Consider the following 236740-nt stretch of genomic DNA (forward strand, 5'->3'; position numbering starts at 1 on the left):
GCTCTCGGGATGTGCGAGCTGTGGGTGCAACTCTGCCTTTGGAGATGCCCAGTTGGACTTGGGGTTGGGGGAAACGGCTTTGAGCTTTGAAAGGTTCAGGATGGTAGAGGTGCTGCGTAAAATTGCTGTTTGGAATCACGAAGATGGAAGAACTTAGTCCTGGCGCTGACAAAAGACTACCGGAGAAATAGATTAGATCTTGGGGCGGTGGAGGGAGGGGGGAATTAGGCTGGGCCCTTGGTTTGCAAGAAAATAACGGTGGACATGGACAATTTCCTCTCCTCCTTCACGAGTATTTATGCTCAAGTTGACACTACTGAAGAACTTTCCAAATTCACAACAGTAGCCTGAGGGGGTCATCGAGCCCAGTAGCCTGTCTTTGACAGTGTCCAGAGCCAGATGCGCCAGGAAGCGCTTTCAAAGGAGGGGGCGGTGAGAGGAGGGGGGTATTCCCATCATGGCTGGCCTCTGTAAATGTAAGCAATATCAGAAATGCTACGCATCAGACCCAAAGAAAAATTAAAAAGTGGTTCCTTTCAAGGCACGGCTCACCTGGGAAACTCTCTTTTAAAGAACCATGCGAACTGTAGATGGCTAAGGGTGCTGGGAACTGTAGCTCTGTGGGTGGGGGTGATAAACTACAGGAACCCCATGACTCCTGCAGAATGGGTTTTTAATATATGGCCTGTACGCAGCCTGAACCACTGTTTTACGTCCTGTAAGCCTGATGCCCTGTAATATAAATACATACATTTAACATAGGAATTATCAGCAAAGGTTCCCTTGAGAGACTCTAATATTTAAGGCAAGGGGTGCCTAATATCTTACGTTTCCATAGGCTAAAACTGGGCCTTGCGAGAAGCAACGATCAGATCTGTTTCAAGCTTGATGCCTTCGGATACAAACAGGGCAGTTTCTTTTCAGGTATTCCTGGTTTTGTGCGGTTCAGACACATCCTTCCTTTGTTCTCTTCTTTTTTTTCAAAGATGAAGTGTTTAAACCTTTGCTTGTGACCAAATAATTCTGATTGAACTTCTCTTTACCGCCTTAAAATCAACTGGGAGAGCAGAAATATACTATTCAGGGCTCGAGGCGTAATGGTATGAAGGTGATCTTCTTTTCAACGGCCCCTTTGGTCTTCTGCACTAAGAAAGACCCATTGTACATTAGATAACCCGGCCGTCGTGACGCGCAGGAAAGCAAATGCCACTCTCAAGTCTTGTCCTCTTCAAGGAAAGGACAGGGCTCTTTGTTATTTCCGCTGCAGCAGACTTAACGCACTACCTGCGCTCGGAAGTCTAACGTGATATTTATTCTTTTGGCTGCGGAGCTACAGTCTCTTGGACCGACATTTCGACGAATCTCCCCAGAATGGTGGCTCCTGGCTGTTGTGGTTTTAAGGGGCGATTGTGGCCGCGTGTTTATTCAGAAGGAAGTGCCACTGTTTTCAACGGGGCTTTCATCTGCCACCTCAGTCAGGTTCCCATTACACTTGTTGGGGAACAAAGGTGCGCTAGGCGCTGCGTTCCACTTACCTCCCAACACAGTGGAGGGGACTGCGATCCTAAGCACATTTTCCACAGGAAGAAAAACAACATGTTTTTTTTAGGACTTGGATGAAATGCTGGATGAAATGCTCACAGGGTGTATGAAGCTGGCTCTGCATAAGTGCAATTGTTTCCCGAACCCTCAAGACCTTGTGTAAAACCTACTGAAATCAACGACCCTTGCCTTCATTTTTAGATTTTATTATGTTCTTTGGCCATCTCTCCTCCCAAGTAGTATTAAATCCCATCTGCTGTTTCGTTGCTTGCGTTCCTTAGCACCGAGGGCAACTGGTCTTTGCAGTGCAAGCCCACGCGTGTCTACTCAGAAGTAAGCACCACTGATGTCAACCGGACTTACTTCCAGGTACCAGATAAGACCACCGCCTCAGTCTGCTTTAGATTAAGCTGCTTTAGCTGCTTTAAATGACTTGATAACCTGCAAATCTTGTCACATTCTTACTTCCTTTTTCAGGCCATTAATGAATACATATTTTTTGGTTTTAAAAAGCTTCTGGTGAATTCACCGTTCATGCCTGACCAGTCTTGGCTTCCTATATTTTATCCAGCTGGGGAATCCAGAAAAATTCGTGCTCCTTTCGTGTCGTGATTTTTAGGTGCTTTCCTAGAGTTTTGTTTGTTTGATTTTTTTTTAATTCATTTTTTTCTTTTGCTTTCCATGAGGAACGGAGTTAACGGGGTGCTTTTGAACAACTTGAGGATGAACAAAGTCTCTTATCCATTTTTTATGACACTGTTATGGGAGGGGGAATAATTACAGTGCAATGCTAATCTAGACGTATCTAATCAGAAGTCCCATGGAGCTCAATGGGCAGGCGGGTACAGGACTGAAGTTTTATAATTCCTAAATGAAATGTATTTGCTTGGGTGATCTGTGAGGAATCTCCATGGCCCCCGTTTACTCAGTCTGGACTCTCCAGTTTGTGATTCATGGCCTCAGAATTCGGAATTTGTCATTCATTATTTTGATATTTCTCTAACTGGTAACACATGCTCCAAGGCCAAAACCTCTAAGTAGAGGAATATATAAAAATAATAATAAACTGCAAATTGGGAAGTCGGGATTTAACCCCCTATAATGGGATGTTGCAAACTGAGTCGATGGCATTTCCAAATGAGATGTTGCAGACATAAATATCGAGGGTGGAGTGGGTGTCTGGAAACCTGGGTTTTGTTTTGTTTTTTAAAAACGTATTTTCGCATGGACAGATGTTTAGCAGAGGGACGAAGTGCTGACGTTGGCTGCTTTGCAAATGAGGCTGGAGTCTCCAGGAAAACCCTGGAAAGCAGAATCCTGAATTCCCAGCCTAACCCCTCGCTGGAATCATGAGATCCCGCATAAGGTCATTTTCACCGAGTTTATAGTCAGGCAAAATCCCCAGTGGGTGTGGGACTGGGCAGCACGGGTTGCCAGCGGGCAGGCTGATGTATCTAAGCTGAATCTCCTCAGCCATTGTTCGAGGTGAAACGAAAGGATAGCAAGGAGCGAAGTTCTTTCTCCCAAATGCCCCCCTTTGTCGCATCCGTAGCGGTGCCCTCGCCCCATCCTTCCTTCCTTAATGGAATCCTCGCCGAAAGCAGACATTGCTAAGAGAAGTAGCCGGCAGGGGGCGCACTGCACGGAGCCTCTGGCTTTCGGAAGGCCAAACAGACGGCAACCAAGAGCTTGATGATGTTCAACGAGCGCCTCCTGGCGGGCGAAAGCCCGATGCGTTGCCATTTAGGGCATAAACTTGGAATACTTAGCATTCCGGTGCATCCTTCGGAGCGCCCCTTCTGCAGGGCTGGGAAGGGAAGGGAAGACCCGTCAAACAATGCTGCTCTAACCAAGACGCTCTGGCCTTGGCCAGCGACATTTTTAAAAGGCGGGGGGGGGGCACAATTTAGATTGGTCGAAAAAGAAAATCCCCAAAGAGCGGGTGCCTGGCTTCGCTGGGTAAGCCCAGGTGATTCCTTGCTCGGTTCCAGGAAGCGCCATCTCTTGATATCTCTGTTCACAAGGACGGCGCAAGAAGACATCTCGCTGCCGTACGCCAAACAGCAAAATAGCACACACGTACAGCATCTGGGACAGAAATACAGTGGTACCTCGGGTTACATACACTTCAGGTTACTGACTCAGCTAACCCAGAAATAGTGCTTCAGGTTAATAACTTTGCTTCAGGATAAGAACAGAAATCGTGCTCCGGTAGCGCGGCAGCAGCAGGAGGCCCCATTAGCTAAAGTGGTGCTTCAGGTTAAGAACAGTTTCAGGTTAAGAACGGTCCTCCGGAACGAATTAAGTACTTAACCCGAGGTACCACTGTACCTTTCCGTTTCCCTGGCAGCAGAGATACTATTATCCTTAAGTCAGTTAAATTTGCTGCCCTTCCATGACACCCAGTTTCAGCTGCCTGAGGCTGGTCCCGTCTAGGCGATGACACGTTTAAGACTCCGCGGTAAAGCGCCGTGTTTGGTGCAATGTGAAAAGGAGGAATAGACACTACCGTGTGTGAACTAGCCCCATCCCGCTGCGTTTACATTCCCAGGAACTGCCAGGGGAAATCCGTCCCCGTTGTATAACCGCAGGGCACCGGCTTCCTGGAAGGTAGCCTGCTGTCCTTTACGCAAGGGAGTAAACGAATGCGCGACAGGGTAACAAACCCCCTTGGCACATTCCTTCAGTAAAATTTCATTTTACTGCATTTATACCCCCCTTTTTTCTCTAAGGAGCTCAAGGTGGCGAACATGGTTCTTCTCCCCCTCCTCATTTAATCCCCACAACAACCCTGTGAGGTAGGTTAGGAAGAAAGGCAGTGACTGACCCAAGGTGAGCTTCATGACCAAATGGGGGTTTGAACTCAGGTCTTCCAGGTCCTAGCTAGCACTCTAACCACTGTACAACACTGCCTCCCAAACGATCACCGTCCTGCGTTTGAGAATGGTACAAATACCGGATAGCCTGTTTTCACGCCCGTCAAGATCAAAGGGGGAGCCTTTTCCAACGGGAATGATCTAAAAGCCTGTGGTCCTCTAGAGAGGTTGATGGACCAAAGCTCCGCAGGTCGGGCTGGCTGGGGCTGATGGGAATTGGAGTCCTCCCTAAACGACTGCTCTTTGCCCTTCTGCCGGCAAAAGCCCAGACTTAGAAATGTCTTTTCTAACCCTCACCTACTGCTCCCTCCGTTAACTTGGGCATGTTGCCTATACCGTCGGGTTTTAGGGGGGAATCTTGGGAAACTGAACAAGAGTTTGGGTATCATGGGGGGGGGCGAAATACCCGAACTCTATAGGTCTCTTGCCCCTTCTCCCGTCTGTCCACCCCCCTTCCGCTGCAGACCCTCGTGGGACTCAAAACGAATCGACTTTAGCAACTTTAGACAGCTCAATTTGTCTGAAATCTCTCCACTTAGCAGCGCTCGGGAGATCAATTACCGGGCCAGGAAAACAGCATGAAATCCCATTTCCAACGGGATTGACTTTGCGGAAAGAATCAGGCGTACCGCTGAGCAGAAACAATTAACGCGCGCCTCGAATCCGACGGCCCGATTTCACGCTTCGAATTGGAGGAGGGCGCGCAAAAACTTGCCGGCGGATATTGCGGGAAAGAGTCGTGCAGGACAGAGAACCACGGGCCTGGGGCAGCCGAGCAAGGGGGACACGGTAAGCCATCGGGGGCCCCAAGCCTGAGAGCAACGGGGATGGGAACCCGAAGACACCTCCTGGGACTCAGACGGAACCTCCCGGTCATTTGTCGCTGGTAGAGCGAACCGGAGGAGCTGGTGTCCTTCAAAAGCGCCTTTTGCAGACTTTGGATGCTCCGTCGAAGAGCATTTTTAGCCAACGGCTCCAGAAAGGGAAGGGAAGAAGTGGCTGATCCGCTACCGGAATCCAGCCGGCCAGAACATATGCATATCTTCCCCGAGAAGCAACTTGAATTCCCTGCTTGAATTCGGTAGAATTAAGCGGGTGCTGTGTGGAGGGAGTGGGGTGGAGGCATCACTTTGGCTGAGCAAGGGCATCACACATTCAGCCACACAGTCCGCCTTGAAACTGGGGAAGGGGGTTGTAGAGACGTGGAAGGATCAAGGTGTGCAGGAATACCTGAAGACCGGTCCGCGGCGGCGGAGTCGCCCTTGGAACCCCGACAGGAACTTGTGGGCTTCTCCCCACTCCGATGGCCGAGCGAACTGGGTGAGGGAGACACGCCCCGAAACAAATGCACCTCTCGGGTCTCCTTGGCTCCTCCATCCGCAAAACAGCGCCCGATCCCCGATGGCATCGACTACGTTACCCGCTGACAAGTGGCCCAGAGACTCAAAGGGGAACGAAGGATGGCAAGGCGCTTCCTCCACCCAGTGCAGTGGCGTCAAAGGAGTCCTACAACTTCCCCGGGAATTCCCACTGCCGGGCTCGTTTCCAAAAGAAAGTGGGATTTCGCTTGTACTCGCTTCATTCATTCAATGTTATTGCAAATCATCGGTTATGTTGCAAGGATTTTGGAAATCCAGCGTGGCTGGGATTTAGCTGCGTAACGGAGGGAGTTTTTGCTTGGGGGTGGGGTGGGGAATCCCTTATTTGTTATGCAGATTACCTTTTCCACCTTATCTATTTTGATCTGGCCTTCTAGTCTCTTCCCAGGGTCCCGCTGTAGAATTCGGAAACCCACGAGCAGCGCCATCCTAACCATGTCCACGCAGAATTAAGTCCCACTGAATCCCATAGGGCAGCGGGGTTCTTACTGCAACCTAAATCCTCCAGGTAAAGATCTCGGGATTCTCCTCCCCGCACCCCATCGAAAGTCTTGTAAAACATAAATCTGAAAGCTAGAAAGATTGACTGATTCGTTTAATTTCTTTGCCCTTGTTTTGGATTTGCCCCCGTTTTGGATTTTGCCCTTCTTTCTGGATTGTAAGACGCTTCGAAAGGCTTGCGAGGGAAAGGCCGGATAGAAATGGCTTAAATAGGTTAAGGAATGAGCAGTTCTCCGCAGTTCTTTCTCTTGTGGAAAGGATGCGCACCACTAAGCGCTGGAGGCCCACGTCTTCTCTCCCCCCCCCCTTTCTTGTTTTAACTAGAGGAAAAGCAGCTTGGCAAGAGGAGCGCGGCGGGGCTTTCTGTCTTACTACTCTTTCTGCTTCCCGCACCACGTCGGGAGACCCCACTATCTCCTCGCCCTCCACCCGTGGCCTGTAGGAATCAATCCAGAAAGGGATGGCAAAGGATTTTAGGGTACAAAACGTTTTGTTTATGATTATCACCCTCATCATCATTAATGTGCACATCATCACCGTTGTGATTAATGCATAGTAAACCTGTCATTATCTCTTAACTGAAACTGTCAATTGTTATTTTCTACCAGTTATTTCGGTGTAATTTTACATGCCCTGAACGATTACATTAATTAAAATGCCCCCAATATGTTCTCTCTCTGCTGAGTTGCTGGGTTTAAACAAAAACAAAACAGTGGACTGATTAATCTGTTGAAACCTTGGGGCATGATCCAGCCAAAGCAAAGCACTTTTGTGTCCCATTTATTTATATGGGGGTATGCAATTTTCTCCCAAGGGACTCAAAACAATGCTTTATTTTCAGTGGATCGTGCCCAAGATTTACAATTATTTGATGGGTTTATGACAATTCCTGGATGCAGATTAACATTTGTACAGTCCTCCTTTCTCCCTTCCCCCAAGAGGCATAAGGTAGATTCTGAATGTCTCTCCTTTTGCTTCCTATACACACTCTAAACGCATTCACCTAAAGAAGTCCCACTAAAATAAATGAGGCTGGTGTATTATAGTCTGATCCTAAAGGGCTATCTGCTTGGAACTATACACCACTGATTTCAGAGCCCTTTAAATTTTCAGGAAAAATATAGGTACATACCCCAATTATATGCCTGCTTACTTCGAAATAAGCGTACTTATACTGAATAGGAGTGCTATCGAGCTCTTGATATTTACTTCCTAGATGGGCTCCATGGATCACACACTTTTGCAGCTCAATCCTATAAACATGCCTATAGAGCAAGTTTCAGAATGGGGCTTATTTCCTCAAATTTGCTAACGATTGCAGTCCTTATTTTAAGCAAGTATGGAAATCACGTAGTTCTGATTTTTACCACACTACTTATGTTAAAATATTGCCTAAAAGCAGCACATGGGGGGGGGGTTGTTTTTAAACAGGCTTTTCACTAAGATTATTGACTGAGATGAAGCATGTATTATGATGAACTAAGGAAAGTAACAGATAGGTTGGTCTGCCATAGTCAAAACAAAACAAATTTCCTTCCAGTAGCACCTTAAAGACCAACTAAGTTATTTCTTGGTATGAGCTTTCGTGTGCATGCACACTTCTTCAGATAGGTATCTGAAGGCTGGTGTATCTGAAGAAGTGTGCATGCACACGAAAGCTCATACCAAGAAATAACTTAGTTGGTCTTTAAGGTGCTACTGGAAGGAAATTTGTTTTGTAAGGAAAGTAAGTACAATTACTCCATCCCATCATATTCTCTTACCTTGTGAGGTATGGGCCTTACTTCAAGAAATCCAACTTCTAAGCAAACCGGCTTTACAAAATGAAAGAAACGGCTAGATCTAGTCAACATTTAGAACAGCCACAGTGCAACCCTAGACATGTCTACTCAGAAGTAAGGCTCACTGAATTCAGTTGGACTTCCTCCTAGGTAAATATGTATGGGATTGCAGTCTAAAGTGCATTATTAGATCTCTCATGTTGAAATAAATGAACCTTCAAAGTGCTTAGCTTTGCTGGAATTGTGCCCAATATGATTACACGATTTGTCCCTGAAATTGCAAGTTTGTCTGATTATAATTTCCCACCATAGATTTCCCCCTTCACCCCAGTCTAGCCTTACTGTGAGGTACAAGTTAATTCAGAGACTCTGGAATTGGGTGCTCAGACATGACTGGGTGAGGCTGGAGCAAAGTGTTGCTTTGGGGGGGGCAGATTTACAGAAAGCAGATGATGTAAGTAAATCCTGCACATTATAAACTTAAAGTAACCACCAGGCCTGTGGGCTTCTTCCCCAGTGGAGTATCCAGGCCAGCCTTTGATGAAGTGAAGCTCCCTCACAGCCCAGCTCTGCTTCAGATATTGTTTCAAACAGACTGATGAAGCCCTTTTTGCCTCATTTAAGATAAATAGAGAATGTTGGGGGGAAAGTGTCTTCCCCTATTTCTTTTCTTCGTTGTATGAAAGCCAGGCCGGGTGAAGGGGGAGGAGGGCAGGGCCAGGCTGAGATGTGGTGTCAGATCATGCAGAATCTCAGAGAACCCAGCCTTGCACTGGCCTCTTCAGGAAAGAAAATTTAAATTAACTGCAGCAGTTGGTGTGTATTGGTGTGTGTTTGTACTGGAGTTGGAGAAAACCTTTGCATGGAAGCTGGTTCCCAAGGCTCCAACGGAATAAGAGGAACCCTCCGTGTTAGCAGACCTTCCTGGCTGCTTTGCCTGACAACAGCCTTGCTCAGGATGCAACAAACTAGGAGATAGGTAACACAAAGAAGCTCATGGCTCAGCATCACAGAGCAAAAGATACCATAGAAAAAGAGGCATCTCTTTTTTGTGGCCATCAGCTCTGCTGACACTGATGCACAGTGGAATGAAAGGGACTATTTATTATGTGTAATGATCAAATGGTATTTATTTTATTTCTTTAACAAGATTTATATACCACTTAATCAAATAATAATAATCCGTAAGTGGCTTACATATAGTATTCATTAACACTGTAATAAAATCAGACTTTGAAACAGTAAACATAATGAATGATCAAAATAGAGATAAATCCATTGAGGGGAAATGCATCTAACTGAAACTGAAAAATAAATGCACCTAATCAAATTACATGTCTGGGAAGGTTTGCCAAAACAGAAAAGTTTTTAGCAGTAGTCAAAAACAGAACAGCGAAGATGCCTACCTAATATCTATAGATCATCTGATGTCACAGTAAAAACAAATCAATTTCTCACAAGAGTGGAACAGATATTTTGCAGCCCTTGTAAAAGTGCCACTTCTGCAGATTGAAGCAGTCAAGTGGGTACATCCAGAGTAAGGTGAGGGTCATAGCTGTACTGTAGTAGTAACAGCTTATTTGGCTTACTCTTGGCAGGGACTCAGCTATTTCAAATGTACTATTTCAAATTATGCCAATGTTTTGTCAAAAGAGGGATACTTCTATGAGGAGAGAAAGCTAGGAAGGTGAGGATATTGGGGAAAACATGGCAGCCTAGGTCTTCAACAGCAGCTAACAGAGAGCTTGCTGAATATGGATGTAAGTGGTTCGCAGTGAAGAAGAGGTACATAATTTGGAGCAGATTCTGCCTATGTTGGCAGAATGCACTGAGAAAGAAAAGTATTCATCTTCCAGGCATAAAAGGAACCCCTACCAAGAATTTAAGTTGAAATGCGTGTGACTCAGGAATCACTGATGATCAAGGCATTTTTCCACTTCTTCCTGGGTTGTGCTTTCTTTCTTGTTTTGAACTGATGATGGAAGGTAATAGATGAGCTCTGATACAGATGCAACCCTTTCTTGCTGTCCTCCAGGGGAGAAAGTATTGCTGTATAGCTGCCCAAGAGTCCTAAGGCAAGCTGTCCTACCTAGCTTGCCTACCTACCAAGCTCCTACCTACCTACCTACCTACCTGCTGTGATGCTCAAGCTGTAGCCCTTTGACTACTAGTGGTCCATGAGCTTCTTTCAGATGGTCCCTTACCAGGTTGCAGAACAGATGAGAACATCTGAACTCAGTAGCAGTCATGTGATAGGGCAGTGCCATGGTGTGGAGTTGGGGCCAGATGGTGGTGAGCTTAGGGCAGCCTAAGTGCACCATTGGAGGCAATCTGGCATTTCCATCAGTATGCCCTTGCTGCTCCCTGCACCATCTGGGTAAGTGGAAGCAGCACTGCTCTTGAGAGGGCACTGTTCTAATATGTCAGCTGTTCTTGTTTGTACCTGGGTGTACAGTTGATTTCTTTTTTCGGACAATAGTGATTAAGGTTAGTTTGACTGGTGCTAGAATGTCAAACACGTTAACCGGGTCCTAATCTGTACATTGCAGATGAATAAAGGTCTCACAAGGGCCAGGAGGATGCCAGAGTGGTTAATTAGCAAAGTTAATAAGCTCTCAGAGGCAAAAAGACTTTCTTTTGTTAAAAAAAATTAAAATCAAAGACTTGTCCATACAAAGAGAACAAAAAGGAACACAAACTTTGGCAAAAATAAATAAATTAGTGTAAGCAGAGACTAATATATGCTAAAAAAGAATTGGAGAAGAATGTTGCAAACACACACACACACACACACACACACACACCACACATTAGACCAACAAGGAGGTCTTTACATCCATTAATAGCAGCAGACTACCTAGGGAGGTGGCTGAACCCTTGGATGACAAGGGAGTCAAAAATGCGCTAAAGGAGGATAAGGAGATTGGGGAGGGGGGAAGCTGAATTAATTATTTCATAGAATCATAGAATTGAAAAGGTGCACCTATCTTCACAATGGAAGATGTAGAGCAGAGCACTAACTTTTGGAGGAAGGGAATCTGAGAAACTGAAGCAGATAGTGGTGAAGAGAGACAAAATTCTAGACAAAATCAAAATGAACTAATGTAAAAAGGTAAAGGTACCCTCTGACCATTAGGTCCAGTCGCAGACAACTTTGAGGTTGCGCGCTCATCTTGCTCTATAGGCCGAGGGAGCCGGCGTTTGTCCGCAGACAGCTTCCTGGTCATGTGGCCAGCAGGACTAAGCCGCCTCTGGAGAACCAGAGCAGCGCATGAAAACGCCGTTTACCTTTCCGCCAGAGCGGTACCTATTTATCTACTTGCACTTGATGTGTTTTTGAACTGCTAGGTGGGCAGGAGCTGAGACCAAACAACGGGAGCTCACCCCGTCACAGGGATTCGAACTGCTGACCTTCCAATTGGAAAGCCCTAGGCTCAGTGGTTTAGACCACAGCGCCACCCGCGTCCCTAGCTTAATGTATGTCCCCCCAAAAAAGATAAAATAACCAAGCATATAGAAGAACAAGCCTTGCTGCAGCAAAGCCTGCATGGCTTCTGCAAGGACTAGTTCTGTCTCATGACAAAGTAAAGTTATTTTAGAGTGTCAACAAGCATATAGATAGAGGTGATCCAGAAGAGGAGAGGTTCTGTTGTTGATCACAAATTGATTACGGTAAGTTGCAGGAAGCAAATAAAAGGAATAAATGGACAGTTCTCCAAATGGAGACATGTAGACTGTAGTGCCCCCCAAGGATCAGAACTAGGGGCTCTGCTTTTTAACTTGTTCATAAATGACTTAGTGTAACAGGTGAGCAGTGAGGAGGTGAAGATTGCTGATGACACTATAGGGTGGTTAAACAGTGTAGTGGGGGGGGGGGTATAGAGGCTCCCAGCCTGTGTCTTTGACCCTGGTGAAATAAAGCCTAGTTTCACCCCTGCATTAAAACAAAAAGAGATTGTAAAGTGCTCTAAAAGGACTTCACCAAACTAAGTGGAATTGCAACTGCAATTCAGTGTAAACAACTGTAAAGTGATGCATGTCAGAGCAAACAAATCTTAATTTCACATATATGTTCATGGGGTCTGGTGCTAACTGACCAGGAACAAGAACCTGGGTTCATAACAGATAGCTTGATGAAGACATCAACCCAGTTGTGCAGCAGCTGTGAAACAAGCAAATTCCAAGCTAGGGATCATTAAGAAAGGAACTGAAAATAAAATTGCTAATATAATGTAGTTATTAAAATCTATGGTGCAATCTCATTTAGAGCAGTGTGTACATATCGTAAAGTTGGAACAGTGCCAGAGAAGGAACAGTGCCAGAGAAGGGCAACAAAAAAGATCAAGGACTCTCCCATGAGGAAAAGATGCAGCATTTGGGAATTTAGAAAAAAGGGAGAGAAAGAGATGAAATTATAAAAGTTTATAAAATTTGTATGCATTACATTGATAGAGAATTTTTTTTCTTCCTCTCTGGCCTCGCCCATCACTGGTGTGTGGCCCCAAGACGTTTTTCCACAATGGAATGAGGCCCTCAGATGGATCCCCCCCCCAAAAAATCTGTATTTTACAGACAGCTGTTCTCATTCTAGAACACACAATATTAATTTCTAATTTCTAAGAACAGGATACTTACTATTAATTAATTATTATTATTAATTTTTACTCCACTTTTTCTCCTAGGAACTCAAGGCTGCACACATGGTTCTCTCAACAACACACTCTTATTTTATCTTCAAAACAACCCTGCAAGGTGAGTTAGACTGAAAAGCAGACTGGTTCAAAGTACAGTATTGGCCCAAATATAAGACATACCTTCAAAATTCAGGGGGGAGGGGGAGAAAAAAACCAATACCCGAATACAAGCTGCTCCCTTAAAATTCCACAGGCACGCACACCCATTCCGTTTTACCATATGTCTGTTTCAGCAGTGATATCATAAAAGCCTATTTTTGCAAGGTCACAAATTTAAGCCACACTTTAACTTTTCCTTGTCGGAATTTTGAAAAAAAGTGAGGGTTATATTCAGGCTAATGCGGTAGTTGATGGTTATGTGGAAACTTGAATCAGGGTTTTTCCACACCTAGCTCAATGCTCCAACCACTACACCACTTTGGGTGTTCCAGCCAAGTCAATTTCCACAGAATTACGGAACTTCCAACTGTCACAAAATGACCCTTTGGCAATCACCAGCAACAAGTCAATGGGCTGCTTTTGACTTCATGTTGGATTGCGAAGATGAAGAACTCAGAGCTGTAGATGGTCTACTGCGAACTAAACAAACAGATCTGAGGAAATTATTCTTTGGAATGAATAAGATTAAACTCCTGAAGAATCACCTCTAAGAACAAGAGTAAGATAAAATGAGAATTCTGCTGGTTAAGCAAAAATCCTTTTTATTGAGAAGGGCCTTTGGCCTGATGATATTCTGATGCCTTGTGACTACTGCAAATAGGTTGCAATTTGTTCAACTGGCTGCTGTTTTTTATCAGTTTTATTGTTTTTATTGTATACTCAACTACTTTGTTTTTATGTTCTTAATATTTTGTAGTTTGCACTTTACAGCTGTTGGCTGCCTTGGAATAAGTAATAAATAAAGAAATTCAAGGACTGTTTTCTGTACCCACCTGCTCAAAAAGTAAGAGAGTTTTTTTTCCTTTGAGGCAACATTTTATGTTGGGATTTCAAAGGAACTAGAGAGAGCCTTCTTCTCAACCAGAATCTGTGAGGAGAAGATCTCTTGAAGGACTTATTTGGGGGGGGGCATTCACAATTTACAGGCCCCAGCCAAGAGCTTTATCAGCTTGCACCAGCTGTGACTCAGGCACCCACTTGGTGTGAATGGGTTGTTTCTTTGGAACATTATCATAATTACTTCTGAAAGCCTGGCTCCTTTTAAACTATTTTCTCCTGTAAATATTTAGCCCACTGATTTTTGTTAGGCTTGTAAATAACACCCCCTCCCTTCGCCTAAGCTTGCTGTTTTTAATCATAAAAGCATCCTTTGAGAGTAACGGAATGATAGAGGGGAATGCAAAGGGCTGGATGCAAACATAGCTTTATCCAGAGCAGGGTTAGCTAATAAGGTTACAATCCCACGCAAACGTACTAGGTAGCAGGGCTAATCTGAACATTCAGGCAGCTGCTTGATGGCACAGTTCAAGGAATACCCATTTCATTTGTGTGTTGCTGTTGTTTTTAATTTTTCATACTACTTCCAATGCAGTCAGGTCCCACATAAACTGGATGTAAGACTGCATGTGATATTGCATGGGGTTATCTTACGAGCCATATAGCTGGAAGGAACCTCAAAGATCAACAAGCTCAATCCCCTGCTGACATAGGAGATCTGTTACTACAGCATCCCTGATAGGTAGCTATCCATTCTCTGCCTAAAACCTTTTGACAAAGGAGAGTCCACCACTTTCTGAGGCAGTCTGTTCCACAGCTGAACAGCTCATACTATCTGGAAGCTCTCCCCCTTTTTAAATCAAAAACCACTTTTTGTACTTTGAACCCATTGCATCTGATCTACCTCCCCAGGAAACAAATAACAGGAAACAAATTGAGTTCATCATGTACATGACAGCCCTTCAAATATTTGAAGTCTCTTCTCCTCTTAGGACTTGGTCTCTCACCATCTCTGTCCACCTGTCTCTGGACATGTTCCATTTCTCAAAGTGTTCTTTAAGTGTGGTCCCCTTAGAAATGCCCTTTGTCTCAAAAAAATGAACTTTGGAAGAATGTCCCATTGAGCTCAGTGGCACTTACTTCTATATAAACCTGCATTGCAGCACAATGTATATACATGCAGGATAAATCTCCATACATATCAACTATTCAAAGAATCTTCCATCCAATCACAGGCTCTTTTTTTTCAACTTTCCTTAAGAGTGTAGCCAGGGGACTTTTCCTATATGATTTCATAAGGCCTTTGTGAATCTTTACTTTATAAATAATCTAAAATTTATTCCTATGCTTATTCAGATAATTCCATTCCCTTTGGTTCCTACTGATGTACATGACAATCAAAGCAGTTTGTCCTATGCATTTCTACTTCTCAGTAAATGCATAGGATTGCAACCTCACTAACCTTAGTGAGATCAGATGAAACAGAGAGGCACTCTTAGCTCAAAAGCTAGCTAGCTAACTGTTCTTTCAATAATACAGGGAAATGTATATTTCTTATAAACAAGACTCGATACATGAAAAGCACTACAGAAATAGTAAGGCATTACAATAACTCTCCAACAGAAATGTTATTATTCATTTCATATGCATTCAATTCATTTCAAAATCCATATGTTGCTTTCAGTGCAAAATCCAGGGGTGGCAAGTTGCACATGACCAAGAAAGGGAAAGTGCAACAAAAAAAGAGGATGAGAGAGAGAGGGGGGACACAGATTTGTATAATATTTGCATATGCAAATGTATAGATACAGGTGCACATTTAGAGAAAATTAGTATAATTTAAATTGAAATAGAATACATCTAACTAAGGTAGAGAAGACTTTGACCAGGTGACCCGTATGCCTGTTCAGTTTGCTGTCCCAGTGCTAACTGTTGATAGGCAACTTAAAGTCTCCTGTTCTTCCTTCTTAGGGCTATCTTTAAACTGGGCTGGATAAATAGATAACTATCCTCTGACAGCCCTTTAGATAAAAGACAGACCTCTGTAAAGTAGGACACATGGCAAAACAAGGATAAGGCTATCAGTGGCTATGTATGGGGTTCTGGGGTAGTTTGTCCACACCCTGGGAACAGCTTCAACTCGCCAACTAAATCAGGTGAGGGGTCTCAAACCCTTAGTGAGTTAGGGACTGCCTTTGCATGTGAAGACAGGCTCCGGCAGATTGAGTGGACAAGACCAATAGTGGGCCCAATGGTCAAGAAGGCAGTTTCTGAATGTGCCACAGAGGGAAGTGAGGGGCAGATGGGGCTTGTCAACCTGGGAAGGTAGCCCATCTAGGAGAAGGAAAACTCTGATCCTAACCCTCTGCTGCCTTGTGGGATATCTTCAGGAGAAGAAAAGGCAAAGGAGTAAACTCTACACCATGGGTAGGCAAACTAAGGCCCAGGGGCCGGATCCGGACCAATCGCATTCTAAATCCGGCCCGCAGATGGTCCGGGAATCAGCATGTTTTTACATGAGTAGAATGTGTTCTTTTATTTAAAAGCTTCTCTTGGTTATTTGTGGGGCCTGTCTGGTGTTTTTACATGAGTAGAATGTGTGCTTTTATTTAAAATGCATCTCTGGGTTATTTGTGGGGCATAGGAATTCATTCTCCCCCCAAAAAAAATATAGTCCAGCCCCCCACAAGGTCTGAGGGACAATGGACCGATCCCCTGCTGAAAAAGTTTGCTGACCCCTGACACAAATACAGAGCAGAGTCCCTAAGATGGATGGCATCTTGTCTGCCTCCTTCTGGCAAATCCTTCAGCCAAGGTACCAAAAGCATTGCTCTGCTTTCCTTTGCACCACATCAGCAAGGCTGAGAGGAGGGTCTTGTTGTTTGGGCAGCATAGGATCTCTCTACACACTGCCCAGACCTGTACCCCAGAGTTCACTTTGGTGCTGGTAATACAGCAAAAATAACACGGGAGGCAGCAGTTCTGAGCAACTGGTCTCTGCAGTCACAACGCTGTGACTCTCCAGCAGTTTGACTTCAACCCCAGAAGCGCAACTCCATTGTTTTCCCGAGACAGTTGGAGGCCAACATGGCTACTAGCCATGTTCTGCTTGTGGGCTTCCTATGGGCATATGGTTGGACACCATGAAAACAGGATGCTGGACTAGATGGGCCATTGGCCTGATCCAGCAGTGTTCTTCCTACTGCTCTTCCCAAGGTAGTTCTGAACATTCTGAAATGGTTAGTAACTAAAATAATCTGATACCAGCATTTTTGCTGGTCCTTTGTAAGAATAAATATCTATTAAAGGGCACAGAGAAGCTCTGGATCTGGTTCATTTTCAAAGAAAGTCAGCTGCAGACAATGAAATAGGGCTGCCAACTGGCCAAAAAGCAACTGCCCTTGTCTGTGCTTTTAACAGAAGTTTGGTATGCAGGAATCAGCAGGAAAAAGCTTTTTGTGGAGATAAGCATTATCACCTGCTAATGTCTGCACATCAAAGCTTCCTTTGAAAAAAGGCACAATCCTACATTAAGCCCTTAGCTCCTCACTAGAAGTTGAGTGACTAACAAGCACACTTTTACTTGGAAGTCTCTTTTGAGTTCAGTGGGGACTTCCCTAGAAAATGTGTGCTGGACTACATTCTGCGAAGAATACACATAACACCACCAATTCTATTTGAAACCAAGCTCAATTCATTTCAATGGGACCTATCTCAGTATAATATGGTTATGACTGGGGTGTACCTTTGAAAGAGTAAAAAGGTACTACAGTGGTACCTCTGGTTATGTACTTAATTCATTCTGGAGGTCCGTTCTTAACCTGAAACTGTTCTTAACCTGAAGCACCACTTTAGCTAATGGGGCCTCCTGCCACCGCCGCACGATTTCTGTTCTCATCCTGAAGCAAAGTTCTTAACCCAAGGTATTATTTCTGGGTTAGCGGAGTCTGTAACCTGAAGCGTATGTAAACCGAGGTACCACTGTGTACTGGATTACTAGATGCACACCCCTGTATCATCTTTTGGAGGGTACATCTGCTCGCCCACATCTGTATTCCTTCTCACTTCTCAGCATGAATTAAGACATGCTGAGGCCCTAAAACTATGCCAAGTTTAAGAGGCCCCGCAGCATTACAAATTAAAAATACGTGCTCTCACTGGACCTCAGCTGCCACCGCTGCTGTGTGACAGCCAGAAGAAATTTTGATATTGTTACAATATTATTGTAAGGCCTCCCCCCCCCCAATGCACAGACAAATAAACGCGATATGGCAGTTGTGCGGCCCTGAAGTATACTTTTGTCACATCGCAAGAATAATGTCCGTTTTCCGTTTCTTTGTTTTTTTAACCAATTATGTACGACTTTAAATTTAGGTTTATACATAATTGGTTAAAAAAACCAATATATTTATTAAAAGAAATATTAGTCCGGGGTTAAAGCCCTTTAGCCCTTCACCTTTAACGTGGAGCTTGCAAGACTGTCGTTTCTGCTGCAGAGGAGGTGTGGGCCGCCATCCACCCCCTCAGTTCTGGGCGTTTAAGGAGGGAGGAAGCTGCTGCGCCGCCGCCTTCTCGCCAGGGACGCCCGCCGCCGCCGCATAGCGGGAAAATGAAGGCCAAGGAGCGGGGAAGTGAGCGAGTTGTTGTTGTCCCCCCGCCTTCAACGAAGGGCCAGCCAGGTCAATCATTTCCTTTGCATGGAGCTCCCGGCAAGCGAGGAAGCGGTGCAGCTCTCCCGCTCTTCCTTCAGATCTGCGCAATAAGGAACGTCTAGGCCTCTGCCCACTCCTTAGCGACACGCAGCGAAGAAGCTTCCCGCGGGTGCTTATTTCACCAGAAGGGTAAGAGAACTTGGGTCCCACCAAGTCCCAGTCAAGCGAGGGCGGTGCCTGCGAGAGGGCCGCACCCCCCTCAGCCCCGCATCATCCTCAGGATCAGAGAAGATGTAGTTCCCACCAACCTTTTTCCTCTGCCCAGTCATACAATCACAGAATTGTAGCGACCAGCCAGATCTTCTCTCACATACATACAGTGACCATTTAGGCATCGCCCCTCTCCCCCAAAGGAGGGCCCTGGAATTTGCATATGCTAATTGATATTAAGCCTACCTGCCAGTTTAGTAACAGATATTATAAATTAAGTAGAAAGGCAACTCGCCACCAGTGGAGAAGACTGGTGATCTCTTTGTGCTTGCTCAGTGCAGCCTGTTGACTCCCAAAGGCCCTGCTCTCCTTTCTTAATCATTCTTTCCTCTTTAAATCAGACTTAAAAATAGAGGACTGTCCATGTTATAGTATGGCACTTGGCCACTCTATCCACATGCAAGTCCAACTGCCTGCTGTGCTGCAATCACACACACATTTCAAAGTGTGCTCAAAGCACATTCACAGCACATTGGGCCTCTTTGATATATAGGTCTGACTAGGTTCTCACTCACAACATAGGCAAGCAGCCCTACTGAGTTCAATAGAACTTCTCAGGAGGTGTGCAAGGGTTTGTAACCATGCAAGGGCTTAAAATCAATTGGACACAGCTGAATTTGCCTCATAATCAAAATGCATAGGATAGTGGTGGTGTAAGCGTTATTTTGCTGGTGCACATTCCATAAATGTACTTGGGTTATGCAGTGTTAGCTTATGAACATCTGGGTATTGTTTGCTGATGTTACATTCCTCTGGGTTTCATATTATGCTGCTATCACTGCTTCCTGCCAATTTAAGGTACAAATAAGGCACAAATGGCAGCATTACTTATCCACTTATGGGATTATCTTCCAAAAGGGAGGACTTGAACACCTTCTTTGTTACAGCATTAAAAGCAAAAGGCATTATCCAGCCACATTAAAATCAGCGGGACTTTTTGTTTAACAGGAATATGGATAGAACCATTGCAGAGCTTTTGCCAGTGCCCAGAGAATATCTCTACTTTCAGGAGAGGCTTGGTGATGTTATCACTACAGATAATTGTGCAGAAAGCAGAATGCCCTCACCGTCTCTAATACTTCGGAGATTACAACAGTGGAGTTATCTAAACTATTTCTACAGCCCTATCGCTGTAATAGCCAGGTGCTGAAATCACTGCTGTAGATCACATCCAGATGGCTTGGGATATGGAGAGAGTGAAGGATTTAGCAAGTTAGGCTGTGTCTGCAATTTATTTGTTGGGGAAAGTCTATCCAGTACAGCTAAGTTGGGAAAGCTAGCTAGAGCGCGCGCGCGCGCACACACACACACACACACACACAAAATGAAACAATAATAATAATAATAATAATAAAATTTATTTATATCCCGCCCTCCCCAGCCGAAGCCGGGCTCAGGGCGGCTAACAATAATCAAATAATCAAACAATCAAATAATCACACATTCAAAATATTCATTATAAAAATTAATTAAAATCAAATTAATGGCAACCAATTAAGCAATATTCTGTGCAGGTTGCCAGAGGAGGGAGTCAGGCTGCGCCCTGACCAAAGGCCTGGTGGAACAACTCTGTCTTGCAGGCCCTGCGGAAAGATGTCAGGTCCCGCAGGAAATAACAATTAAAAGTGGATACTAGCAATGCCAACTAGCCAGAAAAAGCAGCCTGGCCTGCTCCTGTGCAGATATGATAGCAACTTGATATGCAGGAAAAGGAAGGAGAAGCATCTTAGAGCACCCAGATATGCATGATCACCTGCCAATGTCTGCACATTAAGCTGTGGTCAAAGTACAGGACAGAAGCTGGGGGCAAAAATAAAAAATGCAACCGTAGTGACAACCAAGACACAAAGACATGACAATGGTTACTGTAAGAATTCCTGACTCTGCTTTTCCATGGTGACCCTTTAGTTTTGCAGGAAGGATTTGTCCAGTGGATGAATTGTTTGGGGCACATATATAGCAAGGATGTGACTGTTATTTGCAATGTTACTTGTGCATTGTTGTGTAGGAAGAATCTTTCATTCTAAGCCACAGGATCTAACTGGCCCTTCAAGCTTATGTTACTTTCTCTAATTTGAATATCATGTTCAGCAATCAGCACTTTCCTTATATTCTTTGCTCTCAGTGCCTTAAAAGGAAACAAATATGGTGGCGGGTTTCTTGAATGCAGCAGAGCAAAGATAGCATGTTGTTTCCAAAGGATCTGGAAGGTATCAGAGCTTGAGAAACTTCAAGCCCCCAGCCCAGTGAGTTTGGCAAGCAAATGGAATTGTTCCATATGGAGAAATACCATGGCAATAGCACCAGGAGAAGAGGTAGGTCTGTTAAGCAACATTGGCAGGGCTGTGTGTGTGTGTGTGTGTGTGTGTTTACACAATGTGGCAAAAACAAGTCCCCAGTGACAGATGAATGCCAGATACTTTGAGTGTTATATGTGGAAGGAGAGAAAGCAGAAAGGCCAAGCATTGGCAGGATGGAAGGCATGGCAGAGCCAAGCAAGCAAGCCAAATGTCTTTGGGCACAGATCTCATGAAGAAACTGGCATCTACAGTAAGCCAGAAATCCCAAACTAACAGTTAAAAGAAAAAAGAAGGGGAGGCACCAATAACACTCCCTCCCCAAAATCCCAGGCAGTTTGGGTGGGATTGTGCTCTTGTTCTCTTGGAGCAAGGGATGAGCATTGCTTACAACTGACCCAAGCATAAGATGGAGATTCTTGATCCATCACCAGAAGGTTCCCTGTCCATGCAAAAAGATTGTGGAAGTGAACATGAACACATACGCATAATGACAAAATTATGCACCGTGAGAAAGATTCTCTGTCGGGTCATAAACCTCATTAAAACCACAGGGTGTAGTTTACCTCCAGGAATTGACCTGGTATGGCGTATTAACACTAGTAAGCATTCAGGATTGTGGTCACATGAGTTCACATATCCGTCACTGCTGTTCACTCATGAGATTATTGATGATAGAAGCTATCCTCTCCTCTCCTGCATCATGGATAGCAGTTGTAGATCAGTGATTTCATGTACATGGACTGAAGCAGTGATGCCAAAGTGCAAAATGACCTATGGAAACTTGCAAATATTGTCCCCGAGACCCCTTTTGCAATCCTATGCATGCTTACCTGGGAGTTAGCAGTACAGAACATAGTGGAACTTACAAGTAAACATGCATAGGAATATTTTGTATAAGTAACAGTCAAGTCTGCAGTGGGCAATTTACTTGAATTCTTGTATGGGAAAGATTAAGCCCCTTTCGGGGGACAAGAACTTAATTTGCCCATTCTGTAGCTCTAGGGCAAGCTCTAAGGCACCATAGATTCTAGGAGTAGATTTATTTACATTTTTAATCAGCAAACTGACATGTAATCATATTCACATTTACTCAGAAGTAAGTCCTACCAAGATCAGTAGGACTTACTTCAAGGTAAGGTAGCGTAGGATTGTGCCATAAATAAGTTTTTATAGATCATAAGTCTGACACACACTATATAATATACAACTTTGTTCAGCAGAAAAATATTATGAAGTCATTGCATTACAGGAATTCACACTTCTTCACATATGTTTGCTGTGCATTTATTAATGCATAGTGTATGGGGTTTTGTTTTGCTTTTTGCACAATCTATCTGATATGTGTTCTTCTCCAGTACAGCAGAGTAGTAATCCCAGAGGATGTATGAAAAATGATGCAACCATTCCTGCGAAGCAAGGAAAAAGCTTTTTAGCTGAGAATAGTAAAGAAATTCAGATGGCAAAAGTCAAAGGAAAAGTAAGACAGATTGAATGTTTTCAGCACTGGGATCTTAAATATGTTATTTGGATGTAAGTTCCATTGTTTTCAGCAGGACACACTTTCATGTAGTGTGTTTAGTTCTAGACATTTATTGATACTCTTCCACAGTTTCTTTAGTTTTCCAGTTAGGGAAGACTTCTGTGAGCAACGTAACATCACTCTATTACTAATTTAATTGGTTTAAGCCTGCAGAGGCAGTACCATACTGCAATGTATTGCTGAATTAAAGCCAGAGCACTGTTTTCAATCACCCTCTGAGGACAGAAAGTAAAACTTAATTCCATTGATTTCAGTGTATCTTTTCTGAATGTGACTTGCTTACGTATCACCCAGTGAGTTTAAGTTAGCTCTTTAGTAGTTTGGTGGCTGTCCTTGTATTTGAGTTCTTACAAACCACACACAAAAACCCCAACACATCACTTCAAATGGCTACAGTGTTATTACTATGACTTTTCCAGGCAACCTGTTTATTGAGCATTCATCCTGATTTCCTTGCACAAAGCCGATGCAAAGGTTAGATTATTTTGAATTGGTTTAGTAGGAGGTTATGTGACAATGAGCATTCATCCTGGTTTGCTTGCAGGGTGATTATATGTCTTTTTATTAAGGATTTTATTAAGCAAGGAAATCATCCCAAACTTTTCAGGGCATCTCCTCATCACTACTATCTGCCAGAAGTTAGTTAAGTTTTTCCTTTTATTTTTAAGTGGATTTGTTGTGCTAGGACAACAGAGCATTTAATGTACTTTAAGTGCACAAACCTACATTTCTGGTATGTTTGTGAATCGCTCCTGGAAAATTCTGACAGCCTGGAGGCACCCTATGCATTCCTAACAATATTAATCTGAATTAGAACCTAAAGTCACTGTTGTGACCAATCACAGTCACTGCCATGGATCCACAGATTGTCAAGGCAGGTAGCAGCAGTTGCCAATAACTATTTTCTGTGCTTGTCTCTCCTTGAAAGGAGATGCATCACCACACCTGCCTTCCTAGGTCTTGAGAGCTCCTGTGTCTGTCCACAGGAGGGTGTGAGTGCAGGCCTTTGGCTAATTAAACCACCTATGACCTTTTAAACTGGATGTGTTAGTTATAGTTTTGTTAGTTATTATGTTATTTATTTTTGTGTTTTGTACTGTAAACAACCCTGTGATCTTTGGATGAAGGGCAGTATATAAATTTAATAAATAAAAATGAAAAATAGAGCACGGAGAGCTGTACAAATGGAGCTGTTTAAAGCTGCTTGATGAGAGGGAAGCTGAGATAGTGAACAATACACATGGAACATAGCTGTTACTGCAAACGGCTGTACGTGCAACATGGCCCATACTCTGTACCTCTGCCCCAGATGTAAAGGTTTCACCACCACAATCCCTTCCAGCACAAAAGAATATAGATGGAAATCTAATTAACTGTACACATTAGATGCTGCTCTCTATTGGTCATCTTTCTTGGCTGTTGATATCCTGAGGCAAGGGCAACATGTCTGGAAAAGTTTGTATCCTGGGCTGTGGGCACAGTGGAAAGGTGATCTGTTTAACTTGTTGTTCAGGCTATTTACTTTTTGGTATGTGCAAAATGTTAAATTGTACAATAGCCCCTTCTGCAGTTAGCATTACCATCTGTCACTGATTATATATTTAAATTGTAGAACTAAATGAAACCCCACAATTTCCTCTCCTTAACTTCCCTATGAGAACAGACTGCCCTTGGCCACTGTCCCAGATCTGCCCCACAACTTGTAAGGCACTGCCCAGAGGACTTCCAGATAAACTGCACTGCAGCTCAGTCCAAACAACAACAACAAAAAAGATTTTGGAATGTGCATTCAGGAAGCTTCCCTTTCTGGGGATGTCTGTTTCAATCTGCTCCCTAAAATAATCCTTACACTAGGGGCAAGCAGAAGTTAGATTGAGATCTGCTAAAACGCTGGGTAATTTGCAGTAAGGGTTTGTGACCCCCAATTGCTTATTGTTTTAATTTTAAAAAGGGTTAGGGTTGTTTTCTCCTAAATTAAGTTGGCAAAACTAAGAGTTTGGGAGGAAAATAGCCGTAGACTTTTTGAAAGGAGCAGGAGCTCAGTTTATCCTGCTGAGCTTGCGCTCTGAGGCATCCCATTATCTATTCTAAGCTTGTGTTTCCCTCACCTACACTTTTCCACCTGGCTTTGATGGAACTTGAGGTTCCAGCAAAAGATAAAGTAGATCTTGCAAACTGCTCACCCCTGCTATGCACTGTTCCTCTGAGTCATCTACAGAGTTTAAAAGAAAAAGCAAACACCAAAGAAAGAGAGGGCGTAAGTTGTTTATCCCATGTAGAGGAGAGATCTCATCTAGTGGAAGGAAGGTGTTCAAAAACTATTTCTCATCTTGTTTTGTTATACAAGGCTGGAAATACTGCTGTCACAGAGCTGGCAGTATTTTGATACCTCAACAGGAGCCTTGATCACATTGATGCTGTAGACTGACAGGCAATTGTGAGCAGTTGGTATTTCATTAGTACTTGCACTACATTGCATTCTGCAAGGAGATGGTTTATTACAAAGTCTCTTCAGCTATGAAGGGTATTAAGACAATGAAATACTTGAGCTGTGCTGATTGTCAGGACAAACTAAGGCTATGAGTGACATGCTCTAATGAAGATCATTTTCTCCATCTCAAGTCCCTGAGAAGAAGGGATATAGCTTAGTGGGCATGCTCCATAGACTTTCCTGTGTCCCATATTAAAACACTTTTTTCTTTTTTGACCAGAATCTCCTATTCTCTGCCCTCATACTTCATTGCCTCCTTGTAAATACCTTTAAAGTACTCCTTTTGTGGGCAGTTTCATAAAATGAATTGTCACTTTTCAGTAGATAAGTACTGATTCCTTTGGGAAAAGGTACTGCACACTCTGTGTTAGTTCAGCTTCTTCTTTTCCCCAAGTGTGGGTTGTCTGATGAGGAATTTGTGCAGTTGGAAAATCTGCCATTAAAAACCCCTGAATCTTCATTATTTATATATATTGCTGCCATGAAAAACATTACTTTCCTTATACACAGAGAGAGATGAATGCAGGCAAGGATCAACCACAGCTTTTGGGTTCCGCAGACACTCTTATTTTTATTGATTTTTCCTGTAAAGACTCAGCCACAATGGAAAATTATTCTCTTCAACACAAGCATCACAACAGTTGCTAGTCAGCCTCCCTAAAGAACTTCACAGCCCACTCTTTGAAAACCACCAGATCTGCAGGGTCTGTGTTATGGAGAAAGGGGGCCACCTTATGGTTATTCCAGCTATTTTCAATATACAGAGTGGGAAAGGGAGGCCAGAATAAAGGCTCAAAGAAGGGAAGGGGCAAATGTTAAAGCGCAGTCCAAATCTTTTTAAAAAGGGAATGCAGCATCAATAAACTCTAGTACAGCTGCCATTATATTAGATGTAAAGCTGCACCTTGTACATTCAGCAATACATTCCAATAACAAAACCTGTGGTGTTGCTGTAAACTATGCAGCAAAAATTATTTTTGGACCAAAAAAGTTTTTTTCTCCACCTCCTCCCCCAAAATACTTCGCCCAACATACATCCTCATGGCGAGTTCTGGCAGATTCAAAAAGCTTGCTCCCTAATTTGTGACATTTGGTCCTAACAAAGGGACAAAACAGAAACGATTTAATCCATTGTCATGCATGCAACCTCTGCTTAGCTTACCTGGTGGGTTTCCCTCCAATAAAAACTTATCAGCTACATAGGTCAGGTAAAGGCAAAGGTAAATGACCCCTGGTTGGTTAAGTCCAGTCAAGAGCAATTATGGGGTGCAGCACTCATCTTGCTGCAGGCTGAGAGAGCCAGCGTCTGTCCACAGACAGCTTTCCAGGTCATGTGACCAGCATGACTAAACTGCTTCTGGTGCGGAAGCCAGAGAGCACAAAAACGCCGTTTACCATCCCACCACAGTGGTACCTATCTATCTACTTGCGCTAGTGTGCTTTTGTACTGCTAGGTTGGCAGAAGCTGGGGCAGAGCAACGGGAGCTCACCACCATCGTACGGATTTGAACTGCCAACCTTCGATCAGCAAGCCCAAGAGGCTCAGTGGTTTAGACCAGAGTGCCACCTGTGTCCCTATGTACAGAAGTAGCAAATGACACTCCAGGAGATGGTATTGTTGTCACAGCATTGAAATTAGCAGTGGTGCTTCACTCTGCTCATCCCTGCTCCACTATACCACTGAGCCGACCTGAAGGCAAGTCGCGTATCACTCATTTCCAAAGATTCTGGCAAACTGCAGTGGTTTTAGGTATCCTAAAAATAAATAGCATTATCTTATCTTAAGGAAAGAGGTTCAACTAAATAACTTAGGGTGGCATACAATTACATTTTTTTGAGCTAGCACAAGGATTAGGAATAGTGCAAGGAGAATTCCACCCCCTCGTGCACACCCCGCACCATTCCATAATCTGCTCTGGAGGGTTGGGGGGGGTCCCAGAACAGATTGAGGGGGGTACAGGGGAAGGAGAGGGGAAGATCATTCCATTGCTCAAGGAGAAATCCTTGCACTGACCAGTGATCTGCTTGACACTACACTGAATACAACCTAATGTCTCTCCTTGTTCCATGGATTCTGTAAAAACTAAAGTAATCAGCAATACAAATTCACTGATTTGTGTAACTGCATTGGGAACACCAAAGATTGTGCCCCGGCCCAGGTAAACAACTGCAGTATGTATGCATTGGCTCTGGTCTTGTCTGAACTTTTCACTCCCCACTGTGTCAGGTGCACTGTCTAATTAGCTTGTTAAGTAGACATAGCTTTAGTTACAGATAGGTAGCCGTGTTGGTCTGCCGTAGTCCAAACAAATTTAAAAAAATGAAGTCTGTATGCACACAAAAGCTCATACCAATAACAAACTTGTGAGCTTCTGTTGTTCAGTCCCTGCTCCTGCCAACCTAGCAGTTTGAAAGCACATCAAAGTGCAAGTAGATAAATAGGTACCGCTCCGGCGGGAAGGTAAACGGCATTTCCGTGCACTGCTCTGGTTCGCCAGAAGCGGCTTAGTCATGCTGGCCACATGACCCGGAAGCTGTACACCGGCTCCCTTGGCCAATAAAGCGAGATGAGCGCCGCAACCCCAGAGTTGGCCACGACTGGACCTAATGGTCAGGGGTCCCTTTATCTTTACGTTAAGGTGCTACTGGAAGGAACTTTTTTATTTTGTTTAGACATAGCTTGTCATGTTTCCCTGCTCTGCCCTAAGTAGTGGCTACATAAAGATTCAGCCCTAAACAGGGCAGAATGCCATTCCCCTCCACTAATAATAATAAAATGGTCTAATTGCAATACGTTGAGGTATTTCTTTGTTTTTGTATTTACAATTATGTAGTATATTATGAAAAATAAAGGGTTTTCTTCCTAGGAAAAATAATTAATTGTACCCTGATCTTAAGCATCTTAACTTGGAAGTATTCCTATTAATTTCAGTGAAACTTACTTCTAAACACTTATATTAAATCCTGGAGATTTAGAAAGACGGGGACAGATTTAGTCTAACCAGATTAGAGATTAAGCTGATTTCATAATACCAGCAAAGGATTGAGGCTATAGTGAATCATCTAAACTAACATGTTTTTCACAAATGTGAATTTTTGTTAGCAAGACAGAATAACTTCACAAAGGGCTTTGCCTAAGGGTGAGCTAGTAATACAATTTTCTCTTGGCACTTCACTGGCAGTAGCATTTCAAGCAATGCCCCCTTTTCCTTAGCTGCTAGGGGAAATGGCATACCTTCTACAAGTAAAAACATGTAATTATATAAGGTGTCACTTTAGCACTATTTATCTATTTCCTTACATCTGTATCCCACCCTTTCTTCCATCCCAAGATGGCAAAAATGAGTTCACTAGAGAAAATAAGCTCGCAGTTTCCAAAAAGAAATGGACCATTAGAGAGAAACAGTGGCTGAAGGTGCCTGTAATGTCCTGGCATCCAAATGGCACAACCAGATTGTGAAGTAGGACTTCGGATGTGCTTCATGTCTGAGCGTTTATAGCCTCTTTGTAGTATTTGCCTTATTAACAGAAAAGCACAGGAATAGAGCAAGTCACACCATTGGTTTGGTACAGTTAAAGCTATGGTTTTCCCAGTAGTGATGTATGGAAGTGAGAGCTGGACCATAAAGAAGGCTGATCGCCGAAGAATTGATGCTTTTGAATTATGGTGCTGGGGGAGACTCTTGAGAGTCCCCTGGACTGCAAGACGATCAAAACTATACATTCTTAAGGAAATCAGCCCTGAGTGCTCACTGGAAGGACCGATCCTGAGGCTGAGGCTCCAATACTTTGGCCACCTCATGAGAAGAGAAGACTCCCTGGAAAAGACCCTGATGTTGGGAAAGATTGAGGGCACAAGGAGAAGGGGACGACAGAGGACGAGATGGTTGGACAGTGTTCTTGAAGCTACCAGCATGAGTTTGACCAAACTGCAGGAGGCAGTGGAAGACAGAAGTGCCTGGCGTGCTCTGGTCCATGGGGTCACGAAGAGTAGCAGCAGAGAGCCACGGCACCTGTACTTTTGCTGTACACCAAGACGCCTTCTTAGACGGCCAAATGAACTCCTTGGACAACGCCCTCCCCTGCCCCGCGACGTCACAAGGGACCAGGCCAACGGATGACGGACGGAATTTCGAACTCCGACTCGAAGTCAACGTTTTGCATCCGCCTGAATCCGGAGAGCGCCGAGCAATCTGCACGCCTCCCGCCTCGCCCGCGCACGCTCTCGGCCCCGGACAGCGTGGGGGGCCGTGGGCGGGCTAGCCGGGCGCCGCTCGGCCAATGAGACACCCCGAAGGGCTGGCCGGCCCGCCCCGCGCCCACGTGGCCCGCCAGCCCCCCCCCCGCGCCGTCGCTGCAGTATCACGTGCGGCCGGTGGCTGCCCTTCGGAGCCCTGCTCGGAGCCGCGCGCCCGGGATGCTGAGGATGGTGGGCCAGGCTTGGAGCCGCTTGGGGCCCGCGCTGGAGCGCCGCAGCGCCTGCTGCTGGGGCCGGAGCCGAGGCGCGGTGCTGCTGCTCTTCTTCTCGCTGTCGCCGCGGCCCCCTGGCGGAGCGGCGTGGCTGCTGGGGCTGCGGCCGGAGAGCACGGCGCCGGGGCGCGTGTGGCTCGAAGGGGGAGCGCTGCGGGCCGTGGAGGGCTCCCGCTTCTTGCTCCGCGTCTATTTCCAGCCGGCGGCCGAAGGCAACGCCAGCGACGGCGGCCCGCGGCAGGAGAGCGAGCGGCGGCTGGTCTTCGTGGAGCAGCCGACCAAGGCGGAGCGCTGCCCGGAGCGCAGCGCCTGGGCCTCGGATGTGGAGGTGCTGGGCCCTTTGCTCCCCGGAGGCTCGGCCGGCTCGGCTTTGGCCGAGGTGAGGGTCCGGGAGCCGCGCAAGGGCGAGTCCGGCGCCGGGCCCGAGGGGCGCCGCTTCTCGCTGTGCGCCTGGGACGGGCGCGCGTGGCAGCTGCACGGCGCGCGAGGCGGCTTCGTGCTGCAAGTGCAGGCGCCGGCCGCGGGCTTGTCGGCGGGCTTGGTGCCGCTGCCCGCCGAGGGGTGGCTGCGGGTGCTGGGCGCGCTGGTGCTGCTGGCTCTGTCGGCGCTCTTCAGCGGCCTCCGCTTGGCGGTGCTGTCGCTCGACCCGATGGAGCTGCGCGTGCTGCGCAACAGCGGCTCGGCGGCCGAGCGCGAGCAGGCGCGCAAGGTGGAGGCGGCGCGCGGCCGCGGCGGGAGCGGCACTTATCTCCTGTGCACGCTGCTGCTCGGCCAGGCCGGCGCCAACGCCGCGCTGGCGGGCTGGTTGTGCGCCTCGCTGCAGGCCGTGCACAGCCCCTTGCCCGAGGCGAGCCAAGGCGTGCCCTGGCTGCCGGTGCTCATCTGCACCGGGGTCGTTTTCCTGGGCGGGGAGGTGTTGCCCTACTCGGTGTGTTCCCGCCACGGGCTCGCCATCGCGGCGCACACGCTCTTCCTCACCCGCCTGCTCATGGCCGCCACCTTCCCGATCTGCTACCCGCTCAGCCGCCTTCTGGACTGGGCCTTGCGCCAGGAGCTGAGCATCTTCTCCACTCGGGAGCGCCTGCTGGAGACTCTGCGCGCCGCGGAGCCCCATGACCTGGTGAGCGAGGAGCTGGCCATGGTGCAAGGGGCCCTGGAGCTGCGCACCAAGATGGTAGAGGACATCCTGACACCCCTCAGTGACTGCTTTATGTTGCACTCGGATGCCATTCTGGACTTTGCCACCATTTCCGAGATCCTGCGCTCAGGCTACACGCGCATCCCGGTCTACGAAGGCGAGCGGCGCGACAACATTGTCGACTTGCTGTTCGTCAAGGACTTGGCCTTCGTGGATCCCGATGACTGCACCCCGCTGCAGACGGTCACCCGCTTCTACCGCCGCCCGCTGCATTGTGTCTTCCATGACACCCGCCTAGATGCGCTGCTCAAGGAGTTCAAGACGGGTGAGGGCCCGGGGCCCCAGCCGCTCGCCTCCCGCCAGCATCACATGCCTCTCTGCTCCCTGCGTGCCCTGCTTGCGAGGTACCCTGGGACTCCACATTGCCCCCTCCTGCACTGGCCTGCCCTCTTGTCTTAGCTTAGTCTTGTCCTGCCTAGGTAATGTGGCTGGACTCCTGGGAGAGATGCAAGGGTATGTGTGTGTGTTTCTGTGTTCTTGTCATGCATGGCTCATGCAATCCTAATATTCCCTAGATCTAACTGAGTAAGCAATGCTCTCCTGGAGCTGCTTGAGAGGGAATGCATTGCTGTGTAGGCCTAAGGCCCTCCCCCCCAAAAAACTCCTGTACCCAGTGTGCATAAACTCATATGTATTGAATATTCTGCTCTTAGTTGAGTGATTCATGCATTTGCCATTTAGCCCTCCTTTCACAGAAGCCTGAACCTGGTCTGCCAGTTCTTTGCCTTCAGCAGCTCTTGTAAGGAAGATGACTGTGCTATAATCTGCCTATTCCAGCTGAGTGTTAGGAATACAGCATGATATACTTGCTGTGGGCATATTAAGCTACCAAGTCAGACTTTGGGTCTATCTAGGTTGGTACTGGTAGCGGTTCCCCAGGATCTTGGATAGGGTTCTTTATGGGCCGGTTCTCAACAGAGAGTCTACTGAAAATAGCCCCTCCCATGTCATCTGTGCGCATGCCTGCAGTTGCAAGATAGCTGCAAAGCAAATAACCCAGCCCTGGCTTTTCTTAACACCAATTTAAAATATAACAGAGAACAGCACCTCTCATATCATATACAGAGCCACACCAGGCGTTTAAGGCATATTTGGTCCACATTTCAAGGACATGACTTCCCTCAAAGAATCCTGGGAACTGTAGTTGGCTAAGGGTTCTGAAAATTGTATCTATGAAGGGAAAGCTATAGTAGGAATCTGCAGCTTGCTAGATACCAGGTTGTTAGAGGGAAAACAGAACAGACAAAGGTGCAAGAAACAGTAGGGAACAATACAGCCAGTAATCCAATGTGGCACTCCAAATGCTGTTGGACTTCAGTTCCCATCGGCCCCAGCAAGGGTGGCTGGTAGTCAAGGATCATGGGAACTGTAGTCCAACAAACATCTGGAGGACCACAGATTTCACATCCCAAGTATAGATTGTCCAGCTAAATGAAAAAGATGGGCCAAATATCACTGGACTTAACTAGGATTGTGGATGAGTAGGTGGCATCCAGTCAGTGCCCAAAACTATAACTTATCTTCCTGATAACTTTTCCAGACATAGAGCCCATAGTCCCTTGCTTTTGCTTCGTAACATGGTTGATTGTGCCATGGGTGTGCAGTGCTGCTGTTAGGAAGAGAACAAAGGTTATAGTTTTGCTATATAAACATTGCATCAGACAACTTATTTTGTGTTCAATACCTCTCATCAGTTAGCATTGTGCACCTTAATTGTTAGGGATATGTGAGCACACTGAACCAGAGTAATACCATGTTTAAGATTTGTCCAGTGGTGGTTCTACTTAGTCATCCCTGAGTGATGCTAGGGGTCACTTGGCTGAGTTGCAGCTGGTTGTGCCAGACACAGGCAATCTAAAGCAGCTGCCCTTTTGAAAGGCAGGGAGTTTTATGTTTGGTCTTGAATTTGGCTTATTTAATCTCCAGGTGTGCAGTACAGGCTCCCCTGATGCTGTTCAGCTTTGCTCTGGCCATATGGAAATCATTAATACCCATTGATGTTGTTCAGGGTCACCAGCATTCACAATTTTATTGTGAACCTTGTGATATCTGGTGCCAAAGCTGCAGCAGCTGAAATTGTGGGAATTTTGCCCTATATGTTTTTTTTTAGTTTTGTTTTTTAAGTAGCATTTTTTTTAGATGTTGCCTCTGTAGTACAGCTGAAGAAGTTCAGAAGCCTTGGAGCAAACAGCAATAACTGCTTCTTTCAAAAACTGATGAGGGGGTTAGTACATACATACATTGAAATGTACCCAGTTGTCTGAGCAGATGGAATGAACTCAAAGGAATCCTCACACTTAAGTTAGTATTAAAACAAATAGGCACACAGTGGAAGCTGCACCTTTGAATGTTGTCGTGTTGGTGATCAGAAAGCATCAGGGTGGGTAGGAAAAAGCTTAACAGACCCAGTCTTAACAGATAATGGGTCTGCACTGCTTAACAGCAAAGAGACCAAGGCTAAGCATTTATTAGATCTATGCATCTTGGCTCTCATTCACATCCACTTTGCTGAGAAATATTTGAAAGCAGCTTTCAGAACTACCCACAGTATGGAAGCTGAGATGCAGCCAATGCGAAATATGACATCTCATGGCCTGTCTTCATTGTTCTTTTTGATGAAGCTGAGCACAATTTTGCTGAGTCATGTTCAGCTTGCTTTCCTCTCAGTAGTGCTACTTCCTAGCAAATTATTCCCCATTTAGATGCTTTGAAATGTTCTTAAAGCACCATGCATGGAAAAGAGCAGCTGCCAGCATTTTCTCAGAGTTAGGCGCAATGCTCTGGGGGAAGAGAATCATATAGAAAATGAGAGGTAAGTCTAGAACCTGTTGTGTTTCTTCCATGATCATTGAACTCTTAAGCCTACGTTCTTTGTTTCAGTGCTCAGGCCCTGTTAAAAATGGAACGTCAGGGTTTGTTTTTTAATCACATTAAAATAAAAATCATATGATTAGCAGTTTCACACGCCTTCTGAAGTAGGAAGCATAGTCAGTTCCCAAAGCATCTTTCTGGGCACCCATAATGGTTCCATTGTTGTTTATTGAAGAGTTCTTGAATTAATGGCCTTTTCTGTAATACTTTAATCTTGATTTCAGTGTAAAAATAGGATGGGTTGGTTCATTGCTGAAGGGCACCTGATTGTATGTTTTGTATTGTCACAGAATCAGTGTTTCCTTGACATTACTCTTTTCCTTCACACCATTATGGACCTCTCACCTGTACCAACTATCATGACACCTTCCCATTCAGGTCACAGCCCTTTCATTCCACAGCAAATAAGATGTATTCCCTAGACATACATTGCTTATCTGTCCTTGGCACGGATGGGATAAAATGGAGTGCTTTTGCTTTGCATACTCATTTCAGGAGAGGATTGCTACCCAACTGAGCACTTGAGTCAACGGGCCCTCAAATACTCTTAACTCCTTTTTGTTGGGTGCAGTGAGGCAGTTCACTCGAACTACTGCTCAGCCTGCTTGTGTTCATTCTCTCATTGCAGGTAAATCACACCTGGCAATTGTGCAGCGGGTGAATAATGAAGGGGAAGGAGACCCCTTCTATGAAGTGATGGGAATCGTCACGCTTGAGGACGTTATTGAAGAGATAATCAAATCTGAGATTCTGGATGAGACAGACCTCTACAGTGAGTATTTGGAAGCACACAGGTGACTGCTCCCCCAACCCTTAAACAAGCATCTAGAAAGGGGCAAGTTCAGTCACAACCAGTTTTAATTTTCTCACTCTGATTTTATGAATTAATGATCTTGCTGCTTGACAGAAAGTGGAGGTGCTGCTTCCCACAAAGGTCTGAGGCAATGTTCCTGCATCAGACCTGTTTGGCTAAAGGGTGGTCTACTAAGGGCTTAAGTAATGAAACACTGGGAAAGAGCTGTAGGTGGTCAAGGAAGCCATGTCTTCAGACTTTGTTTCAATGTCATGATTCAGCTCTGAGGCACAGAGGAATTAACTGATAGCTCCTGAGGTTGTACAGAATGCCTTCATCTCACCACAACTAGTTTCTGCACTTCTGTGCTTTCATGATGTGCATCTTGTCAGATATTATAAAATAACCACTCTGTGTTGCACTTGAGAAGAAACATTGGAATGGAACATCTTATGTAGTGGGAACTCCTCAGTGTGCAGAGCAGGGCAAATGTGTGCCTGCATTTTACTGGACATTGCCATATAAATATATCATGATGGCTCAAGAAATCCACAAATGTCACCAGTCTTTGGAACTCTTTGAGTTTGTAGACAGGAGGTTCCAGTTTCAGAACTCCCCCCCCCCCATCATGTACTCAACAGATAAAAGATTTGAGGAAAGGGAAGAGGAGTTACATACACTTGAAATCTTCTAGCTGTCTATCTAGAGTCCCAGAAATCATCAGTTTTGTTTTGCTTCCAGGTTCAGGGGAAGAAGAGATGGAAATAGGGCACCATTTGTAGATTATCAGTGCCATAACTCTGTTTTTGCTATCCTGACTTGCAGCTGACAATCGGAAGAAGGAACGGGCCCCCCACCGGGGTCGGAAACCTCATGACTTCTCCATTTTCCGACTTTCGGATAGTGAGATGAAGGTGAAGATCTCCCCGCAGCTGCTCCTGGCCACCCACCGCTTCATGGCCACAGGTACCCGGCCCTTCCAAAGCACTTTTAATGATGAGGGTCCAGTCCTTGCCTTGAGCCAGTGCTGTCAGCAGCCATGATGCCTGCATACCTCAAGGAGCTATACTCTTCAGCTTTCCCAGCTCAAGATTCAGCCTGCTTTATGGTACAGTGGAAATTATTTGAGCTCCCATTTTTTTAATCTGGAGAGAGAAGTTGATGGGTGCAGGGCACAAATTTTGCCATAGCTAGCAGCCTCCCTGATAAAACTAAGCCAAACTTGCACCACCTGAACTGGAGAATTCCCTCTCTCTCCTTGAGTTTCCATGGCACCCTTGGTCACCATTTTGGGTTGTCATTGGCAGGTCATAGAAGGTGTAAAGCCTGACCACACAACCTCGAAATGCTTTCCTTTCCCATTGTTCCCTTGCAGAGGTCGAGCCCTTCAAGCCCCCCTATCTCTCAGAGAAGATCCTGCTGCGGCTGCTCAAACACCCAAACGTCATCCAAGAGATGAAGTTTGACCACAAGAACAGGCGAGCCCCTGAACATTACCTCTTCCAGCGCAATCGGCCAGTTGACTACTTCGTGCTCATCCTACAGGTTGGTCAAACATTCCTTGAGAACCCATAGTCCCAGAGGGACTATAGCACAGCTATAGTATAGCACAGCTACACCCACCCTTGGATCTACAAGGCCTTACTTCCCCAGCTGGATTTTAAAAGTGCTGCAGCCTAGATCAAGGAATAAGGTGTTGGATTCCAGTTCTTTTGCACTAAAGTTGACAATGCTCTAAATTTGCTACTGGCGAACCACCCGTAAGAAGTCCTCTTAAACATGGGTGTAGCAGGATTTAATGGGAGGGGGGCCAGAGCCGAGTTATCTGCAATGCAATTGGTCAGTTAGGTATTTTTATTTATTTACTTGATTGGGGGCAGCTCCCCCACACCCCCTGGCTACGCCCATGGTCTTACAGTTACACTGAGTCATTAGATCAGTATTACACTGGCTGGCAGTGACTCTCCAGGGTTTAAAGCAGGAGTCTGTCCCAGCCCTACCTGGATATGCCGGGGATTGAACCAGAGACCTTCTGTGTCCAAGGCAAATGGCTCTACCACTGAGCCACAACCCTTCCCCACACTTTCATCTGCATATTCAGCCTCATCTATAATAGGTGGCAAGTTTAGTGATGTTTGTAAGGTGGGTAGAAAACCAGCATGCCAGAGCCTCGCCAACAGGTAATACTTACCTCTTCTCTCTGTTTTAATAATGTTGTTTACAAATCAATATTGGGGGGAAACAAACATCTTGTTAGCTTGAGCTAGGCTTATGGCAGCCAACCACTAGATACTCCAGTATACTTTTCTCCCTGCCCAAGGCTGGCTTTTATCCTTAACCCCCAACCCTGGAATCATTCTTCCTGTGTCCTTTCTGTTGATGCTTCAGACTCATATCAGGCAGGCACTCCAAACCTATCAGGTATGGGCTCTCCCAGTTTGTCCAGGGGCCCTCACTCCCAGCTTTTATGTGTCTCCCATTATCCTGTGTTTTTCCTACTGATGCCCCAACAGCCTTGGCTCATACCTTCTGCTACCTACTTTTATGAAGGAACACCCACACGTATTTGAGTAAACAGCCTTTGTTTTGGTTCAAAGTAGTTTTGCTAAGATGCACTGGCTTTGTTTTTCTTCCTCTCTTTTTTTTAATGAATGGCCAAAGATTGTGAGGACAAGGGTTGAAATGCATTTCCATTGTTTTATGCTTCTTCAGGGGAAGGTGGAGGTGGAAGTGGGGAAGGAAGGCCTGCGTTTTGAGAATGGAGCCTTCACGTACTACGGAGTCCCAGCTATCATGGCTGTTGTCTGCTCAGGTAAAAATCCAGAGCCAGCCACAGAATGAGTTGAGGGAAGCTCCAAGGAAGGGGCTTTTGCTGATGGCAGCGTTTGGCTTTTCATAGAAATGCAGAATTAGCAAATTGTAGTAGGGCAGAAAGCGAACAAAGGAAGAGGCGGAATGCAAAGGTCTGAAAGTAGAGCAGAAGTAATGGAGAAGTCTTGGTAACTATGCTAAACAAGCCTGGGGGCCAGCCAGAGTCCTCCCAGCCTGTCTACCTGGCCTGTTAGGATTCTTCCCCAGATAGCACCCTCCTTGAGGGTCCCTGCTTGGCTGCAGTACTTCCTTGAACTCTGATAATGCCTCTTGCTTCCCCAGATGGAGGAGAGAGAGAGAGGTGGAGGAATGTGTGCAGAAACTAGCCTACTGCACAAGGGTGAAATTTAGGTTCATTGCTCTGCCCACTGCAGAAAGGCAGTTCCCCACCCCTGCCGAACTTGGCAGCCTTTCATTTCTGGCCCTTGCCCTGAGCTTTTTGGAGCCGCTAAGCCCACACCGTTGAATGCTCTTCTCCATAAGGCCTAAACGCTTTTTCCAAGTACAGTGTTTTGACTTCAGGTACTCATGAACTCTAATTCTGTGTTGCCGTTTAATTCTGTGCTGCGGCCACCTGAGCATGTACAGTTTGAACAGCCTTGCCAGAGGGAAATGGTCCGTGTTGAAGTGGAAGTCACTGAGCTTCTGGACCACTGAGCTTCCTGTTCACATGGTTGGCAGCAATCTATATGGCTTCTCATGTAGATGTGGAAGAACAAGCCCCTCCCCTCATAACATTTTTGGAACTGCAGTATAGGAAACATTAATGGAAAGTCGGAAGGAGCAGTGTCTGTGAGTGGGGTCCTTACATTAAAAGCATCGCTGTAGCAGGGACTGCCAATCTCTGGCCAGTCCAGGCAGGCTGCAGCTGGTATGGCTTTCCATTGTTGGGATGCGTCCAAGGAAACGGGGGCAATTTGCAGGCCCCCAGCTGGCTCCAGCCCACCAGCCGGTAGCCGGGCGATCTCCAGTCCTTGGCACAGCATAAATCAGCGACCCGCAGCTTCAGAACTCTTCAGAAGCTGGAGCACGCTCTAATCAGCAGAGTAATTAACTCTTTGCGATGGAAGGGTGGACAGAGGCATATGTAAAGCATATTTACAAGCAGTTTATTCAGCATAGATCAAGACAAAGAAAACATGTCTGCTCTCCTTCATATCTAAGAGCAGGAGGCACTAAGCAAAAGCTATACACAAAAGTTCCCAGCAGGCTGTGCTGGAATGTAAACAGGCATGTGACATACAACAATCCACATATCTGTTCCTCTTAGGTGAAACGGAAGAGCGATATCCTAACATCCATACCCTTCAGAGAAAGGGTATCTTCCCTGTACTCTGTAGGGCTGGTACTACAAAGTTCTGACTTGAGACTCACCTTCCATCTGCCTCCTGTATTTTCAGATAACGACGTGCGCAAAATGAGCAGCCTGGCCGGGTCGTCTTTCTTGTGTACGTATTTTCTCCCTGACCTAATTTTTTGCTGATGTAGGTGGAATGGGACTGCTCAGGCAGGACATCCCTGAAACACCCAGTCTGGATAGAAGACTGGACTTCCTACCACTCCTCCCTCTCACATCCCCTGCCCCTTGTCACCATCCCCCTTCCCAGCCCAGAATAGGCAGTCCTTGTTTTCCCAAGCTGCACCCAGAGACTCTGCTGGCCATTATTTTCAAGGGTCCTAACCTCAGCCGCATCCAGCTCTTCATCCCACCTTCCTATCTCTTCATTCTCTTCCTCTGCCTCTACAGCCAATCAAGAGGCAACGAAGGGGAGGAACCCTAAGCCCCTCCTGCCCACATCTCTCCTGTTCTGGATTCAGAAAAAGCTGGAGCTGGTCCTGCACATACTTAATATGTGTGGTAACTTGATCAAGTATGCATGCATTGTGTGTGCATAACAAATAACCCTGCTCACATGCAGAACACCCACCTTCTCCCTCATGATAGTAATGCTCCACGCAAATAAGGAAAAACTGTAGGAATAATAGTTATGGCCCCTAACCTTGGGTCCATAATCTCTTTTGAATGCCCAGAAACAGTCCTCCTCCTGTCGGCATACCATAATATATATTTTTGGTGCCGCCCAGTGGTGACTGGCGGAGTTGCATCATGGTTCTATAACAAATGCTCATGACGTATTTATTAAAACCTCTTTTTCCATTTGTCCCATTATTTCAAATCATGGGTTCAAGAGGGTTGTTGCTTCTTCCTTTTCTGGTCCCACCAGCTTTACCCAGAATTGGAACAAATGTCAATCTGCAGATTCAGCAAACAAACAAAACCCCTCTAGCACCTATGATTTGAAATCGCAGAGCAAACAGAAGTGTGGTTGGGCCCTAGTTATGATGTTAGGTGAGGCATTTTGTCTGTGAAATAATATTGGTAGCATACGGAGTGAAATCTCTTTTCAGGGTCCTTGTTCTGGATATACTCGCCACCCAGCCCAGTCTGGAGAGGGTTCTCCATAATATAACCCTACAATACTACGGATACCTAGGCCCTGATCTAGATCTGGCAGTTTGCCTGCCAGACCTTCCTACCTGTTCACTTTATAAATAGCTGCAGGAAAGTCAGCTCCACTCTATATCTGTGAGCAGCTTGCAACTTTTCGAGCTGTAATACAGTCGTCTGTCCAGCCTAGTTCTTTTCTGTTCCTTCTAAACCCTTTCCCTTGCTCCTTCCCCTGCCCCCTGGTTTTTGTCTCCTGATTCTGGCCCCCCATCTAGTGCCTGTGTCCGTGTCTCGTACCTTCGCCTTCAGCAGAGGGGAATCTCTGGCTGGCTCCCCAGGTAACTGTATACATAGCACCCAGCAAGAGTTCTCATGCTGCTGCCTGCTGATCCTTTTTTCCAGCCCTGCACATTAGAGTATGGAAGAATACACACCACACTACCCTGCAACCTGTGCTTAAATGCAAGCCCGTCCTCTAATTCCACATATCGGCATATACTCTGCATGCATGCAAAAATGAACACTCTTCATATTTTTGCATGTGCTGTGCTTCTCCACAACTGTTACCTATTTGCCTGTGCTGAGTGGTGATCTACATCAAAGGCTGCACATAAAACACCAGGGATAGCCCATTTCCCATAATTTATCATACACAAAGAGGAGCTGCAAACAATAAATATTGCATACAAATATGCATGTGTGCATATACAGAATATGTTCATACAGATCCATATACAAATGTGTGCATATGCAGAAATGTGTTGTATATGTTTCTAGAGATTCCAAGGAATACGCTCAATTGGCCAGTTCCAAAATTAGGGTCTAGGGACATACCTCCTTACTAGATGGGTTGTGTTCTCACTATTGCAGCTGAGCTGTGCATGCTTTCACGTTTTGACAATAGAATTTCAAAAAATGTGCATGGTGCCCAAATTAAGAGGGACCTTCTTACATGGGGGAAATGAGCTAAGAAAGTGCCAGTCAAAGAAGAGGGGAAAAGCATGGATTGCATGTGAAAATGGTAAACATGCATTTCCTGTGTAAATCTTACACAAATAGCAGTTAAAATATTAGGAAATTGGGATTGCAGGGAGCTGTTATAGGGAAATTTTGTGGAAGCAGAAAGGTGCCTTTTTTAAAGTCACTGTTAGAGACATTTCTGCATCTGATGATGTAGACTCTAGTCTCTGAAAGCTCTTGCCATAAATACTCATTAAGGGCCACAAATCTCTTCTTACTGGAGTAGGTATCCTCCAAGGTGTTTGATGTGCTATGGCTTGCAAGAAAGGGAAGGGAAGGGAAAGGAAAGGAAATCAAAGAGACAAGAAAGATTAGGATCAAGAGAATTAGAAAAGTGGAGAACTTGACATGAAATGTTGCAAGATAAAATGGTCAAAAGACAGGGTGGGGGTAATGCTGCAGAAAACACGAAGCTAAAAATATGAATCTTAGCTAGTGGAGAGAATGAAAGAATATAGTGTTAACCAGCTTTGTCAGTAATAAAACAGGAAAGTGTGGTGTTGGCAGTGTTGTAGAGGAAAATGATAGTAACAAAGGATATTGAAGTAAACTCCAATGCTATAGGCTGGTGCTCTTCATAGGCAGGAGAAACACAATCTTAAATAGGGTGTAGGCATTGCTTTTTTTCACCTCTCAGGTGGGTTCCATTACCATTCATAAACAAGGGAGAAGTTCATGGTGAGCTCTCCTCCCTGTACTGCACAGGGAAGTCTGAGGAGTGAGTGGAAGAGGAGAGAGGATGCTTACTTTTCAACTTTCAGAAACCTCCCTCCTTAATACATTGTAATAAGTTGCTCAGTTTGGCAGCTGATCACCAATGCCTAAACCAGCCCCTTAAGCACCATAAAGCAGTATGGAGGGAAGGTTTCATCATGGAGTAGGAAAAGGTCTCCTCTGAACAGTACTAGCAGGTTCCTGTTCCAGGCTGACTGGAGCCCTGGTTAAAGTCACTTCTCTTAGCATGTGGGGATCACACACCTCAACATGTTGATGGGTGCATGCTAAAACAGGCAGAACTTTCACTGAGGTGCCCGAATTTCTACCAGGAGAAGACATTAAGCCGATCAACAACCCACTTCTTGTTCTCAGAACTGCTCAATGCTGCCCAAACTGCTGTAGACAAAGGTGCCACTCAAATCTGCAAAGTGTTGTGTTTATGTTATCTATAAAAGCCATCCATTCAGTGACTCAGTAGGAAGCAACACTGTTACATACTCTCAGGCTCATTTGGAAAACCTGAGCCATTTCTGTTCCTTGTCAAGCAAGAGCGAGCCAGCAGTTTCTCCAGTTTTTATTTCAATCTCTTCTTGCTGTATTCCCCATCAAGCCTGCTTATTTTTGAAGCAGGCAGAGCTACAGTGCTGACCTGAATCCACATCATGTGAATAATCCCTCAAATTTTCCTCTTGCTAATATCCTCTCTGCATAGTCTTGCAGCAAATCAGCTTGAGAAGCATGGTGTGGGCTTGCGTGCTGTTGGCTTTTTTAAAAGAGCAGATGTTGGTTTAAAGCAGAGGTGGGTGGGGGCAAAATCCTTCAGTAAGCAGGCTGGTCTCTCCAACCCTGCTGCCTGTTGTATTTATTATCTGCCGTGTCCCATCCCAGCTCAGCATTCTTTCTCCTTGAGCAAGTCTGTGACATTAACCCCAGAAGCTACCCTGGTCAGGCCAGCCCTATCGTTAGGCAAAGTGAGGCAGTTACTTCGGGTAGCAGAATGGAGTGGAGAGCTGTTTCTCCTAAGTTGCCCAGCCATTCCCATCTGCATGTACTTCATGAAGCCTGCTGCTTCAGGGCCAATAGAGGACCCTGATCACATCACCACGGTTTGAAGATTCAGCTGTCAGCCTAGTTGACAGCTGTATGGAAACAGAGAGGGTACATTTTGTCCTCCACCAGCAAAATCTTTTGGACTGAGACTACCCTGGATTTCATGGCTGGAGGTGATTGTGGCCAAATTTACATGCCAGACTTGAGGAGGGACTTGAGAAATGCTTCCCCGAGAGCCTGTACATTAGCCATTGCCTCTTCGCTGTGAGGGATAATAGTTTTGCTCACTGCTTCCTCTTTGTCTCTAGTGAACCAGTCACCATCCCGCTGCAGTGGATTAAACCGCTCGGGCGAGTCCCCCATCCGAGAGCGCAATGACTATGGAGGCAGCAGTACCCAGCTCTACAGCAGCAGCAACAACATCTACACGCCAGATTACTCTGTGCACATCCTCTGTGATGTGCAGTTTGTCAAGGTATCTGCTGGGCTGGGCGACTGGAGCAAGTGCAGACTCCTTGCCGCTTCTTTGGGCATTTTGTGGTACAAGGCTATCCTGTATGTGAAAGCTGTTCATCAGTTGAACAGTCAAGTAGCATCGACAGTGTGCAGAACAGAAAGCTGATGCCTGGTGAGATTTCAGTCTTGAATTAGGTGAACGGAAATGAAAAGGCAGAGCAACAACAACAATAACAATAACAATAACAATAATAATAATAATAATAATAATAATAATAATAATAATAATAATTTATTCCACCCACCTGGGCAGCTTCCAGCAAAATATTAAAATACAATAGTTCGTCAAATATTAAAAGGTTCCCTAAACAAGGCTGATAAGGGATGCAGGTGGCATTGTGTTAAACCACAGAGCCTAGGACCCTGGCTCTGGGTCCCGTTGCTCGGACCCTGCTCCTGCCAACCTGGCAGTTTGAAAGCATGTCAAAGTGCAAGTAGATAAATAGGTACCACTCCAGCGAGGAGGTAAACGGCGTTTCCATGCACTGCTCTGGTTTGCCGACGACTGGACCTAATGGTCAGGGGTCCCCTTACTTTTAAACAAGGCTGATAAAGAAACAAAGATGGAAGGGAGAGGGTTGACGAATAGCACATCACACAGAACCTGCAAGGCTCTGGGCTTCTGTAGACCCATTTGTTTTGAGGCAGGTTCGGGCATCCTTGTAATCCTTTGGTTGCTGAGACACAGCTGTCTTTCCCTGAGGATGGATGCTGCTGGACCAGACCAAAGATCTGCCTAGTCCCATCACCCGGTTTCCTACCAGGTGCCAATGGGAAAGCCCTAGCAGGGCATGAAGGTGGCACAGTTTTAAAGATAGCGAAGGCGGAGGAGATGTTGCAGTGAAATGGAAGAACTTCCAGTAGTTGAGTTGCAAAGGGATGTGGACGTGGGTTGTAGCAGAAGATGTAAGGTGGATTTTGGAGGTGATGAACAAAAACGAGTCATCTGAATATGGGTCGCTCTCTCCCATGCCCAGATCACACGGCAGCAGTACCAGAATGCTCTGGCTGCCAGCCACATGGATAGCTCACCCCAGACCCCTGACATGGAGGTTTTCAATGATGCCGATTCCACAAAGGCACCCACCGTCAGAGGCACTCCACAGACCCCCAAGGACGACCCTGCCATCCTCCTGCACGAGAGAAGTAGGTACAGCTTGAGGCATGTTCTGACCTTGCGATGGTGTACAGTAATGAACACCGTGGTGGATCACATTCACTGCCGATTTTGACAAATTTTGCATGTGTAAATTGCTTGTGCGCCCATCCTGGAGCAAAGGCTCAATGTGAATTAAAACCAGGTCAAATGGGAGAAAGCTACATTAACTGATAACAGCCCACCTTTGACTTTATCCCTGGTCAGCCTTCACTGAATTGTTGCCACCAAGTATCCCACACTTAAAATGTACACTTGTCCTGACACACTTGCTGTGGTGGTTTCTCCTTCTGAACCCTGCAGTTAGCCACTCAGACCTGCATCTTAAGAGCCCGACAGACTCCGTGTTCCTGCACATGGAGGGAATCCCTCACATCCAGGAGGAGGTGGCAGGCTGTCTAGAGACCGGCACGCAGCAGAGTAAGTATGATGGGAGCACGGTGGCATTTAGGTGGGTCAGGAACAGGGAGAGAAGAGTGTTGTTGTACCTTATCTTGGATATTGTTGCCTTACAGAAAACGAGGGCTGCCTTTTCAGGCTGGAACCTGAAACTTCAAACAGAGAAATGGAGATGAGCATATCCCCAAGTGGCCCAGAGGAGCCCCTGGGAAAGAAGTTACTCCGGACCCTAAGTAAGTCACATTGAAGACCCTGGAGAGGGTAAATGGGGGGGGGGGTAGTTGACGCAGCTGTGCAGTTATGACCACTTGAGTGTAGACTGGAGAGGGATGGTTGGATGCAGCTCCTAGGGAGGAAGTTACTGAGAGGGTGTAGATTCACCAGCCACCAATCTGCTTGAAATTCCCTCAGCCTGTGAAGTTGCGCGCGATGTGTTAGGCCTGAAGAGTCTTGTACCCTCCCATTAACATTGCCATTTAAAGCTGGGCGCTGGTGTGCAACAGTGTACTCCTTGACATTGCAGGTGGGAGGAGGAGAAAACCGTCAGCAGATAGCGAAAAGAGTGCAGATGATAATTCCAACTTCACACCTCTCATCACATGAGTGGCAACATGGCCTTGCCCCGCCCACAGGTGAGTGGCATGTGTTGCTGTGTTCTTGGCACTGCTGGTCTCTCATGAAGCTATGTACATCAGCTGTGAGCTAGGCACACAAGTCTCTGCATGTGTGTGTGTGTGTGTGTGCGCACACACAAATACCATTCTGTTAACTTATTGGTATATGGGATTTTTCTATTTCTGCAGTGGTCCTTCACCCCTTTGCTGTGCAATCCCAGTAATGAACCTCTATTGTGCGGTGGTGTTTTTTTGTTTTGGTTTGGTTTTTTTAAATAGCATGTCTCATTTCATGAATGTGTACTTTGGTGGTGTTTTAAAGAAGTATGTTAATTGTGCAATTCTGTGCTGTGCAAAACCAGTGTTCATTCGGTTCCATGTATTCTTGAGAGGGAGAAATTGGCTTGATGATAGTATCACATTAAGAATATGCGGACCAACCACAAAATGTGTTTCCCCAACCCCTAAAGGGGAATTGTCTTGTTCATGGCTCCAGATATCTGAAAGAGGAGTTATTATATTTTAATGGTTATATTTTATATGAGGACCCATTATCACTGGTCAGCCTTCTCCCTGCTGTCCTATATTGCTCTAGCAGCTGCCAGCTCCAGAACTGAGTCCTTTAAAGCCGGAGTTCCCAAAGTGTGGTCTGCAAGTTTCAAGGTAGTCCACATCTGTAGATTGTGGTTGAAGATGGGAGACGGCATATCTATCACGTTAAATATTCCTATTGCTTTTGATTGATTTTTCATTGCTGCTTTTACTGTTTATATTGTATTTTATTTTGTACATTCTGAAACCATAAAAAAGCAGCAGTGAAAATGCAGTTTTAAATTGTACATCATCTAACATATCATATTACACTTATTGCAACAAGTAGAAAAACCAGGTTTTTCAAGACCCTTAGCAATTTTGTAGTGGTCTGTGGGGTAAATAAGTTTGGGAACCTGTTTTTGTTTTATGGGAGGCACTCAATTCTGGAGGTGGTGAAGGCATTTCCTCCCCCTTCCCTTCCATATGAGCTGTCAGGTGTTTGAGCAAGTGAATAATTTCCCCCTTTCCTCTATTTCTTTTCTGCCCCATCCCCAATTCACACATGAACATTCCACGTCTTGAGGTGCTCTCATTAAAAGGTGATTCAGGGATGATTAGCCTTCACCCTTCTTTAGCGCTTTAGAAATTTCCTTTCTCCAATCTCTCCTTTTTAGGCTCAGCTACCATCAGCATTCTGCAAGTTCATGGGTTCCTGCCAACTCATTCTTGGGTGGTGGTGATGGTTTTTAATGTACTTCCCATTCACCAGCTTTTATAGTTCTACAGACCTTTATATCATTCTCAAGAACCTGTAAGCCGCCATGTTGTTTTTGGAGTGGCCACATTTTACTTCAAAACCAACAGGCACTTGAGAGGAATGTGCTTAGGGCACACTTGGCTCTGTGCGCAATGGCCCTGTGCTTTTTCCCAAGTGCTGTTGTGTAGGGGGCCTGGCCCTGAATTATCACATAAATAAAAGGGGCTGCATGAAACACTGTGCTAGAGGTTCCCTGCCTCTAGTTTACTGTGCTGAAAAGCTGTTGTTGTTTTTCCTCCTCTCCCAGGTCTGCAGCATGACAGCCGACTGTGACAAGATCCATGTGTGCGTGATGGCACCTGCTTCTCTGTCTCACATCAACTATCCCCTACCTCCAGGGCTTGCGGTTCAGATGGCAGCCCTTTAAGCTTGAGAGGTGGCGCCAAAACGCGGAGAAAGCTGAGCAAGGAAGGCCCAGCAAAAGAGGTGGAAATGAGAAGGCGACCGCGAAGTGGTGGTGCGTGTGGCTCCCTGTGGGTCGTCCTAGCAGGGCAACGTCCTCACCATCTCAAATCTTACTTTCATGGGGTAATGCCCAGAGGGAGGGGGTGCCACACGGTCAGTCCCCCTTCCTGCTGGAAGTGCCCACCCTTCCTTATGCATGGTCCAGCACAGGGGGCCCCAGTGCATGTTTGTGCAGCCAACAGCATCGTACCATCTGCTCCCTCTTGTATTCATGTCTGTCTGGTCATTATCCCAGATCTGTTGTTCCAGACCCGTTGCTGTTTGTAACCAGCACCAGCTGGCTTTGGGCTGGCAGTCCGAAGGGCAGGTCAGCGCACTGCTCACCTGTCACCTGTGCACACTGAGCAATCTTGTCCTCCAGGTTCAGAAAAAAAAAAGTTTTGACATCAAGCGTCTGTCAGGGAGAAATAAAATGTTCTTGTTTTACATTAAATCTTAACATTCCTGATGTTTAGTGGTCAAGCTAGAGACCTGAGTCTAGCAGGAGTCATTTTCAAGCAGGTTTTGTAAGTGCAGTATTTAACTGGTGAAGAAGTGTGGCTGGCACCACACAGGTTTGGAACGATTTGCCTTTTTTTTCCCCCTGTGTCCAGGCATCTGGGGTGACAATTCCCTAGCTCCTCCTTATAGCCTTTTGTTTCCAAGTGAGAAGTGGCTTTTCCTGCTAACTCCAGGTCTCGGGCAAGGCAAAAGCATGGAAAACGTGCCTGCACTGCCTTTGCTGTAGCCAGGAAAGCATTGCTTCATTCTCTTAAATAACTGCCCTACTTCTCCTTGCTTATCATAATCCCAAGGGACACCCTTTGTCTTCCTCTAAAGCTTGTACACTATCTGTTAAATTTCTGCTCTGAAGAATACCAGAGTTTCCTTTGCTTTATCTCTAGGTCAATACATTAAAATGCTCAGTTCCATTAACTCTTTGCAAAGCAACACTTTGGGAACCTGAATCCCAGGGGCCAGTTGTGGGCTCTAGTCCTTGGGATTCTCCCCAGGTCACACCCTGTCCTCGGCCATATCTCTTACCAGCCCTGCTTTGTACCCTCCTTCAGTGCCTTTTGCCTAGCTGAAATGTGTTCCTCAACTCTGATAATGCCTATTGCTTGCTTAGAGGGTGGGTGGGTGGGTGTAAGTAGCCTATTGCAGCAGTTAAAAGGGAGCAGCCTGCTTGCTGCAGGATTCACCTTAGCTCCTCTGCTTGCTTTTACCTCCGACTCTGCCCACCGCTGACATGTGCCACCCATCCCCACTATTGCCCAGAAGGGAATGCTGCTCTCAGGCAGGAAAAGGCTTTTCACCCCTAGAGTGCAGGTAAATTCTCAGCCTACATCATTTCATACTCAATTTGGTTAATGCCAACTTTTGCAGTCAAGGTACCAAGATGTTCTGCTCCTCTCTAGTTTTCTCAAGCTGGAATATATCCTTTATTGTAGCTATTATTTTGTAGGACTGTAGAATTATAGAGTTGGAAGGGACCATAGGGGCCATCTAGTCCAACCCCCTGCAATACAGGAACCTTCTGTCCAAGGTGGGAACTCGAACCCAGTTCTGGTATAGAGTGGGGCTAACTTGGCGGACCAGGGAAAAAGTGTGGCTTTGGTAGGAACAGAGGGATGGTTGCAGCCATACAAAGATGGAAAAGCAAATATGATCATTATGTTCTTCCCACTGAAAAAGAGCCGTTGAGAGATTTCAAAGTAGAAGGATCAGATTTAGGAACTTTTGGAACAATGGGCGAAGATAGAGTGCTCCTCTAGGGCAGCAGAGAGCTGCACACACACAAACATTCCATGTCTCAAGGTTCAAAGCCTGCCTCTTCACTCAGTTTTGCTGAAGCAAAGGCAGCAGTGGCACCAGCTCTCTTTGCAGATCATCCCATGCCTCAGTTTGTATGGCAGAAAGAAGCTTCAGGTGCTGTAGACAAGGATCAGGAGTTTGTGGACTCTGAGCATCACCCTTCCCCTTCTAGCAAACTACACTCCTGATAGTCCATTCATCAAGGTTTCCAGACAGAGTATCTAGTTTCAGAGCTACCACAAGAGACTCACCTCTTAATCTGACAGCTGGAGAGACTGAGGCATGGAAAGGTCATTTCAGGTCAAGTGGAGGGTAAGAATAGGTGCCTGGATACAGTAATGGGTTGTTCCAATGGAGGTCGAGGATCAAATATAGTTTTCTACACAACAAACAGCTCTGTTCCTTTCTCCACAGCAGCCCCAAGTTGACCAAAAGACAGGTATGGCATGAAGAGATGTTTTATTGGTTGTACAGACAGAAAAGGTGGTTCTTAAGATTACAATCTTTGCTTGTGCAAGGCTGGAAACCAGGGAAGCAGCACCAGCCTCGCTCCCTGAAGTAACCCGCGCAGCTCATACGAGGAGACCAGTCGTTTTTGGTACATATCCCACAATGCCCAACCCTTCTACTGGAGCAGGCATGGGCCAGAGAGGATTGGTTACATAAAGTGCAAACGGAGATGCAGACAAGGCCATGTGCTTGGATTCCAGAGTTAGGTGCTGTTAATACCAAGTGGACCCCAAGAAGGAAAATTCCCACTGCCACCTGCTCACACACACAAACCGAGGGCCATTTAAAAGACAGGAAGAAGCTAGACAGACAAAAGTGCTGTTCTCAATCCATATTGAGCAAAGAGGTATGGGAGATTAGCTCCGTTGGTGGAACAGACAAACTACATGTTACAGTATGGAGGGATTCAGTTTTTCTTGTTTCACAGGGCCAAACTAGATGTTACATGCAGTTGTGTGTTTCTTTCTTCCACTGTTTTGGGTTTTTCAAAAACTTAGGGATGCTGGGGGGGGGGGGGAGCAGCTTAACCCTTTCTCACTCCACAGCCACTTTTCTACTCCATTCTTTCTAGCCAAAGGAAGAAATGGGCACTCTGTTCTCCCACACTGAGGCAGTGGGGAGGAGGCTGGTAGCCGCTTCAGAGAGTGGTAGAATTTTAACCAGAAAAGTGGCAAGAGGCAATCGGTGTTCTATTTCTTTGCCTAAAACTCCCACTTTCCAAAGGCTGCTGTTGGTTTTAAAACAACCCAAAACGTAGGGGGAAAGTTACATGCAACCGATTTACTGGATCGTGGTGACGGCCTCGTGGATGGAGCTGGCAACGTAATCCAGGTTCTTCGTGGTCAGGCCACACATGTTTATGCGGCCGCTGGCCATCAGGTAGATGTGTTTCTCCTTGATCATGAATTGTACTTGCTTAGCTGGAGAAAGAGCAAAAGGAAAAATGGTGTCAGGCATCTCATCAGGTACCCAGAGCAGCCTTTACTAAGGTTTGCCGGCTGCAGCCAAGGTCATAGCAGGAAACGATGCTGGTAAGCAACCAGAAAGTGGATGCAATGTGAAGAGATCCTGTGAACTGATTGATAAAGGAAATGCACAGGTAGATCTCTTCATAGTGGAGAGCTGTGTAAAGATGGTTGCTTGGACTTGCAGTGGAGGGCAAGGAGGTACTATTGAAGCCAGAACCATTTTTGTTAGATCACCACAAGCAAAGTCAGGAAAGCTGCTTCATTCCGTGTACCACACCCCCTCCTTCCTGCCCAGGCTCTTCCGATGTATCTCTACGCTGCCCACAGCTGTACTCACGATTGAGGCCAGTGAAGCTAAACATGCCGATCTGCTCCGTGATGTGATTCCAGGTGCCCGGTGTCTGCAGCTTCTCAAGACGAGACCTGAGCTCTGCCCGCATCAGCAAGACTCGATCTGCCATGGTCTTCACATTCCCCTTCCTGTCGCAAGGGGAAAGCATTAGTTCAGTCCAGCACCAGTTTTTTTTAAATGGCTGGATTAGGGAAGTGCTGGGCAGTAAACGGGGCCCATGATCATGGCAGGGATCAACTTAACCCCTCCACTTCTTGCTGTTCCTTAGGTAAAGGGGACCCCTGACCATTAGGTCCAGTCGTGGCCATCAGGGGTTGCGGTGCTCATCTTGCTTTACTGGCCGAGGGAGCAGGCGTACAGCTTCTGGGTCATGTGGCCAGCATGACTAAGCCGCTTCTGGCGAACCAGAGCAGTGCACGGAAACGCTGTTTACCTTCCCGCCGGAGCGGTACCTATTTATCTACTTGCACTTTGACATGCTTTTGAACTGCTAGGTTGGCAGGAGCAGGGACCGAACAACGGGAGCTCACCCCGTCGCGGGGATTCGAACCACCGACCTTCTGATCAGCAAGTCCTAGGCTCTGTGGTTTAATCCACAGCGCCATCCGCATCCCTTGCTGTTCCTTACCACTCATCAAAAAGCTCTGGAGTCGTGAGTGTCGTAGCCACAATACGTGCGCCCTGCGAGGGGGGGTTTGACCAGGTGGTGCGGACAATCTTCTCCATCTGAGACAAGGTGCGCTGCACATTGTCGGCATCCTTCGCAACAACAGTCAGGTTCCCCACGCGCTCATCTGAAAGAAAAGAAAGGAAAGTCAAGCCATAAGCCTTAGGCCCGGTGCTACAGCCCACAGGGCGAAAGGAAATTCTTACTACCCTTTATCTGAATCTTTACTTAGTTATATCCCACCTTGTAGTTCTCAAACAACAACAACAACAGGTTCTCATAGTGGCATGAAACAGCAAAACCATACAATGCAATAATTGTTCTTTTACAGGCCAAAATAAAAAAGCAGCTTAACATTAGAGCAGAACAAAATCCGAGAAGCAGGGAAGTTAAAAGAATATACGCACTGTACAGGCCAAAGTTTTTGGAGAAGGACTGAGCACAGAAGAGTTCGAAGCCTTCAGAAACGAAGTAGCGGACAGCCCAGGCATCTTTGTCCAGAGAACCCGAGGCAAAGCCTTGGTAGGCAGAGTCAAAGAAGGGGAACAGGAACCGGCGCTGCAAGGAATGAATAATTAAGGGGAGAAGATTGGTCTTTGGCACTTACTTCAGGGCATCCTCAACTGCCATCCCTGAAAGCACATGGCTGCCAAAGACCCGGCCTTCTCAGTGATGGTGCTCTCTCTCCCCAGAGAGGTTTCCTCAGCACCTACTTTATTGCCCTTTTGGGGCTTCCCAGGCTTTTCATTTTTGCATTTACATTTTAATTGTTTTCTTCTTTTTCTAACCTGCCCTGGGAATAGGATTAAAGTGAGGTATTAAAACACTTAACAGAGGAAACCAAAACCACTGGTTCCACACACTCCTTCACTCAGCAGTATGGAACCTAGTGTATTTGTGGCTATAAAGAAACCTATTTAAATTTATTTTAAAAATTAAAAGTTGTTTTCTGGCGGTGTCTACTGGTTAGGGTGTCAGTAGGTCTGGCGAGATATAGATATAAATCCCCTCTCAGCTGCAGAGCTTACTGGGCGGCCTTGAATCAATCACTGTCTCTCGGCATCCCCAATCTCATAAGGTGGTTGTAAAATTAAAACTGGTGGTGGGGAAACTGTACCATTTAGCTGAGCTTCCTGGTAGGAGAGCAGGATAAAAGGTAACAGTACTAATAAATTAATTCAAAAACGCCCAGAAATATGGCTTTGGGCACAGACTCTGGGAGTACCTTGTTGCAGAATTGCTAATACCTTCATAACGGCAGCAATTTGTTTCCATTGCTCCTGTGTGGGGTCTGTGCCAGTTGGGTTATGAGCACAAGCATGGATGACGAAGATGGAGAATTCTGGAGCTTTCTGGGTAGAGAGAGAGAATAAAACCCAGTCTATTATTATTATTATTATTATTATTATTATTATTATTATTATTAATTTGTATGCTGCCCATCTGACTGGGTGACCCCAGCCACTCTGGGTGGCTCCCAGCAGAATAGCAAAAACACGATAAAACATAAAACATTAAAAATTACCCTGCACTAGCCATTTATGTTTGAGACTCACTGATGGGACTGTACAATAAAGAGCCAGATAGAAGATGCTGCTTTCCAGATGAACACAGAATTGTAGAATTGGAAGGGACCACAAGGGTCATCTAGTCCAACCCCCTTCAATGCAGGACTCTTTAGCCCAACGTGGGGCTGAAACCCATGACCCTGAGATTAAGAATCTCATGCTCTACCGACTGACCTATTCTATATATATGCATTATGGATAAGACAAATTAGGAGCTTTGCAGGTTTCAATCAGATAGTGAAGAAATGTTCAAGATATTATATGTCTATAAAGTTCTGGTATTCTATGTATATAAAATAGACACTAACAAGACAAGGCACCCTCACATAGAACACTGCCACCTACAATGACACACATACACTTTTACAAGACTAGCATGGGCTGTGATTCAAAGAACTCTCCAGATTTCCCCTTCCAGCTGCAGCTCTATAAAGGGCCCCCTGTTTGGAATGACTGTTCAGGAGGCATGAACAGATGTGGTAGGCAAAGCATCAGATCCACACAGGGAGATCCCCCCACAGCTCTGAATCCCACTGAGTGAGAAGATGGGATTCATGCATGGTGCTGTCTTGCAGTCAAGAGACACAGACCATCCTAGCAAACGTCTGGCTAGCCAGATGTTAAACCCAATATTACAATAGGCTAGAAATGTTGCTCCCGTAAAACATCTACACAGTCCCTATTCAGCTTTCCTTCTAGGTTATGTTACACCCAATCCGTAAGGACATCTGGCTCACCTCCAAGTCCTCCAGGAATCCCTGGATGTCCAGACCCCTGTTTGCAGCATCCCAGTAGCGATAGGTTCGGATGTCCTTGAACCCAGCATCCGTGAAAACAGAGTTGTGGTTCTCTGGGGGGAAAGAAGAGAAGCATTCATCATTCAGCCAAAGCTCAAGCTGTTCAGGATTAGAAGGGATTCTTTAAAAAATGCCCCAGATCTGTTTCTTCAGAATTGCCCACCAGGGCTAGGAATAGTATCTCACCTATCCTGTCCTTCACCCTATAAATTGTAGCCTCCACATCTGCTCCCCCTTCCTACCTTGAGAGAGAGAAATACTGTGTTTCTAGATCTGTGTTTGGCTTCTTACCTTCATGCAAGGGGCAGGGGCGCTGTGTTTTAGACGCCACCCTCAGGTCCTCCCTAATCCACTTGCACATGACTCAGGCCTAATCTGCAATGTGAGCCAAGGGGGCAGAAAACAGACTAGCAGGCTTCAAGCAGCACTGTATTTCTGTCAAAACTGCTTGATGCCTCCCCCTTCCCCGTTCCTCCCCCTCCTTCTTTGGTACCCTGTGTGCTTTCTTCTCCTTCTGTATTGTGTATATTAGTTTAGTCATGGTTACAATTATTTAGCCAATTCTTCCAAACCAAAGGAGTGTGTGTGTGTGTGTGTGTGTGTGTGTGTGTGTGTGTAGAGAGAGTGAGTGTTGGGCTTTCCCTACTACCATAAGAGAAGTGCTGAATATTTTGATTCTATGTGTGTGTATCAATAAACACCCTCATTTTAAGGCCTATGTGAGTTCCTGGGTAAATCTACTAAGATGTGCTATTGCAACTGTCTAAAGCTTCACAAGACTCTTAGAAAATGAATGTGTAACACATGTCTACTGAGGAGGCTTGCAAACAATGGGGAGCCCAGCTTCCCCTCTCTCTCTACCCCAAACCATGCCAAAAGTGCCAGCCAGGCCTTGGCACTCACCCCAGGAAGGAGAAGAGATGTAGACAGGGGTTGCGGTGTTGTTGGTTCCATTGTACCAGCGTCTCAAGAACTCTGCTCCAATACGGAGAGCCCCTGTGCCCCCCAAGGACTGGACACCCCCCACCTGGAACAAAGAGAAAGCAATAATTAGAAGGCAGGTGCTCTTTTCAAGGCAAGATGCCTGGAAATCCTATAAGCAAGAATCCAGTTTCCTATAATAGCTTTATTGAACTATACTGAGATCCTTACCTGTCCCCAAATTCCTCTGTTCCAATCAAATCCCAGTTTCTACATATGTGTGTGTGTGAGTGAGTGAGTGAGTGAGTGAGTGAAAGAGATTATATGCCCCAGTGCCAACCTATTCCCACCCTACCTCTTCCATGCCATCAAGCTCTTCTGTGTTCAATAAGGCTTAACTTGCACGGATGAAGTTCATAATAGGAGTTTCCTCTTCAGGCTCACCCTGTTCTCCTTGATGGCTGGGCTGTCGTCTCCTAGGGCAATTCGTGAGGAATTGGAACGAAATTCTGGCAGGCCCAGGATGGGCAGGTACTCGTGGTTCAAGCTGAGGTCCTTGTTAATCATCTGCTCCACTTTCCGAACCACTGGCAAGACCCATGGCTGCCCCTCATCTGTGCGATAGGCTGCAAGTGGAAGGGGAAGGAATTGTTCTAGATACAGACACACATCTCTTATCCTAACCCTACCTCTCAGGGTTGTTGAGAAGATGGAAGGGGTCTGGGAGAGACATGTGCCGTGCCTTGAGTTTCTCAGAGGAGAGGTATGGTACAAAATAAAAGGATGGACCAAAAAGGCTTACTGCAGACAGCTTGTTCTCTCTCTTACTCCTTCCAGTCTTGCTTGCCACTTTATCCTTTTGCAACGGGATGCCTATCTCACACAGAAGGTCTCCAATGAAAGTGCCATTCCCACAACCCCTTTGCTTACATATTCAAATCCAAGCACTTTATTCCAATTGAAAAGACTATCAAATATGACAGTTTGGTCACTGCACCTAGCAAGATTGGAGGCTCAGGTACGTCGAGAGCTTAATGGGATCTTCAGGCCAAGAACACGAAGAGTATGCCTGAAGGCAGCAAAAGGGCTAGCATGGCCCATTAAAGAGAGTAGACTTCAAATCCTGAGCATGAGCTGCAGAGCACAGGTAAGAGAGACCACAAACAACAACTGACAAGTATTCCAGAGGATACTGGCAAAGAGGGAACTGGCAAGCTGGCTTCTAATTAGTTTGCTGAGGGTCAAGCTTTGAGCTATTCACCTGCAGGAGGTGCAGGGACTTTGGGGCAAAGGGGAACCAGGCAACCATAGATTTTACAACTTGGGAGCAAAGGCTAATGCTTTAGAAACTGCAGGACTGGCAGCTAACTAAACACTACACTCAGCCTGGTCTCTGCTGCTTAAGGGCAGAGTCCCTTTTCCAGTTCCTGCAAGGCCCCGGCATTAACTTGCTCAAGGTCGTGTGGTTCACCCAAGCAGAACATGGGCACCGGCCCAGATCTCCTGACAGCTGTAGCCCAGTCATAAGAACATCAGGTGCCAAAAGTCTAGGCAGCATCACAGCCCCCTACCTGAGGGAAGCCAATCAGTAGCAACTGTAGAAAGTACTGGGGAAAGAAGCCCAAAATAAAGGATAACCGAGATTGTCACAGGACGCAGAATAGAGATGAAAGAAGAAAGGGGGAAATGTATGCAGGAGGGACAGTGCAGGTAAAAAAAAGGGGTAAAGATCCAAAAAAGTCCTGGATCTGACAACATTAGATTAAGAAAGAGACAAAATTCCTTTTCTCTCCACAATCAGCCTGACCCATTTCCTTGTTTTTCTCTTCACGGCTTCAATTTGTTTCCATCTGTCATTATTGGACTTTTGACTATAAACCAGGGTACATAGCTTCATTAGCAATATTGCTTCAACATTTCCAGTATTGGTAGAAGTCCCCCATTTAGGCACTGATTCTTGTAATACACAGCCCCTTTGCTAGTAGCTCTACCTCTTTCTGAATGGCTCTCTCAGATCAAAATATCAACAGCAGAACAGTGCCCATGTCCATATGAGTCTTTAACACCTATTAAAAGCATCAATTTTGGCACCATCCTTCTGTATTCTGCAGATCTGCTGTGATCAACCATAGAACCCCATGTTAATATTTATAAATGGTACAGACAAAGATCTGCAGGTGAGATGAAGTACAAATACAATTTCCGTAAACTGAACTTGGCTGTGAGAAATTACATGCCATAAAGTATAAGCAGTATTTAAAGATACAGAGCATTCTTCTGTCTGCCTGCAGATAAAAGCGTACAAATCTTCCATTCAGGCAAAACAGATTATATGTGCAAAACCCTATAACCACAACCCAATCATTACATGTAGTTTCCTGCTGAACTTTTTCAGATGTTCCTTCATGAATCCAATGGCAAAGGCATGAGAATAAGAAAGGGTGCAAATTGCAAGAAAATAAGAAAGGGTGCAAATTGCAAGAGACTAGAGGCTCTCAGCCCCACAACCTACCAGGGTGATTATCTTTAGGGGTACTTCCAGACAACCTGATTTATCCGGATTTGGTTGCAGAGAGATTAGAAGACAAGATTAGTTGACATCGCATCAAAAGCCAGTGTTATTCTGCACTTTCCAGTGCTTTCCCCCAGCACACTCCTTATCGCCAACAGTCTAATATTTGGGGGGAGCATGTTTGTGGCACAAAACCTCCCAATCAAACTATAAATGTGCAATCTCAATTTGCCAATATGTGATCAAATCTTTCTTGAAAATAATGATAGTCTAGAAGCACCTTGGATTTCAACTGTGTGCAAGGCAGATCAGGGATCATTGAGTGTTAGCCATTTTTTATCTACAGAATTGGAAAGTATTCTGATGCGCATTTTTTCCTGCTAAGCCTGAAAGCCATCAAGAGAAGTAAAAAATTTTTCCAGAGGTTGCACAGATGGTCCCAAGTAGTTCAGATCATCAATGTAATTAAAATTGTAAACACACACCAATGCATGTTCAACTGAAAGCATAAGGGCTTTTTCAGTAATGGTCCCTTCCACTAGTGCTCTTATCATTTGATGGCCAATGCTGTTTTATGGTTGCTATGCACTTAATCATTGCAGTTTTGTGCTGCTGATAATATTGTTGCAATGTTATACTGCTTTACAATTTTGCATGTTTTTAAATTGTAGAGAGTCACATAGAGACCATTGGTATTAGGCAAGGAACAAAATGAATCAAACAACAACAGATCAACAGAAGCTAGATTCTCTAGAGTCTAGACTTTATGCAGGATTTTGAAAGTATAGAAAATATGTCTGAATCAGTTGATTGTGAAACATTCATACAAATAACAAATTGTTTTCATCGCTGCCCCCAATTGTCAGATTCTTGCATCCTAGTCAGATTCCCATCGATTTCTTTTCAGACAGAGCTCTTCTATGCCTCTTTGACAGATGGGTGGTAGGCAGAAATTCAACAAGTGCAAAGGTTCCCTGGCACGGAGCTGCCATTCTAGAGAGGCCATCAGCTGATGGATTTCTGTCTGTTCTGTCTCCCAGCCGCTCAAAGGCTCAGGAGGACCCCTCTTAAAAAGGTCAGGTCGGTGATGGGCACCCTGCCTCAGAGAATGACAGCTCCCGTCTCCCCAGGGCTCCTTGGGATCAGATTTAGGTCCTTGACCCCCCCCTCCAAGTTCAACCACCCGTTTCCGCCCAGGAGCCGCATCCACGCGTGCTTCCCTCCTCCCGCCCTGCTCTCTTACCTCCCACTCCCAGGTTGACCTTGCGCGGGTCCCCATCGGCGCGGAAATCCGCCGTGAGCTGGAACACAGCCACGGGCGGGGCCTGCGGGACGCTGGTGAACACGGATTTCCCTCCGGGAGACATTGCGGGGCAATATCAAAGCTGGAACCCCCCGAACGCCGCTGCCTGGAGGAGACGGAGAGTGTCACCTTCACCGCAGACAGAGGCAGAGAGAGAGAGAGATGGGGAGAGCGAATCCCCGCTCCCCAATAGCAGGGAGGCGCGCCCTCCCGCCAATCGGAGAGCCGCTTTCGAGGGGGGCGAGGCGGGACAGCCAATCGCACGAATTTTCAGATTGCCGGCTAATGGAATACCGCATACGAGGGAAGCCCCTGAAGGGTAGCCAACCACTGCCTTCTAGAGGCGGGACAAAGCTACGAATAACCAATCCCTCCGCGGTAGGAGAAGGAGTCATAAAGCCTATTGTAGAAACGGAATAGGTCGGGTTCTCATAAGGCCCAGCTGCGGCCAGATGCTCTGCCGCTAGGAAAGGCGGGAGCGCGGGGTTTGGTTCGGAGCGAGGCGGGGAGATTCTGGAATTTGCAAAAACCACCTGGAAAGCTCCCCAAATTGTGTAGGGTCAACTGTGTTTGCTCTTGGGAGATTATGTGGGCCGAGGAGGAGGCGCTTGTTTTATTAATTAAACAAACTAATATTATTGTAATAAAAGCCCTAAGCGGGTCACGAGAAATGTTAAAGTTATCAATTAAAAAACAGTTACAAACCTCACCTTCCCGACAGGAGTTGAACCCATTGGAAAGTTACAGCCCCTACTGTGGCTGTAGAGACCAATACAGGAGAGACATGTTTTGATGCAGCTTGTGCTGATGCAGGTGTACCATGGTGTTTCTTCTCTCTGTGCTCCTCTCAGAGGAGCGGTCATTTCTCCTCTAGTCACTGCTGTGAATACACGACATGACCATTTCCAGACACTCCAGTTGTCTGGAATTCCCACACAGCGAGGTTAAGGTTGCCAGCCTTCCTGTCGCTTTTGCAGACATCTTTGTAACAGAGTTGGTCTGCCAACAGGCCCATATAGCACATCCTTGGGGATCCTGCCATCTTCCATTCTATGGACATTACCAATCCCGCATAGATGTCGCTGAGCCAGAAGAAGCACAAACATGTTTGGAATGTGGGCTTGAGAGAGCACATCTTTCTTTGAGACTCTGTCCTGCCATGTGATGCCCAAATTCTTCCTGGCGCAGCACATATGGAAGGCATTGGGGTGTCTCTCCTAGTGGGTGTAAGTTGCCCATGACTCACTCCCATAAAGCAGTGTGCTCAACACACAAGCTTGGTAGACGTTCATGGTATCAGCCGTTAGCATCACATTGCTCCATACTCTTTTGGAGAGAAGAGCCATAGCTGCCTTACCAATATGCTAGTCTAGCTCAGCATTGGTGGAAAGATTGCTGGTTATGATGGAGCCCAGGTAGACAAAACAATCTTCCACCTCAAGCATGCGGTCACCAGTGTTGATGTGTGGTGTGCTGGAGATGTCCTAACCCAGGATGTTGGTCTTCGTCACACTGAACCATTTTCAGCAAGCACCAAAAAGAATACCATGAAAGTACATGTCTAGTGTCAACAACTGCCACCTGCAAGGAAAGGAAACTCAATCTACCACATTTATCTTTTAAAACTTCTTTAGCAGTTGTATCTTAAGGGCTTTGGGGGCTATTATGTGTGCACCTGTGACTGACAATTGTGCAGCATTCTCACACACCATATTCAAATATGTTTCTCTCACCATTTGAGTGTACAACACAATTATTTTAACTATGATCATGTACATTCCCTGCTTCCCAATCCATTTTCCTTTTCTGTTGCAGCTTTTTCGATTATAAACCTGAGGGCAGGGATTGTCTTGTCTGTAGTGAATCATAAGCTTCCCTGGGAGCCCTTTTTGTCTGAAGAGCAGGATAAAAATTATGTCAATAAATAAAATATTTGTTTCTCAGAAAGCAATATTTATGGGATAAAAATAAATACATATATTGCTTGTTTGTTTTCTTATTTATTATTTAACAACTATGAAGCACCTGATATCATTAAAAGACATGGCATCCCTGCTCTCAATCTTAGTCTTGTAGATACAATATAACCATAGTCTAGTAGATACAATACAACCGTTATAAATATTTGGGTGGACAATGTGTTCACCAGAACTCTTCATTCGGCTGGATGTTAGGCAAAGCAGGATGGGGAAGGAAAAGGTATTGAAGCCACGAAGTCTGTATTTATAAGCTTTAAAGTGTAGCAAGTGATAGTAAATTTATGGTGCAATATTACAGCCTCTTAACCTAGACTTCTGAATAGACACGTATAGGATTGCACTGCAAAATGGATTATACTATACTAGGTGCTTTTCAGGTTACACCTAGGACTACTGGGTAAATAAGCAAATGTCCACTTTTTATAACTATAGAACTCAGCTATAAACAACATGATGCAAAGCCAGGGTTCTGTACATATAGAGTTATCTCCGTAAGGTCACTAGGGGGAGCTGCTGTACCATCTTTACTGCATCAGGACTGCTACAACATTCAAAGCAAATGCTGTATAATAACCCCTTTTTATTTCAATTTATTTCTATGTTGTTATTAAATAGTGATTTTATTTCTATAGCAGCTTTCAATTCTTGCTAAACAAGAGCCAGATAATGCTCATGTTCATTATAAATACTAACCAAAATTAAACAATTAGATTTTTCATGCCATACTCAGTCTCTCAGAAGAAAGAGGCAGTTAGAAAGCTTTACTAATTCAGATTCTAGCTTCCTTTTGGAGTTGAAAGTAAAACTTTCAGCAAGTTGGCCTCTATCTGCTACTGTTGTTGCTTGTTATCCCCAGGCTTGATCTAATTAACAACACGCATATCTTAACTAGATCTGGAACACTAATCCGCATTTCCTGGAAGCAGATTATCCCCTACTCCTTTAAAAGTAGAATTTTTTTTCCTTTCCAAAGCAAAGTGAATTCCAACTAGCAGTATTCCAGGACACAATCATTAAACCACGTCTGTGCACAATGGTATTTTGTTTTTGTTTAGTGGGGATGGTGTCAGTTACTGTGAATTTGATGCTCTTTTTGTTTGCTCGGGTCTATACTAAGCACTTGCCACATTATCCATAGAGCCCTGAAATTCAGTTATATCTACCAACTTTTGGGAAAGGTCATTTTGAGAGTGATACATGAAATATTTCAGTTTAACCCCCTGCTTATTGAAATCATACAGGCCCCTTCACTGTGTTCTTTTCAGTGCCAGATTAAAACATTTTTGTTTAGGCAAGCCTATCCAGACAAGTATATGCTGATATGTTTTAATCTGATTTAGTTTACTGCTAGTTTTAACTGTTTTAATTAGATGACCATAGAATGGTAGAGTTGTAAGGTACCCTGAGGCTCATCTAGCCTGACCTCCTGCTGTGCAGGAATCTCAGCTAAAGCATCCATGAGAGATGGTTTTCCAACCTCTTATTAAAAATCTCCAAGGAAGGAGAGTCCACCACCTTCTGAGGGATTCCATTCCACTGTCAAAGTTCTTCCTGTTGTTTAGTCAGAATCTCCTTCCTTGTACAGTGGTACCTCGGGTTAAGAACTTAATTCGTTCTGGAGGTCCGTTCTTAACCTGAAACTGTTCTTAACCTGAGGTACCACTTTAGCTAATGGGGCCTCCTGCTGCCGCCGCGCCTCCAGAGCACGATTTCTGTTCTCTTCCTAAAGCAAAGTTCTTAACCTGAGGTACCATTTCTGGGTTAGCAGAGTCTGTAACCTGAAGCGTCTGTAACCCGAGTTACCACTGTAATGTGAAGTCACTGGTCTGGGTCCTACCCTCTGGAGCCGGAGAAAAGAAGCTTGCTCCATCTTCCATGTGACAGCTCTTTAGATATTTGAAGATGGCCATTCTATCTCCTCTTAGTCTCCTCTTATCTAAGCTAAACATACCCATCTCCCAATTATTTGCTTTTAAGTGTGTTTATTGAGAAGTTTAATATTTCTTGTAAACTGCTGAGAAGTTTTGTGACAATCAAGCAGTACATAAATTTTGTTAAATGAAAAAAAAAAGGAATGAAGTAATCCAGTAGTATACCTTTTCTATGTTAAAAATAGTATCCTGCTAATTGAGTTAGTAAAGTCATGCTCATTGCTACTTCTGAAAGACTGAGCCACCAACTCCAGGTTCTGCCAACACATTAGATTTTACATTAGTATTGTGGCTCTTTGTGACCTAAAATCTAACATGTTGGCACATTATTCTTAATAAAAGTTTAAAAAAAATTTAAAATCCTGCTACAAAAAGTTTGCACACATGAGGAGCACAGATCCTGCAATAAACAGGGGAGGGAATGGACCAAATATAAATTATTAAGTTTGTGGCATCTTTAAGGAACCCTAAGAATTACATGAAGGATTTAAGAAGCTGGGATCTGGTACTTTGACACATCAGTCTAAAACTAGGTTTGAAGAAGAGGGAAAGGATGTTGTAAAAAAAAAAAGTTTGAGCCTGTGGTTTAAAGTTTAAAGGTTTAAAGTGTTAACAGAATATTTAAAATTGTGTAAGTATTTAAGATTCCAAATTGTAAGTGCCTAATTATCTATTACTCGTGGAAGTGGTTTTTCATAGAAATAATAATAATGTCTACTAATTTTTTAACGGATAGAAGTATTCCCATTGACTGGTTTTACCTCCACCTCTATAACCATGGCGTAGTAGAAAGAGAATCAAACTTGGATTCTTACAAAACTCTTCTTTCCACAAAGTTGTGCATGTTTCTATAAAACAAATATGCATCTAAAAATAGTTTCAGATGAATCCAAATTAAGATTATATCTTCTGTTCCTGGGAGTTTTCTCAGAGACTCGATACACAGAACGTAACACAAGCTTCTGTGATTAAAATTCAATCTCCCATTCCCAGAGAGATAATCCCAATTATGGACTGGCACTTGGTTCTTAAAAAAGAAAAGAAAAAAAACTCTCAACAAGAGATTACAGCTTTGTAAGACCAAGCTCTTTTATAACATCCATCCTCTTTGCCCATATTTTTGTCTCCAAATATTTTTTTGACAGACTGGAAACCATAACTTAGTCTCCTTGCTACTTCTTTTGCAAATTGAAGGAAAATTCTAACACACCAAATCATGCTAAATGAAAATGTATCTTAGGAAGTTTCTTTACCCTTCTATTTATATCCTCTGCTGCTTAATCAACACATCATGGAACCTCACAATGAAATTATGTAAATTTTGGGAAGTGCCTTTGTCAGGAAGGCCAGCATGGTGTAGTGGTTAGTGTTGGACTAGGACCTGGAATTATATTGGAAAGAAGCCCTGAATGTAATAATAAATAAGGTGATGAAAATACCTCCACTGGTTGTGGTTGTTTAAAACTTGGGGGTCCCCACTACTCTCAGTGATACCTTCAAGATACGGAAAGAAAAATGTTGGGATCCTGCCCCTCAGTCAATCTATTGTTCTCTTTTCTGCATACCAGGAGAGAATCACCAGGCTCTACAGATCATTTGCAAGGGAGATCCCTAGATCCATATTTTGTGTAGACTGATAGAAGTCTTAAAATTGCTAGCCTTTGCCAAGACTCTTGCAGAAACTAATTATATTACCTTCTTATAACAATAGGCACCCAATTTATTTCAGTACTTTATAAATATGCTTCCTTGAGCTAACTGAATATTGTAAACCCATCATGAACTTTGGGTGGTAACCAATATTGCTTGCAATATTCAATAAGCTTAATCTTATGAGCCATGAAATATCCTGTCTTTGTTTTTGTTCTTTCAGTGATGTAATATGTTAGTTTAGCTATTATAGCAAACTCCCACACTTACTCAATCCACTCACTAATAGATGGTATTGTTATTAATCTCCATTTCTTTGCATATAAGATTCTGGCTGCTGCCAGCATATGAGAAGCCAGTTCCTCATGTTCTTGCTTCATTCAGTAAAAATAACAATGGCTCTAGCAATCCTTCTTCGGTATTACTTTTTCTCCTCCCCACCTTGAAAAAAAAAGCCTCCTCACAATTCCACCACACATTGGGGAGGGGGAACCTCTTTCCTTTTTCTGACATTTCCAACACTTATACAGGTGATTCTGATTGATATTATGTATTTTATAATATACCACCTACTCCGTAGCTTATAACAATTCTCTCTTAACTGGCATATTCAAATAAAATGTATATGCTTTCATCCATAAATTTATCCAAATCTCAAATGGAATATTTCCTCTCAGGCTTTGAGCCCATCTCACCATGTAAATTAATTACCAACAACAACAACCATTTTAGCAGTTCCTCACTTTAGAACCAAGTGTAGTTGCTAGGATATTAATACAGTGGTACCTTGGGTTAAGTATTTAATTCGTTCCGGAGGTCCGTACTTAACCTGAAACTGTTCTTAACCTGAAGCACCGCTTTAGCTAATGGGGCCTCCTGCTGCTGCTGCACCGCCGGAGCACAATTTCTGTTCTCATCTTGAAGCAAAGTTCTTAACCTGAGGTACTATTTCTGGGTTAGCGGAGTCTGTAACCTGAAGCGTATGTAACCTGAGGTACCACTGTACTGGAGGAAACGCATACGCAGGTCCCCCCCAAACTAGAGGCATTTAGGCCCTCCGGTAATGATGCATGTGGCAGTTTGCTCCAAGAACTATCATTCCCTACCCCGCAAGCTCCCCACCCACTGTACTTTAATCTTGCACTCGTACACAAAGGCTGCCATGGAAAAGTTTGTAAAAAGAGAAAACATAGAAAGAGGCCCAGAGGCACCTCTGCCCCATAATCTCTTGACTATGATTGACGCAGAGAAATGACCTGCCAGTCAATGTGAGCATTCATATACCTGAGCCGAGAGAGAGGGAGACCCTCCCCTCACCCCACACACTTACAGAGCCCCACCCTGCAGCAATGCCCTGGCAGGGAATCCATGTTTATGTTTTCACATCTACCATGGAGGCTGTGGAGAGAGACTCCCCACAGAGTGGAGAGGGGGCCCAGGAGAGGAGAACTGGGTGTAGATGCAAGCTCTCTAGAAAGCAGTTTCTGGTTTGTCGCAGTTGGTCAAACCTGCAAGGACATATGAAGCACCTGCTGGATCAGGCCAATGGCCCATCTAAGTCCAGTATCCTGCTCTCACAGGGGCTAACCAGATGCCTGTGGGAAACCTGCAAAGAGGACCTGAGCACAAGAGTGCTATTTTCTCCTGGGGTTTCCAGCGACTGTCATTCAGAAACATTACAGCCTCTAATTGGTGAAACAAAATAAATAAAATAAAATAAAATAAAAAATTCCTTCCAGTAGCACCTTACAGACCAACTAAGTTTGTTATTGGTATGAGCTTTCGTGTGCATGCACCAAGGTCTCTAAGGTGCTACTGGAAGGAATTTGTTGTTGTTGTTGTTTTGACTATGGCAGACCAACATGGCTACTTACCTGTAACTCCAATTGTGGAGACAGAGCATAGGTATCATGGCTAACTCCACTTCCTGCAAAGCACACCATTTCCATCTTCAGGTTAAATTGCAATGACAGCATTATTATTTACGTGTAGCATTTGCCTGACCTGAAGCTTTACGGAAAAGCCATCCATGCAGATTCTTGTTGCCACTGCCAACGATTCCAGGTAGCATCCATCGAGCCAATCTCCCAAGTTGTCGCTTCCAAGCAGACCACAGGCAGATCCACACCACAGATTTAAAGCATAGCCAATGCACATTTAAAACACATGGCTCCCCCCCCAAAAAATACTGGGAACTGTAGTCAGTTAAGGGTGCTGAAAATTATAGCTCTGTGAAGGGGAAACTACAGACCCCCAGGTTCTTGGCAGATATTATGTCCTTTAAATGTGCTTAAAGTTAGCTCTTAAATCAAAAGCTGCAGATACTTTTTGTAACTGGGAGACAGCTTCAGCAGCACCTTAGCAGTGAAATGTTCAGAATTAGGATTCCCATACTGATGCTCCAAATAGTCCTTGTTCACAACAGGTGGGGAATAGACTAAAGTCCAGCCTGCTACACAAGCCACAAACAAAGATGGGAGATTGAACCAGTGTCACATCAGGGCAAGGGCCACTCTTTCTGAATAGCAGCTCACAGTCTCAGCCATAGCTGGTGCTTCCAGATCAGGAATTGGCAACTGTGCTTTCTTTGGACCCAGTGAGTCAATCTCCTGGTCCTTCCCAAGAAACTTCAAAGGAAGCAGGGGCATCCCAATATATTTTGTTGCCTGAAGGGCCAGAAAATGACAAAATGGCAGCACCTCCCAACCACGCAGAGAAACCAACTGGACCATCAGTTGACTCTTAACACTAGTGACAGGATAGCATCCTCCGCTGCACTCTACGGCAAAGCAGGCCAGATTAGGAGGCCTGGGAGAAGCCGTGTGGCTGTCAACTGAGCACCTGCAGCCTGAGGTGGTGGTTGCTTAACTCTGCCAAATGGTAGAGCCGGCCCTGGAGCTCTATGATTTTGCCAGGGTAGTGTTGCCCTGTCCTCTCTGCCCCAGCCTCTCTCAGTTGTTTCCTGTCCTGGGGTTACATTACTTGTAGTCATTATCCTCTCTTGACAGCTCCGAGGTAGCTGCGTTTCTTCAGAATCCGGGTGACATTAGCATTCCTCTGACCACAGCTGTTTTCTGGCAGATGGGTCCAGACTAAGAAGAGTGGGCTGTCTTCATTCTCAGACCCCAAGGTCAGGTCAGGAAGCTTTTTCTGCTGTGATTCCCCAGATTAGCTGATCCCTCACAACATGTCCAGATCTGCAGCATTAACCCTTGGTTGCCACACGCACACCCGCTAACCCAAGATTGTCTTGAAAGCCTCAACTTTTGCATGAGACGGGGCTCAGAGATGCTATACCGAAAGGAAAAGTACTGCGAAGGGATGGTTAGGGAAGGCCTTTGAAAACACAATGAGTTCCTAGATAACATAGAGGGGGGGCATTCTTGTGCACTTCATCCATGTACCATTTTTTACAATAATTATGGCATAATTGGGATACCAAAGGATGTAACTCTTCTTCGATGTGTCCCCATGACCGAGCATCACATAATGTGCTGTATTGGAGGAGGAAAACAGGGGAGGACAGTTCTGGAACTTCTTCTGTGTAGAAGTGGTGATGTCCTCTGCTAGAGTGCCAGAGTAATTGATGGACTGCCCTTACACTGGCAAGTGAATGGGGTGACAATGAGGCTTTTGAGTTTTACTATTGTTTGTGCCATATCAGTACAAAGTCGGAAAATAAGGTCATATGGGCACACACATATACATACCTAAGGGGCTACCATGATGAGCTCCTGCATGCCATTTTTTTACCACTACACCACTGATCACAATGGTTAACAGGGAGGGGGAATACCAAGGAGATCTTGGGTTCAATCCCTGGTATGTCTATCTAAGAGAGCAAGCAAAAGGCCTCTGCCTTGGGCTCTGGCAAAGCATTCGTATGGAACCTTTTAGGTTTCCAGGTGCATTGTGGCCTGTTTCTTCCAACCTGCAGAGTAGGAAACTTACATGTTTTTGCAGCTGGGGGAACTGGCTCTGCAAGACAGTAGCTTGCCACCCAATGCCACCCAAATGAGTCCATGAACTATGAGGCTTTGACACCTGTTTGGGTAGAAGGCCACATCAAGAAGAAGTTGTATCTGGTATCTGGGTTACAGTCAGAGCTCAGTGATAGAGCACCTGCCTGGCATGTAGAAGGTCCCAGGTTCAAATCTAGGGTTGTCATATTTCAAGAAGTATAAATCCAGACACAGCTGCCGAGCTTTTTTCCAGTGATCATCGAAAGTTGTTAATCAACTCCTAGTGCTGTCTCAATACAGTTGCATGCTTTCATTGTGGGGCTCCATTGAAAACAGCTTCTGCACATCAACCAGGAAATGATCTCTCCAGACAAGGGAACAACTCTTCTTACCTGTGCTGCTGCGATCTGCTGGGTGATGCAGACGCCAATAGGCAGTTGAATGAGCGTGCATATTCTTTCCATTTCCCTCCCTCCCACCCCCTTTGGATGGCCCGGGGTACTGGCAACCCACACTACACCACAGCACTGAGATGGCTGTGCTTTTGAACATTGCCACCACATGAGCAAAATATCAGCTGCATGTGGGAAGTTCTTCTCAGCTGTGCCACCCCTGCGGGTCACTTGCTGCAAGCCAGCTGACAACTAGCACTCTAGCTAACCTTGATGTATTTCACCCCACACTTGTTAACCCAGACTTTTAGCAACAAAATTACTTGTGCACAAGGATAACCATGATTTTTGTGTGTGCTTAAGGAGGGAATTATATATTAGATCAAAGAGGGGAGAGTTAAAATGAGGAGCAAAAGTGCCACTCTCAAGCAGCTGAATAGTGGCACACTTTAAGAATTCTCCGGCAAGAACTCATTTTATGGTCTCAGACAAGTCACTTACTTGGCAGCTTTGTGTCAGACGAGCACAGCAAACAAGATGCATGTCCTGCCATCCAAGTTGGCCATAAATATGTTACAAAGCACAGAGCTGCCTCAATTTTTGAGCATACATGACATTCTCATTTGTCATAAGCTCTATATAAATAAGCAAATAACTCAGATGCATGGAGAGTTATGTCTGCTGTGTAAATAGTTACTTACATCATCATTGTTTCCTGTTTTATGATAATGAGTATGATAAAAACTGTTCTGATGTTAATACCATTAATTCAGCGGTGGGCAGAAGATACACTGGGATCTACTGGTAGATGTCTGCATGATTTGCAGTAGATTTTTCTGACTCCCAGCTGTCACCCCCCACCCCACCCCGCGCAAATAATTCTGGGCCCTGTGGTTTGTTAAGGGTTGCTGTGAGGAATAAACTACAGTACTCATAATTCTTTGAGGTGGGAAATGTGCTTTAAATGTGCTTTAAAGGTATAGTGTGTATGCAGCCTAGCAAATGATAGTCCACTGCCTTCTGAAAAAATCTGTTGGACTACCACACGTGTTGTATCATCAGGACGTTATTCTTATCGTTTAGTCAAAATCCCCTCTCTTCTAATTTGAACCCATTGGTTCAGGCCCTACTCACACCTGAGCAGCAGGAAACAAATTTGCTTCACCATCTTCCTCCTTTCAGATATTTGAAGATGGCCATCATATTGACTCATAACTGACTGTTCTCCACGTTAAACATACCCAACTCCTTCAAACTTACCTCAACTGATTTGTTCTGCAAGAATGCATCTCTCAAAGTTATTCCTGGTTCCTTTTCCTTAACTCTGATGCCATGGTGACATTCTCTTCATACTGTGGCTACAGTAGGACTCCAATGCTCAATGAAGACCAAACTTTGAACCAAACAGATGCCCACTCAGATTGGAGCTCTTAAGTTCTTATGCCAATGGAGGTCTGTGTCATAAGCTCTTTTAGCTCTCCTTCTTGGAACTCAAGACATAGAAGAAGGCTATGGGTCCCTCACTCCTGATGAGTTTATTGGGAAAGAGACCTTCCCCATCCTCAAGGGTTATTGTGTTTGAAGTAGGAAATGGCTAGGTAGCTTTCTAACAAGGTGAGCACGAGCACCTCTAACAAGGTGGCAGCAAGCATTTGCAGAAGGATGCCCTTAGCAGACTAGGCCAATCTCCACAGCTGTCTTTCCTCAGAACTAGCAGTCCAAAGGCAGGCCAAGGCAGGCCATGCTTGGGATAGAAATGGAGGAGCGAGAGCTCCATTGTCCAGGATTCCTCATTTGTATATGCCTGCTCCAGGACAAGAACCAGAGACTCAAAGAGAGCAAAGCTCCAATGTGTTTACATTCCTCTGCCTGCAAGTACTTTCTCTGTGAAAAGGGAAGGGTGGGGAGAGATGGAAGCCACTTCTGTGGAAAATGATCATTCAGGATAAAAGAACCCCCTGATCTGGGAATGCAGCAGCCTTGTGGTTTTGCGTGCAATGGCAAAAGATTTCAGTAGTGGCTACATATACCACTTATATCGGTGGAAATTATTCCCCCAATATGAGCCCATGGCCAGCCCCACTCTTAAACTAAGTGAAACGCCTGTGTCAGGTGACAGATATAGGCCATCATTTCTTAAGTTGTTGTTAATTCACAAATATGTTACATATAAAAACTACTAGATTTTTTTTTTAAATAATGTTTTAACACTTTTTCAAATGCATTGCTTTGGATTTGTTTGCAAACCTGGGCTCCTTCAGGAGGAAGGGCAGTATGTAAATTCATCAATAATAAAATAAGTAAATATGTGTGATATTCAAATTTGCAGTTCAGAGCCTCCCTTCATTTTATCATTTACTTCTTTCTCTATCTAACTAACTAACTAACTAACTAGAGTTATATAATGCTTATTCCACAGAAACTGCCAATTAATTTACATAAAACAACATAAGACATTCATTAAAATATACTGAGAAAACCAAGCATTAAAAACAAGTTGACCATAAAATTTGTAAATAAAATTAGCAGGGGTTTAAAAAAAAAACCCCAAAGTTACATTAAAAACTACATCCTCTAGTTAAAAACAAACAAACCTTAAGTTATAAATTGCCAGACAAAAAAATTCCAAGTTTTAAAAACCATTTAAAAACCCTTCTGTTTTGCCCGTGATTTCATAGGTTTCTATTTGAATGCTGTATTTGAAAGGTTCAAAAGAATGTTCAAACTTGATTCATAAGTGAGAAGCTTTATTCAAACTTTTTTGTCTTCTGCTAGTGACTGGACTGTGTCTACAGTTAACACATAAGAAACAGGAGGAGGAAAAACAGACAAGCAGAGAATTGAGATGATTAGATAGCTGAGTGTATCAGCAGGGGGATAGACAGTGACTGGAAATATGAGCATATAACAAGCCAATGAAGAAAACTGGCGGATAAGGAAGAATCAGGAGTTTCCAGGCCAAGGCTGCACTGGATCCCAGGATTTGTCTGTCATCGCTTGAGGGTGATGATAGCTCAAAGGGTTTACAGAAGCTGCAAGACTTGGAGGCAGTGACTAGAGCTGAAACAATAAGCAATCTTGTGTGTTTTTTCTCTATCTCTGTTTAAGCCACTGCAGGAACCTAACCAACTGGCTCTTTGGCTTTTCCATACTGAAAGTTGAATCCACTTGAATGGAGTACTCAGAAGATCACCCAATGTTAATGGTATTTTTTTCCAGCACTGCAGAGTTAAACTTGATCTGATGTGATAGATACTGGTAAATAAAATGGCTGTGAATCAGAAGTGAGGAAAGTGCTGTTACACTCATGTCCTGCATGCAAGTTTCCCCATGGCATCTGATTGGCCACAGTGAGAACCGGTTGCTGGACTAGATGGGCCTTTAGTCTGACGAAGCAGGGCTTTTCTTATGCTTCTATGAAGCTGACGTCTTCCTGGAATCTCCTGATGGAAAAGAACAAGCAATGTTGACTTAAGGGCAAAGAGAAAGGTCAGGATCTATTGCAAACAATTTTCTTTCCCATGCACCTGGAATCAAGGGTCAGAAGACAGGGTGGGGATTACATGTTTTCTCAATTTTTCTGGGGGTGTTTTCCTCATCTTTTTGAGACAAATAAGGAAAAATTGGAGCCAAATTGGTTTCCCCCAGTGTTTCCATTTCTTCACATCTCTAGTGTGGGTGAAGTAGAGTTTTGATGCACTAAAACTACAGATGTTTTAATCCACTTTAATTGTGCATTTTTAAATTTCCTTGTATATGCTGGAATCTCTGCCGCAAAATACTGACAGACTGGAGGCACCCTGTGCATTCCTAAAAATATTAATCTGATCCTAAGGTGAGCATTATAACCAAGCACTGCCTTGGACGCACAGACAATAGCAGTTGCTGAAAATTACCCCCACTTTATCCAATAGCCAATTCCTCCTTTGTCACAACCTTGCTGCCTAGTCTCCCATGTGAGGTCTGACATCGTCTGTGGATGATCCTTGAACAGCACACCCAAATCCTTATAGATAGAGCAGGCAAGAGAGGGAGCAGAAAAAACGACCAGGGAAGGAACTGGCAGCAGAAGCTGCAGCTGCCTCATGTTCGACATCCTTGGTAGTTTCAAAGCTTCAGTGCGGTTCTCTGGCGTGAAACCTGCAAACATTAGAGAGACCAATATATGGACTGGGTGGGGGGGACTCTGAAGGGTCCAGGAGAAAACTGGGGGTTCTTTCAGAAGCTCAGCTGAGGATTCCAGAGCTGGTGCTGGGAAAAGAGATGTCGAGACCTTACTGAAACTAAGACTGCACATGGTTTATATAGTATTAAAAATAAAATACCCACATCCCCTTGTTTGGGCAGAATCAGCCCAAGCATTTAGTCATCCAGGAATTCAAACAAAAGTAGCCTTGCCCTTCTAGGGGGTCGGGCCGTGGGTGGCCATGTCCATCCTAGGCTCACAAGCCACGCTGGGGTCATTCACAGGCCTCATGACATGGCGTCACCAATTATTTACCAGAAATGTTGGAGCAGGACATACAAAGGGTTTTGACATGCAGAGGCATCTGGGGAAATAGCAGTCACTCTGAGACTAAGGGATGGGGCCCTCCACAGACTTTGAATATTCCCATTTCTTGGGTATATATTGAGGTCTAGAGGCAACCTGTGGCTTCATTCCCTTAATAGGAACTGGAATGGTGCAAAGCATTTGATGCTAGAATGATTCCATTGCACATCACAACAATGTTTTTTATGTGTTGGTGGTTTATAAATACATTTATAAACAAAAATTAATTTAGAATAAAATAAAATGTATTTTTCTTATTCTGGTCCTGGCACAAAGCTGGCACCACGCTAGTTTGGATGACCCCTAGCTTTGCATTAAAGGATCGGGGAAACGCATCATAGCTCCAGATCAATGGATTCCTGCTGAGCTCTATTTCTTTGTGGCCTATTTTGCCACAAAGAGAACACACTTAGTGATCTTAGGAGCAATGGGAAGCCATCTGCAAGTGAAGATTCCTCATCCTATAGTTACTGTCAGTTCCAGGGGGTCCTTTGGCAAGATGCTCTCAGTAGGCACCCCTCACCTGCTCTTCCTTGCCACTGCTGTCACAGCACATTCCCTTCCTTCCCTCTCTCTCTCTCTGGCCCAACTGGTACCACCAATGGGAGGTTCCTGTTCTACCTCCTCACTCCTCTTACTGCTCACTAGGAAAGGCAAGTGAACCAGCAATAGAAGCAAGGATATGGGCACAGCAGAGCCAAGAGGCTCTGGGAACTGGCAGTGCCCCCCCAAAATGAGCACTTTCTGATGTGTCCAGCAATTCCACTCCCTGATGCTGGCCCTGCCTAAAATTATTCTCCTGGGCAGTGCTGGTGGTGGGGGGGGGGGGCACTCTGGCTACCCAATATGAAGAAATACTGCCTGCTGAAAAGTGAAGGAACCCTGCAATTGAGACAGTGCTGGTGTGGAACTGGAAATGCATGAAGAAAACAGATGGATTTCAGCCTCCCTCCCCTCTCCCCCCAGCCTAGTCTCATATTCCCTTATGGGTGGGGGGTGGGACTGCATTGTGTGCTGTTGCCACTGCATGGAGGTTGAGAAGTTTGAGTGCCGCTTGGCTCTGGAGAAGCCTGTTCCTGTGTTTTCAGAAAACAAAGAGGTGTAGCATGACCCAGGAAACCTGGTGAGATCCCATGAGATAAACTCCTGCTGGAATACAAAAGCACTGACATGTCCCTCCCTCCGAGGCTGCCACATTCCCACAAACACAGCAATGCTTTGCTGGCAGGAAAGTGCAGTCCATGTTCCCAAAAGCCAAGGACTAGTTATCTCCACAAACACCTGCCACAAAATGCACTGCCTAGATGCCAAACTGATCCTTGACATTCATCTCTAGTCAGGAGGTTTGCTATGTTTGGATATTTTTTTAAAGTTCCCAGCACGAGCTGAGAGTCTCAGAACATGTGAAGAGTTTCTATCCTTAATAAAGAGAAACCTGACTGTGTGAGTGGACCAGGTGTGTGCAATGAGGTTTCTCAGCAGAGGGGAGAATGCACAAAATACTTTAAAGACCGAAAATAATTGACGCCATCAATAGAAATGTATAAAACCTATAAGCACAATATTTGGCAGAGTGAATTACACATTGCAGACTGTAGCTTGCCTTCCAGTCCTTCAGCCATATTCACAGGATTCTAAAATGTGGTAGTTAAGCACTTTCTGACTCCCATTGGTTTGGACGAGTGAATAAAAAGCACAGGCTAAAATCCCTCCCATTTAAATACATGGGATTAGAAAGTGCTTATCTTTGACTAGGTTATCCTCAAAGATGTAAAACTAAATGATTAACAAAGCTATAATTATGGTAGTCAAATTGGAAAAGGAAGGAACTTTTGCAAGTTAAGGATTTGTTTAGGCCAATTCATGTTTGGGAGAAATTGTCTTCTGAAACACCCTAGAATCATGGTTTTACAATATCACAGCACTGGAGAATGGGAAGGTGCATGTAACAATTACCGTAAGCTTTAAATTATTTATTTATTTATTTTAAAGCTATGTTCCTGCTCAGTCTGTGGCCCAGGTGCTAAGTATTGCTGGGCAACTCCAAAAACCCTGTCCTCCCTTCTTAGGGTTCTTTATCTTCACCCCAAATTTGGACCTAGACAGACTTTCAAATAGAAGATGCCTTCAAATAGAGGACAGTCCTCTATAAAGTAGGACACATAGCCTACTGCGTGTGTGTGAAAGAAAAAGAGGTTGACAATTTGGAAGATGAGAGTTGGCTGAAGGTCTCTCTGGGGACCTTATGGAGAGTAGAAGCTTCTGCCTTGAAGGAGCCCCTCTTTGCCTTCACTTATGCTTGTCGGTTTCTAAACAAATCGATTGTTACAAGCAGGGCTTTTTTCAGCCATTGCTCAGCTCTGGCATCTCTCAGGTGGATGCCATTGTCATTCTAAGAGAACAAAAAAGTTCATTGTGAGCTCTGGCACCTCTTTTGTTAGAAGATTAGCACTGATTACAAGCACATCTTAATTCTCCATTGCTGTCTTCCATCCAATGGGAAATTACCCCAGTAGCCCTGCCCCTAGAACGTCTCACCAGATGGGAAAGTGGGGCACATGTAACAATAGGCATGGTAGCCATGAGCCTAACTGATGGGTGTAGGACTGTGAATCCTACACAAGCTTTGCCTGAGATCCTAGTGGAAGAGGATGAGCCAGATGGTGAGTGTCTGACATCTCTCCCATGTCCCCTAATAAAATCACGTCACAAATACTCGGGAAAGATCTCAGTAAACACCAGAAGAAAAATGAAACCATGAACCATAAGCAGGATGGGGACTGTAAATAACAGACCAGGCCAAAGAAAACAAGCAACAACTGTTTGGGAGATAATGTCAAGATTATTGAGGGAAGGGACCCACCAGCTGTCTGGGAGGCGGCCCAGTGCACACATACACCCCTGACTGCTCTGCATCACACATGGATTCTGAAGAGCACATTCTGGAAGATGCTTGACTGGTTAGCTACAAACTGAGCCGCTGCTTCCAAGAACACCTTCCCTTCAGGGACCATGCATAGGTGCTTGTGAAGTTCTCCCCCTACCAACCATTATACAGTGGTACCTCTGGTTACAAACTTAATTCGTCCTGGAGGTCAGTTCTTAACCTGTTCTCATCCTGAGGTAAAGTTCTTAACCCGAGGTACTGCTTCTGGGTTAGCAGAGTCTGTAACCCAAAGTGTTTGTAACCCAAGGTATCACTGTACCCTACACAGGCTGTTTTTATGAGATTGCAAAGAGGAAACATGATCGTTCCACCATGCAGAGCTGTTAGAGCTGCAATCCATGTGCAAACTTTGTAGGGAGAAGAATATGGGAACATGACGACCTTAGCACTTGGATATAATTCAAAACATGTTTTAAGATCTATTGTTATTCTCCATAATAATAGACTTGCTGAGAGTAGAAGGGGCTATCTCATTGCATGTAAAGCACAGCATATTTCTGTTAATTCTTGGATTGCCACCATTTGTCACAACTGTTTGGAAGAACTACTTTGAAACTAGCCCTCTCCAGATGTCCTTTTCTAAACATGTAAAGGAGTCAGTGGGAAAGTTTGGAGTTAGCCCCACCTCTTTGATTATGGTGATGATGATGATGATGACGCACCTGCCAGCAATGCTCCACAGTCTATGCAATATAGGCTTGATCAGAACAAGGCCACTTCAATATGTGTAGGGTTTTCTCCATTGAGACAGAAACCCTGACCAGTTAGGGTTCACATTCTCATGTTTGAAACCCTACATGTGTAGAAGATGTCCAGCTTCAGGCTAAGTCAACCGCATACCTCTCATTTTTATGCTTTTAAAATTTTATTAAATTTGATTTTTTAAAATTGTTGTAAGTCTTCCTGGGTGATTCCAATGCATTAAGAAAGAAAGGGGTATCCTCAGTAAGTAGCTAGAAAATTGAGAAGCTTGCTTCAAAACACATGCTCAGTTCTCTGATGGAAGCATCAGAAAAGCAAAATATTCTTACCTTTTTTTCTGAATGTGAATCTTTCAGAGAACTGTAGGTAGGACCTGGGAGTCATATTTTCCTAAAACATGGATGATGCACAAGTCCTCTGGAACTCTGTGGTCCACATCCCTCTTTCTGTATACCTGAAGGAGCGCCTCCACCCCCATCGTTCAGCCCGGACACTGAGATCCAGCGCCGAGGGCCTTCTGGCGGTTCCCTCATTGCGAGAAGTAAGGTTACAGGGAACCAGGGAGAGGGCCTTCTCGGTAGTGGCGCCTGCCCTGTGGAATGCCCTCCCAGCAGATGTCAAGGCAATAAACAACTATTTTATTTTTAAAAGACAACTGAAGGCAGCCCTCTTTAGGGAAGTTTTTAATGTCTAATGTTGTATTGTTTTTAATATTCAGTTGGAAGCCACCCCAGCCAAATGGGCGGGGTATAAATAACAAATTATTATTATTATTATTATTATTATTATTATTATGCACTGGGGAATGTGGAATGAAGAACCCTGCCTTAGGAAGGGACTGATCTAGCCCAAGTGAATTAGTTCTGTGTCTATCCTGCCCTTCATCTAAGGAGTTTGAGGCAGCAAAGTCACCACTGAGAGCTTAATCGGTAAGTAGGGAATTAAACCTGGGCCTTCCTAATCATTTATTTGACATCCTGATCACTACACTAGTTTAGATGTCCTCTGTTCTCTTCTCAGTCTGTGATTTGATGTTTTTTATTAACTAAATCAAGTATTCATGATAAATAAGGATCTTCTGCAGATTCTAACACAACGTTGGTCATTACCCACATTCTGTGTAACAAATCGACCACCTTGTAGCTATAAATATTCAGGCAAGCGTGGCAATATAATCTCCATTAACAACACAGAGAGATAGGTAATGAAATTGCCTCTTAGATGTACAAGCATGAAATTCCAGAGGAGAACAAGATAAAGAAACAAGTGTCAATGTAATTATGAAGAAGACCTCCAACTAATGGCTGTGAAGGGCACATTAGCAGTACACAATGAGGAAGTAATATGGTGCCAAGGGGCTTCCTATAGCCCTAGTCATTCGGTACATTAAATGTATGTCTCTACAGTGGCTAGAGTAACAGAAAGATGCCAAGAAGCAGAAAATCCCAAACACAATGAGAATTTGAACTGAATACACTATCAGGGCTGGCGTTTGTTTGGTTTGCTTGTTTACTCTTCATTGTATCATACAGCTAAGCAGTATACCTGGTGAAAAGTTGTACAATTCATTAGCAAAAGAAGAAGAAAAACACTCTCTGATGTGAGTTTCATATTTTCTAAAGTCAAAGTATTTGAAACAAGTTGTTTTTGTTAAAAACATGACTGAATTTGTTTAAAACCAGCCAAATGGGAATGTTAAAGGCTGCCTACACAATATACCTTTAAAGTACACATTCTTTCCCCCAAAGAATCCTGAGCGGTACAGTTTACCTCTTTCCAGTTACAATTCCCAGTTATACAGTTACAATTCCCAGCAGCTCTTTAAATAGCTACAGTGACCAGAGTTTTTGGAGGAATGTCTTAAATGTGCTTTAAAAGTATAGTATATACCCAGCAGAGTAAGGCCTGACTTTGCACATTGTTAAGACTGTCACTGCTGCTGATGGCATGAATAAGTGGTCATTCCTTAAAGCCCAGTGTAAATGATATATTTTCACTAATCCTAAAATATCTGAAGGAACAGCTTACTGTCCTTATAGAAACTGAGACAAATGTGGCCTTCAGCACATCCTTCTCCAAAAGATGGTGCCAGCAAGGAGGGAGAGAGCATCTGAACATCTCATACAAACACCCCCCCCCCTCACAGATTTCTCCATCCATTGTTCAGGCAACCATTGTCACTGTCCAAGGACATTCCAGCCAAGCAAAAGCACTCAAGGAGGCTGCAGAGCAGGAGTGCAGCCTGGGGAGAGAGTGTGGCTTTGAGAGAGTCCTGAGGGCCAGACATCAGATCTAAGGTTCCACAGCCCTGTTCTCAGCAGCTTATTTTACAGTTTAGGCCAGGGGTCGGCAGATTTTTTCAGCAGGGGATCGGTCCACTGTCCCTCATACCTTGTGGGGGGCCAGACTATATTTTTAGGGGGAAAGAATGATTTCCTATGCCCCACAAATAACTCAGAGATGCATTTTAAATAAAAGCACGCATCCCACTCATGTAAAAACACTAGGCAGGCCCCACAAATTACCCAGAGATGCATTTTAAATAAAGGGACACATTCTACTCATGTAAAAACACACTGATTCCCAGACCATCTGCGGGCCAGATTTAGGAGGTGATTGGGCCAAATCCGCCCCCCAGGCCTTAGTTTGCCTACCCATGGTTTAGGCAGCTTCCTATTCACCTTGCCTGAAGCCTCTTTTGACTTTGGCAGAGCAAGCCCAGCTCTTAATGCAGGGCCTGCATCTCCATCGGCTGAGTGACTCAGTCTCATTCCTAGAGCTTCACTCAGCGCTCCTCAGCCTCCTGGAAGGAAACACCCATGTCTTCCCTTTGTCTGATGAGATGAGATGCTGCATTTGGCCAATTGCTGGCAGAGATTGACAAGAGAATGTCAGCAAGCCCAACTTCTCATTCAGCCACAGGAGAGAGGCCCCCAGGCTATCATCCCAGACATGCAGAGTCATGCCCTGCTCCTACCACAAAGTGGGAACACTTGCTCACTGGCATATATATATATATATATATATATATGCTTTCAATATATCATGCTCGGAGGAATATCCCTGCCTACCATTCAGGAGAGAAAACACACCCTTTCCATTGGCAACCTAGATCATTCAGAGGCGGGAAGCTGGGCAAGGGGGAAGCGGTTGAAAATAGCAGCTCTCCCTCTCAGAACTTCGCTATTCAAACTCTCCCATATTAACTGCATGAAGCGACAGAGGAGAAAGCAAAGGAAAAACCCCAAACTGCTATGAATCTGAACTCTGACACATCTGATTTCAACTTGGGGAATGGAATAACAGAGGCTGCACACAGCAGAAGTTAAAATATCATCCTGGATAGCAAAGCAATTTGTGAAGAAGAAGTGGTTGTTGAGAGGTGTCTAGTGGGCATTGGAAAGGACAAATACGAGGTATGTTTCATTCAGATCAGACCTATAAACCCCTGGGGAACATGGAAACAAACAGGAAACGAGGCCTACAGTATTTTAAAAACAAACTGAATTTTTAAAACCAGAATGAATGTGGAAACAGCTCTGTACAAACAGTGAATTCTTGCACAGATTCAAAGGTGGAAAGTTGGTAGATAGCCATTGATTGAACAAGATGCAGATGACTAGCTTGTTTAGGAAGCATCTGCTAAGCAAGAACACTGTAGCATGGGATTAAATTAAATGTTCACATGCCTGACAGATGGGTCCTACACTAGAGACAGGCATCATACACACAGGTAGGGATATAAGAAGCTGCTGTTTTCTGTTCTGTCTGAATGCATCTCATGAAGCACTGTTTCTATTCCACTGCAGTTCATCTTCCACCACAAATGACATTATTCATCTCCCTGTCCACAGCGGTGAAATTTTGTAACCTATGTAAATTACATAACTTTTTAAATTTACATTGCTCTTACATTCTTCCACCCCATTCATTTCAATGCAAAGGAAATGCAATGCAAATAGAGGGGCATAATAAATTGTATATATCATTTGCAGACTGAAAGCAATAGCAGCAGCTAGTTGTGATCATATTTTCTGGATTGATTTCCATTCCAGACATGGGACAAAGAAGTGAACACCAGCAATTTCCACCCCTGTTTTCATTGGAATTCTCTGACATCCCTAACCACAGATGCATGCAAGTGTCAGAGATGCAACTGTTATGCTCTTATCCTACTCAAGCTGAGATAGTATAATCATTTATCATTACGCAGAAAGACATTGGCAGGTGCAGGGAAATTCAAAATGAGCCAGAAGGCAGGTTAGGGAATAGCAGAGGTAAGGAGCCTCTCCATATGCTGTTGGAATACAATCCCCATCACCCCTAACCATTGACCATGCCAGGTGGAGCTGATGGGAGCTGGTGTTCAACAACAACAGGTGGACCACAAGTTCCCCATCCCTGGCTGAACTCAGTTGGATTATGACGTAAACATGCACAGAACTGGGCTATTAGGCAGGTAAATATTTAGTAGAATGAAACTGAATTCAGTGAGTGAATCACAGAAGGTTAGCCTCTAAAGAGAAGGTCTGTAAATCTGAGATTGCCAAATCAGACTCTGGGTCCAGGAACTGACAGTTCTGTTAGTCTCTGTGAAGATATATAGTGAAGTAAAACAAAGGGCATGCCCATAAATATTCATTCTTAAACTGACAGGGCTGTATGGAAGGAGGAAATCATTCTGACTGCCATTCACCAGAGTCTTGAGTATTAAAGTTATACGTTTAATCTACATAAAATGCTGTGTTTGAATGCATTGTATTTAAAATGCTGTAATTGAAGTTTATCTTAGGCCAGGCATGGCCACTGGTGGAGGAAGAGGAGTGCAGGGGGAGCATACCGCCCCCGACAGCGCAACCCCAGTGGGGTGCCATCGCGGCTGCCCACCCCTGTCCTGGGTGCCACGCCCCCAGGATGCGCGCCAGCCCCGCCTCCACCTGCTCTCCACTCCCCAGGCCCAGAGCATGAAGCTCTGCCACTGGGAATGGCCAAACTTGGCCCTCCAGATGTTTTGGGACTACAATTCCCATCATCCCTGACCACTGGTCCTGTTAGCTAAGGATGATGGGAGTTGTCATCCCAAAACATCTGGAGGGCCAAGTTTGGCCATGCCTGCCTTAGGCAAAAAGGTTCCACTCTGGCAAATGCGTCAGAGAAAGCATTTTCCCATTAGAGTGAGATAAGCTACCTGATGACTCATCTCCGGAGACAGGAGCTGCAGTGCGCTCACAGCAGGAAGCTTGAGAAACTGTGTGTGTGGTTGCTTGGAGATGGCAGGTAGAAGCAGTGGGTTGCAGAGATGTTCTGCAATGATGAACAAGCTTAGGATTTCCCTCTGGGACCAGAAAGAGGGAAATTTACTGAACCTCATAAAGGACAACCTCATTGCTTGCTTGCTGTGGATTGCTTTGTTATTTCGTAACATGTATCACATTGTAAATAGTATTTAAGACTGTTTCGCAGTAAAGCTTGGAAGCGCATTCTTGCAGTGGAAAGAATTCCAGATCAGGGATTTCACTGAACAACTCTAACACTGAGCAGCTACCGTGAGTGCTCATCATTCCAGACGCCCAGCAGAATTTCATTCTACTCACCTGCCAGATCCCAGTGGCTGGAGAAAGAAAAGAACTGAGCTGGTTCTGCTCATTGTACCTGAACAGAGGTGAGGAACTTCAATCCTGGGGGCCAGATGTGACCCTCCACACCTTTCTGTCTGGCTCTTGAGGCTCAAACTCCACCTGAGACACATCACCTCTATCCAGGCATCATCCCTCACCAGCCCTACTTTTTGCCTGATTAAAATGTCCCCTTGAACTCTGATGATGTCTCTTGGTTGCCTTGAGGCAGGGTAGAGAGGGGTGTGTGAAGAAGCTGCCCTACTTTACAAAGGTAAAATTTGCATTAGTTACTTTGCTCATTTTTGCCACACATGGGCCCCGGAAGGCTGCTGCAATGAGAATGTGGCCCTCAGTTTGAAAAAGGGTCCTCACCCCAGTGCTGGAGCTACAACATCTTGTCTTTTCTTCCCAAGACACAGACACCCTAAGAGAAATTTCCATCTTAACTGGCAGACATCTCAACTTTCTAAAGGTTCTCAAACAGCAACAAAATGCAGCTTGCAGTAGAATTGCAGAGGGGAAAAGCAACACACGAAGAAGAAACATTGAGCATCAGAGCAGAAAAGCAAAGGGTGGGCAGTGTTAATTTGCAACAGAAGGAATTTTTGCATTATATGAATTGTTGTGAGCTGTTCATGGAAGGCACCTTGAGGCTTTGTTAGAAAAGCAGGGTGAGATTTGGTTTTACTTCATCATCTTGAAACAAGAATGGGAAATGCATCTCCATCACCATGTGCCACGCCTACCATGCGGTCTATTATTCTGTGTAAACGGATGGAGTAGTGCTGCCATCTGTCCTGGCATTGTAAAATGGTATTTAGCTGTTGTAGCTGAGACTGGCCCTCATTTCTACCAGCACCAACTCCTGGAGTGCTTTTGCAGGGGAAAAGATCAAATTTAAGGGGAAATGGCTTTGTGGTCTCAGATAAAGTCCGTATGAATGCATGGCCCTTTCATAATTACAGCATGTTGTGGGAAACCCATTTAATGTACAGCTGCGCTATAAGGTGCACAGGGTGATAAAGGAACTGAGGACCCTGTTTCCTCTGTTTGGGCTGATGGATTGGACTCCCTGCCTCCAGGGCTGACTCAGCCAAAGTTAAGGCAGAGGAGGATAAGGGTATGGCAGCGCACTGTTCCATTGGGAGCAAAATTCATCTTGGAGTTTCCTTGACAGATGAACTCTGTCCACGATACCAGGACTCAGAGACCGGCGTTCCCTGTTTGACAGAAGACCGCTGCACCAGGGAGGGATTGTCATTGACAGCCATTAAACAATAGAGAGTATTGGTTATTTATTTTCTAAATAAATCAGCACGCCCTGGAAAGAGGTAATTTAGAGCAGCCCTTCCCGAATCCTGGCTGTCCCTTCAGCTGCCATCAGGCTCCAGAGAAACAGCAGCAAACTCTCACGCAAACAGCCTATTAAAAAGGCCTGTCAGAGGCACCTTGACCTGCAGACTCGCTCTGGTCCTCAGCTCCCCAGCAGCCCTCCCCTCACATGATGTATTTCCCTTGCCATTTTTAGAGCTGCATTATGTTCGCTGCAGGAAACAGCCTCTTCCTTCTTATAAACACAGGCCTGGGTAACTGACCAGCAGCCCTGCCACTCCACAGGCACTCTCTGCCCATCCATCACATCTTGCTGTCACCCTGGCAACATTTCTCTCGGATCGGTCCAGCTCCAGAGATGGCGGGAGGGGGGGGAGCAGCCCGATTCCAGCCTGCTGACTAATTCCTTGGAAACTCCTAGATAATACAATGAGAAATTCTTTCCAGTGGCTTCTAGAATGTCCCTGGAAGGTCACCCAAAGGTTGGTGCAAGGACACGGTGGTTGATTTCCATTCTGTCAGCAGGATTTGGGCAAAGTGCATTCATGGGTGAAACCATGTTTGTTTCCTTTCGTACAGGGGTGCCATGCTATGTTCCCAATTAGCTAATTTCTGAGGACCCCCTATTTTTCAAAAGCCAAGCCATGGACCTCCTGGACTTTTGAAAATTTTGATAACTTTATGGGAGTTACTTCTGCAAAGCAATGTTTTGAACAAAATGTGGGGTGGCCCCTAATAAGCAACGGATTTTAGGTATACAGTGGTACCTCGGGTTAAGTACTTAATTCATTCCAGAGGTCCGTTCTTAACCTGAAACTGTTCTTAACCTGAGGTGCCACTTTAGCTAATGGGGCCTCCTGCTGCTGCCACGCGATTTCTGTTCTCATCCTGAAGCAAAGTTCTTAACCCGAGGTACTATTTCTGGGTTGGCGGAGTCCGATACCTGGCTTTCAACATTGTGATGTATCAGCAGCTAAACATGGTATTCTGATATATCACGATGCCTAAAATTGGAGATCAGGTGTGGGGATGAGGGAAGAGCAGCTGCAGAGATCGGATGGGTGCGAGGAGAAGAGAAAGTGGAATCACCTCCATCGCATGGATTGAGTGGGAGGGGCAGCCAGTGCTGGCAGTCAGGGCCATAGCAAGGGGGTGGTGAGGTGGGTCCCTGCCAGGTGCACAAGCGAGGGGTGTGTGCAAAATTGGCCTTAAAATATGTCCAGAAATATGTCTATAAATAAAAATATTGATTATTGCCTCACAAGAAAAGGTTTTCAATGGAGGGTGAATTGAATGGGGGGGTTGGAAGAGAGGCGGAAAGAAGAGCTAATTTGTCAGTGGCTGGGGGCGCAATCTGGACAGTTGTGCCAGGGGCGCAAGATGACCTAGCTACTGCTCTGGTGGCAGCCAGTGAGAGTGCAGATCCACAGTGGCTGCTGCTGCTGCTTTCCTGTGGACTGAGAAAAGGTGCTTCACCTCCATGCCAGGGGAAGGTAGTGCCGTGGTGACTTAAAGTGAGGGTGATCAGCTGCCATGTTCTCCCTCATCATGAGGGGAAGGGAGCGCCTCACAATTGGCTGCCCTGTTTTCCCTCAGTGTGAGGGAAGGCAGCTCAGATCAGCAGCGTTATCAGCTGAGATAATACTGCGATATCAGCGATGCCTTGAAATTGGCTGTGCTGCTCTCTCTCATACGAGGAGCAATATATCGCTGCATGTTGCCTGGTCAAAATCGTTATCATTGTGTGATTTCAAAACCGATTTTGGCCCAGTATATTGAAAAATTGCAAGGCGCTAAAACAGACCATAAAGTTTTTGATATTACCATGCAGAAATGACAAAAACTAATTGGGGGGAGGCAAGGGATGGGCCGCAGACTCCCTGGATGTGTTCTGCAGACTCCCAGAGGTCCCCAGACCCCTAATTGGGAACCACTGGTGTACACAACCAAACAGCCAGTGACTTTCACACAAGGATTTGTCCTTGTAGTGCAGGTTTCTGACTTCTGAACAAATACAAGATTTTAAATTGCCATGGCATAAAGTGAGGTGGATGGGTGGGAGGAGAGAGACTACTGACTAGTTACAGAAGCACCTTAACCTCATGGAGAGGTGAGATGTAACAATGTTAGGAAATTGAGCTCAAGGAGAAGCAAAGTGGGGATGCAGTAGGAAAAATTGAGAGAAATAAAGCAGAATGGGATGAGAAGTTAATGGCATAAATAAGAGCAAAGCCACTTGAGAAAGGCCATAACTCTGTACCATGTTTTGTTCCAAGAAGTTGGTTGCGAGCAAAAATGTTTTTTGCTGATATTCTAGGGCAGCGATAGCCAATGTGGGGTCCCACAGATGTTCCTAGATTGCAGCTCTCGTCAGCCCCATCCAGCATGGCCTATGGGCAGGGTAATGGGAGTTCTAGTTCACAGCAGCTGGAGGGTACCATGTTGACTACATCTGTCCAAGGGCCACCGATCAAAATGTCTACTTTATGGGAGTTTGCTCTTGTAACCAACACATTTAAAGTGACATGGAAAGCTACTGGTGTCTTCTTCACCACTGAAAACTACTTTGCATGGCAGGAAAGCATAAATATTATATGCAGTTATTCAGAAGGTGATGAAAACAGAGAACAGCAAGCTGCAAGTTTCTCAGAAACACGTATTTCCTCTTACCTTTGTCCTTTATATTGTCTGCAGGGATCCTTCACATCCACAATGTATCCAAAACGATTCCCAGGAAGTGGCACGTAATGTTGGTCTGTTTATACTGCAAATTAAATTTAGCTACCTTCTCTTCTGCATGACAAACAATTCCTCGGGCTTTCGAGCTTCACAGCCTGGGAGCCAAACCATGACTAGGATCTCCCACTCTTAAAAAAAGATATTAATAGTAGCTTCTCTCTGCACTGTTTTCTCAGTGTTCAAAATACAGCCGTTACTCCAAGTCATGCTCGTACATGACTTGAGCGGGTGGATGTACACAGAGCAGAAGGGTTGCCTCCTTGTTTCTGGTAGGGCTCGTGTCCATTTTACAGCTGCATTACATTCTGCAGGTGAAGCCTTCCCCATCATGCTCCCTAGTGAGGATGGCTGGACATGTTGACCTTCCTTGTGTTGGCTGGGGATGATGGGAGTTGTAGTCCAATGCCATCTGGAGGACAGCATGTTGGTGAAGGCCGCTGTAGAGCAACAGAGCCCTTCAGTTGTAGAAACATAAATTTCCAGTATGCAACGGAATCCCTTTCAGAAAATCGTGATGATTGAGAGGTTGCCTCCTTGTTGTTTTTGCTGCAAGAAACTAGCCCAGATATGCCCCTGGAAGTAAATAAATATGCCACCGAGTTACAGCCCTTTCCCAATCATAGGGACCACCTTCTTTCACTATTCTGAATGTGGCAACACTCTTGGTAGTCACCTGAGGTCCTTCTCTAGATCTCCTGCACCCCGACAATTTAGGCAAGTGGGTACACAGAACAGGGACTTTTCCAGCCATTGCCTCTGGCCTTTTAACTTACGCAGGTCTGGCCTTCCAGCATTATGTCAAAACATTTTTGTTGTTCTTCAGGAAATTTTTCTTTTTGTCTGCTGCATTATTTACTGCTTAGCATTCCTTCTTTCCTTCTTCCTGCTGTTGATTTTATTTTTATGATTATTTTTATTGTGTTTCATTGTCTCATTGTTTTTACATCTGGTTTTGTGTATGTGTGTGTGATTGCGTGAGCCTGTTTAGATAAATAAATAATGGGCCAAAACAGCCACTTACAAGCCTGATTTGTCCGTAGACTTTTCATATGCCCCTCTTAAGCATCTGGAGCCAACCATAGACTGTGTATTATGTTGCTGCTACTTAAACGGCCCTTCCCTTCACACTTGCCTGTGCTATTTTCACCTGGGATTCAACCACATACCATCAAATCCAGGTTGCACAATTAAAGCCAATTGGGGGTCTTGCGCAACAAACATGCTTCACCAAAAGATAGGATGTCTTGTAATAAGGAAAGTGATAGGAAAATGTACTGGAAAACGCTTTGAAGCAACATCATTTTAACTCCTTGCAAACAAATCAGAGTGAATCCTCTTTAAATAGCCAATATCATCTACCCTTCCTGCAAACAAATCAAGATGGATGCTCAATAGACAGGATGTCTGGAAGCACCAGCTAGAGGAATCAGGACTATAGTTGCCTCATGAGAAAGAATGATGGGCAGAAGGACCATGGAGGCAGAAAATACTCTTCAGCCATCTCCAACTTCTTCAAGAGAAGAGAAAGGCGGAGTCTCTGAAGCAGCATCTGGCAGAGAACCCACCAACTATTGTACACACAGCAAACTAAGCTGTGCATTTTATTGAACAATAAAACACTCACCAGGTCATTTACATTTTTATTGGCTGAAATTCCCATCCTCCCCCCCCCCACTCTGACACATGCAGACACTGTTCTTCCAGTGGTTTCAACAAACTGGTGCCAAAATCAGCCTATTTCAGTTTACCCCTTCCATGCAAATTGCAGGGTTCCCCTTGCTCCCCCTAGGGCTGCTGCTGTGTACCTATTAGCCCACCACCACCACTGGGTTCCTGTACAACTGAATGAATGGCATAAATTCTGTGAATGCTGCCTTTCCAGGCAAGAGAGATGCAGCAATGGGGAAAGCTGACTCTGTTGCCTGCTATGCAGCTGTTGAAAGCACAGAGTCCTGCTGTCACTCAACTCACATCAACCATTTCTCATAGGCCTCCTAACTTCAACCACTTGGTTGAGGCTGGTGAATGCTGAGTGAGCAGCAGGCAGCTGGGTCCTCACGTATTGTAGTGTGCTTTATGGGATCTGAGCCTCAGACACTGGAGAGCTGTGATCTAACAAGCTGCTCAGATGTGATTTACGAGCAACCCTCTTTCAGAAGAGGAATAGTCTTAACGGGCTTTTAACAGTCTGTAACTGGGAGGCTGCATGGAGCTTGCATATACAACTGGCATGAAATATTCCATATAAAATCAGCCAGCAGCGGCTCCCTGGTGCAGGCATTTCCTACCCTGCTTTGACTCAACAACGTGACCTTTTCACACTCCTGTAATTGGATTTTGAGGACAGCTTTTACACATCAGCTCTGCCCACCGTCACTAATGTTATTGCAAGCACCCTTAAAAAGCTCTCTGCCCTAAGCCCTATTCAAAAATTTCTAAAAATAAACCCTTAAAAATAAGGACATTCCCAGCCACTACAAATAAATCGGATTCAATCTGACATGCATTTTCCCCTACAAGCTTCTTATTGCATTTTCCAGTTTGCACAGTCCAAGGTGAGCAAAGAATCAGTCAAACGAGGAACTGAGAGGGTTGATGAAACATATCTACTGCTTCATCCTTTAAGTGAACAACTGGGAGACTCTCTTCCTTAAACAAAGTCTCTCTCTGCCCCCCCTCACCCCAACTTGGCTTTCTTTCTCCTTTCTTTTCTCTTCCCTTTTCTCTGGGATGTGGTTTGAGGGTGGGTGGGATGCAGGTTTATCCTCTTCTGGAAAGGATATTGGATATATGCTTATTTTTTATTTATTGTATTTATATTTCACCTTTTCCTCCAAGGAACTCAAGGTGGCCTTCATTGTTCTTCCCTCTCCCCATTTAATCACCACAACCGTCCTGTGAGATAGGTTAGGGCTGAAAGGCTAAAAGGGGATTCTATATTTATACTTGTTTTCACTCAGGCCTTGAGTTTACCTGTCTTAGTACACACCTTGCACTCTGCCAATCAAAGTCTTGAACTTTTTTGAATCTGGCCTTATGTTCTCTCCAAGCTCAGCATGGAAGATGCATCGGGGGCCACAGCAAAGATAACTCAGTAGAAGACGCAGTTGTGCCATGTGGATTTTAAAAGATAGCACAGCAGTGCCAATGGATTCTGGTACTGAGGAATTTTCTACCCAGTTGCCTGCTCTGCAAAAAGTAATATTTCCTTATCCATCAAGGAACTGATATGCTTGGAGACCCCTGGTTTGCCTCTCCTGGCCTTGCTGTTCCTGTGCTTTTTCACTAACGGCCAAAGTAGGTGAGCCAGAACTACCAGATGGAAGAATTAGACGTGGTGTAAAGCTGAGCCAAATGTTGAAGGAAGAATATTAACCCCATTTCCCAACCCATAAACCTCATAAGCCATTTCTGTGGTGAAATGCTCTCCTCAGAGAGTCTCGCCTGGTACCTTCCTTACATATCTTTGGACGCCAGGTAGAAACATTCCTCTTCTCCCAGGCCTTTGGCTAATTAAACCATATATGACCTTTTAAACTGTGTTGTGGGGTACAGTTTTTGTTTGTTACTATGTTATGTATTTTTGTGTTTTTATATTGTAAACTGCCCTGTGATCCTTGGTTGAAGGGTGGTATAGAAATTTACTAAATAATGATAATAATTTGCATGACCAGTAACATTAGTTTAGGAACAAAATGGATAAGGATAATTAGTATGTAAATTTGGTCTGATTTTTTAATTACCAGGAGCCAACATAATGCAAATAAAGCTACTAGTAGTATGTAAATTTGGTCTGATTTTTTAATTACCGGGAGCCAACATAAAGCAAATAATGCCACTAGTAGCCATCTTAATTTCTGCTGGCTGAGAATTGACTGAGCCAGTGTGAGGGATTTACACTGCTGTATCTACAGCTGGGTCGGGGTGAGAGACTTCTACCAGCATAGCCCCAGCTGAGCCCTGGCTCAGCGGCGTGGGGTGGGGGTGAGGGGGTGGGAAACAAGACCGACCAAATCCAAACTGTCATCCCGACAGATCTTGGGTTTGGACTGTGCTGTTATTATCCTCAGTACTCAACAGATACACCTTCCTTTGTATAGGAACGAAATCAGTTTTATTTATTGTTTTACAGCTGCTGAATGAGCTAAAGAAAGAGCCACAGTAATGAATCAAAGAATGGGTTTCTTCTCCCAAGACAGCTCGGTTTAAGAAGCAGCTTCTTGGACTGTAACTCCAGAGAAAGCAGGATCCTCCAAAATGCAAGGAGAGATCATCTCAGGGGGGCTAGACAGGCTTGGGCATGGGCAACTGCTGCTTATCCCAAAGCCTTTAAAAGGCTGCGCCTTACGAAAGAGCTCATCTCACTTAACTCATCATATTGTACATTTCTAACATTTTCTAGAAGACTGCAGCGGCCCGAAATGTTTGGTGGTTACCCTGAATAATTCTGCCGTTTGTGATCTCCATCCAGATCCAGGCAAGAGAAAGGCCACTTGGTGTCATCTCTCAGGAAGGGATTTCCCATGTCATTGACTGTCCCTTCCCCAATGATGTGTTAAGAAATGTCCAAATTTGAATGCTGTCAATAAATTTCAGAAAACTTGAGAGTGATTTTTCCGGAACTGATATCCTTCCAATTAGCATGAAGAACTGGCTAAGCATTTGGGCTGGGCTAGATATGCCTCAGTGTTCATTGAGTGGCCGTTCATGAGAAACGTGCGGGCTGCCTTAGGAGACCAAGGTACCATGTTACAAGCAGACACATAAACACATTGTATGAGCTGAAGAGTCTATAGCAGGGGTTGGCAAGGTTTACCTCACCTGGGCCGGTTCACTCCAGTGGAGATCCCTCCGGCGTCTGTGCAGACACAATTTACAGTGTCTGCACATGCACAGACACAATTTTCGGCGCTGCGGAAGCGAGTCGCCATGCCATGCGGCACCGTTTTAGTGCAGCGCATGGGAACTCGCCGAGCGAGTGGCTCAGTTTGGGGGCGACTCATGGGCTGGTTAAACGACCCCTGTGGGCCTCTTGTGGCCCATGGGCCTTAGGTTGCCTACCCCTGGTCTATAGCAGCAGAAAGCCTCAGGCTTATACAGGTTTTTCTTTCTTTAGTACTAAAATTGAACTGTCCTGGGTCCAGCAGTCATAACCCCAAAGCAATGGGACAGTGGGAATAGCCTTGGCATGTTGCACATGTAAGTTGTTTTAAATATTTTAAACACTGTGTTTTAATAGTTGTAATCTGCCATGGGATCTAACGATGAAGGGCAGGCAGATGATGATGATGGTGGTGGTAATAATAATGGTGATGCTGCTGCAATGGGTTTACATATTTTCTCTGTCTTGTTAGTATTGCTTAAAATTTCTAAGGAAAAGAGTATGATCCACTGACTTTTGTTGCTGCTGTTGTTGCTGTTCAGATGAGCGTATCCATAGGAATGTTACAACAAGTAATGTTTGGCTCCTTTAAAAAGGTCAGTTCTTTTCATTAAAAAAATTAATGCAGAAAGTTATAACACAGAGTCTGTGTGTGCGCGTGCATGTATGTGTGTGTGCATGCATGTTTGTGTGTGTATGTTTTGCTTCTTATCTGTGATAACACAAAAATGAATAAACAGGTGATCCTGACATGCGACTATAGTTCAAACTGCATAAACTATTGCAATAAGGGGCCTCATTTAGGAAATCATTTTTCTAATTCAACACTGGGTAAATGAGATTTCTCTGCAAAAGAAAGCAGTTGAACAAAACAACTGAGTTGACTTGGAAACGGTTCTTAATCTTCTTACTGGTGCCAGCATCTGGATAGCATGAAACTGGGGTAGTGAGCTCAGTAGAATATGGAACATAGTAATATTGCCTAAATTAATATAGTACAGAAGAATGAGTAATGACAAGCAACTGAATATTTTTGTGGAAAGTCGGATTTTATCTGTGTTGTTTTGGAATAAAACGTTTCAGGACCATCTTCAATCTTGTCACTCCTTTGCTTTATTTTAATCACAAACATAGATAACTTCTGCATAAATACAGACGTGTATGATTCCTTTTTAAAATAACAATGCAGAATGTTATGGTGCAGACTGTGTGTGAATTCTTCATTATCTGTAATGATAATGCAAAAACTGGTCAGCAGATGATCATGACATGTGACTCCACTTCAAACTAAACTACTGCAGTAAGTGGGCTGGTTTGGGAAATCAGGTTTCTAGCTCCGTGTTGGGAGGAATCAGATTTCACTGTAAAAGGTACCAGTTGGGGAAACTACATTTTCATCTTCTGCAATAACTAGGACAGAGTGAGGCAGCAGGTGATGTGCGGTAGGAAGCAGTGGCAGGAAGGTGTTGGGGGAATCAGCTGGTGTGTGCCATGCGATCTGCTCTGTCTCAAAGAATTATGAACATTGTAGTTTGTTAAAGGGACGCGGGTGGCCCTGTGGGTTAAACCACAGAGCCTAGGGCTTGCAGATCAGAAGGTCAGCGGATCGAATCACCGTGACAGGGTGAGCTCCTGTTGTTCGGTCCCTGCTCCTGCCCACCTAGCAGTTCGAAAGCACTCCAGTGCAAGTAGATAAATAGGTACCGCTCAGGCGGGAAGATAAACGGCGTTTCCATGCACTGCTCTGGTTCACCAGAAGCAGCTTAGTCATGCTGGCCACATGACCCGGAAGCTGTACGCCGGCTCCCTCGGCCAGTAAAGCGAGATGAGCGCCGCAACCCCAGAGTCGGTCACGACTGGACCTAATGGTCAGGGGTCCCTTTACCTTTAGTTTGTTAAAGGCTGCTAGGATTGTAATTCTGTGAGGGGTAAACGACAGTGTTCAGAATTCATTGAAGGTGGGGAATGTGTTTTAAGGGCATATATTTTTATCTATTAGTGTTACACCCCAACTTTCTCTTCCAAGGATTTCAAGGTGGTTCTACCTGGTTCTCCTCCACCCCATTTCATCTTCACAACCTGTGAGGCAGGTTAACCTAAAGGATGGTGATTGGCCCAAGGTCACCCAGTCCTAGGTCACTCCCAGGTCATAGTCCAACGCTCTAACCATTATGCCACACTGGCTGCCCCCCTCGAGATCCTGCGGTCGGTCCACATGACCAGTGTTCTCTGCGGAGGTGGCTGCCAGAGGGGCTGGACTGCCTGGCAGCGAAGGCGCCCACCCGAGGGCCTCCCTGGGCTTCGCAACAGACCCGCAGTAGTTGCTGCTGCTGCTGCCCCCTGTGGTCGCGTCCGCCCGGGCGCTCCGTCCACATTCCCTCGTGAGGTTCCCACATAAATCAGCGCGGGCGGAGCGCCGGGAAGGGCACTTTCTCATCGGGCGCTGCTGACAGGCAACGACAAACAGACCGGCCTGAGAATAACCACGGCCCGGGCCGAGTTTACACAAGGGCAGGCGCTGTGTAAATATGGAGCCGGGATGGGAGGGAGGGAAGGAGGGAGAGCCAGCGCCGCCGCCCGCTCCAGGCGAGGTCCTTAGACCCACTGGACGGGATGGGGGGAAAGAGGGGGCACGGAAAGGGAGGGGACGCTCCAATTTATCTCCTCGGGGGCCTGGGAGAGACAATGCCCCGATGGCTGTGGCCACGGAAGTGCAATGCATTAAAATCCAATGGGGCTCACTTGCTTCAGGCCGTGGGGACACGATCCAGCCCAAAGCAAAGGGCTTCAATCCGGCCTGGTCCATGGTCAGGGGTGATGAGAGTTGTGACTCTCCAGACGTTGCTGGACTCCAAGGCTGCCAAACCACTGCTGCGCTTTCAGGGTGCGATGCTGTGCACGTTTACCTAGGAGTAAGCCCCTCTGAAGTGAAGGTCCGGTGAGGTGGTAACCAGGCATAGGCAAACTCGGCCCTCCAGATGTTTTGGGACTACAATACCCACCATCCCTGGCTAGGGGTCATGGGAGTTGTAGTTCCAAAACATCTGGAGGGTCGAGTTTGCCTATGCCTGTCATAGACTCCTTCTTTGAAGGTTTTTGAACACAGGTTGGATGGCCATCTGCCATGGATGCTTTTAGTTGAGATTCCTGCATTGCAGAGGATTAGACTAGATGACCCTGGGTGTCCCTTCCAACTGTGCAGTTCTATGAGCTGTGGAATGCCCTCAGGCGACAACAGGTGGAAGTGTGCCTTGTTGGTGGTGGCCCCTGCCCTCTGGAGCGCCCCCGCGCTTCTCGACGGGGAAAGCGCTGGGTACTTCCGAAGTCCATTAAACACCTACTCTCTGATTCTACAGCCCTCTACTAATGTTGATATACGTTGTTGTTGTTATTGTTGAATAGCCGGGTTATTCTCCCTTGGTATAACAGGGTCCTTGTTTTGTAACCTTGTCTTATCTAACGATTATGTTTTAGTCGCAACTTTCCACGCAGCCACATACCTGTGGTTTATTTAATGTTGGTTTTGTTTCATGCCTGCTGTTGTTGTTATTGTTATTGTTGTTATTATTATTATTAAAAATGTTTAAATGTTTAAATGTGCTTTTATTTCTTCCTTCGTAAACCGCTTCTAGATTTATTTGTAATGGTAAGCGGTATATAAAATATAAATAAATAAACTGACTGTCTACAACCTACTTTTGAGTAAACGCGCGTCAGTTCCGGCTTTCAGGGGCAAAGGCTTTTTAAGTATCTGCTTAATTTCCCAATGAAATCAATGGAAATTCAAAACTCTTCCCTTTGGCCAATGTCTTGCCAACCCGCTGAGTGAATTTTAGTGGGGGATAGTTAAGCCAATATCAAACTGGGTGCTACGCCGGTGTTTCAATCCGCGTCGCCTGCCTTAACTGCTCCAGGGATGCCCGCCAGCAATTGCTCGGACCTCGTGGAAGTCTTTTAAATGCGAGGAGAGAGCAGACTAAGCCAAACGAAATTCGCCAAAGGAAGTGCTGCCCTAGTCGCTTTTAAAAAACTAACCAAAGGAACCAGCTCCAAGGTGAACGATGCTAGCTACGAAATAGAGAAGCTAAAGCCCATTAGGCAACCGCTATCCTGAAAATACAGATACCTGTAATTTAAAAATGGTTCTCTTTTGCCTTCTAGCTTGCGTGAACAACATTCACACGTGTATTCACACAGTCCGAGAGCGAAGGAGAAAGAGATGGGTGTCCCTTTCGCATACGAATCTAGTTGCTTCCAAACCACCAGATTTTCCCGTACCTATTTGCTTGCATGGGAAATCACATTTTGCTGTGGGATACAATCACTGCAACGTTTTAGCATTCCTGCTTAGATATCTGAAGCAAACACCTAGTGAGGAGTTGTTCCTCCCCAGATAAAGAGTTTAGGTTCGGGTTATAAAAAGTCAAAGGGTTCTGATAAAGCAGCGACCCGATCTAATCGGTGTTAAGCATGGTGAAGTCTCATTGTTTTCAATGGGCAATCTTTAAACCTCCTTAAAACTGTCGCTTTTGAATCAGTAGGAGAAGAAAGCGCTTAATTTTCTATCTTCTGGATCGCGCGGATTGTATCGCTCTGACAATTTCTATACCTTAGTTTATTAATTACTTTCGCCTTTCCATACAATGTGCTGAAGGAGGTTTGCAATGAATGTCAGTGGCGCAAATACTAACCAATAAAATAATAAAAAATAAAATAACACATAAGAAGATTCGTGGACCGGATTTGGAAGGAAGAAGCCGCTGGAAGATGGTGCAATCTCTGAAGGTGCGCGTGGCTGCATTAGATACGTGGGGCTGTGGGCGCAGAGGTCCCGGGATTGTTGGGGGGCAGGGGGCGCTCAGTCTTCCAAAGGGCGCACATTTCAGAATTCAGATGACTTGACAGGGCTAAGTCACCCGAACAACTTTTCCCGACCCTGCGTTACTCACAGTTTGCGCGCCTTAGACAGCAATCCCATGCATACTGACCCAGGGCGAGACTCGAGTCCACACCGAACACCGTGGGACTTTCTTTCGAGAAAGCATAACATAGGATTGCAGGCACAGAATTAATATCCCCGCCCTTCCAATTAGGAGGGAAGTTCGGATTCTCGCTGAAGATATTTTTGAATGGGTAGCAGTTATTTTTAATTAAGTACCTGTAGGGCTGCAACGGTAGTCCAGCAAATTAATCCACTGAGAATATTTTGATGAACTAAAAAGATGCCTCAGATTAATTGGTCAACGTCGTGTTTGTTTTAATGTATTATTACCATAATACTGCAGGAGGCAAGCGCTATTTTAAAAGAGGCGCTGCCTCCTGCGTGACAACGAATAAAGGGGTGCCTCTTCTTAGGGGAGACGTATGCTCAACACACGTTGGCACATCTAAACAGAAATATAACATATATGTATACATTATATAATGGAAACATATGACCAGTCGAAAAAACGCCTTCAGTTTCAAGGGAACTTTTGGCTTCCAAGAAACCCTGCTTAAGATCTACCTTGCCGTCTGCTGGAGAGAAATCGGGGCGATTCTCTGTGCAGCCCTCCAAGATCGGCTGTTCTCCCCAGATTGTTAGACGGGGAGGGCCGAAAGAATCCTGGCTTTTCTAAGGCCACCTAGTGAGATGCCTCGTCTCGCGTTCCTGGCTTCCAAGTTTACAGACCCGCGGAAGCTTCCCAAAGCTGATCAAAGGCGCCGAGCTCGCTAAAATGGGGGGACTTGGATGTTGTTTGTTTATTTGCTTGTTTGTTTCGGGGCCATTAGCAGCCGGACGTGTCGGCTCTGCCGGGTCTTCTCCCCGGCCTGCGGGGCTGATGGAGCCATTAGAGGCCACGAGGGTGGGGGATCCCTTCTGCGCCGACAGGGCTTCCTGCTCCGGCCGCGGCTCCAGCCAACATCCCCCTCGCTTGGGCGGACTCCGGCTCCATCCATTACCTTAATCCCTTGTCTAAACAGTGCGCAGGGCGGCCGGGACAACGAGGCAGCGCTCAAACCAGGAGCGGGCAGCGAAAGAAAGCTAATGGGCTCGAGACAATAACCATTAAGAGCAGCGCCCTCCGTGTGTCCCCCCCCCCAAAAAAAACCGACCCACACCCAGCGCGAGGAGGCGCGCAAAGAGGGAGGCTTGGAGACAAGGGGAGCGTGGCTTCTTCCACACCCCTCTCCGTCCTGCCTCAAGAGTTCGGCAAAATGGTAGGGTTTTGTTTTTGTTTTGCTTTTGAAGAAAATAAATTTTAAAAGTAGTACGGTTTAAATGTTTGAGATCCGAGGTGGGAGAAAGTCGGCGACGCGCAAAGATGGGATCCAACAACAAACTCTCCAAGCCCTGGCGAAGAAAACAGAGAGCCTCGTGGCGCAGTTTGGTGCCATTCAAACCAGTGAGAGTCAAGCAGCTGTATTTGAAAAGATGCAACCGATGTGCGCAAGAAGGTCAGAGATATCCGGTGGAATTCAGTTTCTTTTTATTTAAAAATAAAATATAACGATTAGAATCTCATATATATGTTTTCCTGCAACTCAAAATGCGAACGTTAATGTCCTCTGACTTTCCAAAGATGTTCAGAATTTCGAAACAGCATTAAATTTCTAACGCTAGCGTCCTAAGCGGGCCTACAAGGGAGTCGAGGTAATGAGTCCTAATGTAAACCTCGGCTTCCTTCAGGACTTCCTTCAAGTATGATCTGGGTCAGGGCGCAAAACAGAAGGGAAGATATTACGCTGGCAGTTCAAGTCAGTGCAGATAATAACAGCAACGTTTACACAACACTTTTAAAGCGCGATCCCACGCATGTTTGCTACATGAAAGTGATTGCGCTTTACCATTGAAGTACGCTTCCGTGGCTCTTACTCCCTAGCTCTTAAACATGCATTGATCTTTACTGACAGCTCGATATTATTGTCCCCATTTTGCAGATGCGAGACTGACGCCGGGAGAGGGCAGCTTGCAAAAAGCCACCCAGTTAGTTCCTAGCATAGGTGAGAGATGTGCACCAGGGACTTACCTGTTCAACAAATACCAGGCGCGCGTGATCAGAGCTCTATTCTTTCAATATCTGGTTTGTGTGAGAGAGTTTTCTCGCCTTGTTTCTCGCTCATTTATCCCTTCAAAACATTTATCCAGGCCTGCACGAAATAGCAGGAGGAGCCCAGCGCAGGGCCTCGCGCGCAAAGAACACCGTCTGAAGGGCCAGGATAGCTCCCCGGGCCTGTGGAAAGAGAAACTTTGCCAGGAAGAAGAAGAAGAAGCTCTTCTCAAAGTTGAAGGGAGTGGTTACAGCCGAGCCTTGGTTTGGAAAGAGCCTGGAGGTGCCGCGGAGAAGGAAAGGGGGCCCGGGGACGCAACGAACCTTGGAGAGAAAGGGCTGGACGCAGCTGAGCAAACTCCAGCCCAAACCACCCGAGCAGGGTGCTGTCCTTTCTGCGGCCTGGGCTTACTCTCTGCAGTCCTCGATGTAACCCATCCAAGCTTCCACGAATCCCCCGTCCCCTCTCCAGATTGTCCCAGGCGAGGAAGACGCATTATTAATTTTACGAGTACTTTCAAAATATCTCCTCTGCACGTCTCCTCGCTGCGGTCGACGGCGCGGTTACAAAGGACGTTTGCCGGGCCAGAGCTGTGTTTTGTTGTTGCCGTCGTTGCTCTCCAAAGGCAATGCAGGATTTCTGCTTCAGGCTGCCCTTAGGCAAGCTCCAAGGGGCCCGGCGGGAGAACGCGGCCTGCCCCGCGCGAGTCTCTGCCCAACTGCCTTGGAGCGCGCAGTCCTCCTGCCCAGATACCGGCCTTTCCCACTGCGTTATGCTGGCCCGGCCGGCGGAGCTGAACAATCCGGCTGTTCCAGCAACAATTCAAGAAACCTTTCCCCCAACTGTGGGGTGGCAGTCAGAGACAACAAGCCCACCATAACGGGGTCCTGCATTCGGTTGGGAAAGACCCACTGGCCAGACCTTGTTTCCCCATCCCATGGCGGGCTGCTTGGCTTGGACGCCTTCCTCCACGCTGTCCCCAGTCCCCGGCAAATGAGGACCAGGCAGCCCTGACCTCCCTCAGCAAGCAGGAGGAAGGCTGCCGGGAGTAGAACCAGCGGGATCTGGGCTGGTGTAGGTTAGTCTTGGCCGAGGACGGAACCAGGAGAGGCCAAACCGCGAGGATAAAGTGCACATTTTAGGTCTCCCCAGGAGATGCTATCTGGATGGATATACTCCAGTGAAAGAGAAACAACAAAGAAACTCGCGGCACCGGATTAAAGGCTAACACATTTATTGAAGTCTAAATCTCCTTGGGCCAGAACCCACTTCCTTAGATGCACAAAGTGGTTTCCTAAGTGGATAAGTATATATAGGCTGAACGCAGAGAAAGGCGCGGGGGCGGGGAGAGATTGTCGCGGGGAGTTGAGCTTAGATTTTTTGGAAAGGGAGACCAGAAGATCAAGCAAGAGGCAGTGGTAAGTGGGTCACGGTCCTATCCAGAATACAGATGACTGCCGCGTGCCAGCCCGTATTAACTCGGACAGTGCTCTTCGGGGGCCAAACAACATTAGCCGTGCCCGCCATGGGTCCTTGCTCTGCGCCGCCTTCTAACGCGATGCCTTCTGTCGTCTGCCAACAATGCCCCGCTGCTATTCGCTTGAGCCAGACGAGTCAGTCTCGGCGCAAGAGAACGAACGGACACAATCCAGATACTAAAAAAGGGGAACATCCTCAAACCAGGGAGAGCGTTTAAATCCCCACGAAAATGCTGCGGAAAACCTCAAGGATCTCCACATACTGGCGACGACGCTTCAAATGTTGTTCCCGGCATAAAGATGCAATAATAGAAATTAATTAGGTAATTTGACGCTGTGGACCATCTCGGAAGTGGTCAGTTGGCTTCAGAAGTTAATTAGATGCTCTGAATGAGGTGTCAATTGATAGCGTAAAATCATTTTACACCATCGATCTCCAAATGACTATTCATCACCAGGCACAAGCTGGTTGGATAGGGTATTCATTTGACCAAGTCCTGATGCCCAGGGACGGCTAACCTTATCCGGCCCGCGGGCCGCATTGACGACCAGGCCTCCCTCCGAAGGCTACATGCCAACGATGTATTCGCTGTGCTTGCTTTGACACACCTGCTACTGTTTTGCATTGCCACGTCTTTTGTTGTGTGCCTGTAGGTTAATAAAAAAAACAACCACAGCATTTATTTACTTTTGCATACACACACACACCCCGCTATCGGCTTAGGTGACCCGCTTCTTGGGCGTCTCAGCGTCTCTGTGGTGAAGACCCAAATCCCAGAAAGTTTTTGGCCACAATGAAAGTATTCCCGTGTTTAAGGTCCACGGGGTACTTTTGCTTTTGTTGCAACCAGTTAAAAGGGCTTTATAACTTGTCCCGTGAACTAGGCTGTTTTCTCACTCAATCTGCTGCTGTAGATTTTCAGCCGATCCTAGGCCTGTTTTCTGAAAAGGAAATAGCGCTGTTTTTCAACTGAACTTTAAGTATTCTTCGGGCTGCCGCCCAAGCAGCAAATCTAAATTGTCAGGAAATATCTGGCTCCAGAGTTGATCGCGTTGGCTTCCACAATAATGCGCTGTGGACAAAAGGTAGGTGCAGATTGCTGTGCCCGTGTCTCCTGGTTAGTTCGTCTACTCAGAAGTAAACGCCATTGAGTTCAGTTAGGAGACATTCCCGGTCGAGTGTGTGCAGAATTGCAGTCCGAGGACACGTAAATACTAAAGTTTTTCCTTATCCGATGGTAATATCTACAAGTTTTGCAATAAACGTTTATAATGAATAAATAATAGAATATCATGCAACCTTTCAGTAAACTAATTTCACCGTGAACTAATCGCACTGCAAGATTATCGTTATTTATTTGCATCAAATCTATTTAGAGGAATTGTTCAGTCAACGTTCCATTTTTATTTTTTATTTTTAGCCTTGAAAAATCTGTTCCACACCTTCACCTCTAATTCTTTCAGTCCTTAAACGAAGGAGAGTCTTCGGCGTTTCTTGGGCTCCATCAAAACACACAAATGGAGGGGCTGTGAAGCCTCCTTGCCTCATAACAAAATTTCTTGACAGGCTGGCAAAAACCGAGGCAGTCGCAAACCTCGTACAATAGAAAGAGTGTCTTCCGTTTATATTGCACAGACACCGAATATGAATGCTACATCGATGGTTGCATTGACTAAGCGATCACCGCCTGATAACAAGAGGGCACATAAAAATCCGTTGGTTTCAACGGGAACATTAACTCTTTCGGATTGAAACCTCGTGGCTTATCCGAGTCGAGGCCACCCTCGAGGGGAAACCCCTTGCCCAAGAGTCCCCTAATAAAAGATAAAAGCCTTCTTTAATCTGTTATTGAGTGGAAAGGGAACTTCCACTGGGTTACCGCACTACTTACAGTGCTCAGCAGTCCCCGTCCCCCCCACCCAAGAAATCAGGAGCAGTGACTTGATGGCTTATTATATTTGTTTGGGGGGGGGGACCGGGGCCTGGGAACAATCCACCCCCCTTACCGGGCTCTCCGGCAGAGCCTCCCTAAGCTGCCCTTTGCCACCCCTGTTACTATTCCCCAGAGAGGACGGAGGGACCGGCGCTTAGGAACAGTGAAGGAGCTTCGCACGAATTTCAGAAATGGTCATTGACACTAATCACGAAACCCTTTCGATTGCTTTTATTTTAAGAGAGCTCCCGGAAGAGCCAGAGTGGTCTACCTTCTTTTGGGTTCCCTGAAAGACAGACAGAAGCGCTCGCCGGAGCCCAACAAAAACGCACAACTTTTCCTCGCGAATGTCCCCGGGGAGCCACTATAAGAAGAAGAAATAAAGAAAATTAAGACGCAGGAGGAAAAAACGAAACTCAAGAGCCCTTTTAACTAACCACACACACATAACAGGAGCAAGAAATAATAATAATAATAATAATAATAATAATAATAATAATAATAATAATAATATCCCAGTACGTAAGATCACGAGCTTAGTTTTGAAATGCCGCTTTCGCAGACTGTTTTATATCCATGTTATACAAGCCATCTAAGGTGGTGGCCATAACCACACATTGCAATAATACTCGCCTCTGGATATTACCTGGATAATATTACTGCTACCTATTACTACTATTATTACTACTTCTACTACTACTAAACTATCTCGTCCTACGCCCACATTGGTAATGCTGCGTCCTAGGATTTGTCTTGCCAAAGGTATGCGAAAGACCTGCTTCTCCTCGCGGGCAGGTGACCGCCGGAAGAGACTTGGTGCTCCCTCCACAGGCCAGTTGCCAAGCGGATGTTGAATGTTAAATTGGACAGATTACCTTGGCCCTGTCCCTATATTTACTGCGCCCCGCGACAGGACATCTCACCCCACGCACCCCGCGCGCACACCTTCCCGCGTTTCCTTGGTCCCATTTGCCCCAAGAAAGGCGAGTTTCCTCTTGGGCCCTTTCCCCAAGGAGTTCCTTTTCTTTCAATTCCTCCGAAGTTTAAAAAAAGAAAAACCGCGAGTGGTAAGTCCCCAAGGGACGAGATGGAGGTAGATCCGGAACCAGAGGAAGGGAAGGCAGTGGCAGCGCTGTTGTCCAGGGAAAGGCGGAGGGGGGGTTGTCTAGCCATGGGGAGGGGTTGTGGGCTACCTCGGTTCGGACTCCCCCGTGGCGCGGATTTTTCTCCGCCTCCTCTCGCCCCCGACGGCTGTGCGCCAACCTGTGTGACCCGACGGCGTGGGCGCCTCGCGTAGCCTTCCTGTGCAGCCCAGCCTGCAGATTTCTCTTTCCGGCAAGGTCTCTGTGTGTGTGTGTCACTTAGGGGGCCGGCTCAAGGCTCCCCCGCCTTCCAATGGGGGCGCAGCCCGCGCCCCAGCCCGGCCCCTCCTCGCCGTGACGCGCCCGCCCTGGCCGCAGAGGCGGCTCCGAGTCCAGAGGCTGCAGCTGGTCGGCGCAGAGGCTGCGACTGCAAAGGCGGAGCGGCAGCCTTCCCTTCGCATGGACGCCCCTTAGCCGGGCTTGGCTGGCAGGGCGCGGCGCTCCTGCACCCAAGCCGGCTCGCTCCCCTCTTTCCCACGCACCCGGCCCCCCTCCCAATGATGCTCCCCAGCCCCGCCACCTCCACCCCCTTCTCGGTCAAGGATATTCTGAAACTGGAGCAGCAGAGTCTCGGGGACTCCCTCGAGCCGCCCTTCCCCGTCGCCGCCGCCGCTGCCTCCTGCCTGCTGGGGTGCCGCAGCTTCTCCGACGGGGAGGACGACGACGAAGACGACGAGAAGCTGCCCTTCCTCAGCTCCATGGCGGCGACGGGGAAGAGCGCCGCGGATGGGGGGCTTTCCCCAGGGAGCTACGTGCAGGCGGTGCTGCGGGGCACCTGCGATCCCAAGGCCCTGGCAGGAGAGGGAGAACCGGTGCTGGATTCCGGAGCCGGTGAGTACCAGCGAGAGCGGGATCAGGACCCCAAAAGGGAGGCTTTATTGGGGAATCGTAGGGCCAGGCGGGCACCCAAGTCCCTCTCGGAACGCGGAGCGATTCCCAATCTTTCACATTGCCAGGATAACTAATTCCGAAAGTTTCCCCTTCTGGATCGCAGCGTGGTTGCGCGTGTGTGGCTTGGAACCACCGTTTCTTCAGCCAGATGGGATGCTGAAAGTGGGACACGCGACATCCGCGTCTCCAGGAGCACGTCGGTAACGGTTCCGCGCTGCTCAGAAGTGCTTGGGCACCTCCAAACCCAAGTCGCTTAGGCGGACGCCTCTTCCCTCTGCTGCAAAATATTTGTGACTCCAACTAACAAAGAATAAGAGGATAAGTCCCTTGGAACTTTGAAGGACTTACTTCCGAGTAAACGTGCTTAGGCTGCTGTCCGCTCTACACGTCTCTGAGCCTAAGCCTCCCTGAACACAACGGGATTTGCCGTTGGGTAAAATGCACCGGATTGGGTGGTCACACTGCAGCCCTCTTCGTCTCGGATGTAAAATCTTGCTCAGTTAGTCCCGCTTCCCCATGGCAAGTTTGCCTCGGAGTGCATCCTAATTCCCCTTACTTGAGAGCAGGTCCTGTGGACCTGGCTTACAAGAAAGCGTCCTGGGTTCAGCCGGAGACTTAGGCAGAAAGGGAACGACACGTTTGGCCACGCCGAGCCATCCCAAAGCAGGCAAGGAACCGCTCTGAGGCCCAGCCTCGCAGCCTTGGTGGTCTGGCGGCAAGGAGAGCCGCCTTGGTGGAATGATGGTGCCGCTGGCTCCAAGCCCCCTTTAGGAAAGCACCCGGGGTGAAGTGGAGCGGAGTGGGGCGGTCAAAGCGGGAGGGGATCTAGTTGGGGACCCTTCGCGCCAAGGTTTTGTCCGAGGCGCGGCTAGCAAAGCTCTTGCTTGCGCTGTGTCAGTCAGTAACGGGCCTGGCCTGGCTTCCCTCCCTCCCTGGAAGGGAGAGGATCGTGTTCGCACTGCGGGATCTTTGGGGGCATAAAGACTACCGTCTGCTTCCTAAATGGGCATAAATCCATTTCCCAAGTCCTTGCTTCCTTCCGGCTGCCGTAAGCAGTCCTGGTGGCACAGGGGGAAAACACACACACTTCGCTCCCTCAAGTTTTTCTCGAGTTGGCTGAGCTCCTGCAGAATGCCAGGCGGCGCTGGCTCCTTCGTTTGCAAGGCCGGGAAGCAGCGGCCATATTCCGTTGCGGAAGACTCAACTTTCTATATAATAATATTAATACTATTGCTATTAAAAATACTTTGCAAACCGTGTTTCTAATTTGCTCCGCCTTTAGAATTACAGGCGCGCTTTTCTGCTGCAGGCTTATTTTGCGGAGGAATAGTTTTGGGGTTCTCGCAGCTGTGTCTTTATGCCCTTTAAGGCTGCGGTTATACCTTAACCTGGGCGTAAGCCCCATTGAACAGAGCGGGACACTTCTGGGTTAGCCTACCTAGGAGTGCCCTGTAAGACACCGACGGAATTATCTTGTGACCTAGCAGTCGGTGCATTAAAAAAGAAAACGAAAACAGATGTCGGCCCTTCCAGGTGCCCGCGCAGCGTGTTCTCTCCTCTCCCTTTAAATAATGTATTAATTTGTCTTGAGAAATGCGTAAATGAGAGGTTTCTGCAAGGTGATAAGGGGCGTGGGGGATGTCAATGTGTTGTACGGATCCCTTGTACCACGAGCGAGCGCAGCACGCAGCTCCCCGGTTCTTGACTGGAACATCTCTCTCTGTTCCCGGTCTTCTGCAGGGAAGGAGTCCACGGAGGAGTCGTCCGAGCGGCCCAAGGCGCGCGGCCGGAGGAAGCCTCGGGTGCTCTTCTCGCAAGCGCAGGTCTTCGAGCTGGAGCGGCGCTTCCAGCAGCAGCGCTACCTGTCGGCCCCCGAGCGCGAGTTGCTGGCCAGCAGCCTCAAGCTCACGTCCACGCAGGTGAAGATCTGGTTCCAGAACCGACGCTACAAGTGCAAGCGGCAGCGGCAGGACAAGGCCCTGGACCTGGGCGGCCCGACGGCGGGGATGCCTCCGCCGTCGCAGCAGCCTCCGCCTCCGCCGCGCAGGGTGGCCGTGCCCGTGCTGGTGAGGGACGGCAAGCCCTGCCTGGGCGGCTCGCAGGCCTACAGCGCGCCCTACAACGCCGCCGCCGCCGCCTATCCTTATAATGGCTTCCCCAACTACGCCTACGGCGGTTCCCCCGCGGCTGCTTACGGGGCCGGCTACGGCTGCAGCTACCCGGCGGCCAACAGCGGGGGCCCGTCGGTGCCGCCGCCTGCGGGGCCCTACATGAACATGGGCGGCTTCGCGGGCGGCGCGCAGCCCTTGCACCAGGGTCCCGCGGGGCCTTCCTGTAGTCAGGGCATCCGAGCTTGGTAGCCCCGGCCGACGGAGAGATCGAGCAGCGAGCGCGGTTCAGAGCCACGAGCCCAGTCCCCGGTCGCTGGCTGGGGCCCGGCGAGGCAGGCGGGCAGCCGGAGAAGCGGCGCTTCCTCGGACGGGGAGACCCGACCACGCAAGAAGGTGCGCCGCGCTAGCACAGGGAGCGGCTCCATCCTCCACCCTCAGCACCTTGCCAGCCGACAGCCAGCCGTGCTGCAGTCCACGGTGCTAAACGGCGGCACTGGCTCTGCTGGACACTCTTCCCATTTAGACTCTCTTCCCTCACTCCCGGCGGAGTGGCCGCAGCCAAAGCTCTCCTGGGGAAAGGGGCGCGGCGGGAGACTCCGCGCCAAGCCCGAGCAGGGACGGGAACGGGGGGAGGCCAGGCTCTGCCAGAAAGCAGCTTCGCTTGTACAAAGCCAAAGCCGGGGTGGAGGCCGCCGCGAGCCACCCCTTTTTGTTGTTGTTGTTGTTGTTGTTGTATCTTAAAAGTGTATCGATGTAGCCACCGCTGCAAGGAAGTTAAACGATCCAATAAACCAGGTGCAATATCCATCGCAGGCTTCGCGCTGGCGGGGCGGGAAAGACAGGCGAACGAGCGAGCGAGCGAGATATGGGTTCCTCCTCTGGCATAAGCGTCCCTTCCAGGTAGAGCTCCTCTCCTGTTGCGCAGGTTCTAAACAAACCACGCTGCGCACCTAAAACGCGCAAGTGTTGCAGGAAAAGTCGAAGCCACAGAGCCGCTTTGCCATCATAGACGGCTGTCTCTGAAGCTTCTCCCTCCTTCCTCCTCTCTTCCTTCGACGGCACCCATTTCCCCCTGCGGTGCAACAGAGTCCACCTCAGATCCATGCAGCTTCTAACTGTGGGACAGTTATTCCTCCTAACCCAGCAGCCGAGGTAGATTCATGCCGCCTCCAGCAATCTGGAGGCACGGAAAGTGTGTGTGGGGGGTGTAATCCGGACTATCTTAATCCGGAGTCAGTTCCTCCGGAGGGCAGGCAAGCCCAAAGGAAACCCGCCCTGTCAGGACCCGGAGCTGCTTCAAGTAGCTCGAAGGCCGCGAGGGCTGCGGAGCGTGCGGCTCTCCAGACGCGGCTGGACTACAACTCCGAGCACGATGGGAGTTGGAGTCCTGCAACCTCCGTAGCCCGCAGGCTCCCGGTTCCTGAAGGGAGAAGGTAGGCCCGTTAGCCCGTCGACGGGCGTTGGAAGGGTCGCCCAAGGTCCCCCCTCCGCCTCCCTGCCGCGCCAGGCCTCAAGCACCTCCGTGGCCTCGGCTCTCCTAGCATTTGGAGGCGCGGCGAGACGGCGGGCTGCGCGGCCGGGTACCTGCCCGCGGCCGGAGGTGCCTCCTTCCCTCGGGCCTTTAATAGGTGGCCAGCCGGCCGCTGTAATCCCCTTGTCCCGGGCGGGGAGAGGGTGCCAAGGGGCTGAATAGGGCAGCGCGCGGCGCGGAGAGGCCCATTGTGGCGGCCGGGCCGGCTCTGAAAGGAAGCGCCTGGAAGGGGCCGAGAAGCGGCGCTTATTGGATTGGGGGACAAAAGGCGGGCCGAGGGGGGCTCCGGACAAAGGGCGAGATTGACGGCCCGCGCTGCCTCCCCCGCTGCGCCCGGGAGGGCAGGGGAGCTGCGGTTTTGTTCCCCTTTTTTATCCCGGGGGGCGAGCGGGGGATTAGGAGGCGCAGTTCAATGTCGGATCCGCCCCCGCCCTGAGTCGGGGTCGAGGAAGGTGGGGAAGCGGGGCAGAAGCAGACAGAGAGTGTATATCCCCCCCCCCCCCAGTAAAGGAAAAGCGCTGCTGTGTGACTCAGGGCTGACGTGAAGAAATGTGCCTGGGTTACTTAGTGGTTGGGAAAAGGTACTCTGCACATGCTTGAAAGACGCCTCGCCGTCAGTTGTGCTTTGGCCACGCCCCTCCGCGATGCCCTCGAGATAGATGGGGTAGCCTTCGCCAAAGGCACCGCCGAGGACCTCCCCTCTCGGTCTGCCTGAGCTGGCGACCCAGCTCACTGGGACGGGCAAGGCACGTGGGGCGTGTGTGTCCGCCCATTCCTTGCTTCAAAGCAGGGTTGTCTTTTCCCACGTGAACAGGGGTGCCACATTGAATAAAGTCTGGGGAGGGAGTAAGCCCCGCCCCGCATAACCGATCACATGATGTGGTGCACGCACACATTTGAATGGCAATGCCCATCCATTGGGGGAGGGAGCCTCCTCAAGTATTTTAGGGGGGGCGAAGACCCCCTCGGCCTCTAGGAGTTGGCTCCTATGCACATGAATGGCCGCGAAGAGGTTTCTTACTGCTTAGAATAGCCGGACGCAACTGCTGCGCAAAGGGGAGCTGCTTCCAACCTGCGCGAGCTGGGGCGCCTTGCCCCGCAAGAGACCCTGCGGACTGTAGCCCCGGCGGAGACCGCGAACGAACGGCAGCCGCCGGAGGTGAGCCCTTGGCGGTTAAAATGGTCTGGAACAAGAGCCTAGCGCCGAAGGTGTCAGGTTAGCCAGAGGAGGCGGCTCCATTAAGGGTCAATGGGGCGCTGCCTCCACACTTGCAACCGGTCCAGAGCGTACAGGTTTGTGTTTTTTTTTTTTGCTTCGGTTCTGTCTACTGTCTGGGCTTCCTGCTTGCTTCCCTGCCTGTTGTAGATGGGCACCACCACCCGCCCGCCACTGAATTAGTTGGCCAGGGAGACAGAATGAAAAAAGTACAGTAAGTTTTGTGAACATGGAAGAAACCACCAGGGGGCGCACCCAAATAGACCTCCCGGATACTGTACCAGCAGTTTGCTTAATGCTGCCCACAATATTAACCGAAGGAATGAGGGGGCTGGGCGGGGGGAGCCATATAATCACAGAGTTGAAAGGGATCCTGAGGTAAAAAGTCCAATGGGTAAAAAGAAATTGCATTTGCTGCCCACCAGAGGGAAAACTTTTAGGGATCTGCTTATCACTCTGTTGGTGGTGGGGTTAATGTAGGAATCGCTTTGCCTCCTTTCTTTAGGTCTTGGCGATCCTGAGGAAGTTGGGGTGATGGGAAAAGAGGCAGTTGTCACTCCCATAACCCTGAATCACAGTCTGAGTGTGCTGTGAGGCAGTTGGCAAATGACACACATCCCTTTGACCAGATTTTAAACCTCTGTGATGCAATTGATCAGTGCCTCTGGCTATTAACCAGAAGTTGGTGGTTCCAGCCAACCCAGGAACAGCTGTGGGTGAGATTCTTGCATTGAGGACATTGGACTAGATGACACTCGGGATCCCTTCCAACGCTACTCTATGATTCTATGATTCTACCCCCTAAAGACGTTGTTAAATAAATAAATAAATTTTTATTTATACCCTGCCCTTCCTGGTTCAGAAAACCAGGCTCAGGGCGGCTAACAACAAAATTTAAAACACTTAAGTGATGCAACAAAACAGCATAAATTACTGTACAAAACGTTAATAACAGTAAATTCAAAATTCAAAATCAATTTAGGGGAAAATCCATCCAATAAACATTAGATGATCACCAGGGCTAGCTGGTTAATTAGTCCTATTTAGGCCAGTGAGGAGACCAGGGGAGAATTAGACATAAAAATTTAAGGAGGAAGGGGACAGAGGAGGGAGAAGGAAGGTTTCTCCCTGAAGGGAAAGGACCAGAAGAGGTGTTGAAGGAAATCAGAAAGTGAGACAAAAGTTTACTACTGTATTTATTAATAATACATAAACCTGGAATAGAATGGAAGGGAAATAAGGCTGCACTAATTATAATAGAATATGATCCAGATAACAGATCCTATTCAGCTCATTTCTTCTGCCTAGTTGATTCTCCTGCTTTAAGGAAGGGTAGGGAACCTCAGGCCCAGGGGGCAAATGCAGCCCCCCGGGCCTCGCTGTTTTGTCCTCAGAATACATCATACCCGGCTTTGCACTCCAGATGTTGTCTGTATTGAACTGCTCTGACTTGCAGCTGCTTTCTGGAGTTTTGGATGGGCGACATCCTCAATCCCATCTAGAGATGTTGAGGACTGAACCTGGAGCTTTTAACTGGCCCTGCTCTTCTGTCTTTTGCAGCAGCCTGTCAGTAATTAAGCAGGTAAAGTCCTCCCCACCATTTACCTTAGTCCCAGGGAAAGAGGGGACGGGGAGACTCCCATTGCCAACCAAATTCCTGTCAAGGGGTGCCAACTTGAATAAAATACCCTCATAATTGATCACATGACATGCACACACACCATTTGAATGACAACGGCCATTAAATGGGGGGGGGGGGGAGTTGGTGCCTCTGTTAAGTCACTACTGCAGGATGAGGGACTTGGAAGTTATGTACAAGTTCTTAGCCACGTCCATAGTTTTCCTGAAAGAATTAGCAAAAGCCATATGCCAGGAATTCCACTAGTGTGCAGGTACTCTGTTTTTCCTGTTGCCCTGCTACCCAGATCTAAGCCATGGCTTGACTTAGCATTATGTCCATACTGAGGTTCATGGTTTGTCTTGCTCCTGACAATGCACAAACTGCAACTAGGGGTTGTTCTTGGCTTACAAATTGTGGTTTTCTTTCAGAAGACAAGCCACAAGGCCAGGCTTGGATAGAACACTAAGCCAAGCCATGGCTTAGTTTCAGGAGTGTGGCAGCAGGATTTCCCACCTGTACCTGAGTGCTTATGCATTCTTGTTTATTCATGGTTTGAATTACATGTGAACTGGGCCAGAGAAAATTTTCTCAAAATTAATGTTTACACCACCTCAAAGATTGAGGGGAAATGCCAGTCAGGGAGCACCAGGCTCTTCTCTGCATTGCTGCAACAGGTGAGCCTTCTTGTCAACTTTTCTTTCCCAGGAAGACAAGAATTTCCTGTCAAAGTCTACCCTTCCAAGACAGGTCAAGTCAGCAAGAAGCACAGCTAGCAAAACCATGTATGAACAGGCATTTTGAACATAAGTTCTATTTGCCCTTTTGGTTCAACTTCAAAGCTCTAAAACATCAGTTATTTCTCCATCACTCACATAACCCTAATGCAACAGAAAGTATGCATTAGGAAATCTAAAATTTGGCTACATCCATCATAAGCCAATGAAGACAGATGTATTGTTTTGAGGTTTCACTTTCCTTGCTGCAAAAGGCACACGTAGGAAGCAGACAGGCTTTTCAGTAAGACACTGGCTCAGTCAGAGGTTTATATTTGCCTCATTTGTGTATTCTTCCTCTTCCTAAATGACACATTCCAAATCTTGGGATCAAGAGTAGGAGGAAAGATTGCCACACTTCCCCCCTAAGAAGTAAGATGAAGCCCATTAACACAGTCATCTTTGTTGCCCATTCAAAGTTAAAAGTTACCTGGAACCTAAGTGCCGTACTTTTGGAGTTCCTGCAACATGGAGGGGCCAGCATCATAGGGCAAGGCAAACAGAGAATGCATGCTTTATAACTGCAGATGGATAAATGGTATTCCCCAATACCACCTGTCTGCCTGTTCTCAAACTACAGCCTGGCTCTACTCTTTCACATTGCTACTCTGTCTGGTGTGTGATAGAGGATAATAGGAACAAGAACTTTTTTTTTTACATATGTGCACACATGCACCTGTGTCTTTTCCATCACAGTATATATATTACTGGAGGACACTGCAAGCCAGTTGAAAGAACACCTGACTGAGGCAGACACTGCATCTTTTCCCCTGCTACTATAAGAATGTGTGTTTGAGCTATGTTGGTAGGTAAGAATACTGCTGAAATATATATGGGAGGAACAAGAATCACCTAAAGCTGTCAGTTGTCTGGTGCCGGTATCCTGTAGGAACATAAATGCTCTCCAAATATAATGACAATAGAAAGCTGGTTCTTCATGGATCAATATTACTCATACAAGATGCGGCATTATATGATACTAATCTCACTTCTACTCTCCCACCTACCACAAGAGGAAACAATTTAGACCATCCTGCTATAGGTTGGGCTAACTTACCTGTAACAAAGCCCTATAGCTGCTAAAAAGAGAGCAAGAGATAAGGAGAATAATAGCAAACAAGGGCTGTGACGATAAAGCAGACTTTATTGGAGGTGCCAAGGGCCACAACAATCAAAGCCTTCCCAGAGAGCATGAGGTTTGTGTGTGTGCTACTAGACAACAGCTCAGCTAACACTTCCCCTGCCTCCATCACCACGTTGTCGTAACAGCAACCCGTTCAGGGTATGCAGGTCATCACCCCAAGTTCCAGTGTGCTCACGGTAGCTCATGGTAGTCTCCACCTCTTTTAAGGGAATACAACTTTTGGGGCAAGGGAGATGCTTGTTAGGTGTCAGGCTAGAAAAGGGCAGGCCAAGCTGCTGCTCATTGTGTACTATCCATTTGGGAGAAGGATGATGGGCTGTGCAAAATGCAGCAGCAGGCAAGAGGCGGCATCGTTATTCCAAAGGCTTGCTTGTCATCTGAGTCTGGCACCAGCCAATCCAGCGGGTGGAGTCACATTTCACTTCCCGGCCAATCGTTCCTCCTTTCGCTTGGTAAGGAAGTATTTGAAGAACTCATACACAGACCAGGCAATGGCTGTGGAGGGCATCTGGTAAATGACACGTGCTTGTACCCCTCGAAAATAGGCAGTCAGCCCACCCACGCGGTACACCGTCCTGAATGCATGAGCCATGCCTGTAATGTGCCCACTGATGTTGGTATTCAGTGCCAGGGCCTCCTGGGTATTCAGCAGTGTCTTGCAAACGTCCAATGGGGTGGTGGCAGCAGCAGCAATGGCCCCTGCACAGGCCCCTGCCACCATATGGGAACTAGGGTTGTACTGTCTGTGAGGATTGAGGTGTTCCTGCAAAGATTCATATGCCATGAAGTGGATGGCCTGGAAGGGGATGTTCATAGTCAGCTGAGTGGTGTAGCTTCGGTAGAAAGCTCCTGCCCCTTCATTGCACCATACAGCACGTACACAGTCTGTTGCTCGCTGGTATGGAGAGTTGTACATCTGCATTCTCTGCTTTACCACTGATCAAAAGATGACAGCAGCAGCCCAGCCATGGAGACGAGAGAAGGGCAGGGAGGAGCAAAGAAAAAATGTATAAGTGCAGTGATCTGAACAGTGTGCATTCTACGTAAACACTTTAATAGATTCAGGGGCCCTGCATCCCTCAAACTTGCCTCAGTGTGATCTATCTACCCACCCAAGAAATCCTGCAGAACTCCACAACTTGTGAAAAAACAGTAATGCCCCAATTCTGGAATTGTGAGACACCAAGTAAAACGGGGGTTACTGAAATGTGATCTGATTATGCCTACACAATGTAGGGAACACAAATTATGAAAGACAAGTTGCAATATTGTTTTTATGTCATTTTTCAACACCAAGAGCAAGGGCAGATACACAAATACCTTCTTTGCTTCAGCCAAAGTCTTGTCCACCACCCACCCGCTGCATCCAAAGAACCCTTGTAGCAGGTAAGGCTGCATGTCTGAACTGTATCACAAGCAACATGAAAGCACCCCCTGGTGACAAGAAGGGAGCAGCACAAGCTGCATGAAAGTTGCAGGACTGCTGGGAAGCAACATTACCTTCTGCTGGGTTCATGGCTGCATCATGAAGCAATGTTGCCACACAGCCTGCTGCGCCTGCAAAACAAGGACTATTACATGTGAAAAGTGGGAAGAAGACATAAGGAGTTCTCACAATGTGCCACCGGAGGAGTGTATGCGAGCAAATAGGGACACCCCCCTCCCCAAGAGAGAATGAAAGTTCATTGAGAAGTTAGCATCAGTTTTCAGAAAGGGAATATCAGAAATATTCAAGGCTTCAGTGCAGGCAATATTTATCATATTAATCTCGACCCACATTGGAAGGATTGAGGGGGGGATCAGAAGACTAAGACTGCAATCCTAACTCCACTTACCTGGGAGTAAGTCCACTGAATTAAATAGGACTTACTTCTGAGTAAACATGGTTAGGATTGCACTGTAAATTATCTATCATCTTTAATTCCTAGAGCAGAGAAGAGCCAAGACCGTCTTGCAGCTATTTAGGATTCTTGCAGCTATTTAGGATTCTTCCACCATCCTGCTAACACATCCAACAAGTTTCAGTCAGGCGAGTTAGTTCCAAAATTCTAGGATCTCCAGCTAATTGGGTCTTCCTATTATCTGTCCAGACTATCAGAGATGAAGGAGCCTCAGAAGCATGCTAGTGTGAAAAAGTAAATATAAGCAGACCAGACTCTACAACACGTTACAGCAAGCTTGGGGTTCTCCCCACTCAAAAATGAGGATGCTAAAAGGACAAATGTAAGAGCACTATATAAAGTCAAAATGAAATACAAACAGCAGCACACCCATTCTTCTATCATATTTCAAACTATCTTCACAATACAGAAAGTTTGTCTGCTCTGGTGGAAACTGCAGCTATCTGCCCCATATTCCCACAATCCCTTCTCATTCACAAATTCCTTTCAAAAGTCAATGGGAAATCCTACATTCCTAATTATCATGGTTAGATAATGCTTGGAGTGAAGCAGAACACAGCATCAGGGAAGAATGTCAATAGTAAATAGGATTCAGAAGTTAGCAATATAACAGCAGTAAGAAAGAAGACAGGAGTGCCTGGCGTGCTCTGGTCCATGGGGTCACGGACACGACTAAACAAGAAGAAGAAGAAGAAAAAACCAGGCATCCAGTTCTTCATTTCACTAACAGTCCTAGCTGGGAACATAGGGACCCTCAGGGTGGGGCAAGCAGGCAAGAAGGGACAATACCGTTGGCCACGTGACTATTGCCCCCAGCATGGATAATGTCGGTAAGTGTCTTTTTCAACTTTTCGTAGCAGGCGAAATACAAGGCATGAGCAGGGCCTGCCCCTGTGGCTGTGATGTTCAATCCACGCATGGGTCGCCAGATCCCTTCAGTCCGCACGATCCGCCACAGGGCCTCCAGCACATTCCGGTAGCGAGCAGCAGGTTCCGGTTGCAGGCTCTGCATCCTTGTCTGCCAGTGCAGGGAGGGGAGCAGGTTAGATATGCCAAGGGACTTAGCCTAGTAAGCTCCACACCCAGCTCTCCCAACCCAGGACACTCCTTCCTTTCAGAGCCATTCAGCTGCATTTGATGGCTGCACACAAATGAGTTCTCGCAGGCGACCTTTGTAGGTGTCTGCAGATCACCAGAGGGCCCTCGCGTCTGCCAGGACTCTACCGTATGTACAACCCCCCCCACACACACCTTACCCCTTTCTCTCAACCCCATGACTGAGACCAAATATTTCTGGGAACCAGGTCGGTCGCTTTGGCGGCAAAAGTGAAGGCCTGAAACGTGATCAAGGAAACCGATCTTGCTTCTTGACAACTAGCGGCGGCAACACATAACTCTCCTGTCAAGTGATCGTTCGTTGGCACTTCTGCCATTAGCCAGCAAAAGAGCCGAGAACGTGTTTGATCCATCCCTCCCCGAAGTCGTTAGCTCCATCGCATTCATCGGGGAACACATCCTTCGCCTTTCTGTCAACTCTGGTCCCCCCCCCCCTTTTTGCTAAATTCGGATCTAGTCGGACCGTCCGGTGATGCGGATTAAAGTGCAACACTAATGAAGATCGTGTGCCGGTTAACCCCTCTCAGGTCCTGCCCAGGGACTCCCGCGTCTCGTCTCAGCTCCCCGCCCCCCCCGACTCCCGCCAGCACCCGCCCTGCGCCCGGAGACGCCAGAGCAGCTCGGCGCCCGTGCTCACCTTGACACAGTCCACCGGGTACATGAGGCTGTGCTCCAGCACCCCCGCCACAGCCCCTGCGAGCATGTGGGTGGAGGCGGCGGAGCCCCGCGGGAGGGCCTCGTAGTCCGGCTCCGGGCCGGCCTCCGTGTCCGTGCCAGTCCCTCCCGCCCCGCCATCCCCCGCGGGCCACGCCCAACCCGCCCCTCCACCGTCGCCCCCGCCCAGCAGCAGGAGGAGCTGGCGGCCCGGCTCTGCCCCGCCGCGCTGCCCGGGCCCCGCCGAGCCGCCCGCCCCGAGCTCCATGGCACCGCCGTCGAGTCCGTTGCGGGCTGCACACTCGGTCCTGCGGCTCCCGCTCTGTCCGCCCCGCCCATGGATGTCACTCATTGGCCGCGGACGGTTTTCGCGCCGCCCCGAGCCAATGTCCATTGGTAGGCTGCGACTCACGCTCTCTTCCATTGGCTAACGTCCGTCCTGTCTCCCGCCTATCCAGAGAGGATATTGGGCAATACCTCTTTGACCTTTCGTTCGTTCCTCACCCGATTGGCTACTTTTCCGCTTTATTCGAGATACGTGAGGAAAAGGAGAAAGGTATTGGCTACGATGCCTGCCGTTCAAGCTGACAGGCTTGTAATAAGGCTGCGCAGTTTTCTTTGGTGCGTGGGGTTTGTTTGTGGATGTTGGTTGGCTTGCTTTCAGTGATGACGTTGCCGTGGGAAGAATATGCCTGTACATTGGTGGACCAAACATGCAGTGTGAGAGTTGACTGGAGGCTGCGAATGGGCAACAGGGCGCCTGCGCGTTCCCGCGAAGACGAGGCCCACAAAAAAAGGAGGTGTACGTTGAAAAGCCACCCTTGGGCCTACGAATTGGGCAATATACGCATGACGTAACGAAAACCCGCCCGAATGACCCTCGCCGGGTTGGCCCAGAGCTTGTGACGTGTTGGAAATTACTGAATGACACTTGAGGAGAGTATCGGGTCCCGTCCTGGAAAGAGCGGCGTGCCCTTCGGAAAGCGCAGCTGGTTGGCTGCCCGCCGCGGGAGGCGGAGCCCAGGCCGACTCGGTTCCGTTGCGTCAACCTTACCCGGGCTCTGCCATTGGCTGCCGCCCAGCCCGGTCGCCCTGGGGACGTGGCTGGAGCAAAGGGCCGACGAAGTCGTGGCGCCGGACGGCGAGCGCGGGGCGAAGGAAGCGGTAAGTCGGGCTCTCCGGGGAAGCGGGGGGAAAGGAGCGCTGCCTGTGTGGAAGGGGAACCGCGGCACTGCCGGGCGGAGGAGCCTGCTCTGCGGCCAGAGGCGCGTCTCTCTCTCTCTCTCTCTCTCTGAAGCTGATCTCAGCCTGGGATGAAATGTGGAGCATTAATTAACGGACCAATTTTGTGGCCCTTTCAGGGGGTAGAGGCGGGAAGGTCGTCGGCGCTGATCCCTGGTTTAACCACTCCGTCTCTTCCTTCCTTTTTCAGGGTCCAGGATCATCCTGCAACTTGGAGGAGCCGAAAGAGATGCTACTTCCTCCTGGGACCCGCACTGGAAGCTGACAGACTGCGGGACGAGCACATGGCCAGGTGAGGTGATGGGATCGCGGGTCCCACTACGAATTGCCCACACGGTCTCCTTTCCGGCGTTGCCGGCTTCCTCCTCCTCGTCGTTGTACCCCGTGGGCGTGGGCTGCTTCCCGGCTGCTAGGCAGGGCGGTGGCGACCTTGATGCCACTGGAAGAGCAGGTGCGCTGTGGGAGCCTTGGGGCTTGGAGTTTGAGACCCCTGACCCACAAGCGCAGGGGGAGACCGACAAAGAAATGGAAGGATCTCAACAAAGAACTCTTGATCTGAAAACCAGATATAGCCCAGCACTGATCTGGGTTCGAGATTGCTTGTTGATTGGCATGGCTTTGGGACAGGGGTTTTGCATTTAGAACAGCTTTGCTGCAGGGATTCTTCCTGAAAGCTTTGGCGTTGCCTTTTGATTTGTGCTCATGGCAGGATCTTCTCTTGCCGCTCAGAGATTGGGATACACACAGCATTATCTACCCTTCTCTTCTGCTCCCTCCCCCCCCCTGACCCTAGTTACAGTGATGCTGTCAGCCTCTTCTCTTGCTCCTTCTGTGAGGCTGGTATGTCTTAAAAACCTCTGCTGTTACAGCCAACCTGGCTAGCAGCCACTTAAGTTCAAAGATCACAGCTTGGTGCTAATCGGTGCAGGGTAGAAGGGCAGCCTGAGTGTTTCCATGTGGTCTCTGCAGAGTATCTGTGATTGTTTCCCAGCACTTTAACCCCATTATTATTCAAGTCCCAAATGAAAGGTTGGGAAAGGGGAAGTGGGAATGAAGAACAGAGTAGCAGAGGCTCACCTGCAAGTTAGGGAAGATTGAAAATGTACAATGCACATCGTGTGTGCCCTTCCACAAAGATGTGTTAATGATTATGGCTGCAATCCCAGGGAGTAAGCCCAGTGAATATAGTAGGATGTACTTCTGAATGAACATGCATAGGCTTGCATTGTTGGTGATTAATTGCAAACTATTGCTAGCTGACTCAGCTGGCTTGTTTAGATGCAAGGTTGCCAATGCCATTAAAATGACTGCAGTACTCGGTACTCACATGGGTCCCATCTGCTCCTTGTTACATTCCCAGCTGCTTTGGAAGAAGGATCCTCCTATACCAAACTTCCAGCTGTAGGCTATGCTGGTTTAGCTGTATATGTTGGAAGCTTCAGCACTTGGATTTCTAAGATCATTTTGTTGGCAAGGACCTGTGGATGACTGATGAGGCTTTGCTAGACGTTTAACAACTGTTTAATCTGATTTTCCCCTTCTTCCAGGATCAGTTTTTCCTGTCTGTGTCCAGCATCTTGGCACTTCACAGTGCCTTCAGTGAGCCTTTGTCTCCGTCAGCGGCTGGGCCTGCTGGGCCTCTTAGTTGCAGCCAGTATTTTGCTGTTTGTGGGAATCACAAATCTATGGCGTTGGAAAACTAGTTCTCGGGACTGGCAGTCTGAAAGGTGAGTGAATGTGACTGCACTGGCATGAAGCATGCTGAGATAAGGCAAAAAGATCCTTTCAAAGGAGTCAGTCGACTTCCACTGCTTGCATTTCCAAGTTAGCTAAGCTTTAGCAAAACATTCTAAATTACCGTATTTTCCCCTCTATAACACGCAGATTTTTTCTCCTAAAAAGTAAGGGGAAATGTCTATGCGTGTTATGGAGCGAATGTGTGGTCCCTGGAGCCAACTGGCCCGAGTGCATCACACATTTTCTTCAAGGGTCATCTTCGTTGCGGTCAGCAGAAGCCAGGGAAGTGCTTGCTAGGAGGTTTGGCCACTCTGCAGCCCGACTGCGTGTTTGCTAGTGTGTGTGCTTGCCTGTGTGTTTGTTCGCTAGCGTGGGTGCTTGGAGGGAGTGAGAGAGTGACGGACTGCTGCATCTTCTCCTGCAATTTGCCTTTTAAAAAATTGGAAGCAGCGGGGCAGTAAAAACCACCTCCGAAAGCCCCATTTTTCCCTTCTAAGGCTGCAGCTCGGCTTTGGGAGCCCTGAACCCCTGCCTTGTTCTTGAGGGATCTTTGAGGTTTTCCCTTTAGCTTTAACCCAGCCCCCTTATTTTACCAGTTTATCTTCATTCTCCGTGGGCTAAACTGAATGCAGGCAGCGAGAGAGAAAGCTGTTGCTTTCCTGCATTCTGCCTCAGGGTCTTACTGCCCACCCTCTTCTCTTTCGTTAGGAGGGGAAAGCAGAGCGTCCTTCCTTCTAACTCCTCTCCGTGCTCCTGTGCTGCTGATGCTGCGTCTAGAGACTCGCAGGCAACATGCAGATTGGGGGGCGGGGGGGGGGAGAGAGAGAGAGAGAGAGAGAGAGCGCGCTGGCTGGCTGGCTTGGGGAACTTTTGCCTTCCTTTCCTCCGTCCGGTAAAACCCTCTCCTGCATTCTTAGCCAGCTGCTTCTCCGCACACCCCTCTCAGTGCTCCTTGTCCCTTCTATGTTTTTCCTTCCCTCCCCACTTAAAATGTGGTTACAAAGCACGGATCCACATGGATCCTCAGGATTTTTGCATTGGGTCACCCCAAATTCAACATCAGATCACATAGCAATGATCTGATGCAAAAACAGGGCTGCAATGGTGCAAAAATGTGGTTACAAAGCATGGATCCTCAGGATCTTTGCATTGGGTCACCCCAAATTCAACATCAGATCACATAGCATGTCCATGGCTACAGCCTGCACCAAAAAAATCACGCACCCACTGTTGCCTGGGGCTGCAATGGTGCAAAAACGTGGTTACAAAGCACAGATCCACATGGATTCTCAGGATTTTTGCATTGAGCTACCCCAAACTCACCGTCAAATCACATGTCTGTGGCCACAGCATGAAGCACAAAAATGATACATCCACTGTTTCATTCAGAATTTTTTTTCTTGCTTTCCTTCTCTAAAAACTATGTGCGTGTTATGGTCAGGTGCGTGTTATCGAGCGAAAAATACGGTAATTGCTTCTGAAATGGCTTGTTCATTTAGGCATAAAGACCACTTTGTACCCTACAAAACGCTTAGAGAGATTAGTTAAGAATACGACACAGTACTGCTCTGAGACAGTTTATGCATGAAATGAAACCAACCCTAAAGGAAAGTGTTACGCTGTATGTTGTATATTAGGTGTCTTCAGGGTCAGAAAGTACTGTGTGCCTTTTAATCAAAGCTAAGATTATTCTGTACTTTGGGTGTTGTTGGACTCCCAGATCCTATCATGCCTAGCCAACATGACCGATAGCTGGGGATGATGGGAACTGTAGTTCATCAACATATGGAGAGCCAAGGGTAGCTACCCCTGCTCTAGATGTTGTTGGACTACAAGGCTCATTGTTCCTGACAATTGATAATGGTCACTGTTACTAACAGGAGCTGGGAAGCCCTTACACATCACCTGGTTCCTCACCCTTGCTATACATGCTACGCATAATGTAGAATCTGGTTTCCTGGGGAAACTATGAGGAAGGGGAGAGTTAGTGGCACCAAACAAGGTGGCAGTTTCTATGGCACACAAAGTCCTTCTATCCCCCTCCTTTCCCCTCTGTTCTTCTACGATCTTGGTCTTGGGTTACAGAATTGGGCATATATTTCTGCATTTTTTGTCTAACACAAATATAGCAGTAGAAAAGGAGATGCTTGATGGAAAAAACTGCAGAGGAAATGGCAGGGCATATTTCACAGTTCCCATCCAACAGCAAAATGGGAGTGATGGGAAGAAGCCACGTGGACTGAGTTCAGCTGGCATTTTCCCACCAACAAAGGCTGAAGCCCTTTTAAGCTAGAGGGGGAGGAGGAAGATGCTGCGCTAGTCCTGCTGGGCAGTGCTTTCACAGAGCTTCTGTTGGCACTCTTCATTTAGTGAAATGTTGGGAACGAAGGACTGTCAGGGTGTCAACATAAGAACCCAAGGTTTAACTGCTGGGAAGTCCCAAATTTTGCCCTTAAATGATTCCCAACCCACACATATAATGCTCTTCAGTACGTTTGCACAGGGACTGGCAATTCTGCTGCCAGTTGGTGTTCTGCAATTGGAAAGTGTGAGGTATCTGGCACAGAAGCAGTTGCTTGAGCTGGTTTGCCCACCTTCTTTTACACAGTCCCTGTTTGGGTATTCAGGCTTCACATGTAAGCAAACATGTGAGGAGAAGCTGGAGAACTGTGCTGCCAACCCCTCTCCACAGCATCATCTGTACAAAGTTCAGAGCTTTCTCTCTCTTTCTCTCTCTGTGTGTGTGTGTGTGTGTGTGTGTGTGTGTGTGTGAAGTCCTGATTTAGCAGACTTCTGAATCGCACAAGGAACTGCCATGTGGAGAAGAGGCTTCCCACTTCAGACACCTCACTTTTCCCTATACCCACTCCTCTTAAGATGAATAAAATTTCAGAATGACTAGATGTGTGACTTGAAGTATTAACACCAGTCTACTGTTCCTAAAGAAAGGAAGTTGTCAATAAATATAACACCAGAGAGATAGGAAAGCATAAAAGACAACAAGCAACTCATAAAGAAAACAAAAGGTAAAAACAACAACAACAAAACTTCTTAACATTACTAACTGGTTCTTCATTGGTGTTAAATATGCTTGGCAGATTACTAAGAATTAAAAATTACTAAACTAGGAAGTAATTATTTACATTTCTGTCCATAAGATGACAAAGAACAGTTCTTTTACGTCAAGGATGAAAGCTGATAATTTCCCATAGGCAATACTGCCTGTCCCCCAGTTGCATCTTAAGAAATGAGGGAATAGTTTTAAGATTCTAAGTTAGGATCCCCCAATCTGAACCAGACTTCTCATGGTCTGCTGGAAAATGACAGTACTTCCTCTGAAGCCAGGATTTTATTTGATATGCTAAAGAGGGTCTCTCCAGCTGCGGTTCTTTATAAGATTAACAAGTCTAGACTTGTTGATGTTATCACTTTAAAATGGGCCATTAAGATAAAGGTAGGGTAAATGTTTTGGCAAAAGCCAGCTATTTGCATTTGACAACCACCTTAACCAAGTAATTTTCAGACCAAAGGAGAGATTGGTAATTACTTTTAAATTCACATTTCCTCTAAACTATACATTCACATTGTATACATCCTCTCAGCTTCCCTTATGGCAGGTAGCAACTTGCCTTTAATTTTAAAAGGGCATTTCTGCTGCAGCTTTTGTTTGCATAATATCCAGTAACATCCAGCATTTATTACCCCAGCCATTCATCAGATGCACACCAGCTTACCTTCAGCAGGTTCATTGCTGGACCTGGGACCAATGCTTGTGCCTCTTCCTTCAAGAGCAGAGCTGATCCTACAAGATGCATTTAGCTGCATGGCTTTTATTTTTTCAATGTGATGTGGACTGGACAGAATTTTCTTGTTGGGACAGACTACCAATTACTGTACTCAAATAATGTGACATTCAATGGCTCCTCTAGAACTCAGACTCTGATCAACTTCTTGTCCCACCTGACACAGTTCAGAGGGCCTGGCACTGCCTCATCCATGGTTGTCCTACCACATGGCAGGCCTTGGGTCTTCCTGCTTCTCCTCTTCCTTTGCCCTTTCCTCCTTCCATGAATGCTGATTAACAGATGTAAACAAAGACTGATAGAGTGGCTTATGCCTCAACTTTTGTGACCTGACCTTCTGTCTGTGATAGGTCTGGCTTCTCCTCCCTCTTGGATCAGATGCCATTGTATTTGTGCATCTCTTGGCTCCTGTGTCCATGGGGAAATCCAGCTGGAATACTTGGGGTGGCGTGTGGCATTTGTGAGAGCTGCTGCTCTAGCTGAGTGCCCAGGGAATCTATGCCCTCTTCTGCAAAAGTCAGGATGTTGGAACATTTGGCCCTATGGCATTTGGCCGTGGGATGGCCTTCTTCAAACCCTTGCTTTGTTCCACCGCTGCTGCTGCTGCTGGGTGGGGGAAGCAGCAGAGGCTGTGCTGACTGAGCCAGAATTTCCTTCAGTGCAAGAAAGGGGAGCAGGATCAATAAGAACTGTGGTGGCATGAATTCTCTGTCTAATGGATCTGCAAAACCCACTAATTTGGTTAGCTTTCTTCTTAATGGCTGGACATGCTGTGGTCTCTCAGTCCTGTTTTCTGATTGCACCGATGAAATGGCACAAAGTGGGTAGGTTGGGATGTCTGCTTCAGTTCTCTGGTTCCTGGGGAGCTGAATCCAGTGCCTAGGGGGATTCCAATAACTTTCATCTGGTTTCTAGAAGGGGGAACGAGAGCCTCCGCAGGGACTAGATGCACATGCTGGGTCAGCATCGCTTGAAGCATTTATGGAGAAGTGATATAGGCATTTTGTGTTCCTGTAATTCCTATTATTGCTGTTGTGCAATAATAGACAGCCTCTGAAAGAGCAGAGCAGGCATTTTATGGAATGCTGGATCTGCCTTTTTATTTTCTTTTAGGGGTGTGAAGACTGGTCTGGTCTCTAACTCTTAACTCCAAATCTTCCTCATTCCCCTTGCAGGTACCTGGAACGGTTTCATACCTTGGAGGCAACGGACACAAATAACCCATCTCTGAATTACGGGGTGGTTATTGATTGCGGGAGCAGCGGGTCCCGAGTCTTTGTATACTTTTGGCCACCACACAATGGGAATCCGCACGACCTGCTGGACATCCGGCAGATGCGAGACCGTAACGGCCAGCCTGTTGTCAAGAAGATCAAGCCAGGTTTGGATATTTCCAAATGCCTTTTTTGTTGGTGGCTGTGAACCCACAAGCACCAAGCACCTGGAGGTGGGCAGAGTTGTTCTGTAGAGATGGCAGCTGAGGGAATATTCCCTTTTCATTGTACAGGGATCTCTACTCTGGCAGCCACTCCAGACAAAGCTAGTGACTACATCAGGCCGCTGCTCAGCTTTGCTGCTGCCTATGTGCCCAGTACCAAGCACAAAGAGACTCCCCTCTACATTTTGTGTACTGCAGGAATGAGACTGCTGCCGGACTGGTGAGTGAGCTATATTTTTCCAAGACCTGAGCAGAGTAGGCTTGGGACTGGGGAGCAGGAAGTGCCGGGCCTCTTGGAGCTACAGATGGACTTGCATCCTGAAGTAGAAAGGGACAGGGTGTGGGGTGTATCTTCACTGTAGCAGTCAAATACAACATTTCCTGTTTCCTAGAGTGGACACACAGGGGGATGTTGCTCCAGACAGGGAGGATTTCCTGTCATACCTGCTCTGGAGCACCCTCCCCCTGTGTGCGACCAGGTAGATGGGTGTGACCCTAGCAGACCCTATAAAAGGGCCAGTCACGCAGCCATCTTCCTCTTTTGCTGCTCTTTTGCGACTCCTCTGCTGGCTCTTAGCCAGCAGCACATGGCTCATTCTTACAGAGGATGGAAGCCACAAGGTAGAAAGTCTGAGGCCTAGCTCAGACTTCTTTTCTCTACAACTGTAACTGTGACTACAAAATAAAGCCTGCCTTCAGGACAATACTGTGAACCGAATGTAAGTAAACTTTATCATTACTTTTAAAAGAAGACTGTCATGGCATTATTCTTTTTAAGAGGGAACTAAAGGGGAAATTTACCAGGAACAATCCAATCTGGACAAGCCAGACTGGATTGCTCAATTCAAATGATTCTAACAAATCCATCAACTAGCTTCCAGCAATGTGCAAGGGAATGTGCTCTGCTACTACTACTACTACTAATAATTTATTATTTCTACCCGCCCATCTGGCTGGGTTTCCCCACCCACTCTGGGTGGCTTTCAACAGAACATTAAAAACAGAATAAAACTTCAGACATTAAAAACTTCCCTAAACAGGGCTGCCTTCAGATGTTAAGGTGTTCCACAGGGTGGGCACCACTACCGAGAAGGCCCTCTTCCTGGTTCCCTGTAACCTCACTTCTTGCAGTGAGGGAACCGCCAGAAGGCCCTCGGCGCTGGACCTCAGTGTCCGGCTGAACGATGGGGGTGGAGACTAGCTCACTAACGTGAGGAAGGATAATATTTAATCAATATATCCTCTCCTACTATCCACAACATTCCCACACAGGGTTCCCTAACTTGATAGTGAGCAATGGGTCATCTCCACCCCAGGTGGACTAAAAATTAAGTCCTGCTTATGAAGTTGTTGTGGGTGTTTGCAAATTCGTGGCTGGAAAGAGACCAAGTGAGAAGGGTGACTTGCACAGGGGGACAAAAGGACAAGATTTTGAAATGAGGTCGAGTCTGCTGTTTAGACACCTTGACCATTCGGCAAAGGAGCAGTGGAGAGGGGGGTCATTATATTTCAGTACAAAGAAATGGGAGTTGCTCAGTTTGTCTGCTTGTGGATCTTCACAGGCAGCAGACAGCCATCCTGGCAGACCTGGTGAAGGATGTGCCCCTGGAATTTGATTTCCTCTTCTCAGAATCACAGGCAGAAGTGATCTCTGGGAAGCAAGAAGGTAGGTGTTGGGCCAGAAAGGCTCGCTCACTCCATCATCACTGTGATGAGGCTGCATTTTAATATTTTAATGTTTCAATATTTTAATGTTGTATTTTAATCTTGTTTTTAAGTTGTATTCATTCAACTTGTTTTTATTATTGCTTGTTAGCTGCCCTGAGCCCGGCCTTGGCTGGGGCGGGCGGGGTATGAATTAAATAAATAAATAAATAAATAAATAAATAAATAAATAAATAAATATCACCATCATCTTAGGGAGTTTGGCAAAGGGTGAAGGGAGAGAGGGGGGAACGTAGGTAGTGAGGCAGCACTGTGCAGGATCTGGGGGCTTAGCTAGCTGTTAAACCAGCTTAACTTGCTGTTGGCGGTGCCTGTCCCTTGGGGTTGTTCCCTCCCCTCAAACTTCACAGGGTGCTACTCAAGTCCTGTACCTTCAAGGAACCCAACACTGCTTTTGATTCTCTTTCTTCCCCCACCCCCAATTTCCCAGGAGTCTATTCTTGGATAGGCATCAACTTTGTATTGGGAAGATTTGACCACGAAGAAGGTGAGACCGGGAAAGGGACAGTGGAGTTGAATGGGTAGGTAGAAGTTTTCTCTTTTGGCTCAGTTCCCTCTTGAGGGAGGGAATCTTCAGCACAGTTTGCTCGATTCCCAGCAGGAATGGAGATTTGGTTTTCCCACATGACCTGAACTAAGGCACCTTCCCATTCTGCAGTTTAGCAGGAGTGAAGGTGAGCAAGAGAGACTAGAGCGGATCCCCACTTCTTCCCTAACTTCTGCCCCCGCCCCCCCAAACCCTAGACATTTCTAGTGTTCAGCCCAAGAGGTATGGGGATGTGCCATCTTCCATCTCCATCTTCCATTGCTTTGGAAACTCTCTCTTTCTCTTTCTCTTTCTCTCTCTCCCTCTGGGATTGTAGAGGAAGATGCAGTGATTTCTGTGACCCTGGCTGGCCAGGAAGAAACCCTGGTGCGAAAGAGGACTGTTGGGATCCTTGACATGGGAGGTGCCTCTCTGCAAATCGCCTATGAGGTGCCGACTTCCACGTCCTTCTCTTCCCCGCAGGAGGTGTGTAGTTTGGGAGGGAAATATGTGCTATGGTCCAGGTTGGGCACTGTTTCTTACTCCCTCTCTCCCTCCCCTCTGCTACCGACAGGAGGAAGCTGCCAAGAGCCTGCTTGCTGATTTCAACCTTGGCTGTGACATGCAACACACGAAGCACGTGTACCGAGTCTACGTCAGCACCTTCCTGGGCTTTGGGGGCAACTACGCCCGGCAGCGCTATGAAGAGCTGGTGCTGAATCAGACCACCACCCGCAACAGGTGATGTCCTCATGCTGCCAGGTTTCAAAAGGTCTGGCTAAAGGCAGCTCTGGATTCCACTGCCCCCAGGAGTTCAAGGTGTGGCATCCTGGGAGAGGGTGTGTGTTTATTTGTAGGAGGCAGGCTCCCTGAGTGATGAGATCAATGGGAGAAGTTTTTGATGGTCCGTATGCATACCTCTAGCCTGTTTCGGGGTGGCACAGAAGAACTCACTGATCATAACTTGCCGCTGGGGATGTCTGTGTTTTCCCAACCCTGAAGCTTAGGCTCTCGTTGCAGGTTGAAGGGTGAGCAGCTTGGCGCAAATGCTGGGGTGCCCGTCTTGGACCCCTGCCTGCCTGTGGGACTGGAGGATGTTGTGGAGCATGGCGGCCAGACCCTGCACATCAAGGGCCAGGGAGACTGGCAGTTGTGCGCGAAGCAAGTGCACCTCCTGCTGGCGGGAGACAACAGAACCACGGTGTCTCTGCGCAACACCTATCAGGCACCAATTGACTTTGTTAACAGCGAATTCTATGGGTTCTCTGAATTCTACTACTGCACCGAAGATGTGCTGCGCCTGGGAGGACTGTACCACATGCCCACGTTCACACGCGCTGCCCAGGTGACTCTAGAATATGTGATCACTTTGCCAGGATAGGGGGTATTGTTTCTGTGCCCACTCATGTCTTTTGCCTCCTTCCAGGATTTTTGCAGCCTGAGCTGGTCCTTATTGATCCAGAGGTTCCGAGACCACCTATACTCAGCACATGCAGATCTGCACCGTGTCAAGTAAGAATCCATTCTTCCTTTTCACAGAGAATGTGCTTGGTCCTTAGCTCTTCTTCCATGGACGGTGAAGGGGTGGGGGTAAGATTGCCCCCCAGCAGTTTTCTCAACTGATGAGCCTCAGTCCAGCGTATTTGTGATGGAGTCTCTATGCTCTGCTTGCAGGTACCAGTGCTTCAAATCAGCATGGATGCACCAAGTCCTACACGAAGGCTTTCATTTCCCCAAGGATTATTCTGGTCTGCGCACAGCCCAGTTGGTGTATGATCGTGAGGTACAATGGACACTGGGAGCCATTCTCTATAAAACTCGTTTTCTGCCACTCAGGTAACCTAAATTGCTGCCCACTACATGTTTTCTCATCTTAAGAGTGGTAGAGTTCTTTTGGTTACTTCAGAATCAGTCTTTCAAACAAGGTCTTCAGTAAAGAACTGGACCATGGCACTTGACTAGGAGTAAAATGCCGGTTTTCTAGCCCTAATTAGAGTGTTCAGTCATCTTAATATGTGAACTTGGGAGTAAGCCTCACAGAGTTCAACATGAGGAGGGCTTACTCTCAATAAGCATGCATAGGATTGAGCTTGAAACATGGAGGAGTTCAGTACTCTGTGTTTAGTTTGAAGTTGCTTTTTTTGAACTTGAGAAAGCAAGTGATCCTGCCAGCAGTGCTTTTCTGAAAGAAAAAAAAACAGAAAAGGAGAAAGCAAAGGCATGCAGAGACCTGGTTTGTTTTTAAGAGGTACCTAAGGGAGAGACATCAAAAGCACCCTCAATGAAGCACAGAGCCTGCGTGAAAAGGAAGGATCCTTTATCAGTAGGCAACATGGTGTCTTAAACCATTAAACTAAACCTATGTTTTCGACATCTCTCATCTATTTACAAATGGTCTGTAGGGCATAGGCCTGAGAAAAGCCAGGTATTTGGGAATGATACTTACTGCAGTATCTGGAATGCTTCTTTGTCTGCTAGTTGCAAGAGATTCAAGCTTAGCGCAGCTTCACATTTTAACTTCAGACTGATTTTTCTTTGTTTTTCAGGGATCTCCGCCAGGAGAGCATCCACCAACCTCGCAGCCCTTGGCTCCGTCTCTCCTTTGTTTATAACCACTACCTTTTCTTTGTGTGCATTCTTGTGGTGATGCTTGCAATTGGACTCTACCTCTTCCGTCTGCGCCGCATCCACCAGAAGCAGTTGCACGTGGCACAGCTGGACCTGCTGTGGCTAGCAGAAGTGGTCCCGCTGCCAGCACAGGAGGCAGCCTCCTGAGAAAAGAACTACCTCTCAGCGAACTCTCTCCACTGCCCTATTGGCAGTGGCTTTTAATGGGCCAGAAGCTGTGATTCTCTTGCGGGCTAGTCCAGAATTCTGCAGGACTCCAGCCCAACCCCAGGGCCTAAACAGTGTCTGCTCAGACTTGCCCCTAACCCAAGCCGCTCAACCCTAATGGACTCTAGATTTTCCTCCGTGGCTGAAATCCCCAGCCACTGTGGGAGAATCACGCTGCAGGCGCTGTGAGGCAAGGGAAGCTGATCTGTGTTACCCTTGACAGTGGGCAAAAGGCAGCATAGCTGAAAGTGACCAAAGAAACTTGATTTACTCAGGAAGGGGAGGGAGAAGGACATTGTGTGGCCAGGAACTGGACAGCTCTCCCGCAAAAGGAAAGAAAATGGTTCTTTCTGGTGCTTTACTATGAGCACGCCCCCCCCTACTTCTGTTGATGTCTATGATAGGACCAAAAAAGGAGTCGTGCAAACAGGATTCCTTGAGGGTAAGAAATAACCTTTTTAAAAAATCAAGGCAGATATTTTGCTGCCTTCCTTCACACTCCTCCCCACAAATACATTTTGCACACACTCCTTTCAAATCCCACATTTACCCATCATTCAGTGTGTCTCAGTGCTGTTGTCCCAGCACTGGGGCTTCCAGCAGTTCCAAGTTTCACAGAAGACCACCTTGAACTGTGGAACGCTGTCTCTGGTACTTGTTTTAACAACAACTAGCCCATAAACTCAATCAACTATGGGCTAAGTTAAATTATGAATTTGTTTTCATACTTGAACTCCAGTTACTGTAGCAATAAATTATGCTGAACTGTGTAAGCAGAGTTTCTTGATGCTAGTTGTGCTGGAAGCTTGTTGGTTGGTGTAGCTGGTTGGTTTTACTAGCTGTAAAAACCATGATTTCTCACCTGTGCTCAAGAATGAGAACCAATCTACAATTGTAGGCCAAAGGAAAAGAACTTGCTTTATTGCTGTATGGTCCTGAACACAATAGGGTTACTATCATAAATCCTAGTCTGGAAATTTGCAGTGGCTTAGTTGCTTACACCACCTGGATAGTTTACTGAAGTGCTCCTTGTCAGGAAACACAGACCACTTTTGATTTCCCCCAATACCAATTAGATGCTATGGATAGAGGCTGGAGTATTACCCTGGCTGAATTTCAAGCACTTCTGGGCCCCATATCAGATGCCTTTAACAAAAGACAAAGAAAGCTCACATACTAAAAAAATTTATTTTCACGATAACAGTTTACACTCAATAAATACAAATACACAACATTATAAATAATAGTGGAAGGGGGAATTCTAGGCAAATGCATCCTAGTGCAGCAGCCTCACTGCTAATGGACAACGATAGGGAGAGAACAGATCTATTGGGTGAGCATCACCATGTAAATGTAAGGAAGGTGTCTTGTATCTTGCCCAAGAGGGTGTTCCAGAGCTCCATCAGCAATTATTCAATCTTAGCGTTCATTACAGGACTTTCAAAATGCAAACATTTTCCCTAACTGCCACAAGAGGGACATTTCGTTACAACATCAAACCCAAGAGCAGATGCCACCAAGATGCATCAGTTAAAACAAGTGGGAGATGGTTAAACAAGTGAAATGGTCCCTTCATATGTTTGGGTCTTGGCTCTACTGCTGTGGGGAAATTTAGAGTGCAAACAAAAGATCCGTTGAGTTAGTACTGGAAAGGACAAGGGGTGGAGCTGTTATCTAGCATCAGAAGGAAGCCTAGGAAAAAGAGAAAAAGATTTCTTAGTATAGACCTTACCCCAGCAGGATAGAAGATATCTGGGAACAATCAACCTGTTGCCCTTTCAGTGAGATTTACCATAGCTACCTTTTACATACAATGAGAAAGTGACCTGTCCTATAGAACCACAGAGTGGCAACACTATTGGAGACAGATTACAGGTACCTTTCTGGTTCTATTGGTTAAGCCAGGGATGGGACCTGTGATTCCAATGTGGCTTGACTAGGATCCCTGACTGGCTATACTGGCTTGGGCTAATAGGAGTCAGAATCCAATAATATCTAGAGAACCATAAGTTCCCCATCCCTGGGCTATGCCATTGACAGGTGAGTCGGGTAAGGAACCCAGGATGGGAATCTTTGTAAACTGGAAGCAAGCAGATTCCTTGTTCTTACAAGCTATTAATGAGTTGCATCTAATGTATTTGTGTTAGTAAGGTAGGTTAGGTAGCGCTGGATAGAGAAAGTACCTGTTGAATTGGTTGATAGTGGTGCAGTTCACTCCCACAGGAAGCGCACATACCAGATGGTCTCATTCTTCAGCTGGGGTCCAAACAGTGGGTTGGCCTGGGCCAGGAGTGCTATAAGCCAGCTGCAAGGGAAAGATAGGAAGGAGACATATAAACTGGATCACAACTCCTGCACTAGTGCTGAAATACAAAAAGTCATATTTTGCAAGTAACTGCTAGGTCATTTTTGCAAGTAACGGTTATTCTTATAAAGAGGACAGTGTCACTGTAGGAGGGATATACAATCTAGGGAGCAAGGTCTTCTAGTTCTTTAAATGTACTACAAGGAGATAAGATCTGCCCTGGTGCATTATGCCCGAGTGTGTGTAGCTTAGCATAACAGCTGAGTCAGACAGGATGTTAGGGCAGCTAGAACAGTCTAGTGCTTTGGTGTATGACCAGAGATGGTCTAAGGTTTGTTATGGGATGCAAAATCCACTCCTTGTTCATATATGGGGTCCTGGGAGCATCATGCATGAATGATGCTAGGACATATTGGAAGAGACAGTGTACCATGATCCAAGATTACCCAAAAGCTTATTTTATGAAAGAGAGGCAGGCTGTTTATGCACCTATGTGTAGAATAAGGACCTGGCAACTGTGAAGCAACTTGAGCATCTCCAAGGTGGTGTATACAGGAGAACTTCTTCTATTTGGGATTCCTTCCTAGATTCCCAATATTCATGAAGCAGCCACTTAGATAAAGTTATGAGGGTGGTTGGTTTCCTGCTGGGTACAACCCAGCCCTACACCCACAACCCATCTCCCCTATGCAATACTCACAAGAGATAGCAGGAAATGGCTGTAGTCACCAACATGGTAATAATTACTCTGTGAAGTGAAAAAATGAAAAAGAAAAAAGACTGAGTAAAGCTGCAAGCCTAACCCTACTTACCTGAGAGTAAACCCCACTGAATATATTAGGAATTACTTCTGAGTAGCCATGGATAGGATTGTGCTGTTACTGAAACAGTCAAGCAGGTCACACAGGAGAAAGGATTCCCAGATCAGGCACTCCTCAACGCTCTTTCTCCCTGCTCCCACACCCGGACCCCTATATACCATGTTCATAAGAGAAAAATACCCTAGCCCAGCCCTTTGGCTGCTATACTAGTTTGCTATTTGCAGGGTCGCTGGTGTTTCCAACGCGAGGTAGCACTCATAAATGTGATTCGCCCCCACTTGGCAGTCTGAAGCGATGCAAAGTCCCCTGTTCACAGCATCCGTGGATCAGGCCTCCTTCAAGGCCAAAGGCGGCTGCGGAGAAGGAAAGCCTGCGAGTGTCGCACTTGCGGGGGAAGCGGGTGCTGGTCCCTGCTAAAGATTTTGTGTGTGTCATGTCATCTCCCAATATATCAATATCTCTATATAGTGATCTTTTTGGATATATAGGTCATTCTCACATATCTATCTATCATCTATCTATCTATCTATCTATCTGTAAATCAATCTGTCAATCAATCATCTATCTAGATATAGATATTCTCAAAGCCTTTAGCAGGGACCACCATCACCCTTCCCTCGCAATTATAGATCACAATGCATATATTGATCTATTTGGCGATGACCGAGAGACCTGGCGACGGATCGGGCGGGCGGAGGCTGCGCGGGCGGGGAGCCTCACCCGCGGTTGGGCCCCTTGGGCACGAGCCACGGCCCGGCGATTCCCACGAGCCCCCAGAAGACGGAGAAGAGGATGATCGGCAGCGCGAAGCTGTGCGCCGTCATAGCGAGGCAGGTTGGGAGCGACTGACGGGATGAAGGACAAGAAGCCGCCGCCGCCGAGACCGCAAGAAGAGTGAGTCTCCGCTCCTCCCCCTGTCTCTTCCTTCGCTTCTGGTCCGGTCCGCAACCAATCAGAACTCCGTGCGCGCCCCCCGGTGTTTTTCCCCCTTCGCCACCCCGTATTTTGGAGCCTCGGTTCCGAATGGAGCTGCCTGTGTCATACCGCCCCCTGCTGCCTCGGAGGGTGTATTGCGAGGAGCGGAGAAGGCAGGTCGAATCTTACTAGAGCTGTTGCAGGCATGGGCATCGTATAGGCGTCCACTGGGGTTGGGGTAATTGCTCCCTCTAATGAGCCATGATCACCAGATTTACAGGTTTCTACTCCCCACCCCCCGCTCTACAGAAAGGTTATAAAATTTGTAGACCCAGATATGAACAAAAATGTGCAGGCACCAATCTTCACCTCTATTTTGTGAGAAAACTTACCCCTCCAACCTTTCATGGTTTCTATCCATTTTAGACCACTACTTAAAATATACAAAAAATCCTCTAAGTGGTGTACAGAAAACAAGCTGATCAGAAAATTTTACGAATATGATGTTATGTATAAAAATGTTGCATTACTGCAACATAACTAATACATAGAAACCAGTATCAGTTCCTTCTCCTTCTGACACCCATCCCCTCTCAGTATCCGGGCTCTCAAAAAGCGCATTCATTGGTTTCTAGCTAATGAATGAAGCAATGGATGACATTAAGGAAACTAGATCTAGCCAATTTAATACTTGAGTGAAACACCTGTGTCTCCGCTCTTGGGTTTGGTTTAAAACCTTTTATGCTGGTCTTCACTGCTGGTGAAGTGAATGCTACCCCACTGAAAACAATTCAGGTATCCAATACTGGCAAGTAATGTATAAAAGAAAAATGTAGCAGCAAAGACAGTAAGTAGTCCATCATCTTTCAAAGTCACATTTCATAGCAACCCCCCCCCCCGCCCCCACATCTGCAAACACTTTAAAAGATACTCTGCTGACAACCTGCCATAATTATACCAATATTGAAGCAGGCTGGGCTGGGGCTGATTTCATGTTAGGCTCATTTTGCCGAGAGGCAGCGGTAGGGAACTGCAGTAGTGTAGTACAACTCTGAATTGTAGGGTACATGATAGGGCTTTTTAGGGAAATGAAGCAAAGTGGGAGTGTGAAGTTGAGTTCGGGAAAGAATTAAGGGCTTCAGCAATGAGTGAAAAGCCATCTACCCATTGTAGCAGGTCAACCCACTGAGAAGGAAAGGGATAAATATGTAATACAAGTTTCTCAGGGTTCTACCCAAGTCTAGGAAGTCACCTGATCCACCAGAATTGTTAGCTATGTTCTCTGCTGCTAGTTATGTTTATTTACTCATTTGCAACATTTACTCTCCCCCTCCCCTCCCCAGAAAAAATCCTTTGTGGATATTGATGTTAATGAAACGTGTTCCAAATCAACCCACTCATGTGCCTGCTTGAAAGCTGCCACAGGCATCTGGTTGGCCACTGAGAACAGGATGATGGACTTGATGGGGCCTTTGGTTTGCTGCAGCAGAGTTTCTTATGAAGGTACATTGCATAGGGACATTGTAAGAACAGTCAGTTTTAAAATACTGAGAAATATTGAGAAACTTTTTTTATTAAATAAGGAAAGGATTGTGGGTCTTCTGCATGGTTAAATTACAGTGCACATTTCAATATTCTAATGCAAACAATTGCACTCAAAAAATTGCACTCAAACCCCATTCTGCTAAAGAAAATCCACAAACTATGCCACCCATCACCCTTATAATAGTTTTGAAATGCCTTCATTTGCTGTTCATCCAAATTTCTAGGCCCACTCACCCCATAATCCGTTGTCTATATCATGCCTACACAGAATGTAAAAGGCTCATGGCTTTAGCCTCATACAGACAGCTCAGCAGGAAGCGAGACACACCTCAAATGACCATCATTCTTGCCAGAGCCCACCTTGTCAACATCACACCTTAAGCAAAGCATGGTGATTCATGTTCACCAAGTTTTGCAACAAATCAGTTGAACTCATGACGTCAAGGTGCTGCTCAGCCTCGCCTTCTGTTCAAATTAAGGCTTTCAGGAAGAGGAGCATACAACACGTGGGGCAAAGGCAGCAACAGCAACCGTGAACCTTCAGCACTAGCAAAGAGGCTGGCTAAATAGAGAAGCAGCGTTATTTTGGGATCCGCTTCAGTTCATGCATCAGCCACAACGCCACACTGAGCAATACCAAGGAACCTGATTGATGAGTGGCTGCTAAAGGAGTTGGGACATACAGGAGAAGTGTGCTGATGCCCAGGGTAACCTGCAGAGAAGCAAGAATAAAATGAAGTTTCAGATGTAAGCAAAGTTTGCTTACAAGTATACCTGAAATGTAGAAGTATGTGCAAATACATCTGCATCGTATTCTTATAGCACAGAATTATACACAAAAGCTTCATAAGCAATTGGTATGGGGATTTTTATATGTTCTGTCTCTCCCCCACTGTAAATAACCTGCTACAGGATGAGGTAGCTGTCATAGTGCTTCATGATACAATGCTAATGAAACTGCACTGATGTTCCCCCTTTGCCTTCTCAGTTTAAACCCAGAAGCCAGAGAAGGGCAGTGACCATAGCACTGTGCAATATTTCCACAGAAGAGCACGACTGCAGCTCTATTTCCTCCCTTTGTTCTTCAAAGCCAAATAAATAAATAAATAAATAAATAAATAAATAAATAAATATTGGTCCCCACCAATTTTAGTTTTAAATACCTGAGACCAGCAACCAAGATAGCATTATCAGTGACAAGAAGGCAGGCACCTACCTGGAAGGAAGGAGAAACTTGCCATTCCATTAGAGGACACTACTGAGTGACAACTAAAAGGGTGTTTTAAAGGGCATAGTTAATACCTGGAGGTATGCCACAGCCAGTAAGGAAGCAACTGCCATCCTTGTCCTCCGTGGGAGAGGAATCCTCCGGGAAAACAGGTACAGACCTGTAATGGCTGTGACAGAGGAAACTCCCTAAAGGGAAAAGAGTAAATATCAGTGAGGGAACCAGAGAAGCTTTGCAATGACAACAAAGGGTTTAGAAGTGGAGTTGGAAGGGATCTTAAAAGGTCATTGCAGGAACCTCACTACTACAGCATCCCTGACCATCCAGCCTCTGAAAAAGAGTCCATCACTTCTGGGGCGGTCTGCTCCTCTTTCAAACAACTCATATCATCATTATGTACTCCTTAATGTTTAGACTAACCCCCCCCCCTTTTGTAACTTGCACCCTTTAATTAGAGACAGTGGAGATGGAAACCAGTACTTTAGGCATGTAAGCAAGTGCTCTACTCTGAGTTAAGAGTGTGCCTTCCCACACTCCCAGTTACACTGCCACCTGGAATGAACACAAACCCAAGAACAGCAAACCAATTAAAAAGAGGTGTTATCTAAGAGCATAAAGAGGAAGAAACATACCAGAATCCTGTGATCAAACTGCACAGTTGTGGGATTCTCAAATATGTTCTTCAACTTTGGGGAAAAGGCAAGGAGATCATCAGGGATCCAGCGTTCCCCCATCTTGGGAAATGAATTGTATACAAGACCAGCATCCAGTCCTGCCACAAATGCCCCTAGAGTTCCAGAGAAGAGAGTCTGTCACACCTGGAAGTATGAATGTAATAGAACAAGCCACCTAAAAACCATCACGGTGGGTGTTTCAGGTTCTTCCCTCAAGGCCACAAAACAGTTCCCAGTGATGTTGTCTGACCAGCATGAAGAGGAAGCATTTCAGTAACCTGGAATTGAAAACGTCTAGACCCTCCCAATGGGAAATCAAGCAAGAAACACACATCCCTGACCATGCTGCCTATTGCTTCTCAAAAGAAAGAGATTGGTGCAAAAGTGACAGGGACTTTTACCTGAGAGGGCAGTGAGAAAGATCAGGCCTGATGTTCCATGAGCAAACCTTCTGAGGCGCAGGAGTTGACGGGTTTCTGGTAACTGTCAAAACAGGAGGAGGATCACAAGAATATGCAATGGCCTTTTTATATATTCTAAAGGGAGTATGTGCAAAGGAAACTAGTGTTCCATAGGGTCAGCATATATACACATTTCCAATAAGACTCCTGACTGAAGAGGAACTTATTTATTTCTCTCTCAATGGCTGCATGGCCCTTAATGGACATGGCTTACATCCAATTATATCTATGAACCCAAATCTACCAAATTTTATAGACATCACCAGGCGTTCTTGGAAGCAGTCAGATAGCATCTGCATGCTTGATTTAATCCTGCTGTCAAGTCACCATACCCAGGACCAGATCCACAGGCCCCAGAAGCATCTACTGCCTGGATGTGTAGGGCAAAAGTGCATGGCTCCCTCTATGCATGGGAGTGTCAGTGCTAACAGAGTTCTTGACTGGTAAGCTTTGGTGGTGTTTCCAGGAACGTTATCTCTTTGACATTTCCCAAGATTTGTAATTTTCCTCTTCTAGGCTGATCACATATAGCATACAGTGGCAGTTTGGTCTGCACAGTGGCAGTGTGCCTCCCTCCAAAGGTGCAATTGGTGTACAGGCTTTCTTGGCCCAACTGGGACTCCATACATGCCCCCGGTCTGCCTCACTCTTCGCTTACCTTGTGCTGCGGCAGCAGTAATGAGAGTCCAGTCCACAGGCTGTAGCAGTAAAGAACAAGCGCAGAGCCCAGGTGTGCGGCTAGACGGTACTGACTGACCCGTGGGATATCATGAGAGTCTGGCTTTTCCTCTAATCCACTTTTTACCATATACCATCCCAATAGGCCCTGCCAAAACAAAGAAAAAGTACCATAGAGGCATGAAACTAAGACCACTTTTGCTCCTGCCAATATCATGTACATTCTCTTCCAAGGAACTAAGATCTAACAACACTCCAAGCTCCATGATCTGAAGCTTCTGCTGGGCTTCTGTGCAGCAGAGACCTAAGATCACATACAAATCAGCTCCTGAAGCGTGCAAAGGATCAATGCCTTTCATGTTCTATCTCAGTTATCTTGGGCAGAGTAATTTAATGATTCATTTAACAATTTCAAGGTCCCAGTGATCTTTCCTACCTGGAAGCAGACAAGTCCACAGAGGGCAACGACACGACCCTTCAGGGACCGGTTGAGGTAACCCTTCCTCCAGAAGTAAGCTGCTGGAAGGATGTAAGCCAGTCCAACAAGCCGTCCCCACATTCGGTGTGAATACTCCATGTACCAGATGAATTTGAACTCTGTCAGCGTCATGTTGTGGTTCAGGCTGTTAAGATTCAGAGAGAAGGTTTATAAAACAACAACAAACCCTGCAGTAAGGTGTAGTTGCCCATTCCCCTCTTTCCTTGAGAAGTTCTATCAAGAAGTAGCATTCAAGATACTCTTTTTTTCTCATTTCCCTTTTGCTGGGATAGTAGACTAGGCTTCCCCCACCACCACCAATTTAAATTTAGTCTCTAGGAACTTTGTTCAACCCATGCCTACATTTTAAATTCTGGGAATTGCTGGTAGTTTTGGAATTCTGCTTCCCACTCCTGCTGTGTCCGAGGAGGCTTCATCTCCCGCACGAGATGCCAGTCAACCATTGAAAGCCCAGACTCTGTCAGCCTGAAAAGGAAAGAACAGCAATGACATACCACTGAGGGAAGGTGCTATCAATGTGGCATATAATGGTGTGTGCATGTGTATCCATCTATCTAGAAAAGCAGAATGAAGACACAATGGGAAAATTTAGACACTGGGGGCAATGCAGATGCAAAGTCTGACTACACACAAAACATACCGGTCATCAATTCGATGCAAATATATATTGTTTACAATGCATTTATAAATTAAGGGTAAACACAGGCATTCAAAGGGCAGAGAGATACCAGAAGTTAGTTTAGGCCCACACACTGGTATGACCAAGAGGAAGCAATGCACCTAGGAAGATCTCTGCTGGTTGCAGAAAGATACAATCTATGACAGTTGGAGAACCATAGTGTCAAGGGTAAATAAAATATAGTAAAGGCTTGAAGAGGAGGTGCTAATTTTCCTTACCTAGTGACTCCACCCAACACCACAGCTCCGGCCACAGTCCCACTGCATATTAGAAGCCAGCGCCCTACAGCCCGGTTGGTCACAGCACTGGGGACAGGTGGTACCACCACTCTGGGATGGGAAGCAACTTCTGACACTACGCTGTGTTGTGACCGTCTCTGTGGGAGCTGCCACCACCGTTGGCATTGCTGAGGACAGAGAAGGTAGTGAGGAGCCTGTTTATAATTATGCCACCCCACTAAACATACATTTGCAATTCAAGATATGGAAGAGGAGAATTACTCAAGATGAATGAACTCTCTTTACTGTAAAGAGTTCACACCTGTGTTCACTACATCAGAAAGGTTGTATTCAGTGCCAGACATTATTCTACAAAATGCAAGGACAAGGATAAAGGACCAGATCATCAATGATGCAAGCACAGAAAAACTGGACAACAGGAATTCACTGAGATGCTCAGCAAAACTTATTTTTATTTTCAATATGTTCATATGTGTCCTGCTTGTGGAATATGCAGAAGCATTTGGCTGGCCACCATTAGCAGGTTTTCATATGTTATTAAAACGCTGAAAGCATATGGAGGGGAAAGTGTTCATGTTTTTACAGGGCCTGTGTCCATGTAATAAAATGTGATATATTCATAACTGTTATTTTATTTGTTTAAAACATGTATACACTACTCCTCATCTAGGTGGGACCAGAGTAGTTCATGGTATAGAACCTTAAAAAAAATATCCTATGAAACATTATACCTCTTGTTAAAGTTATATATAAAGAGAGAGAAAGCCTGCAACTTACACATTTAACTGGTGCACATTTAGCTATACACGCTTGGCAATTAAAAAAATAATTAAAAAGAGACCAAGCGTCCAAGGAAAAAGACTTTGACAATCCCAACTGCCATTGAACCTAATGTGTTTTGACTATCTGTGAATTATGATTTCGGCATGATTCCCAGAATGTAACTTGTAGGTATACAAGTGAAATATTTTGGCAGTCACCGAAACTCCTAGAGAAACAAGTTTTCAGTCTGCTCCCTTTAACGTGTCTGCTTGTGACAGGTGTAGACAATAGAGTCTGTAGTTTTCTTGAATATCCACCCATAATTAGAGTTCCCCACGTGGAAATGAGGTAGCATTGATTAGCACCTCCCACAGTGCAAAGGATACATAAAGGCGGAAACTCCTGGCATTTTCCCCAGCAGCGTCTCTTAGCGAGCGTGATAGCAGGTACGCAGCCTGCTCGCAAGCCTAAGAAACGAGGAGCCGCGGGGGGTCGCTTCGTTTTGCAACCATCGGCCGATAGAGGCATCTTTGGCCCGGTCCCCGTTGCTATGGAAACCAAGCGCCGCCCCTGGAGTACCTGGCCGGGGGACCCCGTTCCTCGTGGGGCCAGCAGCAGCCGGGACCCTCTTAGTGCCGCCCGCAAGAGCATCGCTCCTCAAGCTGCAACCCGGAAGCGACTCGCTCTTGACACGGAAAGGAATCCGAGCTATTTCCGGAAACGCCGCGACCGCGCACTCGGTGACCGCGACGCCACGTGACAGGTAGGACGGCGTCTCCTCTCGCGTGTGCGCCGCCGCCGCGCGGGATCCGAGGCCCCAGGGGTGGGCGGGGCTTCCTCCTCAGCTCAGGGGTGGTTTGGCGCAGAACTGCCGACATCCGCCGCGCCTCCGGAGCGGCCCCGAGGCGGAATGAGGAGATGGGACCGGAAGCAGGGCCTAGCAGAAGGGTGTGAGGGTGAGTGGGCGGAGGGACGGCCGGAAGGAAGCGCCAGAGATCCCGAGGAATCCCGAGGGCGGGGCCGGGGCCGGAAATCCGGGCGGCTTCAAGGCCTCCCTTTCCCCCTCCACAGAAGCAAGAGGAGCCAGAAATTTTAATACTGTTGTTCTGGGGGGGGGGAGGGGTACCCTGTGCACACTCACGGCCGCTATGTGCATTCAGCAAAACCAAGTGGGATAGATTTTATTGGCATTTTTACATATCAGTCCTTTGTGTTTAAAACGTAAAACCCAATTGAGTCCAAAGGGGTCCTTATTCTCAGGTGAGCGTCTGCAGGGTTGTAGCTATAGGCCTGAGGACTGCAATCTTGCCTGCACTCAGTTGGGCTTGCTTGCTCGTTTGCGTATTTATTTAATTTCTATATTTTTAAGGGGGGAGTTGAAGCGCTTTACAAGCTACATTGAAGCATCAATTAAAGCAATCCTGAATAAAATATAACGGAATAAAAACAAATATAAAGTGTACCTTCAAAGCGACAGTTAATAGGAAACTGAAACATTACCTTAAAAGATTTCAAAACAAAACATAACAAAGGAGGTCAACTACAGAATACACATTTAATGCACTATGTTACTGGCCAAAGTTCCATCTGTTGTTAGAGTTTCTAGAGTAAGTTCTGCATTTGCCTAAGGGAGACAGGCTGGCTTTGCTGTCAGCTGTTCCCACGCATCTCAACTTCATCTTCCTGCTGCAGAACCTGAATCCTCTGAAATATCTGGAGAAAGGTTGAAGGGAAGCCAGCCCTGCTCAATTTAGTATTCTGAAAGGAGGAAAAATCTGTATCACCAGCACAGACTTTTTATTCAGAATGTAGAATGCTACTTTAAAGTGAGTCAGACCTTAGAGCCATCTAGTTCAGTATTGTTTGCACTGACTTGACAGCAGTTCTACAGGGTTTCAAACGGAACAACCTAGCCCTACTTGGACTTACTGGGAATTGAACCTGCGGCCTTCTGAATACAAGGCACTACCGCTGAGCTGTGACCCATCCTTGAATCCTCCAAATTGGAGCCCCCCCTTCAAACCCTTATTCCACTTTAGATTTGTGTTAATCTGCAGAAATCAGGTTCAAAAGTCTCTTCTAATGATGCAGTTACATTAAGGACCACCTACTGAATAAACTTGCCAGTGTATTAATTTCTCCTGTGCCCCTGTAAGTAATGAAATTGATGAAGAGTTGGGATAGCGGAGGTTTATAATTCTCTCTATTGGAAGGTTCACCTAGTGCTGGGTTTTTTTGTTTTGTTTGTTTTTTGGTGCCAGATAAACATTTTTTAATTGCACAGGTCTTTTAAAATATTTTAGAATTTTCAGGTTTTTAGTCTTCTGATTTTTGTATGTGCCACTTTCACAGTTGCTTTTTTGTTAATTATTTGGTATTCTATATAATTTAATTTTGTATACTACTCTGGGAGACCAGGCTGAAAAGTGACTTATTTGGTAATAAACAAGCAAACATATAAACACACAGACAGATCTGTTCAGACAATGCAACACAGAGAACAAGATCCAGGGAGAGCAAGAAGGCAAGAGGATCAGGAGTTACAGCAAAAGTAGCGTTCAACTTCCCATGTGTTTTTTCTGTACCTGTTTTGAGCTGATACAGATCAAGCTTGATTTCTTCTTTATGGTGATACAAGTTTTCTGTTCTTATTGTGTGTACCCTTTAAAGCAGCTGCTGACAGGTTAAGGCTTTGTAAGGTTACTGGTGATGGGGAATCTATGAAGCTTCTATTTCTGAGAGCTGGGTGTGCTTGGGTGAGCAAGATGAAAGAAGCCAGTTAAAAGACAAAACAAGCGCTGGAGCTTGAGGTGGAAGGAATCGCCTCTCTCAATCACTGTCTGTCACTTTTCTCTGAGACAGAGCCTGATTGCCTCTGGTTGTGTTTCTCTTCTAGGAATGGCCAATGGCTTTCTCATGGAAGTATGTGTTGATTCTGTGGAGTCTGCTGTGAATGCAGAGAGAGGAGGTAATCCCATAAAAAAGATGGAAGATGAAATACGTAAGGATCATTGAGGGGTCTTTCTAGGCCAGGACACCTCTGAGTACACATGCTATATGTATTGAAAAGAGAGGCACACTTACTTCCCCAAGCAGTGTGAAACTGTTTTATGAACCCTTTTAGGCTTGAAAGGTAGGATATTAAATGTTATAAACTGCTCAGTAAGTAAAGACTTCCAAAGTTCTGATCTAGGTTAGTGACACATAGATTCAGGATATGCATTTATATATTTTAATTGCCTGCAACCCAATTACTCTAGCCTTTGAGAGTAGGGCAAACTGCAAATTTAAATGAATAAATGTTAATTGCCTTGTCTTCAGCTGCTTTAACTACTTAAGTTGTCCTGCTCTGTTTTGCTGCAGTGCATTATAAAACATGGGCCGAGATACTCAAATCACCTATTAATTGTTTTTCTTTCTTAGTTACTACCTGAGTAGGGGTTGAAGTCTATGTGGTGACCAATCTCACTCTTGGCTCGAAAATTTCCAGCACTCCTACCCATTGGTTTATTTTATTTATTACTTAAATTTGTTAGTTGCTACTTACAAACAAACATCATCCCCATACCTTAACACACCCAACATAGATACATTAAAACCAAGGGGGGGGGAGGGAGGGAATACTTTAAAAAACACTTCTAAATGGCCGCAGATAGTTAAAGGCCAAAGGCCTGCTTATAGAGGAAGGTTTTTGCCTGGCAGCTAAAGACATATAATGATGGAGCCGGGCGAACTTCCCTTGTTGGATTATAGCAAGGACCACATGGTTTCTTCATTATGTAGATCTCTGTTAAAATCTTGCAAACCACTTCTATTCAGAGGTTTAATGTGTGACCCTGTTGCAGGTGCTGGCCGCCTTGAACTGTGTGCCAACCTCATGGAAGGAGGAACAACACCTACTATAGGTGAGTTGGCACATACAAGCCAAGATCCAATCCACCATTTCTCTGCAAGATGTAGCAGTACTGAGCAGCCAAGCAATGTGGAGAAATGTTTGGACCTTTGCCCTCTAGGCCCTCTGTTCCTGGAACAGAAAGAAAATACCTGTTGTTCTGCTTGCTCTTTTTGTGTTCCTCTGTGTCATCAGCACCTCCTGGTCTTTTTGCAAGACAGGCTGTTATTTAATCACCCTATTTCACCTTCCTTTCTTCAGCAGCCCCTTCTCCTAAATTCTGCAAAAAGGGTTTGACATCTGCCCTGTTCTCTTCTCCCTTGCTTCTCTTAGACCCAGTGCTGATGGTCTAGCTCTGGGATGGGGAACGTGTGGCTCTCCAGGTGATGTTAGACTCCAACTCGCCTCAGCCTAAACAGTCAGTGGTCAGTTGATTGGAGTTGTAGTTCACCAACATCTGGAAGGCATCTTCTTGGCTACTCCAGACATAGGCAGAACTGAGCTAGATGGCTCAGTGTTCTCCCTTTGTATAAGGCATCTTGCTATGATCCTAAGTTCCTCCGTACCATGTTCTAGGTTTCACTTCTTGTCCATCTCATAGAACAATCCAGTACATAACTGACACCATGTCCTAAACCTGTTTGACTGCAGGCCTTTTGCAAGTGGTGAAGCAGTGTACAAGGGTGCCTGTATTTGTGATGATCCGCCCCCGTGGGGGGGATTTCCTCTATTCTGACCGAGAAGTGGAGGTGATGAAAGCAGACATCCGACTTGCCAAGCAACATGGGGCTGATGGGTTGGTGTTTGGAGCCTTAACTGAGGATGGACGTGTGGATACAGAGCTCTGCACAGCGCTGCTGGGTGAGCAGGCTTTACTTTTCATAGGGCTTATTTGGTGCTTGAGTAGTGATTGTCGTACAGTGCCACCAGCTAATAATTCAAATTAAGAAATATTTCCTATAGGCAAGAGGCAAGATCCACGAGATACTAGAGCCTGCCTCACTATACTGAGCTATTCATTCATTCATTCATTCATTCATTTACAGTATAAGAGAAATCAATCCAACCTTCATCATGTGATCCCAGGGTGGGTTACAGCAGAATAAAAACAATGCAGCACAATTTATAAAAACATAACATGATGCCAAAATGACAACAGCGCTTTAGCACCAGTCGTGCTCCTAGAGCAGTCTACACCAAGCTGGTATCCTCCAGATGTTTGGGGCTATAACTCCCATTAGCCCCAGCTAATTTGACAAAGGCTGCTCTAGAGGGAGGACATTCCATAGGTCATTCCATAAATGAATGAATTATTCAGATAAAGCAGGAGCCAAATGCTGTAATGGTTGGGATGAATGACCTTTGTTTGTAAGAAGGGGCACTGTGCAGCTCTGATGGAGAGAGTGATAGGTAGCCATAAATTCTGCACAGAAGGAAGAATTATCCAGAAGAATAGGAAACTTTATTGAAAGAATGATAACTGTATGGTTTTTCTGGACCCTCAAAAATGCAAAGAAAATAATTACTAGCTATTTTCTCTATTTAACTGAAACGGACAGTATATCTTCTGAAGAAGAATTAGTCTTTCTAGAGGAAGCCTGTCTTCTCCCTGCATGCCCCCCCCAAAAAATTGGCTCTAGCTAGGTGAAGCCTGTCCTCTTCCTACATGTCCCCCCCCCCCAGAACAGCACAAGGAGGAGGAAAGGTGGGAAAAGTTCTGTGAGGCTAGCTGAAATACAGCAGCTAAACTATTTTAACCAGAAGCCAATATCCATTCACTCCATGGTTGATTATTCCACACGCTACCTAGGGAGAAGAGTGGATACATCTTTAGTCTACACCTGGATTACTTTCTAAAATAAGTGCATAAGCCAAACATGTGTGAGGGGTTTGATACACAAAATGAGAAAATAAATGCCATACAAAGAGCTAGCTAGTGGGCAGTCTCAGTGGAAATGAGAAAAGATGATGAATCCATATTGCAGAAATGGTGTCAGATGACAACAGCCACTTTGGTTGAACCATCTGGAGAAGTTTCCTTTCTTTCCAGGGCCAGTAGCAGAAGCATTGCCTTCACAAAGACAACCCCTAAGCAAAGGTATACTAACCATCTGGGATCTGTTCTTTTTGCAGCTGCTTCCCGCCCTCTGCCAGTCACCTTCCACAGAGGTGAGTTTCTGCCTGCTGGTTTCCCACAGACATCTGGTTGGGCACTGTGAGAACATGATGCTGGACTGGATAGGCCATTGGACAGGTCCAGCAGACTCTTCTTACAGAGCTTGGAGTGGGGAATGAAAGCCGGACTGCCCCCTTGCAGGACGTAGGCTCAGGCACAATGGCCTTACCTTGGTGGGGGGGACTATGAGAATGTTCTCTGGGAATTGCACATATTAGGTCTGTCTACCAGGGATTTGGGACTAGGCTAAAGCCTGGAATATGTCAGTAGATTTGCTTTCCAGAAGATTTGGCAGTAAAGACTGACATGCTCCATTTTTCTCAGCTTTTGACATGGTCTATGAGCCTTTGGCAGCCTTGGAAACGCTAATATCGATGGGCTTTGAACGGGTCCTGACTAGTGGCTGTGACAGCTCTGTTCTAGAGGGGCTGCCCTTGATAAAACGACTGACAGAACAGGTGAGGTGTCATCTCTACCAAATTTGTAAGTCTCATACACTTTTCTTGCCTACAAGGAACTGGACAGAGTGTGGTGGGGACAGAGAAATGCCAGCTAGCAGTCTTTCATGGTCTTCAGATGGGTGAGGGTTTTTCAACGATTAAGGGTAAAAACTGGCCTCCCCATTGAATATACAGAAACTGTTCCTTGCACCTTCTGATACAATAGCTTCTTTCAGTATTGCATGAATTCCCATAGGCTACCGCAATAAATTAGCTCCCATCTTCTCTTTTAAGTATACAATATGCGCATGGCACACCCATATCTCACACCTGTCCAGCAGAATGCACAACAGACAAAAAAGTCTACGAAGGAGTCACTCAGTTATTTTAAAGTTGCTTCCAGTCTCTAACTGCGGGACCTGACATCTTTCCGCAGGGCCTGCAAGACAGAGTTGTTCCACCAGGCCTTTGGTCAGGGCGCAGCCTGACTCCCTCCTCTGGCAACCTGCACAGAATATTGCTTAATTGGTTGCCATTAATTTGATTTTAATTAATTTTTATAATGAATATTTTGAATGTGTGATTATTTGATTGTTTGATTATTTGATTATTGTTAGCCGCCCTGAGCCCGGCTTCGGCTGGGGAGGGTGGGATATAAATAAAATTTATTATTATTATTATTATTATTAACACTGGGGTGAAGTTGAAGCAGTCCTGCTGATACTGATATGACAGCATATAGTTTCTGAAGTTCAACCATCCCAGGATGGGGGTGAAACTTGGTAGATCCTCAGTTGTTTGACTTTGCAGAGGTGAAATATACACAATGATAGACAAATGTGGGAGCATACTTTCCTAGAGGAGCATGTAAGAAACTCAATGTGACAGTATTACTTGGAGCAAACCCTTTGAAAAGCAGCATTAAAAAATGAAATTAAATATTGCAAATAAATCCATTCTACATCTTCCTTAACAGAATATTTGTGCTACCCATTTGGTGTGTTTTCTCCTGTAAGCAAGACCACTAAACCCATTTTCCCTTCCTTTTCAGGCTAAGGGCAGGATTGTTGTAGTGCCAGGTAAGACTCTTCAATGAGTACCACTTGTTGGCATAGATCAGAACTCTAGCACCAACCAAGCATGTTGTTAGGCAGCCCCACTTGCTCAAGTGGCAAGAAGTCCAGGAACAGAGCTTTAGGGTGCAATTCCCTTTGGATGAGAGTGCACGAAAGACTTAATCTTCATAATATTTACTTATTTGCAGATATAAAAACAGACAGAGCATAGTAGAAATAGATGGATGTCACAACTGCTTGAAACTGCATTAGGTTAAAGGAATAGTGTGGACACCCACGCACAACCCCTACCTGCTTAACTTGCTGCTGTAGACTCTTTGCCTCTGTCAATCCAAATTCAAGTTGCTTCTAGCTATCTGTCCCTTCCTTAAACTCTTATAGGTATGGCATTATGAAGGCAAAGATTTCCAGGCATCAAGGAACATTAACTAATGTTCCCTTATCGTGTTCCTGAGTGATCACTAACTGTCAGGCAAAACAAAAGCAGTGGGCCATTTGCTAATCAGCAGCTAAACTGATAAGATAATACCTGATGGGCATCTGCTCCCTTCCAGAGGCATATTTAGGAGCTCTACCTGCTTCAGAGCTGTGAGTGCAGCCTGCATTGACCCTAAAGATTAGCCCCTGGTTCAGAGCAAAGGGATTTCTCCCATCTATTTAATGACCCAGAATGTAGCTCTGTCTATTCCTGCTTAACTTCATGTTTGTGACTGAGTGATGGGTTCTCTCCACCAGGGGGAGGCATAACCGAGAGAAACCTGCAGAGAATCTTAGAAGGCTCTGGCGCCTCTGAGTTTCACTGCTCGGCGCGCTCACTCAAAGACTCAGGAATGAAGTTCAGGTAACTGAGCAAGTTTCTATCCTGACTTACTGAGGGGCCCAAGCCTTGCTTCCATCTCCCGATGCAGCTCCACCGTTTGGGGTAGTAACTTGACTAAGAACATCTGGGGCACTGGAACCTGACAGGTGCATTTAGCTGGGAGCAAGGCATCGTTGCATTAGGGATGGACTTGTGTCTGTAGTTCATAGTTGCAGATGCAGTGGGTTAAGGTAGCACCCAAAAGGCAACATGACAGCAGATTATGGCCCAGTGGGTAGGACTTAGGATGGTTCTTTTTCCGGCTCTTCTAGGTCCAGGTTCCAGACAGTAACCAAAGACTTGTTGGTATTCTTTTAGAAACCCTTACATTACCATGGGGGCCTACCTCTCCACACCTGAATATTCCATCAAGGTGGCCGATGTGGCTAAAGTGAGGACCCTGAATGCAATTGCAAAGAATATCCTGTAGAACAAGCTACTGTGGGCCAGGAAGACCCAGAGCCCTGTGACCTGCGCAATCCATAGACTTAGACATTTCAACCGCATCCTTGCCAGCGCTTAAAGGACATGGGTCAATCAAATGAAGAAGCCTCTGCTTGTTTTTCTCCTATTCCCACTTGCTCCACAGCGTTTTTTCCTCAGATGTCGTAATGCCGTTTTGTCTGTGGGGAGCAAATGACGGGGAGGGGCTTAATTAAAGGGGTACTCGCCATCGGGCAACACTCTCCCTGTTAAGGTCTCTTCTCAAATAAACCCTGAAGCCACTCCGTATCACTGTGGCTTTTCTTCCTGTAGAGGCCACGGCAAGACTTTGAACTGCTCCCAAAGGAAATGGGCCAGGGTGGGGGGGAAGAGCACATTCGGTGTTGCAGGCTTCCTTCATCCCACCTCAGTTTGATTGGAGTGGAAGACTACTTCTTTGAAGTACATAGAGGAAAGTGGTAAAGCAATACAGTGGTGCCTCGCAAGACAAAATTAATCCGTTCCACGAGTCTCTTCGTCTAGCGGTTTTTTCGTCTTGCGAAGCAAGCCCATTGACGACTTAGCGGATTAGCGCTATTAGCGGCTTTTAGCGACTTAGCGGATAAGCAGATAAGCGGCTTAGCGGCTTAGAAAAAGGGGGGGAGGGGAAAAAACCCCGCAGGAACTCGCAAGACATTTTTGTCTTGCGAAGCAAGCCCATAGGAAATTTGTTTTGTGAAGCACCTCCAAAACAGAAAACCCTTTCGTCTAGCGGGTTTTCCGTCTTGCGAGGCATTCGTCTTGCGGGGCACCACTGTATTGCAATTGCAGGAGGAGGAATCTCTCTGAGAGGGTTAGAGAGCAATCACAAGGTGACCAAGCACTGCAATTCCGTACACCTGACAGCAAAATTTCATTGTTGCCTGGTTCTGGATTCTGTCCTACAGAAGTCATTAGAGAGGGTGAAGTTTCTATGTAATTTATATAAAAAAATTATATACCACTATTGATAAAAATGCCAGAGTAGTTTGCAACAATTATACATAGAACCACACAACAAAAACCATATTGAAAAGTTAAAATCAGAAATGAGGTAGCTTTTACAGAAAGATGTATTCTTGATTTCCTGCATGAACCTGTTAATCCTTATTGGCAGAACATTCCACAGTGCTGGACTGATGATGCTAAAGGCTTGGATGCTTGTTGTCAGATCTCCACCAATTTGGGGAATGACCAATGACGCTCCTGCAAATGATCTTAGTGACTGAGCTGGGATATAAGGGTTCAGGCGGAACGAGGCCAAGGGAAGCCCCACACAGAGCACATTGCAGTAATCCAACCTCATGTTTATCAACACATGGACTACAGTAGCCAGGCTGCAAGGTTGCCCTAAGGGCTTCATTTTCTTGCCCTTATGGCATTTGCCGCCATTTGCATAGCTTCATGACAAGCAGGGCAGCTCCTCAGGTAAGTTAACCTTCCAGAATAATCAGTATCTTGAGGAGGAGCAGACGTTCAGAAAACGTTTGAGGTTTTATCTGACTCTGGTAAGGGGAGTTTAGAGATTCATAGATTGTGTAAGAGATAGTCATGTGGTTTCTGCTGCTAAAGGCCATTGTGGATCTCACACAATGACTCACAAGTAAAGCTAAGCCAAATCATGACTTGGCACAAATTCTCTGACATACAGAAGAGGAGAGATTGTGATTGCTCCTCTGGGCCTGCCGCTTCAAGCTAAGCCTGGGCCCATGTCTGAAGCAAGACAAACTATGGTCTTGGGCTTACAGCAGGACTAGAGAAGGAGCAAAGCAGATGTGAATTTTGAGAACCTGTGTGTCTGATCTATGAAATTCAACTCTGTGTGTCTGATCTATGAAATTCAACTCTGCCCCCCTCCACCTTTACAAATAAAAGTACCCTGAGAAAGGGGAACACCGTTGCAACAGCCTGCCATTAACACCAATTTGTAGGAAGGAATATGGGCCCTTCCCTGTGTCTCAGCTTAAGGCAGAATTGGGAGTTAGAAAGTTGTCCATTATGGAAAGGTGGTCTTCACTTCCCATTTCCTAAGGTTGTGTTGTGTGCTCCTGAATTTTAACAGACTGCTGCCATACAGATAGGGACACTGTTTATAATATGATGAGATTTGATTAACTATCTAATAATTAACCACGAGGGATTTAAATTGCATGTTCCGTGGACATTGGACCCTTTAGTCAGGACTATGAATCACAGTCGGTTCTGGGTATATTGATTGTATAAAGAATGAGACAGCAGAATCTCTCTTGCCTTTTTTTCAGTTCGTTTCACGAGCACTTTGGGTAAGGGGGGGGGGGAAGACACAAAATGAGGTCAGTATTACTGCTGGTGGTTTTTGTCTTTTATCCCGAGTAGTATTTTCATAGTTCCCGGCCCCCCACCCCCTCCAACCTGGTTTGCTCACTCTCAGACCACTTTTTGTGATTCAGTACTTCCCAGATTGAGATCTATGGATCCCCCAGTGCGGTACCAATCTGATGGGACACTAGAACACTCCATGACGCTTGACTGGCTGTGTAGGATTACACAATGGGGATACCTAGCTGCTGGAATGGGGAAGACTCTGCTGCATACTTTCAGAAACCCCTTGCCCACAGAAATCATGATGCAGAAGAACAATGGGGCAGAATCAGACCGAGACAGTGCTGGAAATCTGCGGAGGTGGAGAGTAGCATAGGAAATTCCCTAGTGTGGAAAAGGGTAATGGTTGTCTTCCCACACTTTCTTCCCAGGCATTATTCAACTTTATCATCACTGGGGAGTGGGTCTTAGACTAGTGGTGAGTCAACTTGAGGGATCTCATCCAAGACAGCACACGTTGCTGCCCACCAGAATCCATGCCACCACTCTCCTGCAGTGTCTCTGGCAATACCCAGGCAGCTCCTCTGCCTATGCCATCCAAGGTTCATGAATTTGATCCATGGGGCTGACTGCACACCAGGAGTTAACGATTAATGATCTGTTGTTTAGAGGCTGTGCCCAACGCCCCTCGGTTGAACCTGTGAGACTTTCATCCTGCTCAGCCTCTCTGGCTGATAGATAGGTCGGACAAAGGCAGGAGGAAGAAGTGCCTTGCCATGGCAGCAGCCTTGGAGCAGTACTGTGGCTCAGTTTTCTGGGTGAGTGGCTGTTTCTCCCTGAGTGGATGGTAGCTCAGCTTCTGGCAGGGATGTCCCACTGTAAACTTAAAGGCCAGAGTGCAGTGGAATGTCCTGAATTGCGGGAGGATGGCTAAACAGCTCTGTTAGGGCTGTTTACTTTGAGAGTTGGGACAGTGGTGGTGTGTTAGTTCTGTGTGCACGCTTAGTAAAAGCAATGCCTGCAGTCTGAATGTAGCGAGTCTGGGGTTTTACAATGAACAAATACATCATTGTGTTGCTTACTGCTCCAGTGGGTGCACTGAGCATTGGAAGATGGGAGAGAGCTGGACAGTCCTCGTGGCTTGTGAGGAGACCCTTCCCAGGCAGAGGGCCTCCTCAGTGGTGGCACCTTCCCCTGTGGAGCACTCTCCCATCAGATGTCAGGGAGATAAAGACTTATACAACTTTTAGCAGGGAGAGACAGGCATTTGGGGGCTTTTTAGCAGGTTCTCCCCATGTTACACAATTTCACTTATACATGTGAGGGCCTGGAACATAACCCCTATGCAAGTAGAGGGGTCACCTGTATAATAATACAGTGGTACCTCGCGTTAAGTACTTAATTTGTTCCGGAGGTCCATTCTTAACCTGAAACTGTTCTTAACCTGAAGCACCACTTTAGCTAATGGGGCCTCCTGCTGCTGCCACGCCGCCAGAGCACAATTTCTGTTCTCATCCTGAAGCAAAGTTCTTAACTCGAGGTAGGGTTAGCGGCGTCTGTAACCTGAAGCGTATGTAACCCGAGGTACCACTGTAGTGTCTTAGAGGGCAGGAAGGCTCCAAAGCATTAGTGGAGATGTTAACACTCCATGTATGATACAATCATGACCGTTTCACTTGTACCTCTGACTCAAATGATTCACTGTAGAGAAAATAGGAGGGTTCCTTAATCTCACACAGAAACGGAAGATGGGAGCACTGTTAGGTGATCTACATTATTGGGCCGGCCACATAGTATAGCAGAATGCAACTGGGGGGGATCACGTGCTTCATTCTATATGTAAAAAAACCCTTTCCTGTTCATGAAATCTATCACTGGAGTTCTGAATGTGGGCCTCTTCCTCCACTACTCCCTCAGCTGAAATTAAGTCTGAAAGAATCATGATCTTGTAGCCAACAGTACTGGTTGTGCTGTGTTGTGTGTGTGGTGCCCACAACAAATTGAGTTGACACATATGTCCATCTTAGGCAAAGGGCCCATCGACTAAGTGTCTCTTTGATGTGTTAGCTTCCCCGAAAACATTTCACCTGGTTCAGGTCCTCTCCTGCTCCATTCTGAAGTGGTATGCTCCCAGGGCTTTTGGTACTTGATAATTATGACCATGTAGGTTAGCTGTTGACTTGAGGAGTCTCCAGTCCTTTGCATGATCTATATCACGCCACATCCCTGTGATGAAACAGTGAGGAGCTGAAACAGTGAGGAGTTGTGCGGGTGACACAGGAAGAGGATACATATTCTGTACTCCAGATCATGGTTTTGCCCCTAGTCGCAGTGCGACTTTACACTGTCCTGACCCTTGTAGAAGGAATTTATTTCCATAGATTTCAGTGGGAGGTTTTAATTTAAAACAAAATACAGGCACGCCCCCAACAATGACAACAACTGTATTGTCCTGCCCATATTGTCACAGCAGAGCACCCAATTACAGCACATCATTACTTGTATATAGATCCCATGTTGACAGATTACAACTCAAGAGTGTACAACATGGGGTTTGATCAGCCCCAGGGGAGCGCAGTCCACTAGTACTTCCAATGATTGGCAAGAGCGCCGCAATTTGGTGTTGTACAGGGTGCCACTGAAATTTGAGACACCAAGGTCCACCACTGCCCTGTGTGTGTTCGTTCTGTTCCAAAATGGTGCTTCCTAGAGGGATGCCCTGGGGGCTGGCAGCAGTGGGGTCATTACTGGCTTTGCCTCCAATGGGACACTTTCACATCATTTTGCATGTTGTACATCATGGGAATGTGTTGTTGTGGGGCTCTCTCCAGTGTAGATTCGTTAGCTGTTTCCCCTGTTTAACAATTAACTCAAAAATTCTTTACAAATACAAACCCTAAAGAGTAATGCAAAAATACTAAATAATTATATTTGCTCCATTAAAACTGCTCAACCAAGCTGCTTGCTGAAGTTTCATTAAAGGGAACGTGGGCTGCAATCATTGCGCTGTAAGAAATAGATTTTTCTACTGCTGTTTTGATCCCACTGTGGTAAAAATGAAATCCAGTTTTGTTCTGCAGAAATAATGGTAAATGTTGAATTAAGGGGAAGAAAGGATGTCCAAATCAGTTTGAGAGTTAAACGCAGTATCAGCAATGTTAGCTCACACAGCATGTACATCATAAACCATCACCCATATAGATATCCCACCAGGGTATCTCTAATTGATAACTGCTTTTATTAGATAGCATGTGCAACAAAGGTTCAACGCAATTACATGCTGGTAGTAAACACCAGTGCTGTGTTATGGTGAATACAAACATTGACTTTTGCCCACTTGAAAATGTCATTGGATTCTAACACAAAGCATCACTAACTGGCTTGATTGCAGGTGAGTCATAATGGGTTAGCATAAGGATGAGTAAGGGTGGTTGTAAATCAATGGAACAAGAACACCCTCAGAACAGCAGTGGAGATTGGAGGTGGAAATCAGTTATCCTGGGGTTGTGTTATGATGCATTGGGGCAAATGCAGTAAATCTTTGGCAGATGTTATAGTATTGTATTGGGTTCATGGCATGTGGTGTGGTATTGGAATTGTGGCAATTGCTGTCAATGTTTACATGCTAATTGTCTGTGTAGATCCACAGTGGAACTTGGGACAGAGATGTAAGGCAGGAATGGGGAACCTGTGTCCCCAACCACCACAGTTGCTGGATTGCAGCTCCCATCATCCTCGACCATTGGCCATGTTAGTTGGGGCGGATGAGAGTTGGACTCCATCAACATCTCGAGTACCACAGGCTCTCCATCAATGGTGCAACGCATAGTGGTGTGGGGCATGGGTACATGTGAAACTATGTCAGGTAGTACATGTGGGCTAAAGATCTTAGCAAGTGTTGGCATATGCCTTATTTTCTTGTTTTTGATGCTTCCAGAACTCTTCTTTCCTGGACCGGAATGATGCCGACCTGCCACTCTGCTTTGAACAGACTGTTCTGGTCTGGATCCCCCTGGGCTTCCTCTGGCTCTTTGGCCCAATGCAGCTTCTCCACATCTGCACATCCAGGATGAAGAAATCATCTGTCACAAGAGTTTACCTCATTAAACAGGTGGGAGAGAAAGGTGTGCCCCGGAGTTAGTAGCAGGGTGGAAGCAAAGGGCATGCAGATCAAAGGGCAAAGCAGTTCTCTTGGAGATGGATGGTGGTGATGTGAGAAACCCGGAAGGGGTTTAATTGAAGTAGAGATCTCTGCTAACTGGGAAATGTGGGTGGAAAGAGCAGGAAAGCCGGAGGGTGGGATGAACTTAAGTGTCCTCTGGCCAGAAGCCTTTAAACCATGTCTTGCTTATGTAATGCCGTCACGATAGTGGTGGTGTTTAGTATATACAGAATTGTTAGGAATCAAGTAGTGTATTTACTGTTGATATAGTTTGCGCTGTGATTGTTATAAGAAGGAATACTCAATCAAAACTAACAAACATATACATATATTTATATATTATAAATAACACAGGGATTTTTATATGTGTTTTGAACCCGCTTTGAGTGCATTCCTTGCAGGAAAGGGGCATATCAGTACACTTTATTTTTACTTGACGGAGGGTGTGATGCCCAGCAGTGCTCCTGGGCCACTTGGCTCCTGTGGAATGTGGCTTTGCCCAGCATATGTAGCTTCTCCACGATGGGTTTAGAAGCTTGCAACCTTATTCTCCTAGAACGTTGCAGGTAGCAATCTGACACTTCTGCTCTTTCTTTGCCAGGTGCTGGCTGCCCTGCTCTTACTGATGGCCCTTGCTGAAGTGCTTTTCACTGTTGCCGAAGACCTTGGAAACCTCTCGCACTCAGCCCCTGTTAGCCGAAACCCAATTGTCCAGTACTTGAATCCAGCACTCTACTTCATTAGTTGGGTGAGACCTCTCCTTCATTAAACCATGTCCTGGAATTAAAGTGTCCTTTATAAAGAACAAGTTTTTTTCACCACAGAGGTACCAACTCCAGTTTCAGCCCTGCTGTCTCCATTGGGCTGTGTGCTAATACAAGTCCTGAGACCCAGAATAGTATCTTGAAGGGAGGGGGTTACATTAGAGAAAAAACAAGGAAGAAAAGAGTCAAATGCTCCCCCCAAAAAATGCCAGCGCTCTGATCTTCTCTGATCTTTAAAGCAGCTGCCTGAAATGGCTTTTTCTTTTTTTAAAGGGAGATTTAGGATAATAATAAATTTATTTATTTATTAACCCTAACCTTATACCACAACATAAAAGAGCAGACACTAGAACATAATAAAAAGTGATCCCACACTAATTCCCCATCATCAAACTCCCATATTTCCCAAGTACACCATGAAAAGAACACAATAACAAGGAACATTAAGCTGCATATGAGAAAACAACAACAGTGGCTGCCCATTGGCCCAAGTCCTCTGGGTGGTTTAAAATACAATAAAAAACAGTGGGACAATATCAGTACAAATATTCAGTGAACAAAATTTGTCCATCACCCTCATATTACTCTCAAAGTGCTTCTCCACGAGGGTAGATCCCTTTCGCATTGTCCCTTCAATGGCAACCTGCTACCCCAAGGTGCATCATACACCTCAAGTCACATCTTATTTGGTATGTCCCTGAAGATGGGTACCTGTGTATTTTCTCCTGTGGGGCAAGTAGCAGATTTGAGATGAGGCAGCATTTATCAAGAAAATACTACAGGGAGAAAGGGTTAAAAACAGCAACCAGAACTGACAACCCAATCAGATTCACACCTGCCCAATACCCCTTCCACTGGTATAAAAGTTTTTATATCTATATCTATATCTATATCTATATCTATATCTATATCTATATCTATATCTATATCTATATCTATATCTATATCTATATCTATATCTATCTATCTATCTATCTATCTATCTATCTATCTATCTATCTATCAATATATTGATATATAGATATAGATATACACACACACACACACATATTGATTTTTAATTGTATTTTTATTGCTGCTACTATTTCTTACATTTTATTTTATTGTAATTCGAATTCTGTCATCAAAAGCCGTATCTTAAGAAATAAAAGAAGCAATAAAAATACAGTTGAAAATCATACCGCTTCTAGCACAGCACATCACAATTGCTACAACAGGCAGAAAAACCATTAAGTGGTTCTGCCAAGACCCTCAGCAGTTTTCAAGTGCTCTGCAGGCGTAGGTAGGGTGGGAACCACTGATTTAGTTTGTCACATTTAATTGCACCCTTCCTAGCTGATATGATCTGAGCTAGGAAGTGGAGGTAGATTTTTTTTAGCATTATACAAATTTAGAATTATGAAGGCAAAGGCCATTCTCTTATTTCATCAGTCTGTTTCCAGATCTCATTCTGGAAGCTCGACTAGAAGTCACAAGCCATGTTTTGAGCTTGTCTCAAGTGAGCACGTTCAGCGAGCTAATAAGGTGGATCTCAGGTTCCTCTTCATTATCAAGTTTGATGTCCAGCCCTGTGCCATGAGTTTACATCACGCCTCCCTCCATTTCCTAACCCTGAAACCAACCCAGTCTTGCAAACTCTTGGCTCTTTTTCGCTACTGCAGTTGCTCGTTCTGCTGATCCATGACAGCCGCCGCTTCACCGTCCGCAGAGACTCGGGGACTCTCTTCATCTTCCTCCTCCTTTCTGTGCTCTGTGGTGTATTTCAGCTCCAGACTCTCATCCGGCAAGCAATACAGGTCAGAAACACAAGAAGTCTATGAAAAACTAGGCAACCCAGGATGGCAAAGGTTGAGGTGGCCCCAGCAAAGCCACCTCGGGGGTTATTCAGCTCTGCAAGCCTGTCTGCTGTGGTTCACCCATTCTAGTTCTCAGGACAGTCTTGAGGCAGGGGGGAGTGGGAAGAAAGGCCAAAAAGAAGCTGCAGGAAGAAGTTGTCAAGGTGCACAGACTTTAGCCCTAATTGCTTGGGAAGAAGTGGGTCCAGCTCCACAATTTGGTTACTTCCACTAGTATCTCCCATTTGCTTTCTTCTCTTGCAGGGCTCCATCACTGATGTGCCACGTTTTAGCTTCTTCCTTGTCTCCTATGGGCTTCAACTTATTTTGTTCTTCATCTCTATTGTTTCCGACGTTGCCCCTGAAATGAAGGAAGCTGCAAAGAAAGTGAGTGTCTTCAGCTGCATGCACTAGACTTGTAGGATAACCTTTGGGACAGGAACAGCCATTGGTATTCTGCATGGTATCCCCACTTTGTATAGGTTCTCGGAGCGGGCTTGATGGGATAGGGAATGTTTCCACATACCAGCTCACCAGGAAGCTGGGTTTCATAGGCCACACCTGGCTGCCTGATGGACTGTTTGGTGGGAGTGGTCTCAAAAGGAACATTTGCCATATGTGTCTTGAAGGCTTCGTTTCAAAAGGTGACAGCCAAGTTAGTCACACTATTGTTCCCTGAATTTTTCACCTAGACATTCTGCCTCCCGTGTTTTTCAGAACCCAGAGATTGTGGCCTCTTTCCTGAGCTTCCTCACTTTCCAGTGGTACAGCAGGTATGCAAATCTGAGTGGAAAAGATAAGTGTATTACATCTAGGAGAATAAAGGTTAGGGTTAGGGTCAACTAATCTGTCCCATTAGTGCAAGGATTTCTGCTTATGAAACAGGACTTCCCCCTGCTCTCCTCCCTCTGTGCTTGTGGGAGATTTGCAGTCAAACCTAACAGTGCTAGTTAGTATATGAAGGGGTTAAGACCACAGAGTTCTAATCACTAGTGTAGGCTCCGTGAGGTCACACCCCCTCTTCTTCTGAGAGGGAGGAAGTAAAGCTTATTTCTTGTTCTTCTCTCTCTCTCTCTCTCTCTCTCTCTCTCTCTCTCTCTACGCTGCAAGCACTGGAGGCGGATGTGCCTCAACTTAACTCCTATCCTCAGACATGTGTCTGAGGCTCCTTTGATGTATTTCAACTAAGTATTTTACCTGCATTATTTTACTGCTGTTGCATAAAGGAAAATGCATGACTGTGACCTCAGTTAAGTATTTTTAAACTTACTTCAGCGTGTGGTCTGTTTCATTGCATGAGGGTAGTGTGGCTCAGCTGCTTCATGCAGCTGAATGGAAATGAAAAAACACACACCCTTTAATGGCCAGTTCCTATGCTTCATTAATCTGCCTAACAATGGGACTTAATACTCTGCTAACTGGGGCTCTCTATGTGCTAGCCCTGTGATTTAAAAACAGACACCAGCCATTTTTTCTTCTGTTGTTATCCCACACATGTGGATCTCTAAAGGATTAGATATAGTTAATTTCCTCTTACCAGTTCCCATCAGTGCATACCCTGCACCCTCTGGGGAACCCTGAAAACAGATTTAAGGGGGCACCAGAGGAGGAGAATGTTCTGCTGTGCAAGGAGAAATCCTTGTGCTGATGGAATGTCCACTTAGCACTATGTCGGATTCCCCCATATGGCTTTTAGCTGAGTGTGGAGCAATTGGAAAGTGGGGGGAGCTGAGGATGGGAGAGCTAAGGGTAGCAAGAGCAAAATGCTCTGGATCTGAAATATTTGCATGGTGGGAAATGCCATACTGCAATGTAGTGTTTTAAACCAAGCTCCTATTTCAGTCTTTTATTTCCTCTGCTGTGTCTAACTAGAGGGTCTAGCCTGTTGGAATTCTTCATTCTGTTCAACAAGTGCCAACTGATGGGGAGCTGGCAGCCTCTCACTTCCCCCAAAGCCCCAGTCCTTGGATACTGGGCTCATTTCACTGTTGTGCCTGAGTATGGTCAAAGCAACTAGTTAGTGAGCACCTGAGTAAATCTGCTGTACCTTTCAGGATGGTGCTCAAGGGCTATCGCAAGCCGCTAGAAATTGATGACCTCTGGGACTTGAAGGAAGAACATAAGACGGGGAAAATTTTAGGCTCGCTTGAGAAGAACATGGCAGCTGGAATAAAAAATGCTCAGCGGAAACTGGAGATCCGGCAACGGAAGAGGAAACTTCATTCAGCAGCTACTGACCAGCACATGAATGGCTTGAGCAAAGCCCAGAGTCAGGATGCATTGGTTTTGGTAACTACTGCTGCTGGGAGAGAGAGTGGGGCTTACATTTCAGATCCAAATGCTGGGCTGAATGGGAGGAAATCTTACACACAGGATCCCCAAGCCCACTGCAGCTTAGAGCTATTTGGGGGGCCGGTGACAATATCACTGTGCTTTACAAGTGTGGGGGGGTCTTCATATAACAGAAGCTCCATTTTGCACAATTTAGGAATTGGACATTTAATGTTGCGGTCCCTATCCTTTGAACCCTGCGCTCCCCTTGAAAATTAGACAGGTGCTGTCTCTATTGTCTTTTTGGCATCTATTGAAGACCATCTTCTTTTGAGGAGCCTTCTAAATTAATAACTTTCCCAGTCTGCATCTGTATTGGAATATGTTTTTATAGTTTATAGCTTCTTGTTTGCCACCCTGGGGCTCCTTTGGGAAGTAAAGTGGGATACAAACTTATCAAATTAATAAATCTTAATAAATAAATACGATGGCTGGCTTTATGTGGCAGTTGCCCCACCATGAGAGTTGGGGCTGCTTGATGCCTGCCAAACCTAAACCCTGCTCTGAATTTAGGAAGAGAAAAAGGAAAAAGGCAAGAAGGAGGCAGACAAGAAAGACTCTCGTGGAGACTACGCGAAGAGCTGGCTGATGGCTTCTATATTCCGAACCTTTGCTGGGAACCTTATGAAATCAGTGGCACTCAAGATAGTGCAAGACCTCCTGGTGTTTGTGAGCCCTCAGCTACTGAAGTGAGTCCTCCTAGCTCCACTTTTTAATTCTGAGTTTTCCTGGTGCCCTCGATGGTGGGCAATGGGGTTTAAATAAGCTTCTGATACAGGAAGATCTTGTCACTGGCTGGAAATCCATATATATACGGTCCATATATACGGTCTGGACCATCCACACACTAATGAATTCCTTAAAACATTCTCACGGTTTTAAAGGCACAAACTATGTGCCTGAAGATTCCAGGCATAATTAAAACAATTTCCTTGCACTTCTGCTGTAAGATGGTGCATTAAGATGGCTGTTTATAGATGAGGAACATTCTGAGAGAAAGCCGGGGTTTGGATCTGAAAAATGATTTTCCCAGGTCCAGGTTTTATACTGTGGTTCCATTTTAGCTGTCTCATATTAGTTGTCCACTATAGGGGATAAGTAGCAGAGCTTGCTCCAGGGAAGGACATAGTTTGGTCTCTGCATTGAGGAATAGTGATGAGTTATGTTTTAGACTTAATTGAGATATATCCCTAAGGCTGCTATCACATATATACTTAGCTGGGACTGGACATAAGTCCCACTGAGCACAATGGGACTTATTTCTGAGTGGACATGTATACTAAAATTGTCCACTGGAGACATGGAGGTGTTCAGGAGAGAGCCACAAAGGTTGCATGTGGCCTGTGGGTTGTCCACATGTGACCTATGGTTGCATTGCATGAGCCTGGTTGAGGAGGAGCCTGTAGCCTGGGTGTGGAAGAACAAGAGGCTGATGTGTAGGGCTTGTGGCAGGCAGACGTGTTATTGGGGTGTGGTTTGTGCAAGTCTGAGTCGAATTTAGAGAGATGCTCATCAATATTTTCTCTCGCAGGCTGATGATCTCCTTTGTGTCAGACCCAAATGCCTACCTTTGGCATGGCTACCTCTATGCAGTGCTGCTGTTTCTGACCGCACTGGTGCAATCCATCTGCCTACAGCAGTATTTCCAACTCTGCTTTGAACTGGGCATGCTCGTACGCACTGCTCTTATGGCTGCCATCTACAAGAAGGTCAGTTGGGTCCTTCGCCTTTTGTGGGTGCTGCTTTCCTTAGTGCTGACCAATCAACTTGGACTGCTTTCCCCTGGATCTTGGGATGGAGGGATCCTTTGACATTCACACTTCTTCGATTTTTTGCAGTGTAGTTATCCAGCCAAGGAATGCATACAAAAATGCATGCACTGGGATAAAGTTTGCACAAAATGCATATATAAGTGATAATAGCACACACACATGCATTATATTTGGGGAAACAGCTTTGCAGAGATGTGTACATTAGGCAAGTTTGCATGCAAATGGGTATATTAGGAGAAATTCATACTAAAATGCTGATGGATTTTCATGGATTTTATTTTAAAAATTGCAAACCAATGTGGAGGACTAAATTGAATATTGGAAAAGTGAGAAACTGAGACAGGAAATTGCTGACAGATTTGCTCATCCTTAGTGCTTTGTGCCCTGGTCCCTAATGGCTATGGCATTATCTGGTACCCCTAGTTTTTACAGCCACTGTTGTATCTGCTTTCAGGCCCTTACCGTTTCCAATGCCACACGGAAGGAATCCACGGTGGGCGAGACGGTGAATCTGATGTCCGCAGATGCCCAGCGCTTCATGGACTTCACAAACATGATGCACCAGCTGTGGTCGGCTCCCCTGCAGATTGTGCTGTCTATAGTGTTTCTGTGGTTGGAGCTGGGCCCCTCTGTGCTTGCTGGGATTGCTGTCATGGTCCTGCTTATCCCCATCAATGCTGTGCTGGTCACAAAGGCCAGAGCCATCCAGGTGAGGGAAGGAATGTCCTGAGCGGGTGGGGAACCAGCAGCGCCTTTTTGTTTGAAAGGGCTGTGAGGTCAGTTCGGCTACAGAGGACAAATTCGTAGGTCAAGCGTGTGCTCCAAATGCTAACCTTGAATTTTGAATGTAACTGCCCTGTGTCATTTTTTGCACTGGGCCTCAGTGAGTAGATTTAATTCTATTAAAAGCAGCCTATTAAAAATAGTCTGTCCGGTTTATTTATTCAAAATCCTGAAGTCTGATTATCCCAGTTTAATGTAGATGTTTCAGACCTTAGGACAAGACTGAGCATTGTAATCTGTAGAAAACACAACTTGAAAAAAAGAGACAATGCATGTATTTGTGTGTGTGTGTGTGTGTGTGTGTGTATTACTGAGCACTGTAGACCTCTGTAGAATAAGTCCCATAGGGTACAGCATCAAACCCCACCCCCCAGCTTCATTTCAGAGATCTATTGGAGAATTAAGGGCAAAACTATGGCAATGTGGTGCCTCTAACTGTCAGAGACAAAGCACAAATGACTTGTCCCTGGACCACGTATTATGTGGGGCTGGAACAATGATCAACTCCCTCTTTGCAACTTCTTTGCGCAGGTGAAGAACATGAAGCACAAGGATGAGCGCATGAAAATAATGAATGAAATTCTCAGTGGCATCAAGGTGAGTAGCAGAGACCAGCTTGCTCCAACACATTGGTGAGTTGGCTGTATTGATGGAAAGTTCAATGGATTTTTGTGTGTGTCTGACCTTGCATTGCTTGCAGCACAATCCTAGCCACGTCTACTGATAATTAAGTCCATTTGAATTTGGTTAGGCTTACTACTCGGTAAGTGGAGTTTGAATTGCAGATAAGGCAGAGGATAACAGGGAGTGTTGCCTCTGATCTCCGCCAGAAGCCTTCCCAAAGCAGGCATGCAAGGTCAGCGCCTGCTTAGCCTTTGCCTGCAATGTGTGCGTTGGGAAGGGGCTTGTGCTGGAAATGAGACATGGTAGGATGGAGCCCTGCTCCTGCTTTCTCTGGATGGAAAGCTCTGTTGAACTGAGCCCCCATATCTGACCAGAAGCATCCTTTCAGATCCTGAAGCTGTTTGCCTGGGAGCCGTCATTTGAGAAACGAGTCGGAGGTATCCGGGCACAGGAGCTGAAGCGGCTGCTGCGCTTTGCCTACCTGCAATCCATCTCCATCTTCCTCTTCGCCTGTGCTCCTTTCATAGTAAGACAGCACACGATTTTTGTTCCTTTTGCTCATTCCTTGCAATGTAGAAGATGCCCCTCATCCCATGACTCTCCTTCCTTAGGTCTCTGTGGTAACATTTGCTGTGTATGTGATGGTTGATGAAAACAATGTTTTGGATGCGCAGAAAGCCTTCACTTCTATCTCTCTATTCAACGTCCTGCGCTTCCCTCTGGGCTTCCTGCCATTGACATTGTCCTCCCTGGTACAGGTGAGTAGGCTGGTGAGGGACCTATATCCTGTAACTGAGGTGGGAGGGGGAGCCTGACCCCAGTTTTGGTGCTCACACCCTGTTCAGAGAGAGAGGTGGTTGGGTCCTGGGTTGTGCAAATGGCACTGGGGCTCCCTTAGCTTTGGGTTGCATATCATAGACTCATTATCAGTCTGTATGGCAAATGTCTCTCTCAACAAGTCATGGAGCACCAGAAAGCACCAAGCTACTCCAGTTTTGAGAGGGTCTTTGGCAAAGCGCCCCCAGGCAGTTTTACCTGGCAAGGGAGGCAGCCATGACTGGCAACACTCTGATCATTCCTGGATGGCTGAGTTTTAATTTCCCATAATGCCATTTAATTTCAGCATAATCCCGTGTCAGAGGCATTGAGGGAAATTGAAAGAGAAGCTCCCAAACCTAATCAGTTGGTGCTGATCATAGCTCTAAAAATGTTTAAAGTGGGCACAGGCATCATAATTGGATTCTGCAGGTACCCCAATCACTGCCTGGCGTGCCTGACTTTGCCTCTACACCTTACAGGTCAATGTATCTACTGAACGGCTGGAGCGCTACCTGGGCAGTGAAGACCTGAACACTTTGGCCATATGTCATGAACCGAGCCCTGGTAATTGAAGGTTAGGGTTTGGAGGTCATAGCAGACAGAGTTCTGAAGCGAATGTAGAAGGCTGGTAAAAATGCGTAAGAAGTCAGGTGTGACTTCTTCTGTGACGGGGCCGGAATCGTTCCTACACTGTCCTTGATGATAATGCTACCTTTTCTTTCTCCTCTAGGCTGTGCTGTGACTTTCTCTGAGGCCTCCTTTGCTTGGGAACAAAATTCAGATGCCACCATTAGAGAGTAAGTCACCATATACCAGACCAATTATGTATGTATGTGGGGAGGAGATTTAGGGATATGTCTGTGATCCTTTGCGTTAAAGTTGTAAGCGGGGGGGGGGGGGGCTTTTTTACCCACTTGCCTGTTGGATAAGGCAGGGAAAGGTAAATCAGGCCTTGAATGATAATGAGAATTTTCTGGTAGAGTTTCTCTCAATTGGGATGGTTCCTTCCTGGCCCCAAAGACCAGTCCACTTCCGTATACATGCTTCTTCCATGTGCTACTTTTCTCCTGCAGCATAAACTTGAAAATTCCAAATGGGCACCTGTTGGCCATTGTAGGACCTGTGGGATCAGGCAAATCCTCGCTGGTGTCAGCCATGTTGGGAGAGATGGAGAACATCAAAGGACATATCAATGTTCAGGTGACAGGAGGTGGCGGCTCTGCTAAGAAGCCCCAGAGAAGCTGGAGGCTAATCTGCAATTCACTGATTTTCCCAAGTACTATTGACTAGATAGATGTCTCCTCCTCTTCCTCTTGCTTCTTCAGGGCTCCATAGCCTATGTGTCTCAGCAAGCATGGATCCAGAATGCCACACTGAAGGACAACATCCTTTTTGGGTCACCCTTCAATGAGGCCCGATACCAACAGGTCATAGATGCTTGTGCTCTCCTCCCAGACCTGCAGCTGCTGCCAGGAGGAGACCTTACTGAGATTGGAGAGAAGGTGCCAACCTTGGGCTTAATGGCAGAAGGGGCAGGTGGTAATCTGGGGCGATGGAGCAAGTAGAACAGGGAGGGAGATGACTCTGATATATGCAGGAACAAGGGATGCTGTGGGTGATGGTCCAGCCTTGCAAAGAAATCTACAAAGGTTCCTAGCCAAATAGTAATGGTTACTAGTGCTCATGTAGCTGTGTTTTTCTTTCATGGCCCATTGAGAGCCTGGAAGAAAACAAAAATATCCAACTCTGTTCTGAATTACAAAAACTTTCCATGGAGATTCTTAAGAGGTCCAATGGATAGCTCAGTTGTTTGGAGTGTGGTGCTGATAACACCATGTTTGCAGGTTTGATCCCCATATGAGACAGCTGCATATTCCTGCATTGAGAGTTAACATTGATCATGTTTGGTTATCTTTGGACATCAGTATGAGGTGTGGGAAGAGCAAGTGTTAATGTAGGCAGCTGTGCAGGACTAAGGGAGGGCAGGAGAATTGTTATTGGGAGAGTGCATAAGGGTAGGAGAAGTCCTGAAAGGGAATTTGAACGGATGGATGATTACGGGAAAATGCTGAATTGCTGTAGAGTATTATAGTATTCACTGTCATGTGGTGTGAGTTTCAGCAGGACCATCTTCATCAGTCAAGGCTGACCGAGCCAAATGCATTGGAGGGGGCTGCTTCTGACTCAAGTAATCAGAGCTCAAGCTGTTTCCATGCACTGAACCATAGAGAAAGCTCAGAGATCCTGGCTTGGCTGCTTTCTTTTGCAGGGCATTAACCTTAGTGGAGGCCAGAAGCAGCGTGTCAGCCTCGCCAGAGCTGTATACAACAACGCAGACATTTACTTGCTGGATGACCCCCTGTCGGCTGTGGATTCCCATGTAGGACGACACATTTTTGACCAAGTGCTGGGGCCACAGGGGCTGCTGCAGCATAAGGTGAGCTCTTGCCTGCCCTGCAGACCCTGTTTTGTGAAGAGCAGATGGAGAAATTTTTCTTTGTTAGTGCTACAAGACTGATACTCCACCTTTCTTCCAAAGCGAACAAAAATCTAGCCAGTGTGGAAGAATAGCATTATCGATTCAGGTAATTGAAAGCTGGCTCCAAAAGAAGTCACTGACTCCAAATGGTCTGTGACTGTTTTCTACAGATGAAAGCTTGCTCTGTCCCCTGGTAAAGAGTGTAGAGCTCAACCCTCTTTGGGACTGAGATCCATATTACTTGAATCAGTAAATTAAATCAACTGCATCAGCTGGATTTGGTGTTTGCTTCTGTTTTGTGATGCTGCCTTTCAATGTGTTCTTAGAAAACTGAGGCAGCTGGCAGAAGGCTAAGTTAAAACAAGCAAACAACAATGCTAAATAAAGAGGATTAGAAATTCAACATACGGCAATATTAAGATTCATGAAAGCCAAATGTCAGGACCTAACCTAGCTCCAAGAGTGGGTCCTGTTCAGGTTGAGGTGTTCAAGGATCAGAAGGGAAACAGATGTGGCCACAGATGGAGTGGAGGTCAAGCATTGGATCAAAGGCAATAGATGCAATTGTAGGTAGTTTGGAGTTCATGCAGATGAAGATCCAAAGGCCAGAGGCATGTGTAGAGTCAGAACCTGGCAGAAAGGCAGCAACAGGGGGTTGATGGGGTCAGGAGCAGATGTGAGGTAGCAGGCTGTCATCACAGTCCAAGGAAAAAGAGTTGGCAGAGATCTCCACAATAAGCTGCTCTACTTAGTGGCTTAGGTTGGTTGCAGTGGTTTTGTAGGGGTTGGCATGTTCCAGTTGGCTTGGAGAGTCAGCTGAGAGTCTTCATGTTGGAAGCTCAGCTTCTTCTTTTCAGGCTGGAGCTGTGTCCTAGAAATTGTAGCTGCTGAGAGGGGTTTCTGGTGCCTGTGTTTGAAGGAGGAGTGGCCATTTCGATGGGGAAATAGATATAGCATTTGTTTTTTTTCAAAGCTTGCAGGAGGAGGATTCAGGAGGGTTAGTTTAAGTTAGCGAAGTGGGCTTTTTGTAAAGGAGAGACAGGTGAGTCCACGGTGTGCCTGTAGAAGCCTTCCTGATATAATGTCATAGGTCCAGGGTACGGAGTGGCTGGGGGTGCCATCTTCTTGATACTACCTCCTTATTTGTGATATGCTGGTTTGTGCCACAGACTCGGATCCTGGTGACTCATAGCCTAAGCTTCCTGGCCCAAGTGGATGACATTGTGGTGCTGGTGGCTGGAGCTGTTTCCGAACAGGGTTCTTACACCACCTTACTGGCTAATGGTAAAGCATTTGCTCAGCTGCTCAACACATATGGAAACCAACAGGAAAACAGTCCTGAAGAGGAAGCTACAGGTAAGAGAGCATTACATTATACAGCAGGGGTAGGGGAACCTTATCAGGATTGGCCTTTTAAACCAAATTTGACAGGTGAGCTGGGCTCCTCACCTGTCGCCTGACTTCACAAAAAAGCAAGGTGCTGCTGAAACAGAAGAAAATGTATTTGATTTAGTAGCGTAATCAGGGAGGCGGTTTGCATTGGAATGTCTACCACAACTAAGGCTTCCCCCCTCTAGCAGGGGTTTCAGTGTAAACCCTTTCCTGATTAGGAAGGGAGTTGAACTGAATCCTGACATATGGAGCAGGATTTAACTCTCCTAAATCCTGTTGCATTGGTTGCACATGCCAACTTTCCTGTGGGGAACTGGTTCTGTTGCTGTTGGCTCCGTGCACTTCACCTGCAGCCGCCCATCAGAGCAATGCCAGCTGATTGACGTGGTTTTGAGAAAATGGCCTTGAGGTCCAAGGTGGTACCACTGGCAGGCTAAGATTGGCCTGTGGCCCAGAGGTTCCTCACGCCTTGTATACAGGGTTGAGGGACACTAGTCAAAGTGACCGTCCAGTATGCATCTTGTTCTGGAGTGAGTCACAGTAAGGTGGTGCCATAAATATGATTTGTAACTTCCATGTATCAAAACTCCATTTTGAACAGCAACGAGACAACTCTTGTGGGGAGGTGGGGCAGGATCCACCTAAGATAAAGACCTGATATAGTGACCTTCAGACTTCATTCTTCCTGAACTTGCCTCCTTCCTGAGTTTCATCTTGACTTCGTCTTGACTTTTTTTTTAGTGGGGATGGAAGAGGACCTAGAACTGGATGGGGACACTGAACCTGGAGCTGAGGAGGTACCAACTGATGTGGTGACCATGTCCCAGAAGAGTGAGGCCAGTGTCCACCAAAAGGACTTCATCCGCAGGTTAGGCCTCCTATGAACTCACAGCCACTTTATTTGCTAATTTGCCTTCCTATTCTCCCCATCTTTCTCCCTGTCTTTCTAATATATCCCTTTCCTTTCTTCCGTTTGGAATTTATTTAAGGCTATTGAGCAAGGCCTTAGGGTTGGGGTAGGTGGGGGGACCAAAGGGGCCTCCTCAAAACCAGAAGTCCTAGAGAATTGTTGATTCCTTCCTAGAGTCTCGTCTATGATCCTAGCATCTTTCCTCACATGGCTAAAAAACTCGCTCAACACCACCACATCCAGTCACCTCATCTTTCACATACTTGCCCAATCAACATCCTCATAGGGCTTGCGGGGCCTGGGATCAGAACGGTTTTGTCTCTGTGTAGCTCAATAATGGGAAGCCTGTGGCCCTCCAGATGTTGTCACTCCCATTCAGGAGGTATACTGTAACAACATCTGGGGTGGGTGGGCACAGGTTCTCTGGACTTGGCATAGCTGATACTTCGCTGAGTTTCACCCTGCAGCTGCCTTGATTCCAAAATTCTGTGATATTTTTCTCATTGGGCATACTCAGATTTTCAGCTTCATTCCAGAATCCTTGTTGATCTCAGCCACCTCTGATGGCCTGAGAAAAACCAAATTGGGTGATACAGGGCAAAACGATGAACTGGGATGTTGGGTCATCCCAATGTGCTCTTAGATTGATAAAGGGTTGCAGCACCAGACAACAGGTTTCATGTGTCATGTATTTTTAGATTGTCACCCTGAGGAACCGTCTTAGAACTGATTTTTGTAAACTGTTCTGAGACCCTTTTTGGCTAAAAGGCAAGGTATAAATACTTTAGAAAAACAAAATGGCAGGCAGGGCAGCACAGCACCCAGAGCATGTGGGGAAGGACGATAGAATCTCTGTCCCTCATCATTATTCTCCTGTGTTAGCCTTAGTAACAGCAGTCACAGGTCGCTCACGATGTCACAGCGAATGAAGTTGAAGGAGAAGAAGCCAGTGACTGAGATAAAAGGACAGAGGCTGATTGACAAGGAGGCCATGGAAACCGGCAAGGTGAGAGGGAGGGGTCAAAATGTTCTCCTGCCTCATAATTAGGACAAATGAGGGTCTCAAAGAGATAGAAGGGAGGAGGGCTGTGGAGACCCTGTCCCAGAGCTAGATGGGGAACAGAGAATGACCACCTTGCAGCAGGTTAGTTGAAGGACTCCTCATTCCATTACCCCCAAGGAAAAAGTGTAGTAATGCTGTTTTAATTAATTAATTAATACACCACCCTTCGTCCGAAGATCCCCGGGTGGTTCAAACAGAAAAATAAAAAATGAGAATACAATAGTGCCGTCTATTTTGGGTTTTGTTAAATTCTTTCTTTCCTGTTAACGTGTCGCTCAATTTTAAGAGACTTTGCAGTGTCCATTAATGAACCCTGCCCCTCCAAGGAACAGTTTAGTCTTTCTGTCCTTATATACTGATTACTGGACTGTTCCTGCTTATTTTCTGGTTAATTGAGTCATATGCCATAGCATATGCTGGAATGTAAGAGGTTTTCAAGGGCAGCTATTTCAGAGTGCACGCAATGATCACCCACTACGGCACTCTGTGTCTGATAACAACCCTCTGCCTTGTAGGTGAAGTTCAGCATGTATCTGCAATACCTCCGTGCTGTTGGCTGGTGCCTGTCAACAATGGTCTTGCTTGCCTACATAGGGCAAGCTGTAGCCACGATTGGCTCCAACCTGTGGCTTAGTGAGTGGACAAATGATGCTGCAAAGTACGCGAACCAGACCTACCCAGCTTCTCAACGTGACCTGCGTATTGGAATCTATGGGACATTGGGTGCTGGCCAGTGTAAGTCTCTGAAAAACAGAACCACTCGAGAAATGTAGAGTGGCCAGGAACTGCCCTGTGCCCTGTTAGTTGACAAACAAATCGGCTCCCAAACACCGAAAACCCGGAAGTAAGTGCTTCGGTTTTTGAACATTTTTCAGAAGCATAACATCCGACACGGCTTCCACTTGAGTGCAGGAAGCTCTGTTCTTGAGCTGGTAGCAGTTTTCAAGGTCCAAAGACCTGTGAAATTTGGACCCACAGCTGAAAGCAATAGACCCATTACTGGGAACACATGGGCAGCTATCCAGGGTGGCATTTTGCAGAGGGCGCCACTAGAGGTCTATAGAGGTGATATCATCAGGGCACAACACCAAGGCAGATGGAACTGCACCATAATTCACCTAGATCAGAGATGGACAACCTGTGGTCTTCCAGATGTCATGGAACAGAATGTCGTGTCCCACCAGCCCTATCCAACATAACCAATGATCTAGAATGATGGAAGTTGTTGTCAGGAAAAGCATCTGGAGGGCCACAGGTTCCTATCCCTGTCCTCTAGTACAAAATGGCCTAAGGCTGTTGATGCCAGTATCTCCCTACACATCAGGTCCTTACCAATGGATGTATTTGTTCCAGCTCTATTCCTGCTGACTTCAGCCCTTCTTGCTGCCCATGGTGCTGTCCGGGCCTCCCGGGTCCTACACGAGCGGCTGCTGTCCAACATCCTGCGTGTGCCCATGAGCTTCTTTGACACAACACCAACAGGCCGCATCGTGAACAGGTTTGCCAAGGTATGAGCTCACGCTCCGCTAGGCTTGTAGAGACTCAAAAGTAGTTGCCGAAGTTTTTAACTGGGCCAGGAGGAATTGGGAAGTGCCTCAGGCTATAACTTGCTGAGAGTGTGTTGGGAATGGGGGCACCTATGCTGCTGCTGCTGCTGCTTTGAGATTCTTGTGGGATCCTATCAGGCTTAGCTTCCAGCCTTCCTTGCACAACTGCACATGTACTCACTGCAGATGTATAACCATTTGGAGGTGCTGCTGGACTCTCAGCTCCATCAGCCCCAGGCAACACAGTCAATGGTGAGGGATGATGGGAACTGGCATCCAACAACATATGGAGGGCACCAGATTGGCACCACCCTTGGCTTGGACCATCCCTTCAAGGTGCAGCAGCAGAAGTAGTTTCCAGACACTTTTGCCAGTTGCCCTTGTTATAGCAGCATTGCACCCTAAGCATTGCAGTCCTGGTTAAAGCTAACCAAAAAGTTTGGGGTTGGGGGATTCAAGCTGAAATCATGTAAACATGAAGAAGTTAAGAGGCAGAGAAAAGATGGGTGCCTTTCATGGTTAGGTTTCCCTGGGCTAGAATTTGTGTAACTTTGGTCTGTTTCCCATCACCAGCCATGACACATGTCTGCCAGCTTTCAGTAAATTGAGTGGTTTAAAAAAACATTTATTTTTAATCAGTGGGACCAAGATAATGGGAAAATAATCTCTCTCTCTACCCACCCCCAGCCCCTGGAGATTTTTCCATTATCAATTTAGATTGTAAAGTTCTTTGCAAGAACCTTTCTGGAGACTTACTTATGTAAATAACTATTTATACTGATATAAATAACAAAAATACTTTAAAAGCATAATATTGAATCTTCACAGATAAATTGTAAACAGATAAAAACATTAGCAGGATTATTGTAATAACCTGCAGTTTTATAAGAGTATATACTTACAGTAGATAATTAAATGAGCAAGTTAAATGAATTTGGATAGGCAGAGTATATTAAAAAATAAATTTAAGGAACCGCAGAAAGGGGGAAAGAAGTCAAATTTTGAAATGTTAAATTGATTGGAGAACTAATGAAATGTATAAATTTGAAAAGTAAAACTAAAAACTGTAAAAGGAAAAGAAAAAAAGCATAATTTCTTAGAAGAATTTAGACCCAATCCAGCTTCAATTTACATCCTCCACCACCTCCATTCCTGTGTGCCTTGCTCCACTTGGGGAGTTTCCTACCACCAGTCATAGAATCATAGAATCATAGAGTTGGAAGAGACCACAAGGGCCATCGAGTCCAACCCCCTGCAAAGCAGGAAACACCATCAGAGCACTCCTGACATATGGTTGTCAAGCCTCTGCTTAAAGACCTTAAAGTCCTCCCTTGAGCAGAGAATGCAATTCACTGATCAGCCCTGAGTGCCTAACGGTGCACACAGGGTCTCCCTGGATCAGGCCTAAATTATCATATATATTGAGATGTATGAAATGGGTGCAGAAAGCTTATATTGCAAAGAAAAGGTGTGGTGCATGTCTATAGTTGTACCAATGGAACTTTCAAACAACAAAACCAGTTTGTAGGTTACAGAGAATAATGAGAAAAATGTTTAAAGTTAAGGAGAGAGAATTCAAATGACAAAACCTAAGTTCATAATAGAAGAAAAGGGCACTGGTTGAATGAAGTTTAGAAGAATTTTGGCATTTCATGCCCCCCCATCTCAGAATTTATAAACCACTCTACATTCAGGGAACACCCAAGCAGTTTATAGAAGTGAAACACATAAAACATAATACAGATCATAAAAGACTATTAAAACATAAAAAGTGTGTGTGAGCATTGCATAAAGTGTTTGTGTGAAATAATAATAATAATAATAATAATAATAATAATAATAATAATAATAATAATAATGGCAGAAAAAAATGTAAGTGATAGTGATAGACCTAAAAGTGAAACTTTTGTTTCCAGCTCGGTTTTGAATCACTCTTGTTCATAACTGGCCACTCATGAATCTAGGTTGTACAGCATGATGCTACCAACTCTCATTTCTTTTGTCAACTCCCTCCTCTCTGCCCCCTGCAGGACATTTTCACTGTGGACGAGAGCATTCCCATGTCATTCCGCTCCTGGATTAACTGCTTGTTGGGGATTTTCAGCACTCTGTTTATAATCTGTCTGGCCACACCTTATTTTGCGATTGTCATGCTGCCTCTGGGTATCATATACTACTTTCTTCAGGTGAGTTGGGGCCCAGCCTCTTTGGAAGCGGACATTCCTATTATTGCCAAGTTGCATCCATTCAGAAGTGTTTCTTGAGCCCTGGGGCTTCAGCTCCAATACCTACCTGCTTTACTATTCATTACCACTGAAGTTAATGGACATTACTAACTTGGGTTCATTAATTTCAGTGTGTCTACTCTGAGAGAAACTTCGTCAAACCCTTAGTTCTGTGATGACCAGGGAAGTGCAGAGGATCAAAATTCTCAATATCAGAGCAGAACTATATTGCTATCCAGAATGTCAGTGACTGGAAGAAGCTATGCTCTTGCCAGATGAAAGAAGAGAGTGACCACGAGACCAAGTGCAGAATAGAACACACCTTTCAGCTTGCAGCAGTGCAAACTGTTTTCTTTAAACTGCTTCTTGTTTCATAGGAGCTGTATACCTCTTCCTTCTAAAATACCCAACTGTGGGAGGATTCAGCTAATGAGTCCCACTAGTAGAACCCTACACAATGGGACTTTTGCCTCTGTCCTCTGCCCAAAACTGGCTCTGTTGGGATCAGGAGAACCCCCACAATAGCACGCAGAGGACGATAGGGGGACATTTTGTCTGGCAAGCTGAAATGCTTGCACTGATGGAACATTTTCCCTAGCTGCTATGTCGACTTCCTCCCTATATTACTTATTTTTGAATGATGTAAAACTGCCAATGTAATACCATCAGATAGGTTTCATTTTCCAAACAGGCTTCTTTGCATTTAATGTGCTTACAAACAGGCGCTGTAAGTCACTGCCGATGCCAGCCCTCTGAAATCCATGTTCTTAAAGCACACCAGAAACAATGACTCCATCAAACCTTTCTAAAGCTCTCCTGGCATGAGTTTACTAGTGAAAAACAGATTATGGCTAACACCATTGAAAAACTGATGCTTGGGTATAATAAAGCAAAACTTGAGCCCCAGAATTGATTTAGCATTTCCTCTCAGAAGGCAAACTCACCAAACACCTCTGAAGCTGTAGAATGGCATAGTCCTATTCTCCCATTGGCAAAATATTAACTAACAGCTGCAACATACCTGCGAACATTTATCCAATGGAAATAGGGACATCCTATTCAATAGTAATAGTAATTGTAATAATAATAATTCTTATTATTATTTTATATATACCCTGCCCAGCTGACTAGATTGCCCCATATGTTGCTTCCAACATTTTTTTAAAAAATCTAAAAAACAAACATTAAAAAACTTTCCTATACAGGGCTAACTTCAGATGTCTTCTAAAGGTTATATAGTTCCTTTATCTCCTTGGCTCAGGGATGGGTTGCAGACAATACCCCCCAACATTTCTTTGATGAAAATAGGGACGTCCTAAGGAAAAGTGGGACATTCTGGAATCAAATCAGAAACTGGGGTGGCTTCTGTAAATACGGGACTGATCCTGGAAAATAGGGACACTTGGAGGGTCTGCTGCAAGCAATGATTTTAGGAGTGAGGGATAATGGTAAGGCTAGGAGGTCTCTGCTTTGCTTGTGGCTATCACTAGTGTGTTTCTCTCCTCCTAGCGGTTCTATGTGGCCACCTCCCGCCAGTTGCGGCGTTTGGACTCGGTCACCCGGTCTCCCATCTATTCCCACTTCAGCGAAACAGTGTCGGGGCTCTCTGTCATCCGGGCCTACGGGCACCAGGAACGCTTCCTGAAACACAACGAAGAGCTTGTGGACATCAACCAGAAGTCTGTGTACTCTTGGATTGTTTCCAACAGGTGAGGCTGTGATGTGAAAGGTTTTGGCCTATTCTCTAAATCAGGGAGTTGGGAACTTCAGGCTGTGGGACCAAATCCAGCCCTTTGGGACTCTCTTTCTGTGCCTAAGACCTCTCCCCAGGCCACACCCCTCCCTTGCTCCATTTCAGACCCTGAATGGTTTTTGCCAGGCTGGAATGTGTCCTTGAACTCTGGCCATGCCTTTGGTTCTCTGCATGGAGGATGGGTGTTGGGTGTAGGAGTGTGTGTAGAAACTAGCCTGCCGTACAAAGGTAAATTTTACACCCATAGTTCTGGCCACCTTTGCCTCTGTCCCTGCGCACCACTAGCACGTGGCCCTTGCAACTTTGCCCAGAGGGGAATGTGGCCCCCAAACTGAAAAGGTGCCCCCAGTCTCAAAAAGGGGCCACCAGTCCTCAGACAACACCAGCAGGTGTACTTTTTTAGTTTGGGTGTTACTACAAAGCCTAAAGCAAAGTACTGTACAGTTTTCTGTTGGCCCGGTGGAGCCTCTCTAGGTGTGCAGCTTATCCAAGTTACTTCAAAGTAACATGACTTCCTTTCTCACATGACTCTAAGTGGGCTGATACAAGCTGAGCATTTCGGAGATCAGGAGGCTGTGCTTAGACATCACTGCCAGAAGCCAATTGTTAAAATTTGACTCTGAAGTGAAAACAGGAATGCCTCTTCTACTCAATAGCAGTGGCTGGATTTGAGATGTTGCAGGTTGCAGTACTGATGGAGCACTCACCTTTCCCTTCCGCATTTGTTCCTCCTTACAGGTGGCTGGCTGTGCGTCTAGAATTTGTGGGGAACCTGGTGGTTTTCTTTGCAGCGCTACTGGCAGTCTTTGCTAAGGATACTTTGGACAGTGGCATTGTGGGACTTTCTGTCTCCTCAGCTCTCAATGTAAGCGGCCAGAATAATGGCTATACTGGGACTTTGTAAGGTGCATTGATACACAAGCTAGGGATCCAGTGCCTAATTTGGGGGGTTTCTTGCAATTTATATTTTACCTGTTTTCTTAAACCATCAGGTGTTGAAAATAAAATGGATTAGGGATGGAGTTAGGGAGAACCTATTGTCATGAAGCCCAAGAGCTACTCACTACATAGCTAGGTGGCAGGTTAAGTTCAAGGTGCTGGTATAGATACCTAAAATACAATCTCACCCCTTATGTACCCCATCAGTGATCACTGCACTTCGCAGGTGAGAGCCTCCTGCAGATGGCGTCTTATCAGGTCTATTCCACACAATATAGGAACCCAGCCTTTCTTGTTATGACAACGATGCTTTGGAATTTTCTCCTGTTAAATATTTGACGGGCACCATCTCTGTTGCCTATCTCTTTCAACTAAGTCTTTCAATAGAGACCTTTCCCAGTCTGCATCTGTACTAGAATTTGTTTTTAGATGTTTTAAATATCACTTGTGTGTTTGCTGCCCTGGATTCCTTCAGTAGGAAGGGCAGGATATCAATTTAATTAATAAATGGTAGTAATGATGATGGTAAGCCTTCCTATTGGGAGTGTGAGAGGAGGCCACTCTGCCTTTAAAAAGGGATTCTCATAAGAAGACATGCTCCTGCGCCTTTCTTCCTTGTGTCTGTAGATGTGGGCAAATGGGATACAATGGGTTCTCTTAAGTATGGGGCAGGGAAGGGCAAGGGCTGGAGGACCAAGGCTGTTTTAGTGATAGTTCCACTACCATGCAGATCACCCAAACATTAAACTGGCTGGTGCGGATGACTTCGGAGCTGGAGACCAACATTGTGGCTGTGGAGAGAGTGCATGAATACACACATGTGGAAAATGAGGTATGGGGAGCTGTGACGATGTGGGATGGGGTTTGCAAGATTGCTGTGCTGTGGGAGAGGTCCCAATGATTCAAATATATCTTGTGTGATGCCCATTCTTTCTCCTGCAGGCACCATGGGTAACAGCCCAGAGACCACCTTCTGGCTGGCCCAACAATGGAGAGATAAGATTTATAGACTACCAAGTGCGGTATCGGCCTGGGCTGGAGCTGGTTCTCGATGGGATCAAGTGTGAGATCCAGAGCAGAGAGAAGGTGAGGCACTGGGGGGGAGATAAACAGCTGGTTGAGGCTGCTGAGAAGGGAAGGAAGCACACATTGGGAGAAAAAAGGAGTCACATGTGGGGGAAAGCTCTTATTTACAACATAGCAGATACTGTCCTTTATTTGCTGAGCCTGCATCCCATGGACCTGAAAACCTCTAGGTTGCTCAGCTTCCAAGAATAATTCTCTTAGCTCAAAGTTCAGAACCAACACAGACCTGTCCAACAGGAACCAGAGCAGAGATGCAGCATCTTGTCTAGTTGCATGAATGAACCAGGAAAGGATAACTGAGAAATAAAAGCGATTTGGTTTATCTAACCCTTGAGATGCTCTTGCTTCAGGTTGGTGTCGTGGGCCGAACCGGGGCTGGGAAATCCTCGCTCACCAACTGCCTCTTTCGCATCCTGGAGGCAGCTGGAGGCAAAATCCTGATTGATGGGCTCGACATAGCAACACTTGGACTTCATGATCTGCGCCGGAACATCACCATCATCCCACAGGTGAGACACCCAGTAAACCTGGCTTGTAGGAGCTGAGGCCAGGCTTTGGATGCTTGGGGTGTCCTCCCTTATTGCATTGATGCTGCTGATTCCCGTGGTGGAGGGCTTCCCATGCTGTTATTCCCCACTCTGGCTGACGGGTGGAGAATATCACATGGACACCAGGTGGCCAGTTTTTGCCCACATGCTGTGCATGGTGCTTTAAAACCCTCAGTAATCTTTTACAGCCCCCTAAGCAGCAGATGGGGACGCAGGTGGTGCTGTGGGTTAAACCACAGAGCCTTGGACTTGCTGATCAGAAGGTCGGTGGTTCAAATCCCCGTGACGGGGTGAGCTCCTGTTGCTCGGTCCCTGCTCCTGCCAACCTAGCAGTTTGAAAGCACGTCAAAGTGCAAGTAGATAAATAGGTACCACTCCAGCGGGAAGGTAAAGGGCATTTCCATGCACTGCTCTGGTTCGCCAGAAGCAGCTTAGTCATGCTGGCCACATGACCCGAAAGCTGTACGCCGGCTCCCTCGGCCAATAAAGCGAGATGAGCGCTGCAACCCCAGAGTCAGTCACGACTGGATCTAATGTTCAGGGGTCCCTTTACCTTTAAGAAGCAGGTGATAATTAGGGTTTCAAAGTGCCATGCACTGCAAACCACTTTTTGACCCAGTCCGTCTTTACTTGCCCCTCAGCTGAGGTCATATATGACATCAGGTGCACATGGTTTGGACAAAACGGTCTAGCAGGCCTTATTAGACCTGTGTCCTCCACTCCTATATTGATGAGATGGCAAATACCACCTCCTGTTTTGTAACGCAGTGGAACAAGGGGGCATGAACAGAAGGGGGTAATTTGCAGGGCCCATCGTGAATGTTCTACACCCCCAAAGCATATATGGCTGCAGACCAAGATCATCCCTAGTGGAAGACCATCCATGCCGGCTTAAACTGTAGCTTTTGGATCCCAGAGATGGGATGGTGCAGAACCTTGCCTACTTCACCCTGTCTATACTGTAGCTCCCTGTTCAGCACTTGGGTGTGGCTGAAAGGAAGAGCACCACTTTGGTTCAGCCTAGCCCTTCTGTTGCTTCCAGTCGTACCTGCCTTCAGCCTCTCGTGCCTGCCCCTACAGGATCCTGTTCTTTTCTCGGGGAGTTTGCGCATGAACCTGGACCCATTTGACCAGCACTCGGATGAAGAAGTCTGGCATGCTCTGGAGCTGGCACACTTGAAGTCTTATGTACACAGCCTGCCTGAAGGACTGTCCCATCTAGTGAGCGAAGCAGGAGACAACCTGAGGTACAGGAAGGGTAATACGGGCTGCTCCCATCCTAAGAGTTGGGAGACTGTTGGGAGAGCATGGGCTGTGATGGTATTTACACTAGCCCCTTGCAGGCAGCTGCATCCATTTGGGCTGATCTTGTTTCCACAGCGTGGGGCAAAGGCAGCTTGTCTGTCTGGCACGGGCCCTCCTCCGTAAATCCAAAATCCTGATTCTGGATGAGGCCACGGCAGCTGTGGATATGGAGACTGACTACCTGATCCAAGAGACAATCCGGAGCGAGTTTGCAGACTGCACTGTGCTCACCATTGCCCATCGGTTGCACACCATTATGGACAGCCACAGGTACAATTTGTGGGGTTGTGGGCATGCTATGTGAAATCTGGCGTGATTTGGAATCGCGTTCTCTCATCATACACAGCTGTAATGGTTCAGGGCTTCATGGTCTCACGAAAAAAGCAGCAAAGGTTCCCTCGGCCCACAATGGTTGAAGCGCCTACAGCACTTGTTTCCCAAACTTTTGGGTCTCTAGTTGTTTTTGGACTACAATTCCCATCATTCCTAGCTACCAGGACCAGTGGTCAGGGATGATGGGAGTTGTAGTCCGAAAACAGCTGGAGACCCAGGTTTGGGAAACACTGACCTACAGCAACAGTGGAATTGCATGGAGTAAACTGTCATTCAGTAATCATCCCACTAAAACTTCCACTGGGTGCTCCTAGAACTGACAACACATTTGGAAATCTAAATCCAGATAGTTTGTGGCCTGTACTAAATATCCTTACATACGTTGACACACAATCCTGAAGAAAGCCAATATTTGAAGTCCATCCGTGAAAGGCTTTCAGAATGGTTAGTGAGCATAGGAAGAATCTGTTGGATGAGGCCAAAGGCCCACCTAGTCCAGCATCCTGTTCTCACAGTAGCCAACCAGGTGCCTGTTGGCCCACAACCCATAAGCATGATCTCAGCCTGACAGCTCTCTCTCCAACCGTGGTTTCCAGCAACTTGTATTTAGAGGCCTACTGCATACAAATGGTTTTCTTTGATAGTCAAACAAGAGAAATAACTCAGCATGCAGCGCAGTGAAATAAAACTTTAGAAAATAAGCCTGTTTTCCTAAGCCTGCATTAAACAAATGCTTGAAAAGCACAGTAAATGCTGTGCAGGTCAATTTTTTTCCTGGGAAAGCAAATCCCTTCTCAGGTTGGCTTTTAGCTGCAAGCACATAAACAACAAGAAGAACAATGGATTTCTAGAAACCTTTTAACAACATTTGGCATCCAAGACTGGGCTGTAAGTTGCTACAAAGCAGATCTGGAAGGAAAGCGATGACCTCATTAAATCTGCTTTACAGTAACCAATACTTCCAAAGGAGAATATAACAAAACAGAGAAGCTTTTGGAGCTGCAATGGCTCTACCAGCCCAACCTTTTGGGACAATGGTTGAGCCTGTGCTTCCCACTCAACTCAGCAAAACAAAAGTTCCTGTGATAGGATGATGACCTTTCAGGGTGAGCAATTGGACACAGAAATTGCTGTATAAAATATTGGATGCATTATTAGCTCAGTGACTCCCACATTTTTTAAAGTGAAGTGGTGAATCGTTAAGGGATGGAATACGTTCAGCCCTACCACACAAGCCAGGTTGACCATCAGTGCCAATAATTATTTACCCAGATCAGTTGAAGGGATTCTTATCCTTCCCTCCACCCTCTGGCCACTTTCCCTTTTCCATTCCGGAAACTCCCTCTGGAGCCGCCCTGTTGCAGTTTCCACGTTTTTTCCTCAGGAATGTAGATGGCGGGGTCAGTTTTAGAGTTTCTGGTGTCAACTTTTCTTTTGCATACAGATTGACACCACTTAGTTTCTGACTGCTAACCTGGAAGGTGCTAGAAGCTGTGTGCAACTAGATATGGGTGCTTGTGCTCAATCTCAAATGTCTCTCTCTCCACTCCAGGGTGATGGTGCTTCAGGCGGGAAGGATTGTGGAGTTTGACAGCCCTGATCATCTGCTTAAACAGCAAAGCATCTTTGCAGCAATGGCCAAGGATGCTGGAATTGTAGGAAGCCAGAACACTGCCATGTAGAGGCAAGGGCAGCAAGACCAAGGTCAGCTTCACACATACTTGTGGTAGCTTTTCCTGGACTTTTACCTTTGACTGGGTGCCAAAACTGTCTGTACCAGCAGTGATATTACGCCTGAAACACAGATTGTATCATCATACAGTTTCTGGGCACGCTGCACTCAACCAGCTTGTATCTTCACAGACAGCTACCTGATATTTTCTTGGCCCCGAACTCAAGCACTGCCTATAAGCCAACCATGGTTCTGCAGAAGGGGTGCATTTTTAATATCGCCCTCCAAGATAGAAAAGATCAACGGAAGCTCTACCATTCCTCCTTTGTTTCAAGACACAGCACAGAAGTTCCCATACAATTTTCCGTGCTATGAAGTAGGCAAAAACATGCCGTGGTGTTTGGTATTAACTGGTTCCGTTTATCGCCCCCTGTCCCCAAAACGCATCACCTTCCAGATACATGTTTCTTTGGGGATACCGGCAGCTTTTGTTTCCTCCTCCTTGCATGGGGTTTCACACCTTCATCTGGAGGTGGGGTGGAGAGGATTTAGATGACAAATTAGAACTTCACAACACTTAGTACACGGAGAAGTGCTGGAAGGTGCTGACTAATAACTATTTGGGAATCTTGTCCCAAACAGTCCAGTCTCTGTACCCTTCTTTTAAATTTGCTGTCACAAGGTGTTTCAAATGTGGGGTGCACTGGGTTTTTTTAAAAAAAGTTTTCATACCCTGTCTACTGACCTGAGTTCCTGAGGCATCTTATGTTGTATTTAAAATACAATAAAACGGACAATAATTACTGAAGCGGGGCAAATGTTTCTTGCATGTTCCTGGCCCTAGACTTCCGCTGGTGCAGCAGGCACCGGGGAAGCAAAGTATGAAAACACAAGTTTGCTTTTCTTGCTGTTGGGTGTTCCCACCCTTCCCAATATTCCAGACGGATTTTCCTTGGCACAAAGGAAAGTTAGGCATAAGTGCTCTTACTCTTATAGGTCAATCTCCCATTTTTGCCAGTACCGTTACCATTCATCCCTGGACCATCATAATATTTGATTGTTCCTGACAATCTTGGTGTTTGTGTGCTCAAGTTGAGGCATGCTGCTTGCTGTCATAAGGAGAAGGGGTAATGCAAAAGGGGGGACTGTGCATGAATCATTCAAGATATGTCAGAAAAAGTTTTTATTTACAAAACAGCAGCTCAGGAGGCACAATGCAGCTGTTATTCTCTGCTCTTTTATCTTGGAGCAGGAATACCCCCCCCCAAAAAAAAATCTGACTTGGGGCAAGGTGGTCCTAGCAGTATGTATACACACACACACACACACACACACACACACACAGAGCGGCATTCAAGGTGTGCCACCAGACCCCACCTGAAGCTGCATGAAGCCTTATGCACTTTGCAACAGCCAATGCCAAATAACACTGAGAGAAAGGAAGCGCTCTCGTTTTCAGTAGCTAATCTCCAGCACCCTTGCATACAACATTGCAGTCTGTAGGAAAACAAAATTGCAACCTGTCTTTGTATTAGATCCACTACTGAACAAGAGGCCAGCCTGTAGTGGATCTTCAGTCTTGCAACTGTTCCATGCCATGATAGCTAAATGGAACATCTAAGTTCAGAGACAGCGCAGATTTTGCATACCAATTGCTGGGGGACAAATGGGCAGATGAGGGGCCATTGCCTGCAGGCTCTGCTAGTGGGCTGCTAGAAGCATGAGGATGGTTACTGGGAAGCAGGTAAGATGGATCCTTAGACTGATCTGACAGGGCACACCCAGCCCCCTGGGTTACCATTTGCCAGATGCCTCACAGTTGCATAACCGGCAGCTAGTCTGAAACTTGTTAGTCAAAGGAGACTAAACACCTACTTCAAGGGGGAATAAACTCCACACGGCAATGCTTGAGGCGAGGGGCACTGCCCCTCAGGACCAGGCACAGAGAGGTTCAGTCTCATTAGGGTAAAACAGCAGAACCCCCTGGAAGCACTTCATTCAACTTCACAGGAAACCTGGTTTGGCTCCCCCAAAATGTATCCAATTGAAACCCAAGGGGAAGGGGATGGAGAGCCCAAGGCCTCCCTCTTCAGCCTGGCTCCAACAGTGATTAAGGCAGCAGTTTCTGGCAACTCCAGACAAACATCCTTCACGTGTACTCAGTCTTCCGAATGTAGCTGGACGGCACGTAGCCCCTCTTCCCGTGTGCCTCTGCCAACCACCACTCCTGGTTCCCCGTGATGTCTTCGAACTGCAGAATCCTTAGTCTCTGATTCGCGGTGACGCTCAGTTCATTTGAGTTCCGTCCCGTAAAAGTGTAAACAGCATAGTAGACCTCAAAGTAGAAAGAAGGGGGAGGAGGTCAGTGGAAAAGTAGGAAGAAAGATGCCACACCATTCAAAGCCTCACAGAACAAGTCCCAGGCTGCCCCCCTTTTTTTTACACTGTAAGCACCTGCTTTGGGAATTTTGTTGTTAAATTGAAAAGCAGGCTAAAAATATCTTAGCCCATACAATATGAATATACAAAGTCCCAAGAATTAGCTGTATTGAATTAGATGGAACAGAACTCACTCTGGGCTTCCATTACAGTGATACTTCGGGTTACATATGCTTCAGGTTACAGACTCCGCTAACCCAGAAATAGTACCTCGGGTTAAGAACTTTGCTTCAGGATGAGAACAGAAATTGTGCAGCAGCGGCGCAGCGGCAGCGGAAGGCCCCATTAGCTAAAGTGGTGCTTCAGGTTAAGAACAGTTTCAGGCAAAGAACAGACCTCCAGAACGAATTAAGTTCTTAACCTGAGGTACCACTGTATGCTCATTTTCAGAGGAAGCCTTGGTTGTGCCAGCTAGCCAGTCGAATTAGAAATGGCCCATTAACAGAGACAGAAATATGCCTCTTCCCCACTCACCTGGTTCCCCTTAGACTCGCTGGTCCTCGGCCTCAAGTTGCCATTCTCCAGCGAAGGTGTCGCCCTGGCCTTGGGCCGGGCCGGAAGCCCATTGCGTGGGTCGGGGTTACTGTATCGGCGAGATGCCGGAATGGCGCGGGGGGCCTGAGTAGAGTCTACAGGACCAGTCTTAGGTTGTTCAGCAGCATCCACCTCTGAAAGGGCCTGCAGGGAGCTCATTAAATCCCCTTGGAAGCCCGAGTCCTGCGGAGGTTTCTGAGGGCTATTTGCAGATGCGTTGCTCACTATGCTGCTTGGCGTGCTGCTGCCACGAGATGAGGAGCCGCTGTGCTCGGATTCACTTGAGGAATGGCTGCCCACAGAAACATTTGAGTGGCTGCATCGTGGGTTGTATGGCTTCAGGAAGGAGCTGTACACAAAGCCCTTGGTCACTGTAGAGGGAAGGTCGGAAATCAGAAGCACAGACAGGGCATGGCCAGTGCACTGGGAAACAGCTGCATCAGGTGTCTCCCAACACCAGATTTCGGTATCATTGTGGACACTGGACCAACACTGAACTGGGGAGGTGGAGAATGTGCACAACAGCTGTGCGCGCATAAAAAGGAAAATACTTGTGGCATTTTTAAAGCCATGTGAAAGGAAAAGAACTGGGGCCTGTAGGGACTCAGCAGCCTGCTTAGCAGTAAATATAGCTCCTGAGGCCACTAGGGAGAGTGATAAGCAGCTGTCATTAAAAGAGGAATTTGAAGCTCTACCAGAGTGACTTTGATTGATATCTGGAAAGAACAGGTGGTTCCTTTAGAAATTAAAATAAGTGCACTTAGTGGCAGATTGGGTGGGAGTGTGGAACCCGCACAAATTAAAGAATAGATACAGAACAAGCTCCTCCGGACAGGAGGTGTCCCACGGTTTGCCTGGAGTCCGAGAGAGGCCTCCACTCACCTCCATTGTCAATGAGCCAGCGGTTCTGACTGCCCATGGGGTCCTTCTTCTTAAGGACCCCCACCAGGTCACCCTCCAGCAATGAAATGTCCAACTCTTGAGCGGCGTTGACGTTGCGCTCAGCCTGGAAGAGCTTGTCAGGGGGGTACCGAGACAGCAAGGCGGCGCGGAGGTCATCCGACTGCAGCATGTAGCTGGGCTGCGAGGGAAGCGACAGCACCAAACAGTGATGGGGAAGGCGATGCAGTGACACACAGTGCTCCATGCCCGGCCCTGGTTCCTCAAGCCAAGGCCGCCCACCACAGGACAGTGCCCATGTTGAATGAGGAGTCCCCCACCCATCGTTGCCCCCACAGTTGCTCACCATTCCCAGAAGCGGCTGCCTCCGTGCTGACTGGCGCTCCAGACTTTTCCTCTCAAAGGGCTTTTTGGCAGCGGGGGTGCTCTCGGGGAAGAAAGTGAAGACCTGCAGCTGCTGGAGGACACGGCTATGCTCTTCCTGGAAGATGGCAACCAGATTGCCCTCTTTGCCAACCACCTGCAGCAGCTAGGAGAAAGGAGGGAGGCAGGGCCGTCAGAACAGTGGAAACGGGGAGCCCGGCTAGACACAAGAGACAGGCCACTATGAAGCCATGCTCCAGGAAGGGAAGACCCAGAGACAGCTCTAGAAACCCAGGACCTGGTGCCTTCTTTTCCTTACTAATAGAGCCCATTATCAAGAGTTATGTCCTATGTCAAGATCCTCATCCCAAGGAGCCTTCCATTTCAGAGGGCCTGTAAGGGAAGGGCTATAGCTCAGGGGCAGAGTACACGCTTCGGATACAAAGGGTCACAGGTTCAATCCCTAACATCTCCAGGTAACGCTGAGAAGGGCTCCAGCCTAAAACCCTTGAGGGCCACTGCCAGTCAACGTAGATAATACTGAGCTAGATGGACCGATGGGTCTGACTCAGTATAAAAGGAAGCTTCCTTTGCTCAACAGTGCCTTCCTGTTGCCATTTCCCCCAGTGGCATTTACAGCCTGGGGCAAAGAATAAACTCATGGGAATTCAGAGATTGTTTAAGGCACAACGGTCACTCACAACCATCGGACTAGTGGAGGGGATTTGAGGATAGAAGGTCCAAAGGCACTAGAGAGAGAAAGCAACAGCCAATATGAAATCCCAGCACAGAAGGCAACTTTTAAAGAGCACTGTGCTGACCTAGTGTGTGCCTTTTCCTCCTCCACGCCAACTGGAGAGTGCATTCATTGAAAACATAGAGCAAATGCAATGGGGCAGCAAATCAGGCAGCCCTATATGCTCTTTCCTTCTGACCCTCGCTAGTCTCCAATCAGGATGGGCAGCCTGCACGGTCCTGGCCTCTCTTGCACACTTACGGAAAGCAGAGGCTGCAGCTCCTGCAACGCCAGGTGCACAAAGTCACAGTGGGCCTCCGCGTAGCCGCGCAGGCAGCTGGTGAAGAGCTCCTTGGCACAGCACTGGAATTTGGGCAACTCATCCAGCAGCTGCGTGTTCAAGGCCTCGTAATTGTTGCGAGCTGACTGCAGTTCTTCCAAGGTCCGCTTGTCCTTCAGCCTTTCGGCCCGCTCCGTGCATGTGTGGAAGTCCAGGAGCTTGTCAAAACGTTTCTGCACGAGTTTGTGAGGCCCGGCAAACATGTTCAGCAGCTGATTCAGAGGGGAGAACACCAGCCGCTCTGTGCGCTCCTTCTGCAAGGGGCACAAGGACACCAAAATAGCATGCTCTTTCCCCCACACGTTTCTGTAGCAAATCATTATTTTGTTATAGTTTCAGTACAAGCTGTACTGGAGGAAGGAAGGGTTTTGTTTCTATCTTGCTGCAGAAAATTCCTTGGGAGGAGGAAGACAATACACATTTGTTTGTAGTGTCAACAAAGGCAGAAGGGCACCTGTTCTGCCCAGTACCACTCCATATGTATTTCAGGAGAAAGCCCATTTTGCAATATCTCTTCTATCCCACCTCCTTGCCACAGGCTCTCTTCCACCAACCAATGGCTTCATCACCCTGAAAGGCTTCCTCCTCCCCAACTCCCGCTATGCCTTTCCCTCATACTGAAATATTTTTCTAGCCTCTTCCAAAGTTCCTTTCCTTCTGTTTCTGCAACCAACTGATTCTGTGCCCAGAAAGTAGGAGGAAACACCTGACCCAGGAAGGAAGCAAAGACCTCACTCACGAAATCAGAGAAGAGCTGGTCGCTGATGAGACGGTGGACCTTCTGGAACTGTTCCAACTCAGCACTGCCTTTCTCCATGCACAGGTCCCACATACTCAGTGCTGCTGTCACTTTAACACAGGCAGACTCCTGAGGGCAGAGAGACACAGACCTCAGCAGGACTAAAGCAGTTTGCAACCCCTGCAAGCCCAGCCACAACCCGAGCCAAGATTGTGACACAGAAACTTCTGCCCAAAGCTAGCCAAGGCAGGACCCTCAAGTTTGCTAGTCACTCAATCCCCTCAGTCTCCAATTCTTCACAAGGTCCTGTCCCATCCCCTACAAATATGTTTATTCACCCGGACATGCTGAAGGTAGAGAGAAAGGTCCCGGATGAAAGATTTAATCAGCCGCTCCTGCATTCGAAAGTTCTTCTCGGTCTCTTCAAAAGCCTCATCTTTGAGCTGTAACAGGGAGGAGGAGGAGATTTGATAGGTACCGTGGAGCTTGTGATGGATTCCCATAGACATGTAACCAGAGCCAGCATTTACCTGCGGTGCAAAACCTGTGAGGTGCTTGAGGTGGCTGCTGACACGATTGGATTTCTTGATGATGGAATGGAAGTTGAGCTTGGAGATCTTCTCAATGAGGCTGTCGTCATCAGTTTTCCGGTACTTTAGCACTGAAAGAGAGTGGTGGAAGCAAGAGTCAGCTCCTAAGAGTCGTGGAATAACAGGGTGTGGTGAGGGACAACAATGGTCACCTGGTCCAATCCCCTGAGAGTACAGAAGATCCATTAAAGACTGTGCCATCCTGGGGAGTTTCTCTCTCAGCCCAGACACAATCCTCTGTCAGTTCACTTCTAGCCTACAGTACACCACCACTTCCAAACACCAGAGGTAAGTGGCTCATTTGCCTTTCGACATTTGTCTCTTTGTAAGGGAGCAATAACTGGATAATGCATCCTGCCAACTAAGCATGACTGGGTTAAACCAAATGGACTTTTGCTATTACTCCCAGCAGCCACTAGAAGGCGTTTCACCTTTCTCAATCTCCCCCCGCCCCCCCCCCCAACAGCCAGCCTGCTGTACACTCAGTCTCCATAGACGGTACCCAACTCTTCCACACAGGGATGCTTGGCTGCTTTCCATCTTCCCCATGTGGCTTACTCGTTTGTCTCAAGCGGGTGCTTGTGGTGCTCCTCCCCTTTCCCCACATTGTCTCCTCTGCCCCACAGCTCACCCAGGTCCTTTCGCCTTTTGGATTCATTGATGTTGCAGTTGATCTCCTTGACAGCAAGGACAGCCGCTGCCAGGGGAGCACGGTCAGGATGAGACTCAGGTGTGGCGCCCAGAAGCTCCATCAGCAGCAGTGGGTAGCGCATCACACGCTGAACGGGCTTGATCAGGAAGGAGCCCAGGTCAATGTAGTTGGTGCAGCCCCTGAGAAAAGGGGTGGGGGAAGTTAGCACAGAGGATCCCATATGTTGTCACCCACACTCTCACCCCACAAACACTGCACCCCAGGAAAACCAACCCCACCTTCCAACTGCTCTTTGGCTTATGTGCATGCACATGTGAGATGCTTTGTTTAAAAATGTGTTTACTAAATTGCCTATGCCACCTTGAAAAGATATTCATCTTTTGAAAGGTAGCCTACACATTTATTAAATAAATACATTGGGACACATACTGAGGCTGGACACTCCGCACCAGTCTTCCTCCCCCAAAAGACTATATATCATCAGACAACATAAAACCAGCTCATCTCATTCGTCCCAAACTTAGTCACTTCTTCATCCTCTTCTAGCTGAACTCACAATACCTGGATGGTTGACTAGTTGTTTCCTAAAAGCCAGCCAGCCAGCCTAGTAGCATTCCTGCCCCACATCTTACTCAGTTCCTTCCCCATCCTGAACAGGCCAAGATGGTCACAGCAGTCTGAACTCCTTATAATCTCTTACAGCCCTCTCTTCCCACTCCTGTAGGAACCCCATTCCCAGACATGCTCCTTGCTCCTGCCTCAGACAGAGATGCACAAATACTCAAACCCTTGTATTTTGGTCTATGGCCATAATAAAGATTTGAATGATTGACCCAAACCCTTACTCGTACTGTACATTTTTTGTGGGTAGGTATGGATAACAAAGAGAAATCAGGCACAGAACGTAACTGGGGAACAGCAAGAAACAGACTGATGGTATAAAAAGGGTCACTTACCATTCAGTGTACAGACTCCTGACAGGAAAAAAATAAATAAGAAAAAGCATTAGAATGGTTGCTGCCCTCTCCACCTTCTAAGCAGCAGCCTTAGATGCACTCATGCTAGGGGGGAATGGGAAGCTGAGGATGTTGCTGGACTACAACTCCCACCATCCCTGACCATGAAACATGCCCTATTTTGGTTGAGGGTCAAGTCTGGAGGACATGTTCAGTGGTTGGGCAGCACCTGAAATTCTGTTCCCAGCACAAACCAGCGGAGTCCAGTAACAAACAAGCAGGTTCTTCTGCTCTAACTGGGAAGGAGAGGGGATCAGGGCCAAATTATCCCTCTGTGTCAAGAGCACAGCAGTTGGGTGGGATTGTGAGAAAAGAGCCTGGGCAGCTGCCCTCTCACCTGAGGCTCTCCAGGGACTCCAGCAGATGCTTCTGGACCCGCTCATCCTTCTCATAGGCCTCCAGAAGGGCAATGGCCTCGTCGTGGTTCTGGCAGTAGACTTTGTACACATCCTCCAGCTCAGCCCGAAATGCCAGGAATGTTGGCCCTTCAGGGGAGAAAAGGCACATGTCACTCAGCAGCTCTCTTCCTGATGGAAATGGCTCTTAATGGCCAGCCAGGACCACAATATTCCCTTCCCACACTGCAGCAAAACCAGAAGGGTGGGGGAGCAGACAGGGTGTCACCTGACACTTACACATGGGCGCCCAACAACACATCTCTCTGCCTTTTTACATACCCATGGCTATACTGATATTGAGAGATACTCTTATGTATAAGGCCCACAAGGGCTTGGGATCAGGATACCCCAAAGATCTGCCTCCTCTGATAACTACCTGCCCAAACCTTAGTGGCCCGCTTTCACATGGCCCAGGCAGGTAAAGTGAGGTGAGTAGCACCTTCTTTACAATTTATTCATCACCAGATGAAGTTCTTATTCTCCCAGATTTTTAAAAACGGAGATTTTAAAATCGGAATTTTAATCCCACTTACTGCATATTTGGGTTTATGTCGCTTTCTGCTGGAATTTTTTATGCTGCAGTTGCGCCGTGTACTACATCATTTTATCTTTGCGAGCTGCTCAGAGAACTGTGTTATTGGGTCATCAATAAAAATAAATGCAACTGCAGTGGCTCGTGAGCACGAGGGTGGGTTTTGCTTACACCCACCAGCAAATTGCTTTCCCCTCTTCCATCCCGGACACCATGAAACGAGAAACCAAGAACAGGCTGAAGGCTAAGCAACTGCCATATTTAGAGCCCCCAAAGCAGGAAGGAATGATTCCCTCATGTCCGATTGACTGGTGACCCATTAAAAAACCTTTCCCTATAGCTTGATTCACTTGCTCAAGCCATCTGGAGTTACTTTTGCTTGCAAGCAGAGAAGAAGGTGCAATGCCTGCCTTGGGCTGTACTGTGCAGAGTCAGGCATGCTTAACCTCTGATTTTAATGGACTTTGATATGCCAGACTCCATATAGATCAGGCTGTAGGCTGGCAAAGGAACAGTGACTCTATCCCAGCCCTACTGAAGCCAGGAGACCTCAAAAGAAGAAGAAGAAGAAGAAGAAGAAGAAGAAGAAGAAGAAGAAGAAGAAGAAGAAGAAGAAGAAGAATAGTAGTAGTAGTTTGGATTTGATATCCCGCCTTTCACTCCCTTTAAGGAGTCTCAAAGCGGCTAACATTCTCCTTTCCCTTCCTCCCCCCCAACAAACACTCTGTGAGGTGAGTGGGGCTGAGAGACTTCAGAGAAGTGTGACTGGCCCAAGGTCACCCAGCAGCTGCATGTGGAGGAGCGGAGACGCGAAGCCGGTTCCCCAGATTACGAGTCTGCCGCTCTTAACCACTACACCACACTGGCTCTGGTTATAAATTAAGGAAACAAAGGGAAGTCAGGCCCAGGCATTGGACTTGTTGGAATAGACCACTTGAACTGTTGCCTTGTCTATGACCACTTTAACCAGCATCCTTTGCTCCACTCTTATTCCTAGGGTCAGAGATGCCCCAAAGTTTTGGGCAAAGCACCTACCAACAGCATCTGCAGCTTTCAGGGTGCTCAGCAACTGCTTAGAGAAGGCAATGACACCGTGGATGTTTCCAAACAGCCCCTCACAGTCTACCTGTGGCACCTAGGAAGCAAGGGAGTGTGTTGAAGCAAAAGGAAATTGTTTTCACAGAGGACTCTTATTTACAGATAGGCGGCTCCCAAGGACACACCCTGCTCACACCAATGAGCTAGTCCTTGGCAGCTTTCCTTCTCTCTGAAGACACAAAACATTGTGGGAGAACACCAGAGTTCTCCAGGTCTTGATGCCCAGTGACATCCCAGTATATACACAAACTGGCATCAGCACTGCCAGCATGAGCACCCGCAGGCTTGAAAGCAGCCCTTCTAGCTCCTAAGCGTCACCTAAATGGGGAACCTGTGGCTCTCCAGAGTCCAACTCCCATCAGTCCCAGCCAGCAGGGCTAATGGTCAGGGATGACGAAAACATGTGAAGAGCCACAGGTTTGATTTTGATTTAATATTTCTATTCCACTTTTTGCAAAAACAAACACTGAACTCAAAGTGTCTCAGAAGAATCACAATAGCAAAATAATAAACAATAAATAAAAAACAATAAACCTTACAATCACTGTACTATCAAACAAAGTAACATAAAATAAAGCAAAGTAATTCAAAATATCGGAAAATATAAAACACCATTCATCAATTCAATAGGGTCATAGATTCTCTATCCCAGACCTAAACAGTTGTTCTCTGCGCCCACCACACCTTCCAGGGAATGTCATCCATCAGCACCTCCATTTCACACAACATTCTGTTATCTCATTTTTATCCTCCAAGGAGTTGAGGGTGCATATAGCACCCCCTTTCCCTCTCACAACAACCCTTTGAGGTAGGTCAGGCTGAGAGACAGTATGCTTAGAATTAAGGGCAGATATCTCTGGTTAAGCCCAACCCTCCATATCCAATGGCTCCAAATAGTGCTAAGTCACACCCCATCCCTGCCCTGGCAAAAAAAAAAAAAAGCCAACTGAAAGCCCACCATTGGCTGCCACAAACTGGCCACTCCCACCTGTGCCTCCTGCAGCGGCACCAAGACCATCTGCACAGACATCTCAAGGTCCCGGATGTAATCCTGCTCTGTCTGCAGCAGCTCTTCAATGACCTTTGCCCTCTTCTCCAACATCCTTTGCTCTGGGTTAGGAGTGGTGGCTGCAGTGGCCGCAGACTCCAGTGATGCCGGCTGGGAGGAGAGCAGAGTCATTTCTGAAAGAGAAGCAAATGGGATCAGGACAGAGCATCTGAGCCAACAGCTCCTTATAAAGCAATAGTGGCAAGCTGGAAGTCCATGGGCCAAATCCAGCCTACAGATGACTTATCAGCCGGCTTCCTAGTGGATGAAAGAGGCTTTTAGTTCTGGACAGCCTCCTCACTGCTGGCTTCAGGGTAGGAGGAAAGCGCCAGAAACACACGAGCAATAAAACCCACATGTTTCCGGCAAGTCTCCCACCTTCTGAGGACAGGGTTTCCCGTCAGTGATGACTAGCTGGCTGTGGCACGTAATTGAGAGGGAAAAGGGAAATAACTTGCCCCCTTGCCTTTGTGCTAGTTACGGATTTATTGCAATTATATCCCACCTCTTTCTCCAAGGAGCTCAAGGTGGCGTAGGTGGTCCTCTCCCTCCTCATTTAATAACACAACAAGCCTGTGATATAGGTTAGACTGAGAGGCAGCGACTGGCCCAAAGTCACCCAGTGTCCCAAGGTCCTGGTCTAACATTCTAACCACTATACCACACTGGCTACACTCTAGGTTAGACAAAGAGGTTATCAAGTTGATTGACCACAGCTGCATGGCCACACATCCCACAAGTCAGGGACACAATATCTGTGGAAGGCTCTAGCCAGGGAGGGCGGGGTATAAATATTTTTTTTTTAAATTAATTATTATTATTATTATTATTATCATCATCATCATCATCATCATCATTAAGTCCTCCAATAGAGGCATGTCATTACGGAGCCAGTCAGAAGAGAGGCTGCCTAACCAACACATTTTTAACGCATGCTTTTATGCCCTACATATTTCTCACTGGGTTAATTGTATTACTTAAGAAGATTGTGCAACAATTGTGGGCTGCTCAGCTAAGATCCCCGCCCCCCAATACAATGCACTGCAGCCACCACAAGGCAAGTAAAACATCTGAGGGAGGGTTTGTGGTTCAGTGGCAGACCACAGACTTTGTATGCAATAGGTCCAGGTTCAATCTGTAGCATTTCCAAGAAGGGTGAGAGAGATCCCATCTGAAGCCCTACAAGGCTGTTGCCAGATTGATGGGCCAATGGACTGACATGGTGTGTGTGTATATGTGTATACCTATACAGTGGTGCCCCGCAAGACGAACGCCTCGCAAGACGAAAAACCCGCTAGACGAAAGGGTTTTCCGTTTTGGAGGCGCTTTGCAAAACGAATTTCCCTATGGGCTTGCTTCGCAAGAAGAAAGCCCATAGGGAAATCTCCGGGGACCTCTTTTAAATGCTAGCGGCCTAGCGGTGGGGAGCAAAGCCTTTCCCCCCCCCCTCCGGCCTTCAGAAGAGGTCCAGGAAGGCCGGCGGGGGCCAAAAGGCTTTGCTCCCCACCGCCAGCATTTTAAAAGCAATCCGGGATAGCAGGGAAGCGCTTCCCGCTATCCCGGATGGCTTTTGAAGGCAGGCGGGGGGGAGCAAAGACTTTTGCCCCCCGCCCGCCTTCAGAAGAGGTCCAGGACCTCCCCCCCCGCCTGCCTTCAAAAGCCCTCTGGGACAGCAGAGAAACGCAGCGCTGCGTTTCTCCGCTCTCCCGGGAAGGCAGGCAGGGGGGAGCAAAGACTTTTGCCCCCCGCCGGCCTTCAGAAGAGGTCGGGGGACAGACTGTCCCCGGACCTGGTCTGAAGGCGGTTTCCATAGGAACGCATTGATTGATTTTTAATGCATTCCTATGGGAAACCGTGCTTCGCAAGACGAAAAACTCGCAAGACGAAAAGACTTGCGGAACGAATTAATTTCGTCTTGCGAGGCACCACTGTATACACACATACATATGTGTGTGTGTGTGTGTGTGAGAGAGAGAGAGAGAGAGCTCATTTTGTTCCCAACATTTGAAGTAATTTGAAAAAGGTTTTAAAAACAATACGTGCCCCACCCTCATACAACATTTCAGTCACCCCATGCTACACCAGTTGTAAACAAACTAGTATAAGAGCAATAGGCAGGATTTTGCAATGTATGTCATACAAAAAAAGGTGTGAGAAAAAGATGAGAACTCCTCACAACCCAATCCTTTTATTCAGAAGCGAGGTACACAAAGTTCAACAGGCACTGCTCTCAAGGAAGAACACATAGGTTTGAACCCTCAGGCTCAAAAAGGAGGATTAAGGCTGCAATCTTATACCCACTTAGCTTGCAATATATATGCCTCAATGAACTCAGTAGGACTTACTTTTGAGTACACATGTATAGGATTGCACTGTAAGAGAATAAGGTTTCATTCTGAAGAATACAAAGTTCATTTTAAGCCTTTCCACTTAAGCACTGCATTGGCATAGGAAGACTGGAAAAAGAAAATATACTAAGGAGCTTATTCATTTCTTTATATCACTCTAGAATGATACAATACGCCAGTTATAAATTAAATTAGTACATGGTATCTCTCAGATGCAGCTGACCTATGGAACTGTCTGCCACCAGAAGGCACAATCACCAACAGTAGCAACAGACAAAAATGAGTTTATAAAGGATCCAAGCAAGCTAACAAAAATTTCAAAACATTGAGAGCTATAATAATTAGAGCAAATGCTCACCACATATTCACAGGCAGAGTTGTTCACCTGTCACTTTAAGCTATAGGGCAGGGGTAGGCAAACTAAGGCCCGGGGCCCGGATGTGGCCCAATTGCCTTCTCAATCCAGCCTGACGGAATCAGCGTGTTTTTACATGAGTAGAATGTGTCCTTTTATTTAAAATGCATCTCTGGGTTATTTGTAGGGCATAGCAATTCATTCATCCCCCCCAAAAAATATAGCCCGACCCCCCACAAGGTCTGAGGGATGGTGGACCGGCCCTGAAAAAGGTTAATATAGGAGTCGTGACTTATTAGGGGAAAGAATGTTTCTGATTCTTTCACATGCCTATGGACCGGAATCAGGTACTTTAAGGCTGCCGTTTTATACACGCTCACCTGTAAGTCCCAGGGAACTCCAGGGGGCTTACTTCTGAACAGACAAGCATAGCATCCTACTGTAATAGCACAAGAGGAAGACATACAAAGCTCCTTGAAGCAAGTGGATCATTATGTGCCGCTGCTGGAGGACAGGAAATGGAGCTGGATGGGTCATCCATCAGTTTGATCCAGTAAAACTAAAATCGTGTTTACTACTGCAAGACTCAACACACCACTGTCGTCTTCTAGGAGACTTGCGAGAATGGGTAACGCGAGATCCTATCCTTTTTTTTGCAACCATCTGCTAAGCTAGAAGACATCCCCAGCCCCCAAATCACTTGGTGTGCCTTGCCTGATTTTTAAACAAAGGCACCCACGTCCACTGGAAGGGGAGGGGGAGCTCCTAGCCACTCTTAAAACCACGCGATGGGGAAGGGTTAGGAAAAGCGCAAGTTAAGGAGGAGTTGGAGAAATCCTTTCATTCCACAACAGCAATGAAGTCCGTAGTAGCAGTAGAACAACAACAACAACAACAACGGGAGTTCTGTACACAAAAGCACTGCCGGATGAACTTTCGACAGCTAGTGCCCACTTTGGCAGGGACACAAAGCGACCGGGAAGGCGACAGGCGTCGATCAGGAAACAACAGCGGGGAGTTATGCAGAGTGAAAACCGTGCAATGCGCGGCTCAAGCTCTTGCCGGCGGCTGCGGACTCGCGGCGAACTCGAGAGGCAGCATTCCACGCCGCGTCCGTGGGGCTAAGGCTGCGACTTCCCTCCCCGCGGCGGCAGGAGAGAGGGGAGAAGAGGGGGCGTGGCTCTGGGTAAGAACCGTCCAGGCAGGTGCTGGAGAAAGAGGATCGGTTCCGATCCAGCACCGCGCAGGATAAGAGCAGCAGCTGGGGAGGGATCGAGAGGGGGATCCCCAACCGTAACCCATCTCCGACCCCTGCCCGCCACTCCCTCCCCAAATTCCTCACCAAGCCGAGCTCAGAAGTCATCCCCGGCCCCACCTGCTGCTGCTGCGGCTCCAGATGGGGGCCCATCACGTACGCAACCGGCAGGGTAGGCGGACGAAGATGACCCCAGCCAGCCCAGCCCCCGACCCCCGCCACTTCGGGTATTAGCATCTCAATGGCCTTAAGGGAAGGAGCGGCCACCCGGGGTCGAGCAGAGCCAAAGCCCGGTGCTGGGAATCCGGAGTGGAGGAGGACCCTCCCTCCTTTTTGCAAAGGCGCCTCCCCAGTCTGGCTACCCAGCTCCGGATTGCGCTCGTAAAGTCCCGCCCCCCCCCCCCCCGCTGGTTCTTGGCGCAAAGTCTGCTGCGGTCAGAGCGAGCAGAAGGCCAGTCTGCTAGGCAGCTGAGCTGTTGCGCCGAGGGAAAGGAGAGGACGCGGGAGACAAGGGACCAGGTGCCAGGCAGGTCCTTGCACAGCTCAGCACCCCTGGGACCACAAGGCAAAGCTAAAAAAGGAGGAGGCCGGGAAATTGGCAGCGGCAACAGGAAAACAGCGCCGCCCATACCTGCGTCTTCGTGACCCACTGCCGTCTTTGCCCCTCCATGCAATCACGGCCAAATCTGGGGCACAACGAGGGCGTGGCTGCCTGCCCGGGAGGCGACAATAGTAGCCCTCTTCCCAGGGCGAATGGAATCGGAACTGGGAAGAGGCGCCTAAAACAGGTGCCCATCCAGTCTGGCGCAGCTCGTGGAAGTTCGGGCAGGGCAGAGCCGGCTCCTGGTTTTCTATCTCACCTGCTGTTGTCTTGACTCCGGCCAGCCCCCTGGCTCAGGTTCACAGGCTGATTCCTGGGGCCCAGCAACCCCCAGGCCTGGCATTTCCCAGGCATTTGCTCTTTTTTAAAGGGAAAACATCCAGCAGACTCTTCCTCTCCCCGCAGCATTCCTTTGTGACCCATCAGCTCCAACCGCCGCGCAAAGAGAGAGAGGCACTTGTGCAATGTTTGGTTAGGCAAACAAGCAATTCACAATACAGTAGTAAGCAGGGATGCCAACGGAAGGCATGCATTTCCCTCTGTGGCTGCTGAAGAAAACTTTATCAAGCAGAACAAGCTTTCCCTCTTCCCTCCAATTAACTCCTTCCATGTATATATTTTTACCCCCACCACCTGCAGAACAGGCACTTATCAACAGCGATATATCTCCCTCCCCAAATTCAAAGAGATTGTGTACTTTTGCTTGTTCTTATGAGATAAAGATGTTCCATTGCCTCTGCGTTTAAACTGGTCTTTAAAAAACCACATGCATTTATTCTCAACAGTTTGGTAAACAAATAAAGCCGATCCCAATGGGCACATAATCAGCTGGCACAATGAACAGGGTTGACGTACCCCACCCCGATTTGGGTGCCAGATCTCACGATTCTGTTAGCGTGAGCTGAATTTTGATGAGCTGAGCCCATCTCTGTGTCTCTGCTACTGGCTGGGCTGTTGTTCTCCCTGGGCTGGAAGCTGATGAGCATGCATTTTAAGTCCCACTCCCACTGCCTGTGTGACAAACACTGTTCTTGGCAGAGGAACACACATGCATGCCCTTTCAACCATAAGCCTGCTGTGCATAGTGAGGCAGCCCAAAATGCTAATGCGTCATTCCACAATAGTATGACAAAGGGCTGGAAGAAGGCCATCCCAAAAGGGCAGAATTCGCAAGGCACTGAGGCATCACAGTGCTACAGTGTGCTTTACACAAGCGCATTGTTCATCCATGGACTGCTCCTCACTTGCTCAGCAACTCGCTTACCTCCACCAAACCTTGCATCTCCCACCACTCCTGGGCCTGTTTCCATAGCTTCAAAATAGGGGTCAAGATACTAAGTCTGAAGATTTGCACCCTGCCTTTCAATCAAACAGTCCTCAAGCTTGCTTACAACAGGTTGCAATAATACACATGTGCTCCCAAGCTCACACAACCCAGCAGCCCTTGGGCTGATAGATGGGACCAGAGAGGGCTGCTCTTTGGTTCTGTAGTCCCAGGGGCCTCGTGATATCTGGGCTCTTTGCCTGGGGGGCACTAAATTCCATCCAGAGTTGCAGCCCTCCATCATGCTTCTCTGGTACAGTTACTATCTGCATGATAAGATCAGTGCTAGCTCTCCAGCAATAGCTAAAATGTTCTCTACATCTGGGTGCTCGTAGGCAAAATAACTCTGTGCACCACAAGGTCCTCAGAAAGATTTTCAGTATCTGTGGAGAAAGAGCCACAATCCTCTCCCAGGGACATTGACATAGATCTTGAGGACCATTCTAGTCTGACAGCCTGCAATGCAGGAATATGCAGCTGTTCCACATGGGCAGGGGTCTGCAACCTTTAAGACAAAAAGAGCCACTTGGACCCGTTTCCGAAGAAAAACAACAACTGGGAGACGCAAAAACATTGCAACATTTAAAACAAATATAACACTGTATATATTGTTTCTTGCCTTAATGCTATATATACAGGATCGTGCAGTCAGCTGTCAATCTCAAGAAAAAAGGACAAATTAATAGCTAATTAAAATATTTAATTTACAACCAGGTACCCAGGTTAATGGGACTTTTGCTCCTGAACCTCAGTGCTCAGTGTCTGCACATCAGGGCTGTAAGACGTCACCTTCATTTTCACACAGGCTTGCAAGCTGTCATCTGTGAGGCGTGATCGATGTTTGTTTTTAATATAGTTCATGTTGGAGAAGACCTGCTCACATACATATGTGGAACCGAAGATTGACAGGACTCCAAATGCATACTTTTTCATGTTTATATAAGTGCTGGGGATGGCATTCCATGTTTCGAATACAAGTTTGTCCTGTTTGGGAAGGTTTTCAATATCACTCCATTTATGATTCTGAGCCAGAATGGCCTTCTGACGGGTTACATCCTTTTAAAAGCAGCCGGCAAAGCAAGCGTTGGAGCGCCGAAGCCACCTCACCCCCACAAGGAGAATGCTGCGCATGTGACCAAATAGCAAGGACTTACTTTGCTAGAGACAAGCCCCGACACTACCACAAGCCTCCCTCTCTTCCCGCCGCCCAGCCTCCCAAGAAAAAAACCCCACTTCAAACGGTCACAAAGCACAAATTCCACGCGACCGCGACTTGATCCGCCCACAACCTGATCCGCCAGGCGCGCCGAGTCCTCCCCAGGAAAGGTAAAATGCGGCAATGAGCTTGCGTAGCGCGCTGGGCTCCCAGCAGCGAATCGACTTGGATAGGCAGCAAGCAATCCAAACGGAGAGGTTTTCGGCGCGATCAAGGCGCCCCCAGTAGATAAGGGAGTGATCCAATCATAAGCGACTTTTTGCGTGTTTCCGCCCAGAAAATGCGCCTCCTCCCCTCGCCTCCGCCCCGGAGCCGCAGCAAAGGCGTTAAAGAGCCGCATGCGGCTCTGGAGCCGCAGGTTGCTGACCCCCGCACATGGGGATTGAACCTGCAATATTGGCATTATCAGCACAACACTCTAACCAACTGAGCTGTCCAGGGTTAGTGGCTGGCTCAGGGAGCCCAAACCCCAGGTATTTTGCAGCAGGCTGCATCTCTCCTGTCCTCCCCACTCTTAAAAACTTATAGAGTAGCTGGGGTGTGTAGCAGAGGACAGTAATGGTTAGACTCCAGCCACTCACTTCCTTAATTTCATGGTACATATAAATGTATACAAATTTGTGTTACGGGCCTATGCCTTATACTATACGTGCCTAGAAATAACCTGGGTGCACGTGTGTCAATGCCACAAATAGAACTGCAGGGTTTCGCCTTCCAAGCCCCAAGATATTTCACATTTTCAAGAGGGAGAGCACGCCTCCAAGTTGCCTTTCATCTGGCTGACTCTGGTGCCTTTGATGGCTGTATGACAGGGTGCTTCTGAGCTATCACTATTTTTGGACAGGATTCAATCACATACTGCGCAACAAACCCCCTTCCCCCGAAGAGCAGACTTGCGATAAGCAAAGTGACAGAAACATGAGTTGGAAAGCGTGGATGTTGCTTGATACAACATCATCTAACCTCCCTGTGAACAAATCAGAATGGAGAGCAGACATCGTCTAGTCTCCTTGCAAATCAGGATGCATGCTTAATAAACAGATGCAGTTTTGCTCATCATTGCACAATATATTTCCTTGATGGCACAGGTGTCTTGCCAGAAAACAAGGCAGCAGAAAACAAAGCAGATCCCTTTTACCGGAAGAACCTAGGAAAGATTTCACTGGCTAAACAAAAAGCTGATGGGGTCTCCTGGCCCAGACAAGAACATGTTGCCTTTGGGGGTGGGGAGCGCAAACAGGGCTCCTCAGAGGCCCCCTGTTGTTGCTGCCTCAGCCACTGACTGACTGCCCTGCCCACCCTCTTCTCACTCACCTCCCTCCTTTTTTCAAGCATCCAATAGCAGGTGCATTGTTTGCAAAATCCAGGCCAAGAAGGTGTGGCCCCTGCTGGAATGCGCAAGGAGACTGTGTGGTGCGTAAGTACCCAGAAACAACGTGGCAGCCCAGCACAGTAACCGTTGCTGCCTCTGCAGAAAGTAATTCCCAGGGCATCTGGCCAGCGCATGGAAACCATGACCCAGAGGACAGAGGACATTCCATTGGTGTGACACACAAGCTGCCGCCATTTCCAAATGAAAGCAAGTTTCTGTTTCAGACTTTGCTGCTTTGTTGCCTTGCAGCAGCGGAGCAAAATAGAAGAGAAAGCAAAAAACAAAAACAGCCTCAGGAGATTACAGTGGGAGGCATGTAGAAGAACTAGACAATTGATAAATAGCTGAAGCTGGCACCCTGGTCTGTGACTCAAGAGCCTCCTGCCTCAGATACTGGGGTAATAAATTCATGAGAGCACATGTGGGACCTGGAACGAAAGAAGGCACTCCAAAATGCTCCAGGGTTCCAAACAGCCAGGCACACCCCTTTCCAGAATATTCTGTTCTGTCACCCACTCCCTCTTCTTCCCCGCACCAGTCAGACAGTCCTCACCATCCACATTCAGGAAGGAAGTTCACCTCCTGATGTCACTGGCCTCAAACACCCAGCCTCAGTCAGCATGGCGAACCACTGGGGATTATGGGAAGTTCAACCACACCTGGAAGGCCTCAGGTTCGATCTCCTGGCTCCTCCTCCCAGCAGCTTAATGTAGATGTTCAAAGCCAAGAGGGACACAAAGGCTGGAATTCTCAAAATTAGTACCGCTGGGCAGAGCAGCAGTCATTCAACACTATCATCTGGGACCTGCCTGATAAGTAGAAACAGAACCACAGCAAAGTATGCCTATAGTTCCCAATCTTGTCAGACAGCCCATGAGACAGATAATTAAAAACAACCCCAAAGTCCAATGTAAGTGGTCTCTGAAAGCAGCTGAGAGATGAAGAGGAATCAACAGTCGTATATTCCCCCTGTCTATTTCTAAGCCTAGAAGATCCACCAAAATGTCCAAGGAGATTTCAGAACCAAATGTGGACTTAGTTGTTTATTACATTTGTATCTTCCCCTTCCTCCCCAAGGAGCTCTGAGTGGCAAACATTAGTAACCTTAAAATCAGTAACTGCATTTTATTGGTTTTAAATGTTTTCAGATATTCAAAATGTTTTGGGTGTTTTTAACTGTTTTGCAAGGTTTGAAATGCATTAGGGAGGGGGTTCCACAAAAGGGGAATGACCACCAAAAGGCCCTGCATGGGTCAGCTGGACAGTATCTAGAAGCCATCAGAGATGGGAAGCCTCTTCCCTGTCAATGGGCTGCATTCCCTCAGGTGACATCTGTCAGGGGCTTTAACTGGTAGTGGGTAGGGGCACAACCAAAGGTGGGTGGGGCACCTGTTCATTCTCTCTCTCTCTCTCTCTCTCTCTCTCTCTCTCTGCTACCCCTTTTCCCCATTATCCACTCTTCTTGCCACTTACATGAAACCTTAAGCCGAGGTCACAGGTTGCCCACGCTTGCTGTAGATAACCAGTTTCATCCAAAAACTCATGGAGCTAAATGACACAACATAATCACCTTATCCAAGAATGGCAACTCTGAAACTCACTGAGTTATTCATGTCATAGAGAGTTGAATCATTAAAAAAACAAGGAAAAAGTTCCAGGTGGCATAACTGGTAGATTGCTGATATGCCTCATAGTGTATCATGACAACAAGGTTTGATATTGTCCCCTATGTTTTTCAACATCTGGGTGAATCACCCCAACTTATTCAGAGCCTATGTTCACATTCTCAGCTGGCATCGACTGACATTAATCTAAACACTGAGCACTAACCAAAGCCCTGAGCACTTCCTGCACCATTATGTGCATGAGATTGGTTGCCTTGATTACTGTGAGCATGTCTATCACCAGACAGCTAAAACAGGGCTAGGGAACATGTGGACCTCCAGATGTTATTCGACTCTCATCAGACCCAATAGGTAGGAATAATACTTGTTGTTGAACAACATTTGGAGGGTCACAGGTTCACTACCCCAGGGACTTTCAACAACAGAATGTTCCTTGTTGACTGGAACGCTCTCTCCTCAGACTTTGGAAGGGGAGACCCTTCTGAGAGTGGGAGAAGCAATGTCTGAATATGGGAAAGACAAAGTCAGTTAAAGCTGGAGTTCAGCTGGGTGGAAACTACTGTGAAAGCTGCAGGGGTCCACACACTTGTTCTTAGAGCCTGATGCGGGATTAGTAGTTGGGCAGCCTGTTTTGAGGAGCCTGTTTCTCTGTTTACAAAACCTGTGCTTGTATATTGGTATATAAAGAGATCACAGACAGCATAAGCCTCCAAAGAAAACTAAACCCTGTAACCTTGCCTCTGGATTTCTGATTGTTTCAGGAAGTGAGAGAACTTAGCATTATACTTAAGCATTATATTCATTAACCTCTTTGGGCCTTTTGTAGCCAGACTGGACTACTGAAGTGTTACAGAAAAATATAAACAGTGCAGAGCCAGATGGACAGACAGCTAAGGAAGGATTAAACTTCAGTTGAGAAAAGATTAAAACCGCCAACTTCCACTAGCTAGTCTAGCAAGGAACGATAAGGGCTGCACCCATTTGCTCACGGGGAGAACCAATCACCATTTCTGCATTTTTCCTCCAGCAATTGATGACTAAGAAGTGCCTAAACACTTTGCAAACATCGGAAGGGCGAGAACTGTACTTCAGGCTGCAGATACCAAGTTGCTTGCTTAAAGAAAATCAAGATAACTCTGGTGGTTCTGGAATGTGCTGGTGGCATGGCAGGGAAAAGCTAAAGGGAAGGCTAGCTAGATATGCAGTGCTCCTCACAATGGGATATGCCTAGCATGAAACATAGAGGGCTGTATATAGAGCAGAGCCAGCACTGGTGCAGCAGTAGCTACATTTCCTCTCCTCCCCCAGTGTGCCCCCCAAATCATCTCCAGTGCCCCTCAACCTTCTAGAGCTGAGTTGGGGGGGTGTGCTGCAGGGGAGATGAGAGATGGGGAAAGGTCAGTTCCACTAGTGCAGCCCTTTCACTCTGTGCACCCTACCATGGTTCTGATACCTCAAGCATGCAGCATATGTATGTGAGCCCTCAACAAAATGCATGACATGGCAAATCCTGGCAACGAGGCTGGCCTCTGCCTTTTTGTAGCCTGAAGCCAAGGCTGAGGTCATCATGTAGCCTGAAGCTAGTTTTCTGACTACTTTCTGATGATAACTGATTGTCAAAGCAGAGACAGAGATGGAGAAGATGGGCTGCTGACAGGCAAGACCACCAATTCCCTTTTGAAGAACTTCTTTCTAAGCAAGACAGGACACAAGCCCTTTCCTCCTGGCTCTTTTAAAGGCATGCACAAATGTAACATTTAAAAAACAAACAAACCAAAAACAGATTTCGCATGGATTTTTCTCCCACTGAGCCAGGCTGGCGTCCCTCCCGCATTCATAAAGCAATTGATAGGCAGACATATCAGCAACTCAAACACTGATTCAATCATTGGCATTGTACCAAATGAGGGATGCATCTATTTCTTGTCTGTGTCTGTAGCACATATTTATTCAAAAGTCTGTCCCATTTCCATGTCAATCTGTGATGATGATTATTATTTTTACACACAAAAATGTGCATTATTTCTGAATGCATTTCCCTCACAAAATAGGTATTTTAGTACACATTCCACCTTAAAATGCATGCTTCACTATGTATTTTATCCAAAATCAGAGGACTGCATCACTGAATTTGGAGAAATGCAACAAAACAGAAGAATTGTATTATCTGCCTATGGAAGTGCAAGTCAGAATTTGTATGTTTCAAAATGCAGAAGAAATGACACCCTGAGACCTGCTTACTTGCACCTCTTCCTCCTATGTTTCCAGCGAGGCTATTTGCCTTTATTTTTTGCTAAAGCATCTTCTGTATATTTATGCAATTAAAACTGCATTTCCCTCCTAACTCTCACCACCCTCCCCATTTTTTAAAAACTGGAAAGCTGCTCCAGGAAGGGAATTACGGGAAGGTGGGCTTGTGAGATCATAAGTTCCAGCTAATTAGCAAAATGCCCACCCAGCTCTTGCAGCAACTGAGCTTAATCCTGGAGAGAAGATTGTACAAGATTGAACAAAATGTGTTGAGTAGGCTTCACACTGTCCAAATGATGTGCATTTGAGTGTACTCTTGGGGTTCTCACAACCAAGCACCATCATCTATGGCACCTAAACTATGATCCCTGCAGCCGGATTAGGCCTTTGTAACATGACCAGCTCTCCTCAATTGCTCAGATCAGCAGGGAAAGGTGCGTTATACAAATGTAACTTAATCAGCAAGACAGACAGACTCGCCATGTAAATAGCCACTTATGTCACTTATCCACTGTGTTTCTCTTAGTGAGCACACATAACATTTGGAAGCTAAATACATACCAGGAAGAAGAGTTTGGATTTGATATCCCGCTTTATCACTACCCTAAGGAGTCTCAAAGCGGCTACCATTCTCCTTTCCCTTCCTCCCCCACAACAAACACTCTGTGAGGTGAGTGGGGCTGAGAGACTTCAGAGAAGTGTGACTAGCCTAAGGTCACCCAGCAGCTGCATGTGGAGGAACGGGGAATCGAACCCAGTTCACCAGATTACATGTCCACCACTCTTAACCACTACACCACACTGGCTCCCCAAAGTGTATCCAACCCACGTGTTTACATACAGCATTAATCAAGCCTGGACATCAGACATTCAGCAGTCAATCAATCAATTAATTTCCTTTATTCGACCGATAGTCAGAAATAAAACACAGAAATAAAACACAATACAGAATTATGAACTAAAACATCATAGGGGTACATGAATAGACATTCAGCAGTCTTGTTTTCTACATATTTGTTCAGTGGGCGGGTTGAATGGATAGGGGGAAAAGAGATATTTGACAAGTGTGGGAAATCTTTGACCCTCTAGATGTCGCTGAACTGCACTTCTCATCATCCCTGGTCATTGGCCATGCTGGTTAGACTTGATGGGAGTTGTAGTTCAGCAACATCTGGAGGGCCAAAAGTTCCTTAAGCTTGGCTTAGGGACTTAAGTTTTCCGGCATCCTTATTTGCACAGCTCTAATTAGTGTATTGCAGACTCTCTTGTGTGTCTGTTTTCTGACCTTTTGTTCACCCTTGAAGAATGTCAGGAGCCAAAGTTCATGTGGTTAAGTGGTACCCAGCCCTGCCCAGACCAAAGGTGCATGTGACAGGTCTACTCTACAGCATCTGCAGCATATCAAACAAATCCCACATATTATTGCATCCACCAACCATACATAGAATCTCCACGCTGTTTACTGTAGGTTCCTTATCTGCTGAGCTCAGCACCAGCCACCGGACTCCATCTGCAGCCCCCTCTTCCCTGCTACAGCCACCGGCTTTACTCCCTAGAGATTTTCCAGGATAGCAAGGTCTGTGCTTATTTTGCAAAGTACAGAATTTGGTTTGGCCACCAAATTTAACACCCTGATTACTTCCATCAGCCTTTAAAGTTAGTTTTTTTGGAAAGGCATTTTCTAGACATTAAGGCTGCTAAAAATAAATTTTCGTGTGCCTGAACAGAGGGAAGGAGCATCAAGTAAAACTTTAAGTAGTCAGTGACTGGGACTTCTATGTCCTTCATATTAAGTTGCTGTTGCTGTTGCTGTTGCTGTTGCTGTTGCTGTTGCTGTTGTTGTTGTTGTTGTTGTTGTTGTTGTTGTTGTTGTTGTCATTGTCTCAAACCTTTTTACAAAATAGTACTAACAAACACATCCCACCCACTGGAAGAGGCCACAGACATCTAAAGTCCTGCAAAGGCAAGGTTGAAGGTCCAGGTAAAAATAAACTTTTTATCTGTAGCTATTTAGCACTCCCCAGTGACTAGCAGAAGCATTATAAATGAGCCTCAATAAGCAAATTTGCTTAATATGTACACAGTTGCATGCAAAATTCAGTTTTTAAAATCTGGGATTTCAGCTGAATTTGGGATATCTTAGCTCAGATTTCTTGTTTATTAGTACAGATTATTAATTGCCTGATGACAGCTAATTCTGCTTTCTCTTTTCTAGCCCAGGGTCCAGCTGATGACAAGGCTGCAGGAACACTGAGCAGCAGAGGCTCCCACTAGCAGCAGCAGCAGCAGCAGTCAACAAGCCTGCCCCACCAGTTTTCCACTGTGCCAAGTTTTGTCTTGCTACTCTAAAGGCCAAAAGGAGTCTGCTGGGGAGGGCGAGGGATGTGCAAACCCAGAGGGAAAGAGCCTTCCTTTTGCTAAAGTTAAGCACTATGCACACTGATGGTGCTATAATAGCAACAACATTCACTTGCAACACTCCATATACACCCCACATTTCAGCATAATTGCTGAAGAACACAACTGGGTGGTTCCTGCTGCTTTTGAACACAGGAAAAAACAATAACCTTGCTTGACCTGAGGCAACTTCCACAGAAGCTGTAAGATGCTGCTAGCTTGGGATGCAGAGTGACAGAAAAATGTGTCCCACTGCAATTCAGCCACCTTTCATAAGGAATACAAACTAACCACACCACAATGGGGAAGGGCTGTAGATCAGGGGTAGAGTATCTCTTGTGCATGGAGGAAGTCCCAGGCTCAATCCACAACATCTCCAGCTAAGGCTGGGAGAGACCCATGCCTGAAATCGTACAGAGCTGCAGCTGGTCACTAGAGAATACTGAGCTGGATGGACCAATGGTCTGATTCAGCAGAAGGCAGCTTTCCATGTTCCAGAAATGGCTAGCCCAAATATGCAAGAGTTACTGCAAAGCCTGTAAGCCGCTCCTACTAGGGCAAGTGCAAACATGGCCACCACAGCACTGAGAAACCAAGGGACCCTAAAGCAAGACCTCTTGCAGCAAGAGTGTCCCACTCGGACATATTCTGCACTTTCCTGGAATTGTGCACGAGTGTCACTCCACAAAATTCCAGGAAAGTGCACAATCCGTCCCTTGGTTTCTCAGTGCTGTACGGCCATGTTTGCACTTGCCCTAGTAGGAGCAGTTTACAAGCTTTGCAGTAACTGTTGCACCATGTAACAGCATAACAGAGATGCAAAGGCTGGTTTCAAAGAGCTGCCTAGGATCGAACACTGTGCTTGAAACCTGAGCACCTAGGAAGCCAGGCTCACACCTGGGCAGGGAGCATGGCAGGGAGCCCCTGGCAGGGCAACAGCGCATTGCAAACCTAACAAAACAGCACAAACATTCCTGGCATAAGGGACTTGACTGGCAAATGCCCAGCCCAAGAGGGGAAAAACAAGGCACAGCCACAAAGGAGAGCCTAAGGAGAAGGCTGTCAATTAGCACACACTGAGAAAACAACAATTAACCTTCATAATATCCCAGATGATTGACATAACAGGTGTTTTCTTTTCAAGTGCTGCTGTAGGGCTGTAGCTCAATGACAGAACACCTGCAGAAGATCTCAGGTTCAGTCCTCGACATCTCCAGGTAGGGATGGGCAAGATCCCTCCCTGCAACCCTGGAGAGCCACTGCTGGTCAGTGTGGACAATACTGCACTAGAAGGACCAATGACCTGATACCATACAAGGCAGCTGGCTGTGATCCAAAGCCCTGCTGTTCACATGGGGCTGGCTGACCGGAAAAGGTGTGGAAATCCAAGCACATGTAGCCTTATCACCACCACACCTTTCCCTGTCCAACCTACCTTGCTTTTCTTTGACGTGGTGCCTCAAGGCGCTGGGAGCCGTGCGCCGGTACAAGCTGTTCCGCTGCCAGGCTTCTCCCTCCCAGTCCAGGCTCCAGTCTGACCGCCCTGTGCGTGTCCTTGGACATCCACCTCTCCACACCTGCAGTCCCGGTGCTCCAGACTGGCCAGCCACAGTTTCTGCTGTGCCAGAGTCCTCGTCCACCACGTTACGTGGCTTGGCCACTTCACAGGCAGGTGCCAACTCCCCACTGCTGCGCTCGCATCCTAACGGCCAGGACACTTGGTCTTTTCGACCGGCAGAGATGTTTCTACAATCCACAGTGCTGTTCTCAAATGTCCTCCCAGAATTCTGGGCATCGTGAAGGAGGTCTCCATGCAGCACATACTGCCTCTCCTCCTCCTCCTCCTCCCGACATTTCCGATGTGTTCTGCTGTGCTCCACGTACCTCTCACCTACCTTCTTAAAGTCTGCATCCAAGCGTTGATCAGCTGTGCACCAACCATCTCCCTTCCCATAGTCATCGTCGCTGCCACTTTCTCTCCAGTGGTTTGCACCCCAAGCATCCATGTTCCTCAAGGCTTTGATGCCAGCATCCACGTAAAAGCCATCTTGATACCAGCTGTAGGGCTTCCTGCAGGCTGCCCTGGTGGCTTTCTCGCTGTCTGTGTAGTAGCCAGCTTCCTCCAGGTGACCATTGCCTACTGCCTCGTGCTCTTCGTACAGCTTGTTCCTGGTTCTCCTCCTCCGGTGGTCGGTATATTGTCCACCTTCCTCCCCACAGTCCCTGCAGACTCTGGCCATTTCGCGGTCTCTGTACCAGATCTCCCCCTTCCTGAAGTGACCACAGGCTCTGCCCACTGGCCTGGTGGTGCCATACAGTTCTCTGCTCCTGCGCTTGTTGTCCCAGTCACAATCACCGTTCCGGCCAGTTCCTCTGGCACCATCTCCTTTCCTGGCGGTGGAATCGTAGTCCTCATACTCCCAGCTGGGGAACCAGAGGCTCCTTGCCTCGGGGTAGGTGCACATGTTCCTCTTGACGTGCCCCCACCCCCTTCCCCAGGGTTCAGTTTCTTGGCAACATCCACCCCCCCCACCTCTCCCCCCACCTCACCCTGGGACTCTGCTGACTAAACACCAGCGACAGAGAAGCAGCATAACCTTCGTACCCAATACGCAGCAAGTCCAGACAGCCTCACCCACCTGCTGGCAAGTAATGAATAACCAGAGTCCCACAGATGAGAGCTGTGGATTGGACAAGTTCCCTGCCCAAACCGGCTTCTCTGCTTTCCAATGCTGAAGGCAGCAGCCAGTGACCTCTCTCTCCCTCCCTCCCTCTCAGGGCTCCTTAACACAGGGAAACAAGAAAGCCTGTGGCTTGAGTGGCCACACCCCAGGAGTGCTTCCCTGGGGCAAAGGAAAAGGGGGATATGCACGCACTGGACCCACCTGGGCTCCCTCTGATCTGCTCCTGGGAGAAACAAAGCCACCCTTGGTTTTTAAAGGTAGTGTTCTGTGTTTTACTGCTTTGTTTTCTGTATGGTTTATTTTTATGGACACCACTTAGAAATGCTAAGGATTAAATGGTGCCTGAATATCTTAAATAAATAAAATCAATAAATATACAGCCAACTTGTATATAAATAAAATCAATATATATACAGCCACCATGGGTCACTCAAGAATGCACAAAAACGCACACATTTAAAGCTGTTCTGATTCCACACATACATCACAAGACTGTATTGTTTGATCCGTGAGAGCCTTGAGAAACCAATGATTTTAGAGCCCTAGGCTCTAATAGGGTTCACATTTCAGGTCAAAAGTATTTGCCCCTGGTCAAGTCACTATTTCACAGATTCAGTCCCGGTAAATTTGCATGAGGAATTTGCATGAGAAATATTAAGCTCAAGGGACAAAAAACCTAGTCCAGCAGACTTCAACAGCTTGTGCAGGAACCTGGTAGCCTCAGCAACCAATAGTTTTCATTCCAAAAGAATGCAGAGAAAAACCTGAAACCATGTTGGCAGTTTTTGCTAATTAGAGAAAAGGAGGGAGGGAGGGAGATATCTGGGGAGGGATTTCAAGGGTCACAAAACACAATTACCAGCCACTCCCCTTGGATCCCTGCCCATATTTTACCAAGACTACTATGATATCCTCAGCACATTTTTTCACATATAACTCAATCCTGTTTTTCCAGTTCTCTCTGACCCCTCCCCACAAAAAGAGAATAAAAGCAATGCTGTCAGCAGGACCAGAGTGAGGACAAGAAAATGCACAGGACTCCACTTCAGCATCCTGCTTCTTCCTAGAGAAACATCCTTGATTTTGGTAGCCCTGTTTTGTAAACCGCCAAAGGTGCGGGCATGTTTTGCCTTTCACCTCAGAACAGCTGACACAGGCTGTGTCTGTCAGCGAGGCTGTTTACTCATTCAAGTGGAGTAACGCCTGTGGAAAGGAGATACCTGCAGGACTACAGGCCCTGAGAAAAGGCGGCAGAGGTGCCCTGAGGTGGGTGGCCAAGTAATGGAGGGAAGCAAATGACAAAACTGGTATTTTGGAGAATGAGTGTGTTGTAGTGGTTAGAGTGCCAGACTAGGAACTGGGAGACCAGGGTTCTAGTCCCTACTTGACCATGAAGCTTACTGGGTGACACTGGGCCAGTCACAATCTCTCAGCCTAACCTACCTTATAGAATTGTTGCAAGAATAAAATGGAGGGGGAGGACTACGTATGCCACTTTGAGCTTCTTGGAGAAAAAGTGAGGTATAAATGTAATAATAATCATAAAAAAACCAGAAAGACAGAGGGAACAATATAAAATAAAAACAGTCAAGAAATATATTTTATTTTATATTGCATATATAAAAATTATATATACAAAATATAAAAAATATTATATTATATATATACAGTGGTGCCCCGCAAGACGAACGCCTCGCAAGACGGAAAACCCACTAGACGAAAGGGTTTTCTGTTTTGGAGGCGCTTTGCAAAACAAATTTTCCTATGGGCTTGCTTCGCAAGACGAAAATGTCTTCCCCCCCTTCCCCCCTTTTTCTAAGCAGCTAAGCCGCTTATCAGCTGATCCGCTAAGCTGATAAGCTGCTAAAAGCCGCTAAACCGCTAATAGCGCTAATCCGCTAAGCTGTCAATGGGCTTGCTTTGCAAGACGAAAAACGCTATACGAAGAGCCTCATGGAACGGATTAATTTCGTCTTGCGAGGCACCACTGTATAATATTTTTTATATTTTGTATATATAATATATACACACACACACACACACACACACACACACACACATATATATATATACATATTTTTTGTTGTCTAGCTCAAGCAAGGAGAAAGACCATTCTTACTATGCTGCCTCTGCAGGAACTGTGTGAGAAGAGGGAAGCTACACATCCTTGATCATATGCACTGAGTTTAGGAGCAAACTGCCTGTCAAAATGCTAGTCCAGTGGCAGAAAGTTCCAAAACAATGTCTTTGCAGGTGCAGAACCCAAGTACAGGTCTGCCCAGAGACCACAAAGAACAAAGGGGAAAAACCTGGGGGACAATAATCATGCAGTTGTGGGAGGCTTAGAGGAAACACCAGCCAGGAAGCTGCGCAAGAAATCTATCCTCTCTCTCCAACAAGAAAAAAAGAAGCAAAATGAAAGCTCCTGACTCCACCCAGGTACCAGTAAGTCTAGTGCCACCTAGCAGCTAAACTATACGATGACACTATCCACACACAAGCAAATTTGCCCAATCCTTTATTCACTCAAAGAATTTGAGAAAGGGTTTCTTTTAAGTGCATCTTCCCCAAATCCCAAGCGGTAATGTCCTCACACACTGGATTACTGGTAGTGAATTGCATAGCATTCTACATGTCAGAACTGATAAATAAAGAACTGATCTGTACTTACCTTTCAGCTCTTGCAGTTCCAAGTGCAGGCTGGACATTTTGCAGTCGCAAAACTCCAGGTTTTCCAAAGTCTCCGTTCGCCCAAGCCCACCCTGTGGCTGCTCCAGCATTGTGCTGAGCTCCGCACGGGTCTTGCTGTAAACATCCAGTTCTCGCTCCAGTTCCTGGATACGGTTCAGCAGGAAAAGGCACGGAGATGCACCTCTAGGCTCGTCGCTGCTGCCTTGTCTCTCTTTGCTCCCTGGCTGCAGTTTGGCAGGAGCTGGGCTCCTCCTCTGGCTGCTGGGAGGTGGAAGCGGCGCTGGCCTGGACGGCCTCACAGAGGTTGGCAGAGCCTGAGAGGGAGGTGTAGTTTTGGGGCTGTGGCCTGCAGGCGAATGAAGTGCGGCAGAGACTGGGGTGCTAGGCCGGGGAGGTGGCGGCCGCAGCACCTTCCTCCTCGGTGGAGTGTGCTGCACTGAACCGCGTACGATGTCCTTCTCAGAGCTGAAATCCAGAATGGAAAAGTGCCGGGAGCTGCTATCGTGCTGGGGGGTCCCACAGCTGCCATGGCTAATGGGGCCTGCCAGGCTCTGCTCAAACTGAGCCAGCTGCTCTGTCAGTTTGGAATCGAGGTCTCCACAGCTCTCCCCATGGAGCACCCCTTGGGGGCGCTCGGCCCGAGCACCACGACAGACAGGCCAAGTATCCAGGCCCTCGTGGGTCCCACTGAAGCTGGAAGAGCGGGATTTGGGCTTCCGCCGCTGGATGTCCACGTAAGCAGCCAAGTCCTCACAGCGCATGTTCTTGTGGGAAGGACTGTGAGCCTCTCTGTCCCACTCCAAGGACTTGCAGGCCTCTGAGTGACTCCATGAGGTCCTTGAGCTCTGGTTGGATTCTGCGTTACTCACCTGACCACAGAGTTGGCCCTTTGGCTGGAGAGCAGGCTGAGGTATGAAGGAAACTCCATTTACGGCTTGGATAGGGTCCACCGAGGGAGAGCTTGACCTATCTGAGGGAAAAGATTCCAGGCAGCCTTCATTTGGGCGGCTGAGCATTTCATTCTCTTTGAGCTCAGAGTCCAAATGGTCTTCATGTACAGCAAGGTGGCCAGGCTTCTCCTCAGTGCAGGCCGGGCTCTGTCCAGGCTCCTCCCACATGGCAAGAGGACCTGCTTTGGGGGTGCTGACCACCTCAGAGTCCACGTCCTTTGGCAGACACCCAGATTCCCATTTCTCCCTAGCTGGAGAACTGCTCTCCTCCAACCTCACAAACCTGTGAGGGAAGATCCCACGTCTCCCTCGAAGCTCCCCCTCCAGCCAACCATCTTCCAGGACTTCCAGAATCCGAATCCTGTCTCCCACCTCAAAGTCCAGCTCTGCTGACTCCAGGGCTTGGAACTGATAGAGAGCGATCCCATAAGGCCCCAGAAACTCCTCACCGTCACTCCATGCCTTCTCCTCAGGCTGAGGGTATGTTCCTTTCACCCCATTAATGCTGTGGATTTCTGAGGTCCCAGGCTCCTCTGGACCAACCTTGGCTTTTAGCGGACCCAAAAGCTCTACGAACCCCTCAGGGAAGATACCTTGGCGACCCCCAAGCTCTCCTTCAAACCATCCAGGCTCTGGGATCCCCACAATGGTAATCATATCCCCTTCCCGGAAGTCTAGCTCCTCCTCCAGCTGGGCTGAGAGGCTCATCAGCGCTCGGGCCTGGCCCAGGGCATAGGGTGGCATCTCCAGGGTGGTGCCGTAAGGCGATCGAGGGCCGAAGGCTGAGAGGCAGAGTTCTCGCACGCATGATGAGGGGAAGAAGCCTCTGGCTCCCAAACAGCTTCGGCCTTGGGGCCAAGGAGAAGACGCAGAACCATCCAGAATCACTAGGTCTCCTGCAGGGATAAAGGATACGAAGTCAGGGGATTTCTAAGGAGTCACCTAAAGCACCCCCTTGCTTAGAACCCCTCAGGGTTCTAACACTAGGAGATATAAGTAACCCCAAAGCCACAAGGGCTCACACAATCTAGATGGAACTTGCCAACAATGGGCATCGCAGGGATAGGAAAGGTGGGCCATGGCTACTATTCTGGGCACTTTCTTGCTATCCTAGGTGCTCAGAGCTCAACCCCAGCCATGGCAAATGCAGCAGAGCATGAAGTTGCCAGCAGTAAAAGTCCTTGGATCATTGTAGCTGGAGTTCTGGGGAAGAAGACACTAGGAAAGGGGCTCTTGGAGAGAAGGACCAGGCTGAACAGGCCCCTCTTTGACTACCCGATGGATTCCACCAGTACCTCTCTGCAAGCTGAGGCTGCCAGGCTCCTGGGAAGTAAAATTGCTGGTGCAAACAAACAGCTTTTCTCCTTGTTTCAAAGCAGGAACTTCCATGGGTTCCACAAAGCTGCTGGGAAACTGTCCTAGAATGAGAGAGAGGGGGAAAGAGAGGGAGAGTGCACACTGTCAATAGCAGGGAAATGTTCCCGTGATTACAGATTACACAAGTGCCTCTGCACCAATACATCCCACTGTTCTCTAGGACATGCAAGCATCTCTTTCCAGGGACTCAGCAAGATTGGTAAAGAAAAAGAGTTTTATATGCATTGTATATGCAGTATAACACCCTGACACCAGATGGCACTGTGGAGTCTAGTCTTTCCCAACTGGATTTCCAGTATGAGTTTACAATGTGTTTAATTGAATCGCTTCTTTGACATGTCTAGATCCAGCCCAGGGGTCTGTAATTCTCACTGAACCACCCTTCATTAGGTCAACCAAAACGTCACAAAATAGCACGTAAGCTTTCAATTTCTGCAGGAATCTTCAAAAGGGGTGAAGAACTTTCCCCCATTCCATCTAGCCAAATGAAGAGTTCTGAAGAAAACTGTAAGATTTAATTTGAACTAACCTTTCTGAATGGCCTTGTTTAATATGTTTTTTTTTCTTTCTTGGAAAATGCATCTTTTATAAAAGACCCATCCATCATGATGTGTTTTCTTTTAATGAATCCACCCTATTCTTGTGACTAATTTGTTTTAACTGTTTTTAATACTGATTTTTAAGCTGTAACCCACTCTGGGACTTCTTGATGGTGATGGACTGGTATTATTATTATTATTATTATTATTATTATTATTAGTTGGGAGCCTGTCTTGGTAAGCCAAGAGGCCGATCCAGATGTCAGAATCCATTCAATACAAAGGCCACATCCTAGCACCTAGACAGCTGTAGGATCCCAGACCTGCAGGTTCCTCTTCTCTCCAATGAATAAGCCTTTTTTACTCCAGTTTAAACTTCAGCATTGAGAACAAAGTTGAAATGATCCATTTTATTTTAATGCATTGAACAGATTACTTCACAGTATGTACCTGAAACTTGAAAGGATTTTGAGTTGAGGTGATGAAAATCCCTCTATGCTGACATGTTACCTCCAGCTAAGAAGGCCTTGCAAAACTTCCATGTTTTGCAACAGAAGGAGGCAAGACAGGACTGCTACTACAGATCTGGCTTTAAGCTTTGCCCTGTGGTGCACGCAGGACAAGAGTCCTGAGGGAGAGGGAAAGGAAAGCTTGAGAATGGCACCCTCTCCTGGCCATGAAGCATTCTCTCTCTGGTATGTCTCATTTACACTGGCAGTTGCTGGACGGCTATACAGCTTGCTTCAGGCTCAGTCTTTGGGTTTACAAAAGGAGAAATGAAATTCTCAAGCTCCGGTGACCTGCATCCTGCCAACTTGACAAGAAAGCAGCCACTTTCTTGCCACAGTAACGTGGACACAGCTCATGCCACAGTAACGTGGACAAGCTTAGAGCAGTGGAAATGATGAGGGAGTGAGAGCAGGGACTGGCACTGCATCTTCTTCTTTCCCCAGGGCTGAGGGCAAGAGACTTCTCCCCAAGTGGCCAATTGCTAATGACAAAAACTGGCACAGCTAGGGAAGATGTGCACTTCCACTGACAGAGACACCAAATGAGCCTTTTCAAGGCACAGATCAAAAGGCAGCTCTCAAGGGAAGACCCAGCACTGCAACCAGGACACCAACTGGCTTGCTGGTTTCAGTGCTTTGCCATCTGCTATATTGTTCAGGGCCCTGTTGTCATGCTAATCCCACAATATGAGAAGCCTGAGTATGTTGAGACATGCACCTTTTATTAGATTGGCTGCCTTGTTGAAGGAAACTGAGAAAAGGGAGCAAAGCAAGCTTTTGGACATAGATAGGTTCCAGCTGAAGGTTTTGAAGACCTTATACAGAGGCCACATCAGACCACTTCATGTGGCGGCTGCTCGTATAGTATCTTCCATTTGTGTGTAGTTCACCAAGTTCATAATCGAGCCCATTTCCTTCATGGCACTGCAAATGCATATTACACAGGGAGCTCTTATTCTAGTGCGTTAGTAACTGCAAAATTGACCCTCAACTCCTTAACTGTGTTGTTTATCTCTCATCTTCTGGAGAGACTGCTGGGGCCACCAAGGAGATATCGGAGGCCTGTTTCTGGTACTTGGCTGGTATATTCAAAGCTCCCAAATAGAAGGGGGGCATTTACATAGCTTTAATCCCCACACACCCTGAGTTTTGCTTCATGCTGGCTTGCTTCTAATTCAACCATTCCTATAAGCCCAGGGCAGGCCTTTTGACTCCCACCTGTGACTCCTTCCTTCTTCCCAAGGAGCCAGAATTCGTCTATTACTGCCAACACTTCTATGACATCCCCCACAAACAGTGGCAACTCTTCGGAGACACTGGGGCAGAAGTCAAAGACAGCCCGTACCACAGAGCCTGCCTCCATCATTGGGATCTGCAACAAAAGGATACAGCGTCAAGGCCTGGGAAACAGTTATGTCATGTCACAGACTGCAAGGGAAATTTTACATAGGAGCAGAGATTCAGGAGCACTAAGCAACTCCAGAAGTAGCATGGAGGTTTGCATCAGTCTGGATACAATGGGAATGGGGAATGTATGACCCTCCATATTTTGTTGGGCTACACCTCCCAATGTCCCTGACCACAGTGACCAGGGCTTATGGGTGTTGGGAGTCTAACAACATCTGGAGGGACACATGCTTCCCATTCCTCAGATACAAGATCACATTTGTGTAGTATTGCAATCATTTGCACCCAAAACCCGTGTGGCCATCCTGTATCTCAAGTTCAGCATAAGGGAGCTCCATATGCTCTATCTTCTCAGCCAGCTCCATTCAACAGGACTGAATGGAGCCACCACTAGACTGCTATCCTTTCCTACAAATATCTGTGGTCAGTGCTTGGCAGTGACCTTCATTCTCTACAAACACTTCACAGTAAGAAGTTAGACTTTGTCTGAACAGCAGTCCGTTCTGACTCCTGTTTTTCTGACCTGATTCTGTCGTACCCTTCTTTTCTGCTTATGTCAGCTGGTAGGGTATCAGACTCTTAAACACAGGGGTATGGGTTGAGCAAAAGGTTCCTGAACTGCATTGCAGGGGGTTGGACTAGATGAACCTTGTGGTCCCTTCTATGATCTATTATCCTTTTAAATGTTTCTTGTATGTTGACCTTCAGCCCCTCCCCATCCATTTTTCCCATGCTTTGCCTTCAAAGTTTAGTTCTTGATGAGTTTAGCTGTTCCTCCACCCTGTTGCAGCTTCACTTTTGACCTTGGATGGATTGGGTGGCAACCTCCATATCTTATAATTACATGCAGCTGCCAGTTGTATAGCTAGGGACGGGGAAGCAGTGGGGGTGGGGAACCATAGGTCAATGGAAGACCACTTGTTTTGTATGTAGAAGGTTTCATCCTGGCACCTCCATATTTATTTATTTTGTGATACAGTATCTGATGGTGGGAAAGGGACTCTGCCTGTGAGCTTGAAGAGGCCCTGCCAGTCAGAGCAGACAATACTGGATTAGATAAGACAATGAGCCTGACCTGGTATAAGGGAGCTGACTACGTCCCTATGATTATCTGGTATAGGTTCTTGATACTGAATCTGACCCAGCTTCCACCAAGCCCTAGGATTCTGCAATGTCTCCTGCAAAGATTCTCCTACAGTCCAAACTGCCTCGATAATTCACAGGGAGCAGTTAACTTCCTTGGTAAAATGCCACCCAGCTCAGAGGGCTGTTCTCCATCAACTGCATTACAGGAAGGGCCTTTTGTCTTTGTCAATGTATTTATATTTCACATTTCCCACAAGTAAATCTGTGCTCAAAGCAGTTCACACACAAAAAACAACAACAAAGTCTAGCTGTAGTGCAAAATACTACATAAGTACAAAATACGACATATAATATCACAGCAACATAACACTAAGAAAGTAATAATCAACAATTAGCTCAGTTGGTTAGAGTATGGTGCTGATAACACCAAGGCCGCAGGTTTGATCCCTGTAAGGGACTGCTGCATATTCCTTCATTACTGGACGAGATGAGCCTCAGGGTCCCTTCCAGCTCTACAATTCTATGATATACAGTGGTACCTCGGGTTAAGAACTTAATTTGTTCTGGAGGTCTGTTCTTAACCTGAAACTGTCCTTAACCTGAAGCACCACTTTAGCTAATGGGGCCTCCCGCTGCTGCCGCACCGCCAGAGCACGATTTCTGTTCTCATCCTGAAGCAAAGTTCTTAACCCGAGGTACTATTTCTGGGTTAGCGGAGTCTGTAACCTGAAGCGTATGTAACCTGAAGTGTATGTAACCCGAGGTACCACTGTACATATAATTAGCAGTTCATTTACCATATATAAACATTTATACCATATATAAACATTAAGTTAACATACAAATAGGTCAAGTTCAAGTATCTATTTGGACTTCATGACTGGGGAGGTGTTTCTCCCCAGCCCCAAACAATTTTGTACTTGTAAATGAAACAAACAAAACTGGCACTTTCTTTTTTACCAATGTGAGGGGAGAAAGAAGCATAACACTGGTACTAGTGAAGGAGTGGAGACCAGAGGTCCACTTTGGAGAGCCAGGCTGGAGCCATTTTATAATCCAAAAACGCCATTTTAAAAGGAGCAAGCTAAAAAGGCTAAAAGCTATCTCTCTTCTGTTTGCAAAAGCATTCTTTGCAAATGCAGCATGTGTGGTCAGAACATTTCACACCTGTAGCTAGCTGCTGACCAAAATTCTGGTAAACACCGAGGAGAGAGCAAGAAGCAGGATGTTTAGCCCACCACAAAGTTCTAAACCGAGCAACCTGTTAAAAACCACAGAAAGAGGCGGGGGTCAAGGAGCATTTACGGGAATTGCCAATAGGTCAAGAGGATTATAAGCCATCAGTGCCACCTAGTGAATAATGCAGCCTGGAACCGAAGGGCCACCATCAATTCTTTAATTGGTAGAGCTTTTAATGAATATGTATAAAGAGGAATATGTAAGGGGTGGGTCAAGGGCTGAACTTTGCTTTGCCTAAGGGGATAAAAACTGTCTGCCCCTGGTGTTCGGGGGCATTCTCTCATTTTTCCTGAATGCACCCCTTTGCTTTATTTGTCTGACAAATTAAACCAAAGTCAATAAAACTTGTGTTTTAAAAAATATTGCTGCCTGGATTTTTCCATTCTGGTCTAGATTCTGAAGTCTCTAACACTAGAAAGCCACTCTGAAAACATTCATAGTCCAGACTGTGTGTTAGATCCAGACAGCACTATCAGGACTTTATTTTTATCTCTCTCTTTTTTTAAAGGAAAGGGAGGATTGCTCGGGTAAGTCCAAAGTATAGCTGGGACAAATATCATAAAAAGAAGATGAGTGACCCTCGTTCATAGATGGTGTGCAAACAGATCGGATACTGTGATAGGAAAGAAAGAATCAGGCAAGCGACCTCAGTCCCACCACTGAACAGGCTCCTCCTCCGAAAGATGCACTGTTTGGGCTGCCATTTTCCAAATGACCAGACCACCAGAAAGTTTGTTGTGAGAAGGCAATGGAAGTGGTGGGCAGTGAGGAGGGGGGGGGGTAGCCATTCTGGACTATTCTCCCAAGCTCCAGAATCAGGCTGTGTGAAAGGAACCAAGAGTGCAGGGTCAGGAGAAGGAGGAATTCCTGTCAGGAAGGGACAGCAAGATGGAAAGGAAACTTAGCATTTCCCTGACGCACAGAAACTGGGCTCTGGGCTGCCAACAACCAGCAAGCTATGTGCAAATGGTGACAGGCACCATCTATACAAAACCCAGGAAGCAAACCCCTATATTGCCACTTCAAAAAAAGGGGGGGGTTCCTCCTGACCCTAGGAGGGTGACCAACTTTTTTACGGGTTCCTGCACCTGCACCTGCAACAGCAACTCGATCAGCAGATGTTAGCAGGTGGTAAGGCTGATCCCAACACTATGAAAAGGTTTGTTTGCTGTTTCTGCACATCAAACTGCTGTTAAAAGCATTGGAGGGCAGGATGCCCTTTCAGATCAGCTGGCAACCCTATGCTCAGTACCTTTAGAAAAGAGAAAACCAGCTCTATCCCAGGGCACTTAATGGGGGCAGGGGTAAGCCCTGTATGCTAGGGATACAGATTGCCTGAGCCCCATATATTGTGAAAGCTGATATACTGACATAGCTTTGATTCCTGCGTTGGAGCAGGACTAGATAACTTTGGGGTCCCTTCCCACACTATATTTCTATGATTCTATCCCCCATTGCTACCAACATCAGAAATCAACAGACACAGAAAACATGGTTACACATTAAATGACACACTTGCCTTTTCTCAGGCAATGAAGAGTACCATATGCTACCCCCCAAAAAACCCCCAAATACCCCCCTGTGATAAGCATGCACCTCAGAGCAATGTCCAGGGCACTAAGTGCTTAGATTTGGGGAGGAACAATTGGGATTGTTTTTATAGAAGTGTGTGCATAAACCCATAATACAGGATGGGTGAGCGAAAGAGCTAGAGGGAGCAAATGTGTTTTGCTGATGGCATTGTTTTTTTATTATCAGGCACTAGCAGCTTCACTCATGGCAACAATGTGAAGCTGGCATTTCTCAGAAATGCTGCCTTGGCAATTCCCAGTGTTTAAGCCCCAGGCAAACCCAGAAACATGCCATAGGTTACACTTCAAATGATACTCCCAGGCTGCAGTATATGTACACTGAGTTCTTCCCCGGACCTCTGTGGAGCACATCAGATCAACACTTCCCACCCCACCAACCTGTAGACTTGCCAGAGGTATCTATCCTAGAGCATCAATAGTGATTGGGACCATTTACCTGCATGTCTCCTGTATCTCAAAACCCCAGGAAAAAGGAGAAGTGCTCACTTGCAAAACGGGGTGATGAAGTTTCAGATTCTGATGCAAAATGCTGTCTATTAAAGCAAGTTAAGGAAGCAGCACAAGTTAAATGTTATACTGTACCTCTACCATTTCAGTACAAATGAATGCTGCAAAATAGCAATGCTTATCCTTCAATATCACGGATCTGAGCTCAAAGTCAATAAAATGCTGCTGCTGCTGCTCTGTATAAGGAAAAGGAGCAAACTAACAAATTTCTGCGAGCTGCATGTTCTTATAGCTCCCACATCCCTCCATGAAGTCTGTGTTTTGCAGTTGTCAAGAAAGAAACTGTATAGACCAGGTTCTCAAGAATCATGCCTGTGAAGCTGTGTACACAATTCAGTTTACTCTGCTTCCAGTGGTTTGGAACATACAACATTAGCTGCAATACACACCTGTCCTGTATCTAGTCTGACATTTCTTATGAAATACTGAGTTTTTATAAGTTTAGCCCAAGTCAGCTTTGATGTGAATTAAGAAAAAGAAGGCTCTATCTGTGTTTTAAGATGGCAATGTGTACACAGCTGAAATCTCTCAAATTAATGTCCTGAAGTTCTTTGAAACAATTTAAAATGCCCAACAGGGTTCCATTCAGTTTCACTAATCCTTGTTCATGAGCGTCTAGAAATCACCACCACAAACACAAAACACTTCCATGAAGTAGCGTGCAAAACCTTAATTATTCACTATACGGCAGGAACAAAATACATTCTTTGCCCATTTGTCTTAATGCAGGAATCTGTTACATGCTAAGAAATCTCAGCCCACTTTGCACTGAGGGATGATTAAGCACAAGCCACACCTTGTGTCTGTCTTGCCTAGAAAATTGCACAGGCCAAAAGTTGTTTGTTTGTTTTTTTTACAATAACATGCTACAAGGTAGAGAAACCAATGTTTAAATGGTGTTAAAACGCAGAGCACAAATTAACACAACCTGTCACAAATAAAGCCCAACATCACAAGGTGCAATCCAGGACAGAAGAGGAGTCCTTGGCAGATTTGGACAAACACTCAGCAAAGCATCTGACAGACTTTAAAACAGGATAGGATAAAAGATCTGGAATTTGAGACGGTAGAAAAAGAAAGGAGAAAGGAACCACCATACTGTATAGATATAGATTTAAATTGAGATATGGGATATGAGATATAGGCAGAGAAAGATAGTTATTTATATTTATATATAAATGGAAGAGCTGCAGCTCAGTGGTAGAGAATATATTTAGCACGCAAAAGTCCCAAATTCAGTTCCTGACATCTTCAAGTTGAGCTAGGAAAAATTCCTGCCTGGAACCATGGACAACCACTGTCTCTCAGTGCAGACAATACTTAGCTAGATGGACCAATAGCTGGCTCTCAGCATAAGCAGCTTCCCTTTCCAAGGAGGAAAGGTCTCCTCCACTACTGTAAACTGACAGGAATCATATCCCCTTCCTCAGAACAGAATTTGTTGTGACTGTCAAGAAAGGTGGGGAAAAACAACTGGGGCTTGAGACAATGGGGATACTTTGGCATGCCTTGTGGAAAGCAATTAATAAATAAAGCAAACAAATTAATGATAATAACTGGATTTGGGAGCAGTTCCAAGCCTGCCATGAAGCATAAGTTATGCTGATTCCCCTGCACTCAAGGGATTCTGATCCCTAATAGCAATAGCTACTGTCTTCCAAGTGCCACTAGACTCAGGTATGCCCTCATCCATAATACACCCAGGTAAAGAAGATGCAGCTTCTGGTTTGACATTTTCACAGCAGCTGATGCAGCAGGATGAATGCTGAGGAAGAAGCCCTGGTGATGCTCCTGATTAAAAAAAGTTCAGTCAGCTGGACAAGGCATGTGGGTGTTAATGAGTAAAGAATGTCCTAAATGGAGGAGGAGGACTGCTGAGATAATGCCAGGACATTCCTTCAGTTACTATACGCCATGGGGAAGGAACGTGTTAAAAGAAGGAACTTGTTAAAAGGGCAGCAAACAGCAACAACAACACTCTACATTCTCTACCACACTCTCATGTGTAAGGTCTGCAAAATAATGAAGAGAAAGAGGGTCCACCACAAATGCAACACTTCCAGTGTTGCCACAAACCATCCCTAGTTCTGCTGGCAGTGAGGGTGGGGAGAATAAGCAGGCAAAAACCTGGGATTCTTTCCCTCTTGCAAGATTATTTTAATGCACTGTGGAAAGATCTCCTCCACTTCTGGCGGACTGACTCAAAAGGGCTTGCTTATTCCACGACCGGGATGACAGCGGAGTGTTGTCTTCTCAGGAACATCTGCCTGCCAAGCCTTGCTCTAAACTTATGCCTGGAGGGAGGAAACAACCTTCCAGCTCCATCCGGGCTGCATCATTAGACAGCCCTGCCTTCTGTCCCAAACAGCAAACTGTTCCCAGATTCCGTGCTTTGAGCCTCCTCCCCTTGGCCAGCCATATCCGTGCCAAGTGTAACAGCCCTGCGCACGCTGCAGCAGGAGGCAACGATCCAAGGGAAAGCGTTTTCACCCACCCACAGGCCTGGGGTCACGGATGAGTCACACGCCTTGCTGGCTTGCCAGCACCGCTCCCCTTTACCTCTGGGAGATCTACAACTGAACAGAGATGATAAAGGGAAATGGATCTAAAGTAGAAATCCATCTAACACAGCAGTACAGGGAGGCCTGTTAAGTCAGCTAGAAGTCTCTACTCTCCTAGCAGGCCTCCATGTGGCAAGACTCACCTGCTTCCAGTCCCCTCAGTGTCCAACATGGTGTAGATATCTCTCTGGTTCTTTAACTGCTTCTGGAGGAGGAGGAATCCCAGCCGCATGCTGCAGCATGCACAGAAAGGAAGCCAGCGCAGTATATATCGCCAGTACGGGAAAGCCAAGCCCATGGCCTGAGCAGCCAAGTTAAACAAAAGCTGTATGAAAGAGCCAGCTACAACCAGGGATGAACGTGAGGCTGTTCAAACTGCATTTGGAACCACAATTTGGGGGGTTCTAGCATAAGTCATCTGGATAGCCATGGTTGGAAATATAATGCTGGATTTTTCTAGAAAAAGACATGCCAGAACTCACCATGAACGGCTCTCTTATTCTCCTATAATGGCAATGGTGCCCACCTGAGAGGCGCCAGAACTGAGTTTCGATGAGTTCCTGCTGAAAATAAACACCCCTTGGATTGAGGCATCATCAAGAAGTACCTGAAACTGTATTGCTGTTGCCTGCTTGTTAGTTAGTTAGTTAGTTAGTTAGTTAGTTAGTTAGTTTCCCCCCAAAAGGGGAAATTACAGAATAGGCAGCAGTTGGAAAGGTTATCAAAGTGATGCTATTTTTTTTTTAAAGGCAGGTTTTGATCACCTCTTGTACAGGACATAGGATCTCTCTTTACCTCAGCTAACCGCCTTTGTAAACCAACCCCATCTGTCACTGAAAGACAAGGGCCTGAATCTGGAGCAACAGCGGACGCCTGCAGTTCTCCAAGTATCCTGTCAACATCCGAGAACAAAACATGCTGAAAGTGATCCAAGCAGCAACAACAAGAGGTTGTCAAGGAGACCTCTGACTTGGACACTCTCACAACTGTGTCTTCCAAGCTGGACCAGAGAGGAAACAGCTTCACAAATGTGTCACAGCCGCCTGTAGATTTCTCCCCTTCTGGGTGGGCCATATCTGGGGGCATCTGCTGTTCCTTCATCAGCAAAAACAGCAACAACCCTCCTGGGTCAACACTCCAGGACTGATAGATAGGAAAGAATTGCTTGCCACATCAACCAACATAGCATGAGTCAAATGGACTGAATAAGTCCAGCTAATTTCAGCATGATGTTTCAGCCACCTGTGCTCTAACCATGACCCCTAATTCTTGAAGATCTCAACTCCCTATGTATTTGAAGGAAAGGGTTAGAGCACCCAGAAGCCCTTGCACCAATGGCCAAAGTCTGTATAAGGCAGCTCCTTATAGATTTCAGGTGCCATCCAGATGTTGCTCCCATCCTTCCTGACCATTGCCTTCATAAACTGGGACTGGTGGGAGTTTTAGCCCTACAAGTTACCTATTCCAACCAATCAGCAACCTTTCAGCAAGGCCAGTGGGCTGGATTATGGTACCTTGATGCCAAATATCATGTCTTCATTCCTGATCAGATCCTGATATTTGAGGAAGTGCAGCACAACACGGAGAATGTCTGGCAACACCAACAGAGAGCCCTTATGCCCTGCTACACATTCCTACCTCCAGCAGTCTCATGTTTAGAAATGCTTATTTTTAGGGATACATTTCCCCATCCATCCTGGCTCTTACAACTGACTCTTGCTTTTATTTTGCTTTTATTTGTCAAGTCATCTTTTTTTAAACCCAGTTTATACCGCATTGCCAGGAAGGAACAATGATACACTCACCATATGGCTGAGCCCACCCCACTGACCTAGATAGGAAGGCCACAGAGACACAGGCCTGAGAAATAGCAAAGGGAGATGCCTCTTCCACAGCAGGGAGTCCTAAGCAGTGACAGAGTCTCATGCGGGATAAGGGCATTTTCCCACCCAGGGAAATAATGGCTCAATTTGCTCCTCAATACATAAATCGTAATAATAGACTTGGAACTTTTAGGAGGGAGTGCTCCTCTGCAGCTACTAGTGCTAGGATAATCTCCCATCAGGCTCTGTGTCACAAAATTAATACCAAATGTATTGCTAAGTCAGACCTAAGATCTTGCATCACTTAAGTGCCAAAACCAGAAAATCAAGGGTTTTCACAAGTACAATGAAGCCTATGTTCCCCAATCCACCGATATTCCGCTCCATACAACTGGACCTAATTTTCTCAGAGGGGCTGATGACTCAACTGTACAGCAATGCTGCTAGAAACTGGAGGATGCCAAGGGAGATCCTCAGCTGCAGATTTGATGCAAGCAGGAAAGATGGTCAAGTAAGTCCCTGTCATCCTTATTCATTTACAGAGAACATTCAATAGGTACCGTCCACCCTTGGCAGTATATTTAAGAAAGCCAAATCACGCCTTTTCAAAGCCTACCTCATGTGGCAGCTTCACTGCATCCTTCTAGCACTGATGAGGGACCCTATCCCAATGAATGCCTTAAGCCTTTACATTTGGGCTCTCTCTGAGTGTCACTCTGAGTCTGCAGCAGTTTGTTTGGCTAGTTCATGCCATACATATACTTTGGCTCTGTTCCTGAAATGCACTGAGAATCTATTCTCTTCAATTTTGGGGTGCAAAGCCTGCCACTTAGTTTCTATCTGCGTGGGCCAGTGGTGAAGCTGAGTGTTCCATCACAGGTACAAACTACCACTGCAAACAATCCTGAAGCAGACCGAGAGTGAAATGCTGTACTTTGTGCCCATGACAGAGCATTCAGAAAAAGATAACCGCTTCCACATAGCCACGAGAAATGCCAGCTCAGCCAAAAAAGGTGGGTCACCAGATGTGGCCCAGAAACACATCAATGAATGAAACTAAGCATTATGGAGTAGTATATATTTTTACTTCTGTTGATAACAGGCTCTTGGAGGCTCTTGGAGCTTGCCTAGAGGCAGCACATGTTCCTAGATACAAATTATATATTCCCTTCCCATCTGCAATCACCTGGATTTTAAAAGCCACACCACAAACAGGTGACATCAGCACGTACAACCACAGGAAGCTACTGATGATAAGCAGGGGAAGGATTTACCAAACTCAAGGCAGAACTAGCTTTGTCATCCATGCTCCTTGTCCTACGAAGTTCTAAAGCAATCTCCTCTCCTGTGCTTTCATGAAAACATGAGTTCACTCTGGTGAGAAAGCTCAATGATATAGCTTTCACCCATACTAAAAACAACTGACCATAAATCTACAGATGGAGCTACCTACACCTGACTTAGGAACACAGACCTGCCTGTAGCTTTTGGGTGACAAAATTCAGTGCCAGTTTGTGTGCTGGCTCTTCTCAAAGTCCTGAAGGGACAATGGCTACAAAATCAAGGCGATGGTGCTATCGAAACCAACTGGGCAGTGCAATCCTAGGCACGCTTACTCAGAAGTAAGTCCCACTACACTCAGTGGATCTTACACCCCAGATCACAGCCTGCATTTCAAGAGCTTGTTTACTTGTGGCGGGAAAACATCTCTACATACCACAGTGTACTGAAAGTCTCTTAGAAAAAAAATCAGAGAGAGAGGTGGGGCGTGTTATAAACTCACAATGCAATGCAATGTGACTATTTTGAACACTTATTTAATAACATGTAAGTACCCTCAACAATACTGTCAAATCCCCTAAAACTTCAAAGGGTTAACTTAAGAGAAAGGGGGAAAATGGGGATGGGGGAGAAGAGAAAGGATAATAACGGAAGACAATAACTCAAAACCTGTTTACCTGGAAGAAAATCAGCCAGCCTAACTGGCTTCCAAGTCAGTATACTTAGGGTTTAGGACGGGGGTCAGCAACCTGCGGCTCCAGAGCCGCATGCGGCTCTTTAACGCCTTTGCTGCGGCTCCGGGGCGGAGGCGAGGGGAGGAGGCACATTTTCTGGGCGGAAACACGCAAAAAGTCGCTTATGATTGGATCACTCCCTTATCTACTGGGGGCGCCTTGATCGCGCCGAAAACCTCTCCGTTTGGATTGCTTGCTGCCTATCCAAGTCGATTCGCTGCTGGGAGCCCAGCGCGCTACGCAAGCTCATTGCCGCATTTTACCTTTCCTGGGGAGGACTCGGCGCGCCTGGCGGATCAGGTTGTGGGCGGATCAAGTCGCGGTCGCGTGGAATTTGTGCTTTGTGACCGTTTGAAGTGGGGTTTTTTTCTTGGGAGGCTGGGCGGCGGGAAGAGAGGGAGGCTTGTGGTAGTGTCGGGGCTTGTCTCTAGCAAAGTAAGTCCTTGCTATTTGGTCACATGCGCAGCATTCTCCTTGTGGGGGTGAGGTGGCTTCGGCGCTCCAACGCTTGCTTTGCCGGCTGCTTTTAAAAGGATGTAACCCGTCAGAAGGCCATTCTGGCTCAGAATCATAAATGGAGTGATATTGAAAACCTTCCCAAACAGGACAAACTTGTATTCGAAACATGGAATGCCATCCCCAGCACTTATATAAACATGAAAAAGTATGCATTTGGAGTCCTGTCAATCTTCGGTTCCACATATGTATGTGAGCAGGTCTTCTCCAACATGAACTATATTAAAAACAAACATCGATCACGCCTCACAGATGACAGCTTGCAAGCCTGTGTGAAAATGAAGGTGACGTCTTACAGCCCTGATGTGCAGACACTGAGCACTGAGGTTCAGGAGCAAAAGTCCCATTAACCTGGGTACCTGGTTGTAAATTAAATATTTTAATTAGCTATTAATTTGTCCTTTTTTCTTGAGATTGACAGCTGACTGCACGATCCTGTATATATAGCATTAAGGCAAGAAACAATATATACAGTGTTATATTTGTTTTAAATGTTGCAATGTTTTTGCGTCTCCCAGTTGTTGTTTTTCTTCGGAAACGGGTCCAAGTGGCTCTTTTTGTCTTAAAGGTTGCAGACCCCTGGTTTAGGAGCACAGCACATCCATAAGCCAGCTAGTTCGGCACTGTCAGCTATGACTAGCAGTAATTCTCCAATGTAATACTCAGATATAACGGGAGTCAAATCAAAAACTTTACCTATGTAACACATGAGCAGTTCCTTTATGCCAATAAGTAGTTTTGCAGTCAAAATCTGAAAGCCACGGAAAGCCACAGTAGGCAAAACTCTTGAGAGCACCAGGCCAGTACAATTCACCCAAATAACTTGTGCATACTAGAGAAAACATTTATGGAAGTTGCGGGTGACAGGGATTTGAACCGCCGACCTTCTGATCGTCAAGCCCTAGGCTCTGTGGTTTAACCCACAGCGCCACCCGCGCCCCTTATATATAGACCCTTGTAAATCCTTAAATAATAAAATAATAATAAATAATAAAAGGGCCCTAATAATGAAGGAAGTGGGGGTTTGGATAATAGCTGGGATGAAGGACACTGTGTGACATTTGTCCAGATAAAACAAGAAATGTTGCAAGAAAGCTAGCGCCTATTTAACAACGGACAAAGTTGGGAACTGACAGTGTAATCCTATGGCTATCTACTCAGAAGTAAGTCCCACTGAAGTCAGCAGGAATTCCTCCTGGGTAAGTGCCTATAGCACTGCAGCTGAAGATGGGTCACATGATATAATGGGGGCTCTACAAACCTTTTAATGACATAAATGTTTTCATCTGCACATACCCTTAAGAATGGCACTGCTGCAAACATTCAGATCGTTGATCTCCATAAGGACATGAATAAGGAATGTTGCTTATTCGGTGCTGAAAGCCTAATGCTTACTTTAGGGCATCTTGGCAAAAGTGTTGCTGTGAAGATTTAGGAAATAGCTGTACTGCTGTTCTCAGCACTGATGTGGCCCACCCTGTAGGCTTGACAGCTGCTCTTCGCAGCAGGTCCATATGGCAGAAATGCCCCCAAGCTCTTATGAAACAGCTTGAGCCAAGTAAGGCCAGCACCAGCTAAAGCTGCACGCAAACGCAGAGGAGAGCGCTTTACGTGGGCGCCGGTGACACCGTTCTTTCCACAGTGAAAGGAAACTTGTTCTGAGGAACACACTCAGCAGAGCTTTGTGGTGAGGCCTACATCTCTTTGCAACCCTATCCCTTCCAGACTACTGCAGGCTCCCTAACTCCAAAACTCAGGTTTAAGAAACCCAGAACTCACTCTTCCAGCATCCTATATGCTGCTATGATCCTTTTCTAGTTAGATTAAAATATTAGGCCATTGAATAAGCAACGGCTGAGCTACAGCTCCTTTCCTCAGCCTTTTGCCAAGGAAATGACAAGCACAGGGAATATGAATAGAGACTAAAAGCAGCATTGCAAGGAATGTAAAACTGAAGTCGCTCAGGCTCTGTTCACAGGTTGTAGAATTCCTACATGCAATGATTCTACACACAAGCGCAAGCCGGGCTTCAGATTTTTTGGGTGGCATGGGCAAGCTGTTCAAGGTGGGCACCCCCAGTGCCAACTGCAGTCCCCATGCAAGTCTCTCCCTCACACACTTGTGAATGAACCTTGGTGCTGCCATCAGCTTCTCCCCCTGTTTTTGTTTGTGAGGGGGCTGACCTCAGTGCGGGTGCCAAGCTATTTTGCACCCTTGGTAAGGCTAACTACTTGCAGCAACACCACCACTCAAAAAAATTGCTAACTTCAGTTTTCAAAAACAGATGTCTTGTACAAATGATAAAATTCTTCAAAATATAAAACTACACTATTATCAGAAATTTATAAGCTATAACTAAAACTAATCCGTATAAAACTGTGCTCCGCAAAGGTCAGTACTGCACCCCTTTGAGAGCTGTGCCCAAGGCAGCTGCCTAGTTTACCTAATGATAGTACCAGCCCTGGCTTATTTTCATTTATTTATTTTTATTAAATTTATATACCGCCCTCCATCACAAGATCTCAGGACGGTTCGAAGAATAAAATGCAGAATAAAAACAAGTAAATAAGTAAAAGAAAACAGCAAAACAACAACCTCCCTTCCCACAGACACATTAAAAAAGCCATAGAATATTAATCAACCAAAGGCCTGGTTGAAAGCATCTAAAGATGTATAATAAAGGTGACAGGCAAGCCTCTCTGAGGAGAGCATTCTGCAAACAGGGAGCCACTGCAGAAAAGGCCCCGTTCTCGTGTTGCCACCCTCCATACCTCTCGGGAAATGAGCACAGAGTCCAAGGTCAGATTAAATGGGGAGAGGCTCTGTAAGGAGCAGGTACCACCATCACGTAACCCCATAAGTAAGTGTGGGGGAGTTAGTGACTGCAGGAGCACTCCACTGAGACGCCCATAACAGGTGGCCTGTATGTGGGCTAGCCAGGGTGCCAGCCCCAGTAGGACCTCCCAGGGCATCTGAGCACTGGCAGATGCCACAGTATGATGCCAGGGCTGCCCACACAGATTGTCATCTACACACAGCAATTCCCACACAAGTGGGATCACTTTTGCACTTGAGGACCACATAATTGACGTGCAGGAATTTGGTAATGTGTGAAGCGGGTTCCAGGGCAGAAAGATATGTATCTAAGTTGCACTCTCCCATGCTATTCCCAAGATGCAATTAGGTGAACCCGCTTTTAAATACTGATTTTAAAGCAATTAGAACATGATAGATGTTCAGTAGATTTGCTATCCTGCGATGTGCAAACCATGAGTGCTGGAAAACATGAATTCAACTCTGAACTCCACGGTGGTCTCAATGTACATCCCATTATGTTAAAAGGCAAATTGCCTGGAATATGGAGGGCTCAAGAGACCCACCTCCTTGTTCCAGGGAGGTTCTTGGGAGTGAGAAGAATCCAGAGGAAGGCTGCACTGTTGTGTCGGGCAGGAAAAGAATGCTCTTATTTGCTGAAATGTTTCACTTATCCCATCCCAAAGATTCAGGGCAGATACACAAAGAAGTATGCACAATCACAACTAATAATAGACAAGAAATGGCAGTACAGTGGTACCTCGTTTAAAAACAGCCCTGGTTACAAACTATTCGGTTCACAAACTCTACGGTTACAAACTATTCGGTTCACAAACTCTACAGTTCGGTTCACGAACTGTAGCTCTAAATCTTGCAATCTTGCAATCACAGCTCAATATACAGTGGTACCTCGGTTTACGAATAATCTGTTCCAGAAGTCTGTTCTTAAACCGAAACCGTTCTTAACCCGAGGCACGCTTTCCCTAATGAGGCCTCCCACCGCCGATGTCCTTCCACCATTCGGATTCTGTACTTAGACCGAGGTAAAGTTTACAAAGCGGGACACTACTTCTGGTTTTGCGGACTTCATAAACAGAGCTATTCTTAAACCGAGGTACCACTGTACATATAACAAACAAAAACCATACACACAAACTCTTTGACCTTTTTTGGTCGAATTTAGCTGTTACCCGATAGCCTATAGTAGACCTCCAATCAACAAGAAAGCCCTTCCTGCTTCTAATATTTGAGCATCTCTCTACATACCTGTTTCTAGAGTCTAACCATAGGATCTCTCTCTCTCTCACACACACACACACACACACACTTCCCAAAAAACCCAAAAGATTCTGATGTAACTTTTCCTTCTGTAAGAAAAGGCCGTCCCATGAGCATCAACTGTCATACTGGAATCCGCCCTAAGGGTCATGTCAGTCATGGGTCGTCTGTACTTGGGTGAAGGAGGGTCGGAATGAGTAGCCAGAGTCAGACCCGCTAAATAACAATGCTGTCCCCAGAATTCCTATATAGGGTGGGGGCGGGGAGCAAACTAGTGTTCCTAGGAGTACGGACCATCTCCAGTAGCCAAATGCAAGATCGCCTGGGTGCGATCCATACCAGGACCGAGTAGGACTACCAGGGCATAAGACCCCTGGACCCAGGGGAACTGTGGGAAGCCACGGTGATGTCCTGGGCGCGCAAGGGCGCGCGTGCTGCCTTAGGGAAGCCTCATCCGACTCAGAAGCTCAGCCTGGTGTCCCTAAGCCAACGGGGCGGGATGGGTGGGGAGCTGGCCAGGATAGCAACCCGCGATCTCCCGCTGCGGATGGGGAGACCAGTTGCCCACGCAGCTCAAGCCGCGGAGGGAGGAGCCGGGGCCGCGTCGGAGAAGTTTCCACACGAGCCCCGGGGGCAGCGCTTTCTCGAGCGAAGGGGAACGAAGTGGAAGCCCCGACGGCGCGGAGGGAAGGGGGCGCCCAGGCCGGGCCCTTCCCGCTGCCGCGATGTCTCCCTCTCGGCCCCTACCTGTTGCGCGGTCCCTGCAGCCGTCGCAGCCCCGGCAGATCGCCCTCTCGCCTCGGCCCCCAGGAGCCGCCGCGGCCCGGAGCTCAGCTCCGCCCCGGCCCCAGTCGCCGCCCTTCGCAGCCGGCTGTGCTCTGAGCGCCCCCTTCCAGCAAGCGGGTGCAGCTGGGGCCGGCATCCCGCTCTCGGAGCCAGCGAGGCAGCCGTTTCCCACGGGCAGGGGGCACTGGACCAGGCAGAGGCGTGTCCATTGCTGGAGATCTGGAGGCCAGGGGCGGCGGGCTGGGGACGGCCGGGGGCGCGGGGGCACTCTGCACATGCTCCGCTCCCTGTGCCCCCCTACGCTCCCTGCGCTGAGTTTCTTTGCCTTGCACTGAAAACTAATCCCAGGGCTTATAAATCTTGGGAAGGATCCCTGTGTTTTCCCTCTTTCTTTAGCATCCGCCTTTGCCATACTGCTGGGATGTATCTTCACCGTCGTTTTCGAGTCCCAAATGAATTGGGAAGAAAATGTATAATTGCCGTTAAAACCGAGAACTCTCCACCAGGAATTCGAAACTTTGCAGTAAAGACGCTGCACGTTCTCCAAGCGCTGGAGAAATCGCATCTTGCACAAGCCAGTTAAACAAGTAGACAAGTTTGCTTTATGCAGCTGTGGCAGGGATCTCAGACATGCCCCGTGGGGGTTTTGACTATTTTCTTTGAACAAGAGGCTCCCTCCCTTCCCCCGCCTTTGCCATTGCTCCCCAGCTGCTTTTAAAAGCCTGCTCTCTTTCGGAAGTGGTTTGCTACGCTGCGTGGAAGGCTGCTGCTTCAGAGAGAACAACCAGAAAGGAGCCTGGGAAGAGGCAGAATGGGGAAGTGACATAGCTCAGCTGTAGCACATCTGTCTTCTATGCAGAAGTGTCCCAGCTTCAGTTCCAGGCATCTCCAGGTAGTTTGCAAAGTTCAGATGCATCACATTATTTGTTTACTTCCTTCACTGAGACCAGAAATCATCTTCTGCCTTTCTCAGCAAATGCCAACTCAAGGCATTTATGCATTGCCTGGCAGAATTCCATTAAAATGGTAGTGTTCCTGAACTGCACATTTGTGCCTGGTACCATGTTCTGCACATGCGTGGGCACACAACACAAAATGCAGAGTCTTAGCATTCAAAACTGGGTTGCCCATGGTGCCAAATTCATTACAGAACAGAACCCTGATTGTAATCTATGTCTGAAATATGAGAAATGCAGTGGTACCTCGGGTTAAGAACTTAATTCGTTCTGGATGTCCATTCTTAACCTCAAACCGTTCTTAACCTGAGGTACCACTTTAGCTAATGGGGCCTCCTGCTGCTGCCACGCGATTTCTGTTCTCATCCTGAGGCAAAGTTCTTAACCCGAGATACTATTTCTGGATTAGCAGAGTCTGTAACCTGAAGCGTCTTGTCAGGGAACTGCCATCGGAGAGTCAGGTGGTGGAAGGGCTCAAGGAGGCTAGAAGAGCTTCGGATGCAGAGGAAGGAACCAGTAGGGGGAGAGGGAGAGTTCCTGCAGAAACTCAATCGGAGGAATGGCTCCAAGATGTTTCCAGTGAGAACAGCGGGGAGGGCTCAGGACCTCCGCTGGGGACGCCCACTCCGCGGAGGAAACTGTCACGCAGAGAATCCAGAAGGAGAGTTTCCGTTAAGGAACTCTTATGTTGGCGTAAATTCCGGAAACGCCCACTGACGGATTCTGCCAGCGATTGAGGTAGCCACGCACCCATGGCTCCTCGGACTGGGAAAGTTTAGGAACTGATGGTAAAGCTTGGAGGACTTAAACACTTACGCACGAGCAGCCCCCTTATCCCATTACACGTCTGTAACCTGAGGTACCACTGTGTATCTGTTTTCTTTCCTTTGCTGGGCTTAAGGATCCCTATTTGACTACCCTGTGATATGGGAGGTTAGTGGCCATCTTGCCATTTATGGAGAAACTCAAAAAGAAAGAAGGGTGGAACAGCCTATAAGCAGCAGGCATGCAGCCTAACGCAGCAGAATCCTATGCATGATTCAGAAGTAAGTTTCACTGTGATAACACCACACCAAAGCAGGTGGAAAGGAAAACAAATGACATCAGAAGCAAAACTGGCTCAGGGACAACACTCCGTATATTAGCTCTCTAATGTCACTTCTAGATTATCTGTTCATTGAGCAACACCTTCCAGTGCACTTTCCTGTCACTTTCCTTACTGCAAACTGTCTGATTTCAGGGGGGAAGTGGGTTTGCTGCACTATCCCTAAAGTGTAGTTGCGATGACACCTACATCACTGACACATCCATCACTGCCACTGCTGCTAACTCTCTTGGTTTCCCCCTTTCCTCCCACTGCCTTGGACGATGGATGCATTAGACACAATAGGCTTCAGAGGCCTGTCCAATGCAATTTATTCCATTGAATACTTATTTTTATAAGGTAATGCCCCCAGCTAAAGTTCTTTTTATCACACTTTTCATTCCCCAATAGGTCAAGGATGGGGTACCTGTGGCCTGTCAGATGTTGCTGCACTGCAGCTCCCACCATCCCTTACTATAGACTGTGCTGGCTGGGGTTGATGGGAAGCCAGCCGCTCTGGAGGGCCAAAGGTCCCCCACCCCAGTAGTACGGTAGGTCATTGTTCCTAGTGTGAACACTCATGACTCAGCTCTTCCAGATGAATCATATAATTGGGTTGATTACCGTATATGGGAAAGAGTAGATGACAGTAGATGGGGCTCCCCCAGCCCTTTGGAGCATATTTTGGGGGTGCATGGGGGGCTATAGGAAGGAGGAGAGGGAGAAGCCCCCTTGCACAAGCAGGAACCTGCTTGCACTGTGTTGGATCTCACCCGCAGTTTATTGTGGGAACAAACTATGTTGTTTCTTTTAGTAAGGACAGATCCAGCTCATCAGGTATACAGTTATGTACAGTGTGTGCCTGTTGTAAATGTTTGTGCATGTTGTTTTTATTTCTTTGAAACCATTTGAAGGATAAGTGGGGAACAAAGCAAGGCAAAGGACCGTGACACAAGAATGCTTTGCATCAGCAATCTCTGTGTTTCCAAGCGGGTTGACCTCCAAAGCCTCTGC

At 46.5% G+C, this 236740-nt stretch overlaps 10 protein-coding genes and 1 long non-coding RNA gene across 18 annotated transcripts; 5 read left to right on the forward strand and 6 right to left on the reverse strand.

Annotated features, from left to right (window-relative positions):
* Positions 1-28821: 28821 nt before the first annotated feature.
* Positions 28822-47335, forward strand: CNNM1 (cyclin and CBS domain divalent metal cation transport mediator 1). Of its 2 annotated transcripts, XM_083740039.1 has the most exons (13): positions 28822-30895; positions 34130-34273; positions 35120-35260; positions 35670-35839; positions 37007-37106; positions 38566-38613; positions 39890-39952; positions 42710-42876; positions 43895-44063; positions 44377-44493; positions 44589-44705; positions 44996-45104; positions 46685-47335. In XM_083740039.1, the coding sequence occupies exons 1-12, from the start codon at positions 29380-29382 to the stop codon at positions 45073-45075; spliced, it is 2832 nt and encodes a 943-aa protein (XP_083596165.1). In that variant the 5' UTR covers positions 28822-29379; the 3' UTR covers positions 45076-45104; positions 46685-47335. The 2 variants fall into 2 exon arrangements, with proteins under 2 accessions (XP_083596165.1, XP_083596166.1); XM_083740040.1 differs by lacking the exon at positions 39890-39952 and having other exon boundaries at positions 28823-30895.
* A 1803-nt stretch (positions 47336-49138) lies between these two features.
* Positions 49139-58525, reverse strand: GOT1 (glutamic-oxaloacetic transaminase 1). Its single transcript, XM_083740200.1, has 9 exons — positions 58235-58525; positions 54924-55105; positions 54462-54585; positions 53499-53611; positions 52441-52545; positions 51601-51751; positions 51155-51320; positions 50512-50654; positions 49139-50126 (listed from the first exon to the last, which is right to left on the reverse strand). The coding sequence occupies exons 1-9, from the start codon at positions 58356-58358 to the stop codon at positions 49987-49989; spliced, it is 1248 nt and encodes a 415-aa protein (XP_083596326.1). The 5' UTR covers positions 58359-58525; the 3' UTR covers positions 49139-49986.
* A 43107-nt stretch (positions 58526-101632) lies between these two features.
* On the reverse strand, positions 101633-102755 carry LOC310845216. The gene is made up of 2 exons (XR_014564579.1): positions 102618-102755; positions 101633-101788 (listed from the first exon to the last, which is right to left on the reverse strand). It is a non-coding gene; the product is annotated as an uncharacterized lncRNA (long non-coding RNA).
* Positions 102756-102906: 151 nt separating this feature from the next.
* Positions 102907-106051, forward strand: NKX2-3 (NK2 homeobox 3). Its single transcript, XM_083740012.1, has 2 exons — positions 102907-103397; positions 105198-106051. Exons 1-2 carry the CDS (start codon positions 103064-103066, stop codon positions 105815-105817), a joined length of 954 nt encoding a protein of 317 aa, XP_083596138.1. The 5' UTR covers positions 102907-103063; the 3' UTR covers positions 105818-106051.
* Positions 106052-111835: 5784 nt separating this feature from the next.
* Positions 111836-115963, reverse strand: SLC25A28 (solute carrier family 25 member 28). Its single transcript, XM_083740128.1, has 4 exons — positions 115508-115963; positions 114544-114772; positions 113354-113410; positions 111836-112789 (listed from the first exon to the last, which is right to left on the reverse strand). Exons 1-4 carry the CDS (start codon positions 115946-115948, stop codon positions 112272-112274), a joined length of 1245 nt encoding a protein of 414 aa, XP_083596254.1. The 5' UTR covers positions 115949-115963; the 3' UTR covers positions 111836-112271.
* ENTPD7 (ectonucleoside triphosphate diphosphohydrolase 7) lies at positions 115964-129603 on the forward strand. 2 transcript variants are annotated; one of them, XM_083740126.1, is made up of 13 exons: positions 115964-116688; positions 116957-117058; positions 118314-118493; positions 123482-123687; positions 123814-123964; positions 125307-125410; positions 125900-125956; positions 126333-126481; positions 126570-126736; positions 127016-127340; positions 127422-127507; positions 127670-127831; positions 128542-129603. In XM_083740126.1, the coding sequence occupies exons 2-13, from the start codon at positions 117051-117053 to the stop codon at positions 128768-128770; spliced, it is 1824 nt and encodes a 607-aa protein (XP_083596252.1). In that variant the 5' UTR covers positions 115964-116688; positions 116957-117050; the 3' UTR covers positions 128771-129603. The 2 variants fall into 2 exon arrangements, with proteins under 2 accessions (XP_083596252.1, XP_083596253.1); XM_083740127.1 differs by lacking the exons at positions 115964-116688; positions 116957-117058; positions 118314-118493 and adding an exon at positions 121279-121529.
* Positions 129604-129999: 396 nt separating this feature from the next.
* ATP6V0E2 (ATPase H+ transporting V0 subunit e2) lies at positions 130000-132950 on the reverse strand. Its single transcript, XM_083740129.1, has 4 exons — positions 132677-132950; positions 131836-131883; positions 131014-131135; positions 130000-130522 (listed from the first exon to the last, which is right to left on the reverse strand). Exons 1-3 carry the CDS (start codon positions 132778-132780, stop codon positions 131042-131044), a joined length of 246 nt encoding a protein of 81 aa, XP_083596255.1. The 5' UTR covers positions 132781-132950; the 3' UTR covers positions 130000-130522; positions 131014-131041.
* Positions 132951-134426: 1476 nt separating this feature from the next.
* On the reverse strand, positions 134427-140341 carry COX15 (cytochrome c oxidase assembly homolog COX15). The gene is made up of 9 exons (XM_083740071.1): positions 140216-140341; positions 138854-139041; positions 138299-138421; positions 137894-138080; positions 137438-137605; positions 136720-136801; positions 136277-136431; positions 135719-135832; positions 134427-135128 (listed from the first exon to the last, which is right to left on the reverse strand). Exons 1-9 carry the CDS (start codon positions 140285-140287, stop codon positions 134997-134999), a joined length of 1221 nt encoding a protein of 406 aa, XP_083596197.1. The 5' UTR covers positions 140288-140341; the 3' UTR covers positions 134427-134996.
* Positions 140330-148811, forward strand: CUTC (cutC copper transporter). Of its 5 annotated transcripts, none has more exons than XM_083740077.1 (9): positions 140330-140399; positions 142533-142604; positions 143482-143541; positions 144180-144389; positions 145662-145697; positions 146029-146162; positions 147196-147223; positions 147956-148061; positions 148398-148811. In XM_083740077.1, the coding sequence occupies exons 2-9, from the start codon at positions 142535-142537 to the stop codon at positions 148507-148509; spliced, it is 756 nt and encodes a 251-aa protein (XP_083596203.1). In that variant the 5' UTR covers positions 140330-140399; positions 142533-142534; the 3' UTR covers positions 148510-148811. The 5 variants fall into 5 exon arrangements, with proteins under 5 accessions (XP_083596203.1, XP_083596200.1, XP_083596201.1 ...); XM_083740074.1 differs by lacking the exon at positions 140330-140399 and adding an exon at positions 140459-140592 and having other exon boundaries at positions 146026-146162; XM_083740075.1 differs by lacking the exon at positions 140330-140399 and adding an exon at positions 140459-140592.
* A 2081-nt stretch (positions 148812-150892) lies between these two features.
* On the forward strand, positions 150893-181992 carry ABCC2 (ATP binding cassette subfamily C member 2). The gene is made up of 32 exons (XM_083740036.1): positions 150893-151660; positions 154780-154953; positions 155606-155752; positions 157430-157564; positions 157868-157990; positions 158321-158376; positions 159658-159892; positions 160448-160623; positions 161466-161643; positions 162161-162415; positions 163021-163086; positions 163502-163639; positions 163725-163871; positions 164412-164496; positions 164663-164729; positions 165006-165132; positions 165258-165434; positions 166202-166369; positions 167581-167767; positions 168545-168671; positions 169596-169719; positions 170292-170511; positions 171130-171284; positions 173354-173509; positions 175058-175257; positions 176040-176166; positions 176971-177072; positions 177183-177326; positions 177677-177835; positions 178955-179121; positions 179255-179449; positions 181065-181992. The coding sequence occupies exons 1-32, from the start codon at positions 151619-151621 to the stop codon at positions 181192-181194; spliced, it is 4689 nt and encodes a 1562-aa protein (XP_083596162.1). The 5' UTR covers positions 150893-151618; the 3' UTR covers positions 181195-181992.
* A 360-nt stretch (positions 181993-182352) lies between these two features.
* DNMBP (dynamin binding protein) lies at positions 182353-233775 on the reverse strand. Of its 2 annotated transcripts, XM_083740037.1 has the most exons (17): positions 233648-233775; positions 217281-217434; positions 214933-215055; positions 212668-214533; positions 192510-192703; positions 191459-191558; positions 189831-189978; positions 189434-189451; positions 188457-188656; positions 187766-187896; positions 187574-187678; positions 187236-187364; positions 186418-186750; positions 185404-185586; positions 185040-185238; positions 184098-184528; positions 182353-183519 (listed from the first exon to the last, which is right to left on the reverse strand). In XM_083740037.1, exons 2-17 carry the CDS (start codon positions 217426-217428, stop codon positions 183334-183336), a joined length of 4494 nt encoding a protein of 1497 aa, XP_083596163.1. In that variant the 5' UTR covers positions 217429-217434; positions 233648-233775; the 3' UTR covers positions 182353-183333. The 2 variants fall into 2 exon arrangements, with proteins under 2 accessions (XP_083596163.1, XP_083596164.1); XM_083740038.1 differs by lacking the exons at positions 212668-214533; positions 214933-215055; positions 217281-217434; positions 233648-233775 and adding an exon at positions 208748-209934.
* Between the last annotated feature and the right edge of the window lie 2965 nt (positions 233776-236740).

Source organism: Podarcis gaigeae (assembly GCF_964106915.1).
Source record: "Podarcis gaigeae genome assembly, chromosome: 5".
In the NCBI taxonomy this organism is placed as follows: domain Eukaryota; kingdom Metazoa; phylum Chordata; class Lepidosauria; order Squamata; family Lacertidae; genus Podarcis; species Podarcis gaigeae.

What these genes read in the sequence shown, in the direction of transcription:
- DNMBP (XM_083740037.1), bottom strand. Translation starts at nt 217,428, where the DNA reads ATGATGGAGGCAGGCTCTGTGGTACGGGCTGTCTTTGACTTCTGCCCC. An exon ending in TCTACCTTCAGCATGTCCGG is followed by an intron (nt 187,365 to 187,573) that starts GTGAATAAACAT and finishes CTCTGCCCTCAG; the next exon opens with GAGTCTGCCTGTGTTAAAGT. An exon ending in GGCAGCCGCTTCTGGGAATG is followed by an intron (nt 185,239 to 185,403) that starts GTGAGCAACTGT and finishes CTTCCCTCGCAG; the next exon opens with CCCAGCTACATGCTGCAGTC.
- ABCC2 (XM_083740036.1), top strand. Translation starts at nt 151,619, where the DNA reads ATGGCAGCAGCCTTGGAGCAGTACTGTGGCTCAGTTTTCTGG. An exon ending in GACATTGGGTGCTGGCCAGT is followed by an intron (nt 170,512 to 171,129) that starts GTAAGTCTCTGA and finishes TATTTGTTCCAG; the next exon opens with CTCTATTCCTGCTGACTTCA. An exon ending in TCTTGGATTGTTTCCAACAG is followed by an intron (nt 175,258 to 176,039) that starts GTGAGGCTGTGA and finishes TCCTCCTTACAG; the next exon opens with GTGGCTGGCTGTGCGTCTAG.
- NKX2-3 (XM_083740012.1), top strand. Translation starts at nt 103,064, where the DNA reads ATGATGCTCCCCAGCCCCGCCACCTCCACCCCCTTCTCGGTCAAGGAT. An exon ending in GGTGCTGGATTCCGGAGCCG is followed by an intron (nt 103,398 to 105,197) that starts GTGAGTACCAGC and finishes GGTCTTCTGCAG; the next exon opens with GGAAGGAGTCCACGGAGGAG.
- CUTC (XM_083740074.1), top strand. Translation starts at nt 140,547, where the DNA reads ATGAGGAGATGGGACCGGAAGCAGGGCCTAGCAGAAGGGTGTGAGG. An exon ending in GCCAGTCACCTTCCACAGAG is followed by an intron (nt 145,698 to 146,025) that starts GTGAGTTTCTGC and finishes CTCCATTTTTCT; the next exon opens with CAGCTTTTGACATGGTCTAT. An exon ending in GACTCAGGAATGAAGTTCAG is followed by an intron (nt 148,062 to 148,397) that starts GTAACTGAGCAA and finishes GTATTCTTTTAG; the next exon opens with AAACCCTTACATTACCATGG.
- GOT1 (XM_083740200.1), bottom strand. Translation starts at nt 58,358, where the DNA reads ATGTCTCCCGGAGGGAAATCCGTGTTCACCAGCGTCCCGCAGGCCCCG. An exon ending in AAATTGCTGCCGTTATGAAG is followed by an intron (nt 51,752 to 52,440) that starts GTATTAGCAATT and finishes CATTCCTTGCAG; the next exon opens with CGCCGGTTCCTGTTCCCCTT. An exon ending in TAGCTTCACTGGCCTCAATC is followed by an intron (nt 50,127 to 50,511) that starts GTGAGTACAGCT and finishes CTCTTTCTCCAG; the next exon opens with CTAAGCAAGTACAATTCATG.
- COX15 (XM_083740071.1), bottom strand. Translation starts at nt 140,287, where the DNA reads ATGCTCTTGCGGGCGGCACTAAGAGGGTCCCGGCTGCTGCTGGCCCCA. An exon ending in CAATTCCCAGAATTTAAAAT is followed by an intron (nt 138,081 to 138,298) that starts GTAGGCATGGGT and finishes GAATCTTAACAG; the next exon opens with CCTGAACCACAACATGACGC. An exon ending in CTTTCTCACTGCCCTCTCAG is followed by an intron (nt 136,432 to 136,719) that starts GTAAAAGTCCCT and finishes CTGGAACTCTAG; the next exon opens with GGGCATTTGTGGCAGGACTG.
- ENTPD7 (XM_083740126.1), top strand. An exon ending in CGTTCACACGCGCTGCCCAG is followed by an intron (nt 127,341 to 127,421) that starts GTGACTCTAGAA and finishes GCCTCCTTCCAG; the next exon opens with GATTTTTGCAGCCTGAGCTG. An exon ending in GCAGATCTGCACCGTGTCAA is followed by an intron (nt 127,508 to 127,669) that starts GTAAGAATCCAT and finishes CTCTGCTTGCAG; the next exon opens with GTACCAGTGCTTCAAATCAG.
- ATP6V0E2 (XM_083740129.1), bottom strand. Translation starts at nt 132,780, where the DNA reads ATGACGGCGCACAGCTTCGCGCTGCCGATCATCCTCTTCTCCGTCTTC. An exon ending in CCCAAGGGGCCCAACCGCGG is followed by an intron (nt 131,884 to 132,676) that starts GTGAGGCTCCCC and finishes TTCACTTCACAG; the next exon opens with AGTAATTATTACCATGTTGG. An exon ending in GCCATTTCCTGCTATCTCTT is followed by an intron (nt 131,136 to 131,835) that starts GTGAGTATTGCA and finishes TTTCCCTTGCAG; the next exon opens with CTGGCTTATAGCACTCCTGG.
- CNNM1 (XM_083740039.1), top strand. Translation starts at nt 29,380, where the DNA reads ATGCTGAGGATGGTGGGCCAGGCTTGGAGCCGCTTGGGGCCCGCGCTG. An exon ending in CATCCTCCTGCACGAGAGAA is followed by an intron (nt 44,064 to 44,376) that starts GTAGGTACAGCT and finishes TGAACCCTGCAG; the next exon opens with TTAGCCACTCAGACCTGCAT. An exon ending in AGAGACCGGCACGCAGCAGA is followed by an intron (nt 44,494 to 44,588) that starts GTAAGTATGATG and finishes GTTGCCTTACAG; the next exon opens with AAAACGAGGGCTGCCTTTTC.
- SLC25A28 (XM_083740128.1), bottom strand. Translation starts at nt 115,948, where the DNA reads ATGGAAGAGAGCGTGAGTCGCAGCCTACCAATGGACATTGGCTCGGGG. An exon ending in CAATAGTCACGTGGCCAACG is followed by an intron (nt 113,411 to 114,543) that starts GTATTGTCCCTT and finishes CTTGTTTTGCAG; the next exon opens with GCGCAGCAGGCTGTGTGGCA. An exon ending in AGCCATGAACCCAGCAGAAG is followed by an intron (nt 112,790 to 113,353) that starts GTAATGTTGCTT and finishes TCTTTTGATCAG; the next exon opens with TGGTAAAGCAGAGAATGCAG.